General features: G+C 36.8%; 3 protein-coding genes and 3 long non-coding RNA genes across 22 annotated transcripts in view; 2 read left to right on the top strand and 4 right to left on the bottom strand.

The window, feature by feature from the left end:
* Nucleotides 1–12,239: 12,239 nt before the first annotated feature.
* On the top strand, nucleotides 12,240–66,376 carry CPPED1 (calcineurin like phosphoesterase domain containing 1). 2 transcript variants are annotated; one of them, XM_075105228.1, is made up of 4 exons: nucleotides 12,240–12,499; nucleotides 24,213–24,431; nucleotides 44,319–44,741; nucleotides 63,568–66,376. In XM_075105228.1, the coding sequence occupies exons 1-4, from the start codon at nucleotides 12,436–12,438 to the stop codon at nucleotides 63,798–63,800; spliced, it is 939 nt and encodes a 312-aa protein (XP_074961329.1). In that variant the 5' UTR covers nucleotides 12,240–12,435; the 3' UTR covers nucleotides 63,801–66,376. The 2 variants fall into 2 exon arrangements, with proteins under 2 accessions (XP_074961329.1, XP_074961330.1); XM_075105229.1 differs by having other exon boundaries at nucleotides 12,421–12,563.
* Nucleotides 57,705–93,636, bottom strand: LOC142062605 (uncharacterized). Of its 2 annotated transcripts, XR_012662502.1 has the most exons (5): nucleotides 93,118–93,636; nucleotides 76,313–76,402; nucleotides 68,724–68,917; nucleotides 67,822–67,888; nucleotides 57,705–59,367 (listed from the first exon to the last, which is right to left on the bottom strand). It is a non-coding gene; the product is annotated as an uncharacterized LOC142062605 (long non-coding RNA). The 2 variants fall into 2 exon arrangements; XR_012662501.1 differs by lacking the exons at nucleotides 76,313–76,402; nucleotides 93,118–93,636 and having other exon boundaries at nucleotides 68,724–74,565.
* Nucleotides 93,637–93,643: 7 nt separating this feature from the next.
* On the top strand, nucleotides 93,644–132,118 carry LOC142062604 (uncharacterized). 8 transcript variants are annotated; one of them, XR_012662499.1, is made up of 6 exons: nucleotides 93,644–94,092; nucleotides 98,794–98,927; nucleotides 108,729–108,803; nucleotides 111,575–111,725; nucleotides 121,498–121,574; nucleotides 126,866–129,831. It is a non-coding gene; the product is annotated as an uncharacterized LOC142062604 (long non-coding RNA). The 8 variants fall into 8 exon arrangements; XR_012662494.1 differs by adding an exon at nucleotides 118,357–119,940 and having other exon boundaries at nucleotides 108,729–111,725; nucleotides 126,866–129,814; XR_012662495.1 differs by lacking the exon at nucleotides 126,866–129,831 and adding an exon at nucleotides 132,044–132,118 and having other exon boundaries at nucleotides 108,729–111,725.
* Nucleotides 98,418–249,349, bottom strand: SNX29 (sorting nexin 29). Of its 7 annotated transcripts, XR_012662492.1 has the most exons (22): nucleotides 249,108–249,236; nucleotides 243,289–243,353; nucleotides 242,386–242,438; nucleotides 238,760–238,884; nucleotides 233,246–233,426; nucleotides 231,311–231,381; nucleotides 230,205–230,453; nucleotides 227,720–228,089; nucleotides 226,955–227,073; nucleotides 222,963–223,041; nucleotides 222,363–222,445; nucleotides 213,976–214,039; nucleotides 213,290–213,418; nucleotides 204,641–204,723; nucleotides 198,723–198,829; nucleotides 186,291–186,407; nucleotides 183,490–183,545; nucleotides 182,432–182,513; nucleotides 164,275–164,415; nucleotides 145,729–145,868; nucleotides 142,417–142,883; nucleotides 115,838–115,910 (listed from the first exon to the last, which is right to left on the bottom strand). XR_012662492.1 is itself a non-coding variant. In XM_075105225.1 (21 exons), exons 1-21 carry the CDS (start codon nucleotides 249,112–249,114, stop codon nucleotides 98,700–98,702), a joined length of 2,523 nt encoding a protein of 840 aa, XP_074961326.1. In that variant the 5' UTR covers nucleotides 249,115–249,349; the 3' UTR covers nucleotides 98,418–98,699. The 7 variants fall into 7 exon arrangements, 6 of the variants coding, with proteins under 6 accessions (XP_074961326.1, XP_074961322.1, XP_074961324.1 ...); XM_075105225.1 differs by lacking the exons at nucleotides 115,838–115,910; nucleotides 142,417–142,883 and adding an exon at nucleotides 98,418–98,901 and having other exon boundaries at nucleotides 249,108–249,349; XM_075105221.1 differs by lacking the exon at nucleotides 142,417–142,883 and having other exon boundaries at nucleotides 115,781–115,910.
* On the bottom strand, nucleotides 214,080–220,656 carry LOC142062607 (uncharacterized). Its single transcript, XR_012662503.1, has 3 exons — nucleotides 220,617–220,656; nucleotides 219,041–219,114; nucleotides 214,080–218,684 (listed from the first exon to the last, which is right to left on the bottom strand). It is a non-coding gene; the product is annotated as an uncharacterized LOC142062607 (long non-coding RNA).
* Nucleotides 249,350–250,637: 1,288 nt separating the features above from the next.
* TNFRSF17 (TNF receptor superfamily member 17) overlaps nucleotides 250,638–251,793 on the bottom strand; it is a 3,759-nt gene continuing 2,603 nt past the window's right edge. Inside the window, exon 3 of one of the 2 annotated variants that reach the window (XM_075105231.1) lies at nucleotides 250,638–251,183. In XM_075105231.1, coding sequence (XP_074961332.1) covers nucleotides 250,927–251,183 — 257 coding nt within the window. In that variant the 3' untranslated portion in view covers nucleotides 250,638–250,926. The remainder of the gene's footprint in view (nucleotides 251,184–251,793) is intronic. The other variant, XM_075105230.1, reaches the window with a different exon arrangement.

The following is a 251,793-nucleotide window of genomic DNA, read 5'->3' as shown; positions in this document are numbered from 1 at the left end:
TGCTCACCACAACAAGTTTATGATTTTGTCCTAAAAATCTGTTGAGTCTTGTTGGTCTTTACAAATTTACTTGCAGAAATGGCAAAATGCTCTCTTCATTTTGATTTAGTCTAGACTATATGAGAGAGGTGCATGACTTTTTCAGAAATGACACCCATATGGTACGTTATTCTCATTATTAAAAACTCTAAAACCCTAGCTGATAAATAAATAAATGTGACTTCTCCTTGGCAAAAGAAAAAAAATTATATACCTATCTGTCTGCTCACTATGATTGTTCAGGTGAGATTTATTGTTCAGAAGCTCAAACAGAAAGTCCTCTAAGTTAACTTCTTCCTTGCACTTTTTCTATTTACTTAGGATTTATACAAGGATGAAGTTTGATTTTTATTTTTTTTTTATCTAGAAGATGAGAAAAATACTTGCTAGACCAGGCTACGCAAGAACCCAGAAATACTGCAGTTCTCTTTTCTTCAAGAAAGGAAAAGTGTGAAAAATAATAGCAATCTTATTGGTTCATAAAACCTTTCTCAAGATATTCACTCAACTCTAAGTTTCAAATAGTAAGCACTGCTATTTTAAATTTCCTGATTTGTAACAGCTGCATTGTACAAGAGTGCACATGCCATTGCACTTTACACTACTTTTTGTCCTTGCTGGCAGCATCATTGTAAGTCAAAGTCTGAGCAGGTATGGACAAGGTGCTAACCTTTCACCTGCAGAAGTAGAACAAGTTATTCTCATGAGTAAGTGGAAGAACTGCTGTTTCAGGGAAACCAGATGGCAGTCTCCAAGGTTTATGAATGTGTTATTCGTATATTAGGAGTTAAGCATAAAACATTTTTCATTGAGAAATTAATTTTGAATGGATTTTAGCTACTGAAATACTTTATCTGTGTACATACCTGGATGCTTCCAAAACAATTATACTTCAAAAGCTGGATAAAGTAGTAAGTACTGGGAGAATATTAGTAGATGAAATTCTAATTGATCTAAATGGGACCAGGGCTCCTTTCAGCCAGGGTAAATTTCACTCTTTATTTGCCTGAGTTGCAGAAATATGATTAACCAAAGTTTAACCAGAAGCAAATTAGTGCTAAAGTGTGAAAATCAGAGCTTTGAGACTACTAGCATAGCCTTATGCTAGCTTTTTTCATCCAAAGAGTCCAATTAAGCAAACCTGGCAGAAGCCTTAAAAGCAAGCATTCTCTGCTGGTTTTTAATAAAAAATTGATTACTCTTTTTATTAAGACAAAGAGTGCCTGTTTGCCCAGTGAGGAGCTGAACGGGAAAAATAGAGTGCAACACCAGAATGACACAGATTTCTTCTGGCTTTGGAAGCCAAGAGGAAAGACTGGAAATTCTAGTACCAGTTGGTTTATGGTATCATTATTTCTGGCTGACACTAAGGTAACAGATGCTTCTTCAGGTCAGGACTTCCCAGCCTACTCCTAGACAAGTTTCCCATCCTTATTTACAGTAGATGGACTTCAAGTATTGTAGTATATCAAGTGAATGAACAGACCGCGTACAGATCTCTCAATGTCTTAAAATGCACAGTGGGAGGACCCCTACTACAGTTTAGCAATACTGGTTTACAAAACCTGCACTGGGAAAGAAATTTACCCTTCCAAACAGTCAGCTCAGACCCAAATAAATTCTCAAAAGGCGGCTTAGGGCAGACAAAAGTTATACACAGTCTTTATGCTGATTCTCTGCACAGATTCCTCCCCCTTCTTGCTAGCTGAAAATATGCTGACTTGCATAACTAACTTGTTTGTATGGCTATACATTTTACATTTAACACTATTTAAACTTTGACTATAGCTTGCCTGAAAATAAATATGTAAACCAACCTGGTTTCCAGTTAAGTCTGACCTTCTCTTGAGTCAATTTAGCCTTGAAGATTTCTAGAGAGGCAAACAGAATAGTTGCTTTTCCATCAGCCTGTTCCAGCAAGGAATGTGATGATCTCCATCTAGGTAAGCTTGGAAGTATAATAATGAATGCTATTTTGCCAAAGGTTCAGCACTGGCAAATTCTCACCAATTCAGAATTCTTTAATACTTTTCGCAGAAATAATCAAAAAATATGGTGGCATACGAGATTAGGTCAGAATTGCTTGAGAACTGATGAAGGTAAAAAGGTACTGTCATTTTGGAATCAGGAATCAAAGAAATTTGTCATATACAGAAGTAAATATTGTAGTGAAGTGCAGCCTGTTGATACACTATTACATCACAGTTTTTTGTCAGATAGGCATAGTACATCAAGATCTTCACCCACTGAATCAGATTCATCGATGACACATATATATATATTTTGAGTGTATAGACATAGTCTATGCATAGATATGCTTTTTCTCCAAAGCCAGTTACTCTGTTCCAAATGCCTGACTTTAAACTGGTTTTCCATAATGCCTGTCTTTTGGAGAAGAATCTCAAATGCAGACTCAGATACATAAGCTCTCTCTATAGGACCTGTAGAGAGACGCCTCAGAAGGATGAACCTGAAAGTCTGCATACTGAGCAGAAAACATGACAACCAACAATGAATTGCGGATCACAGAGGTCCATCTCACCCAGTGCTCTTCTATGGACATTAAATAGCTAGCAGAAGATAGCATGCCCCTTCCTAATCAGTTCAAGAATCTGGACGCTGAATCCTAGTTTCAGCTCCTCAGCATAAGAACTTGTGCCTAGTTTCTTTCTGTTGTTTACTTAACAGAAACCATTAATAACAGACCAAGAAGCTACTTCCGAATAGAATCACAGAATCATTACGGTTGGAAAAGACCTCTAGGATTAAGTCCAACCACCAACGCAACACTACCATACTTCCTAAACCATGCCCTGAAGTGCTGCGTCTACATGTCTTTTAAATACATCCAGGGATGGCGACTCTACCACCTCTCTGGGCAGCCTGTCCCAATGCCCGACCACTCTTTCAGTAAAGAAATTTTTCCTAATATCCAACCTAAACCTCCCCTGATGCACCTTGAGGCCATTTTCTCTCCTTCTATCACTAGTAACCTGGGAGAAGAGACCAACACCCACCTCGCTACAACCTCCTTTCAGGTAGTTGTAGAGAGCGATAAGGTGTCGCCTCAGTCTCCTCCAGGCTAAACAACCCCAGTTCCCTCCACCTCTCCTCATAAGACTTCCTCTCCAGACCCAGCTTCGTTGCCCTTGGACATGCTCCAGCAACTCGATGTCCTTCCTGTAGTGAGGGGCCCAAAACTGAATGCATTATTCAAGGTGTGTCCTCACCTGTGCCGAGTACAGGGGCACAATCACTGCCCTGCTCCTGCTGGCCACACTATTGCTGATACAAGCCAGGATGCTGTTGGCCTTGGCCACCTGGGCACACTGCTGGCTCATGTTCAGCCGGCTGTCAGCCAACACCCCCAGGTCCTTCTCCACCGGGCAGCTCTCCAGCCACTCCTCCCCAAGCCTGTAGCATTGCGTGGGGTTGTTGTGACCAAAGTGCAGGACCCGGCACCTGGCCTTTTTAAACCTCATACAATTGGCCTCAGCCCATCAATCCAGCCTGTCCGGATCCCTCTGCAGAGGAAAGACAGAAAAAGAAAGAAGAGGTCCTTTGGTGAGCAGGATATCATCTTGCTTACAGTTGTCATGGAAAGCCTAAATGTGAATCATTTGGACTTCACTTTGCTCTTCAAAAACTGAAGTGGTAGGACAAGTATGAGTACTACACCAATACTAGATATACTCCACTGGCTCTCCAATCAGTGTTTATTTGTTCACATTCAAGGCCTTTCTTCAAGGTTTTCAATGGAGTACAATATAATTCCTATGGCCTCTGCAACTCAAAAGGTCACTGCGTTCTCTGAAAACTTTTGAGTTATGGAACTCATCATGAAATGGGAGTAAGGAGACAACCCTTGACAGTCTAAGCTTAAACACCAAAGATCACAGAATGACAGAATCCCAGGTTGGAAGGGACCTCAGGGATCATCTAGTCCAACCTTTCTAGGAAGAGCACAGTCTAGACAAGATGGCCCAGCACCCTGTCCAGCCGACTCTTGAAGGTGTCCAACATGATCAAAGCCTCGTACTGCATTTATAAGTAGTTGAATGTGATGTACCTTTTCCCTGAAAAGATTTCTTCCATTCATGCCAAGATACTAACATAAAAAAGATTTCTAAGGAATAGACATGTGCATAACCACCCATCTTACTGTGAATTTGTGTGTGCTACAGATTTAATTAAAAGACAGGAATTTTGTATTTTCTTGATATTAAAGTTAGTTGGTAAATGCCAACACCAACTGGCGATCTTGCCATCTCTGCAAGAGCCTTGGCTAGGTTGTTAACATGCAAACACCACCAGCCTACACTGTACTAGGAATGATAAGCTCATATTTTTCTTATCTGATTTCTTTCTATTCAAAACCCCAAATTCATAGGAATGTATCATGGTTTTAATTTATGCATGTAACTCCAAATGACAGCATATACAGTGTGTATATGTATGTATATACAGTATGTACAGTTATTAGGAAAGTTTTCAGTTTCCACTTATTTTAGTTTTTATTTCCTCCTGGCACTTATTATATTCTTCCTAGCATGCTGAGCTCTTCTAATGTTTAGAAATATTGTGGAACTGCAAAAAGGCACAGTCAATTAATTCCTTCATTTGAATAATTAAACATTTTAAATACTCCCTCCATACCTTATGTTCAGCTATAGATATATTATTAATAGTAGCTTGTACTGTGCTGCAATAGAATGGTAGGCATATCATTCCTAGAACCTGGGGAGGAGAACATTTCCCAACACTATGAATTTACCTACCCAACAACAAAGTTATCTTGTTCTAATTCAAAAGTGTTTCACACTGTAATAATTACACCATATGAATGTTGCGCTTTTTTAATGAAAAATTCAGCACAGTTAATTATTCCAAAAATTGTTGTGGTTGATGAACCCATTCCACTGTGTTCAACAAAAATGTTAGTCGTGCTTCACTATTTTTAGGATGTTCCTTTTATCATTCATTCCAGTAGCTCAGTCTATAAAGCAAGACCATTGCATAAATTCAAGCCCATAGGTTTGTAGTCAGACTGTCTTGTTGTCAAATGGGTGTCACCAATATGCCATGGTTAAACACGGTTTGTTACGTCGCTGCTTGTTGAGTGCACCCCTATAGACAAATGGTCTTCAGTTTCTCTACTTATTTGGACTGGCATTATGTAATTCTCCCACTCTCAGAATCACTCTTGAATAACAGCATTCAAAGACTTCACCGTGCTTGTTGAACAAGCCTGACTAGGCTTCACAGTAGTAGGGTCTTAGTTTTCCCTGATTTTAAAGCTAGAGTGTCTGAAGCAAAAATAGATGGAGCAGTTCATTTTGCAAGGTCACTGGGTAAATTTGCCACAGAGTAAATTTGCTAAGCATTGAATGTAGCACTTTTCTCATTCTCTACTGCATATGCCTGCAACCAACTGGCAAACATCAGAATTATCGTTAATGGTTCCAAGTCATCTGGAGAAGAGGCACTTTAGTTAATTCCCTTATTCTTCCCATTGTACAGGGGACGTATCTTTATTGCGATCATCCTTCAGCAAATGTAGGAATGTATCAATACAACCAAGCAATATTTCCACAAATAAAATTTTAGTTCTCCATTGTTTTTATAATGGAAGAAATTCAAAGAGTGGGCAAGCCACTTTTCTATTGTCAATTAAAGTCTGCTTTTTTATATTTGGACATTGGACTCTGTTACATTTGTAACAGAGATTTGAAAAATATTGGAGGGTTAAAAAATTAAAAACCACCACTATGGGAATATACACACTGCTGTCGTTGACTTAGTTGTTATGAATAAGTACAACTGGAAGAAATCTGAAGAAAAATGATCACAAACACAGTGAAAGAGGAGAGTAGTTGAAATGAAGGGCTAGTACAAAACAGGTGGGTTACTTTTGCCTTGTAGGGCATGCAGTCTCGTCCTCATTTATTATTAATTTTGAAAGTAGAAGCTTTGTGGCGCATGCTATGTCTTCACTCATAAATCAGCCTCTATGTGCCTCTACCTGTGTCCAGATTTGATCTTTATCTCTTTTTACCCAAGGCCTGTAAAACACCTACAGATCTTTAGACCAGGAACCAGAGAGAAGTAGAAAATATAATTTATTGCTGAGACAATACTGTTGAAAAATGGATCCTTCTGGTTATCTATTACTATCATTAATGGAAAAGGAAAGGTCCTTGAAATTATGAGAAGCAAAAATGATAGACGCAGCTGAAAGGAGTCCACAATGACACCTTAAAAATCAAGTACTATTTAATTTTCAAATCATATTTTCTACAAATTAAACTAAGAGGTTTGCAATAGCAATAATTACCTATTCAGCATCCTTAATCAGTCTCTGAACTAATTTTCTTCAATCATTACTTGAATGAAAAAACTTAAATGGGTCATTTATGCTTAAATTAATATGTGGCTTTCCCAGAGTACCTCCTGTGTTCATCTCCAGCTTTAATTACTGAAAAACATTTTGTTTTGTAGAACTCTGTGGCAAAATAGATGCATCCTTCATAGACATCCTGTTTCAGGAAGTTCAGTGACTGCTATATTAGTGACATCACAGATGGCAAAGTCAATTTTAAGATCTATTTCACATGCAAGACCTGGCACACAACATGAGTGAATACTAATGCGTAGAAGAGTTCTATGAAGGCTTTAGAGGACATAAATCATTCTCTAAGGCAGCAAAGGTTCTCTCAGCTGCTGATGCAATCTATTGGTAAGGATGTATTTCGAGCGGAGAGTCGTGGTAGGCTGGGACCCTTGAAGGCCAGTCAATGAGAATTTTTACTTGCCTGATAGAGGTATAACTACAGTTTCCACTTAACACACAGGATAGTTCTGTGGCGTCAAACCTCACTCTGCAGCAGAAGATACAACTTTGCAATGTGGTATGACACTGGTTCCTCTTTCACAGTTTTTTTTGTAATCACTATTTTTTCTCTCAGAGTAAGCTGATGACATTGTTTCTTTATGTTCAGTTAGTTATATCCTGTCAGAATAGTGATGTACATGTGCTTCTCAAAAATATATTTGGTTAAACAAGTGAGCTGCAAAGAGGCTGGCTGCTAAAATTTAGGTGACCAAAAAAAAAATTTACCCTTTCATGAAAGAGAATGAATTCTCTTTATACAAGAAAGGAAGAAAAAGGAAGTATCATTTTTTCAAAAAACCCAGATGATTTGCATATTGCCTGTAATGTAAAAATGAGTTCTTCCAGGCTGAAAAATAATTTTCTGCTTTAAGCAAGGAAACAAAGCAATTTGCCCAGTGCATTTGCAATGCATTTTGAGTTAAGTCCTTGTTGTATGCCGAGTTGAAAAAACATCTAAGTGCTCTGACTGTTTATTGAATACTTGAAGGATTGCTGCTGCTTGGATTTTTTTTTTTTTTTTTTGCAGAAATAGCAACTGTGGTTAATGATCATCTGGAGTTTGATTTTTTTTTCCTAATAAAATGTCATTTATCAGCAAAGGAGGAGAAAGGAATCTGACAGTCATGCATACAGATGCATAAACTAAGTACTGCTTCTTCTGCCAGATTGATGCTTTTGCTTGTACATTAATGGAAAATCTGTTTAAAAATAAGAGAAGTCCAACAAGTCCAAATTTTAGATATAGATGTGTGAATTAAAAGCTCTTAAATGTAGATTTTCTTCTTAGACCAAGTCCAATAGTATATACCTGAAGCCTGTAGTACTGTAAAAACACACACGTATATATGTGTGTGTCTGTGTATACACACACACACAGACAGAATAGTTTCTTCAAACATATTTATATGCCCGATTTCCTTCCATTTGTGACTGGACAGCTCTTAACAAGCAGCAGGAATCATAAACTTTAGGTAATATGTAAATGCTGTTCAGTTCCGGCTGGAATGATTCTGGATATGCACCTACACAGACTCAGCATGTACAGAGAACATTTAAGTCAGAAAGTTCTTAGATAGTTCAGGATAAGGTGGCAGTCAATCACAAATTTTCTGCATAATTTTGGAAGTGGGTACTTCAATTAAAGCCTTGATTTTTTTCACCTAGCTCTGCCCTGCTGGACTCCTATGCATTTTTTCTGTGTCTAGCAGTTTCGGTACAAATTCATCACCCAAACATCCATGGCACTTCACGAGCAGACACCTAATGTGTCAAAAATATGCACCATATCAAAGAATTGCTTCTAGCATAGCTCTCATTTACTGGAGTCACAACTGGTCATGACTTTTGAATTTGCTGGCAGCCTGGGTCTCAATTACTCAATGAAAGGCACAAGTACTCAGCATACCTGAAAATGAAATCTCAGGATACGGAAAACCAAAATCAGAGGCACCCTGAATAAAGTAGAAATCTTGAATATTTGGCAGCACACAAAATTAATGAGACATCTTACAAAAACGACCAGTAGATCTAGATAGAACCTGTATCTGTCAGAAATGGGAATTCAGTGTGCAAAACAAATTGAGTTAAATAGTGTGTTTAACTCGTTACATCAACTTTTATATCTGTCATAGTTACAGTGATTCAAGGAATACATTACAGGTTTCTTGAACAAATGGAGCCTGCCCACACTAAATGAGTCAGATAAAAATCAATTACATTGTGGATTCTTAACTGTGGAAATAATCAATGTCATCATTTTTCTCTTCCTAGCAACAAAATATTGGTCCTGGTCAACCAATCTTTTTAAATTAGTTTGTGCAAAACATTTTTAATATTTTTGTATCATTTTGTGGGCCCTTTGAAAATGGAAAGCCATTTGGTACCAAGGCTAAATATTAACAGGACCTTTTTTAAACTTTGATAAGCACTCCTTGGTGTAGTAATTAATTTGTGTCCATATAGAATATCAAGGGAGTGGAACTTAAGTGTTATCATATTCCGCAACATTTTAGGCTCAGATTGCTCAATTTATTTATACTGCCTTTTTTTTTTTTTTTTTTTTTTTTTTTGTCTTTTACTCTTAGCAATGAAACGGGAGATGAGAGTGGGCTCGTATGTAAGTAGGATACTGCAGGTCTTCAAAACTTACTAATTTTTATCCATCAGCTGTTCTGGGGAGAAGAATAAGAGCGGTATCATATGCCAAACCTTCTAAAATGTTACATCTGCTAGGATTGCTGTCCTGTTACAGAATATATGGGAGCTGGAAGAAGAGATTAATAGAAAACAGACTTGATACATTGTATGCATTATTTATTCTCAGCTTGTGTAAGTCCATACTATCTCTAAACAAGTACAATGATATGATCCTTTTTATATCATCAGGTTTCATTAATTCCCATTATTTTCTCTAACTTATCCCTCAAGGACTCACATATATCAGCATGCACTGAAAACAGATGTTGATAATCCTGTGTGTGTTTTTTACATCTCCAACCTTCATTGGATTCCCTGAATTCCAGATGGCAGATAGTCATTCTATTCTAAGATTAAAATGGTTTAGTTTCAAATCAGCATATCTGGCTGTACTTTAATTCCAGTGTCTAGACCAACCCTGTTCTGTCCTTTTCACCTTATGTATTCTTTCATTTTTGCAATTTGTTGTCTTCTTGTCATTTGCTGCGAATAGAGAAAGGCTTCCCTCCTTCAAGTGTTTCTTTGACTATTTTGCTCTTTTTATGAATTGCTCATCAGAGATAGTAAAATTTAGAATTACTTACTTGTTTTATTAGTACTTTATCTAGGTCTCTCCAAGTACATACAATCATAGTTTAAATTGCAGTAAGAAATATAGTGTCTGCTACTGGATTTTTCAGAACTTCCAAGTTGTTAAGAACTATAATGATTGGCAGCATGATCTATTGCTTACTAGAATAAGTCTTAGAAGATCTGGACTCTTCAGATCTGCCCTATTCTAATCACAGCCATTACTAAACTAAACCTTACATAAGCATTTCCTTTTCATGCTTCAATTTCTCACTTTTTATCTATCTTGTTTTCAATATACTGCATGTTCTTACAGGATGGTATATTCTCCCCTGTATGCTCACACTAACTTTTTTAAATTAGTAAAATTATTCTCAATTTATACTCTATAAATACGACCAGACACGTGGTACTGTAAATGATTTATTCAGTGTCATTATATTCATGACACTTTGCATAACAAATCAAGTCCTATGACAAAATTCTGCTGCTTTAACTAGCCCTCATCTGGAATAAATCCATGAAAATCTATAATTAAACTAACATAGACCAGTAGTAACTTTAAACAATTTAGTCATAATAAAATGAGTTTAACTGTATAGCATTTGGTCCATGATTTTGGCTTCAAAAATGCCTAGTTCAAATTTGGCAGAGTAAAGGAAGCAGGAGAGAGCAGAAATCCCCGTCCTGCACACACACTCCCCATCCTCAGTTCTCATGTTTATATGCAAATGTTCCTTTATTTCTGCAGATGAAAATACTTCTGCACTCAGGCTGCAAAATCACAAGAAAATGTGTTTAAATTACAAAATGGAAATTTCTTGTGTCATCCTCATTACAGTAGACAATACTCAAGCTGATGTAATATCACAGGACTCCACTTGAAGAGGAGGCAACACTGGCATGCTACCTACTCACCATACTCATCACCTAGAAAGTGCTGAGCATCCTGAGGGTCATCCATGACCCATCCTGCAAAGAGATCAAATACAGTACTGACAACAGAATTTTGTAGAAGTCGTCCCCTACACGTGTAGAAAAAAAGAGCTGTGAAACTAGAGTTTTAGATAAATCTAGATCTTAGAATCCACATCTCTGCCAGGTCTGATTCAGTCTTTCAGACATGCATACCTTGACTTACGATAAATGGTTGCCTTTAGCAACACACCCAAGTTAAGACAAAGGTAATTAGGTGTGCTGATTGCAAGCTCACATCCTTGTACTACAAAACTACAGTATGCTGTTCTACCAAAGCAGTAATGTTCTCTCTACACTTTTTGGCCTGATCTTGATATTTCACTTGCAAAATTCATTCTGAGTTTAGCTGAAGTCATGCAGCAGTCATGTATTCTGGTATGTAACTGCTCAGCCCTATTAAGCAGGTGTGAAGAAAATGGAAAAGAAACAGAGAAGGTCAAAAATCTCTTCGGATCATTCAGCCAATTGCTCTTATATTGGCATGAGCAGTTCAAGCGTTAGACTATTATCACCTGATCCTGTGATGGTGTTAGGATATTTAGATGGGCTGCATCTGAGAGGCAAAAATGTACCTTAGTATTTACTTGCTTAATGTACCAAACGCTGCCTCATAAAGAGGCAAATTGACAAAAACAAATTAATAAAGACTTCCTCTAGCACTTTTCATCTAACAATCATCAAGCAGTTCACAAGCAGGAATGAAACTGTTTTCATTTGTGGATAATACCCCCATTTTACAGATGGAAAAATAATCCAGCTACTAGAATGCATTTTAGTTGGTAACAGGAAGCTTATGTAGAGTTTTGCTACAGATTTCACAAGATCAATAAAGAGGCACTCAGCACCACAGAGTATCTGGGTCCCGGCTGCTCAACTGGAAAATCACAACTGTATTCCTCCTGGATACCCTGGAATCTGACCTGCTAGGTCAAAAAGGGACTCCACTCCAGAAAAAATTAAGAAAACCTGCCTTGTGAGGGTTGCCCATGTATTTCAGTTATTACCTGACTGCGTAGCCTGGTGCTGAGAGAAACAGGAGCCACATGGGCGGTGGTAGCTGCCCACCATGCTCCCCGCAGCTATGGCCCAAGCTAGGCGGGAGGTGTCTGGGCTGGGGTCAATGCGACCATGCGGTGGGGCAGAGGCACGCTGTGCCTCCCCTTTTTTCACGTGACTTTTTTTACCGCCAAAGATTAGTTGGCAGTGATACCCAGCTTTGTGAGTGCAATTAACGCTAAGAGGAAATCTGACCTGGAAAACATCCCTTCAAGGTACAGAGAAAGCCGGCCAATGCTTTTAGATTACACTGGTTTACTTCAGCTCGCAGGCTAGGAAAAAGTTGAAAATTAAGGAAATCTATTACTTTTCTTATTACTGTTCACTAAAAGCCAGCGCAGCTCGGGCCAGATCCCCCTCCCCGAGGCTGCCCTCTCACCCGCGCACTCCACAAGGCGTAACAGGCCGCCATGTCGCCACGCCGCACCCACCGGCCCCGGCCGCCTCCCGAACATGGCGGCGCCGGGAGCCACCCCGCACCGCCCCGGGGCCATGCCCCCGCCTCTCTCTGAGGGGAGCAGCTCCCTCCGTAGCCTCCCGACCGAGCTCCCCGCCATCCGCCTTGCTCAGGCCGACCTGCCCCCGTGCCGCCAGCGCGGCCCGTTGCCGCGGGGCCTCCGCCGGGGCTTCTCCCGCCCGCGCCGAGGCACCGCCTCCGCGGCGGTGCCGCCCCCTCACCGGCCCGGGGCCAGGCGGCGGTCGCTATGGCGGCGGAGGGGGACACGTTTCTGAGAGCCCGGGGCAGGACTCTGACCGCCTTCCGCCAAGGTACGAGCCGCGGGGCCCGCGCCGCGGCGGGAGCGCCCGACGGAACCTCGGCATAGGGCTGCAGGTGCTGGCGGGCTCTCTTGGCCGCTGCGCAGCCAGGTGGGGGGGTGCGGGAGGGGCGTGTGGCTGGGAGGCCCGGGGCTTTCCCCGGCGGCAGCGGGAGGCGGCCGGAGGGGCTGGACCGGGGCCCCGGACCGCCTGCCGGCGCCGGGAAGCCCGTCACGGGGAGCCCCCTGCCTGGGGAGCAGGCGGCACGCGGCGGGGGCTTGGCTGAAGGCGGAGCTGTGGCATCCCGCTGCCCCCCCGGTTGTACCGGGGCGCGCCTGAAGCTTCCGAAGTTTGTTACCGCGTTAGCCGGAGAGCAGAGGCGCGTGGAAGCATTTGCTCCCTCGGTTCTGCCTGCCGCCCGTCCGCAGCGCGGGTGGCGCCGGCTCCCGCGGAGGAGATGCCAGCAGTGTCCGACACCGGATTCGTTTTAAAATGCTTGTCAGCGCTGCTAAACCTGATCTCTGTAGCTTGTGAATCTGTTGGTCGCGGCACTGTGCTATCGTGTGTTTGTACCTATAGGGGTTACTTAACAGGTTACAGGTAGTTCATCGTTTATGTTACTTAAATGAAAGGCAGGTGTACCATAATGGATGCAATTAGGTAAGATTGCAGTTTCTTCAAGGTGCTTCATCCTCTCTCAGGGTGGAGGTCAGCAGGTAGTTCCTCCCCTTGTGCTTCCACATTGTGCAGAAACAGCACTGTTAACTCCCTCGGCTGGTAGTGCCTAAGTGTAAGTCAGCTCTGCTGGAGACGTACTTCTAGACTTACCTCCTCCCAGGTGAATAAGGTAACAAGGCTGCTGCCAAGCCGAAGATGACAACCACCTGTGGCTGGACCAACAGATGTGTATCTCACCTGTTTGTAAAATTCTCCCAAGGATGGATATCCTGCAGTGTGCCTGGGTTTTTCAGGTGCCTAACTACTTCTTTTCCTATTGCTACACATGGAGGGTATTTTATTTCCTTGCATTTGTTTATAAATTAAAATTGTGTTGGTTTGGTGAGGTGGGCAAGGTTATTCAATCCCAACAATTTTGTGGTATTTGAGGTTCACTGGAAATATTTGGCTTGCTTGTTGCCAAATAAAGAAAACTCACCAACTCTGAGCATGTGAAGTATATGTATACAGTCATTCTGGCAATCTATTAATTGCAGGTGGTGTGGTTGGTTTGGAACAGAATGCCTAGCATTTGTTGAGGGCACAGATAGCAGACAAGCCATCTAGTTTTATCAACTGTTATAGTGGGCTGACCTTGGCTGGACACTAGGTGCCCACCAAAGCCACTCTATCACTCCCCTCCTCAGCTCCCCTCAGGCAGGGGAGACAAAATATAACAAAAGGCGTGTGGGTTGAGATGATGGCAGGGGGAGATCATTCTCCAATTACCATCACAGGTGAAACAGACTCAACTTGGATAAATTAGTTTAATTTATTGACAATCAAATCAGAGTAGGGTAATGAAAAATAAAACCAAATCTTAAAACACTTTCCCCCCACTGCTCCCTTCTTCCCAGGCTCAACTTCACTCCCAGTTTCTCTGCTTCCTCCCTCCAAGCAACACAGGCACAGGGAATGGCAGTTGGGGTCAGTTCATCACGTGTTGTCTCTGCTGCTCCTTCCTCCTCGGGGAGGACTCCTCACACTCTTCCCCCACTCCAGTGTGCGGTCCCTCTCATGGGAGACCATCTTGCATGGACTTTTCCAATGTGAGTCCTTCCCATGGGCTACAGTTCTTCAAGAACTGCTGCAGCGCAGGTCCCTTCCCAGGGTGCAGTCCCTCAGGTACAAGACTGCTCCAACGCGGGTCCCCCACGGCGTCACGAGTCCTGCCAGCAAACCTGCTCCAGCGTGGGCTTCTCTCTCCATGGGGCCACAGGCCCTGCCTGGAGCCTGCTCCAGAGTGGGCTTCTCACAGGGTCACAGCCTCCTTCAGGCATCCATCTGCTCCAGCGTGGGGTCCTCCAGGGGCTGCAGGTGGATATCTACTCCACCATCAACCTCCATGGGCTGCAGGGGAGCAGCCTGCCTCACCATGGTCTTCACCGTGGGCTGCAGGGGAATCTCCGCTCTGGCACCTGGAACACCTCCTCCCCTTCCTTCTACACTGACCTTGGTGTCTGCAGGGTTGTTTCTCTCACATATTCTCACTCCTCTCTCCAGCTGCAGTTGTGCAGGGTATTTTTTTTCCTCTTTCTTAAACATGTTATCCTAGAGGCTGGTGGGTTCAGCCTTGGCCAGTGGCAGTTCCATCTTGGAGCCAGCTGGCACTGGCTCTGTCAGACAGAGGGGAAGCTTCTAGCAACTTCTCACAGAAGCCACTCCTGTAGACCCCCACTACCAAAATGTGATTTGGGTGTCTGTTTTCTAGGTGTGTTTCTTTCTCCTGAAGTGTCTTTGTTTGGTATTCTTTAAATATTAATTACTATTTCTTTATTTTCTTACTGACTGGTTGTTTTTAGTCTTGTTCAGGACTCTTTAGGCTATCATAGTCCAACTACCATGTTTCTTTGTCAATAATTTACTTAGCTCTTTCTTAAGAGACTAAAGTTCAACAGAACCTTTTAATAACTAAATGATTTGAAAAAAACAGAATCAAGGGCTGATAAAACTGAGGTAAAGTTTCTTGCAGTTCAAGATGAAAATCAGTTATCTGTGTTTTGTTGTTTACCTCAGTCTTTAGGTTTCACTCCTTCTGTTAAACAGGTAGCTACATAAAACATTTACTAACACTGCTATGGCTTGGCCCACTGTTTCCTTTTAAAATTTGAGAGTCACCACTGTGAGCTTCATTTCCTTTTTTCCTTACTACTGCTCTGCAAAATCACTCTTCCACACCCTATCCCCTAGTGGTAACTTGTTCAGTCTGCTTTCACATAATGTTGAGGTTATACCTGTAACCTGCTCTAATGTATTCTTGATATGTGACGTGTGGATCAGAAGAGCAAGGTTAGGGATCTAAATTATCCATGTAATCAGTGGAGCGTAGTAGCAAATAGTGCATAAATACCCTACTTTATTGGCAAGAGACCTCTGTATGCTTTGGCTTTACTCTTTTAATATAGTCTCTTTTTACCCATGCGAAATTATGCTTCAGATGTCTACTACTTTTACTAGTATTTTAGTGAAGAAACAGGACCATATGTTTGGGTAAATTCTGTCTTCACCACTTCTCCCAAAAAGCTGTGGGGTTTTTTGTTTTGTTTTGGGTTTGGTTTTTTTTTTGTCCCAAGCATGCCAGGAGCATGCTGTGCAAAGAATTTCTGTGCAAGTAGGTAGAGCACTTTTTTCAAGTAACTAAACAGTGATAGTACTGTCAGCTTAACTGTTTGAGAAATGTCTCTGCTTTTAACTTGTCTTTTTCTAGTTTTAGCTTGTGTTTCCAAAACCTTCATCTAGAAGGGGAAGATAACCAGCATTGCATACTCACATTCTCAGTTCCACATGTGATTTTAAGTGCCTCTGTCCTGCTTCCCTCACCAGTCTTTTTGCAAATGCTTTATTCAGTTGCTTCTCTTTTTTTTTTTTTTATTCTGTTCTCTATTCGTTTCTGGTCTCCTCTTTTTTTTTTTTTTTTTTTTCTTCCGTTCCTGAATGTTGAGGTGACTTTGTAGCACTTGCTAGACCTATTGTTGTGTATATAAGGTTGATGGTGCTTTTCCCATGTGTACTATCCTGTACTTTTCTGCGTTGATGTTCATCTGCTTTCTTGAACGGTCACTGCATAATGAAGTCTCTCCCCAGTTCTTTACAACCAGGTCTTATTCTCATACTGTCAAATGGCTTAGTTTTAGCAAATTTCACTTCCTCGCCGTTCAGTTGCTGTTACAGATTGTTTTGAATTTGTTGAACAGCATAGGTGCCAGTACAGATTCAGGTGGGATCTGATTGTCTCATCCATTTCTTTTTTTCTTACCAGTTTTTTATGCATGTGAGGACTTTCATATTTCAGGACAGCTTGGCTTCCTTAAGAGTCTTTGGTGAGTAACTGTCAGGTACCTCTTGTAGATTCACGTAGACAGTATCAAGTGGATTTCCCTTGTCCATATAAAAGCTGTTAATTCCTCTTTCTGAAGAATCAGTAAGTGTAGTAGTTACTGTCTTTGTTACAGTTTCCATTAACTTGGCTGTACAGATGGCAGTTTTGTAGTCAGTAGTTATCAGGCTGCTCAGCAAACAATTTTCCTTGTAGGTGTGATACTGGCCATCTTCCTGCCTCTCTGGTACAGAGGCAGTTTTAAGCAAGAGGTAATGCCCCAGGGTTTAGGTGTGTTTTCCTTTTGAGTTCTTCTGTGGATGCCACCTAATCTGAGTGGTTTGTTATTGTTCATGTCTGTCTGTTGAATCGTCTACTGGTATTTTGATTTGAGACAGATCTCATGCACTGGTTGTAAGGAAGAATTCTGGCATTAGATCTTCAGAAGTTCCTCCACAATAAACGTGTATACAAAAATTTGCGTTGTTTTTTTCCTGCTCTGCCTTTATCTTTGGGTGCATCTTGCATGCCTGGAACGTCTGTTAGCCTGAGTGAGTGCCTGGGAGGATACCTGCTCCTAATGCCTCTGAAAAGGGCTTTATTAGTTTTCAGACTTATGCTATTTCCAATTGTTCTTCACTTTTTTTAGCTTGACTTCTTGGACTTTTGTATCTAACCTTCCAGTGTATATAATCTTTCCTATTTTCTTTATTTGGATGCTTTAGCTTTTTGAAAGATGCTGTTCTGGTCTTACTAGCATCCTTACAGCTGCTGTTTATGTTGTTTAGTCAGTGTGGATTCTTTATGGTCTTTCAGAAGTTCTTAGTAAATGCTGTGCATATGGTCTGAGCCTCTGGGAGAGTGTCTTTGAAGAGTTTGCATGCTGCCTTCAAGGATTTTTGCACTTTTTAAAAGCATCATAATTACATATAATTCACCTTCCTTTGAAATTAAATACAACCACAGTTGGTTGATTTTTCTTTTTTTTTTTCCTTGCTGTCACGTAAGTGTTGGATCTTGGCACATTATGATCACTGTTCTAGAGCTCTTCAACAGTAATATTTTTGAGCACTGATCAGAACTGCTTCCCAGCTAGCATATTCCATTCCCAATACTGTCTCCAACTCTCATATGAATTAGGCAAATTTTTATGTGGGTTTTGAGCAACTTTCTGTGACTTCACCTTGTCATTATGCAAGCCACCCCCCTTCACACCTACAGTCTTGGGCTGTAAAGTTTCTGTAATGAGTTTACATGTATAATTTGGGGGTGGGCATAAAGGCATGACTGTAGAGTTTTAGCATTCTGTAGCCCTCAGTACAAATAAACTGTATCTGAGGGGGCACTTCTTACCTTGATAGTTATCTAAGAAGTTTAAAAGTGTATCTGTTAAAAATAGTAGCACTGCTTAATTTATTTGAGAAACTGTATTCTGTCAGTGTTTCTTCTATTGACATTATCTCTGTACTTTAGGCTTGATGTACATGATTTCTACAATAAGTATTCTTTTAAGGGGTTTTATTTTTCTCCATGAAAAATTTCTTTTGATACCTGTTTTGAAGGGTTTTTTTCCCTGATGCATAAAATTGCACCTTCCATAATAGGTTGCCTTGATCATTCAGTAGAACCCCCGATAGTCTTATCTTTGGTAGCCTCTCAGGTACACATGGAAATTATAGCTGAAAGGAATGCATATTTCATTAGATTGAAATCTTTTGTATTTGGACATACAGACAATGATGATGGTGTTTTTGAAGCCATAATAATTGATAATGTTTTAATATTAAACAAGGAATTATTAAGAATTTAGTGCAAGTCCTTCATTGTTTTTCAAGCTATTCCAGGACTGAGAGGAATGAAAACAAATTCCTTTCAAGGTAAAATGCAAAACAATTATAAGGAAAAAATTGTTGCCTTTTGTATTGTTTATGATGTATAAATACTGCCTTCCCTTAAAAAGTTCCATTTTTGTTCCTGCCTATAGCTTTTCTAGAAAACCAAGGTTGTGCTTCTTGTCCAATTTTACCTAGAAAAAGAGTCATGGGCATGCTTTGTAGGCAGAGACGGCTCAGGACAGGGAACCACATACCTATTTCTGCTATTTTGTGATCTTTCAGAGAAGTGAAATTAATTCCCCTGCCAAACCCAACATGAGAATGAGGGCACTTTTTGTATTTATTACTGCCCATGGTATACTGAGCAAGCACTATGTGTGTGTCCATGTCCATTCTTCTCTGATACAACAGTGACTGTAGAGACACTGGGCAGGAGTAACTTTTCATAACTAATTTGTTTCCATGAAATGCTGTAGAGTACAGAGGAAGAAGAAAACCAATGTACTTTTAAAAGTAATCTCATGAGGGAAATACTGGAAATTCCACCAGTACTATGTGGCTGTCAGAGGCCAGCTTGCAGTGGCTTGTGTGAGCAATCTCTATATATGTGCATTTGTGATTCTTGGAGAGGGGGGAAGAAAAGGGAGGAGAAATTAGGAAAAGCAAAGGGGGAAGAAATAGAGGCACAGCAAGATATTAGCTATTGTCCTCTAGAAATGGTGAGGTTCAGATTAAATCTCACCTAGGTCCTTGAAGTGTCTTTTTGCTTGTGATGACAATACATGGCTGAGGTTTTCTCGTGTGAATTGCTGCTGACTACTTTGGCCCTTCACAGAATTAATCCTTAGATAAAATTAGAAGCTGGCACCATTTTTCAGCTTATGCTATTAAAAATACATTGCATTGATCCTCTCTCCGTACTTTGGCATGCATGGGTGCAGAAAAAGAGGGGGAAGCTATTGAAACTGAGGCATTATGTGTTCTGAAGTTGGACTTCTTCCATGGTGATCAGCTGTGTAGCTCTTAAGGAGGCCTGGGAACAAAATGGACTTGGAATAGGAATTCTGCATGGCTCTGTGTAAGAGCAGGCCACAGACATTATTTGTCCTTCAGAAATGGAAACTGTATATATATCAGTTATCTGAGAAATCCACTGACTTTCATCTGGAATTTGCATTTTCTTATTGCTGTAGTAAATTCAGAAAGTTGCAAACAGCCTCTCTGCTCATAGGGATGAAGAGCCAATTTGCAGGTGTTCTCAGCTCTGCACAATTTTGCAAAGCAAGGCAGAAGGCAGAAAAATTTGTTTATTAATTTAATCCTAATCTTCTATTGCTTTACCTAGCATGCATTTGTCTAATACAACCACATAGCTCATCTAAAGGCTTGAAAATTGAAACTCCTAGCGAGAAGGATGCCTTCGATGGCATTCCCATGAAAGTCGTTGCTTGCTACATTTGAAGGGAAGAAAGCAACTGTACATGCTATTTGATTGAAACCTTATGGTGAAACATCTAGGACCTGGATCATCAGGAGATGATCGCTGCAAAAACAGCTGTTCCCCCTCCCACTTGTGCCCAATGCTGTTTGTTACTAACCCTCTGCCAGACTTTGGCATTCCCCTAGCATAGCAACAGAATTACTTTTCTGAGCACCCTTCTTGTGATTCAGTGCAAAGTCCAAAAAAATGGTTCAAACAATTTCGTGTGGTGCCTGACTTACTGCTTAAGCAGATGAGGTTCGTTTGCGTGGCCTACAGTACCTGTTCTGCTTGAGCTGCTAACAAGCAGCTGGTGAAGGAGAGAAGTATAGTATAGAAGTTTTGTTAATAATTATCTGAACACAGTCCATTGATAAGTCATTTAATTGTTAGGCAAGACTTCTGGATCTGTCTGTGGTAGTGGAAGATGCTTTTGCATTCTGTTTCTCATTGCTACCCTCTTACCATATTGGTCTGTTGAAAGAGCAGTCATGCAGGTGGGCTTGTGGAGTTTTAAGCAAAATCAGCCATACTGCACTAGTTGCAACACTTTAAGCCTTAGCTGGACTGATGTTATTCCTTCCACAGATAAGGAAAAACTTGCATGAACTCCTCTGCAGACAGACAAGTGTGGACAATTAAGAGTTATTTCCTGGATGAGCTGAATTCAGAACAGGCTTAAGAGTTGGTACAGGTGCAGGTTTGCACTACTGGTGTTGTACCAGTACAACTCTCCATGATATTCTGCTTTTATTTATAGTATTTTATAGTAATATAAACAGAATAACATGTGATAAATAAAAACTTAAGATACAAGTTTAAAATGAGTGTCCCTATGTTATTTTATTCCCATACATACTTTTGTTTAGTGGGGAACTAAATCAGCAAGTACCACTTGGTAAGTAATAACCTAACAGAATTTGGTTTAAGTACTAGGTTTATTTGTTTTTAAAGAGTTTCTAGTTGGAGTGATCAAATAAAAAGACAAAAGTAGAAAATATTTATTCAACCTTACTGTTATTTTTTGTAACTATGTGATAAATTATCAAATACCACAAAAATAGAATCATAGAATTGTTAAGGTTGGAAAAGACCCTTAAGATCATCGAGTCCAACAGCTAACCTGTCACTGCCAAGTCCACCACTAAACCATATCCTCAAGCACCACGTCTACCCTTCTTTTAAATACCTCCAGGGATGGAGACTCAACCACCTCCCTGGACAGCCTGTTCCAATGCCTGACAACCCTTTCAGTGAAGAAGCTTTTCCTGATACCCAACCTAAACGTCGCCTGGCACAGCTTGAGGCCATTTCCCCTTGTCCTATCGCTTGTTACTAGGGAGAAGAGATCGACCCCCGCCTTGCTACAACCTCCTTTCAGGTAGTTGTAGAGAGTGATAGGGTCTTCCCTCAGCCTCCTCTTCTCCAGCTGTTGACTGAGTTATTTAACTAAGACCAGTTAATTAAACAAACATTTTAAGTAAATCTTATTTATGTAGCCCCAATTCCTGGAACTTTTCTGTTGTCCCTGCTTCGCTTTCTTCATTTTGTCTTTTTCTTTCCTGTAGGAGAATATAGCATATACCTCTGCAACGTTTTCTAGTTCCCTTCTCTTTTCACCTCCTATCTCTTTCCTTTTTTCCCCACTTTTCTTCACCTCCACCCCTGCATCTTCTGTTTCTCCTTTCTTCTGCCACTTCTTGATTCTGTCTGTGTACTGAACTTCTCTTTTCAAATTCATCTTACCAGTGTCTGTCTCTCTGCCTCACATGACCATCACTCACCCACTCAAACCAGAGCATCTGCGCAGAGTCTTGGAAGCATTCAGGTACGTAAAACCTAGAGAGCTACTGTACTGACGTGAATATAAGGCAGGAAAAAAAAATATCCATGAAGCATATATTAGAATAGTCCCTGGTCTGGCCTTGCAACCTGTTCTGCATCAGCTCTGCATGCTCCCTGACGGTGCATTGTCTGCCAGACTTCTCTCTGTTCAAGTATTATATATGGAGCTCCTTGTTACCTGGGACCGGATCCAGTCCTGCATGTGCCAGCCAGCCTGCCTGACAGATACCTGGCCTGCTGTTGGTGCTCCAGCTGCCTTTGGCCACTAGACACCATCCCTGCGGCTCTGGGAAGGGAAACACAGTATGTCCATAATTGAAACACAGTCTTTTAAAAGAAAGATTAGCTGTCTTTTTAAAGTATTTCCTGTAAAAATAAATAGATAAATGTCTCTATATTTTACTTAGGCTACTATGGTAAAAATTACTGGCTTCAGATTAATCAATATAAAACAAGTAGACTTTGCTCAGCGTTGATTACCAATACTGTCTACAGAGTTGCTGGGAAAGGGACTGGTGTTAAAAATCCTGCCACATAGTTCAAAGAGCTGAGCTTTTTTCCTGTTTAGTAAGTTTCAGGTTTGTGCCACTCCACCAAAACAAGTTCCTGTTTCATGCTTTTCCTTTTTTCGGTTTTATTTTGTATAGGTCATAAAGGATTTCTGATGCAAGCTTCCTTAACTTTTTTCTCTATAGCTTTCCACTTATAAAAACTATAAGTTGATTTCTGTTCACAAACAATGCCTTTGATGCAGCACGTAAGTTGGTTTTTATGGTAGTCATATTTTGCCATGCAAGACATGAGATAAAAACCTAAATTACTTTGTGTCATTCAGTTGGTTCCATAAAGCTTCTACTGCAAACTCCTGGAGAGATGGATCATTTCACTTTTCTGAATAAGTTATGTAATTGGAAAAGTTAATTTCATTTCAGAATTAAAAGATAATGAATGGCTAATAGTTTCTATCTATAAAATACGTGATTATTATTTAGAACAAGGCAATGCTGGTATGAATTAACAGACAATGCTAACAGACTATAAATAATTTTGTTTAGAAATTAAATGTCACTTTAACTGAAATGCAGAAGCTTGCATTTGGCAAAATGATCTGATGCCATAGCAACAGATGACTATTACAAGCAGCTTTTGGGAGTTGCCCACATTGCTTCTCCCCCACCCCAGCTTATCCATATCCATGGTGCAAAAGATGAATTCTGACCTCTGTTTTCTAACCTTCCTTGACAGAAACATACCTCCCTTCTTGCAAAGTAAGAAGCTGCAGTTCTAGATCACTTGAAAGAAAACCAAAAGTGAATCCATGCGGTGGACATGCTACTTGCTTATGTACTGTTACTGGAAGATTAGTTTTGCCTCAAACTATATTTCAGATCAGACTGGCATAATATGGGAGTGTATTTATGGATTATATTTTAATTTGAAATAATTTGCTGTATCTTTTTTTTTTACATTCAACTGTAGATTGATGTAGTCAGTGAGCTTTTAACAGTTTAAATGCTGTTTTAAAAAAAACAGAAACAATAACCCTAAATGTATTGAGCCAAATACAGCTGTCAAAACTGAAATAACCAGGTTGCAAATGAATGCATTTAGACAGCTGGAGAAACCAGAGTGTACTCGTGTTTGTACTTTAATTCCAACTTGAGACAAAAGTTTAGGAAACAGAATATCCGTTTTTGTTCTTAATTTGTAACCAACTGTTGCTTTATTTGCCCACTATTGAGATTTTTTTTTTTTCTTAATATTCTTGTAATCTTATGCACTGTGCTTCTTTAGTGGTACTTGCTATTATGGTATCAGAGAACAAGTATAGAAGGAAATTGTAGCAGTACAAATTCTGTTGTACCCTCCATCTGCGCTGACTCTACCAAATGGAAATTTGTTCCTGAGTTCTCACCTTTTTATCGTAGGTCTTGGGAGCTATTGTGGCAGTTCTAAATTAGGATTTTCATTGTTGCTAATTCTGATGTTGCTGGGTTTTGTGTTTACTGACCTTGGTCCTGTTGAGTGGCTTCAGTACTAACTCCACAGAATGTGCTACATTCAACTCCTCTCTAAAAGTATAAGAACAAAAAGCATTTAACTCTTTAATAATTTAAGGACAAATATACTGGAACCATAAAATGTGAAATGTGTTGTGTATGTTTTAACTTGTTAATTAAAGAAGCAATAACTGGAGTCCTGAAAGAACCGACTGAAATCTAATGTTATATACTTGTGCTATGTTGTAGTCTTGTAATTTCCAGCACTACTTGCTGAATTCTTCACATACTTCTCCCCTAATGAGTCTGTAATTACCATGTGGTATAATTAGATTAATATACTCTCATTTATTGCAGCTACCCATTAGGGGAAGATTCCGTAGTTCTGCCTTTATAGTTGTCCTGTATGAATGACTACAGAATTCTGTACTACTTTCATTAAAGCGGCCTCAACTTACTTAGGTGAAGAGCAATGTCTTTATAAGTTTCTCTAGTGCTTAACTTTTTTTTTTCTCTCTCTTTTTCTTCTTAGATGATGAGTACCAATGGAAGGGGCCCTTCTACTTCATCCAAGGAGCAGATCCTCAGTTTGGGCTGATGAAAGCTTGGGCAGTTGGAGACACTAACAATGGGGATGATGAATGGGGAGAAGAAATCAAATTAGCAGAGCAAGCAGTGCACGCCATTAACAAACTAAACCCTAAACCCAAGTTCTTTGTGTTGTGTGGAGACCTTATCCATGGAATGCCAGGTAAGGCAATTCAATGTTTAGAATGGGGTTCGTAACTCTATTTTCTTTATATTTCAGATTGGCAACAAGGCTAATTTAATTTCCTTGACTTCATAATATTCTTTTGTAGGATTTGGTAGGCTACTGTGTTGGTGTTTGGGAAGAAAGTGTGCATTGTAGATGATTCTTGAGACTTTATTCTGATTCCTTCATCTGACTTCTTGTATCATTCATTTAAGGGGTGTTCTTTTGTTAGTTCCTTTTTTTTTCAGTGGGCCTGAGGAAACTTTTTTGGTCATAAAAGTCCTAAGAAGGCACATTAAAATACTTTCTTCTAAACAGATTGCTTTGAGAAGACAAATAGGGACTCTAGCCATTGGAGAAAAACAACGCCAAGAAAAGAACAAAAAATAGCTATGGCTTTTTGAGTACCTAAAGTGGGTGAAGCTCAAAGAATTCTCTGGCTTTCTAATGCTTAGTAAATTAAACTGCTTCAATGTTTAAATTCTTAAAATACTAAAAGTCAGCAAATTCAAGTTTTAGCATTCTGTCCTGTTGCTGTGGGACTCAGAGATCAGTGTGTTTCTGTGTACAGTCAGAGGGAAGAACAGACCATCTGGGAAGGTGGATTACAAAGTTTGACAGTTGTAACTTCAAAACAAACTGGTAATATATTTTATATTTTAAGAGGATAAATACTTGTCTTGGAAGTGAATGAAAAAGTTGTTACCAGTTGATAGCTGGTCTCAAAAGCAGATCTAAGCACAGTCTTTGTTTCTTAGCCTTGATAAAGAGCATAGTTAAGGCTGGCTGCACCTCTGTAGGTGACAGCGCAACAATCCACCAAGTGAGCTTGCAAATACAGAGCCAAGGGGGCTTGATGCGATGCGATGCTCTGCACTTCACTTGCACCTGAGGTGGTGCTTCCCACCTCTTTTTTGCACAGGAAGGTATGAACATGTTAGAGACCTTTCACTAATTCCTTCATTGTCCTGCAAAGAGGATTTTAAAACCTCAGCTGTCAAATTGACAAGTCAAATTGATTGACATTATTTATAGGCTACAGACTTTCTTTTAGCCAGAACACAATTTTAGTGATAGAGTGGGGAAGTGCAAAAACCAACAGATTTAAGATTGATAGAATCTACTGTGTAAAACCTCAGTAGCTTGATCATAATGTAAAGTCTGCCATATTGAAGTTGTTTTATTGGTTTATGTTCTTCCATTCATTTTGGAAGTACAGGTTTGACCCAGAATCATAAAATAATCTCTTCCTAAGAATCATCTGGCTTTCCCATAGCAGAGTTTTAATAAGTATTTTGATTAGGACTCTTATTTTCTGTAAGTGTTCCAAATGTTATCTTCAGTATCCCTTGTAAGAGGAAGAAAATTCAGGACAAATAATAGGTGTTCCACATCCTATTGAAAATGATCTTTCACTCACCAGTTTAATTAATCAAGTAAGCTGAGTTAATTTCATTTTACCAGGATATTTCTCAAAGGCTTATAAAACAATGCAGAGTTCTGAGTACTTTTGTCTCTATCGACTTTAAACAATGCTATTCTAAGGCTTTTCTGTTGATAGAGAGTAAGTGCCAACTACAGAGAGCTAGCAGGCTTTTGACTTCTACTGGGTACTGAATAGCTAGATACAATAAATAAGTCTTGTGTGTGGCAGGTTTTATGTTTTTTTCTAGTAATGGATCTCTATAGTCATTATTATCCCTTTTACCAGTGTATGTCTCAGAATTCCTTAATATTTTAAATACAAACCTGTCGGGGTTTTGCAAAACATTATCATATATTCATTTTGCTAACAAACACGTAAAAGAAACTGAATAGATTGTACTGCTGAGATCACTTATATTGTGATATGTATGTGCTGTGCATTGTATAAATATTTGAAGCTGCCTAGTGCAATTTCCAAGAAACTGCAAGGAAGAGCAGTTCATAACTTGATGATCTTAAGGGTCTTTTCCAGCCTAAATGATTCTATGATTACCACACTTGAGTCACCATATTTTAATTCATCGAATAATTTCTTGTTGATTGAAATTATATTCCTTATTACTTTGTAAGCCTGTGTTATCATGCAGTTATATAACATAGTTAAGGAAATTTACTACTAAAATTCTAGAATATTCAACCGGGACAACAAGTTATTTCATTACTGCCGTTTTATTTATACAAATGTCTTGGTGTACCGTGAGTTGGTAAACATATAAGTACATTTTAACAATTGTACATATAAGTACAATTTTACAGTCATCCATTTGTCTTTCTGTCTAAACTGATGAGAGAGATAAAAGTGAATCCCTCTATGGTGCAGATACCTGTGGATTAGTGCTCTTTGACTAGTTGCCTCGAAGGGCAGGAAGATGTGTGATACCACAAGTGCGACAGAAATGCAGAGTCAGAATAATACTTCATAGAAGACAAATCTAAATCTGTGTTTAAAAGAATTTGAAAACACTTTAGTTTAAACTGTATGAATGTGTATTTTGGAAGTGAAATGATTTTTTCCTACCCTTTCCTCTCACTCACTTAGCTTCTGGAATAGAACCTTCTTCAAAACACAGAGAGTTAAAGACATTTAATGAAAAGATATTTTAAAGCAAGACGACCCACATCCTGTTTTAAAAATGTCTTATCAAGATACTGATTGACAATGTCTTTGGTTTGGCTTGTTAATAGCTGTTACTGCATGAAATATTGCAAGACATTGGCATTAAGAAGCCAAGATGTTGGCCTTACGAGAACTTATTTGCTGCATATTCTATTCTCAAAATAGAAATCCTCTCATGTTAGAAATAAAAACTTTCCACATTTCTTGCAGTGAAATCTTTTGGAAAACTTGGAATTACTGCAGTCACATTCTCAAGTTTTCTGCCACATTCCTTGCTAAACTCTAGGGATTGAGGTGACTTCCTTCTCACAGAGGAATGAATTCTTAAATTTCTTCTCTTGCACGGGTATGTTTGAACTGCTCATCTATTTCTGCACCAGTTACGACTCAGATAAAAAGCAGGAGCCATTATATTCTACTGTCTTATGGTACAAGTCTTTCTCCATGAATTCCACTACTAATCTGTGCTTGAGATTTCATATTCCTTTACATAATCCATTTAAACAATCCCAACTTGAAGTGAAGACACAATGAGATAACAAGCTGTCAGCAACTGATTAAACTCTTAAAAAAATTTTAGAAAGAGTTCCATTTCAAAATTATAAGAGTAATATTGAAATTTGCCAGCACCAGCACTTCCATTGTTACAACAGAAATTTGAAATTGTAAGTCTTTCAGCAATACTACATTAATGTAAAAGAGCAAACAGAGAATCTAAGAATTTTTATAGCCAGTGACTTTCCAGATAATTTGAACATACTAATATTTGCAGAGTTGTAGATGAGTAGTAATATTTGTTTTCCTGGAGTAATTTAAGTATTTTCACTGTTCTAGCCAAGGATGTTTAGACCTACGTAATGCATGTCTCTAGTAGAATGGTACTGCAATCATTTCATATTTCTCCACTGAGGAGTCTCTCTAAGAATAATTGCTGTGTCAATTCCCTTATCATGTTAGTTTAATAAAATGAAGGATTAAAAATTCATTTTTTCAGTAGGCAAAAATCAGAAATGACATGAGAAAAGACATTGATTTAGGTTTAACAATTGTGAATTTGGCTTGTACATGTATCTTAGTTAATGTCTCAAATGCCTTTTAAATCACTTGTGTATATCAGCTATATTAAAACTGAAAACATCAGCAGCATTAATGACAGTGTATCACAGCTACTATTGCAGCATGGTTATTGAAGAAGCTATGACCAGCTGAAATTCAGCTATATTTTACAATCCATTGGCCAATGTCTATCAAGTTCTTTGGATTATACTGCTTTATAATTAATGCCTGTCAATAAAAAGTGGTGGGAAAAGCTCCAGATCTTCATCTCTTCTCTTAATATGTTTTATCATGGCGTACTAAGTGTAAGGATCATGATGACTGTTTTAAAGCATGCACTGTAGCTGTTTAGGTGAAGCAATGTGTAAGCCTTTTGCAAAGGAACTCCAAGAAATCTCAAAATTCCAGCAGCTGGAAGTGATGAACAGAATCCTGATCAGCTGGGAAGCAATCAGGCACAGCACTTGGAATCCATTACAGATGTCATTAGAGCAACGAAGTAATCAGGGCCCAGTATCTTGGTATTTAGCTGCTGATTAAAAGTAGTTTGTACTCTGAATATTATTTTCAGAAGTTTTTCTTGATTACATAATCAAGAATAGGATATCTATTCCTGGTAATGCTAATATTGTGGTACATAATCAAGAATTTTAAGCAATACCTTATAGTGCAACTGTTACTGAAGATAATTTTTATAAACTCGATACTTACATGTAGATACACCATGATAATGCAAGCCTTACTTCTGAAGACATTTGTGTGCATTAAGTTAGTGTACCATAACTTACTATGGCAAAAATGGTAATCTGCAAAATACAAAATATTGTTGATTGGATAATTGTTTCACTGCATTTTTCTAAAACTCTGGAAATTTATTTCTAAAAGTGCTTTTTCTCATATAAAGTTGGAACCTGTTGTTTTGTTTTATGGCAACTTCCCATGTTGTTCCATTAACCAATACCCTTTTAGCCTAACAGTCCAGCCAGTTTTTCACCCATCTAGTTCTCTACTTAGCTAGACTGCAACATCCTCACTCCACAACCTTTTGGTGATTACAGGGAGGTGCCTCATGGTGACATTAGCCAGCTCTCTCAGTTCTCTTGGATCTCATCACGTCCCACGGACTTGCTTGGGTTGAAATTTTTCAGGAGACACTTGGCTGAATCCTGTTCCACTGCCGGTATTTCCCCCACTCCATTAAATCTGGGAGAACATTTCAGTGAAGACAGGCAAAAGCAGCACCGAGTACCTGTCACTTGTCACTGCCTCACTCAGCAGTGGGCCTGTACTTTTCTTTATTATTTTATCACTGAAGTAGTAGTAGAAGCTTTTGCTGCCAATCATGCCCTTGCGAGTTTCAGCCTTCAGTGAGTTTTGGTTTTCCTGACACATGCCCTGCATGCCCAGCTTTTTCAGTACTCTTCCTTTCAAGTCCGTCTTTGCTTCCATCTCCCATTTACATCCTTTTTCCATTGGTGCTCAGGTATAAGTTCCCCATTTAGTCAAGACATTCTCCCAGTAGTCTACTACTCTCCCCCCTGCTTCCCTCAGTATCACAAAGGACCATTCTCATGTTAGGAGGAGCTTGTCTTCGAAGACATGTCCACTCTCAAACTCTTTTGCCTTTCAGAGCTGCCTTCCACAGGATCCTATATACCAGTTCCCTGAATAAGCCAGTCTGCTGCCCTGAGGCCACCCATTTGCTATCTGCCTTCCTTACTCCTCTTAGGATCTTGAACTCCACTCTGGTGGCTGCTACAGCCAAGGCTGCCAGGGATTAACACATCCCCTAGCACGTCTGTGTTTGTGAGTAGCAGGGCTAGGGGAGTGGGTCCCAGTTGGCCCATCTGTGTCAAGAGGTTGTCACAGACTCCCTCCTGGATTTCTGTCAGCAGATGTCAGGGAGGTTAGTCTCCCATGAGAGCCAGGGTCTGTGATCTGGAGACTTTTTCACGTTGCTTATCCTTAAGACTTAATGTACTTGTTTGCTCCTGTTGCGTGGTCTATAGCAAAACCCCACTGTTAGTGGCTGACCTCTCCTCTGATCCTGTCTCACAAGCTCAACAAACCTGATGTCTGTTCCATAGAATAGCTGCCTCTGTACATTGAGGGCTAACTCCTCTGCCTTCTTTCTTGCCTTTCTTGTTTCAGTTTAGCATGAAGCATTGTCGTTCCTCCTTCATCCCATACCTCAAGAGCAGATTTGTTTCAGAATCCCTTTGGCTGAGAGGTGGAGAAGAGGAGGATGGCCACATCACTTTTATCTGCTATTTCAAAGGTCTTTTCTCTGAAGGATCCACCTTTCTTCTTATATCCATTTGCAAAGAACAAATCAATCTAGATAGCTGTGTAAGTGGTGGCAGTGGCAGCAGACTAAGCCATTGTATTAGAAATAAACTGATTACAATAGAAGAATGGTGTTGTCTGCTCTTCTGACATGCCTAGTGAATTAATTGTGATACTACTACTTTTTTAATTAATATGCCTATACTTTCATGTCTCTCATTAGCTTCAGAAGCAATTGTTCATCTTGCTACCTAGTTTGATCACAAGATAAGCAGTTGTGCCTATTTATGTTTTCTTATTCATTCCCAAGATCTGGTAGTGTGGGGTGCTTTTGTTGCATAGATTGTTATTAATTTTATAGCTGATAAAAATATTTAAACAGTCTTACTCATTTCAGACACTTTCAGTGATTTATTTTTTTTTTAAACTTAACCTTTCTTATCTCTTTTGAATTACTTGTGCTTCGTTCCCCTTCCTTGAAGGCAGAGGCTGTGGGGAGGGAGGGAAGCTGCAAGGAGCTGTTTTCCTGTTTGCTGGAACGAGAGCTGCTTTGTGCCATTTTGGAATTCAGCAGTGGCAAACTGGTACACCTGGTTCCAGAGGGTTGCTGCACAGAAAAGAACAAACTTCATTTAATGCATTAGATATAACTGATATACACTGTTCTTACAGCAGCTTTTCCTTCTGTCCCAGAATATTGGGAATACTTGCAGTCTTTCCAAGATACACAGTATTATTTCAAGTGGTTGCAATGCTGTAGTAAAGGGGTCTGTGAGGAAGGACAGTAGCTTTGTAGAATATATATGATCACAATATGAATTTTGTATCCAGGCTAAAGACAAGATCTCATTAACTTCTTGTATTCTATTATTAAAAATTATTCCTTAACATTAGACAGGTTTGCCATATACGTTTAATAGTTATCTGCCTGGTAGAACAAGCATTGTCCTTGTTTTTATGTGCCAGTATAACAATTTTTGCATATGTTCTTCCATTCACATATAGGCAGAAATAAATTTCAAATCTTTAAGTATTATGAATATGGTGCACTGCAGAAAAAAAGCATAAATTGATTTTTTAAATTATTTTTAATTTTCCCTATACACAAACTGCTTACACCTTAATGAACAGAAGGTGGTTGGAGAAAATTAAACTGAAGCTGTCGAGTTTAAACAAAGCTGTTAGAGTCTGCATGGTACAGCAGAAGAAAACATAAGGGATTGTTACCAACCATGACACTGCATGGAAATGTGTGCACGGGGTTGTTATGAACTAGTCCAGTATCAAAAATTGAACTGTGCTTTTCAACAAAAGAAATTGTACAATGTTTAAAATTATTTGTCTACAAAGGCTATCACTTGGTAAACCCAGCTTCTCAACTTAATTTTGTCCAAGTTTTTGGGTAGTTGGATAGCTTTTGTTTAACCCACCAATGTCAACCAAAGCCTGTGTGGTTCTCTATGGTAGGGTAACAACATGGAGTTGGTCAGAATATTTGGTACCTTAAAGCATGATAAAATGTACATGCTTTTATAAATGTCTCTTTTGTAAATGAAACCAGTTAAAATATCTGATTGTTTCAGCTTTACAGAGCTGTAGTCATACTTGATAATGTTTTCTTACTGCTCCTTGGTGTCCTTGCTGCTGTGTCTCTTGCTTTCTCTGTTGGGCCATAGCTGGATTGTAAGATCTTCCAGGATTGTGTATGTTACATATTTTCATGTTTTCACTGTGACATCCAATGTATGTTTTGGGCAGTGAGCATAACAAAAAATGCCAGAAGGATTTCCAGACAGAATGCAGGGGTACAGCTATGGAGCTGGATGAGGTTCAGCTTCAGCTAAAGGAGATTGTTTGAGTCTGAATGTCTAAATTGCAGTTGAGGCAGCTACATAATTTTCCCCGTATGTGTCTGTAAAATTTAAATGCGCTAAAAAGAATAGCAGTGTAGAACAACTGCTGTTAAACCCAACAGAGATCCACATGCTGAGACAACACAGAAGATATAGTCTTATATTTGTAATTTAACTTCAAGGACTCAAGAGGAGTGAACAACTGTCTGCTGATCTTCATGGAGAAAGTGAATTGTCATGTGCACCAGTCTTCTGCAGAGGGATGGTACCAATAGGTACAGTTTTCCATAGTTTGTTCCATAGGTGCATTACAGCCAGTTACAGGTGTAAATCGGCCGGTATAAATTTAAAACCCATGGAAAACCCCTAATCCTTTGGGAATGCCATTTCATACTTCCCTATTGCTTAAACTTCCCACATTTTTAAAGAAGGTGTTATTTATCCTGGGCAGTTACAGAATCGTCGTAAATAGGTGTCAATGCCATTGTTGCCCAGGAGCAGAGTCAGAAGAGTACTGCCATTGCTACTTATAGGCCATCGGCTAGTGTTCTTTTGGCTGGCTTTGCAATGCCACAGCCCTGGCCTGTTGGGCTTGGTGTCAGCTTGTTATGGGAACTTGTGGTGCACACTGGACCTTGGGGCTTGGTGTTGTTACTACGAACAGTTTAAACGTGGGGTGACAGGAAAGGCTTTGCAAATAGAGTGACAAGCTGAAAACAGAGGTCCCGAGACTAAGTTGCTCATTGATAGCCTGCTACTGGTCATTGAGGCAGCACAGACTTGAGAGCTGGAAAAAGCATAACAAGTCAGGGAGAAAGCAGCCAAGTAGCAGGGCAGAGCACCTGCTGCACCTGGGTAGTGTCCTTGAGCACTATGCCATGTGTAGTGTGAAAAGGTATGGACTACCTAGAAAGTCTGGTGTCCTCTAAAAAGACAAGATCATTAATCTGGGAGGGGATTGGCACTGTCACAGAATCACTGTGAGACTGCTGGAGATGCAAATGCGCTGCCTGCTTCAGCGTCCCTCCCTATTTCCCTTTTCCTGCTCTCCCTTTCTGCTTCAAGCATCCCGGGCCACCACCTGCCCAGCTGGGATGTGTGGCTGTCCTGCTCTCTGCTGCTTCCAGGGACCCTGACTCTTCTGGGGCCTTCTCGCCTGCCAGCCAACTCCCCATGACTGCATACAGTCTTCTGTGTGTGTATATGTATCTCTGGTGCCTGTTTTTTCCTCCACAAATTCTGAGTGTTTTGCTAACACTCTAACTTCTCCAGAAATCCTCAATAAAGTATATCAGCTCAGTTTGACTAATTACAGTTTTGGGCACCTTTATGTGAAAAGCAAAACTGCTGGCTACGTGTCACCTCAAAATTATGTTACCCTATTCTGTTCTCCATACAAAGAGTGTTTTTCATATAATAATACAGGTGATGACATGCACCAAGATTTTTAAAAGCATGTGCCAAATATTGGGATTCTGAGTTTGTATTTAGGCAGCAATTAAGGGACATGCTTTCAAATCAGCACTTCTCTGTTTGACTTCTGCTTGACAATTTGATGATCAGGGTACAAGATGAGTTGGGCATACTGGCTTTTCTACAGTCAGTACCTCTTATAAGCTCTGATATGTATGCTGTAGAGAGTGAAGTTATTTATGTTCAGAATAGACGGCTTCAGAGCTGAGGAACATCAGAGCTGATGGTTCTGGTGTCCAGACAGCAGTATGGCTTGATTTCTGTTTATAATCACTGTAACATTTGAAGGCATCCTGTCTCCTGAGAGAATTGCTAACTAGATTATCTTGAGCCTCTTTTCTGTACCCAAATTTGGTATGCAACTGCCGCAGTCCAGAATATTTCTCTTGTTTCTGTTAAATATTGAGTGCATTAATATGGCTTCCTCAAAGCATAGTTTTTATAGATACTAAATCATAAAGCGTAGGCTGCAGCATGTAATTACAAACACCTGCCTTACAGGTTAACTCTAAGAAAACTCTTTAACTTGTTCAGTTTTCTAAATCAAGGGGGAAGCACATACCATAGCAAATGTTCCTAGTCAAAGCATTATTGTTTAAAACCTATTGTGAATGTTCCAAATTATTTAAGTTCCAAATACTTAAAAAACAGCCTTGAGCTTGACCAGGAAAGGTCAGTGAATACTTGGTTTCAGTAAGAGCTGAAGTTACTACCTCCCAGGAAATGCCACCTGTATTTCCATTTTGGATCCACTAAAAAGGAACATTTTTGAGTTCCGCAACTCTTACTTATTTGATAAAGTCCACAGACATTTGCATGTGTGTGTTCTTTCTTCTTAGGAAATATTTCACAGGTGTTTAATGTGCGAACTTGTAAATTTGCAATTGTTTTGCAGTCGATTCAGCCCAATGTCCTTTCTAGGAGGCAGACTGCTGTCCTTGTACTTTATTACATCAGATATGAACTAGCTTGTTCATATTTCAATAACTGAGTTGTTGGGAGATTTGGAGATTTGCTGCTGGTGGTTTTTGCGCACAAGATGTGATATGAATGTAATGCTGAAATCTGCATGCAGATGCACAAGCTGCCATTTATACATTTGTGAACTGAATAAATTACAGATAAATGTCAGGTCCCATACAAGTTCTTAATGTTACATACAGTAAATTAGTAAGACATTCTACAAGGGAAAAAAAAGGCTGATAATGCTTAATATCTTTGTCAAAAAGTGATTTTACCACAGTAAATCTGGCTGTGAACTGCTTTTATTATTGCTTTTAAACTATTGTTAAATAACCCATTTTGTTAAAACAAAGCAACATTAGTTAAAAAAAAAACTTGCCAGATAAAATTAAGCTGCTCTGCTAGTCCTTAAATGAAGCATGTATTTAAGGAGATTTTTTGTAAAGTTTTGTAAAGTTTTGTAAAGTTTTAATTTTAACTAAAAATATAATAGTTCTTAAAAAAATTTGCTTTCTCATCTAGAAGGCAAGAGCAGGAATGCTGATTTTGGATTTGTCCATATAGCAAGCATATGATCATATTTTAAAAATGGTGTCTTAAAATATGGGTCCACTTTAAAAGTGACTGTAAGCATGTCACCTGTGCTATATTTGCGGGTTTTTTTTCCATTTGAACTGGCTGCTTCGTTTACTAACAAAAGCAAGTTTGTATATTTTTTTGAACTCCCATCAGCCTGGCACAGCTGGGGAGGAGGCAGCTGTATTCTGCTGTCACATGCCTTTTCAGCAAAATTGTCAGCTAAATCCCAATTCTTGAATCTTTGTCAGTGGAGATTTATAACAGCACAAAGGAGAAAAGGTACAAATTGACTTTTTATGTGCAAGGTAGAAGCAGTGGCTTTGAAATGTTTATACTGAATCAGGCTATAGGTAAAAATTTTATTTATTGAATACATGGTAATTTTTTTATACATATGTCACTGATCAATGGGGCTTTTTTTGTACTGTCATCTAAAATAACATGAGCAGGATTTAAATTTGACCTAATTTCCTGAGAATAAGGTAGCTTAATCTAAATAACCTCACTGCACCCATTTCTTTTGCTCTTGCAATCTATCAAAAATTTTAACATGCTCAGTAGGGTGGAGCCCAAACTAAAAAGATTCTTGGCTATTTTCTTCTCCAAACTCTTATGCTAGTGTTAATTAATGATGTCTAAGAACCTGGGTAAGTAGCATGTTATTTGTCAAACATCTAGTAATACCTATTTCAAGAAATGTCACTATGGTTGCATAAATAAACATTTTATAGTAATTATCTGATTCTAGTAAAACCTAATGGAGCATTCAAAGCCTCCAAACTGCTTAGTGTGAAATTTCATTTGCTCTGATCAGCCCAAGAGCAGGAAGCATGAGAGATTCTCCATGCATGTTCGGCAATACATTGCCATCCCATATTGCAAAGAAACCACTGGGCCATCAGAAGCAAATATTTAATCTTCAGCAGATATATACTTACTTGTATTTTAGACAATAATCTATAGTCCAGTCCACAGCTGAACTAAGGAATCCTGTTGACAGTAACTCTCTCTATATTAAAATCTTTGAGATGTAATTAATTATACAAATTGTCTCAAATCATATACTTTTATGATACAGGGATCTGTACAAGTACAGTACTGAAAATCTAGTACAAGTACTAGATTATAGATATATAAATAAATATATATGGAAGCATAGTTAGATTTTTCTCCATGTTCTGGTAAAAACGTAACCTCTCAAAGTCCGGTTATAATTTATTCTCTTGCTTCTTCCTCAGCCCAGAAAGTTTCAGTTTAGCATACCATATTCTCAATTTTAGCAATTCAACTTCTATCTATGAACATTTGAAAATGTATACATGGAGCAGACATCCACAGTGAGTTATTTATTTGGGACATGATACAGTGAATTGGATTTGCTATTTATGAGTAACTTGCACAAAGTCAGTGCTTTGGATTATGCAGGCATGGTCAGACAAGGTGACTCGGACTGTTTTTCTAGTTTAAAAGTGTTTGCTTTTTAAAAGGCACATTTCCATCCCTCTGAATTGTAAAGGATTTTCTTCTTTGGAAGTCAGTGGCAGAAGATCTAGCCCACATAATTTTGACTCAATTAATCAAGCTAAACCAAGTCTTTTCCAGACTGCCAGCTCACATGTAGTCAGTGGAGGGTAACATGGTTGTAATGGGTAAGAACTGGGCTAGAGCATCCAGTTACCATCTGTGGCTCTGAGCAAGCTGTGTTACCGCTCTGACGCCGGTGGACTACCTGTTTGTATTGTAAGCTCTTTGAATACCCCATAGCCAACATGAGAGTGGAACAAAGACACAGCCTGGCAAAAGATTATTTGGGCTAAGAGAGCATATTCTGAGGAAGAGGTAGTTTGTCTGAACCATTGATTCTGGCTGACATTACTGCCTTTTCATTATGCACTTGTTCTGATGGCAAAGATACCTTTGTAAGGGTAGATGATGCCTTAGACATCAGGAAAATTATATGTCTTTTTAAGTAATTGTACCCACTTACTGCAAACATTTCTCAGTTTAACAGCGAGGACAATTTTATCAGACTTAAGGGACTAGTGTTTCAAGGAGTTATTAGTCACACTGTAACTACTTAATATGAAACTGTAAATATGATGAAGGCCTCAAGAAGCTGTAAAATTCACACAGGTAGTCATTTGAAGAAAGTGTGAAAGATTAAAGTCTTGCTCTGTCTCTTAAAAATGAAGAGTTATTGGAAACAAGACTTTCGTACCTTCAGTTTGGTTTTGTTAAGTTAGTTGTTGTAACTCCTGTAACATTGTGGTTATACAGTTACTGGAAACAAGACTTTGGTACCTTCAGCCTGTTTTTAAGTTTGTTGTAACTCCTGTAACATGGTGGTATTTTTTCCCGCTTGTGATGATTTCATCAGAAGAACAGACCCAAAGGCAGTGATGGCCTGTGCTTGATGTGACAGCTCTGCATAACTAGGAGATGAGTAAGGATAAGAAGAGCAGAGTTGTGCTTAAGTGAAGCATAATACTTACTTTCACAGCAGAAGGTGGAACAGTAAATGCCACAAATTAGGTTGTTAAGTGGGCACCTGTGTGGCTGGCACTCAGAAAAATGTCAGCTTTTGCAGTCATTATAGTTAATGTCATGCACTGAAACTCTAGGAACAGTTGATCCCCTAATAGGCTTCCTCATTCACTTTTGGGGTTTTTTTTCATTGCTTTAATGTAATAATTGTTAATTATTAGCTACAACTGGAGTTAATTTTCCTCTTGTTTCAATGCTTAAAGTTATAAAATAAATTTAATTTGTGTTTTCATGCAGGGAAATTCTTTAGTATGATCACTTTTTGTGTCTCAGAACAGATTATTACTTGTTTCTAATGTACTGAAAAAATCAGTCACTTACAGCTGTAGATAAATGAGTATTTCAGTTCCTGCTTTTCAGTGGAACTAATGAGATGAGGTTCTTCATAAGTTAGACTGAGTAGTCAGTTTGTCCAGTATGAACATAGTCATATTTACATTATTTTTAACTGTGATAATTTTTTTTGCACATCATAAAATTTTTTCAGGCTATTTGAATACTAGAAATATCTCTATCTAGAGAGAAGAGACATTTTAGCTATTACAGCATAGTCTAAGCCAGAAAAACCTAATTGAGAACATGATCATACTGGGTTTATTAGAATTGATCAGCTCATTCTTGCATATAGTAATTTTGAATGACGCAGTGTATTGAATTACTTCATTATGGCAGATGCTAGCAAGGAAATTTTAAATTTAAAACAAGAAACAATGTGTAGTACAGACTAATGGGAGCACCAGTAAGACTGAACTGGGTGATAGAACTGGGAGTAAGACTGAACTGGCCTGATATATCTTTTCTTTCTATGCCAGTGCCCTGTCAATTATCTCATTTTTGTAGCATCCTAGGAAAAATCAATGTGCAGTAGAAACCAAGGTGGGTTTTTTTCTAACTGTTCATGGACAGTGAGAGAATGATTGCTTTTATGGGATGGTAACAGGTAAACAAATGGGAAGAGGGTAAGAGTTTGGCCATGACACTAATGAGGTGTTGCCCCTATTGATGGCAGGGGGAAGATTGGGAAAAAGCAGCATGGCAAGGAATGGTGTCAGAGCTTTGTAGTGGGAAAGCTCCATCCACATCAGTGCGCTGAAGGAATGCTGGGTTGCACTTGCAAGATCAGAGAAAACTGTGTATCAGTGTTTGAGATGTGACTAAAGTAGAGCTCAGTTAAACTTTTATTTCTGGTTGTGCATAAAAATTAGATGCAGTAAAGATGTCACTGCAGAAGGAGCCTATAAGATACAGTCTGATCTTTATGACACCATTGGTTTTGGGCCTGTGCTCTTTTCCAAGTGACAGGCGCAGCATTGGGCTGTCACTGGGTAGGGGTCGGCCAAGGGTTGCTGAGAGGGATGATGTGGGGTCTTAGTTGTAGCCCTGTTAAGCTGGAGCCAACAGCCAGGTATCCAAAATGACAGCAGAGATAAAGGCAATCCTATTTTGAACAGAAGGAGACTGCCTTCCCACAGAGGGATAGAGGTAGCGGCTAAATTTGTTTCAGTGGAGGTACTTACAAAAGAGAATGCTGTGAATATTGCCTTGGACTCCCCTCTTCTCTTCTCTAGAAAGTTAGGGAATATTATCGGGGAAAGTCCTCTAACTGGCATGCAAAAGGCGTAGAGCAACTGCAGACAGTCATGAAAACCAAAAAAGAAGAGAAACAGCTCAAGAGCAGGAAAGTGCCCAAAATAATCAGACTCTTTGATTAAAGCAATTGTGATGCACTGTAAGGCCTAGGAAAATACACAAATCTGTCTTTTGTTTGTTTATAACAATCATGTGCTTGCTTCCAACAAGAATTACTTGTCTTTTGATGTGAGAGTAATTCTCCTGATATCATAATAAATTACAGAAGGAATGGGCCCAATGTTTTTATAAGTTCCATTTTCATCAGTGGTGCCTTGACATTTTTTATTTTGCCTTTATGAGATTTAGTTACTATTTCTATTTGATATTTTATGTAGTATTTTAATCTGCAGTTTAGCTCTTACCTGTTCCTTGATAATCAATCTCTTGGGCTAAATGTTAGGAAGATTGCAGTTGCTGTATCAGGGCTTTTCAAGAGTGTTGCTCACATAAAAGCTCATCGTTAAACAATTTTCCTTTTAACTTCTTTTTCAAACTGAAAATTTGTGTTTTCCTTTAAAAATTATGTGTTTGCAACTCCTCTAAGTTTGGGACACTTTTAAGATACATTTAGAAATCCAGGAAATGATTGTGCTACGTTCTGATATGTTGTTAAATAGGCTGAAGACATCTTGGGTAGCTTCATCTTAGAAGTGCCTGTGCTGGTCTTCAGCCTAAGCCAGGTGAAGATGTTGCAGAGACAGAGACCACCGTAACTTAGTGCAAAGCACCAATGAGGATGTAAACACGTACTCTGGCTCATTTAGGGCCCCCCTTGCCAAACTTTTAGAGTCAGATGTTAGGTCCACTTTTTTTTTTTCATGTCTACGGCCTTTCCTGTAGCAAAAATGACACAGAACTGTCTGTGTCAACATTTGCAGAACAGGTAAACAAGAGATACTGTTCTGGCTCCTGAGAAAACCCACTCCCAAAAGGAGGTTTAGAGGCAGCAGCAACATCACTATCACAGGTCAAGCTGCAGCAGTTCTGTCCTGCAGCTGAGTCAGTTTGTGCCAGCCAGATCCCTGAACATGACTTCTCAGGTGATATTCAGAGAGTAGAAAGTTTCCTGAAATGCAGTGTCATCGCATAATATTGAGTAATTGACCTCTGACGGTCCTTTTCTCTGTGAATTTATGACCAATAGCTTTGATCATTAAAAGAAGTTGGATTACCTCACTAGAACTTCCATCTCTTGGAAAATGACATGAGTTGGAGGTCCAGGGCAACACGCTCACCGTTCCCACCATATCTGTCTCCCCTCACAAGGACTGGCAGTCTTCTCCTGCCTTGGGGGGCCGTACTGGAAGTTCTACTAACACCGACAAGAAATGCCTGGAGTTCCCACCTAATAATGCCATTATAACCTCATCTTTCCCTCTCATAATTCATATCAGGAGAAAAAATGGGTGCTACTGTTAATTGCTAATTTTTCATTTGGAAAACTTTTGGGGAAAAAAGTTACAATGTTGGTGGAGGTCACTGTAAGTGAAGAATTGCCTCAGATGCAAAAATTGCAATCAGCGTGCATTGCGGAGACATGGTCTGGGGGTAAACAGTGCTTCAAACTGGTTTTATAGCTAGTGGTTAAAAAAAACCAAACTAAATACTTTGTTACAGAGGTGCTCTATTCTGTGGAATACCAAAGTAAATTGTCACTGTCAATTAGTAGCTAAAGATTTACTTCTTTGGCAGAATCATCTGTGAATTCTACTTCTGCTGACTGAAACCAGCTTCAGCAAAAATACTTTAAAGTACTTTCTTGAAATCCGCTTTTTTGGTGAACGAAGGCAGGTTGTCTTGACTCCTTCAAGCAATGCAGGAAAGAATATTGGAAGTGTTTAGGCACATAGTGATGTAACATACAACCGAAGGATGTACTGCAACAGAGGCATTGACATCGTGCCTTTATGCTCCTGTTCACATCATACAGCTTTCAAAAATGATAGACTGGGAAGCTGTGGAAAATTGGAGGCAACTACACTAGCAACAGTTCTCACTTCCATGTTTTTCATAGAAGCCAAACTGCCCTTTATGGGCTATTAATTTGTGAAGTCATTTATCTCAGGGCAAGACTGTACTTACAGATACTAACATAAAGACAAAATATTGTAGCCTGGGATTTAAAAATGTCACTGCTCACGATGCGAGGATAAACAGAACAGAAATTAATTTCAGTTACATCTACCCTGACACTTCCCAAATTTTTTTTTACATTGCCTCTTGGCATTATGTTCTTTCCCTATTCACCTACAACAAGCTTCTATCTAAGCTAAAGAAATACTTGTCATCAAATAAAAATGTTCTTCACAATAATTGGAATAATTAAATATTATAGCTAGCTCTGTGCCTGGCAGAGATTGAAGGGGATATTTTTTATGCTATGGTAGTGACCACTGTAGTTTTCTAGTGGTTTCCTTCTTTTCTTTATCCCTTCTTTATCTTCTCCTCTTTATCTTTTTTATCTCTTATCTTGGTTATAAGTTTAGAGGGAGGTGCCTTCAGGGGGGCACCGCATGGTTGTGTGGCTCATTGTAACACAAATAGCGTGTGCTACTGTAGTGCAACTCACGGTTAGTGTGTACATCCTAGCCCTTCTCTCCAGCGCTACACCCAAAGAGTACAGAGTCATTGCTCTGCCTTTTCCCACCTTTATCTCCCTGGGTTTCTCCTGTTTTGAAGTTGTTTTGACCTTCCACCAAGAACACGCCAAGCCAAGATACAGTAGTCCTAAAATAATCCTCACTTCGTATGATTTCCTAGACTCTTTGGGCAAAGAACTTGTTTTCCATTTTAAGCAATCTGTTTTCTGCAATGAAACACTGGATATGTGTCTCTGTTGCTATAGAAATAATATTGCATTAAATGAGGGAACCAGTGCCCTGCTGTCGACAAATCTAAGTGTTAGTCTCTAGAGCTTGAATTTCACCACTGGGAAGAGGTATACATGATTCTACAAATTATTTCTGTAACTTATGCATAAATGTCTTTATACGCTGAAACTGTTAGCTAAATTTCCCAAAGTGATAGCATGGAGATTAACATGGTGTAATGTGTTTACATATATCTTAAGAGAGCCTTCCCCCTTGCTTTTTCCCTGCCCCCCTCCCCCGTACATTTTCATATTCATAGCTTGACATTTCCAGATCTTTGCACAGGAAGGTGGGGAGTGGCAGGAAAAGCAGCTTTCTCAGCCTGGTTCCCTACCCCATGGACAATGAAGTGTGCCAGGTTTATTTAAGTTTTTGTTGTTATTTTTTAAAATCCATCTCTTCCAGGTAACATGAGCTGTCATTTGCCCTGTGGTTTTTTTTTCTAGGGATTAATAAGGATCTCTTCCATAACTGGAGGGACAGCCTAAACTGATCACAGTCCTGGTACATTCATGTACTCCACAAACTGGAGTGGACTATCCTGGGTATCATGTGTCCAGTATTTCTCCAGTTACTCAAAGATTTTGTTATAGTAACTTTCTACCCTGTACAGCAGTTAAAGACGAGTGTGTTGTGGATTTCGACTTTAGGCACCACATATCAAATCTCACATCTGTCTTTATATTTAGACATAATTTAGACATAATATGGTTTTTTTCCCAGTATTTTTCTAAAACTGTGGAATTCTGGTAACAGCAATAAGGTGGTACCTAAGCTTCTATCTCTAGGGTATGGAAAAAGAATTGAAATCTTTGCTAATAATAGTAACTAAGGGTCAGTGTTTGTCAACATATTGATCGTAAGTATTTTGAAGAAACATGGAGGGAAAAAAACCTTTTATCTCATAGTTACATTACAGGAGCCCTTCTAATACATTTCTATGTATAATATATATGTGTAGTAATGAACACAGAACACAATTTAAAAATACATGAGATTGATCTGCATAGACCTGTATGCAAATGTATGTTGTAAAGCTGATTTCAGAGTTCTTGTAAAAATGCTGTTACCACTTCTTCGTTAAAAAAATGCAGTTGCTATTTGTGAAATGGGCCTATGTTAGATATATGTTAGGTATTGCAGGACAAAATGCAATTTATAAATGTTCAATTTAATTCATGAGTAATAAGCATATCAGTGGCCTCTGATTAAAGATTACGCTTTAGAAAACTTAAAAAAACCTCTGTCATCATTAGAATAAAATAAATGCTTTTTAAAAATTCCTTTCTAATTTTTTTCCAGTGATTTGTAAATTAATCTAGCAATTAGATAAACCTTCCTAGACAAGGACAAATTTCTGACAACCAGAAGAGTAACTGTCTGGGTATGCATATTAATATAAAAGCAGAGATGCAAGAAAAGCTAGCAAAGTATACAATTACCTTTCTTTGAAATTAATGCCATGCTCATTATTAAAACAGACTCATCATATAAACAAGTCACCACAAGACACTAATTATATTTTTGCTGTTAAAGTAGTTCTTGTAATGAAAAAAAACCCCAACAACCCTTAATTCCTTTGCACAGCCATAAAATATAACCCAGAAATTGACCCAGTTTTTACCCGTGTGTAAAGCTGTTACACCATCCAAGGCTGCTTCATTTTTTTGCCATATCATCAGTCTATAGATGAAAAGAATCAGCCTGCTAAAAATTTTGGTGCAAAACACTGACCGTTATATCACCTACTGCTACGCTCTCTGTTGGTTCCTATCCAGAGCCTTGCTTAAGGCAAGTTATTGAAAATGGCTAAGTACTTGATAAGGGAGGGAAGGAAGCGGAAGGGAAGGGGTTGAGCGAACATACAATATTAAAGTGAAGCTGTATTTTAAATCCCTGCATATTACCATGATCGCATCCAATATAGAATATTTTCTTACTGTGCATATTTCCATAAACAAAGGCTAACAATGAGGGTAGGAAAAGGTAGCATAAACACTAAAATGTGTTGGTTTTTTTTCTGTAGGAACTCAGTGGAGAAAGGACCAAGAGCAAGATTTAAAGAACGTTCTGAAGAACACTGACCAGGACATCCCATTGGTATTTGTCAGTGGAAATCATGATATTGGCAATACTCCAACAAGAGGAACAATAGATAATTATTGCAAGAACTGGGGAGATGACTACTTCAGCTTTTGGGTTGGAGGTGTTTTCTTTCTTGTGCTGAATTCTCAGTTATACTTCGATTCTTCCAAATGCCCTGAGTTAAAGCAAGCCCAGGATGTGTGGCTCAATGAGCAACTGGCTGTCGCTGAAAAACATAAATGCAAGCATATAATAGTATTTCAACACATCCCTCTGTTTCTGAGAAAACCTGATGAAGACCACAATTATTTCAACTTGGAAAAATCAGTTCGTCAAGAGATAATGGAAAAGTTTCATAAAGCAGGTATTTTCTCAAATTTTCCTATTTTTGAATTTTTGTTTCAAATTGTTAATGGCTGTGCTGCCAGACAAAATACATTTAACTTAAATGCTACTGTTTTCAAGGAATTTTAGATAGTGCTTATAAGCCTTATTGTTCCCCATATGTCAAAATTATCAACTGAATCTAATCACCTGTAAAAAGTACCAAACAAAATTTAAAACTCTGAGGGAAGAGTTAAAAACTATTTCAAGTAAATAGCAAAGATTCCATTTTGCAAGTACTGATAGATGTAAGGCAACCTGCATTTTTCCTGCCTAAGGAGTGGAAGATCAGGTGTTGCCACAGGAGAAAAATACAGAATTTGTTTTTTACATAAAACATGGAAATAGAATTCAGAATTACCTTGGAGGTTGTTTTCTCCCACACTGAGCCAATTTTAACCAAGAGTGTAATGTACTCCAGATTTATTCAGTGTTTAAAACAGTCTTGCTCTCCTAAGATCAATCTTTTGCATATCCATTACTAATAGGGGCCATTTCTGGGATGAAGGGCAGGTGGCACATGCGCTGAACCAGTCTGATACTTGAGTGCCACGGAGACAGACACAGTACACAGCTACTCCTCCATGCTGTTCCCATTGTTTCCTGTTAATCGCTTCATGTTCCTGGGGTGTGCTCATCCCTCAAAATTTCCTGCCAGCCTGCCATCACCATGTCAGAGTATCATTTTCTCTGTCTCTGTAAGAGAGCATGTTATTTGGATTACTGAACAATGCAAATTGTTTATGACATTGTTCCTAATTCACCACAAAATTGTTGAGCCTGGACTCCTCTAAAACCAGCCTAATTTCCAAGCTCTAAGTCTCCTACTGTTTCCAATCAGTGGGGCCAAAATTCACAGCTATCTGAAGGCTCTCCAGCAGACTGACATATTTCCAGTTTCAAGATTTACAAGTGGGTTTTTTCCCATAAGGAGACACACTGAGAATACCTCATAATATCTTTTTTAATAGCTTAATGACTGCTCACGTACTGTTGGCTAAAAACACATCCTAGTTCACTGGAGAACTTGTTAGAAGTACATTGCCGTACAGGTGCATCCCAGTAAATAAGCATTAATGTGGAAACCAAAGCAGTTCTGTTGTAGAGTTTTCTGTCATCCAAATGGTTTACTAACATTTGGCAACACAGAACTGGGAATATAATTAAGAGATAAAAGAAATTATGCAAAACATTATCGTTGTAACATTTATCATTGCTAACATTATCATGGTTCTTAGAGGGACATTTCAGACTGCTTCTCCTAATGTGTATCCAGAGACTTAACCAAAAGTTGGGTGGGCTTCAAATGATGGGGGAAAGGAAGAGGGAAAGGGAAGCCAGCAATACAAGACAACTCCATGGAAGAAATTCCCAAACTCCTTCTGTGCCAGCATCCCATTTGTAGCTTCCCTCCATCATTTCCCATTACGTCCCTCGTTCCCATCCCTAAAAATCCTCCCAGAATGACATGTTGTTTGATTCCGTCATGAATATGTTAAAACATTGATCTTTTGCTTGCTGTTTTATATAATAAGTAACTGAGTCAATAAGTAGTGTTCACAATCCAGTAATCAAACATTTTGCTAGTTAAATGAATAGAGAGCAAGCAGCTCAGTGTAACTCAGAGTGCCAAGAAAAAGTAGCTGAATCAAAAGTTGGCTCAGAGTTTCCTTAGTAACGGGTGCGTTCTGTTTCTATTTTATTATTCAATTGAAGAACAGTCTTTGTAAGACCACAAAATGTTATCAGTGGATTGCAAACAGGCAGCTGTCATGGTAGGATAGATGCGCAGATATGCAATGACTCCACTTATTTCCTGACTCTCTGCCAAAGAATAATCGATTTCAGCATATCATTAGATATGAAGTTGTTTTTCCCCCAGTTTACTTCATACATTCTTGGAAGATTAAAACACAGAGTATTGCTAATGAAATGCCAATCTACTTTGCCTTTGTTTGGTTTTGGCTTTTTTTTTTATTATGAGTGACTTGCAGTTTAAGAAAGCTAACCCCTTATGGCACTTCATTTAGAAATTCAGTATAACTATTTATTCTGAAAAAAGAAACTGAGTCTGCCTTTTTAATGAGTTCACCAGACTGCCACTATTCTTCTTCCCTTGACCTGTCACCAGTCTTTCCTTCCTTCTGCTCTCTCGCTCTCTGATTCAGTGTTTCCAACCACAGCAAAGGTTTGTTATGTAATAATGAAAAAATATTTGTAGAATGTGCATGTTTTAGGGGTTGCTGTGTTTGGCAATGTGATGTTATTAGATGGACATCATATTTCAGTTATTGACGACCCAGGATCGGACCTAGAACTATCCCAGTTTTCATGTTTATACTTTTTCTAAAAGCATCAAGCACAGAACCATAACTCCAATGGTTAGAGAGAGACAGGAAAGGAAAGGCAATTTAGTAACTCAGATCTTTCTGTGAACAAATAAATTCATATAGATACCTGTAGGAAATAATCAGATACTTAAAGTATAGCAATATTGCACAGGTGCTTTAATCTGAGGTATGCAACTGCAGAAAATTATTTTGCATTCCGAGCCCAGATCTTCTGTAGTTATTCTCTTCTAATCACTTACATATTACATAACGTTTTTGGTTTAAGTATCTGCTCATTACAAGCAAAGATAAAAGACTAGCTGTAGAGGCTACATCTGGTATGAAATACTGAATTACATTTCTCGCATTAGAAGTGTCCTTAACACTTGGGCTAATTAAAGATAAAATCATGTCCTTATGATAAATATTTATAAATTGAAAATCTGGCACTTGTAAATATGTATTACTACTATGCAAAGTTAAACCATACTTGTAAGCTGCATGTCTAAGAAATCTGCCTTGCCCAATTTTTCTTTAAATGCATTATAACAAGTATTGTCCTTGAAAAAGTTATTTCAATGACAGTGAAAATCAACTCAGCTGAGAATATAGTTTATTATTTAAGTGAAAATTTATTTCTGAAATCATATTTGTATAACTTCTGAAAGTTTAGCCTCAGTTGTCAAAGCTCTGCCTCCTCTACATGCAGAAGCTAAATACAGAAAAAACCTGTGTGCAAGAACTGTGAATGAGCTGACCTGACATTCTCATCTGTGAGATCTGCTGGAGTCAATCAACTCTGCTGAGTGAAACGCATGTTCAGCTTTTAAGAATTTTAGAGTGCTGATACAAACAGGTTTGCTCATAGCTTTGCAGGGAAAATAAAGAATCTGGGTAGTGGTCTAGCCAAAAATCTGGTGTGCGTGTAATGTGTCTTTGATAAACGTTAAGTAAATTAGATTTTAAATGAAGCAGTTTATATAACAGAAGACATTCTTTTTCTTTCATATCTCATTCCGATATAATTTTCTTAGGATGTGAAAGTTTTTTCTATGACCTGAAAAGTATGGATATTTTTGTTGAGCTATGGACAATCTTTTGAAGACTTTTTGTCCTGTGAACTGTCACTGACACACTGAAATTACTTAATTACTTAACACAATACAGTAATAAATGTTTCCTAATGGCCCTAATGAACTAAAACATTTAAGCAAATGTCTGAACTTGTTGGATAAAACTTAAATTAATAGCTGGTTTTTCACCAACAAAGTTGAGAAAAGAATTTTTGGTTCAGAGTGAGATGAAGAATATAGGTGCTCTATCTAGCTGAGAGATTTTGCATCCAAGAATCACTAGATGACAGAGATAAAATATAGAAAGAGATTCCCTGCAGTCTCCAGCTTCTTTTAACTAAAAAGTTTTAAGTTCATCTAAATGTCTTCAAAGTAGTTTTTCAGATGTGGTTAAAATACTTCATTTGTACATACAAGGAAAAATAACAACCTAACTTTATTAAATGGCATATTTTTTCATTATATTTGTGATTGCAGGTGCTGTAACTTCTAACACCTTTACTCATTAAAAGAGTGTGATACCTTCGTTGTCCTCTTAGAAATGTTATGACAGGAGAGTAGTATTAAAGGATGAAGCAGCTTTCTGCACATCCACAGCTGAGATATATTTGAGCACTAAATTAAAACATGGAGTGCTGAAAGCTGTTGTTTCTAAAATTTACCAGACAACATATGCTATGTTTCATTATTTTCTTTGTTGTGTAATCAAAGTTGACAAGGGAGTAATATTTTCTTCTTCCTGCCATTGAGACCTTGATTTTGACAAAGCCCATACACTGAGTAATCTGAGTGCTTGCTTATGTGTCACTTTGTCAGTATTTCAGATAATTTAGATTTAACCACTCTTGGCTTAAGTGATTTAGATCAACCTCTTTCAACCTTGAAATTATGCACTCATGATACAGGTAGACTGACCAAATTTTGTGTCTTCTGTGTCACTGTGCAGGAACAGTGTTTTTTAAGACCGCTCCCCAGCTATGATTATGTACTCTAGCATATACATAGGCATGGACTTCTTTTTCAGGAATCCAGCAGCAAGTACAAAATACATTTATTTAGTACAGTCTGTAATGACATTAAGCAATATTTGTTCTCAGATAAATCTTTGAAATCTGTTTTCTTCACTGGGCTGTAGTTTTGGCTGATAAAAAATGCTTTGGATCCTTAGAGCATATGGCAAGCCACGATTGTTTGGGCTTAAGGTCGGGTCTATCAGGAAGCTTCACTTTCAAATGGAAAAAAGTAGCAAAGCCAGGAAATAAATTCCACCTAAAGGTTGCAAGAGGCATTCACAAAAATTAACTTGAAGTACAGAGTGACTTTCTACAGATGGCACCTCTAAAGGCTTATTTAGACCAGCACTCTTGATTAGGTGATCTGGAATCACCTTCTAGCTGTACCTGTTGTTTCTCCTGTGATTATATAGGAAAAAAAGCAAGACTAAGATCCTTTTCTATATAGCTGGATTCAGTTTTGTCCTATATAAAAATACTTCTGACATAGATACCCTTTGCAAACTGATATCTTGTCTCCCACTTACACAGACCCACTGACTACCAGTTGCATCAAGCTCTGGATTCTTTAGTCCAACAAAGCAAATTTAAGGAAGAGTTTTTCTGCAAGTTTGCAGGATCATGTTTGCAAACAGCAGTGCATGGGATATTTTTGTGTAGATGCTGTGAATTCTGATTATTCAGTTCTATTTTATTCACACAACTCGTCTGATGAAGAAGGTAAGATAACAGAGCTACACAAGATAATTCTATAATGTTGTTATTCAAGGTTGATTGAAGAGGTTATCAAATGGAGAGTGATGATCCCTGACACTTACTAGTGGGACTATTTCCTGCTACTGAAGGTCTGTTCATAAGAAATGATTGGGGTTTTTTGGAGAACAGGGTCTGAGCACTGAACTGACTGAGTTCAGGCACTAAGCACTGCCTGAGTACTGAACAGTTTTGTTCACAGTGCTGTGACTGATGCTTTCACATCTTTCTTTGCTGCTGTAACACCTGCTTGGCAGCTGGGGTGATGTGAGCACTCTCAAATTGCAATGAGAGAAAATCAATTCAAATCCACACGAGAGATTTTGTTTACAAAGACTACGAAATACTATCATTTACTTTGTAGCACAACAGTCTTGAAAAAAATTATGTACACCACCTGCCCAGGGGACAAAAAAGGTACAGCCAAAAATGCCTATGGTTAACATGTGCTCTTGTAGAGAAGCTCAAAGAATGTCACTTTGGAGTGCAAAATTGTTCTGAGAACAGGTATTACTGTTGAACCAACCACATAGTTCAGTGGTTCAAAAAGCAGCTGTACAGTGCAAGTGAAAGGAAGAAGGAAAAGCCAGTTTGTGACTGGTACTCCAGAGGAAGTGCTTAAGATCAATTTATTGTTGTGACTTAAATGGTTGTATTTGCCAGAAACATTGCCTTTTAAAAAATATGTATCTACACATTCATCACTGGAAGGAGTAACCAGGGAACTACAGGCCTGTCAGCCTGACCTCAGTACTGGGGAAGATTATGGAGCGATATATCTTGAGTGAGCTCACTAGGCAAGTGCAAGACAACCAGCAGATCAGGCCCAGCCTGTATGGGTTCATGAAAGGCAGGTCCTGCCTGACCAACCTGATGTTCTTCTATGATCAGGTGACCCACCTAGGGGATGAGGGAAAGGCTGTGGATGTTATCGACTTGGACTTTAGCAAAGCCTTTGACACTGTCTCCCACAGTATCCTCCTAGAGAAGCTGGCGGCTCATGGCTTGGACAGGTGTGCTCTTCACTGGGTAAAAAACTGGCTGGATGACTGAGCCCAGAGAGTTGTGGAGAACAGAGCTAAACCCAGTTGGCAGCCAGTCACGAGCGGGGCTCCCCAGGGCTCAGTGTTGGGGCCAGTCTTGTTTAATATCAGTGATCTGGATGAGGGGATCGAGTGCACCCTCAGTAAGTTTGCAGACAACACCAAGTTGGGTGGGAGTCTCTGCAGAGGGATCCGGACAGGCTGGATCAATGGGCTGAGGTCAATTGTATGAGGTTTAACAAGGCCAAGTGCCGGGTCCTGCACTTTGGTTACAACAACCCCATGCAACACTACAGGCTTGGGGAAGAGTGGCTGGAGAGCTGTCTGGCGGAGAAGGACCTGGGGGTGTTGGCTGACAGCAAGCTGAACATGAGCCAGCAGTGTGCCCAGGTGGCCAAGGAGGCCAACAGCATCCTGGCTTGTATCAGGAATAGTGTGGCCAGCGCAGGAGTAAGGAAGTGATTTTGCCCGTGTACTTGGCACTGGTGAGGCCACACTTCGAATATTGCATTCAGTTTTGGGCCCCTCACTACACGAGGGATATTGAGTTGCTGGATCATGTCCAAGGAAGGGCAGTGGAGCTGGTGAAGGGTCTGGAGAGGAAGTCTTATGAGGAGAGGTGGAGGGAACTGGGGTTGTTTGGCCTGGAAAAAAGGAGGCTGAGGGGGAGACCTTATCACTCTCTGCAACTACCTGAAAGGAGGTTGTAGCAAGGTGGGGGTTGGTCCTTTCTCCCAGGTTACTAGCAATAGAAGGAGAGAAAATGGCCTCAAGGTGCATCAGGGGAGGTTTACATTGGATATTAGGAAAAATTTCTTTACTGAAAGAGTGGTCAGGCATTGGAACAGGCTGCCCAGAGAGGTGGTGGAATCACCATCCCTGGATGTATTTAAAAGACATGTAGGCGCAGCACTTCAGGGCATGGTTTAGGAGACATGGTAGTGTTGTGTTGACGGTTGGACTTGATCTTAAGGGTCTTTTCCAACCTTAATGATTCTGTGATTCTATACATGTGTGTGGGTTTACACACACACACGTCTTTTATAGTAGCATCTCCCTGTGCCTGGATACTACTTATTTTGTTCTCCTGCCTATGGAAAATCTGAAAGGGTACTACAGTGTTGATAACACTCAGGTTTTTTACTCAGTACAATTTCATTTCTTTACAGAACTGCTTCTCCACCTATTTGCTTCCATTTTGGCTCTACTGCTGCTCCTCTCTAGCTCCTGCAGTTTTGGAAACAAATATATATAGGATCAGCTTTTGCTAGTATATCCTCTTTCTTCAGTCCTTGATTGAGCAAGAGATTTGACCAGTGAAGTGGTAATTTTTAGATAAGCATAATTCTATTTTAAATGTAATTTTATCATGAAACTTGAACAGCTAACATAAAAGCAGAGTAACTAGACCAGAATGACAATCCCTATAGCCCAGTCTTCTGCTTTTCCTACTAGCTAAACCATGGTGAAGAGCACAAGACAGCAAAGTGCATAATGGTATTTCTTCCAAGTACTCTTCCTATCTCCAACAATTTTCTTTCAGGGACTCACTGTATCATATTAATGTTAACAATAGAGTGCAATTTAGTGATTCTTTTATAGATTTGTTCAGTTGATTTTTGAAAACACTCAGCTTTCGCAGTGGTCTGAGGGAGGGAGCTTCATGTTTCACAGCTATGTGAAGAAATGCCTCCTTTTGTTTGCTTTGAACTTCACCTGTAGTCTGTATGGAGAGCCATAAATCTGTAAATGAAATGCAGTGATCATTGCTTGATGTTTGCAGTTACTGTAAAAAATAGTTCATTAGTCAGCACTTAAAGGGTGATAATCTGGACCATGTGATAAATTTCATTGCTCAGTCAGAACCACTTTTTTCCCCAAAATTATCTACAGAGTGCATGGGAGGAGAAGCAAGGTCTGTACTGTACCCATTACATATTTATTATGTCATTCATATTGCACTAATTTGGCCTTCTCGTTCTCTTACAGTCTCATTTGCTTTTGCTGAGAAAAGCATTTATTTAATTGAAGGCTCAGTCTAAATAAAGCATGCTACTGATTGCCTGTGCTGATTATTCGAGGCATTCTCTTCCTAATTTGGAAAATCTGCTTGCTTTTCTTTGGTTTATTTTTATATTGGTAATTTTCTTCCTATATTTTTAAACTGTCCGTAGTGCTGGGTTGAGCAGTTTGATTTCCAACTGAGGCTAGGACAGTTGCATTTTGGACACAGCAAACCTGCCTCAAAATGGGTTTTGTGTGTTAGGAACTGGAGTTGGAAAACAGCTTCTTCTGAATTCAGGGTTTTTTGGAAGCAAGCCACGGAAGTGATTGCAATTATAGAAATTGGAGTCAGACACTCCTGGAATTTAAACTAGTTCAAGTCTGAATTCCAGCACAGTATCATCTGATTGTGTGAGAAAAATTGTTTTCTAGGTGCATGTTTCTTTATGACATTTTTTTAATATTTCAAGATAAATGTGGGTGCATTATTTTCCATCCTGTTTTAACTTATTTGGATTTCTGTAATCATTGCAGCTAGATTTCCTTTGACATTGGGGCTCAGTCTGGATTTCTTGAATTAAACTAGCAAACATCAAAATTCTCAAGAAGTTAGGAAAACAAATGAATTTCACAATCTTACTGTGCACTGGAGATTTTCCCTGTTACCTCATCTTTCATATAGCAAGCTAGTATGTACTATCACTTCAGATCTCATTAATATTGTCATGTGCAACGTTCCACTGCAGTTCTTTTATTCTTATAAGCTGTTGAACTCTGCCACTACCAGAAGCTGGAGACTTAAGACAACGTTCACAATTCGGTAGAGGAAATGTTGCCAGTAAAAAGCAAGTGTCTCCTTCACATTGTTATTGAAATGCCACTCTGTGGGAAGACAGTTGATGCTTATGACAACACTTGAACAGCGTAAGCTTTCTGAGCGATCTTCAAAAGGGCACACTTGATTTTATTTACTTATTTTTTAAACCAGGGTCTTTGAAAGCCCATGCATCCTATGCATGCTGACTATCACCTTGCCAGGCTCAGGTGTCAAATCATCCTGAATGCCCCTACTCAGACATGGTCTTGATTGCCTAGCGGTGATTTCTCCCACAGGGAGAGGGACATGGCCACCCCTCCTCATTCACAGAGGAAACTGTTCTCTCCCCTCAGTCCTACCTTTATGGGGACAGCCAGCCATTGTATTTTTAATAACAATGTTTATGTGGTAAAAAAAAAAAACAACAGAGAGAAAAAGGGGACAAAATACAAAATTTTAAAAAGCACATTACAGTTCAGTAGCATAATGTTATGGAATATACCTGTTGTCTGTTTGGTAAAGCAAAAAAATGACTCTGCTAGCATTTCACTTTTAAAATTGAGACATTTTATAATGACTTAACTACTCCTTAAACAGAAAGGCTGGTCAAAACACTGATTAAAAAAGATGTGGTTGTCTGTTGGTCCACGTAGGGAAGGCAGGCCATAGTCCCCTTTCTTTCCTGCCCCAAATGGAGTTGAAAACATGCCCGGTCTTCAACATCCTTGCATTTTTCTATGCTACAGAATACAACAGCAGTGGAGTACTAAGTAAGGGAGAAGAGTCTGGGAATTACAGGACTGCAGCTGCACAATAAGCTAAGACTGGGATATAATCACTCTCAGGGGTATTATCTGTGAGGCACAGCTAAATGCCTTTGTTCTCTTACAGTGCAGTTATGTCAAAATCATGCTGACCCTTTTCCCTGGTGCTGCAGAACTGTTGTTTAGAAGGATTTCTCTGACTGATAAACTATAATTTGTAGGAAGAAGATATACCGCTTATAAAATTCTGTGAAATAACTTTAGCTGCTCCTGCTAACAAACTGCCTTCTGCACAATATTCAGAATGTAGTATCTTTTAATGCAATGAACTATTTTCTCATCTGATTTTTGTCAGCATAAAATCAACAGCATGCTAACAACAGTGGGGTAGCTAAAGTTTTCTTTCAAATATTTTTCAGTATCATCAGGCCTGAAAGAGGTAGTGAATGTTTTATATTTCAGTTTCTTTCAGAACATTGTTCTGCTTTGGGTTGTTTGGGAACTCAGAAGTGCTGTAAGATAGTCATCATTACTGAGAATAATTGCTTCTAAATCAGTTACTGCAGTCTGCAGGGATGAGGAGGTTGCATACATGCAGTTGCTCCTGAGCCTGGTTGGCCTGGTCATCCCTTTCTGTACCAATCTTTTCAATGAAGCATCCAAAGCAAATCTCAGATACTTGTTTAGGTCTCTTTCGCTATTAGGCCAGTGAGTTAGTTTAATAGTACCCATTACACCATCTCTGTAAGAAAAGACCTTTTTAATACAGTGTGCAGGTTTGGTTCACAAAGCGTGAAGAGAGAACCAAGAGAAAATGGGAAATGCCGGTAAAAATCGTCCATCTTACCAGAGGTGTTAAACTGAGAAAGATGCAAATCAACAAGAGCTTGCTGAAGCTCTTGCGATGACTACTTCTTTGGTGAGCTGGCTTTAGAAAGCAGACACTGGAAATAATTCAGAGATGCTTTTGAATTTTCTGTTCAGAAATGTCTGCAGTAGAAACAATGAGCAAAGCATTCATGCCATGATTTTGACTTGGAAAAAGGTATCCAAATTAAAATTGGAATTTTTTTAAAAAAGCGAGTTGTGCTTGAATGATTCTACTTATGAATGAACATCCAGATAGCATCAAAGGTAGCATGCTGAATTACACGAGCTATTCATTACCCTCCTCAGCACTTACCTCTTGCCTTGCCGCAGCCACTGTTAAGCCTTACAGCCTTATGAACTGACATAATGCAGTGTGTGAATTAGCATAAAATCAAAGTATTTATGAAATGCATTTCATGGTCAAGCTAACAAAGATTCTAAGGATTATCAGCATATATAAGTATTACTTCTCTTCACATGACTCTGGAACAATCCATGTTTTGGTTGGTTGTTACATCATATATTATTTATGCTAACTAGGCTGCTTTGCTCTCACAGAATTTGTACCATAATAGGTATTTCATTATTCAGTAGGAATGCATTATTCTACAGGGAAAAAGAGTTATGATAGATCTTTGGAAACAGTAAATCCTTTTGTCTTTCAGACTCAGCTTTGTCAGATCAAAACTAAAAAGGACTTCATGTGCTTGATCAGAAAATGATGGTAAATTGCATGCTGGCAGGAGGACATCTTTGGTTTACTGAAATAGGAATCAATTCCTGTATTTAAACCTTTTTTTACAGAGACACTGATTTTTTCACAGATTGATTGATTCTGAAAACTCATGTTTGGTGTGCAGGCACGAAGCTCGTTGGGTTTAGGTGTTTTCGTGATGCAAGTACAGTTTTAGAACAGACAGAGCAAGGCCTGGTGTCCAACACTGGATGGTACCCATCCTGAGTCTCTGCCTTCCAGCCATGTTCTGATCAAAAATGAATTTGGAAGTTCAGGCCTTTTTTCCCTAGAAGATATTCGGTAACTGTTGCAGTTATGTGGTCTGACATCAGGCGACGATGATCACAGAGGTAGTGTGTGTGGTTTGTTTTGGTTTGGTTTGTTTTTTTTATAGTAACTACCTGGACAGTTTTTTACTTTATTATGCTTTTAAGCCCTTTTTTTTCTTTTAATGAATAATCCATTAGGTATGAATAGCATCTTGCAGTAATGATCCTGCTTTTTGGTTAATGGATACTGTGAAACCTCCAGTCACATTGAAATTCAAATCACTATGTATTTCATAAAAAATGAAATAATGAATGCTTATGAAGGTGCCATCCTTTGGACATCTATTTACACAGCAGTTTTTTAGCGTTTCATACAGCTTTTATATCAAAGCTTTTCCCAACTGCTATTTCTGAAAGCAGGGATTAAAACCAAATCACTCCTCTACCTTTTTATTTTACTTTTTTTTTACCTTTACCTTTTGTGTGTAACTGGATGCATTTAACTGACCCAAGGATACCTTACAGCAGGCTATAACATTGAGGCCTGCCAAGACACTGTTCTTTTCTGACAGAGTTTAGGAGAAAAAAAGGGGGGTGGGGAGGGGTTGCTAGCAACTTGACAGTATTACTTCAGAAAAACATCTGAAGTGAATAAATTAAATTTGAGTACATCTATCTCTAAGATTCTTTTTATGTTTAAGATCAAAAGCAAGAGCAAAGTAAATTGTCTGCTTGTCATCTTAGAATTGTTGCATTGACTGTTCAGGTTTCCTTCTTATGCTAACTAACAAAAGTGAGTGGAATACAGTTGAGTGAACAAAAAAGTGCTATTGAAGAAAAAACATCAGTTAGACTTCTATTAATACACAGCAGTGACCTGTTTGTTTCTTTGTTCAAGATGTAACATACTGTAACACAACAATAACAAGAATTAATACTAGCACTGGAAATAAAGAGTACCTGAAAGCTGAAGCCTAAGCAGAATTTTCACTGGGAGGTATCTAAAGCAGATACTAAATTCTAGCAGAGGCTGATGCTGAGCAGCTAGATTCACAAGGGCATTTCTGCACTGAATGACACACACGTGCTAAAAGGGGGAATTTGGATGAACAGTACTCATAAACACCAGCTTGTTTAGGCAGAATCTGGCTCCCATAGCCATCAGATGAAAGAAGTTTTAAATCGCATCCTCTCTGGTGTCAGGTATCATATTTGCACTGCTTACAAAACACTCAAGTTCCATACCGAAATACCTCTTGAATGTAGGCAGTTGTTAAACGTAAGAGTGGTGAAGTTGCAGTATTTGCTTAAGAACAAAAAAGCTGCACGATTTGTGGGCCAAATTTTATACCTGGTATGTCTGCTTTCTAGGATGGGGTTTTCAAAATCTTCCCTTAAATTCTCAAACAAGGAGGGATTTTTGGTTTTCTTACAGCATAGCTAGAGTTGCTTTATTATTTTTGTATCCTCTGTCCTTCTAATTACACTGAAACTGTATGTCAGGGTTTGGTTTACATATACAATGACACAAAGTCTTGGCTTCTGTTCCTCTTTTAATTCCAAAGGTTAAATTCTCTGGATGGTGGGAAGATGCTACTTTAGGAACATGGATGCTTCCAGTAAAAAGAGAGAACTTATTTCCCTTACAAAGCACTTACTTCCTATAGTAAGTGTATCACATGGGTTTATACCTCACTATGGTTTTATGATTGTTACTTTTTCCTGATTTTTCCGTAGAGTAAAGCAGTTTTCTTACCTGCAGAAAAAGTGGAAAATATTGAAAAGAATTTGTAACTGTAGTAGCACTGCCACTCATCAGAAGCTGGTAAGGGTATTTTACAGATCTAGCTGGTACAGTAATCAAGCAGGCTAAACGTTAGGTTCCTAACTGTTCAATCCTTGCCCCTTCATTTAGCTGTCGCTTAACTCTGCAGGGAAAGACCAAGATACAGCCAGGTCCATGCTAGATGTGTGCCTGAGAGTATGATCTAGAATGTTGCTGGAGACCACTGGTTATTTGTTACGCGCTTGAAGGACAGGAAAGTGCTACATATGTGGATCCATTACAGGCAATTCTAAGTTGAAAGCAAATTGGTAATATTAGTGTCCTTGGCTTGGTGTCTTGAGTCATCCTCACAAATGCCTTAACTCAGAGGCTGCAATAAGCAGCCTCATCTACTCAGTATCCTCTCCTAGCCCATCAGGGCTTGCTCTTTTGAGGACAATGCCACAAGGCAAGATGGGTTCCATTTTAATGAGTAGGATGTCATACGTAAAGTTCCCACCATGTTCAGTTTTGCTCTCTATATTAAGCAGCAAGAGAATGCCCAGCCACACCATAGGCAGGTCTAGATGGCCGCGTTCTCTCTGTCATTGCAGAATGGGGGTGCGGGGGTAGGGGGGTGGAGGCGGCGAATGCAGCCTCATGGTTTGGATAGGTGTACATATCACAGAATGGTAGGGGTTGGAAGGAACCTCTGGAGATCATCTTGTCCATCCCCCCTGCGTGAGCAGGCACACCCAGAGCAGGGGGCACAGGAATGCGTCCAGGCGGGGTTTGAATGTCTCCAGGGAAGGAGACTCCACAGCCTCTCTGGGCAGCCTGTGCCGCTGCTCTGGCACCCGCACAGGAAAGAAGTTTTTCCTCATGTTGAGGTGGAACTTCCTGTGTTCCAACTTGTGCCCGTTGACCCTTGTCTTGTCATTGGGCACCACTGAAAAGAGTCCAGTCCCATCATCCTGACACTCACCCTTTAGATATTTATAGGTATTGATGAGATCCCCTCTCAGTCTTCTCTTCTCCAGGCTGAACAAACCCAAGTCTCTCAGCCTTTCCTCATAAGGGAGGTGCTCCAGTCCCCTGATCATTGTGGTAGCTCTCCGTGGGACATGCTCAAGCAGTTCTGCACCCTTCTTGAACTGGGGGGCCCAGAACTGGACACATATAATGAGAAACAAAGAAACAGTTCTGCTGCCTGAATTGCTTAAGTATGTTACGTTAGACAGTCACTGTAACAAGAGACCTTATCGCTCTCTACAACTACCTAAAAGGAGGTTGCAGCAAGGTGGAGGTCAGTCTCTTCTCCCTAGTAACAAGCGATAGGATGAGAGGAAATGGCCTCAAGCTGCGCCAGGCGACGTTTAGGTTGGACGTTAGGAAAAACTTCTTCACCAAAAGGGTTATCAAACGTTGGAACAGGCTGTCCAGGGAGGTGGTGGAGTCTCCATCCCTGGAGGTATTTAAAAGGGTAGACGTGGTGCTTGAGGATATGGTTTAGTGGTGGACTTGGCAGTGATAGTTTAGCGGTTGGACTCGATGATCTTAGGGGTCTTTTCCAACCTTATCGATTCTATGATTCTGTGGTAGGAGTTGAGAAATGACTACTCAGTCTTAAACTGACTGTAGCATCAGCAATAAAACATCTTTATATTATGATGTTTAAGGACCCAAATAATATCTAGAAAGTACAGAATCTCTGCAAAGGGCCTGTTATCACAGAATCATAGGTTGGAAGGGACCTCAGAGATCATCTAGTGTTATGTCACAGGGCTTTTGTATTCCACCATTGCCTTCTGAGGTATTATGATTGGGTTCCACCCAAGATTTAAAAAAAAAAAAAAAAAAAACACAACACACCCAATAAAAAACCCACAACTGTGTTCCTAGTTTCCTGCAGCTGAGTGAAAGCAAGCTCTCAATGTTGTTATGCTGACTTACATGTGTAACTCATACAGCAGATGGATAGGCAAGTTACGATGAGCCAAGAGAATTAGTAGTGATAAACTAAAATAGGGTAACAGACAAGTTCTAGCTGGCAATGACCACATACCACTACTCAATATAAAGGTAACATCATTCTCTGTTTTCTACCTTAGGTCATTTGCTATTTGAGAAGGATTTGGATTTTGAAATATGACAGCCCATGTAGCTTTTACCAGGCCCAGAGTAGAATAATTTATATTTTGCTTTACAAGCTGCTTAATTTTTAACTCTACTTTGAGCCTAGTTTATGTATTTATATCAGTCTTTAAATCACTCACTCAAAAAAGCAAAGGACTGATGTAGCCAACTGTCTTAAAACAGGTTCACCTACTTCCCTTTCCATTTAATCACTGTGAAAGAGGTCTAAATCTACTGCATGAGAGAGGGTGGAAGGTTTTTCTGGCTAGAAAAATAAGGATTTCCTTGTGATTGTATATTGTGTTCCTCATCACAGCTCTCTGCCTTTAAATTGCCTCTACCCTTTTCCAGAATTTCTGCTGTCCAAAGGCAAAATCAGTTGTTGCTAGCTTTTTTTTAAAAAATGTCATTTAAGGTTATAGTATCTCACAAATTACCCATTCTCTGGCCTACCACCTCAACAGGAACAAGCATGTGTTTGTGCTTTGTGCTTTTGTGTTAAGCATGGAATGGCAGATTGCTGGAATATATGAAAAATAACAGATGAAGTTTGGTGTTATCATCACAGTGTCCATCCCTGTGTATCTTTGTAGGCTTGCTCGTTATTCTGTAATGATAAAAACAATGGTTTTAAAGGTAATTATCAGTGCTGCATTTTCAAGCTGTAGCTTTTAGCCCGTGGGGTGGGGGGAAGTGAGCAAGGCCCTCGCTGTGTGCAGAGTAAAGGAGTGCCATCAGGGAGCACCTCACATGGCCAACAATAGCTGGCACTTCTCCCCACGTGTGCTGAGCTTCAACCCTCCACTGTCTTCCTGAGGAACAGGTACATGTTTAGACCTTTGCTTGTTAGTTTATTTTTCAATATAAACACAAAATCTTCAGCAAGATACAGCATCTATAGAATAGTGCCAGCAAAATACTCTTATATTATAGCACAGCAGTTTTTTAGCCAACATAGCAAACTACTAGGAAAGATTCAGTTTCATAAAGTAGGCAGTTTTGTTGATAACCTGCTGGCTATCTAGTCATAGTTGTCACAGAATACTTAGTGTGTTTTTTGAGTCACTCAGTATTAACTTAATATAGTTTCAGATGCTTTATGTAGAACCATCAAAGTGTCATTATGATTAAGGAGCACACAACCTATTGTATTTCAGTAGAGAAATTACACGTAAATCCTTTAGGTGGGTTTGAAGATTTTTGAATTGTCATTAATTGTCATTAATTCCCAGTATTTTCAGCCATCTGGTTCAGTAATTTTTCTGTTTCACAACAGTACAAAATAGCATTAAATGCATCTTTTGGAAGCTTAAATAGTCTGAAATCCAAGGATCTTAGACTGTCTGAGCATGCCAAAAATTAATCCAAAAACCTGTTTGTAAAATAAGCTATTTATACTAATTCCACATTTACTTTCAAAATAAAATATGCACCATCTTAAATTAGCAAGAAAGCTGATGAACAATTTTTTGCCAAACTACCAATACTGTTGACTATGATGCTCAGCTGTATCTATCAACTGTGCAGAGAGTGGCTAAACGATGAAGGATGCTGGCATAACCTGGCAGTGAAATGCTTGTCTATGATAGCATGTTCTCTCTTCGGAAAAAGCTAGGTTCTCAACTCTGCTGTTAATGGTTTTACAAACTTTGCCATGAAAGGTAAGTCCTTAGCATCAAAATTACTTTTTCTTTACTTTTTTGACTCAAGAAACTAACCAAGTTTTCATTATTGTGTAGTAATAAAAACATTTTACTAAAATTTATAAAACATGAAATGGGGAGGGGAAAAATACATTTGACCTGTAAAGACAGTCAGAAAGGATATTCAGAATAGTGAATACAGCTTCTACCAATTTAATTATTTTTGCAGGGCAGAAGAAACAAAAAGTAGAAACTACTGGTTTGGAGATGAGGATGACACGACTTAATTTAATTTGAAATTGCTTCAAAATTTCTGCAAAAATCCCACAACTACTGAGGAACGTGGCAGGAAAGCAGACACGGCATAGGGATATTCTTTAGAAGTTGGTCAAAATCAGAGAGCATTTGCACACTTAATTAATTTTTTCTTAAATTATCATATTCTGAGAGAAGGGGAAGAATGGTTGGATGACTTTAAACATTCATTTGGCTAATCAGACAGTGATTCAGCAAAGGATTTCAAAGTACATTACAGAGCCTTAAATGTGAAGTATGTTTGTCCTCTTTACCTGCTGCTGCTTGTCATTTAGCTTTCCTTCTACTCCTGACCAAATTTTTCATATAGCATATTGTTGTCTCCTGCAACATATCAAATGTATTTCTTTCTTTTCAAGTTTATAATGGAGTGGCTTTTTACCCCAATACAGTCCAAAATACAAATAGTCTATTTTAAAAAAAGAAAGAAACAGAACAGTCGTAAGTCATTAAAAATACAGAGGAAATCAGAATAAACCTGCCTTGTTTGTACCCCATACTAGGTAAATGTTAACCGATGTCACTACCAAGCCTTACTCCTCTTGCAGGTTGTCAGCCTTCCCCTCTTATTATAATTCACAACCTCTTCTGCTTATTAGGTTTCTTTGATGTACCTGGCTCTATTCCATCTGTGATAACCCCCCAATGTCTTTGAGAAAAGATTACAAATTATCCTCTCATTTATGTTTTTGTTTGTCTTGCCTTTTTTTTTTTTTTTTTTTTTTTAAGGTCACCAGCCTTGGGTAAACATGTGTAAGCTCTCCTTTGTGCATTTTGTGCACATGAATTGACAAACACAGCTCCACAATCCTTGGCTTTCAATTCATGTTTCAGTAGCATCATTCTTTAGGCCATTATCTACTGCTGAAAATTTTTTCTAATTTTAATCAGCTTCCTCTAGTGTTCCTTCCTTGTAGCCAAAGGAGGAACAATATGAGAAACACCCCTTGCAGTCCAGTAACCCTAAACAGAGCTAGTAGAGCAGAATGAAGTTTTTACTAATGATTTATTATTTATTACTAAGACATTTATTGCTGTTTACTGATAATTTGTTTAAAATTCAAGTTCAGATAAATGTTTTACTTTTGATTTTATGAAGGTAAACATGACACCTATAGCTGTACTTGCTATAGAACTTTCTCTACAACCGCAGCTGCTGTGTAAGCCTCAGCATATAAGCTCAGCAGTATCTTTTACTGTAAACACATTTTATACATAAACTGCAACATCTAACTAAATATATGTACTCTCATTTTTTCTTCTTCTTTTAAACAGGCATTAAAGCTGTATTTTCTGGACATTATCACAGGAATGCTGGAGGGTCCTACAGAGGACTGGAAATGGTGGTTTCATCAGCAATAGGATGTCAGCTGGGAGAAGATACACATGGGCTTCGAGTGGTTGTTGTCACAGATGAAAAGATTGTTCATAGATACTACAGTTTAAGTGAACTGAACAGCCAAGGCATAGAGAAAGAGCTGCTAGATATGCTTGCTAAGCAAAATTAGGCTTTGTCAAATGATGTGATTTTTTTCCATATTAGACAAATAGAAACATTTTCAGAAAGTTTCCCCAAGCTGAAGATAGAGATTTCTGATAGTACACCATGCCCCAGAACAGCTCTCAATTTGTTATTGTCCTAAATAATAAGGAAGTTATTGACATGTTTCTCCTTTGAAGATGAGACCTATGAAGAATGTGGATGAAATAGCAGAACTAATATGGTACTGTACCATTGAAAAGATCTGCTCCGAGAATTTTTACTTTGCTCCTAGATAAAACTTTCGTATTAGAAAGAAAGTGGATCAAAAAAGTGAGAGTTGTAGGTTCTAGATAACCCTTTAACTCAAGTCATTTTAGTTTTAGATTTGAGAGGGTATTTTTAAAATCAATAAATTTACTAATTTCTGTTACACTCTGGACAATATAAATGTGGCATTTTTTTACTCTGTGAAAACAATCTCAAAAACTTTGAAATCCACAGCGTCCTACCGACTTTTAGCAACCTTTGGATCAGATCTTGTTACCTAGACGTCATACTTTCTCCCATTTCCCATACTTTATTTTCTTAGCTCTTCAGAGCCAGCAGCCAAAGGAGAGCAAACATATTCTGTTTTGTAGCCACAGCTTGGGTTGCTGTTATATCCTAGTTCTATATAATGAACAGTCTATAAATGAAGCTGATATAGATGCCACTGACAGAAACTAAACATGGAACAACTATTTTCCTTTTGAAATTTAACTACCATTCAGTTAGTATATATTCTTGCTTTAGCTTCAGAAGTTGGAATAATTGCATGGGGAGAATAGTCTGTAGAGAGTACTGTTATCAGAAGTCACTACACTGTTTCCTAGACAAGGGGGGAGCTTTGACTTCCAAATGCAATTTAAGAGCGCCTTACTGTAATATTATATTGAATATTAAATGTTGAAAACCCTAAAAAGTGTATTTTCTTCACTGGCCTAAGTCTTTAAAAATCAACAATATAAAAGGAAATTTATGTGCTGCAATTCACCTACTTTTTTTTAGCAATTATATCTGATCAGATCCCCAGAGGACATCACAGCTATTTAAATATGGTGAGAGAGATGAAATGCTGTGCTGAAGAGTTGGTTTCGTGACATTTTAGTCATAACAGTTTATCTAGGAGGCTCTGTCCAGCTTGATTGGTGGGGCTCATGTGGTTCTAAATGTACCTCTGTAGCATTTCCTTGTACCAGTGAAACAGCTGTACCTGCAAATGGACAGGACCAAGTGTGGCCTACCATCCCATGACAGTAACCTAAGCATAGGTAATATCGAGTCAGAAAGGAAGAAAATTATTTTGGTTTTGTTCTCCACCTGGTTTCACTTAGTTGAACATTTTCAGAGTTTCATTTTCAAGGGAACATCTGGGAAATGAGAACTAAAATTTTAGGCTAGATTACTTTGAAATGGGTAGGTATGTAAGTACCCAAATGGCAGTTTCATTGGAAGTTAAGCATCTATTAGTTCAGTTAGTGGCTTTAAAAAAAAATCTCTGTACTTAGATATCTTTTAAGCCGCTGACTACTTTTAAAATTTGGTCTTATATAGGTGGAAGCTATTTAGTAATCACAGCTCATTAACAATTTCAAGAATGAGATGATGGTAGTTTGTGTTTTGTAGAGGGTAGACTAGTCTCTCTCTGACTTCAGTCTTTTAAGTCAGTTTAAATTATAAGGCTGAAGAAGTTCAGCAGAGGGACCTGAAATAATCGGAGCATGGAATAGTCTCTCTGCTCTGGCACAATGGAGGAAAAGTTTAAACAGTTGGGATTTTTTGATAAGCCTGTTTACTAAAGGATATAATTTTAACTAAATATATGAAGCTTGGGAGATTGAAGCATAACTTTCTCCCACAGTCTTTCCACAACTATGAAAATGCTAATAGTAATAGTATATACTATTCTCAAATTTTATTTTCAGAGTTACTGTGTACTAATATACAAAAGAAATATTTATATAAGCGTAATTTTATTTCTTCTGTTTTTTCCACTTTTTTCAAGTGTCATTTTACCATAAGAAATACTATGGCATTTTGTCATGAAAATATCACTTAAGTACAAAGCTGAAGTTCAATTAAAAAAAATAAAGCTTTCTTTATGTCCCAAATTCCTTATTTATTTAGTGATTTCTAAGACTATCTTGTTATGTTCATGTGTGAAAATATTACCAGATTTGCCTTCAGTTTGGAGTTATGTAAGATAGTAAAGTTGGGCTGCTGTTTTTTATTAAATGCCTCTTGTCCCATATAGGATTCTGGAAGCTAACAACAGCGTTGTGTAGCGACACATGTTATGTAGGCTCTGGCCTGGATTTCTGTCCCACCTGTTGTGAGGATGGGTAATCACCAAGTAATGTGCTTCCTATTATTGGCTACTGAACTAGATCGTAAAATAGAAAAACCTAGGTATATTCTTACAGACTCGATAACAAATGTGATTAACTTCACAGGAAGAAGAAAACTACTCTCCGAGTTTTATGTTTGAAACGTGGAAAACATTTATTTTGGTTCTCACCTTGCAAGTGTTCAAAAGGAAGAAAATTAAAATGTCAGAGATGAGCCATTTGTGTGTGTAACTATTACTTTGTAGCTTGGATGACATTCTCATGAACATAACATTAGCTGAAATGAGGGAATGGCCTCTGTAGTACTTTGACCTTTTCAAGCCCATGCCTCATTTCAGTGAATTAAGAATTCCCTGCATTAGCCCAAAACAGGGAGGGAACTAATTTCATTAGTTGTTTGTTTTGCCATTGCCTTGACAAGCATAGTGTAAGTTAGCACACATACTAAACTTTTTGGCATCCTGAAATCTAAGTGGGAAAATAAATAAAATCTATTTCCCTTGCAATGAACGTTGTTTCCAAACATTTCTTATTTTGAATTAGAACTTCCATCCAATTTCTCATTCATATGAAGCAATGGAATTATGTGTACCTCAGATGAAAACACATCCTCATTTATATTATACAATCATGGGAGGGGTTTTTTTAACAGTAGTGTGATGCTGGACATTACTATATGAAGCAAAGAGTTAAAAACATAAAATAGGAATGTGCTTTGTTTACCAGCATAAATGACAAATTGTTTGATTACTTTTCTTAGTGTAATTAGCTAATATGGAATTAATACTGATGCCTTAACTAATTTGAAATGGCAGAGGTCCTTGTGGTCACAGTACCTCATCTTGTTTATGTAAAGAAAAATAATTAATGTTATGTTAAATTATGAAACAGTCCACCCATGGAGACACTAATTATCATTTAAGAAAACATCCTTTGATGTTGAGGACATTATGTTTGTATCTCCTGCTGGGCTGATAATTGTAACTCTGTCAGCATATGACTGACTCTAAAGCAAGATGATGTCACTGAAAGTTCAAACTGCCGATGAAAGAGAGAGCAAGGGAGTCCTCATTTGTTTCTGTGGTCTCAAGGGGTTGGGAAGAAAGGGAAAAAACCAAGTGACCACAATTCATTTTGGTTTCCTGCAGACAGCTAAAAGGCTGAGATAACCCCTGATGACTCTTATTAAATGTGGAAAATTCATATTAGCCCACCAGAGCACCCTGTCAAAGTAACCAAATACTACATAATTAAGTACGAGCTGAGGTGGAGACCTATGAACAGGAGGCAAATTGCTTAAAAAAGGTGTTTAAGACCAATCTTGGTTTGCCAGTTTCAGCGTAAACACAAATTTAAGAACATACTTCCAAATCTTTCCACAAAGGTCATTAAGCCTTGAATACACTCTGTTGCATACTGCTTGCCTTTAGGTCATTTGGTTCCAGCATCTAATCTTGCAAATTTTAACAGAGGCAATAGTTTGATAGGACTACAGCATTCAACTTCTGGAGATTACAGACAGAAAATAAATGCTCGCTGTCCTGTTAAAACTTAATCACACTTCATATTGGGACAGGCCAGTGGCAGAAGTCTCTTCCACCATCCCTGTTTGCAGACCAACGTCCTACATGCACTCTGCTTCAGTAATGGCTTTCTTACCTCAGCATAGCAGCTTGTTTTCTAGTGTCTTTTTTCCAGATGTTATCCTCCAGTAGCTGGTTTTATTCTGCAACAGGGACAACTCATTAGAGAAGACATCTAAGCAAATATACAAAGCATTAAAAACTAAGCATTTCACTGCTTAAAAATGCAGTTCCTCCGTCTGTGTCATTGTACAGGCCATTGCAGGCTAACGCGTCATTGTTTTAGCTAACGTTAATGCCATGAATACGCTTCTTTCCTTAATGTTCTCATTAAGCCTTCTTTGCAACTACCATTTGAACACAGTAATATCCTTTAAAGCAAGGGAAACATTTACACATGCATTAGTTATCAGAAAGCTTGCCTGCCAAGCAAACCCTAACATTACCTATTACTTCATGGTAAACAGTCACCATGTAGAAAATGCCAGTTTTGGTTTAGGAAATTGTAAAGAGGCAATTTCCATTTCAATAATCTTGTACAGCCACTAGGACCGTCTTTCTCTTCCTACTCTGTGCTGACAGAGGAGATGTCACATCACTGGCAGGCATGGAAATGCAAGGCCAAGGGGTTCAGGCTGCCAGCAGGCCAGCCTCAGTTGCCATGAGCCGCTACCAAAATAACATCCAGTAGCATGGCAAATATGAGCCACCTACTAAAGAGAGCTAATACAATAAATCTTTCTCTGGCCAGGCATGTAAGGCCCAAGAGATGACTCTGTTGCTAGAGCCCCATTCACCCAGAAGGCAAGCAGCCACGCGGCAGCTCCCACAGCCACCACATTTAAGTTTATACCAATGGCAGCTTGAAGGAACAATGGCTGCTGCCAGCATCACACAGCTAACAGCAGACTTACACAATGGAGATCTTGAACACTGAAAGATTTGTAGAGCTTTTTGGAAAAGTTTTTTTTAGGTTACCTGTTTTAGCACACAAATTATTTCCTCTTATTAGTGAGCAAGGTCTCAGGAGTAGTTTGCACCCAGTCTAATCCCATTCTCCCCCACATAAAGGGGTTTTATTAATTGTTACTCAGTCATCTGAAGATTAGGCAATTCAAAGCTGATAAGTGCATGCACTGTGCTCTTGGACACATTTTCACTGGAAAAATGCTCTGTAAAAAAATTGGAAAAATAAAACAATAGAGAAAAAGCATTAAACCAGAATATTAAATTAGCCTCCAGTCTAAATGAAATCCAACTCCAATGCAGCAGATACAGGGGTGGGGAATGGCCCACAAAACAAACAAAACAAAACCCAAAAAACCCAAACCAACCAAAGAAACCCCCCCAAAAAAAAAAAAACAAAAAACACAAAAAAAAACCCACACAGAACTAAGGCAACAGAGACAAACCAAAAGCTTTTCAAGCAGTAAGGAAACCATACCCAGCACTTAAGAATGGAAAAAAAAAAAACAAACCCCACAACTGAAAGCACCATTTTTTTTTTTTAATTGACATTTTCATTTGTTTCTCTAGAAGTGATTTCCTGCATTAGCACTTCATCAAATGCAGGTAGTTTAGTACATTGCTACTAATGAACAGCTTTTTTTCCCCGTCTAGGAGACCCATTAAAGCCTCATCCTATTTAAAATTGTCCTGGTGTTATGTCACTTTTGGATAGCCAGCAATTGAAATATCCATCTTCTAAATAAACCCCTATCTTTCTTGAACATTGTTTAGGAAGGTATAGTGTTGTTGAAAAAATGCAATGTGGCCTTTTAAATGAACTGGTAATGGCATTATCTGTGTATATTCAAATCTTACTCTCCCCTTTCCATACTAAAAAAGGCACAGAAATGTAGGAAGGTATCTCATACTGCTCGAATGACCCAAGATCAGCAGTCCTACATATGGCAGCTTGCCTGTCCAGAAATCTGTCAACAGCACATCAGCTAGGAAACCAGTGACCTGCATTCGGATACATGTGAGACAAAGATAGCATTACCACAGAAGACCATGGCTCTTCCAGCACACTGCAAGCACTGAAGCAAAGAGGGTGCTAACAGGACACAGAGCATAAAGACAACGAATCTTCTCTTTTTCTTCTTTTCTTCTCTCTGTTTGGTTTTGGGTTTGGTTTGGTTTTGTTTGGGGGGTTTTTGGGGGTTTGTTTTTTTGTTGGGGTTTTTTTGTGTTTTTTTTTTTTTACAAGGCCTGAGCTGAACTTAGTCTTACCGATCTATTAATTCCAAGTCGTGGGCTGTCATAATCCACGAGGAGATGGAACCACATCACCACCTCACTTTACTTCCTCTGTGTAAGAGCTGGTGTTCCAGTCAGGTCAACTAGATTCCTTTCTGGAGATATATAACTCCAGCAGGTAATTCATCAGTTCATCCTGTCCTGCAACTGATGTGTAAGCTAGATAGACTGAATTGCCCCTGAAGATGCCTCTACTGACTACTGCGATAATCTAGGTGATTCGCTTAGACAAGATTCCTAATCTTCATTTAAGGTTAGGCTAACCCTGGAGGAGGCATTGTCTACCTCTATCCATACCTAGCTCCTACTCTGCAAAGGTGGAAGGCCAAGGTGTGACCTAGAAACCAATGGGCCCGCCCTGGAAGAGGTTGCACCTGATTTTTCTGAATCTCCAAAGTTTTTTTTTCCTCTCACAAGAAGGCTACCTAATATATATATAGGGACTAGCCATGCTCTGGGTGTCAAGGACAACAAAACAGCTGTTTGCACACCAATGTTACAGCTGCTTATGGTTTGTGAAGATTTGTCAGACAGGCTTTTTAATCTGTAATTTATGCTTATGCAACTATAAACATCTACTCGAGTTCAAACCTTAGACATTTTATGTGACTGCAACATTTAACCTCTTCCTCTGATCATTGCTCCCAATACTAACCTTAGCTTGTATTATCACTCCCAGCACCTGATACCCTTCAGGAAACACCTACTTTTTGCTAAGGCAACAAAATAAACTCACCCTGAAAAAAGAGTCAATATACCAGAAAAGGTAAAATAAACCAAAATAAGACAAAACTTAGGCCTACTACAAGTTATAATCCCTCTAAACAGTGTGGCTGTTCAAGTTGTTTAGATGATTTGTGGTAGGGGAAAAAAAAATACTCATGGGAATTTTAACTGTTCAAAATAAGGGCCGTGTTTGTTTGCATCCAACATCCCTCGACTAGTCTAAGACTATCAAAGGCAAAGAAATGTCACAAACTTGAGCTTTTAGGCCAGCTGTACTCACTCCAAGGAGGTAGAGGTATCCTGTGGCAGCAAGCCTTCTACTGCTTACAGAAAGTGCCTGATAAAAAAACATGCTAAGATCTGTGTTTTACTTTAAAACTATTGGTTAACATTCTTACTCATATTTTTTCACCTTTAATATTTTCAGCTCTCATTTTGAAACAAAACCTAAATACACAGCAACATAAAAGTCTTCTTAGCCATTCAGCCCTGCGCTACAGTGATGGAAAATGCTGTTACATGCAAACAGGGCAAAGCCAAAACACAGTCACAGATCTGGTTGTACACAGGATAATCTAATAAGCATCCAAACACTTATTGAGCCTGGTATCTTTTAGATCTTTGGAGTCTAAACAATGTCAGCACTACCCAATGTCTTTGGGATGAAAGCACCTCCTCCCTCCCATACACAAATGTATGATTGCCCAGATCATCAGCTGTGTAGAGAAATTGCAGCAACAGCTCTATTCATAAGGAACACGCAATAGGAGTAGTACACACATACACATTTGCACAGAAATGTAGAGTACCATATATTTAACCCATTCCAGGTAGCGTACCTTTAATCCAGACAATAACTAAAGATGATAATGCCTCAGGTTCCTCACTTATGAGCACTCTCTGATTTGGGTTTACCAGGATTCCTACTCTCATGACTCTTTAATTCCGCTGAAGGACAGTTCATCCAGGTTACCCAACCTCTTCTGCCCTCCATTGGTCTAGCAATTAATTTATACTCCCTCTCCACAGTGAGAATGAAACAGAGATGAGATAGGAAGACTTCCTTACTATAGCGGCTCCTTTACCTCTTTCTTCTTCACTTTTTCTAAGCTGCAGAAAGGAGTCACCATTCCTACCGGGTCTATTCCAGCAGGAGCAGGATAGGAGCTGAAACAAACTTCATACATATACTCAGACCCTGTGAAGTTTCTCACTCTTTTTTCTCCACCACCATCTCCCTTCAAGCTCTCCCACACCTGTGCGCTTATCTTATAGTTACAGATTAAATCACAGAATCCCAGGTTGGAAGGGACCTCAGAGATCACCTAGTCCAACCTTCCTGGGAAGAGCGCAGTCTAGACAAGATGGCCCAGCACCCTGTCCGGCCGACTCTTGAAGGTGTCCAACCTGGCCGAGTCAACCACTTCCTTGGGGAGATTATTCCAATGGTGACTGTCCTCACTGTGAAAAATTTTCCTCCTGTGTCCAGTTGGAATCTCCCCAAGAGCAACTTGTGTCCATCCCACCTTGTCCTCACCATGTGACTCCTTGTAGAAAGGGAACCTCCATCTTCTTTGTAGCTGCCCCTTAAGTACTGGTATATGGTGATTAGATCCCCTCTGAGCCTCCTTTTCTCAAGGCTGAACAAACCCAGCTCTCCCAGCCTATCCTCATATGGAAGCTTGCCAGTCCTCTGATCATCTTGGTGGCCCTTCTCTGGACCCCTTCCAGCCTGTCCACATCCTTTTGGTATAGCGGGGACCAGAACTGTACCCAGTACTCCAGGTGTGGCCTGACAAGCGCTGAGTAGAGAGGGATAATGTTTTCTTTATCTCTGCTGGTGATGCCCCTTTTTGATGCAACCCAGCATCCTGTTGGCCTTCTTGGCCGCAGCAGCACAATCTAAGATAGGATGGGTGAGAGACAGTGCAGTAAGGTTAAGGCAGAATTCAGCATGTCAAGCCCTGACCTTTCATCCCATGAAGTCACCTTCCATAAAGCAGGATGCAAACTGGAAGACCTGTCAAAGAACAAAGACATGGGGAAGAAATGAAACAGAATTGGGAAGCAATGCATTATGTGCTACTGGCTATCCTCCTCAGCTGAAAGTTGGCACCATCCTCTTCCTGACACTCTTTAGGTGCATGGGGTGCTCTTGCAGGCTATTTGATGACTTCTCTGCTGGCATTTGTCAGACGTGGATACTCACAGCAACTCAAATTCAAGAAATTTCCACTGTTAACAACATAAATACTGGTTGATATTGTACATTATATATACCACACAGATAGATTACCCAATTGCCCTGATGTTCACTGTGTCCAAAGCACAGGGTATTACAGCTTCACGGATCCCTTCACACTCTTTTAAGTGTGCACACACTTCAGTAAAAAAGCAGGCTGATCCAAAGCATTCCTGCTTTGACTCATGAGGTAACAGCTATGACCTTCTATAAAACTCTACCCAACCTATCTGTCAGAGTAATTTGAGACATAACTGAAGTAATGTAGCATATGAGCTTCGTAGACCAGTATTTTCATCTCCCCACACTCCTTCTCTTTGGACTAAAAAGCATGTTTAGGGATATGACGACTGTAAAATGGTGTAAGATTAATCATCCTAATTTATTTCAATTTACCATGGTCCCATACAAAAGGTGAAGTATTCATTACCAAAAATAAATTCCAGCATATTTTGTTCAGACTGCAGATTTCTTCATTCTTCTTCAGATGTTTTACAATACAATGCCGTCAAAAACAGGGGCAAGGAAGAGGATGTATCCTTCATGAAAAATATTATTTTTATGAGTACACTGCCTCAATGCAGTAATGATTAGAGTTTCAATCACCTTTTCAAGGAATCAAGGGAAAAAGAGAGAGAAAGAGAGAAAGAACGGAGAATGCTGTCTCTTACTGTGACCCAATTTGAGAGCTGAAATAGACCAATTATTGTTTCGAGAACAGCATTCCTTTCACTGTGTAGCAATTTAACCCAGACAATAGATGTGTATTTAAAATTCTATTTATTTAAAAACATAAATGCTGCCAATCTTCCCAATCAAAGGACTTTTCTTATTCCCTTCATTTGGTACAGTGCCACAAAAGGACAAGTGAAGAGAAATATTTCGTAAAGTGTATTTCTGAGCCCTGTTTTTAGTAGAATTTTGTTTGCTGTGGGTAAATACAGGAGGTAGTATTTTATATGTGGGTCATTCAAAATTAATTCTAAATTCTACAGTCTGCACTTTTTATATAAATTAGTTTGCATTAAAATCAGACTTCAAGACAAACTAACGATTTGACAAAAATAGAGAAACATGGATACATATCAAAGGGATAAGTCTAAACAGATCAAAAGAGTTATGGGACTATGTCAAAATTCAACTTGCAATAAGCTTTTTAGTGAAAGGACTTTTACCAATTTCTTTGTTTCACTGCTTTTCCTACCTGCATTAGGCCATATATGTTTCCTATTTTTTTCTAGAAAAGCAGCTCATAGTGTTAGATTATTTCTAAGCCCCCTATTATCAATGCAGATATCTAATGCCTCTCCTTATCCTCCTTAGGAATAATGCAATCCTAATTTATTTCTCATTAAAAACGCATTGTACCACTAATCAGCTAAAGGTATTTTACTTGATGCTTCTGAAGTTTATTTTTAAGTCTTCAGCATTTTAATTGCTTTGCTTTGCCCTTGGGTTCCTAGAAATTAAACACAAAACTTCCTGTGGAAGTAAAATATAACTCATGAAATTTCCGTACTCTTAGACAACATTATAGCAATCCACATTCAAGCATTTACATTTATTGCTTTCTATTTCCACTTGATTCCCTCTTCCTTTAAAGTAGTGAAGTAAATAATTCTTCCCTTTGCTGACTTCAACTATTAATTGCAACTGCTACACTTCAGGACATTTACCTACTTCCTAGCTTTTGAGTATGCTTCTACTTCCCCCGTCCTCCTATAATACACACTCTGGAAAGAAAATCCAATTGCACAGGCCACAGTGGTAACAGATATGATCTGATTAGGGCAATCTTCCTAATCAAGGTCTCAGGACCTTGAAACCGGTATCTGCTCTAATGCATAGATGTGGCCTAACTCATTGCAAAGAAGGGCATTAAATTATTCATGGTCCTTTTTATCTTTCTTACATATGGTCATCAGTATAAAGTCTTGCTGTTATTTTATGGTTTGCAAATGTAGGAAGGGTATTTGTTATGGAATTCAATTATGAAACCCTTATACTGACGTATTCAAAGACATCCTATTTCCAAATGAACTTGCCACTATGCAGAAGTTTCAGTTGTAAGGAACACTGGCACTGCAGACTCCAGGATCTGTGACCCAGCAGCATTTTTTTCAACATTCCCCACAATGTTAGAAGGCAAAAGCCACTTAACTTTGGGACGGTGACTGCAGTCAAGGTCTTAGAAGTCTCACAGTTACAGGAAGACCTCCTGATTAGTATACCCAGTTTTAACGAAATCCAGTGTAGATACTGCCCTTGGGGACTGAAACATACTGAAGATATTGTTCTGAAACTAGGACATAGCCTGGCAGAGCCTTAGCAGAAAAAGTGTACTTGGCTGAAAACCAGACAACGTAGTCAAGACAGACTCACAGATCTCACAGAGGTTCAGGCTCCAGCTCTGCAACCAAATCTCAGTTAACCATGGCTGTAGTGAGGACGATAGACTTTGATGTCATTATTTACGTAAAGTTAGCAGCCAATATTGGAATTCGTTGGCTCCTTTAGCTGAAGCAATTGATTATTCAGGCCAAGTATATCTTTGCTGGAAAATTGTCTATTTACAATGGAAAGATCCCCATTTCTCCTGGGGAAATTATATTTTGCATTAATACAGACTACTTCTCTCATTCTCCACTGGTCACTTTCTTCCTCAAAGATGAGCAAAAATAGAGCTTCAAGCACAGATTCAGTGCAACCCTTAATCTATCAGGTACAGTGTAAATTCTAACTGATCTTCCCACACAGCTCACTGGTGGCTCCTTACCTTTTCAACTACCACTACACAAAGCATATTTAATTATTCCTCCCATTAACCCTGAATGAATGACATCTTAAGTAAGGTCTGTTAACGAGACAGAGATCAAACTGATGCTTCATAACAACACCCAAAATTTTTCAGCGTAACATTAAAAATGACACGTTCACTCACAGGAGTAGCATTAGTACATGTTCATTACATACTTCTAACACACCTCAGACTAACTTATTACAAAATAATAAATATATTTAAAGGGAACGATTTGGCAAATATGATAAATTTTTAATTTTAACTACTTTAATTTAACATATTTTAAGATAAATAAATCTCTTCTTACCCTGAAACCTACAGAAGATATCTAGGAATGTATCCCAGTGAGGAAAAATAGAGTTCTGGAAGTGTCACTGAGTATACAAATGTAATAATTAATGATAAGGTTTATTTCTTACCTTCTGAACTTAAAGCCTTATAGATTGAGAGAAAAGTTTGCAATTTTCTTTTAAAGTGCATTATATACATTTAACAAGCAGAAAATGAATTGCTGCAATTTACTTTGATCTCACATACCTGTTACTGCGGTGTCTCAATACACTGGTATACAGCTTTCTTCTCAGCTGTTTCTCTCTTCTTCCTCTTTATATCAATGCTAATGGCAAGCTGCAGAAATACTCCATTACAAGAAACTTCTATATTAGTACAGCAAGAAATGTATTTGTAGAAATTACTCTAAACATTTAAGCAAAATATTTTTAAATGCTATTAGTAAAAAAAATCCAAAACTTGAGGCTTTTATTAATTATTATTTTGACAGCACGGATGAATGCCAATTACATCTTCATTACTCTGCACTGACCAGTCAACCCATCTGTGGCTTTAAACATGAGCTGTCTCTCGGCAAGAACAGTCAAGGTAAGGGAAAAAATGACCGAAACCCATTTGAAATCTGCATTCCTTAACAAAATAAATAAAAAAAAAAAAAGAGCAAACACAGCACACGTTCACCAGTACCATTTATTTCTCAGCTGGGGAACTCAGACAAACTTTTCTTCAACATTTATGCTCATCTTTGACTCATTACTTTAATGCTACTGCAAAACTAACTTATGTCCAGCGTTTTCACTGCAGAAACTTAACAGGGCCTCCAACTGTGCATATGATTTCTTGCAGTATGAGGCACTGAAGCATTACAGTTTCCAGGAGGCTCTTGTGAATTCAGACACTGATGGTGTCAACTTAGATTCAATAAAATTATTTTAAATTAACACCTGTGCCCAGAAATAGTCAGGGTAATTGTCCAGCCAGCCCTCCACATCCAGAGGCTTAATAAAGAAGAAAGAAGAAGAAAGGATAGACTGGTAGGTTTTTTTTTCCACAGACTGAACTTTCCTTGACTGAACTGACCCTGGAAACTGGTACCATGAGAGCAAGTAAAGTAATGTACTACTGAGTATTCAAGTGCATTGCACCTTTTTATCACCTCAGCCCTGACTAGCCAGTATTTCAGTGATGAGTACTGAACATGTGACTAATGCATTTTAATGCACTTAGAAGTCCTGATAAAAATAACCATTTACCAAAGAAAGCTTTTTAGTAAAAAAGCCTTATGAGTTTCAAGTCTTACAGCCCTTGTAAAGTAGAACCAAGTTTCACTCAAATTAAGATTCTAAAAGTCTTCAGAAACACTTTTCAAAACCATTTTGATGTGCCGGAATTGTTAGACACTTTCTAAGGGTTATCAAAGGAGGAAGAAATTAAAATCTTAGTAATCCTCTGAAATATCCTAATTTGATTACTTGACCTGGTATCAAACTGTTTGGAACGGCTGTACTCAGAAATGTCAGCCTGCCATTATCTCTGCTCCTGGACATTAAATTTCACTAAGCACAGTGTAAAAGTAGCAAAGATACTGAGGAAATTTAATACCTAATATTTAGCATCAACTAGAATATATGGAAGCAATTTTATTTCCTTTGCCTACTTGTAAATTAGGACATTACAACTCTGAACTCAGGCCAATCAAATTTATGTATGTATGTCTGGTTAGCAAACTGAATTGTTGAACTTGTTCTAAAACCTTTTGTGCTTACTCTAAGGGAAGTAGTGCAAGAGGAAACTAGTCAACATTTTGAATCCTCTAAAGTTCCGGTGTGTTTTTTATTCAAGGTCACTGAAAACAGAATCTACATGAGGTTAGATACAAAGGCATATATTTGAAATTTATATTTGATTACAAAAAGGTCTTTGAATGCTGAACAAGTCTGGAAGTTTCTAATTAGCTGTCAATGATCTTATATCATATTCAGTAAACGCATAATTAGAACTCCCCCTCATCTTTACACATAAATTACACTGTGTGTTAACTAAGAGAAACTCCCAGTGAGGCATGCTTCAGATTGTAGAGTTGCATTCATCATATGTTTTTGACCTCACTCTCAAGAGCATGTTTTCCACTTTCTGCTGGATGATATACCGTTTAAAGGAAATTGAGACCAAGAAAGCAAAATACTGCTTTGATATACGGAATATACTTCAGATCACCATACCTTATTTGCTTAAGCTAGAGCAGATGATCAGTCTGGTTCACAGGCTTACAATATTTCTTCTGAAAGACAAAGTAGTCCCTACCCACCATGAGTGCTCCTACTGCTGAAGTCAGTTGATAAAGCACGTTGATCATCTAGTTTTGTTAAGCGAGACTGATCACTGTTCTCTTTATCACTGCCACAACACAGAGCACACTCTATCCTAAGAGCAATGGGGATTTCTTTTGAAAATGTATGCACAAGGAGGAAGAAAGCATGAGAAAAAGCCCTTTTCATACTTATGTTCCACACATGCATTTTTATAAACATACCAGCGTCTGCTTCAAGACACAGAGAGCCTCTTCAACACTGCCACCTAGCACAACATACACCAGAGACATCTCTATCAGCTATCACACTTTGAACGATCTTTGCAGAAAAGCCCAGCTGAAAGCATCCACACTAGTATTGATTAACTTGTCAATGAGCTACAAATTATAGAAGTCTTTACGAAGCTCTTTTCAACATTTGTCTCAAGAAAAGCAGATCTGATAATTCACCTCTAGCAGACAGCAATTTTCAGTAAACATTTCCTTTTCTTTCAATTCCAGGTGGTGTAATAAAACTACAGAAATCTGGATGATTGAGCAAGTTGCAGAACAAAAGCATTTGTTCAAAAGACTGAAACCCACAGTCAAAATGAAGCACCGACTTCAAAAGCAACACAAAATGTTAACATTTCCCTGTTGTAGAGTACATCCTGATCATACATAAGAATTGTATACGCTTTGTTCCTGTTTAAGAAAACCTATTTTTCACCACAGTTGTGGATGTAAGAATTCATAGCCTGATGCATTTATTTTCGTGCCAATAGTCAATGTAGTCTTAGTCTCTCTGCAATTCCATCCAGCCGAAGAGAGAAAATAAGGCAGCACCTCTGGAAGGTAGTGTGTATATATGGTTTCAGAAATAACAGCAGAACAATTTGGCTGGTCCAGAACATTTGCACAAAATTTTTTCAAGTTCTGTGTCTGTCAGAGTATTTATCAAACATTTATGTCCTCTACATTGGTTACCTAGTGGAAGATTTTGGGATGACCAATGGAAGAAGATGGTTTCCTATCTTAGGAAAAATTAGATTTGCCAAATATTTTTGCAACAATTTTAAAAATTCCCATTACAAACACTTTATTTTTTTCATTCTGTTCCAGTAAATAACTGACAAGGCTTTCAAAGTCAGCTAAGCACCAGCTATCCCATCTTTAAAAAGGGCAGAAAGGAGGACCCAGGGAACTACCATCCTGTCAGCCTCACCCCTGTGCCAGGGAAGATCATGGAACAGATCCTCCTAGAAGCTATGCTAAAGCACATGGAGGACAGGGAGGTGATTCGAGGCAGCCAGCATGGCTTCACCAAGGGCAAGTCCTGCCTGACCAACCTAGTGGCCTTCTGTGATGGAGTGACTACATCAGTGGACAAGGGAAGAACTATGGATGTCATCTATCTGGACTTCTGTAAGGCCTTTGACACAGTCCCCCCCACAGCATCCTTCTCTCTAAACTGGAGAGATATGGACTTGATGGGTGGACTGTTCAGTGGATAAGGAACTGGCTGGATGGTCACATACAGAAGGTAGTGGTCAGTGGCTCGATGTCCAGATGGAGACCGATGACGAGTGGTGTCCCTCAGGGGTCCATACTGGGTCCGGTACCATTTAATATCTTCATCAATGACATAGACAGTGGGATCAGTGCACCCTTAGCAAGTCTGCAGATGACACCAAGCTGAGCAGGGCAGTTGACACGCCAGAAGGACAGGATGTCATCCAGAGAGATCTAGACAGGCTGGAAAGGTGGGCCTGTGAGAACCTCATGAGGTTCAACAAGGCCAAGTGCAAGGCCCTGCACCTGAGTCGGGGCAATCCCCTATATCAATACAGGCTGGGGGATGAAGACATTGAGATCAGCCCTGTGGAGAAGGACCTAGGGGTGCTGGTGGACAAAAAGCTGGACATGAGCCAACAATGTGCGCTTGCAGCCCAGAAGGCCAACCATATCCTGGGCTGCATCAAAAGCAGCGTGGACAGCCTGTCGAGGGAGGCGTTTCTGCCCCTCTAATCTGCTCTGATGAGCCCCCACCTGGAGTACTGTGTCCAGCTCTGGAGTTCTCAGCACAAGAAGGACATGGACCTGTTGGAGCAGATCCAAGGGCTGGAGAACCAGTCCTACGAGGACATGCTGAGAGAGTGGGGGTTGTTCAGCCTGGAGAAGAGAAGGCTGCAGGGAAACCTTATTGCAGCCTTCCAGTACTTAAAGGGGGATTATAGGAAAGATGAAGGCAACCACTTTAGCAAGGCCTGTTGTGACAGGACATGGGGTAATGGTTTTAAACTAAAGGAGGGTAGATTTAGACTGGATATAAGGAAAAACTGTGTTACAGTGAGGGTGGTGAAACAGTGGAACAGGTTGCCCAGAGAGGTGGTAGATGTTCCATCCCTAGAAACATTCAAGGTCATGTTGGACGGGGCTCTGAGCAACCTGATCTACTTGAAGACGTCCCTGTTCACTGCAGAGGGGTTGGACTAGATGACCTTTAACAGTCCCTTCCAACCTAAACCATTCTATGATTCTATCCCCACTATTTTCTGTGATTCCATCACATTTAAGTGCTTCAGTCAAAGCAGGACTCTTTGGGAAAACGTCTCACCAAACTATGATGATGTTATACAACAAAAAAAAAAAAAGAGCTACTGAACTACATATCCTAATACAGCTGCCAGCCTCACCCACACTTGAAAAGCTACTGCAGGCTCAATGCGTTACTCTGAACACCAGGAGAGCTGCACAGTGTCAGAATAATGCCTCTTAAGATGGTCAATAACTACAATAACCACATTGTGCTATGTACAAAGGAACAAGAAAGAAAGTGATTAACTCTAGGTTATTTTGTCTAATGATTACAGATTGCTTAAATCCTACAATATGGCATCTGCAATTCTTTAAGATTGGTCATTTTTTACATTGCAAGGAAAGAGAAGAAAATGGATCTATGTATGAAAGGTGGCATTTCTGAAAGCAAATGCTGGCATAGAGACTTAAACATTTCAAAAATATTTACACATTCCTGCTTTCAAATGCCCATCTTCAGACACTGGTTTTCATTTGAACAGAGAATGACCTGCAGTACCACTGAGTTCACTGAGAATTACAGGGCAAGAACTCAGGGAAAACTAATTTTGGCAACCATCCATTAGGAGGTACCTAATCACTGCCCTCCAAATAGCTTTCTCCTTTGTATATACAAGAACTGTCAGTATATAGTGCTATTAGAACTGAATATGGAAAAAAGAAGCAGCCTAAGGGATGCAATAGGACACATTAATCTGGAACTTCACTTCTAAACCAATTTAAAGACTGCTTACGATCACAAGTAAATTACAAAATTCCTGGGAATTTTTACTACTTCGGAGTCTCAAAAAATGAGGATGGAATAATATTGCAGGGCCCTGTCTTGATATTATCTTACTGATTCGAACTATTCTTAATTTTAAATAATGACAATTTCTCTTGGCTTCTTGGACACTAAAAATGCATCACTTTCTTTGTCATCACAATTACGTGAAACATAGATTAAGGTGGAAAAATTAACTTGTTTCAGACACACTAATACTTTTAGATTCTACCTGCATATGCTAGATCATCATCTGACTAATCATGCTTCAACAATGATCCTCGTTGACTGTGAAACCTCTTTCATGACGATCAATGAATGTTTTTTTCTTTTGTAACATACAAAATGAATGTTATTTTTAGAGTCACCTCAAGTTTTCACACCAACAGTGGTTGCAAATACAGTAAGCAAAAGCATAATACTATATGTTAAACTTTCTACACAATACATTAAATCCTGGTATCCTGTGGAGACATAATCATATTAGAGCTCTAAGCACATGTAATACTTCTATTTATTGACGTGCGGAGAAAAAGAAGTAACCTTAGCTCATTGACATAATTTCATATTCATATAGCAACTACAGAACAACTATACCACAAGGTGACTGGTTATACTGTCCTTCACATTGCTTTTCTGAAGAATATTAATATGCATACCAGTCTCAAGTAAGCAAAAAGTTTGCCACTCACTTCGGTCTGCTGAATTTCTTTAGAAAAAAAAAAATCGAACATCCTAAGACTTTCAGGCTCCAAGATGCAGTCTCCTGTCCAAGATAAATTATGATAAAACTTTGACTCCAGACTCTCATACTCTGTGACAAGTCCCTCAGTAAGCAAGGGGTTGTAAGAGACATCAGGTACCAAGGGAAGGTTTTACCGAAGCCGATCAGCAGGTTGAGCAGAAGTGCCCAGAATTGTGTCTTTCCATGGACTAGGAGTAAGGGATAATGAAGCACATGAATGTCAATAATAGGCTCTGTTAATCAGATACTGGACTGTGAAAACCCTGAAAAGGCTAAATTAACAAATGAACAAAAGTCAGCACAACCTACCATAATTGCTGGGAACCGAATCAAGGAGTGTGGCCTATGGGTGTCCTCTTTGGACCTCCATGAACCGTTCTGATATGTTAAGGAGTTCTGGTACGTTAATGTGCGAGTACAGGAGTATTCTGGTGGCAACAGAACATTCCCTAGTATTTTACTACTATATTACTAAATGCTGGTTCTTTACACTTGTGCATATTGTTGTCTGCAAAGACATCAGAAACATGATTTCACTTTGTTTCATACATACAGACATGCTTTGTTGATACATCAAGCACCAAAACAGAGAAAATTTTATTTTGAAAGAGACCTCTGGAGGTCATCTGTCCAAACCCTGCTCAAAGCATGTACTTAAGCTGAAATAAGCTCATAACCTCTTCTTTCCTTGACAGTGAGCATAAAATATTCATGGGGAAAAAAAAAAAATCTTATTTTGGCATCCTCTGATCCCAGATCTGCTTACAGTTCCATTTTTGTTAAAGAAAATACAATGATATTAAAAAGCTCACCGACCTGGTTTTACATTCTGGGTACCATGTTGTTTTGCGGCCATTTGCTTATTGGTCTTTAAGTTGGCAAACTGGAATGACATGTCACAAAAACAACACAAGTCCCAACATCTACAACAACCTGGAATTTTACTCTGAAAATTCCACTCAGCTTGAAAACAGAGCTTTAAGTCCTTTGTAACAAATGGGGACAAGGTTATTTTGTAAGAAGCTACTTGTTAGTAAATTATTCATATAATTAAAAACTGTCTTATTGATTCAAAGAGAATGCCAGTCTGATCTACTGATCATAGCTTTTGTATATCGTGATTTTCAACTTTTAGAGTGCATGAACTCAAGCATGAAAAGAAGAGATGTGTTTTTGTATTTCATCTCCTAGAAGCCTAGTATTGTAGACATACAAAATTTTGGCTGCCAAATCTTTTTGTCAATATGAGGGTTTTGGAAAAAAAGCCATTTATATCTATTAAGTCACTACAGCTAGAATCACATTCCACTGAGTGTATACCTCAAGCAAACCTTAAGAAATTCTGACTTTCTTTCTTCTCTAATAAATTTGTCTGAAACAACACATATATGTGCAAAAAGAGAAATGGAAGAGGCTGGGGTCTTTTTCTCATTTTTTTGCTTGTTTCACATAAATGATAAAGTCACAAAGACGACAGTCCCAGGAAAATGGCATTTTTCTACAGAGCATCTGCCCACATGTAGGGTACTACTAAAACTCCCTAATATCAACCCAATTTACAGCTGAGATTCCAAGACCTTGCTCCTTGACACACTATTCCCAGGGCAATTTTCATTCCCAGCGGTGCAAAACAAAAGAAATTTTAAAAAAAAATATTTGAATACTATAATCTAGATAAAGAAACAACATTAGTCTAAGTACGTTACCAATGTGTGGGTTATAAAAGGAAAAAAATAAGCCAATTAGTTGAGTGCCAGCCATTGTTAACCAATATACATATCAGGACTTTTTTCTGTGTGTGTGTGTATGTGTGTGTGTGTGTGGTGGCCCTTAATATGTTTCTTTGTAATAATTCAGGAAGAATCTCAGGTTTTTCAAAGTTTCTATATTGGCTGAAAATAACCTAAAATAACCTACAAAGATCATCTGTCTGCAGTACATTAGCTCACATCCCCCCAAAAATAAATCAAAAAACCACCAAGAACATTCTTTAAAATATTGAGTTGATCACGATTTTGGGGACCTGACTCATTTTTACTTGTTTGGGTTTGGCAATGTCAAGTAATTTGCTTGCAAACACTCAGGCACACCATGTCAAATTTAACAGAAGCAGGAAGGATATTCTCATGCTCAATAATTTTCTAGTTCAATAAACATTTCTCACCTGCTGGATTTGCTGTCAAGGCATATCACACACTTACTCTCTTTAGATACTACTAATTGTATTTTTGGACTTCTTCCCACTTATTTCTGAAAACTGGCATGATGGATAAACAGTCCATAGCTGTTTTACTCAAGTCAACTCCAGAGATGATTTCAAGATGCTCTTACTGTAACAACAGGTTTCTCTTGGAAGATAAGCATCAGCTTAATATTGGTTAAGATTTCTTTGGCCTAATCAAACTTAGCATCCTGAGAGGAATGCATTCCTAGTTAATTAAAAAAGTGCTATCCATACACTAAAAAAGTGTTTTTTGCCATGTCAAGCTCAGCCTATTTCTAATGTAATACTTGTGCTGTGTCCGTTCTTAGAAGCTGTGCACTCAGAAGTCAAGGAGCTTGAGGTATTTATTCAAATGAAGTACAATTAATATAGGAGTACTACCTCAACAGAAAATAGTTGCTGTGCAAAAGCAGAGTTCAAAATACAAAAGCCATAGCACTAATAGCAGTACCAACTTGATGTACAAGTACTAACATATATAAAATTCACAAATGTGGATAAAAACTTTTTACTGAGCTAGAACACAAATACATTATTTCATATTACTGCATTTCAAAAGCCTTAATTTATCATCTCATTAAAGATAAAATATGTGGTCCAATATAATATTTGAGACTGTTACTTTTAGATCTGAATGTCACTCTTTCCTATCTTTTCCATTTTACCCTGTTTCATTAAAGTCAATGCTGTCTTTTTACTACCAGGAATTCAAACAGAGCAAACTACAAATTTCAATATATATCCTTGTCTTCCTTTTGCTATCCTCATTAAACTCTTGTAACAATCAATAAACTACTTATAATAATAAGGTAACATATTCCTTAATGCTCTCCTGCCTAAATTCTTGCCTCAGGTTGTAAACAAACCAAGTAGTACAGTTCAACAATGCTTCCTAGTACCTGCTTGCACACACTTGTAATATCAAGCCAGACTCTGCACAGTACTCCATAGATTTCACTCTGCATTGGCAAAGGCCCATCTCTATCTGTTACGATTTAAGTCTGTTTTCTGGCATTTATTAGTCATAGTGAATGCTGCATATTTCACATAATAAAAGCATTTTAAAATTTTATGTAAATACTACATTTCTCCAAGTTAAAAAACTTCTGATAAACAACAGGGAAAAGTCCTGAATTTTATTAGAACATCACATATTTCACAATTTCATTATTTTAGATTTTTTTTTTCAGTTATAAGTGAGAACTTATTTTGTGGAATTTTCATAGTGATATCAGTACTAACCAAAAACCTATCTGTCTGGAGAGTGCACACACCAACAGATACATGGAGGCTCTTTTAAATAATAGCATTGTTTCCAAGAGCCTCAGACTAGGACGGTGGTCCTGAAGATGAATATGAAGATCACATCAGGTATGTATGTATGTTTTGGAGCTACTAAGTACCAATAATGTTCAGCTATAGCATTACAGTATAGCCTAAGGCTATTAGACTTAACTGATCCCTTCTTATAAGTCAATGATAGCACTATAGGTTAAACAAGCTCTGAAACAGGTGCCTATTAGACTGTGATATGAATATTATAATTATAATAATAGAGTGGTGTTTCTCTCAAAACAGGAAGCTTGAAAAGAGTTGGCTTTTTTTTTTTTCCACACCACATGGAAAACATGACAATCTGGTGTGTAGCAGTGTGGACAGGGAGATGTCATATTAGTGCTGGCCTTCAAAAATTACTTCACTACAAATGGGTGACCAAAGCATCTATGTCCTTTGGTAGGCCTCTCTCAGCACCATAAATATCAATACTGGGAATTCTTGAAATCTGTAGCAAATCTATCACTGCAGTCCTTGCTCCATTTGCCACATGTCAATTTCAACTCATATCATAACTGAGATTTTTCAGATATATTTATTACCTTTTCTTCTTCCCTCTGTGTTGGATTTCACTAGATTTTTTTTTAAGTCAATGCCCTTGCCATGGGCAATGCAAGTCCAGTGCCATTACAAAATTATTACAAGCCAAGGACTTCTGTTAGTTTAATGGCTCTTAGCATTTTCTTAAGACCACAAGCAGGGGACAACTGTCAGGATTAGGTTTAATAATTTACAGTACACCAGATTCTAACAACCATATGATATTGTTACTAAATTTAGTTTCAGCTGCACTAGTGTGCTATCAGTGTGCTTTATTGTCTGCATGCTTTCTATGTCTAGAAAGCACTTTTTCTTAAGATTATATTGGGTTGGTGCTGACTTTATTTTACACTCCTAGATAATTATCTTTCAACAGGAGAAATAACTAAAAACATCTGGAATACATACGCATCACAAGTCTGCAAGGTCATCTTAGCAAATAATAGATTGGAAGAAGGATAGTCTATACACATTTTATGGACCTTTCATTTAATGTTTCCATATTTCATTCATGTATGAGTTTGGGTACTGTTTTCCAATACAAAGAACGCTGAGTAGAAACGGAGTTAAAAGCCATAATTTGTGTTATGGCAGGAGCTATCAGATCTGGAGGGAATTCTTTGAGGATCCTTCCCTGGAAGAAGCTATTTGAAAATGCAGCATTTGGGAAGGCATCAAACCAGCAATTGTCACAGCAATGAGATTCCACATAAGGCACAAGCCAGAAAACATCCCTTTTGAGTTTTAACATTAGTTTATTCACAGTCCTACTCTTCATCAGCATAATATAATAAAAATGCAAATGTATTAGTCGTTAATAACGGCAGTTATTTCCCACTTTTGCTTTAAAACCCAATGGGAAAGAGTTACTGCTACATATGTATCTGTTGTTTAGCAGGCACATAAGACCCTCCAGAAGATTACAAATAACTCTGGTTTTCATGAACTACTTCATCTGGTTATGAATTTGTTTCTTTTAAATGAGTACCAGATCAGTGTCAAGGGATTCTTAACATAAGCACAGCAACAGCAGCAAAAATCAGGATCTAATTCTCTTCTGCAGGACTCCCTGAGGAACTATATCTGATGACTCAGACACTTTACTACTTGTTTATAGTGTTTGTATGCATGGAGCTGTGGGAAATGATAAAAACTGGTACCTGGGGGTAAAGGAAGAAGAAAATAGGAAGATGACTGATCAAAGCAAATGTTTCTGATTAGAAAAGAAACAGAAACAAAAAAAAAGTTCTAGGTCACTTGCAGCAACACTTATCAGGAGTGATTGACCGAATGTTCATCATATCGTAAAGCAGTTTCCCCAAAGAATAGGCACTAGACTATATCACCTTTCACACATATGCTTCTAGGTCAAATCCTGTTCACGCCTTCTGCAGCAGCCAAAACTTGTCATCAAATTAACAGCTGCAGTGGTCCCTTTTCACCTCAAAGGAGAAAAGTGTCAACACGAAGTCTGCAGGTAACACAAAGATGAGAATGGAATTATTCTGTCCCTACTTTCACTGAGGCAGAGCTCACTTAGCAGTTACAGGCATATCCTGCTATATGTCAAAGATGCTTTCCAGAGAAATGCAACAGTTAGAGATTCAGTGAACAGTGAAGCCATTTTCCCCATAAGAATTCAGGTAGCAGAGGGAGACTGCATGCAGATGCTTATGAAAAACACAAGGATGGTACAGTGCAGCGTAAGATTCTCCCATTCAAATTCTAACACCGCTGCCATGAGAAATGAGATCTCAGTGCCACAAATGGAAAACAAAGACTATAGGAATGCTACTGCATAGTCACCCTACAAGATCCTCTGTGCATTTTTACTGCTATTGGTGTTATGATCAACAACAGAACTCTGAAGGAATGGACAGAGAAATGATGAACAGGAGTGTTACTATCTCTCTTCCTGCACTTCAGGGTTTTATTATCCAGGTGGTGGATCTACACAACCAAATAAATTTAGCATACTCATCAGTAAGCATGTACTGAAGTTGCATCGAAGAAATATATCTTGTAGGAATATTTTCTCAGGACACTTCACCACAAAAACGTTACAACATGTAAAGTTTGAAAGGTCTATCACAGGCAGTAAGCAGTTTGGAAAGTCTAAGACATGAAACACAACCCTCACAGGATAACCAGACCTACTCAGATTTCTGTACAGCTAATAAACCCTGGGGAAAAGCCTATAAAAAAAAAATTCTTTTAAGAATTTTTTTTAAACTGAAAATAAATTCCTTGAGGGAAATACCTAATTTTTGTTACTTCATCTTAAAAGGAATTTGTAAGCAAACATGAAGTTTCTTAAGGATGAGGTTCTTTTTTTAAAATGAGGAAAACCCAAGTGAGACTTATATAAACTTGCAAAGCATTTAAAGAATATGGAAATAATGTTAAGAACACAAAGTCTCCTTGACCCTATACCATTCTGAGAACAACATGAAATGTGAGACAGTCTGCCTTGTAGTATTAAACATATCAACATTTTGTTATTACTAATGAGTCTGTGAAATGGATGAAGATATTATACTGTATAATTGCTACACAGATGAATAAGCAAATCCGATTTGATATCTTAGTAGACTACAGTACAAAGCAAGACAGTCCGTTTTTGTCATAAGGGAAGCTTATGACAAAAGAGAGGCTTATTTCTTTTCATCCCTAGTATGCAATCTCCAAAAACACCACTCAGCTGACTACAACTTTGAATTACTATCTAGAATGATAAATAGCTGTTTCAATAAAATGTTCTACAGCAAACTGTAAACCCATTTTCCCTTTTTCTTAAATTTTTTAATACTAATTATGACATAGATGCAATATTAGCATTCCTTTCGGAGCTGCATAGTTACTGTTTATATGCAAATATGAAATAAAAGATTAGAGGAGTCAAGGCTTACTCTTAATTTGAATCCAGCATGTCATAAAAAGTAAGGCAGCTGGAAAGGCAAAGGAATATGAGGTAATAGAGATTTACATTCTACAATACATTCAAACAGACAAGAAGGGGGTTAAATGTACATTTAGGAAATCTAGATATATTTTTTTTCCCCTTTTTCCTTCCACCTCCCCAGAAGCCAGAGTCGGCATCGCATATTCTCCCTTTACAACCTTTGTTTGCCATTTCCAGTTCAATATTTAGTTTGCTACTAACTGTTGAAAAACATGCAAACAGAGCTAATGGCAAGCCTGCTACCCTCTACAGTTCATAGTTTAGAAAACCTAATATTTGGAAGTATGTACATGTGTTTAAAAAAAAAAAACAACCCAACCAACTATAAACACCTGACCTTCTCTTGTAAGAAATAATATGTGAATATTTCTGTTCTGCAGCTTTATGATCAAATAATCTATCTAAACAAGGTGTCCATTACCAACAGTGTCAGAATTAAATCAGTATTAGCTACTCCAGAACTGCGTGAAAAATATTCCTAATGTAAGAAAAGACCAAAGCGACAAAGCACTGCAGAAACAGTACATCAAAGCTCTACAGAAGAGACAGAAAGAGGAAGAAGAATCAAATCTCCACTACAGCTAACCACAGCAAGAATGAAGAGCCTAAGAAACATGGTGTCCAAAGGCAAACAACAGACATACTTGTGAAATTCCACTCACGCTGACTTCAAACACACGGAAGATAAACCCTGTAAGAGAATGAAAGCCTAGAGACTTGTCAATACAAATCACCTCAGCAACTGTAAAAGCTAAAGAACCTGGAAAACCCAGCAAATTTTATTATAACTCATGGGCTCCATGGTCTACTTATACCTTTTATTTTTTTGATAGTAACACAAAAGGGACAGCACATCTGCTTCTAGTTTTGCCCCATCTTTTTAAAATTCATGCTCAGTAACTTTAGAACGATTTGAAAAGTCACCTTGAAGGTATGAAATCATGCAAACCTGGGGTCCAGGCAATGATCCTGAATAGTGCTGTTGACTCAACAACTTGGGAAACACCCATCAAGAGGCTATGATGTCTGCCCTGAATGTTTTACAGCACTGCTCTCCTTTTCCACTGCAGTCAAAACATCAAGTTGGGACCTCCCAATGAGGAAAAGAAAATGACGCTTCATTTCCAAACACTAAAGAAACCTCCTCAAACTCCCAGAGAAATAGAAAGTGGATTTGCTGTGTATAAGAAGTATGGAAAAAAGAGGCAGAGCTGTGTCTTCTACAGAGGAGCCATCCCAGTGTCTCCAATTTAGCGGTACAGAAGGAAAATTGGGGGAAATTACCCTTTTCATTAGCTTTATAGGAAGGGCACAACCTTTATCTTTATCTTTTCTTCTATGAGGAAGAAAGCAAACATACAGTCCTGGGCTATTGTGAAGGAGGAGAGAGGGCACAGCATTTCAAAGGTAGCAGTGATGTACCCAGTAATTGTACATGTTAAATATGTGCATAACCCAACTATTAATGCTTGAATCCCTGACCTTCCCTATAGCTAACCTTCAAGAAACATGCACTGATCTTCCTTCCTTATTCTATTTAACCGTCACATCTTCTACTTTTATAGGCTCATTCATTACGTGAGAGCTTAGCAAAGATTCCTGGTTCTGCTAAAGGAAGCCATATACATGCTCATTCAACATAAGTTTGTTCAGTGACTGCTTTTTCCAAGCCCTCACAGCCCTTTGAAAGTCAGGAATGCAAAGACGACACTTCACAAGAGGCATAGCTGTAATGATCCAAAATACTCGCAACCAATGTGTACAATTACATCCCATCAATATTCATGAGAAAATATGGCCTGTGACTGCCTTTGCTCCCTGAATCATATTGGATGAATTATCCTCCCACATCTAAAAGCAACAGACTAATATTTTACTAACTATATCTTTTTAAAATGCAATATGTAGTTTTGTGTGAGGATTATCTCTCTGACTTTTCTGCATGTTCACCACACTTTTTTCTCAAGTAAAACAGCTACAGTTATTTTGCTGGTTTGCAGTACACTAATCCCTAATTGGCACAGGAATGTAGGGTTACTGTTTGTTTGGTTTGGTGTGGTGTTTTTTTAAATCACCACTATTAACAGACACCAGGAACTTGAACCACACAGGGTCTTCCCGCTCAACAGCTACTACACTGCACATCACCAGAAAATAACAAGCTATGAAAGATGTTCTAGGCCCTTTTATGGCAGACACTGGAGAGTTCTGTTCTCTGACATGATCTGAGAACTAAATAAGTAACCCCTCATAGTCTGAACAGAGATTATTTTTCATTTGCTTCACATTCAGAAGAATTCTGTATTCCTTTTTCAAAGACAGAAGCTGTTGAAAACCCTTCGCAATGAAAGAAGGTCAGGGTCAGACTTCTCCCAGTATTTCTCCTATAGAAATTTACAGACCAAGCATACACTTACTTGTATCTGGCACATATTTCACTACCCCCAATAAAGAAAGAGGTATAAAAATATGACAATGGGGCAAAATTGCTTCCAGGGCTGTGTAAAATATGTGCTTACGTAGTTATATAATTTCCTATTACCGCATAGCAATTTCCTTGCATATGATCAGGAAGCTAGAGACTTGGTTTATTTGTAGCCTTTTCCACTTGTAACCTCCAACAAGTGACAGTATCATCAGTCCACTGAGTCACAGACACTGTAAATAAAGCAGGCTTTGCATGATAGGTTGTCATTCTTTAAGAAATTCTGCTTTGTCAACATCTTCCATAATACATTAAAACAAACCTTGAATAAAAATACACTATAATTTAGGAATAACAATACAGTATTTTGAGACCTTAATGACAACAGGGTTCAGTAGTTAGAGCAAAGGATTAGGAAATGATATTAATAAAGTCTTTTCTTTGCCCTGCCAATGACTTCCTCTTTATCCACAGTGTTAGTGGGCTTATTTTGTAATGCTGATCCATATCATATTAGTGCAGCTGAAATATAAAGACCATACTCTTACTGCAGTCCCATCTGTCATACCAGGAAAGTTATTCATATGTGTTTGTCTTTCTCTATTTTATCAAAAGTTGAGGACAATTGTATTTACCAGCTTCACGCAGTGCTGTACAATTAAATGCAACCACGTATGATAGGTAGTCTTGCAAGCAGATAGATATAATTGGCTAAAGAATTACGAAGGGCTATTACCTAAACTTGTATTAAAAATTATAACTTAATTGAATCCTGTCCCATACCACAAGTCATGTACTTCCTGAGGCCCAGAAACCTCAGATATATGGTAGAAAACTTAGTTTTAGATTAATTTGGCAGCTGAGTGCTGCTGTAGTAAAGTACCGAGGGAGAAACAAATACAAAGACAAAAGACCATCCAGTCTATAACTGGGCTGGATAGCAAGAGAAAGGACAAAGGTTTCTAGCTTAATTTTGAAGAGCTAAGAGGTTTGGATGGTTTCCAAGCTTTTTGAGGGTTTCCATCAATAGCACAAATATATATTCAGAAATGAGTAGTGCCTATAAGTTTCAACAACTAATTCAAGTATTTTGCTATGGACTTTTGTAAAAAGAAGTGAACCCTTTACAAATGAGCTAATGACATTAACAGTGAAAGCAGAGGACTCACCACAACTTAGGTACAAAGTGTAACTTCATTGATCTTCCTGAGGTGGTGAAAACTGCAGGTTTCCTCCAGAATCTTCTGCTTCACTAATTCCCACATTAAAAGTCACAGGATTTTTCACAGGATGCCTCCTTTATGAGTAACTCTACTACTTCCCTCAGTGACAAGTGTTGCAAATTGAGTAAATACTAGCAAAAAAAATCATTTGCATTTTGACACCTCCTCCTCTATTAATTCACGAGTTCCCCCCTCTTTCAGTTTGCAAATGAAGAACAAAAGAAGCAACGCAACCATAAGGGAAATATCATAAAGGGCTGAGCATTGAAGGGCCTCGTGGCATTTCCCACTGAACAGACAGGCATTAAACATCTGGTGCCTCTTTCCAAAGCCAAACAGCTGTCCGCCCTGGCCAGCAGCAGCATGCTGGAGACAGGACATGCCATGCACTGATCAGCATCAGTTCACTGCTTTCCAAAATGTGTTTTCCCATGTATAGCTCTGTGTCCCACGGTGGGGTCACCCTAGGACAACAAAAGAGTTAAGGCTAAAAGCTCTTTTTAAAAAAAAAAAAAAAAATTAATCTCTTCCAGGGCAGGAGAGGTCAGGGGAAGGACGCCAGGACCGGCAGCAGGCACAGGCAAAGGCGCCACTGAGGCACCGGAGGAGGGCTGAGCCCTCAGCGCTGCCCGCAGGCGGTTCTAGAATCCGCCCGGCTGACACCGCTCAGCGATTCGGCTGCAACCGGCCAGTGTCGGGAACACCTCTGTGAGAGGCACCCGGGCACCCCCGGGACAACACCGAGCCACTCGTGAGGGAAACCCGGGCACCCCCGGGATAACACCGAGCCACTCGTGAGGGAAACCCGGGCACCGCTGTGGTGACACCAGACCAGTTGGGAGGAAAATGCGGGCACCCCCACGACATCTGTGGGACACTGTGAGGAGCCTCGGAATCTGCTTTAAGCCACCTTTTCTAGAGGTACTTACACAGCAGACACCACAGCCTCCAGGCTCTACAGAGGCCGCCTGCTTCCCGCAGCTCGGTTTGTAGCGTGGCACCTACTTCCAGCCCTGCCGCCATTTACGGTTAAAGCGGCCGCGCAGGGCGGGGGTGGGCTGAGGGGTAGCGCGTGCGGAAAATGTTGGCGGTCACTGTTAGTTGCTTCAGGGTAGAACAGGTATTCCACCGGGGGGGGAATCACTCAAGTTTTAATTTATAGAAGGTTGCTAGAGAAGGGCACCCTGCGGGAAGAAAGTATGGGAAGATTTTAGATTGAAGAATAAGGAAAAGTTTCCACAGAAACTCTAATCGGTAGTCAGTGGTGGTGGCTGGTAGCTGAGGTGACCTTTCAGAGGAGAAAATCCCTCCACTGCGAAGAAGGTGGGAGATGTTTTGTGCAGAGAGGAAAGCTTGTCGGCCACGCCTGAAACACTGTTTTGAGCTGGAAAAGAGCGGGTGAAGGGCACAGGAGCCTCCTTCAGACACCTGAGGGAGGGCTTGGCCGCCTGCGGGGACCAGGGCTGGAAGGAGGTCACACCTCTGTGCACCTTCCCAACTTCACACGAGCCAAATGCCACCTGCAGCCGGGCACAAATGCCGCAGCTCATCCGAAAATACCACCCCTGTGTTTTCTAACGAGCTACAGGATTGATAGATCTATATTGCTGTTGCTGTGCTCAGATTTCAGCCCTCTGTAATACCAATCTCCATGAGGCTGGGTTGGTCAGCAGGTATCTAAGAGGAGATGAAATTCAGGAGGATGACAGAAAATGTGTCAGGGAAACTGGCATTACTGATCACCCGTTATCATAATGGCCTTTCCTCCTGCGCCACGGAGATAACACACACGCCTGCTGTTTAGAGAGACAACCACTCACTGTGTCTGTAATATTACACAGGTAACTGTTTCTTGGCTACAGTCAAACGAGTATTTTCAGGTACTGATATCCTTGATCCAAAACACCTGTAAAAGAAAATTATAGGAAAAATGTTGCAATCAATAACACTTCAAATTTCTCAACTTTCTATAATACTGTCCTGCTGCAAATTAGAGGGAAAAACCCAAAACCCAAACAGTATGCTTTTTTCTTGTTTGACCAGGCAATTTACAAAGTTTATCCTTTAATGCTGACTCCTGGACACTGCAGATATCCAGGATGGCAAGATAATTTGCAGATTCAAGTTTTGTTTATCAACTTTAAATTTGCCTTTCGTAAGTAAAACCAATAATTGATTGGAACAAAACCCAAGGACATCTGATAAAAAAGGATATGTGTTGCAGTTGTCTGACATTCCAGATTGATCTGCAGAAAGCTAAGATGTGCATGAAATTAAAAAAACAATAAAATATATACATTTTAATCATCTTTTGCCAGCACCTCATCCCACCAACCTGCTACAACTGGGAAAGTACGTTACTATGTGCTGGGTCTCAATATTGTCTGTGCACAGGTTTAACACCTACAATAAATATGCCAGTATCAGATTCTCATTGGTGTTTATTTACCTGTGGATGTGAAGATGGTTTGAGAAAAATCAGCCATTCATAAAAATGCACAATTTATATGCAAGGTGCAGTGACTGGCTCAGTCTATCTGCAATGCTGCAGGTTTTTTGCTTGTCGAATCACACCTATTTGTCTAAATTATGCAACATTTCAAAAACTTTGTTATTTGGGAATTCTCAGAGAGATTCTAATTTTCAGAAATGGCCCCTTGCAAAGTTGCACTGTCTGTGTGAACCTTGACTGCTTGTTAACAGCAGTATTCATAGACTGGCTTTTTTGTTGTTTCCTAGACAACCACTCCAGGTTCCCCCCAGAGCTCTTGCTGTTGTGTTCCCTGATTAAGATGTACTTGCTGCCTTTGGCTGATCTTATTTGTGGGAATAGCATTGATTTTGTAGGTGCGATATTGATTAACTTTTTTTTTCCTCAAACAACATTAATTCTAGTATTTTATAAAGGATGATAGTATTACATGAATTGTAACTTTGCTAAATTATACCTTAAGCTCCCTAATGTGAAAGTTATTCTAATTTTTTTTGCTCAAGACAATTTTTAGTTTACACAACAGACTGATTGAATTCTGTGGTTCAGTTTTTCTCAATTTTTATGCAGACCAGCTGTAATTCTAATATGCTCCTCTTGTCCTGAGCTCTCTTTTGAGTCACTTGACTATGGCGTTTTCTGAGTTTGTAACTCAAGTTGTAACGCAAATTTAAATGGCAGGGATGTGGCTTCTCCACTGTGGCTACTCCAGCTACTTCCAGTCCATTGTAGAAGTTTTCCTGACAGCACAAAGGCCATCAAATCTATCATCTTGTCTTGCCTTGGTCTTTGGGTAGATGATTACATTTCAGCTGTAGCCAAATTTCATTCTACTCAGTGTAAAATCAAATTGGGGGTGAGAGGAGAGGTAGAACCACACTAGCATGTGGATCTAGGTGAACCTGGCCCATTAGCTCCTCTCTTACCACCTGGAAGCAGATCCATTACTTCACTAGCCAGATAATCCTATCCTCAAATGACTCAAAAATTTGGAAGAGGAATTATGCTTGGAAAAAACACAGAAGTGTTAAAGTTCAGGTTGAGTTTAAGTGCTTTCCTCCATAGGAAAAAAACTTAAGAATGTGCTTAATGGGCTACAAAATCATGACAGCAAGGGGAGCTAAGATCGCGCCAGCAAGTATAGTATCTCCGTATCTTTTCCTACCAAAATTACATTCCTTTGTCTCTCCGAGCACTTACTATATTAAAATAGTCATATACACATTATGTTGCATTACTAAAAATTAATTATAGATTGAGTCTTTATTGTCATGAAGCTAGAGTTCTTAATATGATTACAAAATCTTACATATTGAACAATATATTTCTGATGCGTATTTCATAATACGTTAAAACCTAAACATTTTAATCCATATTTTTTTCTAGTGTATACCTATTTTGTATTTTTACACCTTTAATCTTTGTGAGGTGTTTGACTCTTACAGAATTTACACAACTGTTGAATGCATCTACTTTACTTGATGCAAACTTGTTTCAAAATTAAGTAGGCTATTTTGCTTAATATGAAAAGCAAAAAATACTATTTCATGAAGATGAAAATACAAGAATCTCAAGCAGAACCATTATATGTGCTTTTCACCAACACCATCAGAAATAAATAATGGAGCTCATTTTTATAAATCTCCGACAACAACTAGTACTGTGTTAATTGTATTTATAAGGTGACCTGGTGAATATGAAAAATGGATGAAAGGTGAGTGGAACTTTGTGATTTTAATTTTACATAGTTCTTTGTGGGGAAAAGCATCCATTTCTCATGCTGAAGGAAAGTCCATTTTGCTTCATGCAGTTTATGAACGCTTTCAAGTACAACTCTCTATATCAATAATATCTGAGTTCACTTCCTGAATAAGTTTTTTGGAGGGGTTAAATGTCTCTTAAATTAGAAAGATTACTTCTTTAAGAATAGTGGGAAACCATGAAGTCCCACAGTTCTACTGCTTGAATGTAGTTCTGGAGCATAAGCCCTTTTGTGAATATTGGACTAAATACACAACAGGTTTTCTGCTAGTGTGCTACTTTAATATTTTTTACAATACTCTCTACTGTTGCCTTGTTTTCTCATGTGGCTCTTTTTGGGGGAGCATTATACACAATCAGTCAGCTTTATATGTTTCAGAATTGCTTCTGATGCCTTTCTTTCACACTAAAAAGCCTCTGTAGTACATTACACCGCTTTACAAATGGGAATCTCATACTATGTTCTTTATGTACATAGGTAAATTGCTTTCATTTATTTGTGCCAGTGGCCTTTACGCTTGAATTGTATGACTGCTGAATAAACAACTTTTCTCCCTGAATTACTTTTTTCATGCCATTTATGTCTGCTGCCATGCAGTACTGAGTGTGTGTAGCCACTCAAAGTGGGGTGTGCATAAGCTTGGAATGTGAGTTGGTTCCTAAAACTCCTTGGAAATACCTTGGAAAACCTTTCCACCAACTGCCTGCTGGGAGAGAAATATCTTTGCACAGATTTCACCAGTGAAAGTCTCAGTGCTTCTTTTTTCAGGCACAAGTTTGTTACAAAAATAATAGTGAAAGATGTTTGCTTTTATTTCCATTGTTCTACTAATCAACTGTTATGAGATCTTTGATCTGCAAACAAGGGAACATCACATGAGCAACAACTGTGGCTTTCCATAGGCTCCCCACTTGCCATTTCCAATTAAATGTTCCTGGAATGTTCAAGCTTACTCTCAGTTGTATTTCAATTTTCATTAGGTCAAAACTAGGCTTTTCTCTCCATCCATGAAGATTTGCTGTTTCCTTGAGAATAAGAGAAGAAAAACTGGCATATATTATAATAATGAACACACTCTTTAATAGGTGGGGACCGAATGACCTTATTTTATTAACTTTGGGCTACATGTCATCTGTTCCATGACTTACTCATCCACTGTTCTTTCCGATTTCTCTGCAAAACAATGCCTCCCTAGCTGCCAATCTCCAGCTGTAGTCTATGGCAGTATCTTTCCTACTCACTGTCCATGTGTAAGCACATCTTTGCTTTCTTGCACTAGAACAAAAAGATCGCACCACGCAAACATTTGTTTGATACCAGCCTTCCTTCCAAGGACAAATAATAACAACAAGTTTCTGTTTCCTTCCAGAACAGGTATCCTTGAGATGCCTTGCCAACTGCTAGACAGCAAGTATGCGATGCTTCCTGGCCAGTGAGCAGGACAGACAAATTGCTTTCCAAGCTGTGTAACGCAGGTCTGAAATAGAGGAAAATATAAGTCAGGTAAGCACATACCAGACACTGGAGAGAGAAAAGCATCAGACAGTATCTAAAATGATCCATTGGCACCTATGTTTGCCAGATGCAGAGAAACAAGTATAAAACACATGTGGAAACATAAAAATAAATTTGACTCTGGGAAACCTTTTGACAACAGAATAAAGGTAATTGATTGCTTGGTGCTGGTTTTTCTTTTTCTTTTTTAATTGAAAGTCCTTGTAAAGCTCTAACTTACCGGCAGAAGGAAGATACAAATAGGAGACAGAGAACTAAGAGAGCAAGAGTCACAGCAGCCAAACAGTCACCTTGGGCAATGCCTTAGACAAAGCTAGTCCGGCTTTTTTTTTCTTGTGGTGTAGCCTATGGGGAGGAACTGTAGGCTCAGCCTGGGTAGTGTTTCCTATGTACTTGTCAGCAGAATGTGGCACATCTGGAGAAACCAAGTACTGGAAATCCTTCTCAGTGTCTCTCAATATATGGTACAGTTAATCTGTGGTGGCATTGATCTTAAAATACCATGTACTCCATTACAACCTCACCCAACCCACCTTTAATGGGAAAATGATCACTGTTTATCCCTTGTTGATAGCTAATAGAACATAATAACTTGAGCTGTTCAAAAGATTACCATTTGTTATGTCAAACTCAACACCATTTACTTTACTAAAATATAACAAAAGATCTACAGCCACTGAGAAGCATGTTTTTTCTCTGTTCTCTTGTGCATTGGTAAAACTTTGTATTCTAGATTTACTATAACAGCATCCTCCTGTGCAATGCAAAGAACTCTATAAATGCCAAACACCATTATTATCAATGTAAATCAAAAGGTGCAATTCTGAATGAGTGACAGATGCCAAAATTTCTCAGTAGATAATGTTATTACCAGTTAAGATCTTAATGGTCATAGTAAACCATGTTGGAAGACATGCTTTTCTACAGTGTGAAATCCTTTGGTTAAGGAAAATCTTTGTATTTAAGCATATGCCTCTTGTATAGATGATGTTTTGTGAATAATATGTAATGATAGAGGCAAAGGAGAGAAAGTCATTCCAACAATAACTAGAAGTTGAAGAGCTCTAAATTTTTAAAACAAATTGTACTGTAATCTAATATACACAGGAGAGAGACTTGCTTTTTTAAAAAGATAAGCAGGTATGAAAAATTCCTTTAAAAAGAGAGACTTGCCTCCCGCCATCCATTTCCATCATCGGTATCTATAGGCAACTGTAAAACAGTTCTATCATTCCCAAATATTTTAGCAAAGGCAGCTAAGGCACATAAGAGATATTATACATACAAACATATAGCCTCAAGGAACTTCCAACTCACTTCTTCAGGAGGAAGAGAAGAATGAAGGAGTCTATAGAATTCATGCCTTCCATTTCTAGATGAGGGAACTGATGGCAGATTTAATTCAGAGGGAAAATGTTCTAGTGATCTTTAGCACTGGAAGCGAAAGAGCTATGACAGGATGTCCCTCAGCTATACTGTTTGCTGGGATCAAATTCAGATCTCTTGCCTGGTATTGTACTGGGACACGATTAAATCCCTGGACTCCCCTGGGAACCTGGGACAATTCATACCCTAACTCCCCAAATATAAAAAGGACCAATACATTTATTTTCTTTCATCTAGAACATATAAGAATAGAAAGTTTATAAATTACATGTATGACTTTGCATTAGTGGTAAGGATGGATGTTTTGTATGTGTGTGTGTATGTATATATACACATGCTGTCACACAAACTGTTTCAGATTTCAGTTTCAGTGTTTCAGATACTCAGTTCTTTGATACGGATATAGAAGGTGTTTATATGTGAGGGAACCTTTTTCTTGTCAGTTTAATATTATACTGACAATGGGTCAATATTGTTTTGGATGTCATTTGGTATGTGCGTGTTACCTGATTTGTACTTTTGCTTTCTTTTCTAGTTTATACTTTGCTTAAAATAAACAGCATTAATGTTCACTGAGGAATGTTTTTATGTATCTGCACTAAGGAGGCATCTAAATCTCATGGATGTAAGTGGAAAGCCTCACAGGCTTCACAGCATCCCTGACCTTTCCCTCACTGCTGTCCTCTTCCTACGCATGCAAGTACACAGAGTGAAAACATTTACAAAGCAGGAAAACAAATGGAGTCATATGAGTTGTTCATACTGGGTAACATCCCTGCTTTGACAAGGTACAATTTAACCTCAGACTGAACCTGATTTTTGTAGACCAATGGGAAGAGTTGTGTGACAATGAACAGTTGGAACACAAATAGACAAAGATTTTACAAATCAAAGCAAAGGTAAATTATTAACTACTATTTTAAAAGATTACTTTTCACACTAGCTTAACTTGAACTAAATACTATCAAACTACAACCTTAGCATTGCCATTTATGCATTAGTTATCTTGAGCAGATAACTTATTTGATATTTTATTGATGATCCTTATACTCTAAATAATTTAAAAAGAACGAGCCTCGAGGAGAAGCTTCAACCTTAAGAATAGAGCTGTCTAGTACAGCTTTATACTGCTTTAGAACTGGATCCATGTGTGGCTGGCCCTTGCACAGTTGGAGGATTCTCATGTTTGACATTTCTCTGTGGGTCACTGTTGCTATGTCTTTCTCTGAATGTTGCAATTAAGGATTTTTCAAACTGTCCCTGAGGACAGCTATACTCAAATGTATGCATAATTTTTTACCTCTCTGAGTGAAGAACTTCTGTATGACAATTGTGGGATGCTATACATTGAAGACAGCCTAAAAAACTAGAAACTTTACACGTGCTCCCTCCTCCTTTTTTACCCTTCCCTTATTCAGATGCTTAAAATCCACTCACATTACAGCTCAGTTACATCTAAATGGAACATTACATTCTTGTTTAGCAAAATGTGCAATAAGATGATAATTTATAATGCAAAATCCAGTCCCAACTTAATGTGGTGGTAATAGAAAACTGCTTTTATTCCCTTCATTATATACTATATGCCTTTACAGTGTTACATGATGCAATTTTCCAGTTATAGATTAATACAAATTCAGTAGAGAAGGGTAATCAAAAAGGAGAAAGACTGTTACGGTCTGTGTGGTACTGAAGACCGACCTTGGTTATTCTTGAGGATTTTAGAAAACTCCTCCCTGTAGAAGAAATCCAATGGCAGGAAGGATCTGATGTGACATTCAGAGCCAATAAAAAGCACAGAGTAGATGAATAATCATTATTCTCTATAACAGTGTTGGACGTTACGCAGCTTGCAGACTTTTTTTCCCTATAATTTGACTCTTTTACTCATCTTATTCTATTTCAGTAAATGAAGAGATGACTCACAGAAAATCAGAATCCAGGCACAACAGAGATACCATATAACGAGTCATTTGTTTTATATTGGGAATGTTGGCAAACTTACATGTATGGAAGCTGACTGCTCTCCTTAGTACTCAGTTAAGCTTCTGATGGCAGATAATCTCTTTTTACCTTAATCGATTGCACTGTGACATTAGACCTTAAAACAGGCTGTTTTTCTTATGGGATTAATGCTGTACAGCTGACTCGAGATCAGTTAAGGCTAATATTGTAATTAAAGATACATGCCTGTTGCACAATTTACTTGTGCTTCTGAAGAACTATTTATTACTTGTTTAAGGAATGTTTTCAGACAGATTAAATTAAAAACACCATTTCTGTCTATGCCAAGCATGGTTAGAAAAAGTAACAATTGCATTTTCATTCTGAATCCAGTGTTTGAGTTTCAGTATCGGATTTAAGCCTAAGGTGGGAGAAGTATTAAATAGAAAAATAAAAGTTGAGAGAACTCAGCTGTCACCTGGCTGACATCTAACCTCCATAAAGTGACCACAGAGCTGAAATTGGATTGGATTTCTTTCACTGTTGTTTGTCTGGTCATGCTCATGTGTAACACTGGCATTTGTGAGCAGTAACCAAGAATGCATATTAAACAAGAATCCAGAGACACAGTGCACTATACTATATGGTAAAAGGTAAGATTACTCTTGCTACTGCTATCCAGCATGATATGTATTAGTAAGATACGATATTAGCATTTATACGAGTTCCATAGCATAGAATAAGTAAAAGTTCCTCCGCATTGCATTGTCCTTGAACCTGGCTGATGAGTTTATATCAATGCTAAAGCTAGCCTCTGTCATTGCATGTCATCACATACAAAAGAGATCTTTGTGAAATACAGCAGATGGGATAATATTTTGTTTTAAGCTGAATGTTTCATGTTCTCTCTCTCAATCCTCTCAGATCCTCTGTCAAATAAATTTTCAAAGTGCAATCCTGAACCTCTTATAGCCCAAGAACTTCACATTAAAGACTAAAGGAATGGACTCCTTGAATGTTCCATGTAATTGTTGGAAGCAGATCAAAAGTTCAAAAACACTCTTTGTGGACCTTGTATGAATTCTTTCTGGCTTATCCTATACTTCTCTATTCTATACTGCAAAGCAAGTCCTTACATTGGCCTTATCAATATACTGAGTACATTTCTGAATTATGTTCTAATCTTGTCCCGTTCCCCCAGAAGAAATTACCCGTGCTGTAGCATTTTGTCTGGAGAGGGATTTGTTTTATCTTAGAAAGAGGTGTTCATACTTTGAGGTTCTACGCTTAGAGCAGAAAACACAGAGATTAGTGATTCCACAGTCTTGGACTGGACTCCAAGAATTACGGGTCTCTGTTCTCCCCAGAATTACAGGAGGAAGGTGCTTAGCATCATAACCTTTGCTTTCGAGCTGCACCCCAAGCACTGATCTGACGCCAAACTTTTAGAATTGACTTCAACATTGCAGGTACTTGTTCTCATACCCCTCATCTTACAAGATCAGGAACAAATCCTTTATATCTGTCATCAAAACACCCTGTGGTATTTTGGTCCACCCTATGGTGGACACAAATACAGCCAACTTTATACATTACCAAATACATTTATATGGGCAGAGACTCCTTTCTTTTGAAATTGTTAAAAAAACAACTTGAGCCTGAATGCAGGCTGAAGGTTTCACAGAGTCCTGCTTCTGTGAGCACCTCAGAGGAGCAGTAAGAGAGCTGTGTTGGCCCTACCGATCATACTATTACATATATTAACACTGCCGCCACCACTGCCGCCACCACTGCCTTCGCTCTTGGTGTTGCCTGCCCGTTATACACGGACTGAAAGTGGGTCAAGGACACGTTGAAGAATTTTACAAGTCAAATCAATGTTTGAGTCAAAGAAACAGTATGACTGCATAAAGAAGTCATTTGACACAGTAACTCACAGTCAATATATAAACAAAGAAAGTGCCTAAGCCTGTAGCAGAATTTCATGCTTTAGCACAAACAGGCCATGAGCAGAGGGTGAGTTTCTAATTAAGAGCAAATTGCTATGGTAACCAAAGGTGGTCACACATAATTGGGTGTGAAACCACATGAGGCTTCATGACAGAGGTGTCTGCATATATTATCCGGCACATTTTCTGTTTCTTAAATAGAATTACATTGTCAGGTCAGACAATATTTTCCATATTTTATGTGCCTTGTTTTTAGCAACCAAAAAAGGCATCTCTGTGGGCTTCAGTGACAATTTTGGCTCTTCAGCACCCTTCTTACAGCCAAGGCAGCAGAAGTCTAGATGCGACTCCCTCATGAGCTAATAAGCAACAAGAGAGAATGACTCTTACTATGTATTTATATGAAACTCAGGAAGGGGTCTCCATTCTTTAAATGACATCAGACCAGTCTATGTGCAAAGACAAGTTTGAAGTGAGGATTCTCAGCCCTAACTTACTCTCAAATCATGGGTCAAGGACAAAGAGAGGTGTTTGACTACCTGTTTCCTAACACAATTGGATGGGACAGAGACACAAGATAACCCTCTGTATCGGCGAAGCAGAGCAATCAGGGATGAAGGTAACATTGGTCCTCAAAATGGGACTGTGCACACTGCCTAGCTCCTTGATATCATAGACTTGATACTATATTGTCTTAGTTACAACAGTTACTGTTTAAAGTTGGTATTTTGTTACCAGAATTAGTGGGAGAGAGAAAAGTGATAATCTTGGGGACTGAATTATTCTGTGCAACTAAAGCCACTCTGGTAGGAGCAGAGAGAATGCTTAAAACGCACACTACATCAGCACAGTACACACCTGCAGCAGCAACTGATTTACTTAAATTTCTGAAATTTATTTACCAACTTAAGAACCTCCCACTTGAGAGTTTTGAGCATTATCTTACCTAATTAGATAATGCATTATCTATATGTAATTAATTATATATTACCTGTGTAATGAATCCTAACGAAAATTAAAGGAAAATCTCATTACTTCAAATTGTTCTGGCACAGGAGTTCTAAGATTCCTATTAAAACCCTTTCTTGAACACATGGCTATGAAATAAAGGTCAGATCTTTGACTTACAAATCCCCATTTCTCTGTACGAGCTGCACTTAAAGGCCACAGAGCTACTTCAATGCAGAACAATATTCCTCTAGCCCAGAGGAATCTTGTGACATTCTCAGGACAGGATGGATTCCGAAATGGTGAGGATAAATAGATCAGCTCCTGCAGACTTCCACTACTACTGCAACTGAGAGAAGCTTTGAGACCCGATTCTGTAAACAACTTCTTCAGGCTCTTCAAGTGTCCTTTTTCAATTTACCTTATATTGGTGGTGGTTCTCAAGGTGCATTGCATTTGAGAGTTTCTCTGTAACCAGTGAGTCAATTAACAAGTGCTGACTTAATGCATTTTTGCATTTCTCTTGTCTACAAAACAAGAACATATCTGTTCTGCATCTTTACATAGTCGTGGGCTATCATTAGTCTCTCTGCATATCTGAAAAGGCTGCTCATCCACTCTGAAAGTGCAACCTGGTTACAGAGCAGGGCAGTCAGGAAAAGCATATCTGACTGAAAAATAGTCAAAGGTAAGCCAAAACTCCCAATCAGCACCATACTGCAAATCTAGCTGTGTTCTGCTGTTTCTGCACGTCCAGATTTCCCATTAATTACATCTCAGCAGGAATTCTGCATAAAGCGATGTAGTCAAAGAAATTTTCAATCACTAAGTGCAAGCAGAATATCATAGGCTACCTCTGTCATGCAGGGAGGGGAACCTTGCCCGTGCTGATTAAGTACAGCAGTTGACAACAGATGTTATTTGTTAATTATTGACATATCCAAAGGGTCCTATGGCTTGACAGAATCCATAACATACGTTACCTGCTTTGTTGTATCTCATCATGGAACATATGGTGGCAGTTTGAGGCAGTACAATTTTTATATATTTTTTTAAATGTGTTCCTACATTGAATTCCTCACTCCTCTTTCTGTTGCTTCTTGATGTGTCAGAATATGTGCTTTCTTTTGTTTTCCTTTTTTTCTAGTACCCAATTACTCTCTATTTTCTGATACATCAGTACCTCTGAGTAGTTCTCCTGTATCTTGTTTGCCAGTTCACACATTTTTTTTCTCACTTAAAAAAATGTCTACCAGATGGTTTCCAAAAATGCCAATTATATCTAATATATTGTTTGAAATAAAAGTATCACAGCAAAATGCCTCACATCTTATTAACTGCTTGAAGCTGGACGTATCACTTTGGTCGCACACAGACTGTGTGTTCCATTACTGTATTAAACAAAAGCCTACTGAGAATTTGAGCTACTTCAAGATAAATCTGAGTGAATAGCTAAATTGTATGCTACAAAGTATTAATGTGTATCTAATGCTTGAATCTGAAAAGCAGATCCTTCAATCTGTTCAACAGCTTAAATAGCACAGTACAAAGGACATAACTGATTTTTTATTTGGTCCTACAGTTAAGAAATAGACTTGCTTGTGTACGTCAATGGAGGCAAGATACGTATTTCTGACGACAAATGTTTGAGGTCCTACCTGCTTTGACTTGCAGCTGGAAAGTTACTTAACTATATTAAATGATATTTCATTCCCTACTTCTCTATAAGCCCACATTCCCACTTTGGAAGGCACCTGGGGGATCTCTACTGCTAAAAATTATTTTTCTTCTAACATATAAAATTGGGAACATTAATAATCGTAATTTAGTTTCCTACTAGAAATTGAGATGTAGAAACTGTCACTGAACTTGACACACGTGCAAACAACTTAATTAATGGGTGAATTAGCACCTGAAAAAATAGGGAACCAAGTAAAAAAAAATTATTAGCATTATTAAAATTGGGTATTTAAAAATTAGCATTAACCTGATTAACACTTTTCTCGATATATTAGCTTAACTGGAAATATTCAGAGTGAAGCTATATAATGTGAATGTGCAAGATATTTTACAGTAACAATTCCCAAAGAAAGGCCTAGTATTTGACGGCTCTGGCAGATGCTAGTTGGCATCGTTATGAAGAGGCTGTGTCATGCAAAGCTGATGCTGTAGAACTCAGACACTGAGTAAAACAAACCATTGATGTACCTCAGCTGTTTCTGAACAACATGTAGCACCAGGAATAAAATTAATTACGAAAACATTCTTAATAGGAAAATGAACTAGTTAAAGTCAGAGCTGAAGCACTATATAAGTATGAATTTGCCAGACACAGGAATTGTAGAAAACTGGGGGAGGGCAGGTCTTTGTGATCCAACAGAGACTCCAAAAATATCACAAGCTCAACAGAAGAAGGTGTAAAGAGCAAAAGACCAAGTGCACAAAAAAGATTATATAAAGCTTCACACACAGTGAAGAAGCACCAACCACCCCATACCTGGCATTTGCAAAAAAAAAAAAAACCACAAAAAGCGCAGAGGCTCACCCTATTCTGTAAGAGGCACTGCGTGCACACAGCCCAGGCAGAGCACAAGTTTGCTCAGAAGTAAGCTCTACAGAAAGGACATCTAATGGTGTAATTAATGAATGGCCTAAATGAATAAAATGCTTACAAGCTGGATGTGAGTAGGGACATAAGATCACTTTAAAAATAAGACGTTCTTATTTAGCAATGACAAATACAGTGTATTGGATGAGGTATATGCACTTGCTAAGCAACTTTAAAATACTGGGAAATTAAAACATGTTGAAAATGGCATGGATATTGTTGAATTGGAAGTAAAAAGAAAGTTGTCATCATGGTACTTAGAAACCACACATAATAAAAGCCTGCTGTTAAAATGCAGATCAAAAAAAGGCAAGAAAAATAAGCATGGCAAACATATGCACCACAGTTTGCACGATGATTTTCTAGAACAAAATCAAGCATGACTTACACAATATCAAAATATCAGTTATCAATTTTGGCAATATGGTAAGTTTACTTAAAATACTTAAAGGTCATTTAGAAATACTGAAGTGTAGCAAAAATCTTATTTTAAACATTATCTTAAAAACATCTTTGCTCTTTCTTCTAACAGAATGTTTGTACAAAGCTTTCTCCTTATTTCTTCAAAATTTCTGGAGGGAAAAAAAAAGCAGTAAATCCTGCAGAGGTCTTTTCCTGAAAAGAGAAAAACTTTTAAATGTGTAGGCCTACCTAGAAATTCAAAGCCACTATAACTCCCCAAATGCAACCTGAATCTTTGCCTGGATTCACAGAAAGATCAGTCATGCCTTTAAATGATCTTGTTCTTCCTGGGATATTGAAAGTGGTAGTTAAACAGCAGCATCTCAGCATCTGGACAAGGCAGTGGGATACAATTAACCTCGGCCAGCTGCTGGTTTTGCCACGTACACATCAGGGTTATTGCATAAACCCTTTTCTTTCCAGCCTTCTCTGGCCCATGTTTTTTAATCTAGCTGTCTTTCCCCTAATGATCAGATTTTACTCTTCCCACAGCACTTCAAAGGCTCAGACATGCTGGTAAACCAGGAAATGAAGCTCAGATGGCCAAGGAACACCCATTCAGAACAGGTGCTTGTTTGCAGTGTTGAAACTCTGTACATCTGGTACAGTGAGATGTTTGACTTCAGACAGCCTGAAGACAAGCCCCCATCAATAACATGGGGCTCTTTGTGGTCCGGTACCTCAAGTAGACAGAAATAGAAAAAAACCTATAGCTTGAAACTATTAATTAAAACTTTGTAAGCATAATTTTGCTTAAGATCTTAAATAATTGAGATGGTATGAAAAGTTTATACTCTGTAACTATTAGCACCTAGTATCAGTATTGGAATCATTCAAAAAGTCTCATCCACATCTGCTTAGAAACAAAATCCTATGGATTGCCAAAACAGATTAAAAGTTGTCATCTAACTCCTATAAAGGCTCCTAACCTACCACAGGTTTTAAAAGATGCAGATACCTGAATATCACTATGAATCTTGCATCCAGTGTCTTTCTGTACAGACTTTTTTTTTAAACATAAGCAAGTTCAGCTAATTAGATCTCTGTATAATGGTAGCAGCTTGAAAATTTTTAGTTGAATTAATCAGCAGACTATTCTGTGAGTATGAGGAATCTACTAACACTGTATTTTTTTAAATTATAGCATTGTCTGTTCGGTGGAAATTGTTTAAATGTATACCACGCTTCCAATTTAATCCTTTAATTTTCAATGAAGCATCCAAATCTAGCAGCTTGTTTTCACATTATATGGAAGCATCCAGTTATGAACTGGATATGAAAGCATCAGTCTGACTATCTGAATGTATCATATCTCAATAAAAGGAAATCAAACATACATATGTGTACTCTGAATGTAAGAGCCAAACATCACAAAATAATATTAAAATGTTAAATCAATGCTTGCAAAAAACCTCACCATTCAAGGGATTTTTTTTTTTATTGTGTTTTCCTGTACGATTCTGGCTTGCACCATGGAACGTGGCTCATTGTACGTGGGCAGAAACAACAGAGAAGAGGCACCCCCTGCTCTGCTCCAGCAATGAATAGGAAGTAAAGGAAAAGTTATCCTCCTAACTTTTTCCTACAGAACACAGTGGTCATGAAAGTCACCCCTCTTCAAGGGGCTATCAGCTTGTATGCATATTGCAGACCTTCAGACAGACTTTAAAAGAGCTTTGGAATTCTCACTTTCTAAAAATGGCAATGAAATCAGAGGAAGAATGACATTTCCAGAGCAAATCAGCATCACAGAAATGAAAACAGTACAAATCTCAGTCCCCTGATCTGTACTGAAACACCAGTTATATTGAAATTATATGTATGCCATTTAATTCCTGGTAGATCCCATGTATCTTCAGCACAAATCTTTTGTAATAGCAACATGCAATACAAAAAACTTGCATGGCATTTTTTTCCTTCTTGTTTGTGCGAGTGATTTATCAAATATGAGTTTATAAACTGAAATGTTCAAGATTTCTTCCAATAAAAAATACTTCTCATATGGTGAGATAATTAGACTTTACCAAATTAAAGTCTGATACCATTCTAGAAACACACTGAAAATAATGAACATAAATCACAGAATCAATTACAAAACAACTGAAAAGAACAAATAAGGTGTAAGCATGCTCTATTTCAAAGAAGAAAAGATTTTTTATTTTCTTCTTGGTCAAGTAGCATATTTCAACCAGATTACAACAAAATTACCACAGGATATTAAAGAAAAAATACAAGGAAGTGTTTAGAAAATTATATATATACACATTTGCTTAAAAATTCTAGAATGTAAACATTAGCATAACAAGTTAAAATAATATTACAGTTTTTTAATGCTTTTGTGAATACTGTACATATATATGCTTCAGAATTAATACTACCTTTCCTACAGTTTAACAACAAGAAAAAAATCCCCCCAAAATCAAAAAGGAATTGTCTCCTTCGGTTGCCAACAGGTTTGGTCCCACATACAAGATACTTACTTTTTTATCTCAGTGTTAAGCAAGAAAGAAAGCGCAGCCTGTCAGAATTAGATTTTCAACCACATTTACATTTCTATCATTTTTATCATCTTAAATGATTAATACTCCACTCAAAAAAAACCCAACCTACCACAGTTTAACTTCTGTTGTGGCACAGACATAATTTCTGAAATCTCACTGAAGAAACTGGTTGCCTCGACATGGAAGTGCAATACATTTGTTTTGATGCAACAACAACAACAAAAGAGTAGGTCTACATTTTTGCAGCAATTTGTCAAACTGGAAACTTCATTCCTCTCTAAACATTTCAGTGCTCCTTTCTATTATAAATTCATGCCACTATTAACCAAAACCTAAGCCATTATTATTAATTAAAAGTACATTCTGATTATTTTTTAAAAATAAATTTTATTTAAAAATCTAAGTTATAGATAACTGGACCACAGAAGCACGTTTAGTGCAGAGTAAGAAATAAATGAAATGGACAGTGTCAGACCACTTTGTTGTACAAGTGTTTTATCTTCCATTCAATATGTGAAATAGCAGGTTAACTGATTTTTTTAACATATTCTATATTTCATAGATATAATTTCATATATTAAAGTGATTCTTTCAATACATAATGCTAAGAAACTACTGAAATGGCTAAATAATCATCAAATTAATATTCTATGTGATGCAGGGTGCTGATAGAAATATTCTAACCTACAGAAATTGAAGGCGAGAACTTCTTTACTTTGAGTTGTTTAACCACTTTTCCAGAAGTCACTCAAGCTCCAATACTGAAGTATTATTATTGTTTCCAAGGCAAAAATAGTGTTGTCATGTTAAACATGTTTATTTTCATATATACTACAGTTCCAGCTAGAAGAGCACAGTGCTGTTATCAAGATCTGCAAGGGCATATAGGATCAGAGATTGGTGAAAAAGTCGTCGTCTTTCTCCTAAACAGCTGTTCCACAGGTTTCTCATAGTAATTTCAAGCAGGCAGCTGTACTTCTGTCCACAGGTATGTGTTATCTGTCCTCAGAATTACAAGTTATTAGATGAAAAAAATTTTTTCGGGGGGGTGGGGGGTTTGAACCTTTGAAATGGCATGAAACTTATAGCAGAACTGAGATCCCTGTGTTCTTTGAAGCAAAAAGAATGACTCCGTATCTGAAAGTACTAATAACTGATTCTGTTAACAAAATATCCTATTCTTAAATCATTAATATGTCCTGACAGACAGTATCACTAGTTCACTTGAAGCTCACCAAGTCTCATTTATTACTAGCTTGCTGCTCTCAGTCAGTCAACCCCATTTGTTAGTAGGTTCTTATTTAATTTGGCAGCTACCATGCAGATACTGTTCTACACAATAAAACTTGACTTTGTAACAAAAAAAATTCACCTTTGCAATAGGTCGCACTTTTCAGCCAGTGATCTTTAATACCATTATGCCCTTTCTCTAAATACTTGTATTAATCCAATCACCATGTTTTATAACTTGCAGTAGGTTCTGTAAGATAGCATAGTTTGATTACAACTATCACATCAACAATATATTCCATTAAAAAGACTGGCTTTGAAATTATGAATCTTCCTAAGAGTATGTGACTTAATGGATGCATCAGTTTAAGCCTTTATAACTATGTCAATATCCTGCCTCATATAAAGCTTGGAAATTTATTATTATTATTATTAAGAAGCTTGATTTAATGCAAAAACCAAGTCGATACAATGCATTCTCTATAATGAATGACAGAATCTCTAAATAAATGAGATTCTGAAACACCATAGTCAATATGTGGTGAATACTGATAGACAATCACATCTGCAAAAGATGGAAGAGCCTTGCTGACCCCCTGTTTCTTAGGAAATAGTTCATTTTGCATGTGACTGGAGAACAGCATTAAAAGAAAAATAATGCTACTTGTTTTTACAATTTATTTTGAATAGTCACTAAAGGTTCCAGATGAACAGCCCTAGAGACCTAATAGTTCTAAAGATAAAAGAGGACTGAAATGGAAACGATATTACAAATTCCTCTACACTGCCTCGTACCAGGCCGTAGCCTGAGGCTTTCAGGAGCAACCCCAGGGCCCAGCCTGTCCCAAGTCCTCTATTCTGTGATTACAGAGCTGTTCAAGGGAGCCAACCAGAAATGATTGAACCCATCATTGTGCACCAGCCACTGATCACATATAAGGGTTTAAGAGCTATCAGTCAGTACCAAAGGAAATTTGATTTATACAAAAATTGTAACTACATGCATGGAATTAGGTGACACGGGATAAACTGATAAAATCATTCACCTGGTAGAATCATTATTACACCTACAGGTATTTTATAAGAATAATATAACTATCTGGGATTCTTAATACCAGCTGGTCAACCTTCTTCAACTGCTGATTCTGGTAAATAAACAAAAGAAGCAGGATTTGTGACAGATACGTACAATTCTCTCAAAGACAGGGCATTTTAGAATGTCTTGAGGTGCTAAAAATTTGGGCATTCATACCACTAGGTATCTACTTGCAGTCATGCAAGGACCTCACTGATCTTCAAAATAACCACATAAAGTTAAACCATAAAAAGTGGGAAGGCTATCTTGTGAAGAAAGACAATTATTTTCTGAAATTTTAGAGAAACCACAGGTGAGCTTTTAAATGGATTAGTAATGCATCCATTAAGGTATCACAAAGTGAACACTGTTTGCAGACAGTAATCTTAGGAGCTGATACACAATTCAGCTAAAGTTAACAAAGAACGATTTGTACACAGTAAACAAGTTTAGTATTTTTATGAGATCTACGTACATACATTAAAATTACAAGCAAGATAATTAGGAATGAAATAATGAAGAGCCAAATGTAGGTACGAAAAATTCCTTCTAAACTGAAAAAAAAAATAATAATTCATTTTAGTCTGCACTGGGAGATTTCTTACCATTGGCAGCTTTCTGATTAAGGAGAGCTTTAATCTGTGAACTATTTCCTGAAAATGAATACAGCTTCATGTGACAGGTACATCACAAAGGTTTCCACAGAGTGTTTTCTTTCGGATATACTTGCAACTCAATGTTAATAGAGGTGTGGCATATTTCTACTAAGCAAGTCTCCACTTTCTGATAAATGAATTTAGAATTGTTTCAAAGTGGGACCATCATTATAGCTACTTTTCTTTCCAACAACAACAAACTAAACTACCAGCAGTGTATCAGACTGAAGAGTCTGGAGAAGCATTAACTGGCAAGCTACTAATTTTCCTTTCTTCTTAAATAGATGTCCCACTGTAGTTCACACAAAACACCAACAGTAATTCATCTTTTAATAAAAACAAATCAGCTAGCTCCCAGGCTGGCCTTTTGGGTTTTCTCTTTATCTATCTATTTATTTTGTAAATGAGATCTCTTACTGACTGAGCAATATTGTTTCATTTCTGTGACATGATTTTACTTTGTGGTATTTAATCTACTGAAATTTTGACCTGAAGAGTGAATTCCACTCCTCTTTGCCACATTCTGCTATTCAGTGCAATCTATAAACTACTTATTTCAGTGGTAGGAATCCAGCACCTGGGGCTCACGCTCAGGCACCAGCCCACTGATGTTACTCACCGTGTGTAATGAACCCCTACTCACTCAAGAAGTGCCACTGAAAATGACTGGACCACTTACCTGACTAAACAATATACGATAACCACAGGTTTGCAGAACCGAAGTTCCAGTTCGCTAGAACTTTAGTAAAACACTGAGGTAAAAGATCTATTATTAATCATCAGTTTGGTTTTTTCTGAAGGGTAATATTAGATTCCAATATCTACTGACGTTGAGAATTTAATATAATGAATGGATAATAAAATGACAAGATACATCAATTTAAGTAGCATTATCCAAAAAAACTTCTGAGAAGAAAGATGTTCTTACACAAAGGAAAACCAGAATACAACTGATAGAAAATTTGAAAGCACACTGCTTGAACTTAATGAAGAGAAGATAGCTAACATATAATTAACTGCCTACGGCAGTGCAGCTAATGGATACTGAACTGGATTCCAGTTCATCCGTGTCAGGACTTCGATCACTTGTAATAATTCTTGCCAAATTTTTTAGTTACTCTAGTACCATCACAAATTACTTTTTAATAAGCGGTGATGGGTAACAGGCACTTTGATTACAGGCAATTTTTAAGTATCACCATGTGAAGGATTTTACAAAATCAGAGTAAGAATTCCACACTGCCCTGCTAATGATGGACCATTCTGTAACATCAGCAACAAATTAATAACAAAATATAACCCAAGACTTGAAAACACTGTTTTGTACCATGCTAATTTTTGTGTATCCTTGTGGTGGCTTATAGAAATCAATAATATTGCACCCAGCCTTACAGCAAGACTGAAATTTCACTAAAATATTATTACATTCTCTGATTTTAAAGAATTACTTCCCTCAAATGAAAGCTATTGAGAATATCTAACTAGAAATGTACAAAAGCTGTTTTTCCACCTATAATGTTTTTCCCTTGTCATCTACTTCGTCAAGTTTTTTAAAAACCTGTGTGTATCAGAGGTTTACAATAAAAAAACACCAGTCTCTATTTACAAAAGGTAATAAATTAGTGAGGTTCTTTTAAGCACATCTTTCTGACATAGTAAGTAGTGATAATAACAACTGTTCTTCTAAGGAAAAAAATTGTCTTGACATGATACCCATGTCTCTCTGGAACAGAAAAATGTACATATCAAAAGGGAGACAACACAATACAAACAAGGAACTCGTAGTAACAGAAGAACTTCAGAAGAACAAAGGAGAATATGTGCAATGCAGCTTTACAAAACAAAATGCCTATCAGTTTGCTGAGCCCTCGTGAAGAGCCCTCGTATTCTTTTGAGAAAGTGATTACTGCCTTCCAAAGTAGTTACTCAGGATATGACCCTTTGTAATGAATGTCTCCTTTCAGGATTTAAGTTGATGCAGCTGTAGTCTCTTCAGGAGCTTAAATGATAAATATAGGCTGGGAAGGAATGACAGAACAACCTAAAGTACGTGGTGCCAGCATTCACAATTACAAAAAAGGGTCAAAGATCACCGCTCTGAGGTTCCAGGCTTCGTGGCTCTCTCTGATGGTTGCGAGAGAGTTTGGGGAAGCGTGTAGTCACTCTTGAGCGATTGCTTTTGCTTACTGGTTCTCCAGAAGGTGGAATATCCCTAGGGAGAGAAGAAATAAAGACAGAAGTAGCTAGTTTATGTTATATGCAAATTATTCTGTAGTTATTCCAAACATGAAAAAAGCAGATGTTATGAGAGGCTGGCACATGACTGCAAAGTACAGCACACATCTTCAGCTACACAGAACTGCATTCTTTCTACTGGTATCTCAAGTGTGAATTACAAATGGGCTCTTTCAAAAATGAGAACTAGTAGAACTTTCAATACTTTATGGAAGATTGCAATTTACAGGATAAAAGCGTATCTCTATGAGCTGCAGTTCAGAAATGGTGGGTAAAGCATTTTGAAGTGATAGAAGAACAAGCAAAATAGACAAGAGCTTGGATGACGCTCTACTTAATCCTCTAATTATGGATGGATGTATCATTACATGATGAAGTACATCAGTAATACATCCCTGTTGGGAATTCTTCAGTCTCTTCTGACCCACAACAGACTACAGTCTTACATGAATGAGCCTTTTGGAAAGGCTCCGAGAAGAAGTACGATAAGTTCAACAACAAGCAGTAACAGAAAATTCCAGCTTACCTAGGTGATATTCAGAGGCTATAGACTCCTCGGAAAACTACAGTATAAAGGGATAGCATTGTACTTTTGCCATTCTTTTAGAGGACTTCACATGGTTTTTAATTACACTGCTTACATACAGGTCAATAAATAAAACTGAATTTTGCATTTTGCAACTCAGCTGGGCAATAAAATTGCAGCACGTACAAAGCCAAGCTTAGTTTTCTAAGTTAAAAAAAACCCTCATAATACCTGTCTTCAGAGTGAGTTAACAAGTCCATAAGGGAGGAATTGTACATCTACAGTTCTTGCCAGATTAAACAAATACAGATATACTTTTAAACAACCACCTAATTTACTCTATGACTTCTCTTTTGCCTGCAGAGTGACCTTCCTCACAGGTCAGACAGCCCTGCAAAAGCCATAGGCACACTCAGGCTCCACTAGAGCATTTCGAGCACCCACACGGGAGAGATCTTAGCAAAGCAAAAGCCTTCAGCAAGTCCTGGGGCTGAGTGGAGTATTCACTTGCAGAAGGCAGAGCACTTCTGCATGATAAGGCAGTGGTATCACTGGTGGCCATTAGCTTTGTAACTACAATGCACACGTTGGCTGTTACTCACTAAAATAATAATTTCAAAAACAGTATAGAAAAATATGTGTCCAATTCAGATGCTAAACATTAACATAAAATAAAATTATGGTTTTTAATGACAGTAAATTTCAATTGTCTAAACTTCTGAGCCAAACAGTCTAAAATAACCTTAGTTAAAATAATAAAGGCTTTTTCTAAATTAAGGTTCACCACGCTCCTATTATAGCATTTAATCTTCCTAGGTAACTAGGAAGTCCTTCACATGAAAAAAATGCATAAAATACCTGTGGTATACATCCTCCTCTTATTTAATAACAAGATTAACAAGTTAGATCTTTAATTCCTTATATTCCTTGTCACTAAGATAAAAACTCTAAAAATTAATTTAGTATCTGTTACTAATTCTTGGTAGCCAAGGATAATTGGATTCTAACCCTGGTCCTACGATTTCTTATTTTGAAACTCAGCAATGCTATCTAAGTTGCTGTAGAGAATTCTGATCATGTGAATCCAATTTCAGCTGTGCTCATTAGCATGGATTTCTTTTAGTAACATGAATATTATTGCTCATTATTTTTATACTATTTATAAAATTGCAGCAATGCAGTGTTGATACTCTAATGTTTGTAAAATAGAGCTTGGGATACTGGCTTCAGAGAGTGTGATTTTGTGTTATATATTTTTCAGGATATGTAAACATGAAAGCATCTAAATATCAAGTATACAATGGAATAAAATTAAATTTTCACCTCATTGGGCTTTTCTCAATCCAAAACAGGTTAATTTACCAGCATGATGGCCACTGCTGATAGTACTTGAACTTTATCAGGCGGACAGACAGCTACTTTACAGACAAACGGTAGTTAACATTGCAGAAGAAATTACAGCATTCTGTGCGATTACTATAATTTGGTGATTGCTTTATTGAAATACATTTTAATACACAAGCTCCTCCTGCTGGCATGTCCACAAAATGACATTAGCGTCAGCCCAATGGGAATTCAATTGTCCCTTCTGGAGGAAAAACACCCTTTAAGGAAAAAAGCACAAAAGGTGCAAAATGAATTCCCCTAAAATGAAGAGATATGAATTGATATGCCTGAAAGACATGGCTGAGGTAATACGATCATCTTAGAATCATTACATGAACACCAATGTCTGTGAACGAAGGACAAAAATTGCAGGTAATTCTGCTAATTTAAATGATGCTACTCCAGAATGAGATGTATCTAATAACGAAATTAGAGATAATTTGTCTTAAATGTCTAAGCTAATTTTTCTAATGACAATCAAAATTCTAAGACAAATCATTATGTTATGGAGGTTTACAGAAGCCAATTTATATCTGAGGAATTTGATCGTCATGCACCCAGCATGAAAAAGGAAACTGGAGGTGAAACTGAATTCCATGGAAACAGATGTTGTATGGGGAAAAAAGTTGAGAGCATTAAGAAGTTATACATTTAAAAGTATATATCTTAAGACCTTTTCCATCCTGCCTCCTCCAAAATGTGATGAGAAAATATGCCTCCTCACCTTGTCTAGCTCAGCTGTAGCTTTTTACTCTACAATTAAAATGCTGACTTTCAAATAACACCCAGAAAGTCTAACTACTAAATTTGGGAGAAAAATGACCAACCACCCCCAAAATGCATGGTAATCAAGTAGGAGGAAAAGATCAATTTCCCATCTCTTCTGTCTCCCGTTACTTGATTTAATAATTTAGTTCTGGCCTTGAGGTCAAATGATCAAATGATACTTATAGAGTCTCTGGCACTAAATGAGACACCTTTCAAACCGATTGACAGTTTGACAGGTCAGATATTCTGTGAACTCCTGGGCAGAGGTACAAACACCTTCAAATGATCCTGTCAGTATTTCTGGCAAGCGCGTGCGAAGATGAAACTGAGACACTTGTTCTGAATCTATTTTTGCCAATCTGCATTTGGGATTGAGGAGGAAGGAATAAGCATACCTACATGCAATATTTGCAAATCCTCTCTCTCGTTTGTCTCATTCAGCAAAACCAGTCTCTGGGCTAGTTTTTTGAGGTTGAGTTAGGCTTCATCTATAGTTGATAGTTTTACTCAGCTTAAAACCTAATTTTAAATACGTAAATCTAAACCAGGGAGTAGCTCTTCTAGAATAACTCTTCCCGAACAGCTACCCCAAGTCCCTGTGGTAAGCACTTACTCTTTAAGTCTACATCTGTCTAAGTTACACCTGTTAGTTTTAATACAACATTTTTCTTTTCATTCTATTACCTTCTTAGCCACTGAAGTCTTAACAGGGCTTAATTTTCTAGGCTGAGTCTGGCAGGCAGCCAGATGCTTGCCAGGCATTACCCTGTTCAGCAGTGGAATGTCTGAGTATTAAAGGCTCAAGTTCTCGTCTACATTCTCACCTTGTCCCATTCTGAAGAAAAAAGCAACCTGCTGAGGCAATCAATTCCTTCTTCCCACCAGGTCACTGTTTAGCTTTTAAGCATTCCTGATTGATCTGCCCAGCATTTGTTTGGATACCAATTCAGTTTCATTGATTTTGTCTTGGTGTCAAGTTCTGCCTAAGGTCAATCTATAGAAAATAGCTTAAAATAACTGGTCTTTTTAATTAGCTTCCAGTTTTTTTATACCTTTTTTATTGCTCTCCATGTATCAAAACATAAACTGCATTTTTTGTGTTTTTCTTTACATATTTAGCATATGGAACTGCAGTATTCTCTTAGCTGACATTGTGAACATTTAGAAGAAGAAATTTATTTCCCATCTTCAGGATAAAATTAGAAAGAGAAGTTTCTTATGAAAACACTATAACATGTCTGCAATTGGAAATACTGTCGTACCAGTCAGAGATCAGAGAACAGAAGTAATAAGCACATCCTGGGAGTGTAGCAAAGCTCAGGATCAGGTATTTCATATATATATCTATCTCCTATGTAAATGCCTCTCTGGAGACATTAATGATTCTAGTTTTGCTTGAGTTGTATTAAACATACCTCATGAAGAAAGGCATTAGCTAGCAGATAAATTTGGTGGCTTTTTTGCCAGTTTCTTGTGTGATTAGTATTTTTGTTTGTCACAATAATAATCTAATTTCTGGTAATAATCCCAATATTTAATGTGGTAAGCTGGATTCAGAAGCCAGCCTCCTCAAAAAGATAGTACTAAATGATGCCTATACTATACTAAGAGATTCTTATTAGACAAATGACAACTAATTTTGACTTGCTAATACAATGTATCTCAGCACTTTCTTCTGCCAATTAAAATCAGCTAAAACACCTGTTTAGTGGCAGTATTAACTAAGACTCTGACTTCATCAAATCATTTAATATACTCTAGTAACTCCTGCTTTGCAGTGATTTGGGTACAATTCTTGTTTCCAGTTGCTGAAGTGTAAAAATAATTGAAGCCACATTCTTGCCATCACTCCCATTTTACAGAAATGAAATATAATTATTAATGAGAAACAGTAAACTCCATCTATTAACACAAGTGACTGAGTTGGGATCTTTACATTGTCAGCTATTAACAGAAGAGATAGAAAGATATGGGTAAGATAATCCCTCTATAGTACACTTCAACACTGAAATTCCTGAAGACACTATTAAAGCAAAGTTGTCAGGTTGAAAACTGAGCAATCATTTCCTACCAAGATCAGATCTGAATTGACTAAGAAATTGAAAACATTAATTCTAATATTTTAACTGTTTTGTTAATATACATCTACTTCCACACATACTTCTACAGCAGAACACAGTATTCATAATGACGTATTCAATCTCTTCTTGCTGTGAAATAATTATACACACAATCATGCTTCCATTTAAGTTGAATGATCCTAACTTGAACATTCTCACGCTACAAATCAGTTTCCATATCAGCATGAAGATTTTCTTCATAAACATCATCTGCACTGATAACTTGAATTTTTCTGTAAACCATGAAACTCTACATAATTCTGATTATCACATCTTTTTTTTCTTCCACTAACTTTACTCTGAAGTTGGCATAACAAGATGGTTACTGTACAGTAGATGTTTAGTATCTGTTAGTTATACCCTATAAAATGAATAATACCTATGATTAATTCAGGATGAGATACATTCTCTCTCATTCAGGAAATGCTCAGAACCCTGTAAAAATGACTTTTCATTAGTCAACATCTGAGCAATACTTAGAACTAGAGTCCCATTCCTTGGCTTTCCAATGAACAATGACATCTGCCTCTGGGAACGGTTACCTTCCATTTTTTGTGGTGCCCCACCTAGAATAACATAATGCATAAATATGGTACTCATGCAAATGATCCCTTCACAACTAACAAGAAAGCCAGAAACCATTGAACACACATATAAGAAGTGTTAACAATAATACACTATTTATAATTGATATAATGGTTTTGTGTATTTTAATTATTAGTTGAAATACAGTAAGCTTGCCTATTCCGTCCATTTTCATCTAGAAATCACCAACATTCTACGCTGCTGGAGGTTACCTGAATTTGTGTAAGCAGTATAATCTACCACTTCTCAGCAACAGGTAATTTAATGAACAAGTGCTTCAGAAGCAGAACATGTTCCAAGGTTGTTTATATAATAACAAAATGTAGGATTTGCTTTCAGAAGAACTGTGTTCGGTGAATACCTGGATTTATTTTTTCCTCCTAGTACTGTAATTATCATCTTTAAGGAAAGCAGAGGCAGATCTAGGATACATTTTTATTGAAAATATTGAGGTAACTAGAAACAGAAGACATGCATCAGGATTCACAATGCATGATATATGTGAAAATAAAAGGAGTAAAACTCTTGTTTGACAAGTAGCAATTTCAATATGCTGAGACAGCAGTGCATTACAGTGACTAGCCAGGCACTTCCTCCTCCATATTCACAAGTTGTTTGCATGCAAAAATGACATGGAATGGAGACAACTTTAATTACCAAATTAGCTTTTAAACAGCCCGTAATCAATACGATTGGCATTGGAAGTAACAACAGAAAGAGTTTACAGAAAGTGCGTTTGCAGACACCAGAGCGTGAGAAGCCAGTAAAAGGAGTTATATATTAACACTTGTGAGCTACCCACCTCTAGTTTACACAGAACAAAAAATGCAAAAAGTCGGCCACCTTTCATGCCAAGCACTGGAAAAAAAAAAGAGAAGGCATATTCCTGCCTTACTTCACCCTGTCTGACTTTTAACCTTTGACACCACACAATTCAGCTTCATGGGTAATGCAGCAGTTACCAGTCTCCTATTCTGGAAATCTGCCACCTACATTTCCATGTGCTCAGGGAACAAACAGCTCTTGGTGCTTTAGTTCTGAGCTGGGGGCAATGGCCCTGGCGTAGCTAGTCATCTACTGTCTCCCTGTTGATAAGCTTTGTCCCCTCCATGCTCCTTCTCTCTACTTTGCTCCAAATTCAGCCAAGCAAGAATATATGCCCACAAGAACTAGCATTTACACTTTTCAACATAGTTTAAATAGTCTCTGTGGGAATAATGCAACTTAGCTGTCTTTGCTTTGACTTTTGCAAGTGAACTGCCCATCATAAAAAACAACCTGCGCAATTACCATTATTAATTTTTAATAACAAACCCCTTTTTCTAAAATTACCATGAAAGCAAATGGAATCATAAAGAAAAGTTGTGATCAAAACATGTTGTTTTGATCTTCCAAGCAAGTGCTTGAGTTCTAATTGCTCCATCAAGTTAAGAGGTATCAGCTGATCCTCTCAAGTATCTTCATTTGTCATGAAGATTACAGCATAATATTAACATATGCAACAAGGCAGAAGAGAGCTGACATGACTGTTCTCAGGGGCAGACCCAGATTTGAATGGATGTCATGTTAACAATAGCAGCTATGAATGTGAAAAATGAACAAACCTAAAAACTACTCCTAGAATGCTACAGAATCGTAACTCTTTTCTGGAAAATACATTCGCAATAATAAAAGTAAAGAACAGTGCTTTATAGCAATCACTCTTTCTTGTTTTTGGTTTTATTTTTTAAATCCTAAAGACAACTTACTGCACTCCAACCATCAGCTTGATACTAATAGTGATCCATGACCTAAAAACTCAAAAATATAGGTCTTATTCTCAATCTTTGGCAGCTTTTAGATTGTTCTTAGTTTTAGCCTATTATTTTTAATTTCCCTAAGTTAAAAAAACAAATCCAAATTGAGTTGGACAGCACATAGAAAACAGTGCACCTGCACTTAGAAACATAATCACAGACAGAGTTGAGACTTGGCATAGTGGAACTAAACCAAATAAACACAGGTAATCAAGATGGGAAAATAAGTAAATAAAGTACAGAATTGAGTTCTGTCAACAGAGTAACAAGGGAAATGCTGTCTTTGTTCTTGGTAATAATGACAAGGACTAATTTTTACAGTTAATCCAACACAGAATGGGAAGCTAATCAAAGAAGGTATGACATTGCCTGGTAAATGACTACAGGAGCCAGCCTGGGATGCAACATGCTCAATGGATTAGACGTAATCTAAACAAGCATCAGGCTGGCCAGCAAAAAGACGACCACAGTAATTGGCAACGAAAATAATTTTCTGTTTAGTCAGATTTCAATTATTTTCTTTGTAAGAAAGAAAATGGCAATGATAAACATAGGCTCATCCTTTTTTTAATTACGACTCCAAATCAGGCTAACCAGAAGCAAAATTTACTCCTGACTCCAGTGGGAGTTAATGCACAGTACATTGCTGGCCATGTACTCCTGAAATTTGGGAACAGGTCTCCAGGTATCATCAGATTCAGATTCTTTAAAGAGTACATAATCTTGGTTCCTCTCCAATGCAGATGAAACTGTGCCAATGAGTTCAAAATAAAAATAAATAAAATTTGCGATAAACTTGCTCCTTGCCAGAATATTAAAGAAAAAACAATTTAGGACAACAGTGATCTGCTGTGACTCCCACGTTGCTGGCAGCCATTTCAGTGCAACTCCAGCACTGGAGCTGCATGCCTGGCAACTGGGCAGTAGCAGCTTGGGAGCTGCTGAATGTTCTCAGTTTTCAGCTTCACAGAGAAGCCTGTAAATGGCTGCTGCTACCCAAAGTATCTGTTTCTGTATCCCAGCTGAGTTTTATTCCATAAGGAAGTTACAGGATCACAAGAAAGGCACTTTCACCTTTTACCTATGAACTCCCCAGGAAGTTCCTTCTCTCCTTGTCTCTCTGAGTTTTGTGGGTTTTGGCCACATGAAGATTTTGGTGTTAGGAAGACTAGCCAACCTTGATATAGGATATTTTATGGCTCTGAATAAACTTTGAACTAATCGGTAACTAAAAAAGCTGCTGAGGTATCACTCTCCCTGGCTGAGAAATGGATCAATGAAGCATCTGTATGCAGAGGTCAGTATTACACATGAATGCATCCAGTACCAGAAGGCAATAAGATGATGCAGAAGTTTATCTTTGTTAGGGTAGTTCTGCTTTGCAAGCAGCAGGAGAAAAGTCTTAGAAGACAGCATATATGGCATGTGCCTACAGTCCATCCTTGCAATATTGCTATACGGGCCTGAAAAGCAAAGGACTACGCTGATGCAACGTGACGACTATTTATGCCTTACATAGGTGATATACATCAACTTGACTGCAGTAACAACAGCTCTACAGTTAGACCTAAAGCATTTTTCCCCTTATACACACAGGTGCCCTGTGCTTAGAAAAAGCTGGGCACTGGATTTTGTTGGAGTCTTCAGGATTTAGATGCATTTGCCTCAGCTGTAGCACCAACAGTAAAAATATGATAAAATATTCAGTCTGCTTGACAATGCAAAACAGCCCCATTTTATGTCCCTTTGGTCACACCTAGCTAGTCTCAACAGCTAGTGCTTCGGGATTTATCTCTTTCAATATGTAGGAGTCTTCTGCTGAAAGATTTTTAAAGGAACCAAACATTCAGAGCTGCTCAGTATATTTATGACTTACCCAGAAACTGTATTAAGACTAATAAATTAATTCTCTTACAAAGAATTAATTTATGACTTCTTAAAGGTTAGAAAAAAATTTCAGAAACAAAATTTCAGAGTTAAAATAGACATGGAATAGTAAGAAACAGGCTCTTTGGATCTTTTGCAGTTGCCAGCTGTTTACAAGGCACAGATTTCTAACACTTTCTCTGGTGAACCGCAATCCCTGCAGAGCCACACACTAGCGGTTCTCCTTCTTACTACATATCATGTGTTTTAATAAACTCTTAATATTAAGTGTTACACTTTTAAAATCTTATCTAAAAATAAACCTTCATACTGCTGTTGGTATAATCAAACTCTGGGGGACTGTGTAATTAAAATGTGAAGATCTGAAGAAAAATTACTCTGGTCTGCTCTCGGAGACTGTGACACCAGCCATCCCAGTACAAATCCCTCCTGTAACTTCTGTCTAAAATTGGGTCATTTTAGCAAGAGTAAACTGAAGAAGCCTGTTTCATTATAAAGCAGATCTGCATTAGGAAATCCGCAGCTATTCTGTCTACTTCATCACAGACAAGAATAGGGTGATGTTATACTTACACCTGTGTTGCAAATATACAAAATACTCCAGTCGTGTTGTCCCTGGGCTAGGGCCATACTGAAGCAGTAAGTGGAACAAGCGTGGAGAGGATATCTGTGCAATCTCTGCATGCTGCAGATGAACCAGAACTGTGTGATGAAGCTACCTCTATTATTTCTGCAGAGACGTCAACAGTTCAGGTCATTTTGCATTTCTGAACTGACATTTGGCCTACTTTGTACCTACAGAGAACGTATCTGGAGACTTCTGAAGCGGTCTAAAGAATATTCCTAAAAAACTAGCAACAATCACTTTCTTTACTCATTTGCTAATGAGGTGAAGTGATATGGCAAGGAAGTACGCATGCATACCATTAATCTTTGTTATTAATAGATGAGTGCCTATAATTACACCAAGTAATTCTAGAATCCTTCAGCTAACTGTTCATGGATTCTGCAATCACCACAGAAGTGCCAAACATATTAAAAATACACCACAAAAATAGCATCTGATACACAACAGAACTGAATGGACTATGTTTATAGCTGGCAGATTAACAAAGCCAAGGAACAAAGCTTCTGAAGGATGTTTTGAATTTCAGTGATGGCCTGTAGCTAATTCATGCTGTTTTCACATGAGAAACGGATGGCTGCTGAAATATTTTTCAATACAAGTTCAAATGAGGAAAAGCAATAACCCACCTCCTTTTGAAAAACTGTGCAGTTAGGCATAAACAAACTTGTTATGGTCTGGATTAAAGCCAAGTACACGCACAAGTACAAAGATACCTCCCTTATGAAGATTATTTGCTTCATGTATTTGAATCGATGCATCCATTTATCCATTACTGACAGCGTTGCACAGAAAGGAGTACGAATAAGCCCTGGAAGACTGCAATATAAGATGTATAAACAGATTTTTCTAAACCACATTTTCCTGAGTATTCCTTACTGTTTCATATGCTAAAGAAAGAAATAAAGCTTATATATCCATCTCTCAGCAAAGCCTCTTTCGCTCCACAAAATCTTTTCCACTGTGGAAAAGTAATTAAACTTAATCTTTGGTTTTACTCTCAGTGAAATAAGCTTTACAGAACAGTTTTTCTTGCAATGCTCCAAATCTAACAATTACATGAAGAGAACAATTTTAAAGTCATGATGTTTCATTAGGAAATTAATTTTTTAAAAAATCTGCCATTCTAGTAATTACGGAAAATTTACATATTGGAGTATATTTACACACACACGTTCTGATTTAGAGAACAGTGTATTTTCAATACTTATTCCCCCCTTTTCTTTTACTCCCTTACAGATTCCTCAAGGGCAACTGAACTGAGACATTGACATTTCAGGAGATCTGTAGCAAACATCATAAACTGACGTTTGAGAGCTTAGCTTGCGATATTTCTGACAATGGATTACATAAATACACTACGCCAAAACTGTTTGCAAATGCCATCCAGTGCCAAAAATGTTTGCAAATGTCACAGGGAACCACCCAATATGAAAAGGATCCTTTCCTTAATCTAGATTGATTACTTCTGCACAAAGGCCTGACCTACAGGCTACAGAACACAAACAGTGCTTCACTGATGCCTGCTGTGCCCCCCTGTGACTCCCATCAGTAGGAAATGAAACCATGCAGTGACTTACAGGAACTATTCACTGTTTTTCTGCATCAGATATCTTGAAAAAACCATCATTTTCAATTTCAGAGAGTATCAGAAGGACAATTTGGTGATAAGACAATGGGTGTTTGGGAACTGAAGAGAGAACACAGGTCTATTACCCTGACTAACAGAAGATGCAGCTAACCTGTTAGATCATGTTACTCAGACCCTGGTTCCTAGACAATAAATCCACTAAATCATGCTCTCACTGGAGAGCGTCACCTTTGTGTATCGAATACACACTTACTGGTCTGTGATTTCTTCCATTCTTCCACATTCTAGAAAGTCTTGGATTAAAAGTGATTTTTTTAGGTGGTCTGTGTTGTTGGCAAATATCTTATCAAGCTTCTATTTTAATAATTCAGGCTGAAAATGCGAAGTCAAAGACTTTCTTTTGAACATGCACTCTGAATTTAAGCCACTGTTGTTTGTACCTGAAGTTATCTGTTATAAACGGTGTCTATCAGTTTCATGACTTCCAAATATGAATACAATATAAATAAGAGATTATTTGGTTTGGGTTTTTTTCAATCCTAGTAACCAGTTTCTATTAATTTTGTGAATATATATTTAAATAGATACTTCCCTCTTCAGTTGTACATTTCAAATTCTAACTAAAAAAAAAAAGAATCACTAGAAGTGTTTTTGGCTATGAGAACTTGTCAGTGAAGAAACTACACAATCCCATCTACTCAAAGCCCTACACTACCTACCTGAAATCTGCTTTCAGCTAAATGGAGAAAGTAACTTTGAAAATTTCTCTTCCTGGAAATTCATGGGCTTTTCCAGCACTCTGCCACTCCAAAAAAGAGATCAGACTTTGGAGCATTCAAGCTATCGCTGTACACAGTGGAATAACACATCATCAAAAGGGGTCTCCTCTAATGCATTGTTTTGAAGATCATGAATGGTAACTAAGGGTTATGGATCCCAGGGCTCTCATATCCATCTGCACTTGCACACAGAACGCTCTGACTGACCAGATGGCTTCTTAGAAAACAACATGTTTATATGAATAGTTTCCAAAACACTTTCTGGTGGCACGCTTATTTTCTGTAAGAGTCCTGCAGATGGTTCCCTTCCCCTACCTATATGTTCTCCAAAATATATCTTCTGAACTAGCTGTTATACAATCTTCAGCTACATATGCTGATATTTGACTATGAATATCTAAAGCTGGCAATTTTCTTAAAATAATCTCCATAAAGAGAAACTTAACAAGCAATTATAGATCAGCTAGTTTAAGTGCAGCTGTAGAATAAATATTACAAACTAGTTTGCAGGATTTAGTAGGCCAAAAAGTAAGCTTGAAAGCCACAATTTAATCACAGGGAATTCATGTAGATTTGGACAAGGGTGGTCTTGCTTAACTTGTATTCTTTGACAGTATTACTGCCATGGCAAACAAGGGCAATTAAGTTGATATCAGTGCTTTAGGTTTATAATTGTCATGAAGTCTGATATTGATTCTACTAACCAGGAGGTAACGTAACTTACTGGGCAGGAAACTGGCTCAAGAAGGGCAGATTTTGTGAAAAGAACATTATTCAGATATATCAGAGAGATCTGTGGGGTGTACACACGTGACACATGAAGCAGTGAGGTACTGAAATGGTCCTGAACAACTATGCAATAAATTGCTCTTATCATCCACATTTACCACTATGTGTTCACTCTAGTAGCTATCACTATAGAGACAATTTAGTGGAGTCTCACCTGCTGAGTAGTTTAAAAAATTATACCAAGAAAAATTCTCTTAATATCAAATAAAAATATTCACCTTGGCCAGTCTGGTGCTTTTTGATGACTTGGATGCCACATAAAAACATACATTAGGACATAACATAATATTCTATATGTTTGTGGACATTTTATATTGAAAATTCTGTGCCCATTTTAAAACATTATATTAATATTTAGGGATTTGATTGAAAAGGGACAGAAAGATATACAGCTTTGGTAGTTTAAAACATGAGTGCTCCCATGTTGGAAAGTGGACACCACCATACAGTAGGGAGCAAAACATTTAGGCATCTGCACTTGTTTACAACCCCAACGCTTTAGCACATTCTCAACTATTGATTGTTTGTGTCGCAAACTCCTCTGTGCTCTCCTTCTCTGGAGGAGTCAGCTCCAGCAGAATAATGGGGCAAATTGTTATGGACAGAGAGGGTAACTAGGAAATAAAGCATCCAGACATGTCTATTCTCATTTACTAGAGAATTTAAGAAAATACATAGAAAATAAAACCCTTTCTCATTAAATTAGGTATACTATTAGAGCAAAATTTTTAGAAGAATCCTACTCACGTAATCATGCCAGAAATTGTTTTACATTATAAAAAGAAAGAACTAGACGATTACAAACAAGCTTTCTTCACAAATCATGTATACTTATTAATGAACACAAAAAAATCTGAAACTTTGATAATGACTGTTACTTGAAGGGAAGGAAGAAAGGAAATGTCCTGTAAGATCTCTTAGCTATTCAAGCAGGAATATGTTCTATGTGCTTGCAATAAAAGTTTTTATTAATCCTCTAAATATGTCAATCTCTTTCAAATGTAAAAATTTCAAATATAATTTTATAACTGTTAATAATCAGATGCATACTAGGATGTTAATAGAAAGTAGTCTTATGTACATTGTTTTTTATTTTACTATTTTCCTGGTTGTACTTCGCAACTCTTGATTATCATTTTGTATGAGAACTAAAACATGCATTTGTTTTATCCAAGATTTAAGTATAAAGCTATGGCATTCCACCTGGAGACAAACAGCATATTAACCCACTGCAGAGACTGCTGAACTGACAATACATCTATCTCAAGCTCTCAGTGAGACTTAATTTAACAAAGAGAGGCTGATAAATTGAGTTGACAGGCAGACTTTGAGGCTCTGGGCAAGCCTGGCCGAGCTATGAAACGTGTATAGACTGAGCGGTGCACACACCTAAAAGACTACCAGAATACCACAATAAAACAGAGATACGAATATGTCAAAATCAACCATAATATTGCATCTGGAAGAGCTGGTGGGTAGCTTACCTAGGCAAGTGTTTCAGTTTCCTATATTTTTCCATAGAGTTCACACATTAGGCCTAGAGAATGAGCACAGTAGCCTGATACAGATGATATCACAAATGTCTGTATTTTAAATTGTATTAAAATTGCCTTCTAGATTGAACACATGCACATTCCATAATTTTATATATCCACTTACAGTATTGATACCAATAAACAAAGACAACAAAGTTTTAGAACTGTACAAGGAAAATCTTTCTTACTGAGGAAGTACGGATTCTAAGGTTTCAGGATGAGTAGTGTATATATACTGCCTCATGGGAAAAAAAATGAACATGTAAATTACCTTAGAATCTACTGAATGCCTCCATCAGCCAAAATTTATTTAAAAGTACACAGATGATGAAGTTACAGAAGATAGAAGACATTTGCTTGCACATTTTCCAAGTTTCTAATACTATTAAAAAAAAAAAATGGAATTTTACATCTAGACTTCCTGAACTATGCTGAAAGATTCCTCAGAAGCCTAAAATATATGTGGCAGCATTTTGGAAAGCTTAATTTTCAGTTAAATACAGAAGGATTTTCTTCACTGGAGGTAGACAAATATTAAATAAAAAGAACCTCAAACAATCTGAACAAAATTCAGTTCAACAGTTTGGCTTTTAGTTGCCCATTATTGGTGATGCTATAATCTCATTAACTCTCAGCTCATCTTGTATATTCAGGATATGTTTAACACCATTGGAAAAGAGTTAAAACTAGAGGTATGAAAGTTAAACGTTACTTAAGCCGTGTTAGATGCAATTGATGAATATCATTTGGCCAGGCTGTAACAAGGCCAACATTCAGAAAAAAACAAGGATCATCCTTATAATTTTATCATCTTAATAATCTGTCACTCCTTAATTAAAAGGAAGTTAAATTATTTGCTATGTGAAGAAAAAAGGCACTTCACAAAAATATATTCAGGCTAAGAGAAGGAGAGAACGTGAGTTTATAGATCTGAGGATTAAAGGAAGAAAGACAAAGTTTTGTCCAAGTACCCAGAGAACAGGCACACTGAACAACCACCAGGCCGGTCAGACTTACAAAGTAGAAGAATTCTTCTTACCAGTCTCCTGCATTAACAACCTCCATATCAAGTTATCTCCTTCAAATCAATTCACCTACTTCATGTTTCAGTTTGCCCTCATTCCACATTTTCTTTATTACAATATAGACCTCAACTCCCTGTTGACTATCTCAGGTTTTCATTTGCCCGGTACTCAATCAAAGCATGACACTGGACTGCCTGAGCTTTGTGAGGAAATCCTACTGAGGCTTTGATACATTTTTATTCTACTGTTCTACCTTCCAAAATATATTTTGTGAAAACTACCAGTTTAAGGCATTTTTAGTATAATTCTCCAGAACGTAAACCTCACTTGAAAGTTCTAACTGGGCAAGTCAGTCCAGTTAAAATGAACGACTCTGGTGAACAACCGCCTACTGTTGCAGTCTGGACTTTTCTGGTTTTATGCACTGTTGTAAAATTAAGTTAAACTAGAACCTAGACACTGTGCTGTGCACCCTAACCTATTATGATAATGACACCTTCTTGGGTTAAATTCTGTTCCTATATGTCATTAAATATACTAACCAGTACTGACAGACAGTAAAAAGAGGGTAAAGTGAGCATATTGGTGCAAAACCACAATGCTTGCAAGAAACATACATTAATTCTGTATTTGAATGGCAGGTAAAGCTAACATATGGCTAGCCTGACAAAAACACCTTTCTTCTTTTATTTGTTTAGGAAAATCATGCCACACTACAAGGAAAAGGTTTCAAGACAGCTGTCAACATTGCTGAAAGAAAAAAAAAGGTAAACTGATTGTTCAATACCTTATTCCACAGAAAAATGCTTTCATGCTATCAAGAATGAGAAAAGTTATTTGAAGTACTGCACACTTAATTATATTAGCATTTCTAGTATTTCACTTTTCATAGCTAGGATGCAAAGATTTGTTCCAGATTCAAAACTGGCATAAAGAGATTTAAAGAATATTGCATCTATCGTTTATTAATTAGTTATGGAGAAATAGAAGTAGGATTTTATTTGTGTGTTTATAATTAGAAATAGTTTATGATTTTGCTAACCAAATCCACCTTGGCAAATACTTGCCAGTTAGGGGGAGATGGAATAAGTATACTACAAATTGACTTCATATCTGTGTAAGATGTATTTGGGAATGGATGGTAGTTATATCTTACACTTTATAATTTATCTTCTTAGGTAGCATTATTCTCAGTCAGTGGGCTAATGTTTGCTGGAAAAATCCCAGCAGAGAAAATGGACAGCTAATTGAGGTTTTTTTATGACTGAACTTCAAAGGAATGGGGCTCCTTTGTCACTGCTGCCATTAGAACTGAGGAAGAAAAAACCAACAACCTTCAACGAAGGACTAAACTTTCCACCCAGAAGAAGCAGAAAGCAAGCTCTTTCTCAAAAAAAGATTCAAGCCACAGAGCAAGATTTTTCAAACACAGGGAAGGTGGTGGAGTCTTATGAGTCACAGTCACTTGCAGAAGTGAGACACAAACAACTCCTTCCCAATTCCACAGCATTTTTCCTATCTGTGACTACTCAGCGCTGGATATCTAGAACTGCTGCTCAAATGCATCAGTCTTCCAACTAACTTGCTTTTATTCAAGAAAATTTATAATCTCCGCTTTTTTTATTTAATTCTGAAACATATTAAAGTTTTGACTTTATTAGTGTAAGTTAACATGTACTTTTGAGTACTCAGGATTACAATTTGTTGTTATATTAACTACCTCATTGACAGAAATGTGAATTGAAAATCAGAGCCGAGAACTCTAAGTCAGAAAAACAGGGATGGCAGAGCTTAAAATGGTATTTTTGCAAGTCTCTTTTCTGGTTTAATTTCATGTTGCTTTCAAAGGAAAGAAGATAATTACAAATGTAGTCTCCCTATTTTGCCCAGCCTCAAAATTGAAACTTTCTTTACTGGCTCTAGAGCCCATTCTTTGCTACCAATTTCAGAAACACCTGCTGCAGTACAGAAATGCCTGAACATATAAAGAAATCACTTTTTAACAAGGGAGTGCATGTGACTTGCTTGTTACCAGGGAAACAGGATCGCTGCTGTAATGACACAAAACTTTAACTGGCTGTGTGTTCTTTTATGAGAAAAACCTTAACCTCTTCTTGCACTGCTACAAGTTAAGCAGATTAGGGACATAAACTGCACAGTTTAGAAAAACTGCCTCTTGCTAAAGACTCGCTGAGTTTACTAGCAAGCAGTAAACAAGCAAAATGAAAAGGAAGAAGTAAACGTTACTGAGAATGACAACTCTTCTCAAGAAAATGACAGAAAGTAGTGATACAATTCCCCCAAAGCATCTTGATCCAAACAATTCCTTGGTTGAACTGACCAGCATCCCAAGTTCCCTAGACTAAGAAAAATGGTTATGCAAAATAATTGCCTTGTACAAACTGGGAACCAGGCATATTCAAGAGTAAAAAAAAGGGATTTAAAGTGACATTAAACTATTTCTGCATGCTGTAAAGGCATTAAATGAAAAATATTATGTAAATTGACGATTTCATATTTTCATGGTATGCAACTTGGCATTTTCACTAACTCTTATAGACATTTTTATTACTTGCAATAGTCAGATGGAAATAGACGCATCAGAAAAATGCATAGCACAATTAAAAGCTCCTTTAGTACAGCACTGAAGTTTGCTGTAACATTGAACATGGCTTTGTTCAATATAAACCCCATTTGTTTCACAGCTTTAGAAGTTGTGTGTTTATAAAGGAAGCTGATAAATACCAATTAGCTACCGACAGCAACATATCAAGTGCTTTTTGGCTATTACTGTCAATCTCCTTGCTTTAAATTTTTGCCCCATTCTTTTAAACTGCAATGGAGAACGTTTCTTGTACATTTCTGTACATATAAAAGAAACATCATACCATACCCTCTCATTCGTTTCAACAATTTGAGACACAAAATATCAGTATTGACTGTTTTAACATTCTTATTTCCTCAGGCAGCATTAAACAAGAGTTTATTCTGAGGCAACTGTAAAAGATCACAAACGTTCAAATGCTTCCAGTGGTGACTGGAGAGTATTCACTTCTAGGACAGTAAACACTAAGTTATTCTTCTCATCAGCACTGTAAAGGTCACTCTGAATACAAAGAAGTATGACAAAAATCTGCTTGATGGAAATATGCTCATATATACCTATTTGTGAGGCCTGTTGAACAATCTGTAGCAATTAACTTTGCAGAGCAAGTCTCACTGACTTTATTGAAATGCTAATCAGTCTAAGAGTCATACTATTTTAAAGTGAAGTTGATTTTTTTAATGGCAAGACTGAATAATAAGGCAATAAATACAATACATAAAATCCTTTAATATTATGGAGTTGCTGTATAATGTACCAGTTTTACTGAGGTCACACCAAGGCAAACAAATGACAAACACCTTTTCTCTGAGGAGTCTTAGTCCTAGAACAATACAACACTGAGGTGTTTCACTGGGGTGAGTTTAGAAGGATGTGTTTCTGTAATACTTTCACTATTACCCACAATCTGCAGGAGGAAAAGTTTTCAACAGTACTTATACTGAATACTGAAACACTTCTGGCTCAGGACTGCCTTAACAGTGAAGGACTGAGAAAATGCAAGCGAGAGCAAGGAAATGTGAGCAAGAGCAAGAAAACAGGCAGGCAGGAGTCAGAGACGTACACATAAACAGGTTCTTTCACTTGAATAAAACCTATTTACATTGGGCACTGCTGGCAGATTTCTCCCAACAACATTTCTAGTCCTTTTTTCTTTAACAATTGAGAAAAAGATCGACAACTACAAAAATAGCTTTAAAAACATGAAAACATATATTCTGACTCCAAATTTTCACTTTGCTTAAATTTTGATCTGAAATGTATATTTGTATGTAAAGCAGACCTCTGATAATTTATGTGCCTCCTGTAAATCTTTGGTAACTATGCATAATATTCTTTCTGATTAAAAATTGTCATTTAAGCTGTAGTGAGTAGTTACTTGACTGCTAACTTCTGTAAAACTACTGACAGCAGAACCAGGTTGAAGTCAGCATATATCTTGAGTGCTGATGGTTATTTGGAATATATCTCCATCTACAGCAACTGTCTGAAGACTGTGAATGCTAATAGTATTGCCAGGATAACTATCCTGAAATTAGGACATCATGGACTGAAAACTCTTTGGCTGGAATGTGCATATATTAACTCAGAATGGTTACCAAAAGAAAATCGCACACAGAAAAAAGATTGATGGGGAAGATGTCAATTCTGTCAAACATGAAACAGTTAGAGAATGCCACACCCCTGGCAGGGAAGGGGGGGGGGGAACACAGGGAACATGAATGCAAATTTGGATATATCATTGCTCTGATCACAAATCAGATTAAGGAGCTTTTCTCTCTACAATACTTTTAATGGCATCTCTCTAATGCAAACTGCCCCTTGGGATCAAAAGAGAGAAGAGCAAATAAAATTACTTGCTAATACAGATACATTATTCTTCCCAGGATAGGTGGCATCTCCCATATATATTTCCAAGGAGTGTTTTTCCATACACACGCTTTTAACTGACATAAGTGTACCACAAAAATCCTCAAAGATAATGTAAGATTTGGCCAATTATGTACTCAAGTTAAAACAGAGATTCCTTAACATTCCTGCAATGCCTTTCACACACAATAGAATAAAACTATGCTAAAGGTTGCCTCCATAATGCAAACATCTTCCACAGATAATTGGTTTTTTCCTAGCTCAATTTACCAATTTTAGCATTTATTCAGACCATTTAAGAAGACTAACCACTAGTAATAAGTAATAAATAATTTGTGAACCTTAGGTCTCAATAAAATATGAGGATGCAGAACAGTTCCTTACCACATGGAAAGGAGGAGCATAGTCACAACAAATGTTATCTGACAGACTTGACACACTTTTCCAATGACTATACTTCAAAGCCAGGATCAAAGTTTTAATTATCTCACAAATAACCTGTCAAATCCCAGATAGATCACTTTTAAAATCAAAAACTACAACTGTAACATCATCTTCATTTGTTTGGAAAAAAACTGGCTTTATAAAGCCAAATGCTTCTATTAATCCTCAAGTGTCATATTTCTCAGTATTTCCTTACTATATTCAACCCATCTTCCTTTTAATATTAAGCATCCTGTGCCTCACTCTCCCTGCTTATTCTTGCCCTCTTTAGCACTGTGTTTACTCCTCCTGATATATTTTTTCCCTTCCTCATTTTCCTCTAACATTCCTAAACCCTGTCAACTACTCAAAGCAGGGGAAGGAAAATGTAATATATTTGTAGAATGCCATGTAACACGTCTTCAATGTCAATACATGCCAAAACACAAAATAAAAGACAATGTAACACCAAAATACAATTCTTGCAGAAGAAAAAGAGATATTCTCATATCCCCTGTACTCGGCACTGGTGAGGCCACACCTTTGGGCCCCTCAGTACAAGGAAGACATCAAGGTGCTGGAGCGTGTCCAGAGAAGGGCAATGGAACTGGGGAAGGGTCTGGAGAGCAGGTCTTACGAGGAGAGGTGGAGGGAACTGTGGTTGTTTAGCCTGGAGAAGAGGAGGCTGAGGGGCGACCTTATCACTCTCTACAACTACCTGAAAGGAGGTTGTAGTGAGGTGGGGGTTGGTCTCTTCTCCCAGGTCACTAGTGATAGAACAAGAGGAAACGGCTTCAAGCTGCATCAGGGGAGGTTTAGGTTGGATATTAGGAAAGCTTTCTTTACTGAAAGAGTGATCAGGCATTGGGACAGGCTGCCCAGAGAGGTGGTGGAGTCATGATCCCTGGAGGCATTTAAAAGAGGTGTAGACATGGCACTTCAGGGCATGTTTTAGGAGACATGGTAGTGTTGGGTTGATGGTTGGACTTGATGGTCCTAGAGGTCTTTTCCAACCTTAATGATTCTGTGATTCTATGATTCTATATTTTGACCAAACAATTTTTGCTCTCCTGCTTCACATTTCAGTTAGATCAAAACAGGCATGATGCCTTTTTAAGTCTGATGTCAAGCCTTCTAGGTTATGAGAGACTAAAACCAAAACTGAGAATTAAAAGTGAAGAATGCAGAATAACTGAGACAGTTATATGTTTCTTAAGAACAACCTGCTCCAATTCAAATATTTTCATTCTATCATCAGCAAAAGTTCCACAGAAGAATAGCACATTTTTGCAATGGAACCTCCTGCATTATCTGAACATGCTAATCAAATTTTAGATATCCAAGATATTTTTACTTCAACAATCATCAGTTCTTGGCAACACAGTTCTATTGAAAGATAAATATTGTGTAATGTCTCTATGTAGTTTTATAAGTAGATCAATCAACACAGCAATAAATTAGTTTCATTAGCATGTTTCAGGCATTAGGAGGTGCTTTACTAATTAAAAGTCACATATTTAAGCAAATCCTATTCGCAGTGTGTTCACGTAAATTATATTCCTCTTTATCAGAGCGCTTACTTACTGTTATAGAACACAACTGAGATCTGTTATAGAGATACTGAAGACGTTCAGTGCCAAGTCGATACCACAAGCTGCCACTCTGAAGGATGCAATCAGGTAAAAATCTGCCACAATACTTAAGGATGCATTAGCTGAATAGTGTCATTTGTTCTATTAGAGAAGGCACAGATATGTACACTAGTAGCTTTAAGAAGTGTCATGCCACCACCAACTCATTTTTTGAGAAATTAAGCTATTCAAAATTGCATTTAAAGCTTCCTTACTTCACATCGATATTGTTTTACTGTATTTTGGGGATTGCTTGTTTGCTTGCTTTTCATCTTGCTGTTTATCTGATAAAGCACTAACAGCAGAATACTGGCACCACATAACTGCAAATTGAATGGACAGGACAATTTTGCTGTCTCATTGCCAATTGCCCCAAGAACCTCCAGGCTGCAACTGCAGACCCAACATGTTATAGAACGTGCAAAACAAAAATTCAGTATAAAAATCACACTACTAGTATTTCTGAAAACACCCATGTAAGTAAACACCACATATCCTACATACCTAACTGATGCAATGCCTAACTAAATATATAACCATACCCCAACTACATGGATGTCAAAGGAATCATCTCAGTGAGTATTCAGCACTCATACAAATAGTTGTATCAATACCTGAAAATATTCCAAGCTAACTTTTTCTGCAGAGTAAAATTATAAAACAAAAACATTCACTGCTGGGTTGATACAGATGTACGTACGTGTGTAGGCTTTTGCTTATCTACGTTACATATAGATAGAATGGAATTCAAATAAGAGGAGGGATTCCCATTCATTCAATGCATAAATTCTGTATTAATTACAATTTGTGCTGTTTGGTTTACATGTTAGAGAAACATACTTAAGAATTATTTTGCTTTTTCATAGAATTATCTTTTGTAGCTTGTCATCCAGAAAGACCAGTTAAATAAGAGCTACGCTGCTGCTATAAATACAGTACTATCGGTCCAGCTAAGCAAGACCTAAAGGGAAGAAATAATTAGAATATTTTAGAAACCTCTCTGTAGCTACAGAACTGATTTCTTATAAATCATAAAATGAGCCAGAGAATATTAGAACATGACATGAGCAGAATAAAATTACAAAAACATTTTTTACCTTATTTGAGATTGAGATTTAAAGTCCTGCAAATGGAGAAATTTAGAAACCTAAAATTCCTTTAAAATTTTTATTAGTTCATGAAAACCTCATCTCAGTACTGTTGCTGGCCAAGAACACAGTAAAACCATTGGTTTAGAAAGTTTTTCTCCTCTACATTTATACTAAATTATATTAATATTACTGTATTCAAAGACCTTATTTAAAATAATATTCCACAATTGTTTCTGTGGAGATGTTGTAGTTCATTCTTTATACTTAAACAGTGCCCATATCTGCTGTAAACTATCCCTTGTTGAGAAATGAAGCTATTGAATGATATACAACTGATAAGAGTAGTTTGTAGTTAACTTCAGGTCTGAGCAAATGTTTTTATCCCTCTAAAATATTTTCAAAGTAGCTTTGAAAGGGTCAATTTTCAATTTCTTAAAATTAACTCAGAGATACAACATCCATAGGAACCTCACAGTAATTTTCTTAAGAGATTTAATTCATTTATGCTCGAAAGCAAGATTTTAATATCAGCAATGGTATCGTATTGAAGTTAACTTTTTTACTTCTCATACATTTAATATACACATTTAAATGTTCTCAGTGACACACTGCCAATTGCAACTGAAATAGAGATTATAAGAAAAACTCCAAAATTCAAACTAAACCAAAATTCTACAACCCGCTAAGAACAAACATCTATTCTTCCACATCATTTTAACTTTGTGGTCTCCAAGACCAAAAGCAGATACTTGGCTTTGCGTACTGTTTCATGCTAAATAAATCTTAGAGAAATATTTCCAGGGTAAAATTTTTTTTTTTGAGTAGCTGATTGGTTGGTACCTGTCACCTGGTACCTGTATCTCTCTACTGAGCTTCACATAACTTTACCTTCCAGGAGAAAAGCAGCACTTCCAAAATAAGAAAGAGAGGTAAAAATAGTGAATTTTTTACTACAGTTTATCTTGGTGACTCAAAGACAACTTACACAAAACACCTAAGTACACAACGTTTGCTATAAAATGTGTTGCCAGTAATGACATCCAGTGAAATGAAGACAACATATATTTTGAACTTTACAATCCTCTAACCATAACAGAGAACTGATGACTCCTCTGGTGTGCAAACACACCCCGCAGACAACAGTTTCTCAGAATCTGCTCTAGCATCTTTTCTGCTGATTTACTGAGCAGATTCTCTGCTTTCTTTAAAGTGTATGTTTGAGCAGCTAGCACAAGAAAACAAATGTCCGGCTCTGCAGCTCAGCAGAACCTAAAATCAATAGTTATCTAGAAACTGTCATAACATGTAGCTGTGGCCTAGAAAACAAGATTTAAAAAACCCTCAGCACAGCATTCCATGAAAATATTCACAAAATTCTGTTTATACCATTCTTGCATGTATTTTAATCCAAACATTTGCATTGCTAAAGCAAAAGAGACAATAAAGTGGCACTATTCTTATTTGAATAGCATTGCATAGCTACAAAGTGGAGTACATGTTTCAGTGGTTTCACACTATTTAGGCTTTGTTTTGTTCACATATAACATCTGTTTGACCAGCTGTATATTTAGCTAACACTAGGGTTTATGTAAAACACAATTCAAGTTAAAATGGCAGGTTGAGATTTTGGGGAATCATAGATTTATAGACTATCTGAGGTTGGAAGGCAGCTCTGGAGATCACCTAGCCAAAGCTCCTGCACACTGTTGCCCAGGACTGTGTCCTGTCAATTCTTTAATGTCTCCAATGATGGGGTGTTCCAACACCCTTGCAGCAAAAAAAGTTTTTTCTTATTTTTCTTGTACTTCACACTGTGTCCATTACGAGGATGCTGGGAAGAAAATCTTTATCTTCTAAAAAAGGAGGATATTTGTTACAGAAACCACAGAGAGACAAAAAAATGGAACATCACAACATTTTAGTCTTTTTTTTTTCACAACTTTTTACAGATTTTAGCTTTTTACATACTCAAAATCATATAACCTATTATGATGATTTATGTTGAAAGACTCAATTATATGGTCCAAAGAATTGTGATGATTGTTGTCAAGATCCCTCCTGTTCTTATATATGTAATTACAAAGAGCTAATGTGTGTGATATTTTTCAGATAGATCAATAATAATGTGATTAAAACACAAGCGTACTTGTTATAACAAGTTTTATTTATCTGTAATGTACCACTCATGAATGCAAATAAATGTTAAACTAAGTAAGTATTAACAGACAGGCTTTCACCACCTAGCAGATGTAGCAATCTAATTCAGCAGTGCCAATTCTTGATTTAGGTTTTGTTCTGCATGGACTGGAAAATTTAACTTGTGATCTCAGTTTTATTATTACAAATAACTAGTTATTGAGCATGTTAACAGACAAATCAGCAGAGCCAGGATCTCTTTTTTACATTAAGACATGAAAGTGGACCATAAAGGAAACTAGTTGACCAAATCTGTGACTGAGCTAATGCAGCATTAAAATTGAAAAACATACAAACGGAGATTACAAATTATATTGACAACAGAAAAAATACATTAATGACAGTTCACAGCATATGGAATCAAAACAAATTACATTTCCATGGTTAACCACTAGCATTTGATACAATAATGCAGAGCAATGCTAGTAAACTGATTCACATTCTTTTACTGCAAACCGTTAACTCTGACTTTCAAAATAAAATTAATTTCTTTCTTTACAACAGTGGCAGGCTATTTCATACAGATCAATTAAAATGTTTTGTCTCATCAGATCTGTGCCTGATTGTATGAAATCACTGCACTTGGAAGGCAGAAATCCCCAAAGGAACAACCTCACAACAAAAGCAGCGGATTCAATCTTAGAGACATTAACAATATTTTCTGTTCACCATAATCACATTCTAGGACCTAAATCAGACATAACCTGTATGGGACTTTTCATTTTCTCACTGAAGTGTGGTCATTTAATTTTGCACTGAGAAGAAACTCTTCAAGACCAGATAATTATTTTTTTTAATTTTATATTTCATTGCTTCCTAATAGACAGATCTAATGCCCTAGAGATTTTTTAATGCATATGAAAACTGTAATTTTTTCTCCTAGATTGAGGTATCACTACTCTCTAAGGCACAGCCGTATAACATCTCAATGTTTTGTAACTGCCCTTTGATTAATAAATACGTAATCAGCAACTATACACACATTTGTGCTCTAAAGCACAAATTAAATATATCAGAATTATTATATGTATTTACAATGTTTTATATTAAAATATTATTAAGCCTAACAGAAGAATTGCAGGTAGAGTACAAAGGTTACAGCTGAATAATGAAATAAACACCTCACAGAGTCCAGCATGTTCAAGATCTCCTGTTGATGAAGGTCAAAATCCATTAAGGAAGGACAATACTGGACAAGTTGGCAATATAAAGTGGAACTGAAATGCATTTTCTTTTAGATGCTTTTTCTTACTCACCAACAGTGCCAGGTCATGACTCCCAGAAAATAAAGGACATTGTGAATTCAAATGATAACATAGCAACGATGATACTTTCTAAAATATGCTCCTTCTATCATTGTCTGAAAGATCTTTATATTAATTTAATACTGCTGCTCTAGCTGCAGAGGAAGAAAAATGCAGTAGAAAAATGCATTTAAAACCCACTTTGTCTGCTGTAGATGAGGTATATAGTTATTTTGCTCAACAGCTAAGCTTTTCCATAATCCTACAAATATTCCCATGGAGAACTATCTACCCTAGCTAAGAGAGAATGCTGACACATCTACTACGTGAGAAAAAGCTCCGAGGAAATATTACAGGCACATATATTAACAGAACCTATTTGCCATAAAGTCTGGATACCTCGATGATCCTTGCAGGTCCCTTCCAGCTCAGGAGGTTCTATGATTCTGTGAATCCACTAAAGTCCATTGCTTCATGCACTGTATTCAGAATTAAGAAATTGCCAAATGCAAAAAACACCTCTAAAAATAAATGGCCTTTTTGCAACCTACCATATAATTATATCCCAAAAAGATTAGCATCAGTGCAGTGCATCATATTGGCATTTACAAATTGTTGACAAATGGTGTTGGCAATTTTCCTTGAGCAAATCTCCTTGAACCAATTTCTTTCCTTAGAGACAACTGCTTTATTTTGTATCAGTGTTTCACATACTAAGTTGTACCCATATTGAAAAAACTGGTTCCTTAAATATGCTGCCTGCTCAATAAAACTTTGCTCTTTCTGTGAAGTCAATTGTATCTATCTCATTCAGCTCATTACATTTATTAGAAGAAATAGGGCTGGAGGTTTTTGTTTGGTTTGGGGTGTTCTTTTGTTTGGTTTTTGTTTGTTTGTTTGTTTACATCAGCAGAATACAGTAATGGGGTTTATTCTGACTTGTGCAGCATTGGTAGAACCCATTATGGGGGGTTGTGATTTTGAATCTTTTCGCCATACTTGGCACATTTTTAATAAACAAAAACATGAGATCTAAATTCTGTTTACACACTTATAAAAGACATGAGATTAACTATAAGAAAGCAAGTTAATTGTTTAGGGCTGAAGAATAAGAGGAAACGTGTTTTCACTTTCTGTGTTTAACATAAGGGTCTAAGAGAACAACGAATAACCATCTTGAAATGTCATTCCTCGAAAGTAGAATAAAAAAATACTGTAATAAAATATTTCTGTAACAACAGTGTATTAAGATGAAGAAAACCACCTGAAAAGTAGTATCATTGCTTTTACATCAGTACTGTATTATCTCATAGTTATGATCTCACAGTATGGTCACTGTTGAATTGTACAATTAATTATAGGTTTTTTTTAAAAAAGATATGTGAAATTCTAGTAATTGAAATTAAATAAAAATCCAAAACCAAAATTGTTTTGGATAAAAGCATGTAAATAATGCATCACAGTTCAAGTCATGAATTGCTACTATGAATATGTTTTCCATCAATTAAGCCCAAAGCTTCAAATTAATATTCCTAATTAGAGTATCCACAGTATTTCCTAATCTAATAGCTTCTGACTGAAACTGTTGTCCACTTTTGTCATATTCTGATATTAGTTGTGTTACTAACTTTATGACTGCTTGTACTGTTGAGGTAATGACAATTACTACAGCAACTCAATGCATACCTGAAACCATAATCATTTAATAAAAAAATTTATACCCCACAAAGCTTGAAATTTAATTTCTTTCATGAGAAAACTGGTTGAGGAAGAAAAACTAGCCTTGACTTATGGATGTTACTCTGCATTCCCGCTTCTCTGTGTGGAACTCAGGACAATCACTTATAACAAGCCAATGAAAAGATGGGACACTGTTCAGAATTTATTTTCCTGCCCTACATTTAATGCAGAAAGTTATGAAATGAAGTTGACAAGAAATTATCAGTTCACTACTTCACACAGCTACACTTAACCATCTTAAAATAAAATATGATTGGACAGGAAGAGCAACCATTACTTGAGCTGAAAATTCAATTGCGCATGTATTCTGTATTGGCCCCCCTCTTCTTTAAAAAACAAAATTAAGTACAGCATGAAAGACAACTTCTTTAAAATGACTTAACAAAAAGCCACATATAGGCCCCTCAACTGGAAGTACTTGAAAGCATTTCAATCTTCACAGCCCTTAGTCAAATCTCCAAAACAGGTTCTTAGGGAGAAAAAGGTAAGTCTCTTGAGATGTTTGTCCCTACAAACGTCATTTTGCCATTTATAACATCATAATCAAGATGCCTCAACCAATTGATTTTTGCTTTTTCAAATCCAGGAAAAATTAAAAAAAAAAACAAACATAAATGCCACAAATACATCCTGGCTTTCTTCCATTTATCTATTACATATCTATAACTACAGCTTTCTTGACATAAAGTTTCAACTTGAAAATATGTAACTCTGACAACATGATGCAAATAGTACAGCTAAGTAAGTACACTTCTACTGAAACATGCTAATTTTAAATTGGTGTTGATTCTGCAAATTGATCAATTCATGGATTCACAGGCATGGATGTACTATCCCTGTGCAGAGGCTTGTGGATAGCGAATTTAATATGACTTACTATGAATATGTGTTCAATCTATACATAATTTGTACAGGTGTAGTGCTGAAAAACCATTATACTGAAAATTATTAGTGAAAGAACTATGTTAACACCACTTTCAAAAACAGATTTTCATTAATATTATTTCTTAAATAGTTCTAAATAACATTTACAAATACTATAAAGAACAATGTTTACAACAAAATGGAAAGATTTTGGACATATTCAACATTAACATTAATGAAATCAGAACAAGTGTCAGCAGACTGCAAAATTCAGCTAGAAAGAGTTCAACGGCTTGACTTCTCAATTTGGGTATTAACTACTCCTATAGTGCTCCACCCCCATCCCCCAAAATAAATTTAAAAACAAAAATACAAACCCCCACACAAACAAAAGCAAAACAAAACTGAAAAAGAACAAATATCAGAAATCAAAACACGTAATGTTGGAAGAGTATGTGTAAGTGCAGATTTTGAGGTCACTTTGATATTTTTGAAAGCTTTACACAGTGATTTGTGTTCAAAGTCACCATTTAATAAAAAAAAAAATTACTATATATGTCATATATTCCTTTAAATATAACAAAAGCACTTATAAACAGGAGCCTTCTATTTAAAAAAAAAAACAAAACACTGTTTTAAGGATTCTGGAGATGTCGGAATTATATTTTTAATTAAACTGTGATGAAAAAGTATTTTCTTGACTACTTGACAAATACTTACACAAAAAAGGGCATCAGCTGAATAAGAGTCTCTTTTTTGGGATTGGCTGTGAATTCTGGCACAGTTTGAATAATTTTGTTCATTACATTCCTTAGGTAATTTTGTAGCTGCTTGCGTCGCTCTTCTACAAACTTTGCATCCTAAAAATAGAAAGGAAAGAATATAAGTGGTACAAACAATGTTTTTGAATTCTACAATGTAACTATAGAGTCCTAATCAGCATAAAATTTGATCCTTTGATGATCTATGTTTATTGTGCCTATAGAAATATGTTGGCAATATGTAAAAACCCCTTCACTCTGTTTTTCTTAGAGATAAATGAAAATCATGCAACCCAATAAAAACCTGTATCATAAAAATATCCACTGACAGAATGCTGAACTCTCTGCTTGGCAGAATGTTTCTTCTATAGACCAGAATTCTTTTCCTAATAGTAGATCTCCATAAAATACTACAATCTTAGAAAGGCAGTGCATAAAAGTGGCATAGAGGCAGGGGCATAACAATTTATGAGATTCTTTTTGAGATCCAAAATAACCAGTCTTCGCAGGAAGAAATACCGACTTACTCCCACAATTTCTTCACAATTCATACTTTTCAGATACTGGGTACACAAACTCCAGAATAGATTAATATTTCTCCAGCTCTTTTATTATTATGTTACTAAATTATTATTTTGTGATGGAGTTTTCATATAGTAGATTGCTCTCACATAAAAATCTCTCATAAAAATGTTTTACTGAAGTTCCTACAGTATTTTACATCTCTGGATTTGATACTGTATTGGCCCCAATAAATAAAATAATTCTATAAACTCTATATTTGTAAGTCCCTCAGCAGAATTAAGAGTCTAATAACTGGCACAATGCCACACATCCTGTAACTTACATTTAGCTTACACTTCTTCATGTGAGGGACTGCAGTAACAGTGAACTGTACTATAAAGTCTACATATTTAACACTAACATAAGACTATAATAGGTTTATAATGAAATCAGGTGCTGGCTGGTTTGTGCTACAGCCAGTATGCTGTATCTCAGAAATGCAGGCATTCTGATCACCTGATTTAAATGTCAGAGTATGTTCTTTAGGCATGAAGCCAAAGGTATTATTAGACAATTACAGCTCTCAAAGGAAGACTATTATCTATAAATGTGTCTATCCAACCTGTATTATCTGTGTAAGAAAAACCACTGAAACAAATTCTTGTTTCTTGCAAAAAAACTCATCACCAAAGCAGGGATGCTCTTCAAATTTGCGAGGACTACTGTAGAGTTGCTAGAAACTTTATTGACATTTTGTTCTGTTCCTCTCTCTCATCAGGAGAAGTTGCAAAGAAAAGCAATCTTTTTAGGAGACATAAGAAAATCAGAAAAGATTCTGAATTACATTTCTCAAAGTAGTAATTTAAATTCATGGAATTAAAAAAAACCAAACCAACCAATATTAAGTAAGGTATGTTTGCAAATATTGGCAACTAATCCTGTACACTAAAAATAGCCTCATTTTTTATAATTTAAGGAAGTCTTTTCTGCTCTTGTCTTCTATTTGCATGTGATTACTTAATAACATATAATTGTAATTGCTATAACTTTATAATTGCTGAAGATATTCATACTTACAGGCTTCAAAAACTTAGGCAGTGCTTGTGTTGTTTAATTAGGTCCACAAAATTTCAAAATACATAGAGATTCTTTTTTTTTCTAGATATGAACTGACACAGATATCCAGTCCTGTTTCACATTCCAGTTTTATATTAACATGTAATAATCAAGACCAGGGTGAAAATATAAAAAGCTATGTATTATAAGGTTTCCTTTTCCTTTTTTATCAGTCACAATTTTTTTTCAGCACCATACACACACTACACACACAAACTGCGTAGCAAGTGATTCTAGTGTTAACTGATTTACTGATAAACGAAGAAATGAAGTCTGAAAACTCTAGGAAACTGATACTTTATTAAAGAACAAATCTGCATTGTTGACAGTTCATGCAATCCGCTCTGCAGAGTCACTCACCCAGTACTCCACAACTGAGTACAGTTACTACCCAAACAGAACAGAGCAATAGCTTGCTCCATGCCCTGCTGCACTGACAAAGTCTGGACAAATGTGTGGAACAGGTCTACACAAGCTGCTGGGAAATGTTAATGCAAAAATTTTAATATGTGGCAACACATATTATTAGAATAAAAGGGAATGCTAATAATAAAAGTGTAGTGCACGACTAATTAACTAACATAAATTTTATTATTTTTCCTCTTTTCACTGATATTTTTGTTCCTACTGGATTCTTTGACTGGCTCAAGAACAGCCTCATCTTCCCATCTTTTCACTTAAAGGATTTAAAGTATCACATCATCACATTGGTAGGGACACTAATTTGATACCACCAGCTGTGCAGGGCAGAAGACAAGAAAGTGTGGCACACCGGAGATCTCAGAGAAGAAGAAAAAATTTGTGGAACAGCTTTGGCTCTGAAAGCTTTAACCACATGAGTAGTGGTAATGCTTGGCAAGTGAGACCATTTCAATTACGGAGTAATTCGCTCCCCTGGTCTTACTTGACTTTGTAAAACGGAGGAACAAGGAGCATTGCTTTGCTCTACAAGCCTACTCCTAGTGCAGACACAGCCTCAGCTTAGAGCCATTCCAAAGAACTGGCCTCACCCCCACTACACTTCCTTGATAGTACTTTCATGACTTCTATCAATTATGTTTTCAAGCCCCCAAGAAAATATCAATTTTTGAAGTACCACATTCATTAGCATTTTTTCAGTTTTTAAGTTTTTTTGGTCACAAAGCCTCAACAAGAGTATTTTCAGTGAAATAATTTCAATTATATTAAAACTTCCTCTTCAGCAGAAGCTGCATTCTTTTAGTATCTTCTGTACTGCACACATTCTTAAATAAATGCATCTTTTTTCACAGGCAGGACCACTTTGTTACAAACACAGGAGCAAAATGCTGAATGTAGGTACTTTCTATCCCTTGTGTTATTGCAAAGAATATAATTAACTACAGATAATAACAGCACAAAGGAGTTTTCTAATTAAGACTGCCAGAACATGCCTGGGGAACACATTTTTGCTGTTTACAGCTGATCGAATTAGAAAATATAGCGCTTTTTTTCTGCCATTTATTCAAGTGAAATACAGAAAAACTCAGGAATTAAACTCAGCCTGAAAACAGTTAAAAATGGGCTTAAAAGATGTAAATTTGATCTCTAAAACAAATAGTGAGCAATCTACCATGAAATTCTGTACCATGTACTAAGGCCCATTTGTCCTTACCAGAAGTAATGTAAACCAAGGTAAAAATGATTTAGCTGTAGGTCTACACTTATCACTAAACATGCATTTTGCAACAGCATGTTGGCTACTCAGAGGAATTATTGTACCACTCAGTTGTTACTGCCAAGTTGTTGCAGTAATAAAGAGATTTTGTCACAAAATAGTAAATAGAATAACTGGTAATAGAAAACCAGAATTGGTTCAAAGCCTGGCCCATTTTATCAGTAAGGTAACTGTTTTTTCATTGGACCCAATTATCTACAACTGAAATCTAGTTAGTGTTTTATATTCCAACTCCTAAATGATATTTTTATTTACAAGCAAAAAGTAAAGGGAACCATTTTGATTTGGAACTGTACCAGTGGAAAAAAACCCCATACTTTTAGTACAGATCTTTGGTGATTGTATGAGATTGTACCTTTCAATACAAATCTACACTTCCATATCTACTCACACAGGAAACAGCAAAGATCTTGCCATAAGATTCAATATACAGATTTATGCATGCTTGATATGAATGTACTGTGGGGACACAAAGTAATTTTGTTAAAATTATAACTACATATGCTTTTGCAAAAAACCTTACATTTTCACAGTATTAAAGATCAGATTCTATTTCATTTTTAGGAAAATAAATGCATGTATAGGAAGATAAAGTAACAGTACTAAATAAATGCACACTTTCACGATCTCACTTAAGAGAGATCCTGCTAACACAATTGAAAAAGGAGACCTGCTCTCAAAAATATGGATGAGTCAAGGGTATTTTCTGAAATTCAGCTAAGAAAAATGTATAGAAGAAAGTGAATGGGTAAGATGAATAAATAGAGGTCTTGTCTCTAACAAGGAAAAATAACTTGTTTCTTGAACCATCAAGCCAGTCATTTGACCAGTTGGGATCTGAATCACAAGGAAGATCTTTTCCTTCTTCATAAATGCCTCTTTCTATTTGTAGGAATGCATTATTAATTTTACCTGCCTTTATTACATATGTTGCTTTTTTAAAAAAGCAGCATCAGCAGGAGCTGTGGACAAAAAAAAGAGTAAATTCTTTCAAATCTGGCTATAAAAATAAATTTTGAATAACTGTGGCACTGATATTTTTTTTCCACAAGCACATACCAAAAATGGTACTAAAACCAGCATTATACATATTTGTTCCTATACTTTCAAGAGCTGTAACTGTTTATAGGACACAAATTATATATAATTTGAAATTATTACAGAAAAATCAGACTGTTCTATATTAAGCTTTTCTCCATTTTTATATAGAACATAATAGATCCTTCCATAACCAATTTGGGAGCACATGTTTTTAAGCATTTTCCTGAGTCAGGCCCTAGATGCTGCTTTGGCAAGTCTTTCCATGAAGGTATTTGAACAATTGGCTACAGTCTTACTAACTTTAAAACCAAAAGTCAAGGATAACTGTCCCTTTTGGTTCTTCTAACTGGGTCCAGTGGTAGACTGAATCATCCCTTGAAAAGGAAACTTGAAGAAATTTAACTCTTAATTGCCACTTGTAAAACATCTCTTCCCGTATTCAAGGTAAGGCTAATCCCTGACCCCACGGCACCACAGGGGGCAAAAGAATTTTCGAAGTAGGCAGGAGCTCAGCTTTCAAGCTCTGAGATTTCTTGTCAACTCAAAAGATAAACTCTTTGGAGCCATATATCCTCAGTGTAAGGGAGTATTTATGGACAGCTACTACTGCTCTTTGTAATGATGCTGAAATTACCTTACTGTACTTGAAAAGAAGCTCCAATCTGACCAAAGAGAAAACCTCACATATTTGGCACCACCTGATTAACAATCCATGAAAGCATTCTGTGCACAGAAAAGGGACTAGTACATGCAGAGATACATGACCTTAACCATAATCCATTGCCCTTCCTAATCGATTAAGAATCCCTCTCTCACTGTTAAAAGAAAGTGTGCTATATAGAAAGGGACTCAGTTACATAAAAAGTGTTTCTATTTTGTATGTATGTTACACTTTTAAAAGTTACATAAAAATTACGGATTCTGAGATATATCTCTGTAGGGCATCTTGGCCACATTTACCACAAATTTATGCAGAGTAAACTTACATTGTACAAAAATTTTTAATTGAGACTTAACAAGTCAACATTCACCTTCAATTTGTAGGCATATTTTCTCAAAAATAAAGCTACTATGCTTCCTGCACAGACTACCATCAAAGTTAGTTCCTAGCCCAGAGTTCAAGAGCATATACTTTTGATTAAGAGTCTACAAAATTTCAGTCACCAAGCAAAACTGCTTCAGATTGCAGAATCATCAAAACACATCTGGGAAAATATTTTTAATCTGAAATTAATGTCTCCCAAAATATTTTATTAAATTCTTTTTGCGTGAGAATTTGCCAAGTTACTGGCCACAGCAAAATGCTAGTATCAAATTACAAATCTCTAAAAATAAGGGTACATAATGGAAATCTTACAGACTCTCAACAGATACTAGAAGATTATGTTAAGCTATAAAACTAAAAAGTGGATTCTGACGTACCATATTTTATGTTATGTTGTTTTGCCGTTTTTCATTACAAGCCAAGTTCATTCCAACTTGCAGTTTAAATTGTTTCACACAACTGCTGGTCTTTCATATACACTGTTAGTATGTAACAGATGGCAAAACATTGATATTCTTCATTATTAATGGAACAGCTCTCTTAAGATTTTTCAAATATTTTCCATCAGCTATTGGAAATGGTATGATTGCCATGGTTACACGCCATGACTGAGGGACAGATAAAACACTTCTATATTCTGGGTTTGGTGCTGTTGCAGTCAACATAACATGCACTGCTTCTGATGTTCTAAACATTATTTATCATTTAACTAACCTCCTAGTGTTAGCAGGGGTGGGGGAACAAAACAAAACCAAACCAAGAACGAGAAGAGCTCAGGGCTCAGTCCGACTCAATTAAAATAAAAGGAAGTATGGCTTTAGGACTTTAATGAGAGCTGCATCAGCCTTTGATACCACACGATGCATCGCATCCTAAATAAAACTGACACTAGTGCTATTCAAAGTTGAACTTGCAAATGCAGAAATAAACTCGGGTTATTCTAGTGTAGCCTAATACTTTTCATCGTCTTGGTCAACCAGTCTTAGCAAGCTGTTAACCTCAAAACAAAGCTGGAAATCAGAAGCTGAAATGGGAGCTAATTAAACATTCAAGTGCTGAGTCATTCTCACTCTTTAGTGATTAAAAAATAGATAGCAAGTATTAATTTTTACAGGCTAATTGACACCTTTGCAAAGGTCACAATAAAACAAGACTGGAATACCCCTGTCCTTCAGTAACTACTGCATCATTAAAATTTTATGGAGGTACAGTTTCCAATATTAATTATACCAAATACTACCATATTATACCAAAATAATCTGAAAATTATTGAAACTATGTGACCTTAAAATTTCCATTCTACCGGTATTGCCAGTTTCTGTACAGCAGAATCAGGCTAGCATTATACAAGAAAACAAGGGTATACAATACATGAAACTGCCATTTTTCCCATCCCACTGTGAGATTTTTTTGTACATTTAATGTTCAGTAGAACAAACAGGAATTTAAGAGGATGAGATATAAAGAAATAATCAAGGAACTGTCAGTTTTGAAAAGAAATCTATCTTTCTTTAAACAGAGACTTACTACATAATTGTAGCTATTACTCTGTGTATCTCTACTAAAATAGTTGATGCATTTCCATCTCCAACTATGGGTTCATTTCAATGATACCAGAAAGTAAGTAATTTGAAAAAGGCATTGCTGCAAAACCATCCAACAGCAGACATGCTAAAGGTGAGCTACGGTCCTGTCAATGCCCTCAGTCTAGGACAAATTTATATGGACAATTGCAACATTTTCATTAGCATTTCTAAATTTTTGAGACTTGAGGCATCTCCTGCAGTACTATGCAGAGCTGCTCAGCACAGCTTACCTATTCAGTAAGCAAATGGTTGCTCAGCAGCTGTGCCAGCCTTCTCAGATCACCAAAAGAGTTGCAAGCTCAATCTATGAAAATATGGTTTTTATTCAAATGTTAATTAAAAAAAAAAATCTTACCTATTATTTTGAGTAAGAGGGTAGTTTATATATCACAGCATTATAGCTACTAAGGTTTATGGTCATACTAAGGTTCTGTCTGTGCTTTCTTAGAATACAATGCTGCTGTATAGCATCCTCTAAGCAAGCCAAGAACACAAGCATGTTAACAGATAGATAAATGCATGTAGACCCCAGACCCTATCAAAACAGCAGACAATTCCATTTTGATAATTTCCTCCCGTGTAATAAATCTCAGTCAAACTACGTCTTGTAACTCTCTAAATTCGCTAAGGCATTTACAGAACCCGGGAACCAAGTATGTTTATTAAGGCATCCGGCATTTTCAAGCTAGCAATATCAACCATCCAAAAGGCTAAACTTTCTCAAAACCTCTTTGAGAAAAAGGGGTTAAAAATTACTAAATATATCAACAGAAAGAAAGCAAGCTTGAAAATAAAACTAAAATTGATGTCTTTTTAGTGTTGTGTTTAATGCCATTTAATTACTAACATTATGCTAACAAAATCCAGTGTGATCTAAATATTTTGTTATTTAAAGACATAAATGCCAACCATGTGTCAATTTGTCAACTGGTCAGGAATCAGCTGTTCATTAAAAAGCATCAATAGAAGACTGCAGCCTTTAGCAAGACCCCTAGGGCTTATCTTTTGGTTAGCTGTTGAACAGGGAAATTCTATTTGTTTTCTCCTCAGACCAAATATTATCAGTCTACTCTTTATTTTTTACTCAGGAGATTCTGGAAACTACCACAACAGTTCATGAAACTGAGATCCATATTTTCACTAGCCTATGTTACAGTAATGACTACCAACAATATTAGTTAAAATGTGTTTCAGCTCAGTGCTTCCCCCCCAACACTGCAGTTTTCTTTCTTAACTTCTTTCTTTTATCAGGGTTGAAAATGCCCTGAAGACCAATAAAGACAGACTCTAAATTTAAAACAACAACAAAAAAACAACCCCAGAACCCTTTAGAAACATGGTACGCACAGTGCTTACAGAGTACAAGCTTATACATACAAGCTTACCTTCCCTTAAAAATAAAATAATTAATTTTAAAAAATTTTTAAAAATAGCGAAGAGCCAAACCCACACACAGATTAACAAAAACCTACAATTTCTCTTCTATCCTCTCAGCAAGTGAAAGAAATTGCTTTTGATATTGCCCACAAAGTTCAGTAACAATTGTTTCTCTACCATGTTTCAATAAATATTGCCCCTTCCCAGAAAAAAAAACCTTCAAACAGAACTTATGCCTCTTGTCTCATGTTGGATGGTTCTAGCAAGTCAGGAGGGGGAATGTTAAGAGAATATGGATGGGTGCAGACTAGCACAGAACTGCTGATAGAGAATGGTTACAGGGAGCCACACAACAGCCCAGACACCAGTCTCCTGGCTAACTTCTCCCCTGACAGATCTGGCTAAGATTACAGAAGTCTTGCTGAGTCTGCTGATAACCAGCAAGATCTGCAAGAAGGCTGCTACCTTCTGGCTACTGTCTATAGCTGTGGGCTAACAGTATCCAAAACATGTTTATTTGAAGTGTTTTGACTCTAGCAAGTAAAAGTATGATTTTGAAAAAAATTAATACAGCAGTTTACCATCCCATCTGTCAAACAGTGGCAGGATACAAGATGGTCTTTGAACTTTGCTCCTACTCAAAAGGCTAGATGCTCCTTTAATAGAAATTTTATTTAGATACACTCTGATAGGACAATTCTATTTCCTAAAATAAAAACTGAATGAATGAGGAATATTAATATCAAATGTCCATTATTTATAGTGCCTTCATATAAAGATATTTTACATGGTACAATGAGGAAAACCAGATTTTGCATGCAGGAAGCATCTCCAGCATTTCACATGATCTGAAGTATTCAATATTTAGCTTTCTCCACTTTTTAAAAAATTAACATTGAATATGTTTAGCACTAGCTGTAGAGCAATTAAGATTAGAATTTGCCAATATTTACAAAAGAATACATTTCAGGGGAAAAAAAAAATCAAGCATATTGATAACTACAGAAAGACAAAAATGTGGGTAAAATTTCAGATTCAGAGAAAGGACGTTTTAGTTTTATTTCAGTAATCAGGTGCCCCTGCTAAGGTCTCTCTGAAAGGAAATTTATTAATTCAAGTAACTTGGTAATTTAGCATCACCATCACAATAAGAAATAAATTTAGAAAATAGTATTTTCATTTTATACCAGGACGCTACTAGAATACCTAAATAATGTATGAGTTGTTATAAAACTGCAGTATTTTTATCTAGTAGATGTCCAAGCAGCATGTGAATTACATTACTTTCTCCCCCACACCCACCCCCTATCCCCCAATGTCATGATGTAAAGCAACGCTATCTGAACTGTTTCTATGGGCTCTATCTTCAATAATTTGTTAGAATAAATTGCTTCCCTTAACTATAGGATTACAGGACAGGAAAAAATAAAAACACCTCTTGACAGGCAAAATTTTGTTTTGCAGACCCTAAATGTTCCTTCTTCCTAACTTTTAACAGCAATTAATAGCAAGTTTTTGTAACTTGAAAAGAAAAAACTCAATTTACTTTTTCATGAAATCTTACACTTGAGCACCAAATGAACACATTAATTCAGTGAGACATTCTGAAAGAGATGGAGAAGTATGAGTTGGGAAACTGTTTACCTTTTAAATTAAACCACCAAAAATGAAATATACTACTCTCTGCAGTGTGCTAGCTTTAACCTTCGCACTGGGTTTTGGGTAACCCAGACATTTCATTCCTCAGAACTTGAAGGTGAAGTGTTTGCTATAAAGTATCTGTAACAGAAAAGTCAACCATTTCCTACTGACTTATTTCTCTTCTCTTAGATAGTGATATGACAAAAAAATGGAAATGAAGAAGAACTCAATGCTCTTTTCTAAGTGCTGTATACATAAAACATCAACTGCAGTCTTTTCCAGTAGAAAACCCAAAGGATCTGGATTCAAAATCTGAAATACTCTGTAGTCCCCATCAGTGTGCAGGTGGCAGTGACAGAAAAGAGGTGTGCTGTGACTAGAAATCTTAATAATTACGCCAAGTGTGAATTATTTTTATTTCTATCTGTATGATACTTCAATTAAGTTCCGTATTTGAAAACTAGATTGTATGAATTTAATCTCAGTGGCTATTTAAAGCTCATACTTCTCTGAAAATTAAACCTTCCAGTTATGAAGTAACATGGTGAACTTAGAGGGCAAAGCTTCTTGTATGGCTTTAGAATGCCATAAAAAACAGTGTTACAGAATTAACGCATATGGATATACATATAAGGTTAATCTGAGTACCCTTCCCAATTTGAACGGAATACAAATGTAAAATACATTTTACATTTAATACATAAATTAATACAAATAAAAAACTTTTCTTTTTAACCACACTACAGCACAAGCATGTCTGTTCTGTTTATATTAGCTACAGTTTTTCCTAAAACCAACAAGGCAAAATAGTATATCAAAATAACTCAATATACTAGTTAAGTCCACCAAGAGTGTTGAAAATTAAAATCTACTCACTTTGAAAATCAAGAATAATATAGAATTTAAGCATCTATATTACAACATCCAAAAATCAGAATAAGTAAGCATTAATGAAAGCAATCTAACTTCAAATTTTTAATTTATAAACTTAAGGATTTATATTTCAAAAGCTTTTCTCCTTTAATAAATGTATTCCATTTCTGAAACATCAGAGAGTCATAATTTTCTACTAATCCTACTTTAAGACACTAGATATTAAAGCTTAGCACTAAGAAATATTATTTAGCCACTGCCCCAAAGGCATTAGCTAGAAGTTTTCCTTTCTTCTCTGCTTTCTAAGTCACAGCTCCCTATGACAGTATGACTTTGACAAACTAATCTGATGAAGGATAGTTTCTATGAGCTCTCAACCCCATAAAGTACAAAAGCACATATATCTGGACTTCTGATTTTAATGCAAGTCAAACACATACTTAAATTTTAGGATGTCCTAAGTGCTTTGCTGAATCAGGACACAAAACCACCCAAGTCTAGAATGAAAATACTTCCTTCCCAGAGATTCTTTCTGAATCATCCTCTTTTCACACATTCCATATTTCTTCTGTTATTGCCTATGTACTAGTTAAACAGGAATTGGTACACTTCCTTTTTTAAAATACGTATTCCAAACACTGCCAGTACATTAACTATTACAATCACATTTGCTATCACGGCAATAAAATGTACATATGCTTGCAACTTGTGAATTAAAGCCTTTAAACCACAAAGATGATTTTCCATGTCAGTCTAGAATTACTGGTAGTGTTTTTATTAATGTGATGGTCTAAGATTTTTATTGGAATAGAAGTGAAGTTGGAAAAGGTATGAACACAGGGCCTTCTTTCTGTCAGTCCTGAATGCTCATCTGAGAGTCAACAGTATCTCACAGTTTCACTGGATCACAATAGCAAAATACACACTGTGTTAATGTATATATACAAGCTATGTAAAATATTGTGTATTGTAGTGAGCTTTGGACAACAAACATTGAATTTTGAACTCATATTCTGTACTATAAATGTGACTTATTATGGCAAATACACAGGTCTTGTCTTGAGGAGGCAGAAATAGCTCTACTGAATATATCAATACCCTTAAAAGAAAATTATGTAACATCATGCTCTCTGAAAAATACAAGCAAAACACTCTCTCCTCAGCCCAACCCAATAGCAGCTACCTCCCTCTTCCCCACAGAAAAATACTTCCACAGAAGTTGACAAGAAAAGCTTAAACACCAGAACTGTATCTTAGATTCTTGCAGGTATCTGAGCACTTCATGCCACAGAGACAGTATAAAACAAGTGAAAAAGAGGAAGCAGAGGATCCAGTACTGGAATCTTCATGGAAATGCACTGGTCTGGCAACCTCTGTCCCTAACCCAGAAAGGCTCCCCTCAGATAAACCTCAAGGGCAGCTTACCACTCAACCACAAACCGAAACAATACAGGACAGCACTGCTTCCTTGACTTAAGCGTGATGAAAAGCCTCGCGGCTTTTTACCTTGCCAAACTTGGGGAGCGGGGGCTTCCTTAAAATACCTTAGTCTTCCCATGCTCCTCCTCCTTTTATCTGTTTCCAAGGGGAGTTTAGTACCTCCATCCCTAGGTCTAAAAAGCATCTTTAAAAAGGCACCCAGCCCTGAAGAGACAGGTCCTGCTAGCCCAAAATGGCCAATCAACTTTTTACAGTAAGGAAATACATAACAAAGGTTACATATCAATGGCATAATGTGAAACTCTTAAGAGCAAAACCATTAAAATTCGTACTCTAATTTGAATGGCTTCAAATTACTTCACATATACACACACAGAGCCAGACTTTACTTGATAAACTTTTAAAAACTTCTAAAAACTTGATAAACTTTTAAAAAACAATAAACATTATAAGCATTGATACAAGCTATATTCTGTTTTCTTTTATTTGCAGTAAAATCTTTACCTTCTATACCTTTTAATCCTAAAATAGTTATCCTGTAGACTGTCTTCACTATCTTCAGCAACAGGCAAACAGACCAGACACTGATGAAGAAGAAGCTAAGCTGGCAGGAAAAAAATATGGAAGCCATCTGCCCTGTTAGTGCAAAGGCAGGATTTCTGCTCACAAAAATGGGAGAAAGATAAAGACCCTGGTGAATAGAACTTGCAGAATTTTAAGATACATTCCAGAAGCCAACTTCATATGTATCCTAAATGATGTTTTTGATGCTGTCATATGCATATATGTGTATATATGTATACACAAATAGATATCTTTTAAGATAGATAAACATAATATTTACAAACTTTTAAAATCATGACATAAGCCAGATAATCTACAATTTAACTTAGTCACTGATACGTGAGAGGGACATATTTACTTTATTGGACTAGCATTTGGAGGGAAACAAAATATGGCTAGAGAAACAGCTCACAGACTGCAGTTGCATGGGCGAAAAATAATAGAATCAAAGAATGGTTTGGGTTGGAAGGGACCTTAAAGATCATCTAGTTCCAACCCCCCTGCCATGGGCAGGGGCGCTTTCCATTAGGCCAGGTTGCTCAAAGCCTCATCCAACCTGGCCTTAGAAATTACGAATGATGTTTGCTCTCAACATTTTGTCCTAGACAGAAAACTTACTTTAGATTTCTGTGTTGGTCCTCCTACGCAGCTGAGGAGTCATGGCAAAGTCACTCTCTTCTAATCTCAGAAAAGTGCTGTGTATTCTTTCCATACAGGGTATCCAATGTTTTAAAGGAAAGCAAAGGATATCATGCAGTCAAGTCAGCACTCAGAGAAAAGCTACCTATTCAATTTCTACACACTTAGACAATCACTGAATTCACATCTTCAGTGAAAGCAAAGACCATTTCTATTTTGATATGTCCTCTATTGGGACAATACCCTTGCAAGAGAATACTTAATTCGATGTTTATGCAGTTACTAAAATCCATTCTTTAAGTGTTACAACCTGCTCAATGCAGAAGTAGCAACTGAGATTTTAAGGACATTGCAACATTCAAAAAATTAGAATAATAGGTCCAGTAAATACACACATATTATTACTTAACCATTAGTCTGAAAGCAACATTTCAGGAAGTGAGACACCAACACAGCACCAACCAAGGTTCAGAAGCTACATGTAAGGGCTCATCTTAAATGAAAAAAATTAAGCTATATTTCTATTCAAAAGCATACAAGGGATCTGTTTGCAGTCAAGTATTATGATCGTATGAAGCATCTCTTCATAAGCTTCACATAACTCCACAAACTCAAGACGTAGAGTGGGCTGGCTCACAGAACCAAACCAGTGTTTTGGACATTAGAAACCTGACAGGAAGCAGTACTCACAAAGACTTAAGCTGTGTTAATGAAAGTATGAATTCAAAAGATCTGAAGTACCTGAAGGCTAGCTAAAAGGCAAAAATGTATTTCTTGCAAGAAAACCATAGTTTGAAACTACAAGTCTTGGTATATACACCTACATATAAAATACTTAGCAAACTACAAACCAGGCTGCTACATGAGGAACATGTTTTAAAATTACAAAACCAAACAGTTCAAGTGTTAAACATGCAGTTCAAATTTAAGTTTTAAGTAAAATGACTGGCAGTTTAAGAAAGTACAAACGTATAAAAAGAGTATATGACATTTCTCTTATGCAACAAAAGAGAACAAATACATTTCTTGTTTTCACTGAAACAAAACATGAATAAACTGAAGGAAGAATACTTATTCTTGCAAGGACTACTTATAAAGATTTTTACAACTATTTGCTACCAGCACTGAGATCAACAGTAGAAAATACACAGCATGGGCACTAGTATATATGAAACTTAACAATAATGCTTGCAAGGCTCCGTGAGTCAAGTTTTCCTTCAGTAATTATCTGTTCTGACTTTATTCAAAGCAACATTTATGAATCAAATTTTTTCATTGCTTTACATTAATTCTAACTTATTATATTCAAACATTTAAACTGATACACTGAAAAGGTTACCAACCTAAAAGGCAAATACACACTCTTTGTAACTGAAAAAAGGTTACCTGTCCAAAGCAGTGTTCTTTCCTTTCCTCTGTTCATTTTCTACTAATTGGTTTTCTGTATATTAAATTTATGTTTCCTCAAGCATTAAAGCTAGTTTCTAATCCTACATACATTATTTGTTGAAAGATCATGAACATGAACTGTTAAGTTGTCCCAACTTATAGCAAACAAGTGATAGGCAAAAATACATTAAAAACATATATGGTTAGTATTAACATAAATATTAGATTCTTAATCTATTGTTTTACAATTGTTAAATCTTTTCAGATCCCACATGCAATAATAAATACTTAATTTTCTCCCTTCTTAAAATCCTCATGCAGCTGAAATTCTGCTTTTTAAAAAAATTTTCCCTGTGTCAAACTCTGCAACTTTGCATTTGAACCTGATCCCCCTCATTTCTATTGCAGTAAGCAGGAAAAATATGCATAAGGATTAACAGTTTTCCATAGCTTTTTCTACATTACTCTCTTCTAGTCAAGTTCCCTCCTCAGAGCTCCAATGTTGTGCATAGCAAAACAGTGGACAGTATTTGGTGACTCTGCAGTAGTGGTTCTAGGTCATTCTGTACAACATGGTGTCTCCTTGGGGTCTTGGAGGTTCCCTCAATCTGAGACACATAATTGAACACCAAATTTAGTGCTGGTATCAAGGGAGGTATCAATTACAGCAAAACCCTTTTTCAGTGCCAATAATATTTAGAGTAAGTGTATCACCTTCATTAGCCTCACAGTACCAAGCTCAGTGTATTGAAGACATGCAATTAATAACATTCAGGTACAGACCTGAAGGATACAAAAGCACACAACACCATTTTCCAAAAGCTGTAAAATAGTAATTTTTAGCCATTTCCACGTGGAGGACTATGTTTTACCAGTATGTTATTTGGACATCTAATAACACTGAAGATTTTTAAAGGATATGAAAAACACAGATTGACGTAAACTGAACAGATACTTTTGCTAGCAGAATTTAGCTATTGAAACTGCTCTTTAGGCACTGAATAAGATTGTATTGATTAATCTAGAAATGGGAAGACAACTGCAATTCTATTAAAAACAGTGTAACTAGTATCAGAAAGAAAAAAATTTCTATTGAAATCTAACAGCATTTAGGGAAGGGAAAGCAAGCAAAGGGAACATGCTTTGGTAGCCACTAAAGCTAAAAAAGGAATATTGGAAAGAGTAGTATTGATTCTATCGCTTCTAATGCTTATTACCAAATATTTGCATGTGTAACATCCCACACAAATCCCTCGTCCTGAATGGAAAGTTCTACAGAATTCCAGGACAGACATTCCCACATGAATTAATTTATTTTACACTGAATTTTCAAACCTTACAATTACTTCAACTTACTCTGTCATGGAAAGGAGGGCGATCTCAAGGCCCTTAACCCATCTGAGTCAGTCACACAGTGCAATGTGTTCCAAGGATCTGCTATTTCTGCTAGATCTGTAATTGTTCCTGAAGCATGATCCACCATACTGCACAAAACATTGCAATGTTCCTAAATGCAATACATACTATGACATGGTACAGAAAATCGCACCACTAAAAGGACAAAAATTTGTGTACATAATGTGCTGTGGAAATAAGCTCTTATGTGATAAACTGAGGTAAGCTCTTGCAAAGCTGGTGTGAAAGCACTACTGCAGCTTGCAAACTGTTTAAAGCTGGCATCCAGAAGTATAATCACTAATCAATTCCTATTATACAACTGGCTTATGTGTCATTATAGGAGTCTTTCAGGAGTGTAAAGGATGGCACCCATTTCTTACCATAAAGAAAAGATACTTTTTCTGAGATCTGATATGCAGAAAGTGATTGTTTGCTTATATATGATTAAGGTAGAATTTTGGCCCAAAGCTAAAGCAGTGAAAGAATAAGCGATGCAAATTTTTTAATGAGTTGCAAAACTGATAATTTTCTTTGCATCAATTGTGCAACTGAAGTTTTAATTCAATTAGTATTGAAAGTAATTAAGGATGAAAGGCTATCAAAAAAAGCTTAAAGGAAGACTTCCATCATTTACTGAAGTCACTGATACTCCATCACTTCAAAAAAGGAGAATTAGTTATGTAACAAAGAAGAAAAAATACATTGTTTCTATTATGAAATTATCCACTAAAAATGAAATGAAAAATGCATGATCTTCTAAGATATTAAAAAAAGCAGACAAGCTCTCAGAAGTACTTTCATTTACTAGGTTTTAATTTACTAGGCAATGAGCTACATTAACTGGGCTTTACGCCAAGCACACAGACCTAAAGATTTTATTGATAAATTTATATCACCACCACTTACTCCAGATTATAGGTAGTATTATTCATTTCATATCTCATGTGCCAAGCTTACCTACTTATTTTTGTGGAATACTTGGGAAATCATTTGAAATCAGATCAGAGTTACTATCTTCAAAGGTTCACAATCTACATTCACTGACATCTGAATGCCATTAAAGAATTTTTTTCGTATTTGTTTTTGAAATTTGCAATGATGATTTGTTTCTATCATAGACAAAGTTGCAGCAGATGTAATGAGAATGATTCTGACATTTTAGTGATTCATGTATTAATGTGGTCTTAGGCCAAATAAAATGTCATTAAGATCTGTGAGTACTGCAGTCGTTATGTAAGCTTTTTTTTGATGACTACACTGACCACTACGGTTGGCACTCCTTAGTTATTTGATACAAGAACTCAGTGATACTAAGGCAAAAAAAAAGTGCCAGGAGAAAGAACTACATAGAAGCTAACAAATGTAATTAACATCAGGAATGTGGTTTAGTACAGACATTTTTAGTCATAAGCATGATTTAAATCCCAAATATTTTACTTGTAATGGTTAAATAAATTTTTCAGATCATTCCTACACAGTAAAGAAAAATTACTTTGATTATTTCAATTCTCCTTACTGGATTTGTGAAGTATATTGCAATGTGTATTTAAGCTCTTGAAGATTTTATGGTTTTGGCAATTAAGGATTAAACTACCTGATGCTACATATTTACTACATACATACTACAATATTTGCTGTATTTGTTGCAAAATCCCTATGTAACCGCAAAATGCAGAAATTCCCATTTTAAAATGGGAGAGTTAAGACACAAAGACACAGGATATGGGGATTAAGCAACCAAATGCCTTTAAAAAGCTGGTCCAATGAATTTACAACACTTGGTGAACAGCACAAGAAACTTAAGGAATTTAGACTGATAGTTTTTAAAATTTACATAAATATTTAATGACTTACTGACCAGGGTTAACTGCTGGCATTTGCTGAAAAGAATGGAGTAGAGATTACATTTTACATATACAGCTGTCCAGTACAGTTTTTGGGGTTTTATGCAGTTGTCTACTGTGTACACCATCAATATTTCATTTAATAAAAACAGTTTTCTTTTCAGCGAGTGGAAAATTCAATGCATTAACTACATTATCAATGCATCTGCAGCTGATGAGGGCAAAGTCTGTATAAAAATAGCAGGTACTGTCTAGCAGGTGTAAAAAATATTCATGATATTCACCTCTTTGTGTGTGAATGGGAAAAGTTTTTTCCCCAACTCTTACTAATACTATAAGTTCTTTTCAGTACCTTGTTTCCAATGGCCTTTTTTGGTGGAAAGTTAAAAGTCCTGACTTGCTGGTATTTATTCTGTAATTTATGGTGCAAGCTTCTGAACTCCGCGTATCTTCGATAAACATTCCATTCATCATCCTTTATCCTAATATAAACCTGCAAAACACAGACATGGAAGGAAATAATTTAAAGTCAAATCATTGAACTAATGTATTTCCTTTACTCTTTAAAGCTTCATGCCTTTAAAGCTTCGTGGCTTCACGCCTTCACATTCATCATCCAATGGTATCAGGAGTTCCAGGATACTTATCCACAGATACGTTGCCAACTGTATATTTGCTGTTTCTGTTCTACAGGTCATTAACCTCATTCCACCTTTCTTCCTTCTACTTCTTTTTTATTTTTATTTTTATTATATTATCTTATTCTATTATTATATATATTTTATTATATTAGTCAAGACAAACACAGCTTGCTCATTTTAACATTACTCTGGGGCAACCATGAACTTTTGTTACCATGGTTTCCAGCATATTCTACTAGCCAGTGACCAAAGGAAAAAATAATTTAATACCACTATAAAATTTATTTCTATGAACTCAGCACAGTTATTCAGCTTTGTAAATTAGCTTTGTAGCTAAGAACTGCAAAACATAATTTTATCCAAAGTATGAAACTTGATTTACTTTCTAAAAAAAAATTACATTGAAAACTAAACTAGAAATTTTATTGTTTGGAAAATAAACACAGTACATTCTTTCCACTTGTATAGGACATTAAGCATAATTTAACACAGCTGTAGTTTTTGTGAGTCTGTTTTTGTTTGCCACTCAATTATTTTATGAGCATATTATCAATTACATGCTAAATATTCACATTCCCTAGGAAAATTTCAAGCAGAAGTGAAATATAGTTACAGAAAATTGAGATTTCACTCATTACTAGGGAATAACCTTTCCTCTACAGGAATGAGCCCTCATTTTAAAAGAATACTGGAACAGCACAAGTCAGAAACTATAAACCAAGCATCAAAACTCAATATCTAGAGTGATCTTTTCCTTAGGCTGCTTCTGCAGAATCTGTACCTCATTCACTCTCAGGTGAGTGTTAATAATCTCAGTACTGTGCATCACAAATTAAGATGGAATAGTACTGATGGCACTGCACTTCAACAAAAAAAAAAACCAGTAATTTAGTAAGTTGTAAGGCAAGTATCAGGAGAATGCTTATGTAAAAAAGCAACACCAACAACCATCATAGGAAGAGCGGGCAGTAACAAATCTGGTTTTGTGAATTCTAGGAAAAAATGAAATTTGGATTTGGATGTGGCTGATTCCAAGTCTGAATTGTAGCTTTTCCTGATGACTGCAACATTAACAGAATCTTTCTCTAGTTTTGCCAAGTCCTTAGAAAAAACAAAATCTTACTAAGGACTCATGGTAATTCAGAGATCCAGAGATGTTAAGTGAATGTCTTCTCCCACAAAAGCAGTTTATGCAGCCTTCCTCTGGTTTGGTCTTTAAGAAGTCATCTTATCTGTAGGGACACCTAGTTTCTCAAATTTATAGGAGACTTGTGTCTTGCAACAAAATACAATATACCAAGCAGATACCATGGAACTTCTGCCAAATTATAATATTTCACTGTAGGAAATATTCATATATTCATAATATTGAATTGTACTGAATAACAAGCATATTTTTTTGGTTACTATTGTACTTCATCATGTTTCATGATGATCACAAAAAATGAATACTATAATTCCAAAATTAGCACACCTAAGAATACAAGAGATTCAGAGTATTGTGTGAATTACAATGCATATGTAAACAAAAATTCAGCTACTTTTGGTAACAAGAATTCAGACAGAGTAATGGTGGAACCACTATCATAAGATTAATTAATTAAATCTGTATGCTTGCCCCAAATTATCAAGCTGCTCCCTAGAGCGACACTACTTTCTACTACTGAAAAGACCTTAACATATGACATATAATTACAGAACAGTACTTTAAGATCATGTTATAGAAAGTTGAAAGGACTACTCTCATGCTCATTCTCTGATCAATTTAAAAATAAGTTCCAAATCACTACATCTCCTTTTAAATGCCCATGTTTTCCTGAAATCATCCATTTCCTAACTTAATTAAGTACTGTTCAAGGTAGTGAAACCAAATCGAGAACACCACTAGAATGTTTATTTGATTGTAACCAAAAGATTTTACTCTAATATTCTCTTGTATATAAAAAATTAATTAATTAGGCTTTTGCTTGTAATTTAGGAGCACTTTCCACTCAGGTCTCCTGTGTAAAGATTGATTGATAAGCTTTTTTAGCTGTGATTTACAGCAGCTGAAAGAAAAAATTCTGTTAATAAGTATATATAATGAATTAGTCTTTTATTTTCCCATCACAAACACGTTTGAAGTCAAAGATTTGAGGAAAAATAGCAAAAAATGTAGTAATTCAATCTTTTGTTTTTCAGCCAACTACCTGATAACTTAATGTTACTGAAATACCAAAAAACTTCTGAGAACCAGTTTGAAAGCACTAGTTTAATGATTGTGTATTGAAATGTATAAACCCTACTCTCACGATACTGGTTTTTGAGTCAAAAGTTTCTTTAATAGGTTAAGGAATCTTCAAGTAGTTCTGAGTCAAAAATGCTCTTAATAAATCCTGGTAACAGACTCGTAGCTATTGACAGAGTTCACTACTTCTGTAAAAAACCTGAGGAGAAATGACAAAGGCCAAAATTCCAACTTGCTCCAGTGGCAATGTACCGTCACAGATTAAATGCCTATAATCAACACTTGTTCTTCAAGTCTGCTTAAGTCTAAAGCGGGTGCTTTTCTTTTTCAATGCAAAATACAGATTATTGTATTTAGAATTCACTTTTTGGCTCTCTCTCAAGCACTTTAGGTAGAAAGAGATACTAAATGGGATATTAGAGAATCTTCTGACGTTGCAATGACATTCACACCTATAGAAATACCAGAATAAACATCAGGAAGGAACCTTCCTAAACCAAGTTACTCCTGAATCTTACCTACAAATTCGGCTCATATATCCTGGTAGAATGATATGAATACATAATCAAAAATGAATTCCAGCCAGAGAACTCTGTGGATGGGAGCTCCAGAAGTACAAAGCAGCTGAAGTTGAAGTCCCTGCAAGTCCATGTCCCATTCCAGAGCAAGAAAAATGTCAGAAGGGGAGAGAATAATGCTAATAGAAGATGAGCAGTGAAACTCTACTAAATGACATATACAATTCAATGGCACAAGATGCAAGAGAACTCAGAACATTTCAGCAGCAGAACACTTCAAAGGACAGGACGAATACTGAGAATCTGTCCTATGCTGGACAAGTTTTTTCTTACAAGTATGAAAAAAACCCAATGAGCAGTATATGGAATGCAAAAGAGACTGAGGAAGCTACTCTGACATTTGCTACCTAACTAAGCATTATTGGAGGGGGGAAAAAAAAAGTTGGGGGTGAGAAAAAGCCCTATTATTTCTGCATTACTGTATTTCTACTGTATTTCCAACTTCCTTTCCCTCACTAATAAAAAAGGGTTTTCTGGAGATCCTCTTGTTTTTACATATGCCTTTCAAATCAATGTGCAAGCATGTGACAACAAAAAGAAAAATTAGCAACTGGTTTGGTAGAGGCAACCCAATCAGCATGAATACAAAAACATAACATGCAAATTGGCACCATTATTTTTTAAATGTTAACACAGCTAAGCTTGACTGGTGAAAGTTTTCTTTACATTTGCTTTTAAATAACACTTCAAATAATTTTTGAGTACCATTAGTCCACAGTTTTACCTTTACACTTCAGTACTCAGTAGAGCAAGAAGAAGGAAAGTAGGCATGAACAAGTAGAGACGCTTTAATTATTTTGCTAGAGTTTCGTTCTTGGTAAAGAAGCTATAAAATTTTTCTGTAAGATGAGAATATTTGCTTCAGATACAGGAATATCATCTTAGATAGAACAGATTAAGACAAAAAAGAATGAGATACTGACTGGGTAGATGAAGGGAAAGCAGCGTATGTAGTTTACCTCGACTTCAGCAAGGCTTTTGTTGCTGTCTCCCATAACGTCCTGTTTAACATATTCATCAATGACCTGGATGAAGGGACAGTGTACCCTCAGCAAATTTGCTGATCATATAAAATGGGGAGGAGTGGCTGATACACCAGAAGGCTGTGCTGCCATCCAGCAATACCTGGGCCAAGGGGAACCTGGGAACCTAATGAAATTCAACAAAAGCAAGTGTAAGGTCCTGCCCCTGGGGAGGAACAACCCCATGCACCAGCACAGGTTGGGGGCTGAACTACTGGAAAGCGGCTCTGTTGAGAAGGACCTGGGAGTGCTGGTGGACAACAAGCTGACCCTGATCCAGCAATGTGCCCTTGTGGCCAGGAAGGCCAATGGTATCCTGGGATGCATTAAAAGGTATGTGGCCAGCAGGTTGAGGGAGGTTATCCTCCCCCTCTACTCCACCCTAGTGAGGCCACAGCTGGAATACTGTGTCCAGTTCCGGGCTCCCCAGTTCGAGAGGGAACTACTGGAGCAAGTCCAGCGGAGAGCTACCAAGAGGATCAGGGGACTGGAGCATCTCCCTTATGAGGAAAGGCTGAGAGACTTGGGTTTGTTTAGCCTGGAGAAAAGACTGAGGGGGGATCTTACCAATACTTATAAATATCCAAAGGGTGGGTGTCAAGAGGATGGGGCCAGACTATTTTCAGTGGTGCCCAATGACAGGACAAGGGGCAATGGGCTCAAGTTGGAACACAGGAAGTTCCATCTGAATATGCGGAAAAACTTTACTGTGAGGGTGACAGAGCAGCGGAACAGGCTGCCTGAAGAGGTTGTGCAGCTATTCCGTATTTTCCCTGGAAATACTCAAATGTGCCTGGACGCGTTCCTGTGCCCACTGCTTTAGGTGTCCCTGCTCAAGGAGGCAGGTTGGATGAGATAACCTCCAGAGGTCCCTTCCAACCCCTACCATTCTGTGAGAAGATTAATAATAAAATCTGCTCATGCTAACAGAGCATATATACATATATATCTCATAAGCATACTGCTAGCACTCAGCAGGATAAACCAATGAATGAATGACAGGTCTTAAATTGATTTTATGTGTCTTCTAAGACTGGCAATTTGAACATTGTGGGGGCATAGGAGAAGAGATTGTACAGGGAGGGAGACATTATATGCTTAACTTTGCCTCTTTTTTTTTTTTCCTCCAGACACAACAAAGTAAGCTTGGAACAAATTAAAAACTACCTAGAACAGACTGCTCCTCTGACTACCTATGTTGATACACCAGTTCTAACACTTTGTTGGGTTAGAAAAGCCAACAAAAACCATGCAAGGAGATGATATGGATGAAGTTCAAAGTGCAAGCATTTCAGCTTTTCCACTTCTTAAAGGCAGAATCTACCAACAAAATCTTGCATCTCCTTTACCTCTTGCCTTTGAAATAGTCAACTTAAATAATTATATATTGTATTACATAAGTATAAAACAATCAATTTCATGCTAGGTCCAAATTGCAATGCTTGTAATGTCCCCAAATTATCTTCTAAACTACTAAAATTATCTTCTTAAATACTTCAGTCCTACTGTGATCTATGTTATATTTTACCAGTCTTAAGAGTAAGGATAATTTCTGTTTTATTCTTACAGAAAGTAATCTATTAAATAGCAGAAAAAGACATCCTCTTCTGCTGCTACTACAGAGGGGGAACATCAAGCACAAGACAGGGACTTCTAAATGTCCAGTTCAGAATTACTGATAGAGAGCTGGAAACAGTAAGAGGAGACAAGTCTTTCTGTGGAAAGAAGAAAATTAATTAATTATTAACCAGAGATGCAGACATGTTCTGGGATGACCTTCTGTAACTACACTTGTTCTGCTTCTCAAATATTGGTTTATAGTGATAATAAAGTTTTAAAAATTCTTAAAACTAACTCAACTTTAACGTACATCTTAATTATTCAGGAACACTAAATTTAAAAGATTTTGATAAAAATTTACAATTTAAGAAACAATTGTTTTCAGGGGATTGGAACTACCTTTTTGTCCTATTTCATTGTGTGCTTTTCTGAGAGGAGTGATGTATTTCAATCTATTTAGGAAACTTTTACCAAAATTATTTCTGCACTCAAAACATATAGAAGAAATAAAAAGGTATGAATCTGAAGAGGAAGTATCCAGCAAAAAAGGAAGAACCAGTTACATTTCTTGACTTTACTTCAGGACAATGGCATTCTATTTAGAATATAAATTCAAGCTGAATTCTCCAAAGTTACCTTCGAAGTGCAAGAAATTAATAGAAAGGCAAGTTGTATTTTGACACAGCTGTAGGACTGTGTAGGGTTACATTCCCTCTTTGAAAATGATCCAATTTAAGAATTTCTGCATAATAAGAAACAAATGGAACAATGAAACTTTTCAGCTGTGATATGAGCAGCTTTTTGTGTGCCTTTCTACGTACAGACATAACAGGAATTAAAGCTAACAAGCTTTTATCTCAATAAGACCATTTTATTTTGTTATGTTAAATCTTCAACTTTTTGATATTTAGTTCATTAAAATGAACAATACAGTGTTGAATATATGAGAGAATGCACATCAAAGCATGGACCTTTAAAACCAGCCAATACTGCTCTACTACATAGAAAACTGGCATGCATTTTAGGCCTATCCACTCAATTACATACATGCAGAATTATGTTCACTGTGTTTCTGTAGTCACAGTTCTGTTTCTATTCTCCAAAACAGCACTAAAGAGACTGGACACTAAAGAACAACAGCAGCATGCCTACGCTTTTGCTGAATGGAATCAATATCTTTTTTATTTTTAATACAAATGAAATCAGCACAGAAGATTTCACTCAATAGCATCATTAGCTCCTTTTGATAGTGAGATGTAACTTATAATACCCAAAAATAATTAACACCCCTTCACAAACTTGCACTTTGAACTGATACAGTCATTGCAATGCATGACAACCACTGCAGCAAAAGAAGTTTCTGCAGAAGAGGATGTAGGTAAAATGACAGAAATGCTGGCTTTTTCTGCAGATAGAATATTTTCAGTGCTCTGGCCAGGGAAAGGAGGATATCTCACCAATTTGTTGGTAAATAACTATTATTTATCGTAGACCTTTATTACATATAAATTATTTTATTCTTTCTGTGGTAGGTATTAAATAATTTGAAAATTGAAATTCTACTTTTATTTTCCTAGTATCGTTTCCATCCACATTAGCATTTCTATAAGCACATCAATGTATTGTGTTATGGTTTCCTTTAGAAAAATACAGAATTATAAAAGTCTCCAATACTGATTTCATCTTTGTATACTTCCTCCATCCCAGCTATTTAAAAATTTTTCTCCTTTACCTACTTACGCTTCCTCTGACCCACCCTCAGGTTCCCATTACGGAAAAAGTAGGATGCTCACCTTTTTTGCTAATGCACCCTCAAACCACTCTATTTCAAAATGCCATAAGCCATATCTTTCTCTCAAATTCTCCCAAACATTCTAGGCCATTTTCTTCCCTACTCACCCTGAGCTGCTCTGAGATGGAATACAATTAGAAGATATTTCTTTCTCCTTTTTGCCTGCTTAATGCTGCAGCTGCTAAAGTAGTCCAATTTCTCATATATCAGAGAAATTAATTTAAACTTTGCATATAATTTTTGCAATTTGTTGCTTACTTTTCTACTATTTTATCTGTCAATGCATTGTTTTCCATTGTTAAGACTTTTGCCTTTGATGAAATACTAAGGTTATGCTGGCTCCTGTATAAATTAAAGGTCAACAGCCACATCTGGCAGATCCCAGACTGTGCTTTCACTGTTTCATCTCTCACCCAAAACATTTGCTGAGCACTCTCCCCCTCAGAAACCCCCGAGTACCAGACACTGTTCACCTCATTTATGTTGCATTTCTGGGAAAATTCTTCCCTCTGTTTAAGCAGGAGCATTCAGGTACTGTGAATAGCCCCTTCATATGAAGGTACGCTGCTCTTCCTTCAGAGGGGAAGTGAAGAGGAAAAACAGAACAAGTAATATAGAAAGAAATATTATGATAAAAGATACCAGTCAATATTAAACAATAAGAAATAAGAGAGTCAAAGTAACAAAAAAAGCAGTAAGAAAAGAATGTTTATTGATCATAATCGTAGGGGGTCCTATTCGTATGCAAATAGCAAGTCTTGTCTGATTACTGTTTATCTTTAATCTTATTTAGCATAACCTAAAATGTTTACTACTCTGCAAACAAGACAGATTTGCAAGTAGCTATTTAAACATTGATATTGCTTTAAGAATCACAAAATCTCAGTTTCATTACCTTAAGTGTCAGCCATTGGTAATTATAGCAACAAAAGGCATGACTAATGGCATTTGCTGTACACTGCACAGGAAAGTGGAATCTGTATGTGTGCAGAAAATAACAAAACACTCTACAGTTGAGAAATATGATAAAATAATATTATTGCAATAATCATCTTGGTTCACAGGCACTAAAGAAACTGCAACTAACTATCACCACCTAGAGGTAAAATGTAAAGGCAAATTCTTTTAAAATTGTGGTCTGGATTCTGTCTTAATCCCTGCGAATATACTAGACAAAAAAATATTTTCTAATGGTAGGCTGATTGAGCAACATCTGCCTCAGAAAAAAGATTCACAAAAACCATGGCCATCAAACTGCACAGATCACAAATAGCAGTCACCAGAAAGTAACTAGTTAATTAGAGAAGACAGGATGTTTATAAGCGAAGAGCAGACTTTTTCCAGCATGCCTCTGATTTTACAAAGCTGGCTAATATTTAAATTGTCTGTTTAAAGGACTGAGCTTCCTTAACTGTTACTTTGCACAAAATATATTAGTTTCTTCACATGCGGCTAGGTTCTTTAATGCTTATAACTAATCAGTTTACCACTTACTAATAGCCATCACAAACTTTGTAAGAGAATAAACCTCTGAAGCGTCTTCTGGACTCAAAGTGGATAACCGTAATTGCTCTCAAGTTCTTGCCAGAAGATATTGTTATGACAATCTAGTCTGAGCTCCTGTCACAGCCCAGATAATTTAATCCAGTAATCATCTAAATATCCTTATGATTTGTTGATTCATAATAAGGACATCAGCTAGTCATCTAATTCACCTTTCTACTCAGGTACAAAATTAATTATACTATTAATCTGTCAGCACAAATGAATGGCAAGACAGTAGTCAAGATATAAACCAGAAGCAAAACAATGCTGAGCAAGTATAAAGAGAGAGGATGTACTTCTGAAAACATTAGAATGAGCTTGCCATGCATAGAAGTTAAACACTAGTGGAAAGAAAGATTTCCTCATCATACCTATTATTTCCATTTTAGGACTAAATTAGTCATTCTGGCATAGCATTACAAGGGCAACTCATGTTTAGTTAATCCTACACCATGACCTCCAAGTTTCTTCCACTGTACTGTTACTGCAAGGCATACTGATTTCAACAGTTCAGAAAATTCTTTGGTGAATTATGAAATGTATTTTATTCAGTACACTTAAATATGAACAAAAGGTACAGTGATATTTATCCAGAAAAGTTGCCTATCTTCCAAAATATTGCTATCCAGTGATTTCCTGAGAAAGAAGGCACATCTTCATGTTTGGATTGATTTTTCTTCAATTAGCTCAATTATTTTCTAGACCCATGTAAACTTTCAGTATTCACAAGCACTGTGGCAAGATGTCTTGCACCCTAATTATATGTTGTGGAGAAAACCACTGTCATGTATTGAAGCTAGTAGTTTCAATGGATGCTCCAATTTGCATTTTGAAACAGTTAAAAATTTCTCCATGTCTTTAATGATTTGAAAGATTGCTATTTTATTCCCCTCTCAGTTGTCCTTCTTGCAGGCTGAGAATTTCTAATATGCTCCTCAAAAGAAAAAGCTTCATTTTTCACTTGTATTCTTTCCAGTTCTGATATATTTCTTTGGAGAGGACTAGAACTGCACACAGATAAGCCAGAGACTATACACAGCATAATGCAGTTTTCTGTCTATCCCTTTTCTAATGATTTCTAACAACTTGGATTTTAGACCTTACTAAACCTTCTCAAATGTTGTGTCAGATTAGATACTTTAAAATCCTATGGTACCCAAACTAGAAGCTATTTATCAGTTTTCAGATATTTCACCCTTGAATTCCTGGTGAACTGCCTGTGGATATTTATTCTTTATTTGTTCAATGAGATCTTCTACTGGTATTTCATTTAAAACGAACAATCTGCTAATTCTTGACAAGGAATAATCCAGAATGGGGATACCCCGTGAAGTCTCTGTTCACCACGGAGTTGTTCAAATATGTATTCTTCTGTTACTTTTTAATGTTCTGAGACCACCTTCTTCAGCTTGAGTATCTGTCCCACTGACTTTAGCAAGTGGCTAGTTCCTGACATGTACAGAAGAGACCATTAGATTTTATGCCTTTTGGAAGTTGTAAGAGGCCTGGAACATTGTATTTCTACTTTTTTCCTCCAGAATGTGTACATTCCTCTCTTTTTCTTTAGAGATGACTGAAACGGTTAAATTTTTTAAAATGTATTTACTTAGTTCTGATAACTTTTCTTATTCTGCTGCTTAGCCATCCTTCTCTTCTTTTTCCTTTCTCTCTTTTTTTTAAATAGGTTAGGTATTTCCTGTGAGCAATATCCAAGTTTTTAGATCGTCTCCATTATGCCTGCAAACCATCTTAGCTGTCCCTTTTATGTTTTTGTTAACCAGCTTCCTCATTTTTTCCCCTCATTCTCTTTTTATAGTTAGTAGTAGTGAACTTTTGCTTTTGTTGTTCCTTTTACAATAGAATTGAAATTAGTTTATTTAATTTCATATTCCCATTCCAAGCACCTGCTTTACACGGAAACTTTCCTCTACTTTGCAATTTATAAATTTTATGATCTTCAAGTGCCAGTAACTAAGTCCTGCATTTAAAATCATCCCTTCTGTGAGAACTCTCTTTATTCCAGAAACATATCCAAATCCTCATGAATCCAAACCCTTTACTTTTCCAATATTTTTTCATTCATGCAGCAAAACACTAGATCTCCATCTCTCTGAAGCCTCCATACCCTCCTTTACCCTGTACCACTGGAAAACCAAATGGAACATTGTCTTCCACACCATGGCTTAGTAGACCATCTAGAAACATGAGGTCTTCCCATCTTTCTACTCCTCAGATGAAGTCCCATGCGATACCCTAGAGAATGACAAAGTTGAACTCCCCAGCACCTACAGCCACCTCTTCTCAGTAGGTATCTTTGTCGTCAGAGGTTATTCACAGTGCAAGAAAAAAACAAAGCCCTAAATCGTTATTTAATTTTGAAAGCCCTGTATCACAATGTTTATTTTTTGTCTTTATTTAATGTAGTCATTTATTGTAGTCATCCGAAAGTTCATCAATTACTGTGAAATGGTGATATTTCAAAAAACAAGTGGAAAAAAATTGAACTTAGTAACTGCACTTAAGTGCACATTCAATTCTAAATAGCTTTTTCACTAAAATTTATACACCATCTAATTGTTGTAACTTCCACAGTTGAATTTCATAAGTCTGGGTCTCTGTTAATTTTTAAGGCTGTATTAGATTGTACTAATCTGTAAGCGCTGATAAATCTGCTGCTCACAACTGTCCCCTTGAACTCATTCAAATTGAGCTTAAAATTTGGCTATGTTTCTAGACCTTGTTTTTAAATTCTTATGATTCATAACCAGTAAATGCTGCCAGTTCAACATCACTGCAAAAGTGCAGCGTAACTCTACAAATACAGAGGTCTGATTAAAATTTCCACACCTAATAGGACTCATTTAAAACGTTGCTTGATTTCAGAGTTCATAGACTTATTCTTGAGTTTGTCTAGAATCCTTAATCCTTAACAAAAATTACAGAAATTATTTGATGGTTGAAACTGTGTGACAAGTATGGTGCACCTGGAAATATTTCCTTCTATACTCACTGAAGAATAACATCTGGCGATTTTAAGGGTGGAAGATATACTGATTCTGAACGTGACATCTGAAACATTAAAATATTAACATAACACAAATAAATGCTTTGAAACACCTTTCAAAACAGCATTACAAATCTGCATTAAATTAAAAAAAAAAATTTAAAAGCAAGCACTATAATAAAACTCCTGCTGGAGTCTATTCTCCTGTCCACATCAGGCCCTCCTGATAAGCAAATTAACATGCCATTCATTTATTTTCCTGGTTTAAGAAGCACAAATGTAAAATTGGCATTGATTTCAAAGAGGCACAGCTACCCAGACTTATTTCTCCTAATTCTTAGATTCTTAAGAAGCATTTATAAGTCCAGGAAAAAAGATGACAGACACAGTGGAACTGTTAGGTTCATACTTTTCCAAACTATTTGAGGTGCTCTGCAATTCTTTCCACCCTCTTTTGGTCATTTCCAAGGCACGTGATACGTATCCAGTAGTTTATTTTTTGCTAGAAAATACACATTTATGAGCAAAAAGGGACAGAAGAGGCACAACAATTCTGAAGTGCATCAACAATAAATGTGACATAGCAAGTCTCCACTGGCACACTGTCTTCCTCTATCAATCAAGTGAAATGCTCCAGAGATACACAATTTCAAATCAGGAAAGGTTAGTTAACAAGAAGCGTCATAACAGGAGGGGAGAGGACAACCTCAATAGCTTTCTTATAACAGAAAATACAGAAGAAATCAAGCCATGTTGGAAATACATTTACATGAACTGCCTTTGGAAAAGCAATGGTCAATGTACATGCCCTTTTTTAACATCATCATTTGGCAGCAACATCTTACCTTAATAGTATTACACATACAATGTAATTTTCAGGCAGGCTAAGCATCTTAAGGCTAATTTACAATTAGCTTTAAGTACAGTCATAAGTATTTAGCATATCTAAAAATTATGCTTACCCGAACCCAAATTTCAAACTTTGCCTGTTGCAGTTGGCACACTTTAGCTTTCTCCAAAGTTTGCTTGACATCTTTTTCCCAGAATTAACCAGCAAAACCAAGAGTCAGTTTTTAAATCTCAAGCTATGGCTACTCAAGCACTTGCAGAGAAATCTGAACTCCAAAAGATGTTGGTAATGATCTCAATAATATCAACGTTCTGTAATATTGCTACTTTCCTTTACATTGATATACTACAAGCAACTACTCATGTAGCTGAAAGAGTTATACATGCATTTTAATTTTCTGCCATTGGAGAAATAAATTATAAAGGAGCAAAAATAATGTTTATTATGAATAAGAGCTCAGAAATGAGCTTAGTCATTTATCCTAATTGTCACTCCCAGTCCTTGTCTGTTCATTACATACTGGTAGCCTGGTAAATATGCTCTTCCACAATTTCAACATTGAATCAAATTCCCTGTAATCAGGAGCACATGTTTTGGCAGAGATTTAACAAGATAAATGCACACTGTTGTTATTAAGGCTATTCAAAAGTTTTATAAATTAATGCTTTCCTGGTTGCTATAAAATGCAGAGTATATATTCAGCAAGCACATGACTACATATTTGGTCAGAGACATGGCAATAACTTCAAGTGTTTCATCATAGTACTATGCTACAGAGTGTATGTCTGTTTAGGAACATTTCTTTTTTTTTTTTTTTTCACATGAACAGTGGCAGAAAACAAAGTTACTTGCTATACAGACACTCTTCCCAGTCATACTACTGTTACTGAGATCAAAAACTGGCAGGAATGCAATTACTATATTCTTCCACAAGGGAAGATTTCAGCAGGTACCAAGATCAAGTTTTAATAGGGATTACAGAAGTTTTAGGTCACTTCTACAGGTAATTCTTGCTCACTTTTTTAAAAAATATTATAAGACAAAGTTGAACAAATACAGAACTGTTCACCAGTGGAATTCTATGGTATTCAGTGCTGTTCTGCAATTAAAGACAAACTAGTTTGACCACAGACATTCTACATCTGTTCTAGATAGACACTTCTAACTTTCCACGTCACATATGTCCCATAAATTGCTAGTGTGAATAATGAATAGAGCGTATTCAGAAGAACCTGTACATTTTTCAAATACATATACCAATAAACAGAACATAAAGAACTTAAGAAAATTCTCAAAATTATCTTTTTGTAAATCTAGAATTTTCGATCTTTTAGAATACTGCAATGATATTTTGCTTCCTTTTTTCCTCTTCTCAAAAGGCTGAGCCTTCAAACACAAGTTCTTTGTTTTCCATTGATGATGAGTAATGGATGAAGTCTATTAAAACCCACTCTGTACCAGCAAAATATATTTTCTAAAATGTCATGCCAATGATAAATAGAAATAAGGTGCAAAAGCAGAACTAATAAAAACACTAAATTTTTTTCAAGTCACCGTAGTTAGGCCCTTAACCAAAACGAAGTGAGAGCAACATCTAACCCTTGACTCACTTCACCAGATTTTGGATACAGCCCTGAACCTCTTATAAACTGGGAAGCTTAGTTTATCTTAATATTTTTCCTGTTGAAGAAAAAGTGCAGAACATCTATAGTATATATGAATTGTGCATTCTTTCCAGGCTTTCACAATGCCATTTGTATACTCACACACAGTCAAACTGCATGAAAAGTATTGAACTCTTTAGTAACTAAGTTTGATATCAAGTTACAAGTGAAATTGAAAGTAAATTAAATTCTTCAAAGAATAAATGTTTGTTAATTCAATTCTAATATACAGAATCATAGAATGGTAGGGGTTGGAAGGGACCTCTGGAGATCATCTCGTCCAACCCCCCTGTTTGAGCAGGCACACCCAGAGCAAGAGGACGCACCTCCAGGTGGGTTTGAATGTCTCCAGGGAAGGAGACTCCACAGCCTCTCTGGGCAGCCTGTGCCACTGCTCTGGCACCCGCACAGGAAAGGAGTTTTTCCTCATGTTGAGGTGGAACTTCCTGTGTTCCAACCTGTGCCCATTGCCCCTTGTCCTGTCATTGGGCACCACTGAAAAGAGTCCAGTCCCATCATCCTGACACCCACCATTTAGATATTTATAGGTATTGATGAAATCCCCCCTCAGTCTTCTCCAGGCTGAACAAACCCAAGTCTCTCAGCCTTTCCTCATGAGGGAGATGCTCCAGTCCCCTGATCCTCTTGGCAGCTCTCTGCTGGACTTGCTCAAGCAGTTCCCTGTCCTTCTTGAACTGGGGAGCCCAAAACTGGACACAGTACTCCAGATGCGGTCTCACTAGGGCCTTAATGGTATTAATTAAAGTATGGCCTTAATTAAGGTATGCTTTTCATACCTTAATGAAAAGCACTTTATTACTTTAAAAAAAAAAAGATTTGGCATATTAGCTAGCAACCTTATAAATAAAGGGTTTCTGGTTCATGTCTTAGTAGTAATGATGCTAACAAACCTCAATTAAAAGAACCTTCCTGAAAGCGTTGATAAAAATGCAACAATTTGCAATACACACAAAGTCTCCATGACCCTTTTTCAGATATGTGATTATGTGGTTTTCTTTCATTTCTTCCTACATTTTTAATGGCCATTTAACCACTCAGGACCTCCAAACTGGCAACATTTCTTTTTTTTAACAAAATGGCCTCCCTGTGCAGTAATAACATTAGTATTGAACTCTGTATACTATTAAAAGTTCTCAAGACAGTTTTCCTACTGTTCCTTAATTTATTACAGTACTTCTTCTTACTAAAGAGCTGCCTATACCTAAACTTTCTCCTCATCCACAAGCAGTTGCAAAAATTGTTTTGTTTCTACTTTGCACTACTCAGCCAAATGAGAAGGAAAACCTGTGTGAGCAACAGACCATTGGTAAACACATCTGAGAATGCCATAATTTAAGTTTACTTATTCACAACTTATATGGAGATTTTAAAGTGCTTTTCTTTGCAATAAGTCTCCCACTGCAATAATTCATGTCCATGATTTGATAACTAGAAATTATATTAACTTTTCACATAAATCTGAAAGAAATGTGGAACTGTGTTCACCACATCCACGTAAGCTTTCCTGAATATCAGCAAAAGATAAGATCAACTACTGGGTTATATTCCCCCCCACCCCCGTCTTTCACATAACAGCAAATATCAGTAACATTTAAAGGACACAAAATTAATGCTGTACAGACAGTACTGTTACATGTCATTTCTCACCATCATTAATAAATGTACCAAGTCTAGACAGTCAGAAATGCACTTAAAAATTAAAGAGATATTCACTGGGTGCCTTCATTTCAATCTGTACTGCAGATATAACTCAAAAAAAAAAAAAAAGTCAGAGAATGTAGACAGTCAAGTGTCATATTATTGCAAATACAAGAGACCTCGTCATTCAGATACCAAATATTTTTCCGGAATGGTCTTATTCTGTAGTTATCTGCCAGAAACTCAAAATATCTACACAACTTCAGGAGGGGAAAAAAATTCTGGGGTACATCACATTCCAGCTTTTGCTTGATCAACAGTCTAGATGTAAAAATGTTTGAAGAAAGACTGAACTTTTAAAACTCAAAGCTTCTAAAGTAGTACGTGATAGGTACCCCTTAATATTACCCTTTGTTGTTCATTCACACAAGCAGCAACATTAATTCCAGAGAAGAATATTACCAAAAAAGGGTGACTAAACAGCACTGGGGACAAGGTGAAGTGCACAGGGGCCGAGCTGGTCTTCTAGATCCTGCCAGTGAGGGAAAATGTTTGTGAAGGTGCAGTGGATCCTATGGATCAATACCCAGTTGCACAGAAGATACCACTGACAGATTTGGCTTTTACAATCATGGGACTGTCTCTAATGATCAAGGACTGCTGGGAGAGATGAAATCCACCTGACAGAGTGGGACAAGACCATCTTTGCCAACGTGCTGACCAACCTGGTGAAGAAATGGTGGATGGGTGTGAAAAGCAAATGGCGCGCGGCAATAGGAACTAGAGAAACCTAAGAAATGACAAAGCAGAACAAAAAGAACAAAACAGCAACCTAGGAAACAAGCAGGAGAAACCAGAGTTCCTCTACTGGTCACAGAACTGCAACATCATTAGAGTAACAGAGATGTGGTGGGGCGGGATACTGATGTTTCTAAGAATTTCTGCGTTAGCAGCCTGGTGTCTGGGTTTGAGAATGTGTAGCCAGTGACAGCAGCATGGGGGAATATGTGAGAGGCAGAAAGACAAAAATAATCACACTTGTCAACAAGTTAGGTTTCCACAAACACTTGTGCACCTGTATTTGATTGATTATTCAATGCTCTTGAACAAATTACTAACTGTTCAGTATTGTTAGCTTTTCTTTCTATTAGCTAAAGTCTTATTTTTCATTGTCTTTGGCTGAAAGGTGGGTTTTTTCCTGTATTTTTCAACTATCTGCCAACACTTCATAAATGATTCAAAATTCTATCAAAATCACCATTCAGAGTGAGAGGAATGTTAAAAAGCTTCAGAAACTTTGTTCTGAGCTAAGTACATGTGGTTGAAACAAGTGGAAAAATTTTGCAGCTGCTAATAATCCACAAATAAAGAAATACAAACAGCCAGGGACAGCATATTAAAGTGTGTTTAATGTTTGTCCTGCATTCCAACCACAGAGGATATAATTGTTCCGAAACCAAGAATCGAGGAATCAAGCAACAGTATAGGATTTCAATGCTTCAACTACAAGGCAGGCTAGAGCACAAACCCCTAAATTCACACCCAGCTAAAGCAGAACACACTATGAGCATGTCCAATGACACACAGTGAAGACTTGTGGCATCATTCAAAATGTTTCTGAGTGAGCTACTACAATAAGCCACATCTGTCTGTTGGTCTGTCAATAACATTTCTGCTCATTGATATCCCCAAAATTGAAATAGAATATGTATGTGCATATTGACGAAGGCATTACTGATTAATATTGAATTATTGTACTCCCTGGCCAATGCAGTCACCTTACTAGCATGCTTTTAAACTATTAAAAGCCAACCCTCAAAATATGCTATTCGGATAATCAACACAATCATCTGGATGAATATATATGGCTACTGCTGCTCTCTAATGAAATTAGACTGAGATATTTAAATTATTAAAATGTGCCATTTCAGTCACAAACTTTTACTGTGTTAAGATATATCACTTACCTGATAAACATGGAAAGCATTAGCCGCTTTTCCACGCAGAAAGACTGAGGGAATCCAAACATTAATAAGAGCCCGATTTGATCTGAGGAAGAGAGTGAAAAACTTAAAATATGGAATCATATTTATGTATAAGAATTGCAAAGCAACTATCTCCAGTGATTTACATAATGATCAAAGTGATCGATTAACAAATCAACTTAACATTTCAAATAGAGTATCACAAAAATTGTAGTTCTGCCTGAACCTTTTATACCTGCTGTATCTGAAATTGTTCTCTAAAATTAACATAACTGAAAACCAGCACTGAAGCAATTCCCTTTATGGGTTTTTTGGGTTTGGGTTTTTTACAGCGTGCCCTTGACAACATTTGATTATACACAGGAAATAAAAACTATTTATTTCAACAAACTCAACAGTTTTGTCCACAAAATTCAGCAAAAAACTGAGTTCATTAAATAACTAAACAGCACTGCACAATTATGGGGAATGCGTTTCCATCCACTCTGTAATTCAGCTCTAAATTTCTATGATTTAAAGACATCAGCTACATTTTCACCCCCTCATCCTCAAAAAGCTTGATTCATTAGTCTGATTAATAAAGGCAAAACTCCAAATCACAACACTCTGGAATGATCTGGGATGACCAACTGGGGTGTTTGTGGGATTTTTGTTAGTACTATGTGTATGCATTGATTAGGAGTTATTCTGTAAAAATGAGAAAGTCCAGCATGTTATGAATAGTATCTAGCATCTATCAAACCCAAAGCAACAGAAAACAGTAACTTTTGATGCTTTGTTAGAATACCAAGACCTAGTGCACTGAAAGAGCACTCCAAGAGAATCTTCATAAATCTAAACTCCTTGCATTCAACATTATTAAAAACTACAGTAGGACATGGACTGTGCAGCTCTCCATACTTTTTAACAATGGAACACTGCAGCCGAGAATTCAGCTATTGCAAATAATAGAGGAAAAGCAACTTATTGAATCTGTTTGCTTATTCTGCTTTCTTATAAAGACTGTACAAAGAAAAAAATATGTGTATTATGAAACTTACATTTCAAAATCTGACAAACTCTGATCTTCAGATGTTTGACTCAAATCTCCAGGGACCTATATTTACAAAACAGAAATAATTCCCACACACTGGTTATTATGCTTTCTATTAAGAAAGCGTAATATTAGAAAGGAAATTACAATTTAACATTCAATTTTTTAAATGCCAATAAAAACTATTACTGAGAAACAATAAAAGAAAAATAAACAATCGTGCAACAGGATTATGAACATATCACCCTTGTGAGTTCTTCATGTTAGAATTTGCTATGGTTTTGTAAAGAAACAAACTGGGGTTTGTAAAAGCATGTCACTTTGAAAGCTATATAAAACACAGGAAAAAAAGTATTATTACTAGGCCTTTATAAGCAAAGTATGCTAAAAGAAAGTACATTTCCTGTACAAACAATTTATGGGAAAAGATGAAGCATATAAAACCTAGTGATCACTTTCTTCTAAAACCAACATGCCATTAAGAGAAAGATGCATGATCACTTTATTTAAGCTGTGTTCTTACAAAACATTATATAGTCACAAAAGTTTATTATTAAGATGGCAATGATGGACTAACACCTGCAGAACCAAAAGTAGCAGTTGTGAGAAAAGAAGATTGAAAGAGCATTCAGAACTGAAACAGCAATAGCTTTTTACCTTACCTTAAAGCTAGTTAAACATAAAAGGATATCTTCTCACCTTTAAATACCGTAAAACGTAAACCATAACCCAGAATAGTAAGTGTCTTTTGATGAAGAAAAACAGCTAAAAGTTGTGAACTTCCAGAGACAGCTTCTATATTATTTAAGTACTGGTTCAGTGTATCTCTATAATGTATGTTGCATGAATATACTATTTTTCAGAATATTTGCTGCCTAAGAAATGTATATATAGTTATTGCTTATTATAGAGCTATCTGTATGTATTTATTTATTGCAAAGCAATACAAAATTTCAAAGAGGACTAAAGAAAATCTACTTGCCAATGCTTTGACGGATCAGTTCAAGACCTCCCAATACACAAGACAAAACTGAATTTTACCTTCCCAAGATTAAAGAGATACGGCTCAGCAAAAAAAGTCATTGCTGCCAGAGAAAGGAACAGAGGAAAAGAATCGTGCAGAGCTAAGACAGCTCTAAGGCATATATATATGGCATATATATGGAGCCCTGAACACCTCTGCTGCCCTCTTTTGGGGGAATGAGGTGGGAAGGGCCAGTACGACCTCTCAATTACCACCATCAGCTGCTGTCTGTTCGCGGTGCAGTCCACCCTCCTCTGGCACAAGAGCTCTGGAAAGCCAGGCTACGTGCTGCCAGTGAACAGATGTTCTTCTATCTTGCCTACAACTTGCACCCTCTCTTTGCCTGTATCTGAAGTGGTAAATCCTATCACCAGATATATAGTTATTTTAATTAACTTTAGTAAAAGTGTTGCAAAAAAACCCCTCAAAGACAGAGTGTGGACTTTGAAAATAAGGAAAAGGGTAACATTAATGTGTTCCAGTGCTTGCACATCTATGTTGAAACAGACTGGTTAATGATTTTGAGATGCCAATTGAAGTGCTGTCCATTGTAACGCAAAACAGAGTGATGGAGACATTACATCAATATACTTCCTCATAGCCTTGAAAGCATATACTTTTTGTTTCAATATTCCTCTGTTGCAGAAGTTCTGAAACCCAATAATTAGAAATTTGAAAAGTCACTGTGTACAATTCATTTATAAATTACAGCCATTAAAATTGATTATCAATATTAAAAGGAAAGAAGACAGTGAAGAATCACGGAAGCTATTTTTATAACAAACTGTAAATTATATACTCTTTCAGTAATAAAAAGTTAAGAACTTGGCTGATATTTTCAAACAAGTCAAAGGGGGATCAGATATTCTTATCCCACAATTTCTGCATGCTTTACCAACTTTGAGAGTTCTAAATAAAGTCTACTACATAACAGACTATCAGCACAGAGTTTTATTTACTAATACAGAGTTAAAATGTATCCACTTCTTAGGATAATGCAAAAGTCTAGGACTGTATTCAATTCAGTTTCATTTTGGACAATAATAACTAGTAACAACTAGAATTTAGCTAGCCCTTAAAATATAGTACCACTTCCACTCCTTAAAAAGTTTTAGGAATTAGTTTTCTCCTGGTATCTGATACATTAAAATATAGTATCAGTATCTAACTACTGGATAAGGATATGGAGATACACGATTAAAAACAAAATCTCTGAACAGGGACACAGCCCAAAATCCCTGAGTAAGAAACTACAGCTATAACACACGTGATTTATCATTTGTCATCTCTTAACACAATAGTGTGATTGTTTCCATCTAAAAGGCTGAAAATTATAGGTGAAATCCTGCTTCTCCTGTGCACACAGAATTGACATCAGTCACTTTACATGAATGCTTCCAGTGCAAACAAAGAAGTAAAGAGCAATACCACATAATCATATGAACAAAAATTAAATATGCCTCCCTCAGAAGACGGACAACTATTAGGAGCATTTTTGACTCATTTCCTCCCTGTTCATTTTCAAATTTGAACACAATCTTTTAACACAAAAAGCCAAAGTGAAGCAATAGTTGGGAGAAAACAATTTTATTGTCTGAATATATCTGTTTTACTTTCAATTCTGCTAAAGAGAATCAAACACACTCAAAAATACCAATAAGGTGTTCTTCACAGATGTGGTGTTAGCTGTTATTTCTTATAAGCTAACACATATTTCATTTCATCACAAGCAATGGTTTTGAGCATATTCCAGAGTGGTATTCTACATTGTAATAAACACTTACCGGCCCTCTCAAATCAATTAGTTCTTGTCTCATCTGGGACACGAGAGCTTCTTTAGCCATCAGAGCACGGTGCAGCCTCTCATTGAATTCAATCAGTTCCCCATGCATTTCAGCTACCTGAAAAACAAAGGCAAGAGATAATTGTGTTCTAAACTGAAAACACCACACTATGTAATTTCCTACAGGTATATCAACTTCTATTTATATTTTCCATTTTACCATACTCTCCAATTAGTGCATCTCACTGCTAATGCTTTAGTTTGAACTGACCATTAAGAACAGACACTGTCAAAATAATTTTGACTCATGCCTTGAAGTGTAGGTTTTGATATTGAATTCAATAGGACAAAATAAAACTGTGTCCAATTTTATTCCTATCAGAGGAGATCCTATGGCAACTGACTCTAATAAAACACCTATTAACTTTTGTTCTCAGTTGAATTCTTTGATGAACACAGCACTCAACAGTTAAACTCATCACAGTATTTTGATCTGGGAATAATGCAAAATGCACAAATGGCATTAAACTTTGTCAGTAATTCATGAGTAATATATTCCGCACTCTTACTTGGTTTTTTTAATAGGGTCGGAGCTAGAAGTCCCCTCTTCCCAGGCAAATCTGTGATGGGTCAAAGGAGCATAAGCACCACAGTTACACTGAGGCACAAGTTGTTGCGCATAGGTAAATAGTGTGGTGTCAAGTGTGGCCTCTTTGGACACAAAGTCTAGCTATGTCTGTACTCTCCATTTTTGAGTCAAAGTGTCAAGAAAGCACCAATTGATGGAGGATGTTCATGAAAGCCAACAGGGCTGGATGAATGACAAGAATGAGAAAGTATACCAATTTACAGAGCAAGCTATGTTTAAGTTGGATCCCTGCCAAGAGAAGCAAGAAAAAATAAAACTCAAATCAAGGTTAAAGATGATGTTTGAGCTCTGGCATTCTTCTTACACAGCCTACAGCTTAAGGGGGAAGAACTCCAAAAAGAAAAGGGTTCCCAAATATCAAAGGTCTAAATAGTAACAGCAACATGTTAGCATCAAGAGAATGTGATGGGGAAACTAGCAGAAACAGGAAGCAAGGATAAAAGGAACTTACAATCTGTGTTCAGCAAGATTTTCAGCTACTCCTATGAGAACCATTATACTACAAAATTGAATGAAAGTTTCACTTATGATGGATCACCCATCAGTATATAACATACGTGGCAAAGGAATTGTGTTGAACCGATAATGCCACTTGTAGCCTTAGAGCAAAGAAATTTGAGCCAAAAAGGGTTTGTAGAAATATTTTCAATGGAAAAGAAAGACACTTCAGAATACCCCACTGTTAGAAATTTCCAAGTAAACCTCCCTATATGGCTCCTGCATTAAAGAAAAGGAATACTGACAAGGGCCACTGCCAGAGGTGGAGCACCAGAGGAGCAGTCCCAGGGCAGAAAAACAAAACCTACAATAATTACAACAGCAGTTAGATGAAAACAGAAGCAGTGACTGGTTGGCCCCTCTAGTGGGCATAGCAGGCTACCACAACAATACTGTCACCTGTGTTTTTCAGGTTACAGCAACTCTTGAAATGCCTCCTGATACAGCCATCCAAAGAAGAGTAGAAACAATGGGGTAACATTATGAAAGCACAGCTGAATAACGTGAATATCAATCCACTACCTTCAACGATAGCACAGGGACTTGGACTGCTGCCAAATCTCTTAAATCTTCATAGTTTCCCTTCTGGAGGCAGTTCACGACTACCTATGAATTTCATGCTTTCCTTTTCTTGAATTACCACTCTGCCTTCTCCCTCTTCCCTGGGGAAGTTCCCCAAGACAAAGCAGTTTAAATCAATTTGTTTAATTTAGTGCTTGCCTTTAATTTAGTGTTTTGTTCCAGACAACATGTATCCTTCACATAATCAAAGCAAACAGAAAAAAACAGCTTCCATTTGACAAGCCAAGAGGTGATGTCATTGATTAAAAATAAAAAATAAAAGTAATTCTACCTGAGTTGAATTTCAAGTATTCTTTTCAAATTTCTTTTTGTATTAGAGGGAGTACTTTGAAACCAGTTAATTCATTAGTGTGGATTATGCCCAAAAAGAGCTAAACTAAGCCCAGATATGGTTTAGCTAGAGTGATATCTCTCATTAATTCTGAATTTACAAACTATTCTGAAATGCTCAGCAGATTACAAGGTAAAAACCAGTAGCAGTAATTGAACTAACAAACTTTCCATGTAATGGGACTATCAGGAAGTACAAAAGCTAAAGATTTCACAGAGTAATTATTGAAACCCAAACAGGCAGACATTTTTATTTGTTTGCCTGACTATATAAGCAGTTTTAGATTAATATTTATGACTTATCTTACACACTACAATACAGAAAGCTTGCAACATGTCTTAGCTACAATTCTGTTTCACTCCTCCCTTTCTGAAGTGTAAAGGTTTAATGTAGCATTAATATCTGTTCAACAATCAAAAGCTTTTTTATTATTATTTATAGTATACTAAAGCAGCTTTAATCTACCACTTTTGTTTTTGTTCTTGTCAAGCATTTCTGTTGTGCTTAATCCCATTAGAAAAACTAACTTCTCAGCCTTATAATTAGACTCTTTTCTGGCTCCTCCTGATAAAAATCAGAATATTAGGACTTCCATGTTATCAATTAATGACACTATGTATTCATCTCTCAATTGTTCATTCAACGTAAGCCTAGATAAAAAAGGCTTCAAACACTTGTTTTCGTAAAATGAGCTTACTAATTATTAACAAGACATCTAAATCCATATGAACTTCAGTGTTATGACTAACGTAGTAGGTGTCACATAGGAAGCAGTTCTGCTTCATAAATTACAAACATTTATGCTCCAAACAAACTTGCCAACTTAACTAGATAAAATAATAATATCACATCATTAACTCCAGATAAATTATTTTTCACACTAGCTTAACCACTCATTCCAATTCAAAGTGAGTGGTGTAATATTTAAGAGTATCATAAGCCCCTCTCCAGGTTAATATTATCAGGTCATTGTTAATTACAGAGAGCCTGGGCTGGGAGGAAAAACTTCCCCGTATTTCACGTACAAAAAGATGCAGTATGCTACTCGTGGGAAATGCACAGAGAAAAATGGTAGTGCTTATTTGGTTGATTGGTTACCAAAAACAATATACAAATTTATGAATGGATGCAAAAATCAGTAGTTTACATATTTGAAATCATGTTTGATTTTTCAGTGCCTGTCTCTTTCAGAAGAACAAAATCCAAACTATTTGATGTATTATCTGTTTTCTCTCCCTCTAATTTGGATGACCTTGAAATAACTTTCTACTTGCAGGCTTGATCAGCATGTTAATTCGACAGCTCCCTCAAAACACGAAGTAATACAAAAATGTGTAAGTATCACTAGTAAAGTTTAATAAAAAGAAAATTCAACAGCAACTAAAACACTAAATCACTTGTTATGTATTATCAAAAGGACAAATTGGCAGGTATATTACCTGTGACAGTCACTTTTATTAGTAATTAAGTTACTTCATTACTACTTCTTGTCGAAGAAAAATGTATTACCAACACAGCAAACCAAAAGGAGCAATGAGATATACTTCTGAATAACAATATTCATTTAGGTTTTTCCTGCATAACGGTCTGCTAAAAACAATAAAGAGGTCTCCTTATAATTATATCCTTTCAGTTACATTTTACGTCATTACATCTTCCTTTATCCATTCTACACTGAAGATTAAGCAATAATTTTCCCCAAAGTGTCTTCCATCACCTTCACAGTTGTTTTTCTCCATGACGGTATGTTTAAAGCAGAAAATTAAAGTACAAATGAGCTAAGTTTCCCTTGGTCAGATGATCAGTCAGATTTGGTCCTGGTCATACCAGAAAGCATGCTTAAAGAGTCCAAATCCTTAGCACAAAGGGGAAGTGAGGCTAACGTAAAATATTCAGACTCCAGAATCAGACTAACAGAATTCTAAAGACCTGTTGACAAAAGAAAATCTAAGTCTACTCCTGCTGCCTGACAGCACTCCAGCTATCCTGTCCAGCATGACCACAGTTAAGAGCAGCCTCCAGAGAAATTACAAAAGTAAACAACACAATGTTCCACAGGAAAGGGCTAAGCTGTTAACTTAAAACATGCTAGGAATATTTCACTAAGCATATGAATAATACAATCTCTCTTAAAAGGACACGTGCAACAAGAAAAAATTAATAAGGTTTTTAAAACAGTGTTTCAGTGGAACTCAGACTTATTTTTTAGTACAATTTGCAACTAAAATTCATAAAGTTTTTGTGTGAGCCACATCTGAATTAATGACTTTTTGTCAGGTATAGGCAATATTTCCCCCAGTTGTCACAAAATGCAAAAAAAAGTGTTCCTCAAGAAACTCTAGACAGAACTGGAAGTTGCTTCATTTTGCTCCCAGTGGAAGCAAGAGTGTATTTTTCCCATGAAAAGATGCCCTTTTTAAAAAAAAAAAAAAGAAAATATCAATGCTGTTCTACATTTTTCCCCAACAGAAATAAAGCCAAAGGTCTTCGATAACAAGCAGGTATCCTACTAAATACTAATAATTTCATTCTTCTACAAGTGAAAAAACAGTAAAACACAAAATGGCAGACAGTTCAGACAAATCTATTGATAAAGCCATAAAATGCTTAATCATTGCTTTCTTCTTCCAAACTTCCACTTTGTGTTCTTGACATTTCCATCTGCAAGCAAGTTATTTGGTTCAAGGCAGACTGAAAGATCCATTTAAGAACAGGGTTAGGTTTTGGTTGGTTTGGTTTGAGCTATTTTGTTTTGTGGCGTGGGTTTTTGTTCGTTTGCTATAGCTACATAAGGTAAGCACAAGTCACAGTTCCTCAAAACCAACAAGAAGAAAATAACCTGTAGCTTTCAACTCAAAATACATTGCGAACTGTGCATGTTAGGTGAACTACATGTTAATGCTTGCAATATTTCACAGTCTTCATCTATTGTATACAGTACTACCAGTATTTACCGAGACTAATCCTGACATACAAAAGAGCAGTAACACATTGATCAGGAAAAACACTACTCTGGGAAGACCTGTGCCTGGCCAGGGAAAAAGAAAGTAAAGAGCAAAAGCAACACCAGATACACAGGATTAATGATTTTAATAAGAGGGATAAAAATCAGCACGTCTCTAGATGCTGCATCCTTCTACATATTCTCATAGCAAAAGCCAAAGCCCAAGACAAAAGTTCTAAACAAGAAAGATCTAAACAAATCTCTAAACACCACCATTATTATCTTTCACTCGGATCCTTTTAACTTCTCATTTTACAGCTGGAGGAAGGTTTCACCTCATTTACTGTGCTGAGATAGTTATTCTGAATTGAAATTCATTATCCCTTTACTAGGATTATCTTCATGAGCTAACACAAAATACTTCAAATATACAACCAGTGTTCATAAGGATAATCTGACATAAGCAATGAAGTACAGAGACAAAGTTACTATCAGACCACTTTTCATAAACATGACATAACCCACCTCCAAACGAACAAGACTTGGAACTAATTTAATATTATTATTTGATACTAAAAATCATGGACTTAAAAAAAGTAATTTCACATTCCACAGAACATTATCTAGTGTAAATCACTTTGATGATTTAAATTTTTATAAGAAATGTTCACAGACTGATTTTTACCTAGCAGGCTTTACACTAGACCAGGTATAACTGTCCTCCCAAAACTTGTACAGACACAACAAAAACAGACTGGCACGTTTTATATTTTATATTTTAACTACAAATACATCTGTGTAGCCCCATACATAATCCAAACCAATCAGTGAGCTCAGCTGACTTGGCAGCGTACAGATCCAGTATTTATTAATGACTGTGGAACCACAAAAGCATAATAGAAATGCTTCTTTTCTTGCTCATCACAGTTTTCTCGTTGTTATCCCCCATAGGCCATGACTGGACTGCAACAATAAAAACAGTGCCCACAGCATCAGCCACACCTTCTGGGCCCCCGTAGTCCCTCCTGGGAGAGGGCTCCTTAAAGTCACATTGATCTGTGGTTTCACTACTCCGCAGATATTAATTTGCTGTCACTTATGCCTTTGCTAGTAACTCTCCATTCCTAAACTGCTAACCTTCACTTTTTCCTTTAAGTCATGATAGATTAACAGAGTTAGGTAACATATTCAGCAGTTGTTGCCATCCTTTAGGTGCACCTCAGTGTTTGGTGTGTCCAGGGCTTTACAATAAGGAAATCTTCAGCAGTGATCACAAAACACTGCTGCTCTTCATGTGCATTCATTTCAATCTACTCTATGTGCAGGACTATCAATCAGATGAGGAAAGTGATCTGAATGAAAATATCTCAAAAATATTTTTAAGCCAAAGCAGGTTCTCAAACCAGTTTGCACCATGGACATAGAAACTGCTGGTCCATTACAACTGTAGGGTAGCTGCCCTGTGATACAGAAGCAGGATTCAAGCAATAGGTTGGCTGCTTAAATTGATATTGCAGCCAAAGATGCAACGTAAACCATAGCATGCGTTTACCCTGAAGAACTTTGTCCATGTTCTCCCCACGTATGTGATTTGATGTACAAAAAGATACTACCTCTTCCTGAAATCTTGCCTTGATAAGTTACAGTTAAAATACAGTGGAGGTAAGATAAGAAAGACACGCTACACTGTTTTTTCCTTGAAGAACTTGCAGAAGAGACAGCTTAACGCTTACTAATTATTTACCATTAACTGAATATAAACAGCACTGACTCAAAAATAAGTTTGTTTGTAAAGAAAATTAAAAAACGTGAGCAGTGCACTGATTAACAAATGGATCACTGATTAAGTGCATGGTGATTCATGGGCACATCATTCTGGCCTCAGAAAAGAAAACTGTTCATCTTACTCAGCCAGGTCTAGTCTGTCAATGAGAGAGATGTTATACACATCATCTAGAGAACTATACATTGTGTTTCAAAAGTTGCACACAGAAATAGTTCACTTCTAGTACTATTGCACTTGGTAACTTTGTGTATTGTGCACCCTTGGAAGTAAAGAGCTTATCCAAATTTTTTTTTTAACATAAATTCATACCAAGAAAATACATATACACACATATATCTATATTAAAGCATATTTCACAATTCTTATGAAATAAGACAAAGTATTTTAAGAATCGCTACAAAAGTCTACCCTTGTGCCAAAGCGCACTGGCCGGAAGTTACACCTCACTGTATTCCACCAGTGATTTAACTGACAAAAGGTACGAAAAGGCTTGTGATTCCACAGAAAAGTTCTGGCCAATTTGCTAATTTAACATGTTTTCTATGATGACTTCAAACACAACTAACATTTAATAGCAAGGCTGAATGCCATGCTAAGACCTCTAAACAAGAAAATAAAATAACAATTTCCAAAAGTATCACTGTCCACTGACGCACTGATCTCATGTGCGTGCAGAATGGAATCTCATGCTGAATGCAAGCAGGCTAAAAAGTAGCTGTCAAGAGATACAAACAGAAGAGATCAAACTTGCACTGTTTATTGAATGCTAACAAGAGCCAAAGATTTTTTCACGGTTTCACAAAAGGTTATTTTTCAGTTCTCACCTATGAGAAAATGTTAAATCTAAGCAAAAAAGTGCTATTATTTAATAATTGTATTTGCAGGCATTTTAATACCTAGGAAAAAAAAATTCCATGTCTTTGCAGAATTCTCTCAGAGATCACAAAACTTATCTAACTGATTTCCAATCATGTAGTTCAATGAAATGGTACTCAGAGAAGTTTTCAACTAACTTATTTAATATTTCAGAGTTTATTCCTTAAAGAAAGGTTTCATTTTACTCTTGTCTTAGAATGTCGTTAACAGGTAAGAGCACATACCATTACAGTGAAAGGTTTATGCTTACCAATAGTTTGTAGGATCACTTAGGTATCAAAAGTAAGAAAAGAACAAATCAAAACGATTTTTAGAAGAAAAGCATGAGAAAAAAAATTGACAAGCAAATCATCAATTGACAAGAATTGTCAAACAATTATTTGTAGTCAGTTGGATTTTTTAAAGCAGGTAACTAAGTTGTTCTGTGACTCTTACAGCCTTTCCATCTCTGATCATCTGATGTTAAACAATAAGTAGCACTTAAGCACACATTACCAAAATTGCTACATCATCAAAATTCCCCACTTCAGGATTTCATCTCACAACATAGTAAAGAAATTCAATACAGTATACTGTTACCTGTCATGCTAAACTGAGACACAGTTCTGCAAAGACGCTGAGACTTTTTGGCAAAGCTTTTAGTGACTTAACATACCTCCCTGACCGCATAGCTTACTACGTGAGAAGGGATTTTGTAACAAAAAACCCAAAAACTCATGTATTGCATCATGACCAAAGCCATATTCTCACATTTGAAAATCCTCCAATATTTAGAAACTTTAATTATCCAACAGCATACTACTCAAAAATTCTTAGAAAAAATAAATCTGAGCAAAATTAACTTACAATATATCTCCAGATTTTTTAAGACTGAAAGGCTATCTTTTGAACTTCCATTTACTAACAAAGACAGAAGCATAAATGACCTTAAAGTCACACAGTTGCTTTTCACGATACTTCCTTTTGACGTGATATTTCCTTACTCCATAAAAAAAAAAAAATTAGCAACAGGTCAAATGTTTAAAAGTGTTTAAAAAGTCACCTACACAACTACAGTGATACATGCCATAATTTGTTCCTTTTTGTAATTGCTGGCTCAAAAAAACCCTCAGTACAGCTTAAAGTCACTTGAGCACCTTGGAATGAAATTGAGGAGATTAAAGTTAAAAATCTAGGAGGCAGCTTGAGTAAAAATTGTCAGTAGCATGCTTCTGAGGCCTTAGGCTGCAACTGGCCAATGAATTAAGTAATTCGATTCATTGATTCGGTTCAATAAGAAAGAACAGAGGCATGAAAATTCAAAGTGAAGCCCTCCAGAATGGTGAAAGCTTGGCTTAATATCCAAAATTACTTTTTGTAGATACTGTTTCAAATGTTTGAAACAAGTCAACTTTTCAGAAGAGCTGCATAATATGTCAGGAATTTAAAAAACATAAAACTTAACCTTTTTGACAGGTGTTGGATCTCATGAATATCTAATATTCAGAAATAAACTCTCAACTCTAATCTACTGAGTATACTTATTTGAACAAACTGATTCACATCTTGAGTTCACGTGATTGGCATATGCACCTTCATGTCAGAAAAGCAGTTTCTCAGCCTCCCATATGAAGTGCTCAGAGATCAATTTGCCAGGTGTAAAAATGCAATAGTACACCTAACATATAAAAAGTTAAGTCCATGGGCTTTAGGAAAAGGTACAAGACTATTTTCAAGTTCATTAAAAGGCAAACTGCAGGTTTCTGAGGAACTTTACTTTAAAAACTGAGCAATTCCTAGTCAATTTATGTAGAAAAATTCCAACTCGCAGAAAACTTTATTGTACAGGCTTCTGCAAGGAGAGCCTTAGAGAGTTGGAAAGGATCTTTAACTGTTTGGTTTGTCTCCAACATTCCAGTAGAATGAGTGTTTCTGCAGAACAATAAGGCATTAATATATTGTGATACAAGTTTCAGTACATCAAAAGACTGTTGTTCCAGCAGAGGAGCTAATCTCCTCGTTCCCTAGTCTGACATGAATAGTCTACGCCAGGAAACTGAAAATTCAATGTCATTTACTGAGTCTTTAACAGAGCTCTTTCATAATACAATTTAGTACATCATGAGCATAACCTGCAATTTAACTTTGATGAAATGCACGTTAAAGTCCACCAATAAAATTACTCTTATATAGAGTACAAAATTATCAAAAGGCTAAAACTACAAGGAAAGTTGATGTCATAGCCTCTTTAATTAGATGTGTGTACTACTAGTTCTTTACTCATCTACAGCCACAAAGAGAAAGAATAGACCAACTGGAAACAATGTCTTACAGATAACAATGTGACCACAGGTCTTCTAAAGATGTACAAATACCCCAATTGTTTGAAGTTTTTTGTTTGTTTTGCTTCATTTTAAATTCTTAGCAATATCAGGTCTGACATGGCAGCAGGTCTTCAGTAATTGTTTACATTGAGCTTAGTTGCAATGCAAACTACGAAGAGTTTGCCTCTCCCTCGGCATGTAACACAAGAACGCTTCTGAGGATGTTACTCTGACAAACATTACATAAGCAGGACAAAGCAAATGAAACATAATTTTACCTTAAATATAGCAAACATGCTAACAATGCGTAGTGGTGGCCCAAAACACATCTTATGACCATTTTAAACAGACTTTATTATACATGGCTTGAGAGTTATATAAATCAACCTACTCTCTCTTCTAAAACAAAATAGAATTCCAGTCCCAAAGCATATGACATTGGAAAACATGGGAATCAGTAGAGGTATCCAAAGACTTATCAATATCCCAACAAGCTTTGACAAGGGGGTTTAGAAGAAACTGTGGTAACTAGATAGATGTTTCACTACTATTTCCAAGGAAATACACCACTAAAAAAAAATTATGCAGAATTTTTACAAAAATTTCTCTAATACTGCTTTAAGCATAACATTCAATAAAAAGTTTAAGTTTCTTTATTTCTTCAGAATTTTTAGTTGCAACTTTTCTTTATCCACTTGGTTAAATCAACAGATTTACAGATTATAATTAAAGAACTTTGATAAATAAAAACTTTTTTAGAAATTCGTTAAGAAACTGAAAATTTCTTCACTATATTATTTTAAATAAAGCCATTTCCAATGGATAAAAACAAAAAATCTCTAATTACTCAGCAGAGCCATTCTTTTTATTCTCTTTACAGCTATTCTCTGTGGGGTGACTTCAATATCCTGGTCAGCTACCAAGAAATTCAAGGGAATCTTTTTCTTCAGTTGAAATAGTCTACTAGGCACAAAGTAATAGTTATTAAAACTGGTTAAGTCTGAACATTTTTCAGACCTAATTCTAGCTGAATGGAACTGCCAGAACAGCATTTAAAGAGTCGTTTCCATCCTAGTCCTCAATTTGGAACACAGTGCAAGCAAACCTTTGAAAACAAGACTTCACATCTTCATTTGTGGAGGGGAAAAGGAGTATTGATTTTTCATAAACACATCTGGATTGTTACAGGGGTTACATCCTATTCTGAGTATGTGAAGATACTGTTACAGACTAGTAAGTGAGACTCAGATGCAGACTTCCTCTTCTGGACGTGATGTCCAGCAAGGTTTTCCAGTGGTTATACCCACTGCTGTGTCATCAGTGCAGCTGCTAACACTGTCTACCACAAACTCAAAAGTGTTAGCAACAAATTCCTGAACATGCAGAACAAACTTTGTAGAACTAAGCAGGATACTTTCAAAGCTGAAAGATATTTTACCAGTGTTCTTAATTAAGATATTCTTTTGACAGGTACAGAACAGAGGAAAATAGTCAGAAGAACCCAACCAAAGGTATGCATTAGGGAGAGGATTAGTTTCACATGGTCCTATGAGAAAAGGATAACCCAGTATGAATGTTTTAGAAGAACTATATTAATCTCTTTGATGCACAACCTGCATTTTTAGTCATCTTCATGTTAATCAGTTAATAGAAGTATCCAATTTCAGAGTATTTTGGGCAAGAGAAAGACATTGAGAATTGTTTTACTTTTTATAAAAATGTTCATTTAATATTTAATAGGAGATATGGGTATTAGATATTAAATTTCATTACTTTTGTCTGGAAAAATAATTTGTATTTAAATTTAGGATGAAACCGTGATTATTTTTTTTAAAAAATGAATTTTACATTAGTCTTCAAAGTGAATCTTGCATTAAGAACTTATGGTCATATCAACAGAACTAGTAGCTTCTATCACCTGTTTCCATACTGCAGTATTCAATAAGCTACATGGTAAAGCAATAGAAAAATGAAATACAGCTTGGCAATCAGAAAACAGTACGAAAGCACAGAAAAAGCTACAGATTTCAGTATGTCCTCATTTTAAAGCTCAACTGACAAAACAGCAATGCCTGCAATTATGTATTGTAACTTACACACTACCTGAAACCTATTGTCTGTGATGCTTTCAACTTCCCCGCCATCAGTTATAACCTTAAGGAACTTGTTTATTTACTAAAACCTTCATTTTAATATCAAAGCATAAATGTGTATCCTTGTTAGGAAAAGTATCTTTAATACTCTGAATTGCTTGAAATACACTTTGAAGTTGAATGAGCAAATTTGTATTTTAACCACAGAAGCCTGAAAATTAAATATTTCCTTTCTTTCTTTCTAAAGCAAAAATCAGACTTTTCTTTTACATTAATGGGGGAAAATAACAAATAAGCAAAGAAACTATTTAAAACTTCAAATGTTATGTTACAATTACAAATCCATAAAATATGTGCAGTTCAAATTTTACCTCAATCAATTTTCTTTCGTAAGAGTTGGCCAGTTCCTCATTGTTTTCTACTTGCTTTTGCTCTGGAATAGTAAATTCACCATCAGTGCTCCAAATGTTTGACAGAACTAAAACAAAGAGATACCTCAAATTAAAATGTTAAATTACATAAACATCTAAGAAAACTGTTTAAAATAGCTCTAAAACAAACAGTTATTAGAAGCATCAAAATAGGGTGTAATATTAAACAGTATTACAAATACTAAAATACAAATTCTGCAGGGAGCTTTCTTGTAAGCAGTATTTAGACAGGTACTCTCAACAGAAAAAAATGCAAACTAAAAGCATTTGGCTGTTCCACAACTACAGCTATCTAATATACATAGGTAGGAACTGCAATTCCTACCCAAAGCCTTTGAAAACTAAGCCTATGCTTCTAAGTCTTTTTTATACTTCCAAAATATTGTTTCATACTACTTGCAGAGACTACTCACATAACATAGAAACTACAGAAAATAGGACTGAGAATGGACATTCCATACTTCATCTAGTAATTAATGTTTTTGCATAAAGCAGAATCAGCTGCAGTTATTTCATTCCTGCAGTTAATCGTTTAATTTATTCCTAGAAACCTCCAATAATGGAGATTTCATGCTTCCCTGCACAATCTATTTAACTTTAAGTAGTATTCTCAGAAAGGTTTTCGTGATAGCTAATCAAACTTCCTTCACCTGCCATTTAAGCCCACTACTTCTTTTCTTATGCACAGCAAATGAACACTACAGTTTATTCTATTCTGTTCCCAGCTATCATTTATGTATCTGATGATCACTTTAAGGCCTATTCTAAGTAAGTCTCCTATTCTCCAATTTACACAAAACTCAATTCAACTTTTCCTCACAGATCATTAATTTCTAAAAAAACAAGTTAGCACATATAAACAAGCCCTAATAAAAGAGAGGTTTAAAAAATGCTTTCACCATTTGTCAAAATCTAAACTATATATACAACCACTATAAGGTAGATAGAAGACACCATAATTCATCTGATTAAATACTCCTGAGCCTGGGATTTGAAGAACACCACATACATTCAAAATGTTATTATTTTAAGTTAATTTTGAAAGCTATTTTAAGAGCTATTTCTTGTACATCTTAATTGAAGTTCTTCAGCCAGAAACTTCTAATATCAGCATTTTCATACACATAATATTATTGTATCTAAGCAGGTTTGAAAAAAATGGTAGACATCCAACTCCTGCTGATCCTCAACACCTCCTTCACCGCTGTCTTTACCAACACTGTTGGGTCCCAGGCTTTGGGAACAAAATTGCCGGTTGATCCAAACACCAACCCACCATCAGTGAAGGAAGAGTTAGTACGTGAATTACTACAGGAGCTTGACCCCTACAAATAGATGGGCCCTGACGCCATCCACCCGAGGGTTTTGAGAGAGATGGCTGATGTCATTGCAAGGCCACTCTCCATAATCTTTGAGAAGTCATGGAGAACGGGGGATGGCCCAGAGGACTGGAGAAAGGCAAATGTTACCCCTATCTACAAGAAAGGCTCGAGGGAGGATCTGGGTAACTATAGGCCCATCGGCCTTACTTCAATCCCTAGGAAAGTTATGGAATGAATCCTCCTGGGGGCCATCACAAGTCAAATGAAGCACGTGACTGGGAAAAGCCAACACGGCTTCACTGAAGGCAGATCGTGCTTGACAAACCTGGTGGCCTTCTATGACAAAGTGACTTGCCTGGTTGAAATGGGGCAGGCGGTGGACATTGTCTACCTGGACTTCTCCAAGGCCTTTGATATGGTCCCCCACAGCCTCCTCCTGGAGAAATTGATGTGTTATGGCCTAGACAAGTGGTCTGTGCAGTGGGCGAGGAACTGGCTGACAGGCCACACCCAAAGGGTGGTGGTAAATAGCTCCTTTTCCAAGTGGCAACCTGTCACAAGCGGGGTCCCCCTGGGATCGATATTGGGCCCAATGTTATTCAATAACTTTAAAAGTGATCTGGATAATGGCATCAAGTGTAGCCTGATGAAGTTTACAGATGACACCAAGTTGAGTGGGGAAGTAGACACTCCAGAAGGGAGAGCTTCTGTGCAGGGAGATCTGGATAGGCTGGAGGAGTGGGCCAGCAAGAACCTTATGAAGTTCAACAAGGACAAGTGTAAGGTCATGCACCTGGGAAAACATAATCCGGGAATGCAGCACAGACTGGGATCCACTTGGCTGGAGAGCAGCTCTGCGGAAAGGGACCTGGGGGTCCTGGTGGACAGAAAGCTCAACATGAGCAAACAGGGTGCTGCTGCGGCCAAGAAGGCCAACTGGATGCTGGGTTGCATCAAAAAGGGCATCGCCAGCAGAGATAAAGAAAACATTATCCCTCTCTACTCAGCGCTTGTCGGGCCACACCTGGAGTACTGTGTACAGTTCTGGTCCCCGCTATACCAAAAGGATGTGGACAGGCTGGAAGGGGTCCAGAGAAAGGCCACCAAGATGATCAGAGGACTGGGAAGCCTGCCACACAAGGATAGGCTGGGAGAGCTGGGTTTGTTCAGCCTTGAGAAAAGGAGGCTTAGAGGGGATCTCATCACCATGTACCAGTACTTAAGGGGTAGTTACAAAGAAGATAGAGACTCCCTTTCTACAAGGAGTCACATGGAGAGGACAAGGGGGAATGGACACAAGTTGCTCTTGGGGAGATTCCAACTGGACACAGGAGGAAAATTTTTCACAGTGAGGACAGTCACCATTGGAATAATCTCCCCAGGGAAGTGGTTGACTCAACCAGATTGGACACCTTCAAGAGTCGGCTGGACAGGGTGCTGGGCCATCTTGTCTAGACTGCGCTCTTCCCAGAAAGGTTGGACTAGATGATCCCTGATGTCCCTTCCAACCTGGGATTCTGTGATGGCTATTTATTAAATATTTAAATAACAATATCAAACTGCTCGGTCTATGGCAGTGATCACTCATTTTGAAAACTGGTATGATATTCTGAACTTGACACAGTTCTGACTCTAGGGCAATTTCTTTATAATCACGTCTTCTGAGCAGTTTTTTAGGTTCTTTTAAGTCACCGCAAGGCAAAGTATTATACTGACCTTCATTCATTATTTTAGGAAACCATTTAAAAGCCATACTCAATAGCACCTGATCCAATTACTGTAGCAAACATGTAGATTCTTCTCTATTTATAGTAAAAAATAACAGCAGAAGCTCAGTTTGTTTTGATTCTTCCAAAATAGTTTCACAGAAAGTCTAAACACAGTGTGCTTTAAAATCTACAATACATTTAAGACTTTTGTTTTGATACCATTTGGAAGAAGATTAATCATCATTAAAACTACTCATGATAACATAGGGCAGCAGTGAAATTAGTTGTATGCAACAGTTTATGCCTCCCAGATGAAGACAATTTGCTAACATTACAAAAAAGAGGACAGCTGGGAGTTTTCCAAGTTTAAACAGATCAGAACTCTACATCCCTGTCTACATGTAAGGCTAGTTAGATGTCAAGAACATTAACCTATGAGCGTGTAAATTAAAATATAAGAAACCAACAAGAATTTTAACTTAAAATGACAAAAGCACAGGAAACAGTATTTTCTTCATCCTATTTTCTTCACAAAATTGCCACAATCTCAGAACACAGTAATAAAACAGGTCTTGTAAATATATTCTGCAATTCTTTTAAGCATGTAAGCTAATTAAGAACAAAATTAGTTAAGATAAGTTGTTACAGTCACTTTAAGTTATACCACAATTGGAATTCAATAATTTGCCTTAAGTTACACATTGATATATGTACTGAAAAGTACAAATAGCTCTTTCTAGTAATGCAAATATTCTTAATTACAAAGGCTCACATCTGAAAAATTTGAATGCCTACAACGAAATACTGCAAGTTATGTATATAAACCATAGGTGCAATAGATTTTCTAATTCTGGTAAAAGAAAAAAATGGGTTTTTTGTTTCACTCTCCTTTTTTGAACTGTATCTGAACATATTAGTTCTCAGGGATTATTTACATGCTTAAATACTTTTTTGAGTCAGAGGTCCCATTACTAAAAATGTCACATAACTCTCCAATGGTAGCTAAGGAAAAAAAAAACTGGTTTTATAAAAATATAATGTATGAAGTTAGAATAAGAAAGAATATTATAAATAGTGCATGTAGCTGAAATTTATTCTGGTCACTAATGGTAAATATTACATAAAATTACTGTAGATTGATCAAATATCATTTGAGCATAAAGCATACATGTATTCATTTTTAGAAATATTGGTACTCTTCCATCCTCCTTTTTCATCTATAAAATCTGACCATCCTACTCAATTTCTATTCTTATCATGCACTAGTTTGCATAATCTTAACATGGCAGAATATAGCTAGCCTAGAAATATTTTTTTTTCTTTTCCTATAATTACACTCATCATGCAAACTGTCAGTATCTAATGAAGGATAATTTCTGCTATTATAAGAAACTTAGGCGATGGTTTTCGTGAATAATTCTTAATATGAATCACTACACTCCAGCTAAGTCGGAAGTAAAAGCATGTGTTCTCACTAACAAAAATTCTTTTAAGGATGAATGAAGTTTTTAAACTATAGATAAGTATAGTGACTAGCCCTTAAGAGCAGAAATAATGCAGAATTAATTCATACAGCCACTTATATGACCACAATATGCCAATTAAAAAAAAAGAAGACAGATGGTGCCAATTTCTGAAAAGCCACCTCATGTCTCAAAACACCTTCTGTAGTCAGGTGAAATACGGGTCCCACCAGAAGATGATTCAGAATCAAGACTCCAACTCATCCCGTCATGGACACTGACCAATAAGAAAATGCTGATAATTCATTATCTTTCAGATATAAAATCTGCTCTTTAGAGTCAGAGCAACTTAGCAAAGAAAGTGAATCTCCAGTCTTAATACAGAGTCTATTTCAAAGAGTCTGCAAATACTGATCTCCAAAACAATACTAACAGTATAATCTAGAGATGCTAAGATTTTTCTCCTCAAAGTAATTATTCGTATGTTCCGATATTACATTATTCACAGATTATTTTTTAAATTCAAATTTCTACTGATGGCTTTTTCTGGAAAGTTTCTTTTTGAAAAAAATTAATACATTGGTATTTTTCTCAAAAGGAAAAGATATCAAGTATGTTCTTTTCACTCTTGGGAGACATTACTCTACATGGTTGGAAGAGATGAATAGGGCTTATAATTATCTCTTGCTAACCCCTTCTTATTTTCATGTAAATGATTTCATTTGTTTTGGCCAAGACTCAGCAAGGAAGGCAAAGACTTCATGATTGGTTCTACTCAGCAGTAATTTGATAGTATGCCATCACATAACATTCTTTTTCTTTTATATCAATCTGCATTACAAAACTGTTCACACAACAGCAAACACCCAGTCAGAGATGCATCAGGGACAGTTCTCATAGAAACAGAACTGTCATCTTTTCAGATGCTGATATTTTCCAACAGAGGGAGGGCTGATGTCATACTGGGTTGCATGTGGAAGTGGGAACCATGTCCCCAGCCACACTAGGATTGTTTTGTGTGGCTGAAGTGTTGGTTATGGACCAGGGCTTGCACAGAATTGGGTGGCTGGTTATCTGCAGAGATCCATTCCAGGATCAATCAATTAAAAAAAAAAAAAACCACAAAAGAAAAAAAAAAACCACACAGAAAAAAAACCACCACACCAAGCAGATTCTTGTAAACCAGAGACATGGCTGTTCACTGGTTATTCTTTCATTGGCAGTTTTTACACAAGTCCAGGAGTCACTTCCATCATTTGGTTAATATCCTTATGCCTCCAATAAACTCTTGTCTCAACGGTAGCACACAGAAAAACAAACCCTGTCCATGGAATTTTTTTTCCCCCACTTCATTTTATCCTTACCTTCCACTGTTTGACCTTCTCTTCTGAGCATCTGGACAGCTCCTACATACTTCTTAAGTTGTACTTTTAGCACCTCATTTTCTCTGTTGATAAGAAGAACAGAAAAATTAATATTATTGTTTTCTCAAAATAGAGGAAACCCCATTTCAGTGGAAACAAACATACTATCTGTAATAATAAGCTTTATCTAAGTTGTGTCATCAAGATAAATAAAATAATTATGCAGTAAATAATACAGGAAAACTAGTTTTTCCAGGGCCACATGAACACATCAGTGAAACAGGTTATTTCATAATCAAAAACTTTTCATTAATTGTTTAATTTAGATTTTTCCATTTAAATTTTTCTATAGTATGCTACATTGATGGCAGAAAAATTATACTATCTAAATCAACAGTAGATTAAAAAATAAGGATGGGATACAAGACAAAGAAATTCAGAATGGCCAGTATAAAATTAGATAACCACTTTATTAGTTGTCCAAGTAATTAAAGTCAAGCAAAGAAGAATTCAGCTTTAGAAACAGACTTTATCATTGTTAAGAAAATGCCAGCACTTCAATAAAAATATTCAAGGTAAAAGTTTTCCACATATCATTCCTAAATGGAAACCATAAGAGAAGAAATTAAGTTAATCCCTTCAACTCATATTTCACTGCCTGTGCCTGTCTCATTTTTCTTTGGAAAGTACAAGTATCCAGACTAGGTACTATCATAGCTCCACCTAACAACATTAAGCACCTTAGTTTATATTTGGGGGAAACTAAAAATTTTCAAAGCTGACAAATCGCATGTCTGAAAATTCAATTATCTGTCTAAGCCTATTCGGTTAACCAAGTATGACAGAAGTATTTATAGAGAAGAAACTTAACTAAAATGTGTTGCAAAATAGCGAATTCAGACAACTTTTACTCTTCTTTAAGAAATTATCAGGGTAGAAATACATAGGTGCCACCAGTGCAGCACATAACATCACACACAAGAAAGCCACAGCTGGTTAGAGAGAACATAGGCAGGTCAAAATCATGCCAGAGGAGTGGTACAAGGTCTAGGAATTATGAAGCCCTAGATATGTAACAGATTACAGAAAGCTGGAAACAGATAATGCACAGAAAGGTAGGCATTTTACTTATTGGAATTTATTTAAGAATGAGAAGTGTTCAGAAACGCATGCAAATGTGTTTGATGGTCCTTGTCGTACTATGTAGGTACACACACACAAAATACATATTTTTATATATACACACACTCACACACTCACAAAAACAAACTGCTGTTGTTAGCAATGCCATATTTATATATGAAAACCCTAGACTGGTACTATATTTCTATGGATTTCAAATCAGTTTTCTGAACTATGTAACCCCAATTTTATTCAGTCCTTTAGCAGGAGGTTGCTAAATAATTGAGAAGAAACTATTGATTACACAACTAGCAATTTTTAACAAAGTCCTTGATGATTTCATGCATTTTATGATATTTTTTATTTCCTAGACTACAAAGAACAAGTCAGTTTTTCCACCAGAGACGGATGCTGGTATTCAGATTTAGGGAAAAAAAAAAATCAGAAGCACAGTTTAATTCTATATATTATATTAAAACAAGTCTAAATAATTCATTCATTTAAAAAAATTATGACAGCTAGACAAAAAGATTTCTCACGAGAAGTGTAAATATGTCTGCATGAAAATAACTTTATACAATATATTGTAATTGAGTTTCAAGGATTCTCATTAAATAATCATACACCATCTCATTTCTACATTTGAGAAAAGACTCACTGCCTTCTGTTTGTTCTGAGACAGCGTTAAAAAAAATCAATTTTTTACTATTGTGCCTATCAACTTAAAATGCATACAGTACAGATGAACTTCAAGAACACTTTAATTCACTTAAGTTTTTTGACACAAGACTGAAATTCAAAGCAGGATACTATGGCCCAGTCACAACTTTCTAATATGCCTCTTCATCATCTTATTACTTCTCATTCTTTGACATTTCTTTCTCATCACTACTATTTAACTAGATTCCAAAGAGGGCCCATCCTTATAGATATGAATTTATATAGCTCTTTTTATCAGAGCATGTTTTAAAAAAAAAATTACTATAAGAGGCGTTATAGCAGATATTCATAGGAAGTATTTTATAGGAGGAGAAACTCCTGTACAGGAGTTAAGGATCAGATTTGCAGAAATTCTTGTCCAGCTGACCCAACAGCACTACCTATTGTTAAGGACGTTAAATACTTCCATGTGAAGGCCCTAGCTTTACTTTTGCAACTTATCCAAACTTTACCATCTAACTTGAAGCAAAACTGTTAGCCTGTTATGACACTAGTAATAAATACAATGCTTTCAAGATCTTTTGAAAGGCTCCAAACAATCCCACATTCTGTGGTGCGGAATAAGTGACAAGACTCTAAGTACAAGTTGAAGGGGAGAGAGAAGAAAAAAGGAAGAGGGGAAAAAAAAAATCAGTCTTAAATACTTGGGAGAACAAAGGCAGAGAACTAAGCCACTAAAAGCACACCATCTGCAAAACCTCAATTATAACAGATTTCCCTGCCTGATCACTTCTCCCATGTTAATAAGTAGCTGAAAGACAGAGCGATGTGTCATTTTACCCTGTATCAGCTCATTGATGGAGGATGGCAACCTAGTATTCCTACAAATTACTTTTTGCTCGCATGGCACAGGCCTAGTGTGTGTTATTGATTAAACTTTATACTACTGATGATTACTTATGCAGAAAGATGATACAAAACATACTTTTCTTTGGTTGTTTGATTATAAAACTAGAAAACGCACATTAAGAGCTATATTGAAAAAATACTAAGGTTTGAAATTCAATCACAAAAAAATGAATTTAAAGCATCCTATGAAACCAGAATTTAGCTCCTCCCCAGGTCTCTCTATAATTTTTTGTTATTTTGGTACACATGAGAAGCAGATTAGCAGGACATCTTTGAAGCTTTGTGTCTCCAAGACGAAGAAAAAACTATATGCATTTTCCCACTTCTTTTTTTCCTTAAGACAAATACAAAGTTAGTTTCTGATAGAACAGGTTTCTCTCCAAAATCTCTCCAAAAGTATGATTAGAGAAACACAAACACATTTAAATACAGCCCCCCTGCTGGGACTTCTGCTGTATTCCTGGAGAAGGACGAAGGCCCCACAGGTGAAATCTCCACGACCTTCCTTGTGCTATAACATTCCTTTTAAAAACTATCATTATGGGTGGAAAAAGGGGAGTTGAAGGAGGTCATATCCACAAAGTTTTTGTGAAAGACGCTTATGCTTGTCGAAGCATGCATACATACACCAAGCACAGTTAAGGTTTACTATGCAAGTCAAATTAGATGCATCATGTTTGTCAAAATAAGATTTCTGGCTGTTAATACAAATGAACACCAGTAAGAAAGCATTTGATAAAAGCTTACTTACAAAAATTTTATTAAAAGGTTAAAGAACAATATACCTTTAAGTTATGAATTTTCTTGCAGACGAAGAGGCCTTACAGGACTTACTTTCCTATACCTCAGGGCGGGGGGGGTGGGTGGGAGGGTAGGGGAGAGAAAGAAAGAGGGGAAAAAGAAAAAACCGAAACCAAACCTAAACAAACCACAAAACTGCTTCTTGAAAAAGATATAAAAATTCCTCTAGGACTTCTATAAAATGAGCATGGTAAGAAAAGAACCTGAAAAAAACGAAACTCAAACCCCCAAAAAAACCAAAACAAAACAAAAAAATCCAACAGATGCCTATGTCTTGATAAAAACTTAAGTGCTTTAGGAAAAAAAAATATATATATATATTTGTACCAAATCTCCAAATAATTTAAAAAATGCATGAAACTTGAGAATTAATCAAAATAAACAGTGTACAGCAAGAATATGTAAAACCTATATACAGAGGTTGGGCTAGAGGACTTCAGAGATGCCTTTCAACCTGAATTATCCTATGACCCTACTATTAGAAGGTGCAGGATCACAATTAACTGTAATCATATGTACCTTAAATGAAACAAGGAAAATGAGAACTATTACTCGTAGAAGTGAAAGTTGAACTATATACAATATACTGAGATTACAGTATAAAACCAATCTCTGAAAAGAACTGTAACAAGGGAAAATGTGATAGCTGCTTGTCATGAAAGACAAACACCATATGCATGATAAACTGAAAACTATTCTCATGATAGCTTCACAACACAGACTGTGTTCAAATCTAAATTATGAAAGGGCTCTCTCTTAGCATTGATATCACATCTGAAAAAGCAAAAAATGCCTTTGTGGATAAGAAATATGAGGAAATTGTTTTTCTTATGAAATAATGTATCTCGCTCTTTTTAGAAAATGTTTTTTTAACTTGTGACATCACAAACTAACTAAGCAGGAAAAAAATCATTGAATATAGGACAAGAGATATTTTTCCCCCCCTCTCAGAAGCTGCTTAAGGTAAGTGATGCAGTCATTTCAACCCATCATTTCACCCATCACTGAAGTGCTGTGGCTCTGAATGAAGTGTTGTAAAACAGATTAATATAAAATGCCAAACCCAAAAGCAGTGTGGCTTAAATAATACAGACACTAGATAAGTGGAGGCAGATTAGGTTACAGAATGTACAATAAACAGAAGGTACATAAAAGTGTAAGATAAAGTATAGTCAAATTCTCATCCCCCAGTTCCCTACGCAATGCATTATCATCTTCTCTATCTACTCTGCTTGCTACAAAGCCTGTCCTTTGTAAACTGCTTTCCTCCAACATTTCTGAATATAGTCTAAGAATATGCAATATGAGATTATCCAATTTCACACCAATTTCTTTACCTCACAAAGGGATGTAATAGTATTCCATATAGAAAAAAAAATCAATGAAAAAACTTTAGCATTGCCAAGAAGCCACAGGCACTGTATGTCCATGTAATTTGTGAAAGGTTCACTGATGGTGGGGGGGGTGTGGAAACCACAACAAAAAGCAGCTTACAAAATGATACTAGAGAGTCTATTTAGTCTATTCTATGGGAAGGCTAGGAAGTAGGTTGAATGCTGAGACTGCTCCTTTTGGAACAAGATCATAACAGTTACAAAAGAGCTATTCAAATACTTCATGCAGAAGAACAAGATTACCACTGCTTGAAACTAAAATGACATAAGTATTTCTCCATTTTTCAAACAGAACCCAGTAAACTCAGGAGAATTTCTCTGAAGTAAGCTAGTATTTTGCCTAGGAGACCAGAGCGTCTTCAGAGAGCCTAGGAGACCAGCTGACTAAATCAATTTTGCAGATATCCAGAAGTAATTATTTCAACACTGGTTGATGCATCACTGAACTTTGTGTTCTCAAAGCCTTCAGGAAGATATTTACGTCAAATTCTTTGCCAGAGCTTTGGGGACACACATAAATATCAGCTCTCATAATCTGGAGCATATCTGTTCATCAAATTACAATAGTCATTGTTACTGAATTATTTTCCTTGCCTTAAAATGTTCAGAATATTACTGTTGAGGAAATGTTTCTACTCTAGTCATGTGATCAATTGTTTTCAAGGTAAACAGTGAGATTTCACTATTACAAAACACCTGAAACTTAGTTTCTGCTAACTCATCCAGTGTATTATGCAGCACTTACAAAGCGTTCCCAAAATTTTTGTAATTTCAAATTCTTCAAATTACTCACCTTGCCAAAATCCCTGGTTTAAAATATTATTTATTTTAAAAATTTTACCACTCTTACTATTGCCTCAGCATCACCTACAGTGTACAAAGTGAACCAACAAAAGAATTTAGAAAAAAACCCTATATTCCAAAATAGCTATTTGCAAAGTTTCTGATGTGCTAGAAAATGAGTTGCAATGAATCACTGAAGAACTGCATCTGAAGTCCAAAACAACTGGTGACACAAGAATTTGTTGTACCTAGGCAGCTCCCTACGCTTTTTATCACGTGACAAGGTAAACTGACTTTCAGAAAAACAATTAACATAGCATACCCAGTCTCCATAGCAATAAGAAAAGTTAAACTTGTTTAAAACTGGCAAGTTAGCTTAAGTGAGCACCTCTTTAGATCTTGTTATAAAAGTTCCTTGACTATTCTTTAAAAAGGTATGTGCATGACAAATACCTGATTCACCCATATGTCACTGCAAATTCTAAAACTGTGGATGAAGTGAGTCAAAGAAATATGAATATACAATTCCTATAACCTGAAACATGAATATTAAATGATGAAGTATTTGCATTGTCTCAATTGCCCTACATCGCATGAATGTCAAACCCAGTTATGCATATCTCTCCCTCCCTTGAAGTGAGTAGTTCAGTTTGATGTGCCATCAAAAGCAGAATTAGTAACGTTCTAAATACTTTTTTTAAAAAAAAAAAAAGCTTTATATTTATCATTTTCAGATACTGGTTCTGCTATGCAATAAAATGCTTATAGGAATTTCAGCTGTGGTACTTCACGATTGACGCTAAGGACTCTGCCTGTACATGCAGAAAACACTTCTCCGTGATAAGCCACAGATTACTGATCTTATTTAACATTAGGGATAGGTTTGTTGTTTACTATATATGTGAATCATCCCCAAGATCTTAGGCATCACAGGTTACTCTAGAGCTTATTTAGAATTGTACGAAGGAAATCACACTATTACAAGCAGCATTTACCTTCAAAAGGTCTTTCTTAAGTTAAATCACATTTAGACAAGGGGAGGGTTAAAATTCTTTTCTTTCAGCATAGCTGTGGCACAAAGCCAAGCTGGAGGCAAGTCACTACCAGGACCAATGTTGTTTAACACCTTCATTAATGACCTGCATGCTGGGACAGAGTGCACCCTCAGCAAGTTCACAGCCAACACAAAACTGTGGAGCAGCTGATACACCCGATGGTTGTGCTGCCATTCAGAGGGACCTGGACAGGCTGGAGAATTGGGCTCAGACAAATCCCTTGAAGTTCAACATGGGGAAATGCAAAGTCCTGCATCTGGGGAGGAATAGCCCTAAGCACCCATACATGCTGGGGACTGGAAAGCAGCTCTATGGAAAAGGATCTTGGAGTCCTGGTGGACAAGCTAACCACAAGCCAGCAATGCACCTTTTGTCACAAATAAAGCCAACAGCATCTTGCACTGCATTAGGAAGAGTATTGCCAATAGGTCACTGCCAACAACATTGTCCAGCGGGGTTGTGGAGTCTCCATCTGTGGAGATATTCAAAACCTCACTGGAAATGGTCCTGAACAACCTGTTCCAGCTGAGCTTCCTTGAGCTAGGGGGAAGCAGTTGCACCACTTCAGAAATTCCTGTTTATACTGTTAGGCAACAACTGTTGCTTATGATACAGTGGTTGATAAAGTGGTCAGCCATGAAAACCTGACAACTGGACAAGAAAAACAACATTAGCCCAAGGAAAACAGAGTCATGTATAAATAATCAGATAGAAGGAAGACAGATTGGATGGAAGTGTCACTGAAGAGGACTGATAATCCATTCTTCACTGCTTACATACATGAGGGTACATCCAGAAGGGTATCTGTGTCAGCAGCTGACACTGATATATTCTACACAACTGAAAGCAACAAATAAAGACACAAATATTCCTACTCAATTTAACTGACACTAGGACCGCTCAGCACAATTTCTAGTGACTGAAGTAAGAACTTGCTGGTAGGAAAGGGGTCCCCATACTAATCTCAGTGTGGAACTATATAAGACATTTACCAGAGGAAATATTGTAGAGTAATATTAAAATGAAATAGTGTCCAAAACAAGTCCTCACTGGCTCCAGATCTGACAGCTAGAATCCCAACAAACTAGCTTGTGTATTTTTGGAGAAAACCCTACATTTTACACACACACCGAAGCAGCCATTTCCACAACTGCAATAAGCATTTCATTATTCTAGGACAGCAACATCAGTCTGTTCACATAAACAATGGTATGGTGTCTCTGTTCCCCTCCCTGCCCCCTTATATTTAAAAGCTGCATCAGACTTGAGGTTTGGAAAAATACTGTTCGCAGACAGTGCCAGGTATTTTAACAACATTAAGAATATCATATATCCAAGAGAAGGAAAAAACCAGGACCTTTGTATTGTGATTTGTTCCAGATGGGGCAGACAGCTCTACCAAGAATCTCCCAAATATCAAGTAAAATAAAAATTAATTAAAAAGAGTGAGGAGGGGTTAGAACCGGACAAAATAGATTTGAGTAGAGAAAAGTCTTCTTACATTTACTTTATTCATACACATATTCCTTTGTATCTAGTCTTATTATCTAATAGCTGCTTTTTCATGGCTTAGTTTTCTTAATATTAGCCTAATTACTTTTTAAAATTAAACCAGATGTCATAAATTCAGCTCACTAATATTCTTTCCTCTGAAGCTGTAATGGTGGTTTTACTAATATTTTGAACTCTCACTTACTGTTAACACTTAACAAAACAAAAACCACAAACCCACTAAATTTGTCAGAAAATCTTCCAAAGGTTTTTTTCAGCTTAAATTCAACTACATTCCATGGGATTTTTAGTCCTAAATCATTTATGCTTTTGTAAAAACTAAACTACTTGAAAATTATTTTTTCTTGTATGCAGAATATTTATTCCCTTGTTCCACTGCTGTTACTTTTTATGACACTTTCAGCACTTCTTACCGTGCCAAGGCTTGGACTTTCGTGGCATGTCGCTCTTCCTGTTCTGCTACTTTCCTTCTCCAGTTGTCCATTTCCTGCCTTAGCACTGCAGAATGCTCCATCTCTCCATCAAGAAGATTTCTCAGAGATCTGGAAGAAGGCAGCAGCCTCTGTTACCATTTGTATTTTCATTCATCTAATAACGCATTCCAATAGACTAAATAAATACAAAGTAGGTTTGATAGCATTTTAAGTGACTTATTTTTGCATTTACATCATCATTTTGCCCCAAGTAAACATAAAGACACCCACAAATGACAGCCACTTTCAGCATAACATTGTTAGCTGTCCTACATCACTTCTGCACCACAAGGGGAAAAAAGGACATTTTCCTTTAATGTTTTTATAAGGACAAACATTTTCTCATTTGGAAAGCTATCTTAAGTATCTTTTGGCTGTAAGTTTTGGTTTTGAAAAAACTACAACTGGCGAAACTCCCAAGATACAAAGAATTATATGTGATTCGAATTCAAAGGAAAAAGTTGACCTGCAGACATTACTCTTCAGTATCAATAGCTGAATATTGAAGTATTAGGCTTACCTTTCACAGAACAATAATACATACATCAAAAAGACTACACAAAGATTATGCATAGCTTAATATTGTTTAAAATTATAGTGTCTCTTGACTAGAAAAAGAAAACTACCTATTCTGTTCTTCAAGTTCATCCTTTCTATTCATCATGGCCACGATAGCTTGACGAAGTTCATCTAAAGCGAAAGGGAAAAAAAATTAATTTCTGTGTGTTATTTTGCTCATTTCGGATCTAAAAGTCTTGTACATAGTGGCACTAATTCAGCAACATGCTTAAGATGATGCCAACATCATTTGCTATTCAGCAAAGCACATAAAAATGCTGTTAATCTCACCACTAATTTGAGCAATCTTTCAAAAATGATATTACTTAACACAGTATCATAAGTATTGATCAAATCAAATTAGTCTGCATCTGGCTTTAACACAAATGTTTACAAGTTTGCCTGTGGCTGCAGCAGTTTTGTTTTAATCACAGATGTATGGGACAATGCAGCTTTTCACTACATGCATATTAATGAGATACACTGTTACTTGTTTAACTTCTTCACATTTCTTGTTTTCCTTGCTATAAACTCTGACACAGGAAATAACTATTACAGTGAGACCAGAGTAGAGATAACATCATTGCTTCCTTATGGCATTTCTTCTCAAACTCAGTCTTAAAAACTGTCTTAAAAGATGTTGGAATTTCTGAATGTTGTAATTTCCTATAAAACCTTTTTATTTCCTATAAATACCTTAAAACCACTTTCTGTCTTCACATCAACAATAAATTTTTTTTTTTAATTATGACAGAGTTTTAGAAGTTTTATAGACTCTTTAGTGTTAGGTTTAACAGTGATACCAGAGTAGCCAAATACCACAGAGAAAAGTGTCAGCACAAAGTGCTGCCTCACCTGGAGTCCTTCTGCAATTATAAAGGTTTTACCATATAACTGTACAGCTGTACTATTACTATTTACTATAAATTTACAGAAGAATATTAGGACTTAATCATCTAAACTAAAACAGATTCCGCCTTCCAGATCTTGCATGAACGCATGAAATACAACAGGTCTTCAGACTTGAATGGCTTCTAGCAAACACCAGGATGGATACATGTCCTAAACTAGATTCTTTTTTTTATTTCATTAACAATTTCATGCATGTTAATAATTTTATGAGAGTTTCTGCAGGGTCACAATTATATTAAAACATCCTTCCCAACAGTTAATTATACATAATAAATCAGCAATTCTGTTCCACAAGTATTCACAGCAGCTGCCAGCAAGTTTTTTGTGCTTTTACTGAAAACATACCAACAGAACTGGTATTACTTAATTTCTTCAAGTAAGCAAAGCCATCAGACAACTTTTTTGCCCTTTACATTCAGTTCACTGATTTACCCATATCTTTCTTACTATTTTCTATAGTTTCAGAAATTTTTGCCAGTTCAAAAAAAAACTTATTATTGTCCTGTGGACCAGACTAAGTCTGCCAAACTCTACAAGTTGACAAAACATGAAAGCTTTTACTATGTCAATCAAATGCAACAGTCAGTGCAGACACCATAATTCCAGTCTTGCACCGGGTAATCTGCTGGTAAATCCCCCCCTTGCAGGATTCACTTGAAATCAGCCAAACCAACTTCTTCATGCTAGATTGTTTCTGAAACACTTCTGCTTCTTTGGCTATGGAGAAAGTAGACAATTATTCTCCTACACATTCCATATTATGGCTTGAGAACTAATTGACATTAGCACGAAACATTTCAGTAGGTCATTAGAGGGATTTTGCACTCCAGTAATTCAGCACAGAAAGAATAATTATTTTTCTACAGTAACTCAGTGTCTTTGAGTTCTCTATGCAGCTATATAAAAACAAAAACTAAATCTTGTAGAAAAGCCAAAAGTTTAAATTTGTGGGTAGTAAATACTAACACACTTTTTTTTAAAAAAATCTGGAGACTTCTGCTTTCTTCCTCGATAATATTACATTCAAAACCCAAGTTGTGATTACATGGTTACTTTAATCAGTCTTTCTAAGGCTGTGCTTTCAGCAAAAAGGACATTCCAGCATGCCTTACCTGTCACTGCTACCATCTCCCTTGTTCTGGCACTTGGTGTTTATACACACACAGTGTCCTAGCAGGAACTCAAAATTGTTTGGGGTTTTTGTTTGCCTTTTTTGTTTGTTTGTTTGGTGTTTTTTGTTTGGTTTGGTGTTTGGTTTGTTTTTTTTTCCTGCTGGGCTACTTTTCAGACAAGCAGTTGCCAAGGGATCTTACTGTTGAGTTTAATACTGTTGCTGGCACAAGACACATAGCAGAAAGCAGTCAGGGCAGAACAGAACACCTTTTTAATCAATAGGGATGAGGAATAAAAGGTAGAATACCCTTTTTGTCAAGAGTAAAGTTCATATTGCATTGAAGGGACCAGGTAACAACGGCAATTTATGTAGCAATAGTAGAAAACCTTAGAATGGAAAGATTATATGTGAAAAAATGTGCTGTGCCCCATTATTTTCACAACTGTTTTTCAAGAGATGGTCTATAACAGCTTCTGTTGCCTAGCATTTATTTTGGGGGGAGGGGAGGGATGACGGGGACACACAACAAATCTCAGAATGTAGGGTTTGGGGTTTTTTTTTAAGTATTATATTTAGCTATAAAATATCAAACATGGTGATCAAGAAACTCAACACACTATTAGTATTCTTTTGGTCATGATGAGGCACTGCCGCTTTGAGAGCGATTGGGAAGGTTGGGGGTTTTGAAGGGTTTTTGTTTGGGTTATTTTGTGGTTTGCTGTTAGGGTTATTTAGCAGTGGAAAAATTGGTGGGTTGTAACAGTCCTGAAAAAAATAATATGTAGTGTTGTGATAATGGACCACAATCCATCAGCCTGTCTGTGAAATAAAAAATTCCTCAAAGGATGAGGAAGACAGAATAATCCAGTAAGTGTTCAAGCTTTGTACAAGTGTACAACACAAGCAAAAAACATCCATCGTAATCTTTCAGTACAGCAACACTCTATAACAACATAAAGATCTTTAAAGTTGGATTCAGATTCCTCCTCAAGAAAGCATCAAGCCAATGGCATTTTAAATATTTCACGAATGTCATTGTGCATTATGATATTTTAATCTGAGTTAGCTACTATCATTCCTCAGACTGAATAAATTAAAGCCATTGCTAATCAGACAAGTTATTGTAGCGCTGCCTCTGCACTTACGCTGGGGTGACTACTCTACAATAATTGCCTGCATGCATACTCAGTCTGTTTAAATGTGTACTGATTTATTAACATTTAAACAGTGATGCTATTCTAAATTTTCTCAACTTTTCCAATCTTACCAGCCTATTCAAATTGTAACCTTAGCTTGCCTAATAACTTAATCTTCTTCACCTTATTCCACCCAGAATCTTCTGCATGAGTGTTGAAATCCCATCTCCTCACTCTCCTCTCCAACACACACATAAGCAAGCAGAGCATGAAGGCAAGATTCTTTTAAAGACCATGGTTTGCATAAAAGTAGGAGAGAAAAGCCTCTTGAAACAAAAGATGTTAAAATGCTTTTTATTTCCATCTGCCTCATTTTCTTCTGAGAGTTAGGGAATTGACAATACTGTAGACACAGGAAAGCAGAAACTCCAAATTTCATTATCACATACAGGACAAAAATCAGTGCCTAATTTAGGACCACAAAAGTAAACACTCTTCATACTCTGTATTTCTTGCTAATTTAGTTCAACAGTAGAGATGTGGAAGAAAGTGTCAATACAAACAACTGGTCTGGGCTAAGAGCCCAGGGTTCCAAGAAGGCTTCTACAGGCTGCTTACCCTAGCAGCAATATTGCTTCACTGCTATACCTACGCTATTTAGCCTTGAAGTGATGAGTATTAAGGAGTCATATTTTCTATCAATTACTCAAAACAAACACAAGAATGATATAGTTCACCATTAACACTTTTAATCTCTCCATCCACAGTAATATAAAGGAGTCAAACATTCACTAGTGTAATTCAATAAATAAAAAGTTACGAAGAAAAAAAAATAGAAATTTTAATTTCATGGTCTTTTGATGCAAATAACTGAATAGAACTAAAAGGACACCATCCTATTTAATTCACACATAACATTCAAAAGTTCCAAAAATCTTATTTTCTTACTCTCACTTATGCTTCTTGAAAACAGTCAGCTGAAAGAAAACAAAGTAAATCCAGTACCATACATTGTGGCAGGCTCACTTCAAATCTGCCAGAACATCCACAGTTCACAAGTTTTTGTCTGTGTTATAGCTTGCCTCTGAGATTAGTGTATGATCATAACCTAATTTTTTCAGTACATTTATGTCTTGTTCATTGTGTGGGTTAGAAAAAGGAATAAATAAAAAAAAATCAGGGTTGTAGCAGCAACCATAAATTTGGCATTTTCTGACTTCTGGACTTCACAACCTCAATCTTTCTCCCCCTTCTCCTTTTTTTTTAAAAAAAAAAAAAAAAAAAGGAGTGGGAGGATGGCCAAGTATATCCACTTCAGAAAACTGTTTGATGTTAGAGTTTTATGTCCTATTTCTGAACTTATTTGTGCTTGATATGTCATTTACATTCTGTAAGTAACATTAATGGAGATACACTACTGTTTTTAAGGATCAGCATTCAACACCAACATATCTAAAATTCAGGTGATAATTAGAGTCTTATAAAGACAGATATAATAAGATAGGCAGTGAAGTCTTTCAAATTATGTAATCTTAAGAGATACTTTTGCAATGACTTCTTAAAAGAAAGGATTCCCATGTGCAAACCAATAATTCCAAACCAGGTCTATCTTTATCTGTAAAAAAAGATAACATAAAAATCAAGGAATGTGCTAATTAGATTTTTCATATTAAACCTCACTTTTTAAAAACACCAAAAATTATCTTTTATTGTTGAAATTAATATGTGGTGTCTAATTACTAATAAAGTAAATATATGCTCTAAAACATTTGTTAATTCACTTGCATACTACCTGCAAAATCTAGCTCCTATAAAGCTATTATAAGGTCACATTCAGAGCATGAAATATATTAAAAAGTGCCATGCTTTAAGAAACAGCTGTCAATTTCCCAGCAACCTCCAGAAGAGTAATAAATTTCACAACTCTTTTGCTGTTTAGCCAAAGATTGGATAAGTATGATTTGCAATCACCTGTTATGAAGAATGAGCTGTAAGTGAAATCATCTCTCAGTGTACACAAGGTCATGCTGCACTCCTCTGCAATCCTGCAGATAGAATATCAGGGTGGGCTGGGAGCAGTCTACAGGAATAATTTTTTTTTTTTTTTAATTATTTTCCTGAGTGCAAATTTACACAGACATTTTCAGAGGCAAATAAAACTTCCACCACACTAGCTACATCTTAAATCAGAAGTCTGACCTTTAGAGACATGCTCCCTAAGCTGCCTACGTGAACATTGGCTATTAAAGCTTTATTTAGTGCTCCAAAATCTTGTAAATATTACCCTGTCGTGTCACTACTAATAGGGCAAATTTTAGTAGGAAACAAATTAGACAATACAGTGTTGGCCTTCTACTGTATAGAAGGGTCCTCACCAAATAAAAAGTCCTTAAGATGAACTGTTCTCAGTGATTAAATTTATACACCCTCTTTCCATAGCTGTGCTTTCAGAGAAGTCATAAGAATTTAATACCTGTCAGTGACCGGTGGCAACCAAGTTACAGAACAGGTCAGAGCTATTTAGAGGACAGAGAAAATACAAAAACATATACCTTATTTACTTACACAGCCAAGATAAAAATATAATATGTAGGTTTGACTATTCATAAAAAACTGGGGGCTTTCTCAAGAATATATGAAAAAATATGGAATAATGTACAATGCTACAATCTTTCCTAACCTTTGTGGTTAAGCCCAACTTTACAAAATGAGGAAAATGATAGTGGGAAAACTAAATTCCCAATTATTTACGAAAAATAGCACTACAATCAAATAACCTTGTAAAGAAGGACACAAGTAGCATCCTTCTAAAATGAAAGTTTTGGAACTTCCATTTTTTCCCCACTGCAAAAACAAAATGGAGAGACTTATGCTGGTAGGACACATTTTTCTGGTGTAAAACAATGCTGAAAATATAATCTTCCAATGACATTAATTGGAGCAGACATAGTTGTTTGTGATTCGTATATGACAAGTTAAATAAAATTTTTTAAAAATGGGAAAATGACAGAGTGGAATAGGCATATAAATATAAAAACTCTAACAAACTTAATTCTTTATAAAATTGTTTATAAGACATAACAATCTATACATTAGGGCAAGTTTTCAAATTATGTCTAAAGCACACAGCAAAACTTTATGGATTAGGATTTCTCTTCAGTGGTATTAGTATTTTTTTGAGAGGTATCTGCTGCTAACTTAACCTATGCCTTAAAAATGCATGGGACATAAATTCAGCAAAATCATTCAAAGTGGCAGAAATTTTAAATTACCGTTTCTCATACCATAATTTTCAACCAAAAATTTTTCAGTTCTTTTGCATATCAAAAGAACTGAAAAAAAGGTTAGTACTGTACTAGTAAATTGGAAAGGAAGCATGAGAAGAATAGATTTTAAAAATTCATTTTAGGCTTTGTCTTCAGAAGAAAGAAGCACAAAAATCCAGTCACTGGAGACCTCTCAGCTTTTCTCACTGCACTACTGCATTCCATTTTTCTTGTCTGATATGTTAGAACTAGTTGCTATGCAACCAAGCTATAAGCCTCACCATTTAATAATTCTTCTGCTAATTGCAATAGAGAGAGCTTCAATGTCTGGCTTTGTCACAGCACTGAATTCTTCCTGCACAGAGGATCTACAACCAATAACAATGAACTTGAAAAAAGCATTTTTACTGAATGTATCTGGGATCCACTATTATAAAGGTATTAACTTATATGTATAGTCATCTGAATTTTTATTATAATGATAATTAGATTATTTACTAAGTGTTCTACTGGCTTTATAGATTGTTTTGACATGCTTATCCCCTTCCCTCCACCAAAACCTTCTCTGAAATGGGAAACTAATGATAGCAGGTTTGCTTCTGTTGCTCCTGTGGTTAATTTCATTTACAAATTGCTAAGTATCAGGAACTGAAATTCTCAAGATTTACTTTCTGTTTTATAGCTGTCAACTATACATAGGAACTAACTGTGCAACTGAAGGAGACCAATTGCGGCCCCTGCTGGTACCTAATACAACTATGAAACAATATAATCAATGGAGTGCAATAAAATCAGAAAGTTTTTGTTAAAATTCTATTACTGAAAAAGTAAAATGTAAGAATGAAAGGATATTTCAGTAATAACATGAGCAGAGAATATCCAGTGACCAGAGTATCATAGTAACTGTCAACAGTAACTCTGTCTACACCTTCAATTATGTCAAAGTCTCAAACTAGTTTCCCACTTCATAAAGTACTTTGTAAGAAAGGATTTTTCACCTTTATAAAGCTCAGTCAGCAGACCCATGCCAGAGCCTGAAACAGTACCCACTGAAAATGTATGGTCTACTTCCTTTAACATATGTTGACACAGATACCGTTTGAACATGACATTAGAACATGAGATTAGAATATTTTAAGGGTCATTCATTTTGATGATTTCATAAATCAATCTCAGAAAAGAACCTTGGCTGCATCACTTCTAACTTCCTAAATGTCATAAGTTAAAATCTGTACATATTTAAATTCATAAAAGGAGACAGACAAACATACACCCCAGAGTTTTAGGAACAAAGCCATATCTACCAGTTCAGTTACAAAACTTTCTGTACAGTGAGGAAAAGAAAACCTTACTGGCTTACATGTTTAGACAATTGGTCAGTTTAAGAACTAATTCTTTGTCCTACAAGTTTATCAGAAGAAGAAAAAAAGATTAAAGAGGGGGAAAACAAACTGCCTGTATTTCTGCTAATCTCTTTCCACAGCAAAGACTATCCTCTCCAGCTCAACTCTTAACACCACTGACAATACGACTCCACCTTAATCTCAACTAAAATTTTTGCTTATGAAAGCCCATGTTTATGTTTGGAGCAGATTTCCTTATCAAAACCACAGACTGAGTGTATATAGAAAGAGTTCTGGGTTTGTTTGGGTTTTTTTCCCTGACTAGGCATTAATGAAAGCAGGCAAAATAAGCAAGATCACATCAGAACCAACCATTAGTGTTTTCAGAGCTTGCAGAGATTTAAGGCTGCTAATCAAATTAAGTCATCATTGTGCATTTAACTGCTCGAGCCACATCTCTATCCACAGAGAAGCTAATGCCATACCAGTTGCAATGAGCCATAACCTGGGATCTGCCAATTCAAAAATCATTTTAGAGGAGTCATTTCTAATGTGGCCAGCATACCAGAAATGAAGTGCTGTATGCCTCTCTAAACAGATCTTACTGTAATAAAAATAGAAACGAAGAGTTATAGGACTTTTGGAGTTAATTCCATCAATCTAGATACACAAGGAAGTACTTACTAATTGTCATGGATTCTGGCACAGTGGCTGAAGGCAACATATTGCTTAAAGTATTCACTTGAGCTGGAGGACTGACTTCCACTCTAGTCACAAAAGTACAATATCATCAATAAATGAAAACAAAATCCTGAATTCAAAACTTAGAAAAAAGCATTCCAGAAACTAGAACTGTCATCATATTCACCTATATTCAATCAACTTATGTTTAATTATCTTTTAACGTATCTGTTTTGAGTCTGATTTAAGAATACACACAAAAAGATTCAAATCAACAGGCCATGGAGACTACAGGGAAAAAAAAAAAAACAACAACATAAAAACCAACATAAAACCTATTTTCAAAACCAGGACCCTAAGTCTGCCTGTTATTTGACATAACTACATGACTTCTTCAAGATAATTAGGAAAAGTTCAATATATGAAACTATGCAAAAAGGGAAGAGCAGGCTTTTGCATTTGTCTTTCTGAACATTTGCAAAAGTGCCCTAATTAATAATTTGTTTTCCAGTCCTGAGTAGCTATGCATTGGGTAACAATAATAAGTTGGCAGCTACAGGGTGAAGACTTTTTTCTTGTAAGAAAAATGTATTTGGCACATACCCGTAAGGAAGATCAGATCTTCTTGGAACCAGTTCTACTGCATGAACATGTTCATGCCCCTCTCCATTCTCCAAGTTATCTAAAGTAGAATGCAGAAGCATTAGCTTTCTTCAGTTAACAGTACTTTAAAAATAAAATAAAATAAAAAACAAAACCAGAAGGAAGGTAGTTACATTTTTAACTAGAAATACTCATCTTTAGTAAAACTTTTAAACACTTTAAATGCTTTCTCCAAGGTTGGCTTCTGCACATCCAACCCTGAACATCAGCAGATTTGTAAAGTCCCTTAGGAACACAGCCATCAGTTTAGAAAAAAAATAGCACTGCACAATTCCTAAATTATAATTCAGATGTACATTTTACATTGATAACGACGTTGCAAAGCTATGAAGAGACTTCTTACTGAAGTTATTTTTACAAGCCCCAGGCACTTAACCACCACATGACATCTGATACTCATTACAAATCTGTTTGTGACTTGCAGGAAAAGAATTTGTGGTTAGCCCCCAGTACATAAAACCTTGCAAAGACACCAGTCCTTTATGCATTCCCAACAGAGCACCATGGCTTTTCTCTGGCTCCTTATGCCTATGTACCAAATATCAGGAATCAGACATATGAGGTATTTTTTAAAAAGCATGGATAATATGCATCTGTCCACAGATTCACAACTGTCAGGATCAAAATACACACATCACTGGCCCTGTCATTATCAGATAGAAAGAAACAAAAATCACATTTTATTGATGTTTTCTGCATCTCATTATGCAAGGGTTCCAGAGTTACTATAAAACAATCCTAAAATCATAAGCTAAAATAGTACAGAATTTAAAATGCAGGAATTCTAGAAAAAAAGTTAATAGGAATCAGACTTAGGTCAGAACGACTATAGAGGAGATTGTTCATTTTTTAAGCTGTAGAGTTTACTGAACCTCAGTTCCTAAAATGCATACTCCATTTTTTTTTTCCAAGCAACTGAATTCCAACTCAGGCTCTCTCATCTCTAGGTACACAGAGATATGATACACCCTGACACATCCCTAAAGCACTGCAACAGACTAGAACTGAAAACACTGACATACAACACTAGATTATGCGGTAATCTATTTCAAATATTATTTATCTGTGTTAAGACCCATAAACCAAAATACCAAAATACTGAGTTATACTATGTATTTTACAAGAGCTCATTAGGTGTGTTTCAGCAAAAATGTTGTCATAATAATAATAAGCTTGCCAGTTACTGGACTGAACTGCCCTCAGAAAAAGCTAACTAACATTCCCGCCGGTATCACACTCATCTAACAAGTGTGACTTCCAAAGTCATGCAAACAACTGCCTAAGGCAGCTTTCGATCTCATCAAATTGCCATTATGGCTGGGGAAAGGGTGACCATACCCACCATACATCACCCTCCCTAACTGGCTGACATTTGAGTTTTATGATGGGCCTTTTAGTGATGACTGCCTGCAGAGTCTGTCAGTTCAGGACTGTTCAGAAGGGCCCAGTGACAGCATGGAAAGTTGAAATCAGGAAACCAGACAGTTATCGGAAACAGCAACACAGATTCAGCTGATGAAGATTCCTGTCACCAGCCCAGTGTCCTACTGTTCTGGCTTGCATGCTGGACCATAGGGTTTATGACAAAGAGGGGCAGGAGGAGAACTGATATATATATCTGTATACTGTGCCAGAAGGGATCTGAATGGGCCTGTTGTTGGTCATCTCTAGTAGCCTGAGTATTGTCTTCAAAACAGTTCTGAGATGAAGCAAGATGAAACAAGGGTCTTCGGTATCTCCTTAATAAAATTATGCCCCTGTTACAATTATTGTTGTCCTCTCTGGTCATCTGCCTCCAGCACTAAGTCTTGGCTTGGTCTCCTAACTTTTGATTTCAGCTACAAAACCCCGCTCTAGCTCCTGATGCCTTATGACATCTGACTGGCTACTAACTCCCACAGCTCAACCGCAAACTCCCACACCACCCCCTCACACAAACAGGAACATTTACTTGTATTCCAGATTTCAACCTGCTGTAGTCAACAAACACTTATAGATTTATGGACTTTTTCTAACAGTTTCTGTATAAAATACAAGAGAATACTATGCCACAAACTACATTGTTTTCTAAATCCATTCCTTTATAAACTGAAAAATGTGGGAGCACAAGAAAAAAAGAAAATGTACTTTCCATTTTTTTTTGAACCATTGGCATTTCTTAAAAGGTACATGTCTTAAAATACAGCAGAGGGCAGTACAGCATTATTTTATGATTCACATTTTTATCACCGAACTTACAGAACTGAATTACACTTTTTAACAGGCCTTCCATTAACTGTCCATTTAAACTCTTGGCACATACAACACACAAGCAAAAATATGAAATATTTTACAATTAAAACATTTGAATGCCACTGAGGAGTTTTTAAGTGGTCACTGAAATGAGAATACATACCTAAAGTTTTATAAAAGCAATGTTTTATAAACAGCTAGCAAAATATTAACTCAGGCAGGGGGAAGGGGAGAAGGGAGGAGAGGTTAGGGGTGGTGGAAGTTTTTTGTTTGTTTACAGAAAACAAACCCATTCAGATACTGGAAAAGCACAAGGCCTTCTTTTCCATACTTTTGATCATTTTCATTGTCTGCTTCACGATCTTCTCCAAATGTCCACATGATTCTTGAAGTGCAGTACCCCAAACTGCATACAATACTGTAGCTGAGGCCATTACAGAGCCAACTGAGCATAAATTTACAAATGACACTGTCATTTACGCAGGTCCGTATGAAGTGTGCTTTTACTGCAGAAGCACAGCACTGCTAATTCACTATCAGCTTGTGACCCACTATAGTGGGTCTCCTACAGAAAATTACTTGAGGATACTGGTGGATGAAAAATTAGATATGGGTCAGCAATTGGTGCTCACAGCCCAGAAAGCCAATCTTATCCTGGGCTGCACAAAACTAAGCATGGCAAGCAAGCTGAGGGAGATGATTCTCCCTGTCTACTTCGCTTTCATGAGATCCCACCTTGAGCACTGTATCCAGCTCTGGGATCCACAGTACAAGAAAGGCATTGACCTGTTAGAGTAGATCCAGAAGAGGCCACAAAAATGATCAGAGGGCTGGAGCACCTCTCCTATGAAAAAAGGCTGAGAAAGTTGGGGTGGTTCAGCCTGGAGAAGAGAAGCCTCCGGGAGACCTTATCGCAGCCTTCCAACATGTAAAGAGGGCTTCTAAGAAAGATGGAGAGAAGCTTTTTACCATGGTCTGCAGTTACAGGACAAGGGGCAACAGTTTTAAACTGAAAGAGGGTACACTTATATTGGATAATATGGAAGAAATTTTTTTTGCTATGAGGTTAGTGAGACACTAGAACAGGCTGCCCAGAGAAGTGGTGGATACCCCATCACTGGAAGTATTCCAGGTCAGGTTGAATGGGCTTTGAGCAACCTGCCTATGGCAGGGGGGTTGGACTAGATGATCTTTGAAGGTCCCTTCCAAACAAAACCATTCTGTGGTTCCCATATCCTTTTCCAAAGAAGTATTTCCTAGCCAATCACTCCTCATCTTGTATGTAAACAGATAACAGCTTCTATTGAACTGCATCCAATATTTGATACTTTCTCCAATCCGTCAAGATTAGTTTGAATTCCAATTCTCAAACGTATTTGCAGCTTCTTCCAACTTAGTAATATCTAGAAAACGAATAAGGATACTTTCTATTCAGCCACCCTAAACATTAATAAAATACAAGACCACAGCTTAATCCCAACAAAACTGTGGTTTATTTTGACATTAATAAATCCTCTTCAATTAAATAACTACTCAAATGAAGAACGCTGATTCAGATCTAGAATAAATTTTAATTGAACCTCCCATCTCAGTTGTGCAGTATCTCCTATATCCTTACAACCCCATTATTTCTTACCATTGGTCCATTTTAGAAATTCTGTTATAAAGTTTGCTAGAATTTGGTAAATTAAAATACCTACCTGTTTGGGAGTAAGAGCCAATGGCACTGACAGGAAATAGAACATCTGAGTCATCATTCAGGACCTGCAGAGGAGTCCAGTTGCATATCTGAGAATTTCGTGTGCCTATTTCATGATGCCTAGATTAAAAACAAACAAAACAACCTAATGTTCACAATGCTTATATTTTCTTCAGAGAAGAAAAACCTTTATTTCAATCTGCCTGCCAATTTCTTGGTTCAGACATACTTAAATTCATTAAAGATCAGACCATTCCAAAGCAGGTAAGCCAAGCATTGCTTGCCTCTTTCTCCAAAGAGATTGCTGTGTCAGAAATAAAGAGGTCATATTAGTATCTAAAATTATTCTTTTTTTTCTCATCTCATCTCATCTACTCTGATGATAACAGACTTACTGTTTAAAATACGTGGGTTTACTGTGAAGCCACAATAGAGTTGATATCATACTAAGAACAAGGAAACTTCACATAGGACGGAATTAGAGCCTGCCAATATCATGCAACAATTTCAACAACTGAGAACTTCAAGGAGAACAAGTCTAAAATCTTGAAATTTTGGTTTTCAGTGGAAGCAAAACACCATCACCATAATGGTGGTGGTGGCCCAAATGGTTTAAAAAGAAAAGAAAAAAGAAGAGGGGTAAAAAAAGGGGGGGGAGGTGAGGGAGAAAAAAACCTATAGTTCAATAGTTACATAAATTTGCCAGTACCCATGGCAGGGACGGAAGCATGAAAAATTCACCACTAACTCCTGCAACATTACTTACTTTTCAGAAGCTTCAGTTTCACCTTCTGTGTCTTTATTCCCTAACATTTTTCCATATAGCTCATCCTCATCTGCATCTTCATCATCAATGCTCTTCACATCTAGTTTCTGGTATTCATACTCTCCATTCATGAACACTGAATTGCTCTTCCACAAACGGTTACTTTCATACCCATTCAAATTTCTTCCCAGAGTGCTTTCAGATGAGGGTAATACAAAAACTGAAGATCTGTCTATACTCTCCTCTGAACTTTCTCCCGCAGTCAGAGTCTTTGTGGAATCCCCCATATTTTGCTCATCTTCCTCTTTATCAAATGAGATAATATTTGTCACTCTCTTCTTCTTTTTCCGATCTTTTTTATATTTCAAATCTAGTAGCAACATAAAGGTTTATATGTTTTAGAAAAGACAAACAATGTAATACACTTGGTTCTCTTCTTAAAAGAACTCAGGTACTAAATGCATTTAGTCAAGAAAAAAAACACTTAAATCTCCAAGGTATTTCATGATCTTTCTATACACATGAGCTTTTAAATCTTTAACTACTATCTTTATTTTATACGCCTTATATAATTCCAATTCTAGAAGATATTTTGGAGGTGCATTCGTAACAGTATTCATTTGGAACAAGAAAAAAAGTTCAACAAACTTACTAAAAAAAAAAATTTCAATAAAAAGGTAGCCTTCCTGTCCCTTTGTCCCATGGAATACAGCTACTGTATATTACAGAGTATGTCTACACAACAGAGAATACATTAAACATTTCTGGGACGAAAAAACTGAAAAGAACAACCCACAAAATCCACAATTTGCAATCAAATAAAGTTAGTTTTGTCTATATTCTGGAAATTGAGCAGTCTGTTTTCAGAAAAAGAAATTAAACTTGCTCCTTCCCTCAACTAATTAGCTCTTGGTTTAGAAATACACTGAAATCCTCTCTGCTTACATCACATCTATGCTGTGACAGCACTTGTTTTTAAATTATTACCTATTCTCACTGATTCTGATGTGCATGAGGCTAAATGATCTTGCAAAGTTGAAGCACTCTAAGAAATACCAGGAATTTACACACCAAGACAACTCACATTGCGACTAAACTGTTTTGTTTAATTCAAGTCAGCCTGTTATGTATCCACAAAACACGTTAACATACTTTTAAGAGTAAGAGGATGTTAAAACCCATTCTGGGTGCCAACAGAATTCCAGCAAAGAACATGGACTTCAAAAAAAAAAAACAAAAAACCATCTGACTTGCTCTAACATTCAACATATAATGGCATTTGAAAAAACACGATTTTTTAAAAATGACATTTTATTGTAAGTTGTACATTACATGTACTATATACACATGTACTGTCCCAGCTGAAACCAGGACAACACATAACATACATTATGTTGTAGAGTTATGTGCAGCATATGGTCGATTATTCTGTTATTTCATCTTGCAAGCCTATTCTATACTAACAATGTTATCCCAAGTCAAGTACCACCTACTATTTTAATCTCATTTGAAGTGCTAAACAGAAGCTTTAACACAAGTTTGTTTTGAAAAACGTGTTTTGAGACAAAGTCTATTTTAAGTGCCAATAAAAATAGATTTTTATCTCAACTTCTATTTCTACCAGATAGCATTCACACATGGGTTTTTTTCCCTCTTCTCATAACCAAAATAATTTAAAGCCTGAACTCAAAACTTGTTCTGTAATTAAAAAAAAACATATAAATTCCAGAATGTTCCTGCAGTTTTGCACCTTTACAAAGCAAAGCATTCTTTCAGCTCAACTTCTGGAAATAAAAATGATAAAATATTTTTTGCTATTTTTTGCTATTTTTGGAAGTTAAAAAGTATAATGAATATCACATTTTATTTGATTAATTTCAACTGATAAGAGATTAAGATTTTGGGTCTTTGTTAGTAAGTAACATCCTACAAACTGTTTGCAACACTTACACATTTAAAGGTAAAAAGAGCATATAAGTAACTTTTCATTTGTGGTAATTACCTACTTCATATAGGAATTCAGACTGTAAACACGAGCATTGCTTGAAGAAGATTACAAGACAAGATTTTATCTGATATATAACAACAGATATACGGCAGTGTATTTCTGACTGATAAAGTGCCAAAAGAAAACATAAAAAATGAAAAATCAGTATATCAGAAACAGCAAGGCATAATCTTCTGAATAAGAAACTGAAACTCAGGTCACAAGCAAAGTACTTCATTAATAAGATAGTTTAGCTTCCCTTTCACAGTGTTACAAGAAAGGTGAAATACACATGTATCATCCAATATTCACACACTAGTATTTCTAAAAAGAAATCATACTTTTTATTTCACGCTCAACTGGCTTATGTGTGTAGTGCACTTATTTTTAAGGTTTTTGATCTGTAATAGTGCATTAAATTTACTTGAAAAAGTTATTTAAACACACATTAATATTTTATAAGCTTCTGAATGACTCTAACATTGCAAAAATGCTTACCAGCATTTACATTCTTTGAGAGAACAGGAAGTGGGTCAGTGTCTTGATCAGGTTTTATTAGAATGGAGACAGCAGATGATGCAGTTATCTCTCTAAGAAGGCTGCTAACACCCTGAGTGGATTCCTTCAATAATGAGGTTACATTTTGCGTCGATTCCTTTAGCAAATCAGACACTGTGGGTGTGCATTTGCTCTGCCCATTTAAATCCTTATTATCAATGTTGATTGCAAAAAGAATGGAGTTCAGACCTTCAGATAAAAGAAAGGGGAAAAGAAGACCAAAAACACACTATATACTTTAACAAAAGCTAAAGATAGAATGTATAGATTAACAAAACTATGACATGTAAAACATTTTTCCCCCAAAATTTCCCACAGCTCTCTATGCATGAATTCTTATTCTTTCATGTGCCATTCCTTCTTTTTTAGATTATGGTCAAGCTGATGCAATCAGTTCTGAATTTATCTTGATGGCTGTTCAGCTGCGCATTAAATAAGTTGTAAGTACTGTGAACTCGTTTATTTATAACATTTTATTTAAACCCATTTCACTGCAGCTTCAATATTTATTGGTTCCTACATTAGATTAACAAAATTCCTGTGAACCCTATCTTGCAGAATGAAGCATGTGACCATATAGCTGAGGAACAGGGTGTATAAGGTAATAATACATCAATCGCTTCTGTAGTCAAACTCTAAAACAGTAAATTATCTGTTATGATTCCTTAGTCTTACTCTCCTTCCATGTATTTATCTATAATTTGGGTCTTACAATAAAAGTCTCTCACTGCTCTTTTCTAGTCAGGAAGAGTCCAATTTCTTTTCTTTAAATTGCACTAGTTTTTAAAAAACAGTTAGCCTTAACTGATGAAGGGTTAGAAAGTTTATGTGAAAGACTTTTGAACGGTAGTAAGGCCAGATCCAGTGTTTTAACACTTCATCAATTCATAGCATAAATCAGCATAACACCCTGAATGTGCACCTGACACACATTCTCCACATAAGCAAAGAGCACATTAGAGAAGGTCCTTGCAACCAGAAACAGATGTAACATCCCAAAATGAGATAGTTTTCCAAGAACAGTAGCATTTAAGAGAAGGTCTTACCAGCTGCCATTGTGGGGATCATACTAGAACGTTCTTCATCCATCATAAAAGACCAGTCTTCATAGAAGACACTACAATTTGAAAGAAAAAAAAGAATATGCGTCCTATATTAACATATATTCCACTTCTAAAAGACACAAAAACCACTGAAAAGTAAGTATAAGTACACCAATGGATCAAATTATATGTCACAGCAACTCCCTGAAGCCCTGAAATACATAGAACTGTCTGAACAATTATAAAAACCATGCTAAATAGTGCTTTACCTTCAGTTTTAGGCCTGCATTTTAACGGGAAAAAAGCCACTCAGGGCAAAGAGTTTCATACTACATTAGCAGTCACAATATTTCTCTACCCCTGTTGCTACACTGCATATGTAAGGCTTTAAATAACTGTAGGTGACCATAATTACCAGGCCATTTTATAAAATATTAGAAAGCTCGAACACAAAGAGATCCACTTCATCTTCTGCAACCTGATCTAGTGAAAGATGTACCTGCCCACAGCAGGTGGGTTGGACTAGGCAATCTTTAAAGGTCCCTTCTCACCCAAACCATTATATTATTCTATGACTCGGTGACATGTTTCAATATCCAAAACCACATCAATTACCCAAAACAGTTAAGAGTCAACTAGGAATTTGGATGGAACAGAAGAAAAGTTAACAGGAATTTCACTGTGAACACATGAACGCAGTTGTTCTAAGCCTGGTTCTTGGTAGTAGCAGGATGCTGTATTTTTACTATCAGCATTCAGTTAACTAAACATAAAAGCAGATAGCAAGAAAACCCTCAACCGATATTAAACAATTTTGACAGATTTATTTAAAAGTTTCCAAACCGTATAAGAATTGGGAATGTAAATTGATTCTGTAAATCCCATTTGAATTTGGATAACATTTAAATCTTAAATATTCTGAAATAAGCCTTTTTAGAAATATTTCATGTATGATGTAGAGAGTGCTGATAATCCTGATAATACTGAGCAAGTATTGCTACAAGCATGACAGTAATTTGTGACGTAGCAATTCAAGTCACTAATTTCCTCACAATAGTTTTCAGAATTTTTTTCCTTTGTTGTTTCATTTGCCTTTGTTTGATTTCTTAGAAAAATCTGTCTTGCAAGAAAGCTACAGAGGACTGGAACAGACTAAAAATTAAAAGGAAGTGCTAACAAGCTTAGTTCTGGCAATAATCTTACTCAGTACATCCATTAATTGATGTAAATTGAAATAATGCCTTTCTGCTGAATCCACTGGACTTGATCAAGATCAAAGAGTTATTGACAAGGAAGGAAAAAATACCCCAAACTTTCAATAAGAAACGGAGTAGAAGATGTATGAGGAAAAATGTAGGACTCAGTTAAGTGTGAACTTAAGCGCATTTTGCACATCTGAAGCACGTTAGGATTTTAACTCCATAGTAAGTTATTCTCAATATCTGCAACAGGAAGGTCCACAAACTGGTACAAAACAACTTCCAGGTGATCTGCAGTAGAAGCTACCTGGAGCTTTTCAATTACAGGATGAGCACCTCCAAAAGGCAACAGGCAATTACCATTGACGAACTGATAAGATCAAGGCTGCAATCATGTACTATTTTAATGGAATAAGAATGTCACCTCAAAGCACGGTGTCCAGGGAGTTAGGAAAGAAGATGGAAATGAAGATGAGGATAGACGAACATATTCTCACATGCTAAAATAAAGCCAGTTTCAGGTCAAATGTTGATATAGAGACACGCAACCAACTTAGTGGCTGCCAAAATTTCAAAAATCAACAAAATAAAAGCACGAGGTTAAGTGGCTTCACTAGCATAGCAATTAATATGGTGTATTATTACAGCTGTGTTTTTTGGTTGGTTGGCTGTTTTTCTTAATCTAAGTACTTCATTTGTCAATACATTCCCTGCATTACAAAGATATCAAACACAGTACCTGAGCCGATTTTTATCTGCAAGCAGCATATGAACATATCTTTCCAGGGAATGTTCATTTAACGCACAGCGCAACCAAGCCCGGCCTCTACCAATATCTGTAGTAATTGTCTTCAGAGAGTAAAAGCGCTGCAGTTCATGTTTATTCAGAACTTCTTTCACATAGTACCAAAACACTGGCTCTGGAACAAAAATAAAATAAAAAAAATAAAAAAAAAAAACACCAAAAACCAGTACACTCATATATGAATGCATTTACGTGCAATTTTATAAAACAAGCAGGCAATGGTATATAACCTTGAAAAAAAGGTAATCATTTACCATTTTCATGTAACTGTCCAGTTAAATAGGTCATTTATTTCTACAGAACTCAGGCTATTTGAGCACTTAGAACTTTTCACTTCATTGAAAAAGACAAACACACATTAAAGGATTCTAGCTTACATTTTTAAACAGAATTCACATTTAAAAGCTTATTCAAGCTAGTATGTCATCCATAGCACAGGTCCCCATGTTCAGCTGGGAATACATTATGCAAAGGAAAAAAGTTCATTAGAACTCTATCTTATTGCTGATTGTGAAATATTAGAAGCTAGGTCTAAAGGAATGGGTAGCTCCAGAATTTGCAGCCATGCAAATGACCAATTCATGTTACTTTAAAAAACAGAAGTGTTACATTTAAAAGGCAACAATACCCCTTCCCACTAAAATACTCTCCTTTTCCTGTCCCAAAATAGCGATAAAAAGGGTTTTTTTGCAGTTGCCTCAAATTTCTCAATTGGAGGTAACCAAGATCTACATCAGTAATTCTAAATGTACAATAAAACACCTAGTATTTTACATATTCCTGTTCCTTAACTAAACAAGAACGTATATTTTAAGGACATATTTATTACAATTCACCTCTTACCATTTTCTCTGGGTGAAAACAACTACCAAACATCAGATAATTCACCTCTAAGACTTGAATCATTACTATATGGATAGTTTGGCAATCATTAGTCATTAATGTCATATCAAATACATACTGCTTAAAAATATCTTAAAATATAACATTAACAATAATGTTCATGTGACTTTCATTTGTTATACATATAATTGCTCAAATAACTAAAATGGTTTGAAAGCTGTTAACCCATACAGTTAGTAACACATTAAGAGACTGAATTTAAAGCAAACAGGATTTTTTAGAAGAAAAAAAATCTGAGAAACCTAAGCATTACAAAAAATTTTAAAACACATCAATCTCTCAGCAAAGATGTGCAAGTACTCCTTTTGACAGTTTAATGAATGTCTTTGCTCAACTTTTTTTTAAGTTAACGCAAAAGGGACAATAATTCTATTGTACAAGTGAATGGTACACTATCACCTCTAATATTACGCGGGCTTTTGAACATAATCTCAACATAGGCAGCATAAAGCAGATGTTTGAAGACAGGCAAAAATATTCCTCAAAGACACAGAAAAAAAATTCACGAGAGAAAAACAGATCAATTCTGCCACTCCTTGCTTATCACTTTTCAAAGTCCTTTTTAATGTAGTAAGAGTTTAAGAAAAGGCCATTCATGACACTTCTCTTTCTCTCTGCTGAATACAGAGCATGCAGTCAGATTTTGAGTAGGTTTTCAGTACAGCTTATGACTTCTTCTGGTGAAATATGCTCATTTGAGGCTATGGGGTTTTTATTAATCTCTGCTGAAAGCCAAATAGAGAATTAGATTAGCAAAGTTTATAATACAATTTTAGAAACCTAAACACATAAGCAGCCGGTTAGATTCACGAAATGAAAGTTTTGCCAAATAGGTCTGACAGCTATGCAAGAACCACCCAGAGCTCTTCTAAATTAGAAAAATGTGCAAAACAGGAACCATTGAAATGACAATGTAGGATGCAAAACTAAAGATACACTTTGCTGAGCTAGGACCTCATAGGCATATTAACATGCAAACAATACAGAAGTCCACTGACCATATAAGAGCATTCAAATATATGTCCTACTCCTTTGGCTTCAATTTATTTGTTCTGCATTTCAAAAATAGAACATGTGTATGTAAAAGAAAAGGCATTCTTTAAAATGCCAGATTTGTATAAAGATGATAGTGATTTAATGATTTCACTGTTTCTTGTGACCAATAAAATAAATTCTTCTGTTGCTAAAGCTCAAAACAATACTAAAGTAGGAAGTGAAAATATGACAGGAATAGAGAAAATAAGCAGATTTCCCCTTCTGCTGAGAGTGAAACTTAGTGTTTCCTGGCATTCTGATAATTAGAGATATCAAGGGTTTTAAAAAGCTTCAAAATTTGGGTTACCAGCAGTTTTTAATTAAAATCTATGCAATGTAAATAAAGAGCATTCCATACTCTAAGTCCCTCCATAGCATACTTTATAAAAACAGTAGTGTAGGTGGCATTTTCATATGACTTAATTCTATTCTTTGAGAGTGGCATTAAATGAAAATCCAAGTCCTACTGTTGATATTATTTTTCATAGCAAATAATCCAATACTTATTATTCAGAAGTAAGATTATTTTAATTTCAGTAAAATACAGTTTGTACAATTTCACTGTAGGCAGAAGAGACACTAACGTTACGCAATTCACCCACATACTCATCACTTTGTGAAAACAGTTTATTTAATATCACAGTTCCTAAAACTGCAATACCACCAATCATTAATGAGCACAAACAGCAGTCACGTCAAGCTGAGAGCATAGAGATCAGCCTGAAGCCAGGTTCAGTGCCTTCTTATGAAAAAGAAAAAAAAAAAAGCAAACTCTTTACACTGTGCAGCCATTATATTTTCCTTATATCCACATTGAATATAAGGAAAAACTCTTTCATCCCGAGGACAGTCAGGTGTTGGAACACATTTGACCAAAGAGGTTGTGCAGTCTGTGAAGATTTTCAAGTCCCAGATGGATAAATCCCTGAGCAACCTCATTTAACCTCGCAGATGATCTTTGTAGGACTGCAGACCTCCTGAGGACCCTTCCAACTTTAATTAGCCTATGATCCTCTGATTGAGTGCAGAAAAAATTATGTACTATTACTGCTATTACTAACAGAAGGGTTTCAGCAAGTCTGGAACCTCTTATAAAACAGTAGAAAGAGCAGCAATGGAAGAGTTGATCTACTTAGAATCTTGCAGCAACATTGCCCTAATAATTTTTAGTGAACACTGCATCAGCTACAGTATTCTCACATAACCTAATGGAGTTAAATGAAAAGACCCTCATATTGTTCCAAACTAAAGACATAATACAGTTTAATTGTTTGCTTTTTTTTTAAGATTGCTTAATGTAAGATTAAAGGAGCTGCATATGCCTGTAATGACCATGCCATCAACTGATACTAAATGACACTGATGTTAGGAATTTGTGTACTTGAATATATTTTTTTAAAATTAAAATATTTTAAATAGGATTTTTAATTGGAATAATATGGAATTTTTATTTTTAAATTTTATTTTCGTTTTAGAAAAACAAAGTAAACCACTGTAGCTCTTAGATGCAAAATGATGCTACACTGTTTACAGCTGTTTGAAAGTACTGTTTGTCATGAAGTGTCTGTAAATTAAAAAACAAAAAACTACTGAACAATATTATTTTTCAATTGTCAAAGCCTGAATGTATAGCCTAGACAGCAATATTCCACGACATTGAAGAAAAAGATGACACCTGTGATTATGTTAGCAGAAAGGAATATAAATCTTACCAGGCTCATTTACCTGAAAGTGATAAAAATATGGAAGCATTTTGCAACTGCTTTCAGGAGAAAAAACAAAACAAAACAACACTGTAATTCACAAAAATAAATGCAGTGGAAGCCAGTAATTTCAATGTTTTAAAAAAATAAAGCTTCTCCTCTTAGTCACTGCACTGCATTCAATTTGCTGCAGAACAGCCACAGTTTTATTCTTGAACTTGCATACATTGCTTAAGCTTCTTAAGGAGTAAATACGATGTTTTCTTCCTTCTTCCATTCCCCAACCATAGATAACTTTCTTGACTTTCTTCTCTTCCTCCCCATCATCTCATTGACAAGCCCCCAAATAAGACACACATACACAAGAACATACAGTTAAATCGTTACTAAGTTCCCAAGTATCAGAGATGCACCTTTGTACATCTGACCACTAAAAGATGGGACCACAAATTTCACACACCCTTGGTATTAATAATAGAAAAGAGAGAAATCATAAGAATTACACGTCATGTCTTGGAATTTAAAGACACACTATTTGCATAAATCAGAAAGAGCATTACAGGGGAGAACATTCTCTGCACCAAAGCATAAGACTCTCAATTGCAAGTTGGGGGGGATAAAAAGCAGATAACCAAACCACTATCCATTAAAGACATGGAAACTACCCAAAGGCTGAAGGAGACCACAGAGTATCTAACCCCTCATTACGAACACATAAAAGGGAGGAAAAAAGCATACAGAAGAGTCGAAAAATCTGTAAAGATTGTGGGAACAGCTGCATTTCTTTTCCACTTTGCACAGCCGCAGTGTTAAGTCTTGCCCATTACTAAGTAAAAGAGGCAAATGGCATAGCTATTTTAGCTCCCCAAAAAAGCTACGTTTGGAGGCTCTAACCCATCAGCAGGAAAGTCAGCACAAAAGACCCAGCATTTCACCCTATCATCAAGAAACAAGCCTGTTGTTAACAGCGATTTAAAAACACCAGTATATCAAACTACACATTTTGTGTTAATGTAATATCCATTACATGCGGTTATCTGGTGTAACTGGAAGTTATGGCTGGAGATCAAAATGTATTAACAATTCTAGTACCACTGAATATGTTTTAAAAACAAAACTAAACCCCAAAACCCCACTAGGTGTTACGTGTTACACTTGACAGTTTCAAAAGCCAAAAAGAAATTTCTTTACATTATGTGTACCCTCTTTAAGAAAAAAAGATACTGTATGTCAAACCTCACAACAAAACTGATGAAGATTAACACCTTCATATACTTCTGATAAAAAAATCAAGGGAAACTTCAAGGTGAAGAGAAGGCAACAAAAATAAAAATTTTCTTTAAATGTGGAGAAAGTAATAAAAACTCAACCAATATAAGTAATATAAGTTTTGTTTTTAAAATCACATCAATTCTTAGAAGTTAAACATATCTGATGCTATAGAATATGGCACTTAAAGAACGGAGTAAGACAAGGTTAAGAATGAAAATGTTGTAGTAAAAAACTTAACAGCACAACTGCACAATGTTTATCCCTACCAGAATTCTGAAGAAATTTGCCAATGATACTATTCATGACTGAATTATAGGAAATGCAGATTTCCAAACACCAAAATTTCTACAGAAACTTGGTATGAAATTTAAACTAGCTTAAGAAAGCAATAGCCGTTTTCACTATTTAATGACCATTAAGAGTGCTACCAACAATCTGCAGCTTAGTGCATTGTTTAAAACTTCCTTTAGAAATTTTATCACCTGCTTGCACTTATCAACTATTTAAAATACAATAGTTATGATTAACGAATTACCTGTTTCAGTTTTACTAGAGAAACCTGCTGCCTGTTTGATCGCTGCTGCTGTTAATGCTAATCCTCGGCTCCTCCTCAGACCATGCTGTAACACAGCTTCAAACTGAGCACACAAACAAGTGACTCTGCAACAGAATATTTCAAGAAATCGTGTGAAAATAACAATCAGCTATTTTCTATAAAGCAGGTTTATTCCAGATCTCTGAACAGAGAATGTAAATGTCAACCATTATCTTATATCTAATGAAAAACCCCTTGCATGCAGTAATCTCATTATGTGCAAACAGTATAATCTACTTAGACCGAAAGTCTCATTGTGACTGTCCAAAGCTGGGGGACAAATAACATTCAGAAGAACTGACAATCAATTTGAGAAATCATCCTCACCTGCTATAGTGGTTGTAATTCATGTTATTTCAGCTTCAGATTACCTACTTTTCATGTAATGAAATATATACTTCATAAATATACTTTGTACTACACAGAATATTTTCAGAAAATCATTCATTGCATAACTTCATATACAATTAATAGACAATTTTGTTGATTTGCATTACTGCACTACAATTCAAGCCTAGGAAAACAATTAAACATACATTTTGATGTCCTTCAGAAATCCTAGGCATAGGAAAATAATAAAGATTTTTCTGGAGATGTGTTGAATCTTCCTGATTTTTTTTTAAACATAATCCAGTTAGTGAATCAATTTTCACACAGGTAGAAATATTGCAAAACCAGCAAAGTTTTAAAATTCAGCCTGCCAAAGAAAGGATTATTATTATAACCTACAAGGAATAGTAAGGCTTGAGGTATAACAGACACAAAATCAATCTGTTTGTTTGAAATCTGATTTTCTCTAAGTTTTATTTTTGCCATTAAATAAACAATAGTTAAAACTTAAGTTTTGAGAAAGTTGCCACCTGCCTGCCAAAGCTGATTACTAAAAGGAAGGACAGATACTTTAACTAAATTCAAGGAAATAAGTAAAAGCAGTTGCCAAAGTGGCTCAGGGCTCTGCCCCAGTGCTCCAGAAGTAGACAGTTCTATTCAGGGTCACAAAAAAGTGCAAGATCTCCGGAGAAGCACTGACAGAAAAGGATGTATATTAACCAGAATTACCCTGGACAAAAGACTTTTTAACACATAATGCTTTCCAGTACATCTTTGCTAGGAAAACTTTATTAGTAAAGCAGAACATAATTCAAACAATACTCAAGATTATTGTGGAGCAGCTGCGATCAATTTTTGCCAACAACACTGCTGCTGTTAAAAATGAAAATTCCATCAGATGCATTACACACACACACACACACACACACACACACACCCCCCCCGGAAAAAAAAAAAATCTACCTGACTTTTTCCACTCAGAAAAAGCGGAACGGAAACTAGGTTCTGTGAAAGAGCTCATATTATCAAAAATCTATGTGCACTGAGAATCAAAGCAAGAAAACTGTGCAGCATTTTACAGGAAAATTTAGCCACTAGTAAAACAAAATCAAATTTAAAAAAAAATCAGGTATTCTACAATGCCCAATATAAATGATGTATTTACTAGATGTTAAATAAACAAATACAGAAAAACATGGAGAAGTCTAATGTACATAGACATAGCAGAACTCTGAACAATTATAATCTCAAAGACAAAAAACCACTGGGAGAACAAAACTTGGAGAAGTCAAGGATTTCAATCTAAATTCTTGGATTATCCTAATTTTCAAAATTATCTCACAACACTTAACATAGTAACAACCTCAAACACCACGGAATTTAGGGGGGAAAAAAAATCTATTAATGTAATTTCCACTTCCTTTTTAATCATGAAACTGCCTAGCTATAATCCATTATTCAGCATGTCTACTGAATTCTAAGGAAAATATTTGTCAGTAAAATTTGGCCAGCATGATATCTTTGGAATCCTAACTGTCACTGTTTTTCAGACGACAAATACTAAAGGTCATCATTCAAATTATTAAACAACTGCAGCAAAGCAGTTGTTTGAGCAAACTGAGCAAGAAAGCAGGAGTTTTAGATCCAGAGAACTTGCTCTACATAGGAGATACTTCATTCTAGCCGAGTTTACACAATCAAAGGCAAACATCATCAATACCTTGTCTCGCATAAACTAAACAGTAAGGATTAAATAACTGCCTCTAGCTGATGCTTCTGTGCCAACAGCTATAGCTGCACAGCCAGTCCAACTGCGAAGTGCTTCAGCCCCACCATCCCTGCATCCCATCTGCAACTTCTTGCTTCCTCCCTCACACCAGCTTCTGTCCAGTGAACCCTGTGCTGAACAGACACTGTACTGAACTGTTTCCATCATGCTAGTCAACAGAACGCTTCTAAATCTATTTCCCCAGAACAGTGGAGGCTGAAATAGTCAAGGACAGGACAACAGTAGTAGCCAAAAGCCAGACAGGCTTAAGCTGCCATGGAGTAGCATTAGCCTGGAGTTTCACGCACAGGTAATGCACAGGAGCTGCTTTACAAGCTGCTCCTGAAAAGAGATGGGTTTGCCCTCTCATCCCTTCTCACCCTCTTCTCCACTTCCCATTGCTTCTAGCTGCATGATCTTCCCCTCCTTGTGGCATCTCTAGCATTCACCAGATATTTTACTGATTTACCTCACTAAAATCGCAGAAAGGTATCCTTTTGCATTATTTCTTCTTTTATTAAATTAATTCAGACAAGACTGGACAATCATCAGACATTACTCAAAAAGGTAGTGGAAGGGAGTAGTACTGAAGTCAGTAGTACTGAAGTCAGGAGGTAAATGAGCCCTCCCCACCCCTTCAGTAGCAATGAATTGTTATGTTGGCTTTTCACCCTTAGACATGTTCTTAAAGACTGAATTGGGTGGGGACTGGAGAGGATTTTATGCATCATTTATAAATGGTCAACAGATAATTAACTTCTTCCCAAAAGGCAGAGTCAAACTGCAAGGATGTAAGAAAAAGGACAACAAACAACTGCATTTAACCCTGGTGTTTCATTTAGCTGATTTATTTATTCAATACGACAGATTCTGAGAAAGACTCAATAGGATACAAAAAGCATTGCAATTTCTGTCCACCAGTCATCTTAAAAGCCTTAGAAGCCAATATGCCATATCCAACAACAAATGTAACTAACAGGAATTAAATGGCATTTTTTTGACTTACATTAATAAAAAGGAACAACTTCAAATACAGAAAAAGAAGAAAAGCAGGTTTAAAACATGTCAGGAATAAGAAAAAAGAAGAATGAAATTTTTCTTAATGACTGTGTTAAACATACTTGACACTGAAGTCTCAAGCTTCACAAAACACAGGTGTGTTGGTAATAAATATGTATTCATTTTAAAAGAGGTCTTAGGGAAGATAAATTCTCCTAATCTCATGTTCTGACCTCAGAAATCATACAGAATTCATACAGAATTGTAACTTCATACAGAAGAGCACTCTTTGTTAAGCTGTCATATTTGTAACAAGATGAAAAATTCAGAGTCCCATGTCAGTGTTCGCATAAACAAAGGGAACTGGGGGTTTTTTTTTAAGTGTCAAGTATTTTGTGCCATATGTTTTATGTCATTATAATACATAGCATAAGCATGTTAAAAGTTAAAAGTTAAAAGACTATCTTACCTGCTATCAGAGTCTGAAGCAATTTCTTTTCTTCCTCCAAACCGTATTTGACACTGCAATACACAGATTTTAAGAAATTTTTGTTACACTACCGAACTCAATATTCTGAAATATTTTAATATAAGAAATAAAGTCATAACAAAAAAGGAAGCAGTTCAAAATAAAGCATTGGCATATACAGCCTGCAACCAAGAAATGCTTTACAGCATCACATTCCACTAACAGGCTACCCCTGCAGTTCAAATATATTTTTGCTAGCCAGAACAACACACCTGCAGGTCCTTCAATAAATTTAAAACTGAGTAAAAATTACTACTTTTGAGTTTTAAGCGTACACCCACAAAAACAAACACTGCTCCTATTCAGCTCAGTGCTACAACTACAGAGTAAACATTCTTTATAAATACCGTTGGCTCACTTTGAGGCATTCCTTTGCCTCCCAAGCTCTCCTAAATTGAATCCAGTCTGTTAAATTCTACTTGCTGAACTTTATGTTGATGCAAGAGACATACTTACATAAATAAATCCCATCTTTACCTGTATTTTAACCATTCACTAAAACCCTAATGTCAGGAAAAAAAGCTGCTACTGTAAAACGTTAACCAATTCAGCCTTTGCAGTACACTACAATTAGTTCAGTCATATATGTATTACAAATATATTCTATATTGTTATATATACATATATATAAATAGTACTAATATAATCTGTCAAGAACAAGAATTTTAAACAAATACTGCATAAGAGTTGTTTGCTAACAGACACAAAAACTCAGCAGTACTCTTTGAAAGATAAGTTTTCTTCTTAGTCTGGTAAAGAGGAGAAAAAAGGGCAAAGACAGTTCCTGCTAGCGCTGACAACTCGGAGTCAGCATACTGTAGAAATACATATCAGATTTCTCACCTGTTTAACTGCATCCAGTAGCCGTTCAAGAAGAAACTGTCTTTTAGTGTCATTGTTCTGTGAACCTGAAATTCAACAAAATGATACCATTTTAAAATATATAGGTTTTTTTTAAGTAAAGTATATTCAGGCCAACACCAGGGCCCTGAAAACTATCTTCCCATGCCAACTATTCCATTAAATTTATTAATGTATTTCCTCTAAGCAAAATTATACAGTATAAGTCTGTGTTTTGAGGTTTCAAGTAGCCTTTCTCTAATATGCAGGTACACTGTTTGAAATATCATCTGGAGTCTTACTAAGATTTTGGTTTTATGATGTAAATATAGTATAATTGTGTACAATCAGCATACCTTGCCCCTAGCTTTTAGCACAGCCACCTGTGGGGCCATATTGCAAACCTGGAACTGACCTAGTTTAAGATTATTTTTTGTTGTTGTTGTTCATTGGACTAGGTATATGACAGAGCTCACACTGCAACCCCATACATGTTCATACTGGGACTACCAGGGTAGTATATTATCATGGCACAAGAAAAGAATGGAAAATGAGAAAGAGACAGCAGGAATACCTCCTTACTGTCAAACAACCTTACTGCAGAGTTTTAAGTCAGGTGAACAGAAAGCAGTTGTTACAATATATCCCTTAAAATTTAACTATCAGCATCATTATTCCTGATTAACACCCATAAAATATAGTTTGTTACTATACAAGCAACTGCGCGAGACAATCTTTAACTTCTCGATCATTCCAACAACAAATAGCATAATACTTTGCTTGTTGGAATATGCTTCATAAACTCCAGTGAATATGTGTAAAATTATTGTTTAACTAACTTATATCACCTGTAGCATTTCTTGATTCTGAGCTTAAGTTCAAAATAACCTTCAAAAACCTCTGTGACATCTCCAGAATTAAATGCGTTCTATTCTTTTCCTCTCAATGAACACACAAGTAATATATGCATAGACTGAAAGTCTATTATCAAAACTCTGCATGAGCAAGTTCCTGCAGATGCTGAAAATCAAACACCACACAATAAACCCTCTAGTAAATAGAGAAGACAAAGGTATATGTCTCTTCCTCTTGCTGTCCAACACTGTGAGGTCCCAATCCCACAATTTCCTATCTTCAAAATCCCATTCAAAGTAGTTGGCTCCTAAACCAGCAGGAGGGGACATAATTTGTCCTACTGAAATTATTCTCCCTTTTTTCATCTTAAATACAGGATTAGGAGAAGAAAAAACCCACAGTAAGTCTACAATGCACAATGACAGAATAAAGAAAACAATAGGAAAAAGTGCAAATGTAGCTGCTAGCTAACTAAGCTTCACAGTGCTTATTTAGCTGATTACAGTGGGTTTTCAATAAGTCATACCTCTGATTTTGAACTCTGACTGTGCAGACATGTGATGTATGAGGTTTGGTTCTGTTAGTCAAATACTCCAATGCGTGCAAACTCATGTGAAGATGCAATGTTCAATGCCAGTAAAGGACTCTAGAAACAAACCCCATGCCAAGCAGGTTTTAACTTCCAAACAACTACGCCAGTTATGCCTTGGGAAGATAAGGTTAAATTCAAATAATCCCTACTACTCCACTTTGTGCTCCTTCAGAGATTACAATTTTATTAAATTATATTCAGTGTTCTTACCATGCATGAATTCCCAAAAACAGAGGCACATGCCTATACATTTAAATGCCTTATAATAAATAGCATAACTGTAAAATAAGGAAAACAATTAAATCCCAACCATTAGTACAACTCCTCATGCACAGCAACACTGAATGTAGACAAATCTGCAAATTTTCTCTACTGTTTCAAAACTGATGACTTCTACAGTCTTACGCTATCCATATACCTGTGAGAATAGGCATAATGCAACATTTCTCTTCATATTAACAGTTTGAGACTACTTCAGAACAAATGCAGTAATTAATAATTTCGCAATCTGAAAAAAAATCTATCAAATTAAAATACTAAGTATGTAGGTTAAGTTTGTCTTCCAAGTGCAATACATGTTAGTTTTCAAATGCACATCCCTCTGGCATCTTTGTATCTATTTGGTAACACAGAAATGGTTTGCAACTAGATACCAGACCGTGAACAATATAAAAGAAATGCACAAATACAGAAAACCTACAAATTATCACTATGTTAACTGATGTTCTAAAAGTCTAAAACATGTGATATTAAACAGCTTTGAATTTACACAGATTGAGCATAGCTAATGTGTATTTTGTCTTTATTTTACTTGCAAGTTTGTACTAATAACAATTATGACTACATGTGATTACAACCAGTAATTTCCATAAGCAGGTCAGATCACCTTCACCATTAACAGGGCTATGAGGCCACAAAATGTTTATACAGAGGGCTGGCCAAGGTTTCAGCTCAATGCATGTCTTCGGAATTCTTCTATTGCTGTGCTTAACATAGACATTTTGCAGGTAGAGGAAAAAGAATATTCACAAAGTCTAATATTTTTTAAAATTGAAAGATTAAGTTGTGTGGTTTCTTGCAAGCAGATGATATATTTTTTTGTAATAAGCCTAGAAAATGTAGTACTATTTAGCAATGGTTTTGTTTCAAGTAGATGGATGGCAAAAATAAATCTTTACCAACTCTAAGATTTTGCTCTTTTACGGTCTTAATTTTCTAAAGTAAGTCTTTAAAAAAAAAAGGCATATTTTCAGACAAGAATGCCAATTAAGTGTGATCAACTCTAATTGATTTAAAGACCAACAGTGTATTACAAACAGACCAAAATAACCTTCTACTGATTCAGAATAGTGGTAAAAGCTGCAGTGACACACATACAAACACAAAATATAGAATGCATGAAAACAGCATTACTCAGAAAAAAGGCTATATTTAGACTATTGCAATAAAAAAGGAAGTTCATACACGAGTCTAAGAATAATTCTGAAAACATAAGGTTGCAAAAACTAAGAAACTTAGAGACTCCTGCTGTCATCATCTACTCTCTAAAAAAGGGTTAAAAATAGGCTCAGGTACTGCACCTGCCTCTGTGAGCCCTGTCATTTTTTTTTCTTCAGGGTCATGTTTTCCTATTTTTAAAACAAACTTCTCTCCATACCCTGACAGAAATACCCACACCTACCACAGAAAAAACCTGACAATATAAGTAAAGAAAAACAGGGGTTTCATCCAATTTTTTATAGGCACAGCTCCCTTCAGCATCACATGTATATAGGTTAAAAAAATAAATCTCACATTGCTCTTACGTATTTCTTGAAGTCTTGTATGCAAAATTTCAGACTAAAATTCATTTTGCCTACTCTAGTACAGGTTCTGAGGGTACAAGTGTAAGATAAACATAGACCTAATTTAAATACTACTCTGTAACTACATCATGATGATTCCACTGCCTCATCCTGAGATAGTTGCATTTTTACATCTTTTTTGAAACTGTCATTAAACAAGTGACAACACCCCTAACTCTTGACAAGTATACAAATCTACTATCCTTGTGCTACTTTCCTTTAAAGTTTAGCTTATTCAACACTGTCCAATAAAATATGAGCATGTAATTAGTAAGTAGCATTAGTAATATTTAAGTAATGTTCAGATCAACAGGAAGTTACCTTCACATCCACTAGAAATACACTGTAGCTAAAAAAAATATAAGTTAAAAAAAATTATAGTCATTAGGGAAAGAGGATCTTCTATCTATATTTTAGGAACAGATCTTTTACTTTTAAGGGCTAAAATTGGGCAGGAAAATAAGTGTGGACAGTGCTGTTACAGCCACTAAGAAAAGAACATGGTTAAATTTTATGATGCTATTATTTTGGCTATCATCTCCTTTATCTGAAACAAGCCTGATAATGATACACATTTCTCTGTCCTGATCTGTTCCACTTACATTATTCTGGAAAAATATTGTACAGTATTGTATAACAGTAATGTTTGGCAAAGTCCAGAATTAGTGTTCCTTCCATTATCTTGCTGTCTAATCGAAAATGTTGGAAAAGTCATAAAGATCTTGGCAAGGGCTATACATGGGTATGTTAGCCATGCAATTGAACTACTAGGCTTAATGTTACCTTAGGCATTATTCTATTTTAAGTAATTAAATGTTTTCTCTCCTCATAAACCTGTATCTCCTGTTAAAAACAAACAAAAAATTAATAAAGGTATTAAAAATAACTATACAATGAGGCTTTATGCCACAAGAGGTGCCACCTTGCCTTTTGAGTCACAGAATTCAAACACAGCTCCCAAAGACGAGTCTCCTAGGAAGATATAAGCTCTGATTGGCACAAATCTGCACAAGGCTAGTCCCAGCCTGAATTCATCATTGAAGGGCTGAGGTTTTCCATACAAAAATGCTGACTCTTAAAAACTTCAGAATTAGGATTTAGTATATATCATGTCAAGATCTGAAGCATTTGAGAAACTTTAGTTTTCCATGGTTTCAAAGATTTGACTGTTACTTGCATTTTTCACAATGCTGATTAATTTTTCCCCACAATAACTTTTTTTCCCCTCATCTCTTCTTCAATACAAATCTTCTGTTTTCTTCTTACCATAAAGGTGAGAACAAAACAGAGAAAAATACAACTGAAGTGTTTTCGTTTTCATTTTTGGTTTCTTTTTCAGAAATGAGTGCTATCCATAACACAGGTAGCATTTAGTCACTCCAGTTAACTCTTCAATTTTTTTCTTACTATCTTTGGCAACAGATCTCACCATGTATTAAATCAGAGTGGAAGAAAAACATACCATCTAATTTTCAGGTGCAGAGAGTTGTCCACAACTTCCATTACTAAAGTTGTATTAGCAGACCCGTGAAAGCATTTACTAAAGCACCTCCCTTCTTAAAAAAAAAAAAAAAAAAAACAAAAAAAAAAAAAAAACCTTGCCAGTGTGTTTTAAGACATACTAAGTGCCACTTATCCTTTATATTCACTGGCAAAATCTATCAAAATTTCTTCCTTCATCCTTATATTCACTGGCAAAATCTATCAAAATTTCTTCCTTCATCCTACCAAGTAACTTTCCACACCGGCCTGTTTGAGTGGCTATGCTTCCTCCAGTCCTGAAGTTTATGGTCCCAATTCACATACAAAGCTTTTAAATATTTCCCCTCACAAACACCTCAAAAACCTCAGGATTTACTACCCTCACACACACACTGCTTCGGTGTAACACGGAGGTCAGAAACAAACATATACACAACCAACACATCCTTGTCTGGACTGAGTTAGGGAAACAGCAATGATACACCCTAAATACCGGAAAGGACCACTTTTTCCACTAGCATGCTTCTCACCTTTCCCACCAACTTCATGTCAGTAATTCGGGTTTTGGGCTTTTTTTAATTATTATTTTCTCTTGGTCATTTATTTTCTCGGGAATACTTCCCGTGGTTTTGCACAGTTGAGGCAATGGACATCCCCAAGACCAGCACCACTTGTGCTCTGACCCAGTGTCACGCTCAAGTGCGGACTTTAGGATTTAAAACGAGGTAAAACACCGCTCCTGGGGGACTTTGGGAGCCAAAATGAGGAGTGAGGCGTGGTGATGCAGGCAAGGACTGACCCCTGTCCTGCACTGTGGGGCCACAGAGGCCAAAGTCTCCTGTGCCACGCCACGCCACATCCCCACCGGGGGAAGTGAGGGGGGGAAAGGGGCCGCGGCCCGCGGGGGACAGGGCCACGCCTGAGCAAGGCGGCAGAGGGGAGGGGACCCCTGGGCAAGCTCTGCCCGAGCCAGCCCCGGCAGTACCCTGGCGGCTCCCCCCGAACGCGCCCTGGTAGCGGAGAGAACCCTGCTGGAGCCCCCCACTCACCATTCATGGCGGCTGCGAGCCTCGCACCCTCCGTCCACCAGACCCACTCCCTCCTCCCACACGGCCCGGAGACGGGCCGGCCAGCACAGGCGTTCCGCCCCGGAACTCCGCCCCGCCGCCCCGGAAGGTAAACACGGCTCTGTGCCGGGGCGGCAGCACTGGTGTCTGGCGGAGGAGAGCGGCTCTGCCGCGCAGCGTGAGTCCGAGCGAGCCGCGCTCGGCCGCCTTCCCTCACGGGCGCGAGCTGCAGCCGTCGCCTGCCGCTGGTGGGGAAAAGGCGCGAAGCTGCTGGTCCCCTTCGGCCGGGCGGCTCTGGCCCTACCCCGCTCCTCCGTCTAGCAGCAAACCTTACTGCGTCAGTAAGACGGCGTGCTCAGCCCCGGCGGGAAGCCCTGTGGCGATCCCGCCTCACGGACAGCCGAACGGTTTACCCCGTGCAGTAATTCTGCGGGGAAGTGAAGATACGCCGCGCAGACGAAAGATGAGGAAAAATTGAGATAAAATTTTCTGTGCTGTCACAGGTGCTATGCAAGGTAAAAGTGCTGAAAGGTTCACGTACAGAACCTTACGGTTAAGGTACAGATATTGTGAAACCTCTAATATAAAAAAATGGCAAAGTAATGAGGTAATTTGCTTAAATGTTGTAGACTGAAGGCATTGTCTTGCTGATTTGTATTTGTACACTGTTTCAGTACAGTCCTGTGTATTTGTCATATAACTGCTCCATGCTGGGCAAAGCAACAGAATATTACTTTTTTTGTTAAGAGATCCTAGATAAAGTAATAATAAAAAATTTAATAACTCTGTTGGCTTATTTCAGAGGTTTTGGCAATGTGTAGCCAGACCTACACAGCTAACTCATAACTGGCCCAAACTTTGTTGTCAGCCACCTAAAGATGCTGTAATAGTGATCATTCATAGATTTTGTGCAATAATTTACTAGCCTTAAAAGATTTTTAATTCAACATTCATGCAAGAACCTGAAATAGAAAGTTATATACAAATAAAAAAGGTTGTTGCAATTGGCCTAATATTAGGAAAATAACAATGCTTGGGAGGCAAGGTGACAAAAGTGTATTCCTAATTTAGGCTACACAGTATCCTAGCCTGACTATATCTAATCAGCAGTCCTTGTACATATTACAAGGGTAAATAAAAAAAATTAGAAAGATATCTTTATAGAATACAGTCTGAAAAATGCTTGGCACTTAAAGGAATGTCTGCGCCATCAGGAAATACATTGGGATTGTAGGTATGGTGCTCCACAGTGCCACAGCCTCCCTTAGTGTGACCCAGACGTACTGTGTGAACTGAGGCGGACTCCGTACTCTACAAAAGCATTCATCATAAGAACATTTCGATTTCAAGTGTCATGGGGGCTATTTGAAATTATTCTTTACAAGACTGGGATGTAATTTGGGTCTTCATTTCTAACTCTTGGAACATTCCTTGTGTACCATCAAGCAATTTTTGGTAGGAGATCTGAGTTTAACATAAAAGACACATTCGCAAACTTGTTTATTGATGGGTTTGTATGTATCCAGCATAACTAGATACAATCTCTAAAGGCAGACAAAGCCATCCTATGTAGGGACTTTCAGAAATTAGAAATTCCAGTAATTAGTTTAGTACCTGAGAATAATGTAGAAATACTTGACCAAAGAGATACTAGAATTAGAAATAATATGGCAATATTAATGAAAGCTCAGTCTATAAGGATTGTGTACTAGCCTTCTCCACTGGCTGCAAGTATTAAGATTAATAGCTATACTGGAATAACTACTTTATTATTATGCAGTAAAAATATACTTTCTCATAGTCACCCAGCACCAAGAATATAGTTGCAATAATCAAAAGATTTTGTGGTAACTAGAACTGTAGCTCCTTCTTCTGTAGCTGGTAATGGAAATGAAGTTTCACAGCCAGTCTGAGGTTTTACCAAGCCACAATCACTGCAAGTGCATTCTTCCACTGAATACATTAATGTTTCATGTTGAAGTGAGTGTCTAATTCCCTCTGTACTCACACTGCTTTCAGTATTGGCCTTGAGAATATTGTTCAGCTCCACAGAAGAGTCTGTAAATATACACGTTAGTTTAGTACATACATCATGCTATACTAGGCTTACAGTTATTAAAGATCCAAATTTAATTGTTCCAACTTGTTCCTAACCTTACTGAAAGTTTTAAGATATAGTGAAAGTTTTAAGATGTAGTTATATGTGATAATCTTTTGCCCTATGACAATATACCCCCATATATATATATATATTACTGATAAGATACTTCAGGATAAGCATTTAAGTATTCTAACACATATTTTCTATTCCATTATTATTTACTGACTGAGCACTCCACAAATATTAGTGTTTGTAAAATGTAAAAAGAACATAATTTTTTTCACTTCCCAAAATACACCACATACACTTCTCACAGGCTAGAATATTAAGTAAAATTATGTGATGTCTTATAAAATGAAAGCTAATATTGAATGTGTATCCTCTACCTGGGTATAATTCTTTTTTGCATTCAGTGAGAAGACGATGAAACCCTTATAAAGATCTTTTGCTATTGAGGGTTCAAAAATGATTTCTCAAACACCAGCAAGTAAGCCAGGTATGAATATGCAATGCAACAAAACGATCCTGACATGATCCAGAACCAACAAAGACAGATTGCTGCTTTTA

Source organism: Phalacrocorax aristotelis, chromosome 10 (assembly GCF_949628215.1).
Source record: "Phalacrocorax aristotelis chromosome 10, bGulAri2.1, whole genome shotgun sequence".
Taxonomy (NCBI): Eukaryota; Metazoa; Chordata; class Aves; order Suliformes; family Phalacrocoracidae; genus Phalacrocorax; species Phalacrocorax aristotelis.
This window is presented reverse-complemented; position numbering and strand designations above follow the sequence as displayed.

Excerpts from the sequence above, each read along its gene's own strand:
- CPPED1 (XM_075105228.1), top strand. The coding sequence starts at position 12,436 with ATGGCGGCGGAGGGGGACACGTTTCTGAGAGCCCGGGGCAGGACTCTG. Across the intron at positions 12,500-24,212 it reads TCTGACCGCCTTCCGCCAAG|ATGATGAGTACCAATGGAAG; the intron begins GTACGAGCCGCG and ends TTTTCTTCTTAG. Across the intron at positions 44,742-63,567 it reads GGAAAAGTTTCATAAAGCAG|GCATTAAAGCTGTATTTTCT; the intron begins GTATTTTCTCAA and ends TCTTTTAAACAG.
- SNX29 (XM_075105225.1), bottom strand. Across the intron at positions 223,042-226,954 it reads TGGCTCTTACTCCCAAACAG|ATAACTTGGAGAATGGAGAG; the intron begins GTAGGTATTTTA and ends ATTCTACTTTAG. Across the intron at positions 182,514-183,489 it reads AGTTTGTCAGATTTTGAAAT|ATCAAATCGGGCTCTTATTA; the intron begins GTAAGTTTCATA and ends TCTCTTCCTCAG.